At 39.1% G+C, this 244270-nt stretch overlaps 5 protein-coding genes and 1 non-coding gene across 9 annotated transcripts; 4 read left to right on the top strand and 2 right to left on the bottom strand.

Annotated features, from left to right (window-relative positions):
• Positions 1-5844: 5844 nt before the first annotated feature.
• On the bottom strand, positions 5845-78512 carry LOC117302243 (protein ELYS-like). 3 transcript variants are annotated; one of them, XM_033786090.1, is made up of 37 exons: positions 78439-78512; positions 70587-70729; positions 69696-69834; positions 68698-68815; positions 61044-61314; positions 59572-59752; positions 59147-59272; positions 58424-58508; positions 57296-57461; positions 56243-56384; positions 54132-54219; positions 52618-52773; positions 51897-52028; positions 50934-51024; positions 49380-49466; positions 48285-48425; positions 47825-47929; positions 46819-46915; positions 45739-45865; positions 43832-43951; positions 43168-43269; positions 42404-42594; positions 40867-40961; positions 39627-39811; positions 38165-38312; positions 35434-35581; positions 34975-35061; positions 34587-34721; positions 33377-33449; positions 32243-32372; positions 30412-30471; positions 29001-29106; positions 27897-28294; positions 9334-10059; positions 8085-8180; positions 6734-7142; positions 5845-6512 (listed from the first exon to the last, which is right to left on the bottom strand). In XM_033786090.1, the coding sequence occupies exons 2-37, from the start codon at positions 70708-70710 to the stop codon at positions 6314-6316; spliced, it is 5784 nt and encodes a 1927-aa protein (XP_033641981.1). In that variant the 5' UTR covers positions 70711-70729; positions 78439-78512; the 3' UTR covers positions 5845-6313. The 3 variants fall into 3 exon arrangements, with proteins under 3 accessions (XP_033641981.1, XP_033641980.1, XP_033641982.1); XM_033786089.1 differs by lacking the exon at positions 78439-78512 and adding an exon at positions 71451-71721; XM_033786091.1 differs by lacking the exon at positions 78439-78512 and adding an exon at positions 71451-71721 and having other exon boundaries at positions 33377-33446.
• Positions 15712-25716, top strand: LOC117302245 (retinol dehydrogenase 7-like). The gene is made up of 4 exons (XM_033786095.1): positions 15712-16973; positions 22020-22278; positions 23509-23675; positions 25119-25716. Exons 1-4 carry the CDS (start codon positions 16640-16642, stop codon positions 25358-25360), a joined length of 1002 nt encoding a protein of 333 aa, XP_033641986.1. The 5' UTR covers positions 15712-16639; the 3' UTR covers positions 25361-25716.
• On the top strand, positions 74086-83171 carry LOC117302244 (solute carrier family 35 member E2B-like). Of its 2 annotated transcripts, none has more exons than XM_033786094.1 (8): positions 74086-74232; positions 75251-76046; positions 77137-77272; positions 78461-78709; positions 79319-79372; positions 81235-81304; positions 82172-82302; positions 82871-83171. In XM_033786094.1, exons 2-8 carry the CDS (start codon positions 75497-75499, stop codon positions 83076-83078), a joined length of 1398 nt encoding a protein of 465 aa, XP_033641985.1. In that variant the 5' UTR covers positions 74086-74232; positions 75251-75496; the 3' UTR covers positions 83079-83171. The 2 variants fall into 2 exon arrangements, with proteins under 2 accessions (XP_033641985.1, XP_033641984.1); XM_033786093.1 differs by having other exon boundaries at positions 75212-76046.
• A 5597-nt stretch (positions 83172-88768) lies between these two features.
• LOC117302246 (prohibitin-2-like) lies at positions 88769-96627 on the top strand. The gene is made up of 8 exons (XM_033786096.1): positions 88769-88979; positions 91147-91308; positions 92150-92274; positions 92973-93032; positions 93542-93632; positions 93989-94131; positions 95364-95441; positions 95864-96627. Exons 1-8 carry the CDS (start codon positions 88853-88855, stop codon positions 95978-95980), a joined length of 903 nt encoding a protein of 300 aa, XP_033641987.1. The 5' UTR covers positions 88769-88852; the 3' UTR covers positions 95981-96627.
• A 5399-nt stretch (positions 96628-102026) lies between these two features.
• LOC117302180 lies at positions 102027-237146 on the bottom strand. Its single transcript, XM_033785994.1, has 23 exons — positions 236703-237146; positions 215205-215274; positions 189135-189288; positions 171975-172442; positions 159131-159271; positions 141653-141902; positions 139219-139348; positions 137880-138147; positions 137015-137218; positions 132325-132531; positions 128678-128760; positions 125987-126079; positions 119699-119815; positions 118183-118272; positions 116415-116661; positions 115237-115416; positions 114296-114403; positions 113497-113627; positions 112732-112816; positions 111811-111957; positions 109741-109820; positions 109267-109549; positions 102027-106853 (listed from the first exon to the last, which is right to left on the bottom strand). Exons 4-23 carry the CDS (start codon positions 172426-172428, stop codon positions 103444-103446), a joined length of 6708 nt encoding a protein of 2235 aa, XP_033641885.1. The 5' UTR covers positions 172429-172442; positions 189135-189288; positions 215205-215274; positions 236703-237146; the 3' UTR covers positions 102027-103443.
• Positions 195817-195889, top strand: Trnan-guu. Its single transcript has one exon. It is a non-coding gene; the product is annotated as a tRNA-Asn (tRNA).
• Positions 237147-244270: the final 7124 nt, after the last annotated feature.

The raw sequence follows: 244270 nt of genomic DNA, 5'->3' as shown, positions 1-244270 counted from the left end.
GGGGCTTTATATCGAGATGCTGTTTACTGTAAGCGAAAAATGAATGCTAAGTGGAAGAAAGTTCTTTGCAGACACTAAGCATACTTCACAGCAGTGTATGGTTTCTTGGTATAGTTGAGCAAAAAACAGAGCTACCAACTCTCCCTGATTCTGCGGAAAACTCCCTGAAAAACCCCCACAATCTTTCCATGTACCAATGAACAAATTTGAAAATCTCCCTTGCTACCGAAACTTTTTCCCTGTTATGTTTAATGTGATTCTGAATATCTCCCTGACGATGACTAGAACAAGCTAGTTGAAACAGTGAGACCAATTAAGAACTCACTCCGTGGAAGTAAAGTTATTAACAGTCCTGTATAAGCTAAAGTAGTCCCAGCTGATTTTCTACCTTCCACCCAAGTAGAAAATCAAAAAGCAGGACAGTTCTTTTCAGAACTGAGAAGTCTCCCAAACAATCCGATACATTACTCCGCGTTAGTAGAATATATAGCAAGACAGTTCACTAAAGAACAAAATCTACCGGGCAAGTAGACACAAACATGGTGTTACCGCAAACCAAATATTGACCCATTTCACCTGACGTCATCATCAGAAAAATCTTTACCGGTAATGCGCCATACTGGTGGGCAATTTCACTGTGCGTTTTCATATATATAACTCTATGCTGTGCGTTATGCAGTAAAGTGTGCATTTTAGGCGACGCAGCGTTAATACACGTAAACCTAACTGCCAACCAACATGGTGAGCGTGGCATCAGTCGCCACGTGTGATACGCATGCAAGGGGTCAATACATGTGTATATCTCCCTGATTGTTGTACAAAATCTCCCGATTGCAAGATGCAAATGGTGGCAGCTTTGTAGAATGTAGCTAGTCAAAAAATCATCATTCACTACCTCAATATTAAACTAAAGTTTGACGCATATGAGCACCTTGTCACAGAAGGTTATCACAATGTGAAATCTGGAATGTTTCATTTCATGAGTGAAATGGAAAAGCCAGATTCAATTAGACTGAGTAAAGACGATGTGACCTCTGACGTCACTCGAAAACCATAGCACGATTCGCGCGCATACAGCCGGGCAAAACCTTTGTGTTTTGGCAGCCAGCTAGAAAGTGTATGCAATCTTACCATGACTACCCGTCCTTTTGCCCGGCGAAACATGACATAAACAGTGTTTTTTTCAACAGAGGGCGGTTTGAATGTAAACATGGGTCACATCGCCTATATTCTGCAATGTACATGTATATGATTCAGTTTACACAAAACAGGTTCAGTCTAAAATATTTGGCAATTCAAAATTTCTGAACTTAATCATTCCTTGCACAAAATAAATAAAAATATTCGCCTATGCATGTGTAGAACTTCACACACCCAGAAGAGTTCTTCGCTTATAAAGGTATTGCAGAAATGGGCAAACTCTTTAAGTGAAGAGTAATAATGTAGCACCATTTCATTGGTCCCCCGTTAATTCATCCATGCCTGGTAATCATCTGCACAGTTTAACTAGCAAAGCTGGGAACCAGCCAGAGGCAACATATATGGCATGGCACTTTGGTTGAATTACCATTTTTGCTTTTTTAGCAACAACTATCAAGCTCAGCAAGTTTGTGACCTAAGCTTAAATTTGCTCCCGTTCTACTCGAGTTACTAAGGATTTAAAGGACTTAGATAATTATGGTGTAACTTAAGATAACTGGAATTAAATGATGTGATTTTTGCGTCTTGATTATTAATCCTAACTCCCTTGACTGATTTACTGGGACCCCTCCTCACTTAGTACCCAAACTGTTGGACTCTGATTATGATAAAGTGCCCGATCCCTTGTGATATAATGTATAATCAGTTTGCTTGTGCAGTCCTCGGTCCAACAGAACCAAACAAACCAAGAAACAGTTAAATTTTGGTCCCCTTACAAGGAAACGTCAAAATCCAGTCCGAGCACCGTGATTAGTACAATTGCCTACTACTAGTTCATTGCTTTCTAAAGCTCTATAGGATTTGAGGCATTGCATTGTGAGGTATCAATATATATTTGGCTTGCGGTATTAAACACCATGTGTATATCTACTTGCCAGGTTGAGTTTGTTCTTACAATACTGTCTTGCTAAATTCTACTACCGCGGAGTGGGGGTTCGGGAGACTTCTCAGTTCTGAAAAGAACTGTCCTGCTTTTTTAACTATTACCCGGGCGGATGGTATAGAAAATAGGCTGGGACTACTACTTTAGCTTATAGGATCGTGATTAACTGTACTACCACAGAGTCGGTTCTTAAATTGGTCTCAACGTTTCGACTAGCTTGCTCTAGTCATCGTCAGGAGACTGAAGCTACAAGTAAAGTGATGTTTTGAAGAGCGAACATGGTTGGCTTTCCCCAGGCTCGTCTACGATCCATTTTCTTTAATCTTTCCTCTTAAAAACACTGTAGGGTGCACTCATAACAATGTCAAAACAAACCACAATAACCAACCTAAAAAATCACACAGTGGTCACTATTGGTAATTGTCAAAGACTAGTCTTCACAGTTGGTGTATCTCAACATATGCATAAAATAGCTAACCTGTGAAAATTTGAGCTCAATCGGTCATCGAACTTGCGAGACAATAATGAAAGAAAAAAACACCCTTGTCACAAGAAGTTGTGTGCGTTTAGATGGTTGATTTTGAGACCTCAAGTTCTAAACCCGAGGTCTCGATATCAAATTCGTGGAAAATTTCTTCTTTCTCGAAAACTATGGCACTTCAGAGGGAGCCGTTTCTCACAATGTTTTATACCATCAACCTCTCCCCATTACTTGTCACCAAGAAACTTTTTTTGCTAATCAATATTTTGAGTTATTACCAATAGTGTCCACTGCCTTTAACTTGTATGCACAAGTTGTTCAGAAGGACTTCAAGTACCAAGGTGAAAAGTTCCAGTGAAATAATTGGCAACAAGTGACGCAGCAAGTTGACTGGTGTGGCCGGATAGTCAGTTACGGTCAAACCGAATGAAGGATTCAGATGGACCAAGGGTTGTATGTCAAAATCACAATTACTTGGGAAGGCATTTTAATGTTACCAAAGTCTAAACAATCAGCAGAAGAGTGACTCCAACAGGATTTCAAAGCGCTGCTAAAGTGCAAAAGCCCGTTTCACACGAGAGCTTTTTATCCAACATATTTTGCCATTGTTTGCAACCAGGATATAAAAAAAGCAAAAGCCACTCGTGTGAAAGCTATCCTTAGTTACAAAATAGCAAGCGATCCTGACTATACCGCAATCGGGACCCATTACAAAAAATGGCAACTGCGTTATAATCGCACTGCACGGCCCTGTGAAAGGACTTAACATGTAGCTTCTAATTGTAAAAGCCACAAAACAATACAATACTATATCATATGTACCATCTGTGACTGGTTTCCTGCTATTATTTGCTTTGCAGAAGTTTGCAAAGCACTATCATGTTTAAGCAGCTTATGAAGTTTGGCTCACCCCTTGAATTTCATCAATGAAAGGGAAAAAGTCATTTTTATTTTTTATAAAAGAAGTTAGAAAATCGTATCGTTGAAGAAATATTGATTTATTCGGTTGAGTGTAGTGCGAATTAGAATAAATCTGCTTTATACTTGTTGCGTAAAGAGTTACACGCTTCAATAGTTCGGCGGGAACATTGAATAAGGACTGGGTGCGGTACCCAGGGTAAGGGTCGCAGACATACCATAATAATTTGAGTTAAATGAAATTTTTTTTTTAAGCAGTGTAATTAAGGTTATCTAAAGTATAAATTATCTTCTTGTTGAAGGGGCACCATGGCTAAGACCAGGGCCCAATTTCATAGAGCTGTTAAGCATGAAAATTTGCTTAGCATGAAATTTCTTCCTTGATAAAAACAAGATTACCAACCGAATTTCCATTTTGTTGCCTTTCCTTGTTACTAGTATTCAGCTGTTGTATGGTTATCTTGAAAATCACGTAGAAATTTGGTTGGGAAATCCTGTTTTTATCAAGGCAAATATTTCATGGTTAGCAAATTTCTGTGCTTAGCAGCTCTATGAAATTGGACCCTGGTGCAATAGAGGCCATGGCTTCAATGTGTAAAGCCAGGCCCGGAAGCCGTAGCCAAAGTGAACCCATTAGCACAAAGTCTAAACGCACAGTATTATTTCTAGAAGTGGTTTGTAAAATTATTATTAATGTTATGTGTCAAGGTGATTCTTTTTTTTTATTTCGTAATTTTGATGTTAAAAAAAAAAAAGACACGGTAGAAATGTAAATATCCTGCCTATTTTTATACCGAGTAAGACTCGACGACTCGATCGTAGTACGTTTGTAAATAAAAACTGCTCAGGCTTCTGTCAAAGTTGTCTTACTGACTCCGGTTTTTAATAGTTATCATTCCTAGTCAAACATGTAACTTATTACATGGTGGTAAAAAATTAATTAATTTATTTGTTTTACAAACTTTTCTCAACAAAACAAAAGTAAATACACAAACTTTGCAGTAGGAACTCTGGTATATTTTATTAGTCGGTACAATTTAGGTTTTTTAGATGCACATTACAGTGTGCAAGTAATTATGCTATGTGAACCAGCTTTTTCCTTTATTAGTGCTCCGCTGGCCAGTTAAAGCACCAAACCACCAGTCAAAATGATCTCCAAGTTGTCCGGCTAGCTAGTCCAGTATTCAAAAGCATCCCCATTTAATATGAAAGATGAACAAGTGAAAAAGCAACGGACTAGTAAAATGACAAGTTAAAACTGGTCCTTGCTGACCAGTTACTGAAAAAGCATGTAAAATGTGTTTTTGTGACATTGTTTTACTAATTTCTCAAAAACTTCAGCACCTCAGCAAGTACTATTTTAAGACTTCTACTATCATTATCTTCAAACTGTGTACCTAAGTTGAATGTTAATCTGTGGACCTTGTGTTTTGTGTCACTAAAAGTACCCCAACCCTTGAACATGAAATTGGGAACATGAAAAAGCTGATGCACTATCTGAGAAAATGACAAGCTAAAACTGGTCCCGATGACCAGTCAATGAAAAAGATAAGGGGTGGATTTCACAAAGAGTTAAGACTAGTCTTATCTCTAGTTAGGACGAGTAACTCGTCCTAACTTAGGACTAGCCAAACGTTTTTAATATCTCCTAGGACTAGTCCTAAGTTAGGACTAGTGGAACTCTTTGTGAAATCGACCCAAGGTCTCACAACGTGACCCTTGGAACAGTGCCTTGTTTGACAGCAAGGACATTTCACACGCCCACATTATCTGATGGCATGCTGACATTTCTATTAAGTACATTTTAGGAAAATGTTTATAGAACGTTCATGTCTAGGGGATGTTAGACAGTCCATGGCGAGGTGTAAATGTATAGTAATTTTGCGGTAGCACCATGTGTATTTATTCATTAATTCGATCCTCAACCAGGAGTAAAATATCTCCTACTGTATCACATCACCCACAACCTGCAATAAAGAACATGTTACATTTAATGCTATGGCTGTGGGTAACCATGTTCTTCGGCGACAAGCCACGTGTTGCACAGGCAGCATGCCTACTCCCTCAAATACATGTATAAAAACAAATCTATACTTTGCTGTGTAGATTTGTTCTTTGAGAAGGACATGCACTTAATGTACACTTTCTTGGTTATCCAAACGACACGTTATATCGATAATTTCTGCAATTTTTATTTTATTTCTGTTGTCAATAAATTCAGACTTTTGACTAGCAAAGGGCATTAATGAAAAAAAATACCTCATGTAAAATCAAACAAAAGCTAGCGTTTGGTAAAAATCATGCTCTTGGTAAGCCAGGTTAAATATGTCAGTTATTGACTCTCCTTATATTGCAGGCCCGATACTTGACGGAGGCAGTAGAGGCAACATGCCCCCTGGACATTGCCTTGGTGCCCCATGAAATGTTCTTAATACAAATTTATAATTTCCTCATAGAGGTGCCTTTTAGGAAGGAAAACATGCCTTGGTGCCCTTGCCCTTTCAACAAGAAACACCTGGCCTGCTATAGTAACTGGCTCAATGCTCAACCATTTTAACTATTGTCCTTAAAAAATACATCGTCACACGAGGGCGCTATACATGGACATCAAGGATATGCCATTTCCCTGCTATTTCATCAAAATCTACTCAAGTGGAATCCAATTGTTCCTGCTTGCAAGACAATTATGATTTTGCTTATTTAAACTTTTTTTAGAAGACAATTCAGGAAATTTACAAAATCGGAGACGAGTATTCTCGTTAGCAGCTGACAGGCCAAAAATATCGACAAGAAAAATATCTTCATATTTATGCTATTATTTAAAATACGCGCTACCACAGTTTAACGCTACGTGTCTTGCGTTCTCGTGGCGTCCTTAGTGTCATACTATGCGGGGCCATGCGCACGACCCTTTTCGGTCGGCCTTGTTGGCTTGTTTGTGCACCTTCCATTCCTTCCTCAAGTGGGGAGATCAGGTTCACCGGGCTGTCGGTCGGCGACTGGTGAGGCGTCCCAAGTGATTTTTTGGACCTTGCAAAGAAAAAAAGTTGTGAAGTGAAATGTTATTTATGGCGAGATGTTGTGTGAATGGTCTCGCTCTCTTTCCCCAATTTCATAGAACTGCTTAAGCAGAGCATAATGTTTAGCAATTTTCTGCTAAGCAAAAAAAATTAACAGAATATCAGATGGTTCATAATCTTCATACTACAACTTGGTAGAACACACCCCAACACTCCAACAAACTCACTCACCTTGTCAATGGCGCAGACAAATCATAACCTCTGACCTTCTGCTCTGACCTCACCACGGGGGTCACACTCCGCCGAGACGGACGGGAGCTAAACACCGCCTCAGGGGTGTCTACTTTGGGAGTGTGACTTCGTCGTCCCCGTCTTGTGCTGCCCCTTCCAGTGCTAGGAGTGGTGACCCCTGTTGGGGGCCCTGTTGGGGTGTACCCAATACTTGTACCCAGATCCAGGCTAGGGGTGGGCCCCACTGTGGGGAGGGGGTTGTTGGTTGAGGTCATAGGTCGTCGGGTTAGAGGGGTCGTGACCTCATCGATGATCTTGAGGGCGTGTTGGCGAGTACCGGTTCTTGAGCGAGTCTTGGGTGGAGAGAAGATGAAGGACAGGGCTGGGGTAGTTGGGAGACTCTTCCTTCCTGGAACCACAATAATGATAATAATATTAATAACCAATTATTATATAGCGCCAAGATCTGTCTCAACGAGATGCTCAAGGGGCTTTACAAGTTCGTCAAAAATTCAAAATTTAGTCTAATAAGAACATGATTCAAGCTAGCAAGGTGCCTCACAAAATTGTTAAACATGCAATAACTAAGCCAATGAACACATTTTAAAAGTTGACAGTTACAAAACATTTACACGAGAAACAGATAATATAATAATGGCATTCATAACTATACACTTTATAATCACAATACAAAGCATCAAAGTATAAAAGATAACAACATTTGTTGTTTAAAGAATACTAACAAACTGATAACAGACTAAGCCTAAAATACTAACAAATTGATAACAGACTAAGCCTAAAATACTAACAGTTCCTGCAATCACTCAAAACAGAAAACTACTAATTACGGAAATGACTCCTGTTGGACGAATAGTAATGCAACAAACATCAAAATATACACTTTAGTACAAATGTACACACATAATTGTTGAAGTCCTCGGTTTCGATGGGTAGACATCCTAGTCACAATAAATCATGGGCACAGTGGTAAAATCAGACAGAAAGATTATTTGCATATAAATCAATGGTTTGTTGAATCTCCATATTACTAGATTTGATGAGCACATCACAACACACAATGAATATAAAAAACATATCAATCAACATGTCGAAAGTCCAAGCTAACCAACAGTCAGCTTGCTGTGATTGGCTGTTGATAAGAATCAATATTCATAAGAAAGCTTAACTAGGCACCCGACTCAGTACACAGTCAAAGAAGCAAGCAAAAGTAGATGCACAGGAACATGGATTCTCTACTCTTTACAGCCTTAAATCAAGGCTAATAAAAAGAACTGAAAGATGTTTGCCAACAGAGGGCCTTGTTTGTAATTTTAAGAAGCTAATGGCTAACCTCTCTTTGGTTTGACTGACTCTTGCTTAACAATCTCCTCCTCATCTTGCTGGCTTGTTTCCATGGCAACATCAATCTGGTTACTAGGTCGAAAGTCTGCAGAAAAAATAATAGAAATAATATTATTATTTTATTACATGTGTAGTGTGCCCTCTCCATCTGTGGACGTTCAGAGGTTCAAATTACAATCAAAATTCCACCCAAATTCAAAATTCCATCAAATCAAATAATTTCAATGAAGGCTATAATTTTCACCAAAATTCCTTAAAAATAAAAGTATTCAACAACGCCTAAAAATATCACAAAATTCAACATTCCATTAAAATCAAATTATTCAATTAACCAAAAATACAAAAATGTAGCATAAATTAACACAAAGTGTTTTCAAAAACAAGCACTCCTCATCCCTAGAAGAGAGGGGAAAATAAGATAATCAAATTGACAATCATAAATAATACAAATATAACAGTTATGACATACATGACAATAATTATATGTGGTGTTTTTTACAAGCATTTTCAAAATGTTAACAATTATAATTCAGATTTTGTTTATAAAAGGAAAGAGCATCATAAAGAAACGCTGATGGACTAAGAAGGAAAAGGGAGGCAAAGAAAGAAAATAAAGAATTAAGCAAGAAAATGGCGTCAATAAATTAAGTACTTTTAAATCACAATTTGGCTGATTTTTCGGAGAGCTATAAAATCAGAAATCGGACTCATGTAGGAAGAATGTGAAGCCTGGGCCCAATTTCATAGAGCTGCTAAGCACAAAATTTTGCTTAGCATGAAATTTCTTCCTTAAAAACAACAGAACTACCAACCAAATTTCCACATGATTTTCAAGATTTAAGCAAACAACAGCTGAATGCCAGTTACAGGCAATATGCAACAAATTAAAATTTGGTTGGTAATCTTGTTTTTATCAAGGAAGAAATTTCATGCTAAGCAAATTGTTGTGCTTAGCAGCTCTATGAAAGTGAGCCCAGGTCATTGCTTTGGTGCACTTGAAATGCTCTAGTAGAAATTTACAATTTCCGCATAGGGTGCGCTTTACCAAGGAGGAAATGCCTTGGTGCCCTTGCCCTTTCAAAATAAAGCATACAGGCCTGATAGCTATCAAAATTAAAACCTTTTTTTTTTTGGTGGAAACTAACATCACAACGATACAAAGAATTGACGCAAAAATTCTCCATGGGTTATCGTTACTTGCCAAAATATCACTTCAGATTATAAAAAAAAGTACAAACCTGTTTCAACGACACCTTCATCTTGGCTTGTAGTTGGCTCCGATGAAGACTCCTCGCCCATCTCTTCCCCACTGGTAGGCGGAGTCATCACCTCCCCATCGTGAACAGACAACAGCGACGACTCAAACGGGACCCGGGTCGGCATGGAGCCCTCTTGCCTAAGGGCCAAGCCGGGCGTGGTCTGCACGGACATCTCCTGGTGGCTGGTACCGGCTAGGAGGTCCATGGGCGAGGTCTGGATGCCTTCGTCCGTCTGAGGGAAGTCGTCGGGCGGCGTCGGAGCGGTTTCCTCCAAAGGAGGCATCTCCTCTTCCTTGTCTTCTTCTGGAGCAACCTCGTCGTCAGCGGTCGTCTCTTCCACGGCGATGACCTCATCTCTCTTCTTGGGGAGTGGGGAGTACTTTAAGGAAGAAAAGCTTAAGGCGGAGCTTAGGGCAGAGCCAAGGGCGGAGCGTTGAGAAGAGCGGGGCGTGGCAGTATGAGGTGCAACTGGACGGATTGGAGGGCGTGGTGAGGGAATAAGATCGCTGAAATATAACGGTTTGCTCTCTATCTCTTCCTCCTCCTCTTCCTCCTCCTCATCCTCCTCCTCTTCTTCTTCTTCCTCTGTTTTATCATCAGCATCTTTAAACTCATCTTCTTCACCTTCTAACTCGTCTCTGACTTCATCTCCAGTGTTGATGTCCTCCTCTGATGACAATCGGAGTTCAAACTTTTCTGGAGATTCTGCAGAAAAAGAAAAAAAAAAAAAAGAAAAAAAAAGGCTTGATTAAAAACAAATTTTTAGTTCAGCAAAAAGGAAGATGATTGCCGGTTTACAGGACTGAGAGTTATAGATCTGCGCCTTGTAGGGTGGATATGTGCGCATTACAAGTCTTTATTATTATTAGTATTATTAGTATTATTAGATCTTAACATAGGATCCAAATTTTACAGTTGAAATGAAAATGTTCTGGTATTAAAAACCTTGTAATTAAAACCTCCAAGCTCTTTGACACAGATTTTGTAATCTGAATCTGAATAATATAGTCGGCAACGCATTCTAATAGAAACTTCAAACCAACTTTTTGTAGAGAAGACATTGAAGAAATTTCAGTTTTAGATGTGGGAGGAAAACCACTGTACAGGGAAAACCCACACAGTCAGTGAAGGGACTGCAAAACCCAATCCACATGCCAGGCTCCTGCCCGGGCTCGAACAATGGTCCACAGAGGTGGCCGGGACAGAAACCACCGAGCCAACCTGGGCCCAATTTCATAGCACTGCTTAACGGTAAGCAGATTTTCGTGCTTACTGGAGCAGAAATTTTTTCTAAGGTGCAAGCGTATTCCAAAGGTTAGCAAAAATAAGGCAGCCATAATGCGTGTTCACCATGGATTTGCATTGTGGCATCATTTATTTTTGTGCAGTAAGCACCGGAAGGTTAGCACGCCTTTACATGTGCTTACATTTAATCGCGAAGTGGAAATCGCGCAGTAAGCACGAAAAATTGGCCGCTAAGCAGCTCTATGAAATTGGGCCGTGAATGCCCTCTAAGGATAATATGATAACGCAAGACCAGGAAATCCTTGTATCTTGTTACAGTTTTACACCTGAGGATGTCCGCTTGGTTTACAATCACACAGGTTTACAGGATACAGGTCAGCAAATAATAATAACTTGTGCTTAGGCCAAATATTAAAAAAAAACAGTTGATCGTCCCCGCCCGCATCCTTTTTTGAGGCAGCATCCTTTTTTTTGACTGTTTTTTATTTTTCAATTTTAAAATCCATCCTTTTTTAAACGGACTGGCCTAGGAGCTTTTCCCAAATCTAACGTTATGCTCTCGAGCACGTACCAATAGTGTCCAGTGTCTTTAAAGGGTCTGGGTACTTTTTGTAAGACACAAAACACAATGTCCACAGATTTACATTAAACTCACACGGTTTAAAGATACTGTTGGTAGAAAGCTTTCTTTAAAATATTACTTGCCGGGGTACTGTAGTTTTTGAGAAATGAGATTTTTGTTAACTCATTTCTCAAAAACTACAGTACCCCAGCAAGTAATATTTTAAGCAAAAGCTTTCTACCATCGTTATCTTGAAAATTATTTAAGTATGTAAAACGTTTTTTGTGTGACATTGTTTTACTCATTTCACAAAAACTACAGCACCTCAGCAACTAATATTTTAAGGTACGCTTTCGACTATCATTATCTTCAATCGGTCTAAGTTTAATGTAAATCTGTGGACATTGTGTTTTGTGTTACAAAAAGTACCCAGACCCTTTAAAGGGAGGGTATACCTGTGATAGTTACTCTTTGATCAATCAAGTCTCTCCACAACTTTAACAAATTTGATATATGCAAGTAATTTGTCCGTCCACTTCAGAGTTTTTGGAAAGCTATTAGGACTTTGTCTACTACGAAACTACGTTCGTGCGAATTGGGATGCGAGGTCATAAGGTACATTTAGAAGAAGGGCAAGGCGGGTATAATGCCAGCGACACTGATTTGCTTTTCGTTTATTCACGTTTTCCTTCACGTTTATTCATTCTTCAGTGCATTTGATGAATTGCCTGAATATAATTAGTATTTTCTTCAAAGCATTGATGGCCTGTGAGTGATGAAGAGCTTTTGAAAGGGAACAAAAACTTTGCGTGACTGAAGTTCAGATAAACCTTGAACTTTTGACAGCCTTAATTCAGTTGTCATTTATATCTGTCTCTGGCTTTGTAAAGGCTCTCTTTTGAAAAATTGCTCAGATTTTGAATTCTTGACAATCTACTTTAGTTGTCATTTGTATCTGTCATTTGGTTTGTGGCGTGTCGTGACTGAGCGGTTAAGAGCACCAAACTTCAGTTTTGGTGTTTTTAAAGTGTTACCGCTTAATGCTTCTCAGATTCAAATTTTGGATCTTTTTTTAATACATAACCACATTACTTCGAAAGTTAAAGGCACTGCACACATTTGGTAATTGTCAAAGACCAGTGTTCTCACTTGGTGCATCCCATCACAAGCATAAAATAACAAACCTGTGAAAAGTTGGGCTCAATCGGTCATCCTTGCGAGAAAATGATGAAAGAAAATACACCCTTGGTGGACGAATTTGTGTGCTTTCAGATAGGAATAAAAGACTTCTAGCTAGGAGTCTTCTATTATTTTAGTGAGAAATTACCTCTTTCTCAAAAACTACGTTACTTCAGAGGGAGTCGTTTCCAACAATGTTTTATACTATCAACATCTCTCCAATGCTCAGTAACGAGTCAGTTTTTAAGTTAATATTTGTTTTGAGTAATAACCAACCGTGTACCTTCCCTTTAAATGTTGTTTTTCCCCAAAATACTTGATACTATCAAACCCTGTTGTAGGCATCTAACCAAGGGTTTCCATTGCCATTAATTTCAAGATCAAATACCAAATGTATACTTTATACCAAACCTTAAAGGGTAATTACTCAAAACAAATATTAACTTAAACAGCTACCTGAGCGGAATGTTTTCAACAGAAATGGTATTTTTACTTGTTTATAATGCACTTGTTCACCATTTTAATGTAATTTTAATGTAATTTTGATATGTGTACACTTCTGAACTTCTGAAGTAAAAAATCAGGTCCGTACCTAAAGGTTTTTTGAAAAACTAAAAACACTTCTGCCGTTGAGAGCGGGCGTCAAAGGACAATGCCGCTGACGTCATTCGTGGGAGTTTGCTTTGTTATACATCCACGCTGCAACAAAGCGGCTTTATCTACTTATGACGTTTTGAGAGTGATTACGTAACGGGGCTTTTCGCAAATCTCGCAGAAAAGCTCTGGACAAGGGCATACAAAATGATTGTTTTTTTACACAATTGAAACCTATTTATAATCATATGACTCGATTTCCTTATTCATCGAAAACATTTTAAGTGGAATTCAGCAAAGTTCACGACTTGACATTTTCGTTCAAGCAGGTCTTTAAAAACTGACTTGGTAATGAGCATTGGAGAGCTGTTGATAGTATTAAAACGGCTCCCTCTTAAGTAGCATAGATTTTGAGAAAGAGGTAATTTCTCACTAAAATAATAAAAGACTCATTGCTAGAAGTCTTTTATTCATATCTGAAAGCACACAAATTTGTCCAACAAGGGTGTTTTTTCTTTCATCATTTTCTCACAACTTCGATGACCGATTGAGCCCAAATTTTCACAGGCTCGTTATATTATGGTTATGATGGGATACACCAAGTGAGAAGACTGGTCTTTGACAATTACCAAAGGTGTACCTTCCCTTTAAAAAAAAAATCAAGTTTTGTTCAAGTAGCTGTTTGAGATATATATTAATTTTCAGACCACAATCGAATGAGTTTATTATTCCCCGAATACTAATTTTGTGCTTTGCCGAAAAAACAAAAAAGTGCACATCGCCTTTGTCTGTCGTCTGACAATACTACATGGAAAAAAGAGGAAGCCGCAGCTGCCAGGGAAAAGTTTGCATGACCCCTAGATTCTTTTACAAGGCGCTCCGTTTTTTAAAGCCAAGTCTACCCTGGCCATGCACGCACAGCTCTCCCCCCAACCTTCAATTTGCCGATCGACCAACCGTGAAAGGCTAATCTAGGGACAGAATTTCATGGTTGGCTGCACGGTTATACATCAAGCTGCCATGGGTGAAATATTGAACCAGTTTTTTTGTTCTTTTTTTTTGGGGGGGGGGGGTTGGGGAAGGGGTTGAAATTCAAATCTATCGATCTATATGTTTCTTTTTTTCCTTTTTTCTTTTTCTTGTTCATTTTTAAATTTGTATGACATTGTTTATGTTGTACTTCTGCCTGTTTTATTTTTGTTATCGTCGGTACAACAACACTCTAGAATAATTTTTTTTACCCCCACCCCAAAAATGATTAATTTAAATTTTAAATCTTCAACGCCACACTGAGAGACCCAGTTTCCATGAAATTTGCTAATTTTTAGGATAAAGGTTACCTTTGGTTTTTTTAAACGCTGATTGTTTCCTTTATGAATGCAGTATACACTGTAATACCTAACCTGTGAAAATTTAATTTCAAAAGTTAATAGTGTTTTGGGGATATAGAGAGGTTTCGCAAGTCTACGGATACACATACAGACACTTTGTGTGTTCACGTGATGCGTATCCGCGACTATCGTATTTTGCACACACATTAGCTACGGATACAGGGGCTCATACACGTTGTAGAAAAAACGGATACTGTTTTGCAGCCTTTTAGCTGTCTTTTTGTCCCAGATCAAAAACATACTCCACGGAATTGCTTTCACTGGTACCGTGCTTGATAAAAACTAGAACATTTTTGTCATTTTGCAAGCAAAAACGATAAAAACATGCAGTGTATAAAACACGGGGTGCCTATTGGTAATGCTTGTCGGGTAAAACACCCATGATGATGAATGTGAGCGCACTCAAGTGACGCATACCTATTTTATGCGAAACTAAATCCAAAACGCGGCTGACGTGTGAACGGATACGGTTATCATATCCGTATCTGTATCTGTATCTGTACGCTTGCGAAACCTCTCTCTCTATTGCTGTTAATCTTGAGCAGATACCTGAGAAACATCTCATGCGGAAACAATTCTCAGATTGAATTGTTTTTCAATTCCTCTCTCTAAAACACACCTTCCTTTGAAGGGAATTGTTTCTCAAAATGTTGTACATTTACAGTTGCAGTGCTTCTTACCAAATTAGCTTTCTGAAAGGTGGCAAAGACTGTTTTCAAGTAAAATCAAAAAAAGCTTACAATAAATACTTCATTGAATTACTGACTAACAAAATAAACAAACAATACAGAGATAATACGCTTAATAAAAATAAAAAAATCATAAAGAAATTAATTTATTATTGAATAAAATAATAAATAACCGACTCCCACTTACACCCACCCCCCCTAAAAATAAAATAAAAAATTATCATAACAACAATGTTGTATTTGTAAATCTTGTTCAATTTGTTCTAAAAATATTGCCTCCAGTTGCAATCAATCAAACAAACTTGATCTATCTGGTCCGTGAGCACCACGGTGCTTAACCCTCAAGGGGTTAATGTTATAACCCGCTTCAAACCCCCCCACCGCTAACCCAGCACTACCCAGCGCTACCCAGCGCTACCCATCGCCCTATCAGGGTCACAACACTCTGTACCCCCACTGGAAATCTAGAACACAGCAGCATGGGCTGGAAAAGGACCCAGCATTCAGCCCTGGGGGCAGTTCTCCTCATAAAAGAAAGGAGAGGAAAAAAATAGAAAAAAATAAACGTACCGTGGAAGGAAATTGGGAACAAAAGGTGGGTTGGTGGTTTAGTGTAGAAGGTCAGGTTCTGATACATAAGGGTTCGAGTTCAGTGAAGGATGGAATTATACACATGAGTTTTACAGCCAGGCAGCGTGGTGGATCAGAGAGAGAGAGAGAGAGAGTGTGTGTGAGTTACTGACTACATGCACTCTTATCCGGCTGCCGTTATTCAAGAGTGTGAGCATCGGATAAGCGTAGCAGTCACGTTCCGAGGGGTTGTCCTGGTCAACAGACCTGAGGTATCGTTGTCGGATCAGGACCTTGTCTTGTGTTTTTTTTTGGAGGGGACTGGCTCAAGGAGACAGCTGGCGGAAGTGAGTCAATACGTCTCTCTTGTTTGTACCTCGAGGGATTGAGTTTACATTCACAAAGCCGGGGAAATAACTCACAATCGAGAATGAGCAACGTTGATGTCAAGTTTTTTGTTGTTGCCGCTGCACAGGGAGCACAGCACCATTCGGCCCGTCCGTTTTTTTTTCTTTCTTTTTTCTTCAATTGGCCCACAGTAACCCCTCAGGCTAGCTTGGTATTTCAATTAGAATCATCGAGCCTTTCTGTTTAACAAAACGTTCAACACCGGTTTGTGTCGTTGTTTAGACATCGAGACCAAATTGCCCTGGACAAACTTGTCGACTGTCATTAAGGGATCGGCCTGTCTTGAGGTGAACCAAAGTGACAGAGTCTTCGGGGAAGACGAACGGATATGTAATCGGTTTTTACGGCTGAACAATGTCAACAAAAACATCTAATTTAAATTCCGATTTGAAGCTGAAACTCAACTGACCTGCGAAAGTTTGTTTACAAATTTGGATTTAGTTCGGGTTCGGTTGCTCTTGCGAAAAATAGCGCTTGGGAAATGCATTAGTGGAACCTTTTAAAGATGAATTTCAGGAACTCCCACACAGTGTCCAACTTCTAAAACTGTAACAGAAAGACTGACCACTGTATCACAGGAGATATTTAGTCAATTTAAAAAATTTTAGGCAGTGATCGGGGGACAAAAACTCTCCAAAACTGCAACAATGGTTCACTGGGTAGTTCTCGTTGCCGTGGTGATTGTCATCGCCATTCTCGTCCAGGCCGTCATGGACAGACAGTTTTTGAACGTCAGTGGACGTTACGTTCTCATCACGGGCTGCGACACCGGGTTTGGTTACCTTCTGGCCCGCACGCTGTCCCACAAGAGGAGACTCAACGTCATTGCGACGTGCCTGACCAAAGCAGGGATGCAGAAGTTTCAAGAGAATGGGGACGGTGCGATCGGGAGGATCACCCCGATACAGATGGACGTGACGAACAGCGAGAGTATCCATCAAGCCCTGGCAAAAGTCACACAGATCCTCCCTGAAAACACAGGCAAGTATTTCCTTCCACACATTTTTGAAAAACAGACAGTATGTTATGTTTTTGAAAGGGCAAGGCACCAAGTCATTTTCTCTTCGGTGAAGGGATACCCTATAAGGAAATTGTAAATTTTAACTGGAGCATTTCAAGGGCACCAAGGCAATGACCAGGTGGCTTGGAGACAACTACCTTCTTTGCCTTCGTGAAGTATCAGGCCTGAGACAATTTTATTAATCACAAGTGCTGACCTACATGTACAAAATGGCAGGGTTTGCCCATAACCTTTAAAGTGACTGGCTAGCACGACCAGTTACCTCTGTCAAAAGTCCGTCAGCTTTTTTCACTAGTCCATATTTCAAATAAACAGGGTTGCTCTCTAATACTGAACTAGCCATCAGGACCACTTGGAAAGAATTTGAACTGGTCCTCAAGCGGACCACTGTTAAGGGAGAACACTAAATGGTTTCGGCTTTTACAGATTTTTTCTGGCTATTTCATAACAACTCTACTGATTTTTCTGAGGGTGAATCGAAAAATCATATTTAAGTAGGAAAAATATCTTCCCTGTTTTACTTCAAGTTGAGCAGCAGCCACGACTAGATAATCTCACAGCATTTAAAGGCAGTGGACACTATTGGTAATTAATCAAAATAATGATTAGCATAAAAACTTTCTTGATTACAAGTAATGGGGAGAGGCTGATAGTATAAAACACTGTGAGAAACAGCTCCCTCTGAAGTGGCGTAGTTTTTGAGAAAGAAGTAATTTTCCACGAATTTGATTTCGAGAAGTTTAGAATTTGAGGTCTCGAAATCAAGCATCAGAAAGCACACAACTTAGTGTGACAAGAATGCTTTAGGTTGATTTTTATTTCATTAATTATTACCTCGCAACTAATCTTTGACAATTACCAATAGTGCCCAGGGTCTTTAACACTACTTTAGAGAGATTTACACAAGGTGCTACCGCAGACCTCACCTAAGCATTAAAAGTGTCACACGTAAACTACACCTTGCATTGTTGGTTGTCCAGCATATACAAATCCCAAGAAACCACATTGTAAAATAATCGTAAAGACATAAAACATGTCATTTCAACTTTGGACTTACATACATCTCGGAGGGGAAAAAAAGCAATGTAACAAAGGAGAACATTTCTAACTCAAAAGTGTTAATAATTGTGTAAAACTGTACCGTAAAATGAATCGACGTTCCAGAAACTAAACCGCAGCCCAATCGACTGGCTCCTTTAAAGTATTCATGCTCTAAGCATTACAAGTGAAAACAGGACACAGACTACAAAGAGTATTTACGCAGCCCAATCGTCTGGCTCCTTTAAAGTATTCATGCTCTAAGCATTACGAGTGAAAACGGCACACAGACTACAAAGAATATTTACGCAGCCCAATCGTCTGGCTCCTTTAAAGTATTCATGCTCTAAGCATTACAAGTGAAAACGGAACACAGACTACACAGAATAAGCCATGTGTATGTGACAGAAAGTAACAATGTCGTTGTCGATCGTATGTTTTTCAAATTGAAGTCGGGATCTTGTGATGTCTAAATTTGGAGGAAAAAGTACAACGCAAATTTTGCACGTCTTAGGTGAAATTCCTAAACTTGGGGTCACAGTCATAGTGTGTGCTACATTTATGCTCCATTAACATGAACTGTACCCACATGCTTTGTACTGTGCAATAGACAATCGAATGGTACATGCTCATAGTAACAACATTCAATGTGTTTATATAGGATTTGAGGCATTGCATGGTGAGGTATCAATGTATATTTGGCTTGCGGTAACACCATGTGTGTATCTACTTGCCAGGTAGAGTTTGTTCTTAGAGAACTGTCTTGCTTTATTCTACTACCGCGGAGAAGATGTTTGGGGGTTCGGGAGACTTCTCAGTTCTGAAAAGAACTGTCCTGCTTTTTAACTATTACCCGGGCGGATGGTACATTCGATGTGTTTATCACTTGCCCTTCATACCGTGCTAGTCTGGATGCCACCAAGTCTAATCACGGACCCGCTGGTTTGCACTCAAGACCAGTAATCTCACTTGATGTTTCCCATTCCCAACATACATTGTATGCGTAAAATAACAAATCTGTGAAAATTTGGACTCAATTGGTCTTTGAATTTGCAAGAGAATAATGAAAGAAAAAACACCCGCCCAAATTTGTGTGCTTTCAGATGCATATTAAAAGACTTATTTGAGTGAGAAAATACCTCTTTCTCAAAAACTATGTTACTTCAGAGGAAGCCGTTTCTCACAATGTTTTATACTATCAACAGCTCTCCATTGCTCGTTACCAAGTAAATTTTTATGCTATTATTTTGAGTAATTACCAATAGTGTCCAGTGCCTTTAAGAGACTGATTAGCCGTTCATTTGATGGTGTCAATTCTTTAGCAGGTGAGACCAGGTGTTTTTAACAAGATATCCTTTTACCACATTACCCTCACATCGGTATGAATGCCCTCTGTCGTTGTACAACAACGGAGTTCAACGATCGTACGGTTTTTAAAGCGACGGTGAACTATCGGGTTTAACCTGGAGAGTGCATGTATTTTCACCCAGTGTCAAATTTTCATGAAAGAAATGCCTGGAATTTCTCTCCTAAAGGGGCCACTATCTGTGGCAATGAGGGCAATGCCATTAAAAAAGTGTTAGATTATGGGACACCAAAGTACTTTCTGGGGACATCAAAGTCAAAACAAGAGTGAGGCCTCTGAAAAATGTCTTGCTATTAAAAACAAGACTTGATAAATGACAAAAATTACGAAACACGCTGAGGCTATTTTTTCAAGAAAAACTTCAAACACCAGTTTAAACCACATTCTGTGCTTACCAGAATAAGGTTACCAGCCAAAAAAAAAATACAATGTCACATGGACCATTTTGTTTACTGGTATTCTGCTCATTTTTGCTCGCCACAAAATTTTTCAGCAATATTTGCTTAACCCTAAACAAAAAAAAACTTGGTAAAAAATAACAAGATTTATTTAGTACATAAAGCAGCATCAATGTACTTTACAACAAACAAAAAAACCAACAGAATAAATAATCTGTGAAAATACCAGTGAAACACTTGTGTTTGTTCATGTTTTATAGGACATCGTATAAAGATGACCTATTTTGTAATAATTTGTTTTACACATGCTTGACATTTTCATTCTCCTTTCCAGTCATTCACAAAAAGTGCAAAACAAATCTGCTTCCAACAAAATACTTGTGATAATTTTCAAACAAATATGTTTCTTAACAAACTTCCACCACCCTAAAACAGTAACCAACACTCCGCAACCCTTCAAAGCGAAAAATTTTGTTTTGGGTTAGTTTCAAGTAGTCGTCACGCAACTGTCAACTGTGTTAAACCATGTACCCTGTACGCCCGCATTCACCTTGTCAGTTCCCGTCCCCATCGCCAGATTCCTGGCAAACATTCTATATGCACAAGAAGTCACCTGAAGCTCCACAGCCGGGTGAACGACCCGCGGTCAATGGTCCAAATATTTTACTCCCTTCCCTGAGCAAGCCCTCAAGTTCAAACCCTTGCCACCTGGCGGCGATGTTAGATATCTCCTTGATAGAATTTGGCCAACTGCCCCGGGGGAGTGAAACCCCACCCCCTCGCTTCAGAGAGACATGTGTCCAAGTCATTCATGCGTATAGTGCCCTCTGGGCTGATAGCAAAACATTTTTCCATCCTGAATTGTTAGCGTTTCTCAGATATCGGATATTTGGAGTGCCCCCTAACGATAAATGTTTGGAGAGTTTTGCGATCGTACTCGGCTGCCTTAGGGGGTAGCACATTCTGAACAAATCTTTGGCATCACTTATTAAGGCTAACGGTTTGTGGTTAACTGCCCGTATATGTTAAATCAGAACATGAGTTTATCAGGGGAAAAAGTGGGAAAGACCAGTCAAAGTTTTTTCTTTTTAAAATTTATACAAATTATTTCAAAATAGAAAGTCAAAGGATGAACCAGTTGTTTGTCAACAAAGATGAACAGGTCGGTTGTAGAATCTTGAGCTTTTCATTCATTAGCTTAGCAAAAATCAGCTGGGAACCGGCACCAACACCACACGATACATAGTTGCTAACCCAAATCTGCTCAGCAGCATTTTCATAAAGGTCTGCTGAACTTCCAGGTGTGAGATCATAATTATGAACATGAAAAATACAGAGAATTTGAAACAAGGTTTTTCTTAAACAGGATTTTGTAAAAGGGTTTCCAAATTTGCTGGAACTTTAAAAACTGGGTGTCCACTACAATACATATTTACATTTAAATGACCGATAAAAAAGGGCGTCCAAATCTACACAAGGGTGTCCAAAAGACACTCAGACACCCCTCTGACTCACACTTAGATTGGAAAACAGTTCCCTTTTGGTGTGCACATGAAGCAGACTGAGTTTAAAGGCAGTGGACACTATCGGTAATTACTCAAAAAAATGATCAGCATAAAACCTTACTTGGTTAAGAGTAATGGGAAGAGGTTGATAGTATTAAACATTGTGAGAAACAACTCCCTCTGAAGTAACGTAGTTTTCGAGAAAGAAGTAATTTTCCACGAATTTGATTTCCAGACCTCAAGTTTAGAATTTGAGGTCTCAAAATCAAGCATCTGAAAGCACGCAACTTCGTGTGACATGGGTTTCTTTTTCTTTCATAGTTATCTCGCAACTTCGACGACCAATCAAGCTCAAATTTTCACAGGTTTGTTATTTTATGCATATGTTGAGATACACCAAGTGAGAAGACTGGTATTTGACAATTACCAATAGTGTCCACTGTCTTTAAAGGGTTTCACATCTTACGGGTTTACAGAGGATGTAATTTCAGTTAGATATTTATAGATGGTAATAATGTGGGTCAAGTCTTTCATCTTCCTGAAAGTATGGTCGTAAAACATAGACATTTGATTACTCCCAACCCCCTTCCAACCCCCAACCCGAACTTTTTTTGACGTACCAATGAATATCACTCCTGAAAAATGCTTCGTTTGGACAGCATAAACTTATAATCACATTTGTTGCCTTTTTTTGCGCAGGTCTGTGGGGACTGATCAACAACGCTGGTATCAACGGACCAATCGGCTGCTACGATTGGCTCAAACGCGATGAGATCACGCGCGTTCTGGAGGTCAACCTCGTCGGTAGCATTGAGGTTGCGAACGTCTTCTTCCCGCTGATCAGGAAAGCGCAGGGACGCATCGTCAACATGTCGAGCATGGTCGGTATATTCCCGACGGTGTCCATGGTGTACGCACTCTCCAAGGCAGGCGTGGAGGCCTTCTCCGATAACATACGGTAAGATGAATATCTCTAAATCAGGGTTGGAATTACACGCAGGCCAAGCAGGCCATCGTTGCCCATTGCCTTGGCCTTGGTGCCCCTTTAAAAGTCTTCACTCGACTTTAAGATTTCCAAATGGAAGTGCCCTTTGCAAAATTTCAAAAATGAAAATCTTTCTATCCAACCTAGTGTAGTAAAATCAAGGCTGACCCTGTATGGGTTTTGAGGCATTGCATGGTGAGGTACAGGTAACAATGCAGGTCCGATACTTCACAGAGGCAACAAAGGTGATTGCCTTCATGCCCCCATTGCTTTGGTGCCCTTGAAACGCTCAGTAGAAATTTACAATTTTCTCACAGAAGGTGCCTTAATTACCAAAGAGAAAATGCCTTGGTGCCCTTGCCCTTTCAAAAACGAAATCATACAGGCATGTCAACATATATTTGGTTTGTGGTACACCATCTGTATATCTACTTGCTGGGTAGATCATGTTCTTTTCAGAACTTGTCTTGCCTAATACCGCGGAGTACAGATTATGCGGAATTCAGGAGACTTCTTAGTTCTGACCCTTTTGCTGGCCTACAATGTGCATCCACTGTACAACAACACAACACGGGTCATTGACTCTAAACAAAAAACATTTAAAACTAGGGGAATCAGTGAACAAAATTTCTGCCGGGACTTTAACAAGTTTGAAACTGGGACCCATATCTTAGGAGATACGATACATTGAAATGATGGCACGGACACGATTTCATAACCCCTGGAGTTATAGATTCCAAGACGCTTCTAGGAACAGTATACTCAGTGCTAGAAAAGCAGACAATTAAGCCTGAACTATATGGAAATGTAATGACTATCTCTAAATGAGTTGGGGTGGTTCTAAAAAAGAACCGTTGGTTTCAACTCTGCGTTTCAACCAGTATGCTCTGATTGTCTTCTTTTTTTTCTCTCTCAAGAAGATGATCAGAGCATACTGATCGAAATTGTCAAGTTGAAACCAACGGTTCTTTTCAGAACCACCCCAACTCATTTAGAGATAGTCATTACATGGTGTTACCGCAAACCTTTCCATATCGTATTTCCACCCATGCAAAGTTTCAAATCCTGAACTAATTAAAATGGAGAAAAATACAGCATTTTCTTTCATCAGGTAGACTTTTAAAAAACAGACTGAATTCTTATAAAAGTCCGAAAATATCTCATCCCTGTTTTTATTCTTTATCCTTGATGAATAAATGACAGGGTGGTGATGAAGAACCTGGGTGTATCTGTACACATCCTGGAGCCAGCGGCGTTCAAGACCAACCTGACCAACCCAGAGGTCGCCGAGGAATCTCTGAGGATGGTCTGGGACAGGCTGTCAGAGGAGGAGAAGACAGCGGCTGGTGGGGAGGTGGTCTACCGCACCAGTAAGTCTCAATTCAGTTTTCATTTCAGGGAGGCAACAAAGGCAATTGCCTCCATGCCCCCTGGTCATTGCCTTGGTGCCCTTGAAATGATCACAGTAGAAATTTACAATTTCCTCATAGGGTGCCCTCAACCAAGGGGAAAATGCCTTGGTGCCCTTGCCCTTTCAAAAGCGAAGCATACAGGCCTGTTCATTTTTCAATTAATTGCGAAGCCAAGGACTCGCAGAAAAGCAAACTGTACTGGTCAAGAAACCAATGGAGAAAAGACAAGGACGGAAGTTTCCGGTTTTTTTAGTGTGGGAGGAAAACCCCAGAGAAATAATCCTGGGAAAACCAACGCAATCAGACACTCAGAAAAGTGAACATAATCACTACTAGCCAAGAACCCAAAAGAGAGAAGACAAGGACGGAAGTTTCAGTTTTAGATGTGGGAGGAAAATACCAGTGATTTATTCCAGGGAAAACCCACACAACCATACTACTCATAATTCTTCTACCAGCGTTTTCTATAAAAGACCATACAAGATGGTTGAGTAGGGTGCTCTCACCAAAAGGACAATGGCAGTGAAAATCCGGGAGCAGTTATGTCCACTCTAAAGAAGAATAAACAGTAATTGTAATACACAATCTAAGAAATGTTCCTGACGACCAACATTTATTCAAAATTCAAATTTTGGTCGATAAAAACTGATATCTTTTTTCCATATCTTTATCATTTCGAAGTGAAATGATTCTCAAAATGCTTTAAAGCCATTGGACACTTTCGGTAAACAGTACTGTCCAAAGGCCCACACTTCGTGTATCACAACTTATGTGTAAAATAACAAACCTGTGAAAATTTATGCCAATCGGTCATCGGAGTCGGGAGAAAATAACAGGAAAGCCCACCCTTGTTTCCGCACGTTTCGCCGTGTCATGACATGTGTTTACTATAAATCCGTAATTCTCGCTGTCGAGAATTATATTTGTTTTAATGTTTTTCTCAAAAGTAAAGCATTTCATGGAATAATATTTCAAGAGAAGTCTTTCACCATTACCTTCTGTAAACCCTGTAAGTTATTTGTAAATCTTTGAACTTTTATCTTTTTTTGTTCCGAAAGTGTATAATGGCTTTAAAATATTGAAAGCTACTGTACTTATAACCAAGTAACTTTTTATTACCATTAATTTTAGGAGCAATAACTAAACATATACCTTCCCCTATTGTTAAAAGCACAAAATGTTGCTCAGCACAGAAAAAATATTGCTAAGCAGAAACAGTTTACCAGCCAAAATACCATGTAATGCATATTATTTGCGACTGGTTCCCTGCTATTTCTTGCTTTGCAGAAATATTCCCTGAGCAAACTTTTCTGCCAAAGAGCATTATGAAATTGAACCCTTACAATTGGCCAATCTAGTATTGCGTCCTCAACTACACAGGTTATTAATTTATCTCTACAGTGCAACGCAGCCTACGAGGCACGCTCAGCAGAGCTTCCCCGAATCTCCACTTGGTAACGGACGCTGCTGAGCACGCTCTTTGCGCAAGGTGGCCGTGGAGACGCTATCTACCTGGCGCAGAGGCAAAGTTCTTCTGCAAGCCGATGTCCATGCTCCCGGCGTTTATCGCGGACTACATCATATTATGGATTAAAGCTGACATCATGCGCGTCCGACCGGAAGACACAGTTGAAGACAAGTAATTTTTAATGAGCAATAAAATATACCCGAGTTCAACCTCATCTTTTAAATCCCCCCCCCCCCACAAAAAATGTCGATGATGGCCTACTAAGGCATTAATATTTTTGGGGAAAAACATTAGTTGTGCGGTATACAATTGTAAGATTTTTTACGTCTTAACCATCGATACTTTTGATATGCACTTGTTTGTGATAATGATTTTAAAGTGTTTGAATTAATTTTGTCAAGATGCAGTGGGGAAAAATTCAATGTTTGGTGCTTGGTATTTGTGTTGGCCTACACCCCCCCCCCCAAAGTCTATTGTGTCTTTTGTGTGTTCTGGGAGTCTCAGGGATTCTGTAGAGGTTTTTCGGCGTTATTGGGGGGGGGGAGGGGTTACTTCCACATCAGAGGGAAAGAGTGGGTAAAACAAAAATAATCCTGGGGGAGGGGGGGAGGGGGGTGTACGACTCCCTATGACACATATTGGGCATGGTATAAAACAAATATTCCTACGGCATTAGTTCATGTTGCCTATCTAACAATTTTTTAGACAATAAAAATCCTGGCATATTAATAATAACAATACTGTTAATTTCCTCACAATTAAAATCAAATTTGATTTTGACTGTTAAGGCCAGAAGAACACAAAGTGAACAGGAAAGGGAAGATTTGAAAGTTCAGAAGAAAAAAAAAAGCTATCAACAGTCCTAATTTGGTCTATTTAAGATTGTATTGTCCAGGGCTGAAAAACTTAGCTCACAAATCAGACTAAATTATTTAAATGCTTCTGTTTACCAACCAACTTGCTATGTGATGTGTAGTTGAGACTGCTTTTTAAATTAATTTTTTCTCTTTCAAATTTCTTTGCACGAATCAAATTTGCTTTAAATTGGTGTTCTTCTCGTCCAAATGCAATAATATTGTTTTGTTTTTCTTGTTAATGGCTGATTGATTTTTAATAAGCAATTAACTCTCGTTAAAAAAAATATATTTAAAAAAAATCCAAGGTGTAAATCAATACATGGATTGTCATTCATTCATCGCATTTTTCTGGCTCAGCGATCATTAACTGTTAAAAAGTTTCAACAGGCTCGAGTTACCGGCCAAAATGCTGGTACTCTGTTATTTTTTAGACTTAAAACAATGCAATGTTAAACTGATCTGCCTTTACATACTGAAAACACCCTACCTCACGTAAACGTAATATTTTAATTGGTCGTAGGTTTTACTTGGTTTATAGTTTTTTTTTTATATTTGTGAATATTTTAGACTTAGATTTTAGCCTTCTTAAAATTTCACTTAATAAAAGACCTAGATGAGTGTATCCGACACAAAACCAAACAAATCAATTATAAAATGTACACAGAAAATAACATTTTTAGAGTTTGCGATTTTTACATAACTCGTAGTTTTAAATTAGATTTGCGTATGGGTTTGAAGTACAATAGAAGACTGTTTGTTTGTTTGTTTGGGTTAGATTAAATTATAGTGTTTTGGAAACGACTCTTTTGATGATAGGGGGAATGTCAGGTGACCTAATCAAAGAACTAAAAATAGGATTTGATTTTGATGGTGAGTTTAGACGTAGCTTATGAGTGGACTAAAAAATTGAATAAATTGTTCAGGAATGGAATAAATAGATCAGTTTTACCAAAAAATAAATTTGTCTTTTTAAGAATTTGCAATTTTTTTGTAAATGTCTTTGTTTGCTTTGAACCAAACAAGGCCAAATTTCATGGCTCTGCTTTCCGCAAGCAAAGAATCAACGCTTGCGGAAGCAGGGAATTCTCTGCCTATGTCCAGCGTATTTCATAGGTTACCGGGGTATTTTGGGTTGTACGTGTGCGTACTCCACGTAACAAGGTATTCGGCGCTTACATGGCTAGCGCAGAAATTCGCCGCTTGAACGTAAGCAGAGCATCGTGATTGTAAGCGCAGAATTCGGCAGTTAGCAGAGTCATAAAATTTGGCCAAGGTTACCACCTAACTGCCGCTGGTAGCATTCTTTGTTTCTACTGAAGCAATCCGATTATATTTGAGAACTGGTATCACGCATGGCTAGGTTACCAGCTACCACCAATGGGGACTTTCAAAGTAAATTGTTAACCTATACAAATTTTCTGTAACACCTTCAATACAACTTCAGGAATTCAACACAAGATCATGTTGCTCGTGTGTCGATTGTCTGAATTCCTGTGGTCCACCATACCTGACCAACCTACTGATCTTCCACAAAAATCTCATAACTTGCGCTCCAGTTCGAAAAAATCTGCATTATTCATTCCAGGAAGCAAACACAGTTGGGGTTACTGTGCCTTTTCTGTCGCGGCCCCCAGGGAATAGAACAGTCTTCCTAACAACATCAGACAATCAGCTACAATACATTTTTTTTAAACGTCACTCAAATATCATCTGCTAACAAGAGCTTACTGTACGGCACCATGAGCAATGACTGTTGGAATATGGCGCCATATAAATGTTAAGATTGATTGATTGAACACTTAATCACCAAACCCTAAAGACCAACCCCTCCAACTTTGAAAAATGAAGTCTTACCTTTTTGTTGATCAGTCAATTCCATAGCTACATCCTCTTCCAGATCGTGCGGAGCATCAAAGTTAAACGCTATCTCATCGTCGACAAACATCCCCACGGCCATCTCAAAATTCTCAGTCGGTGGACTTTCAGTCAGACTGGGTGACGCATCCTGTGACAAACGATCCCCTGGGGTGGGGGTGACTGCTTGTTGGTATTCCTCATCCGGGGTGGTTGGTTGGGGTAGTGGGGTCGATGGTTGCACCTGTGGCGATGGTGTCCGGTCACTGGGAAGGGGCGATTGCTCTGGGCTGGGGGTCCGTGGTTGGAGGGGCGGGGACACCATTTCAGCATCTGGGGTGGGCGAGTCGTTGAGGGGTGGTGTGACATCAAACATCAGCTCGACTGCAACTGGTTCCCTGTAAAATCAAAGTCCCTGTTCTTGATTAAATATTCTTGGCTGATCATTTGTTCCCCCTGAAAGTAACCTAAACTGCCCATTTTGAAATCTTGAAGTTTTAAAAAAATGATTTGTGGTGTGTCATGGGCGAGTGGTTAAGATCACCCGATTTAAGCTCTGGTGTCTCTAATCAACAGGGTGTGGATTCGAGTTCCGGTCGTGACACTTGTGTCATTTAACAAGATACTTTACCATTATGATTTTGTCCTTCAGATGGGACATGTAGCCGTAGGCCACGTGTACTAGAATTGGCAGTGCACAAAAAAGAACCCAGAACTCTCATTGAGCAAGAGTAGGGGTTAACCCCCGTATTTCTGCCGTCGATTTCACAAAGAGTTAGGACTCGTCTTATCTCGAGTTAGGACGAGTAACTCGTCCTCACTTAGGATTAATCTTAAAGTCTGCATGCTACAGTGCAGGGTTGGGACTCGTCCTAAGTCATAAGATTATTCCCAAGTTAGAGAGAGTTTTGTGAAATCGACGGAAGGTTCATTGCAAATACCCTTGTTTAAGGGGTTCCTCAGGCTTGCAAGCTACAGCGATTAAGTTTATCTATGAGGCACCTTTGGTTTCATTACCAGAAATATGTAGTTATATCATAATTTCTGATCTGAATAAAATGTTGTCCTCTTTGGGTACATTTTGCTAAATGGCGGGTAACGTACGCTTTGACGATGACCGGTGAGGGCGTTCGAGGTTTGGTGTCGTCAGCGAAGGTGATTCTCTTAGGAACAGGTGTTGGCTTCGCAGTCTGCTCCGAGGTAGGTTTGGCTGCAACCAAAAAACATTAACAAAGGTAAAATGTCTGCACAATTTTGTGCCAGAAGTCCCTTTTAACCCTCTCAAATAAAAAAAAACTACTAGGACCTAACCCCCCTCTTGGATATGTGGAATGGTCCACTCTAGGATACCAAAGGACATTGATTGCCCAAGGGCATTGCATTTTGGAGAAAGCAGTGAGATGATTAAAATGTGCCATGACCCATTGTGGGGGTTTTATATAAAAATCTGAGATTTCCCATCGCTGCAGGGAACTAGAAATAAGGGATGGCAACAACCCGACAAGCGAAAGGGCAAATATTCTGGGACCCGACCCCCCTCTTAGATATATGGAATGGTCCATTCTGGGATATCAAGGAATTTGCCTCCCCCAATCATTACACTATGGACAAATTGCTTAACCAGTGATTATGTGGTATACTTGATTGGCCTCAGTAAAGGCTTCAACATTTGAGGTAACCAAATTTGGAAAAAAAGAAAGACAAAAAGTAAATGGCCCGACGATTCAACCCTAGCAGAGTTTTTCTCAAAGGCTAAATCACAACACAACACAACACAACACAACACAACACAACACAACACAACACAACACAACACAACACAACACAACACAACACAACACAACACAACACAACACAACACAACACAACACAACACAACACAACACAACACAACACAACACAACACAACACAACACAACACAACACAACACACAACACACATACACAGGTATACCAGTGAAAAATAAGCAGTATTAAAGACAGTGGACACTATTGGTAATTGTCAAAGACCAGTCTTCTCACTTGCTGTATCTCAACATATGCATGAAATAACAAACCTGTGAAAATTTGAGCTCAATCGGTCACCGAAGTTGCGAGATAATAATGAAAGAAAAAACACCCTTGTCACACAAAGTTTTGTGCTTTCTGATGCTTGATTTCAAGACCTCAAATTCTAAATCTGAGGTCTCGAAATCAAATATATGAGAAAAATTACTTCTTTCTCGAAAACTGAGTTACTTCAGAGGGAGCCGTTTCTCACAATGTTTAATACTATCAACCTCTCCCCATTACTCGTTACCAAGTAAGGTTTTATGCTAATAATTATTTTAAGTAATTACCAATAGTGTCCACTGCCTTTAAAATGGTAATACGTGCATAGAGAGAGAGAGAGAGGCAGAAACCACACAAAAAACAGGGATACACAATGAATAAGAAGACAAAAGGGAAGGGGCTGGTTTGACCACAAGAAGTTGGAAACTGAAATATGAAAACAACAATCTGAAGATTTACTCACAGAAGGCACTCTTGTGTGTGACAGATGGCGGAGTAGGGAAGTCCACCTCAAACTTGGCACCTGATTCATAGATTGAAAACAAAAAATTCATTCATAAATACCCTACACAGTTTCTCTACTCCTATTGGTGGAGAGCACGTCACGTTGGGGTGTTTAGACGGTTGATAATGACCAGCTGGAGTTGTTTATAACCCGCTGGCTTCCACGTGTCGGGCGCGCAACATTATCACGCGGAATGCAATCCATAGCTATTAGTAACAGCGCCTAATCTATTTCTAAACGCGCGCGCATAATCAATTTCTAAGCACACGCGCATACCCACAACCCACGCGCAACAGACTCTTCACAAAGTTTTTGGGAAAAAATATTTCAAACCTCAAATTTTCAACTGTCAAAGTGTCTACAATTGTATTTTTGTAACATTTTTTAACAAAAGGGCATTTATGAATGGGAACAAAAGAGTAGTGACTCGTTCTTAAATGTCCGTTTGAAACATTGCAGGGTCGTTGCCGTGCGATATAGGCCCTCGCCCTAGGCTCGGGCCTTTATCACATGGCAACGACCCTGCTGGTTTTAAATGGCCGTTTAAGAACTCGTCGCGACCCTTTTATTCCCTTACTCAAACACCTGGGACAGTTTATCCATGCTGATTGGCCGAGAGGAGATCACATGGCCATGTTAGAAAATGAGGGACCATCATGTTTGAGAAACCCTGTAGGTTGGTCGGCGTGAGAAATGGATCTAACAACTAAATAAATTGCAGGGCTGAGAGTCACTGCCGACAAAAATGTTTGAAACTGGGATCCAGATCTTAGGAGAAGCATTGAAATTATAGTATGTCCACCGTTTGATAAACCCCCAGAGCTATAGATTCTAAAGAGCTTCTCGAAACAGTATCCTCAGTGCTAGAGAAGTAGATCAAAGACCCAGACTTATTTAAAGGCAGTGGACACTATTGGTAATTACTTAAAATAATTATTAGCATAAAACCTTTCTTGGTGACAAGTAATGGGGAGAGGTTGATAGTATAAAACATTGTGAGAAACGGCTCACTCTGAAGTGCCACAGTTTTCCAGAAAGAAGTAATTTTCCACGAATTTGATTTCGAGACCTCAGATTTAGAACTTGAGGTCTCGAAATCAACCATCTAAACGCATACAACTTCATGTGACAAGGGTGTTTTTTTCTTTTATTATTATCTCGCAAGTTCGATGACCGATGAGCTCAAATTTTCACAGGTTTGTTATTTTATGCATATGTTGAGATACACCAACTGTGTACTAGGCTAGTCTTCGACAATTACCAATAGTGTCCACTGCCTTTAATAGGGAAAAAAACCCATAATATTTGATTACCCGGCAGGCTTGAACAAGTCTGAATTCAGATAATTAAATGCTACGTGGCAGTTACATGTTATAATATAGCTTCTGACTGGCACCCCCATACGAACATATTGACAAAATAAGGAGATCGCCAACATTCAGGTTTGATAGCTCAGTTGGTAGAGTGCCAGCATGTTAATCTAGATTTCGCAGGTTCAATTCTCGCTCCAGTCAATTTTTCTTTGTTCAAATCAAAAACATTTCAGATAAAAGTCTGAGAGTTCTCGTCCCTAAAATTGTGGGTGAGCAGTTTTTCTTTTGTAACTTGTGATATTGACGTTATTAAAAGACCGCCAACATGAGGGCAAAATAGCTCAGCTGGTAGAGCGCCAGCGTGTTAAGCCAGAGGTCGTTGGTTCAATTGGTTTTATTTCACATCAAAATTATTTCAAAATAAAGTCTGAGAGTCTGAAATTGTAGATGAACAGAATCTTTCTTTTGTGACTTACGGACGCTTTTCTTAGCTTTGCCTTCCTTGGCCTCATTAGGTATCCTTTGACTGGTGTTCCGCACTTTGAGTATAGAATGTATGGAAGGTACAGTTGGTGTCCCTTCGTTTCTAAGCTTGGTTGGTGTCCTCTGCAAAAAAAAAACAAAAAAACATCAGTCGATATAATTTTCTTTTCTCTTACACTGATGTTCAGAAGAACTGTATACTCGGTTCTTTAACGACTTTTGTGAACAAAATCCACAGGCAAATCGCATGGGTGGGATTCGTTACCAGAACCATTGCATTGTTGTGGCAGATGTCCAACCACTAGACCATCCAGCTAGATCGATGGCTAGATGCAGTTTGAGTCCTATGTGTTAGCAGCAAGTACCGCAACAATTTAATAGATGTTAGTTTTTGCATCGTGGATAAAGAATACAATATAATGTCAGATAAAGTAAACTACAATGCTATACCTTATGTTGACACAAAAGTACCAGTAGTATAAACTTTAACAGACGCTATATTCACATCGGGGATAAAGAACACTGTTGCGTTACTCGCTGCTAAAATATGGAACTACCAGGCAATCTCAATGGTCTAGTGTTAAGACATCTGCTATAGAGTGACAAAAGTTGTGGGTTCGAATCCTACTCTAGTAATTTGCCTGTGGATTTTGTTTTACAGGGCTTAAACAAGTACTGAGTAAACGGTGCTTCACAAATATCGGTGTATGGGTAAAACCAAAGAATAGCACAAGTTTTTTGCCAAGAATACAAATATATGTGATGATTGCACTGCAACTGGTCGCCGGTAATGAAACTTGGTAAGCAAATTATTCTGTTCACAAAATTTAAGTAGCATGGTCCACGACAGAGCAATGTATGATTGAGAACTAATAATAATAAATAATAATAGTAAGACTTGAAATGCGCACGTATCCACCCTGCTGGGTGTTCAAGGCGCAGAAAAACCAACAACAAACAAAACAAAACAAAACAAAGAAAAACAGACACAAAAAAATTAGTCCTTGAAAACCTGTGACATTAGATAAGTTTTGAGAAGAGATTTGAATGTTGTGGTACAAAGACAAGATCTAAGATTAAGTGGTAGAGAACCTGAAAGATGAAGATGGAGGAAAAGACAAGCGTACCTTTCTGACTGGAGGAGTTTGTAGCAGAGTCAGGGCCGAGGCGCTGGTATAATCTATAGGAGCTCTGGAACTGCTGCCGGAAACAAAAATAAATAAAAGCTGAGTAAACAGGATGTACTGTTCACATTATTGTGTAGACCATGTGAACTTTGTCTACAATAAGTGTGACCTTGTACATTCTGGCAGGCAAGGTACCACACTCGTCCTATGGGAAAGTTGACATTTTGTGTCATAATTTCCACATAAATCCATGAGTTATGAAAGTAAAAGCTGGACAAGTTTTGAGATGTGCCCCCTTTCATCATATTAAAAGTTGATAAGAATTAGACAGTGCAATCTCCATAAAATAGAAGATTTTATGTTTTCGTCCATTGAGCTGTGTACAAATCGTGCCTGCAGGAAGTCCAGGCTCTGTGTTTTTTTTTGTAAACATGATGTCACAGGTCACATCGTCTTTAAGATACTTGTCATTTTCAAAACCACATCTTCAGCTTGGGCTTCGTCCGGTCTGTGCAAAGTTTGAATAATAATGACCATTTGTTGACGAGTAGCCGATATTAAAAGTTACTCATGCTCGATAAGCGTGTACAGAAGAAATAGTGAAAAACCAGGGAATCCATCTGGCAAAGACAGACATGATTGATTACAGCAAGGAGTGGCTATCCACCCAAAGCTAAGAAAATTGTTACAACTCCTGTTGGAATTCTTAAAGGCAGTGGACACTATTGGTAATTACTCAAAATAATTATTAGCACAAAACATTACTTGGTAACGAGTAATGGGGAGAGGTTGACAGTATAAAACATTGTGAGAAATGGCTCCCTCTGAAGTGACGTAGTTTTCGAGAAAGAAGTAGTTTTCATCGAATTTGATTTCCAGACCTCAGATTTAGAAGGTCCTGAAATCAAGCATCTGAAAGCGCACAGCTTCGTGTGATCAGGTTTTTTTTTTTTCTTTCATTATTATCTCGCAACTCCGACAACCAATTGAGCTCAAATTTTCAAAGGTTTGTTATTTTATGCATATGTTGAGATACACCAAGTGAGAAGACTGGTCTTTGATAATGACCAAAGGTGTCCAGTGTCTTTAAAGGGGAGGTCGTTGCAGGCCTGGAATTTCATCTTCGTGAGGACAGAGTAAAAGAAAACTTGCGAGTTTAAACAGCGCTGAATATGAGGTCAAATTGTGTATGTTCTCATCGCTGATTTACCTTGTCATTTTCTCCATGAATCTGAGAGATGAATCAGTCTGCACAAAAGGCCGCGTCTTCGTTGGAGAGGGTTGGCGTTTCCATGGGCTGAGGTCACGACCCATGACCTCTGGGTAGACGACACTTGACAGATCACTGCAAGGGTGAAAAGACGAAAAATCAACCATGCATCAAGAAATTGAAAACACTGATGAGCTAAAGGTATGGCCATAGATTGGTAAGTACTTTTAATAACCAATTGTAAACATTGAGGAGGAAAAAATATTCCTTGAGCTTTGTCTCAATTAAGCATGCTTTGGGCCGAACTTGCACAAGTTTTTGTCTAGAATCATGAAGACAGATAAAAAGGTTTAAAGGAAATAAATTCAACAATGAGAGAGAAACCAACCCAAATCTTGACTTGGTTCTCGGGGTGATGGGTGTCCCAACAAACGGCTCCATGGTCGGAAGATCTTCATCTGGATCGTCAGAAACACTGGGTAGGAATAAACCATATAAATAAGCATTACACTCCTAGTTGCAGAGAAGAAAACATGGTTAAGAGGCTAGGGTGAAAAGGAATAAAATAAACAAGCATGAAACTCCTAGTTGCAGGGGAGAAAACATGGTTAACATTTAAGATTAGGCCCAAGCAGTGTTCTTTGGTGGCTAGGGTGACAGGGAATCAAATAAATAAGTATTACACTCCTAGTTACAGAGAAGAAAACATGGTGAACATTTCAGATAATGTAAATGTCCAAGACTAAAAAAGCAATTGCCATTGTAGTGTCTGAGACCACAAAATGTGACCACAACTTCTTGAAACAGCCCTATTTTATGACACCCTACCCCCAAAAAAACAAAGTACCTTTTGTTGTACATGGCCTCGTCTTCGCGGACCTGGGCTCTCACTTCTGCAATGCGATCAAGGACAGCATTGATCAACATTGCGTTGGATAGAACCTTGGACGTCTTGGCTGGGTTGATGACGGTCGACAGAGGTTTGGGTTTGCTGACTGCAGGAATGAAAAAACACAAATCAAATAAGACGGACAGAATCAAACCATTAAAATAAAAATCAGAGAATCTTAAAACATGCCATTAGTAAAATAACATCTCATTTTTATAAAACATTTGTGGATAATACAGTATGAAAATACTTGCCTTGGATCGGTCTAGTTGGTCTTTGAAAAGTGTTTGTAACCGTTTGTTATAAAATGCATATGGATGGAAAGATGTTGTAAAAGTAGAATACAATGATCCACACAAACAAGTCTTGAAATTGCACGGTTTTCCTTTTACATCGTCGACAAACACGGTCGGCCATTTATGGGAGTCAAATCTTTGAATCCCATAAATGGCCGACCGTGTTAGTTCGCAAAATAAAACGAAAACCACACAATTTCGGGGCAATTTGTGTGGATCATCGTATTCTACTTTTAAAACATCTTTCTAACCATATGCATTTTATGACAAACTGTTACAAACACTTTTCAAAGACCAACTAGACCGATCCAAGGCAACGTGTTCCTTAAAAGCCATTATACACTTTCGGGAAAAAAAGTTCACAGATTTACAAATAACTTACAGGGTTTACAGAAGGTAATGGTTAAAGACTTCTCTTGAAATATTACTCCATGAAATGCTTTACTTTATGAGAAAACATTGAAACAATTATCAATTCTCGACATCGAGAATTACGGATTTATAGTAAACACATGTCATGACACGGTGAAACTTGCAAAAGCAAGAGTGGGTTTTCCCGTTACTTTCTCCTGACTCCGATGACCGATTGAGCCTAAATTTTCACAGGTTTGTAATTTTATATATAAGTTGTGATACACGAAGGGTGGGCCTTTGGACAATACTGTTAACCGAAAGTGTCCAATGGCTTTAACCACTATACAATTACCCATCTTCAGAGGCAGAGTTTGATAAGACTTAAAGGCACTGGACAATCTATTGGTAACTACTCAAAATAGTTATTAGAATAAAAACTTATTTGGTAACGAGCAATGGACAGCTGATGATAGCAAAAAACATTGTGAGAAATTACTCCCTCTGAAGTAACGTAGTTTTTGAGAGAGAGGCACTTTCTGCTCATTTTTAGCTTAGCAGAAATTTGCTGAACAATATTTTCTGCTTAAGGCGCGCGGTCCATTTAGGGCCGGTTCGGCAATCATCCACGATTGTCAAACGATTACAGTAGCAAACGATTCAGCAGCGGTTGTGAGACGATTGGGGGATAGGTTCTTCAAACGCTTCAGTGCGCTGAGCTTGTCTAGTCGTCCGGAGTCCGAACAAAGGGGCTATAATAGGATTACTGTCCATTGTGTTGGGATTATAGCTTTGACTGTTCGGTTGTGGACTATGAATATGAATTTAAAAACTAAAATGTTCTAACGCGTTATTTTTGCGCTGTGTTTTTTCCATTTCTAAAATGCTCGTCAAAAGATACCACACATACTTTTTTTAATCGTGAAAAACGATGAAGTATAACCTCACATTCTACTTTACCTCTTTTTGTCATGTATTTGCTTAGCCTAGCGCTGGCAACGTCAATGTACCTCACATGGGTACATCATGTACATGTATACTCGATTTGAGCGTTCGAGACGAACTCAATTTTTGGTTGGTTCTGACCAACTAAGAATGTTTCCCAACTAATGTGTATCTTTTTAATAAACGTATGACCAGGTTGTTGAATTTGGGTGTGATCTGCAAATAGGATTGTAATCAGTACGTCCTCGTCAGAAGGTTTAATTTTGAATTATTTTAATTTTAAACATACTGTTGGCATTGAAGAAGAAAAACAATTGCATTAATAAAAAGACTGCAATAAAAAAATACCTAATGTATGTGTGTGTACTTATTTGTTTTACGCTTAATTGGAATAAATTAACAGATCTTATTATCAGAACATTTTGTTTATACCCTTCCCGTTTGTAAGTTTAAGATAAAACTCTCTATGTTTAAGGTTGATCAGACAAGGTTGATCAGACAATCTCGTGCTTTAATATAAATTTGTTTCCTGGAAAAGTATAAATAAATTTGGAGTCCGATTTTGGTGAAAATCTGAAACATAAATATTACAAATCTGTGAAATTATAAATGAACAGTTGAATCACTTTTTATAACAAAGACGCATCATGTTAAATCTTTTTTTTGAATGTGTTAAAAGCCGTGTTTTGCCCCCAAAAATATGTTCACTCATGATGCTAAGAAAAAGCTACTACCTGGACGTACACACACCTAGCCAAAACCAAACCATTGTTACCAGTACTCCTGGCCATGGAGGATTAGTTGGGATTAGCGAGGGATTAGCGGTGGAAGTGTCATGATAGCCTGGTGTAGGCGAACTCTTTTGTTAGTTGTAAACCACAGTCAAGTGCCAACTCTTTTGTGTTTCACCTCAGTAAGTCTTTCTATAATCTCTGGAAACGATTGCGTCCCGAAACTCAGCCGATTGACCCTCTGTAAAATAATCGTTTGCGGCAATCGTGGATGATTGCCGAACCGGCCCTAAATGGACCGCGCGCCTAAGCAGCTCGATAAAATTGAGCCCTGGTGTTTGACACAGCAAATGTTCCAAAACTTACCCTCTCTACGAATTACAGTCGCTCTCCTAGTGGAAGTCTCAGGACCAAACGCCAGTCTACGTTGGACGGGTGGGAGAAGCTTAGCGTAACTCTCTACGATTGCGTTTCGTGCCGTCGCCCGCTCTCTTGCTGCGGGATCCGTGTCAGCCTGATGAAAAATTTACGGAAGACTATTAAAAATCTAATCATTCAACATGACACCACAAGGGTTGCGATTGTACACAAAATTAAAATCCATGTAAAATACGATCTCATTTTTATAAAACATTTGTGGATAATACAGTATAGTATGAAAATTAACCACTAAAAACTGCACAATGACCAATCTTCAGAGGCAGAGTTTGATAAGACTTAAAGGTATGTGTACTTTTTCCTAACAAAAAACACAATGTCCACAGATTTACATTAAACTTACACAGTTTGAAGATTATGATAGTAGAAAGCTTCCCTTGAAATTTTACTTACTGAGGTGCTGTAGTTTTTGAGAAATGAGTAAAAGTAATAATTTTCGTCTCAGTTTTAGCATGTAAAAACGTATTAACCAGTTATGCTCTGGTTTTGGTATAATATCATAACTGGTTAAGGGGATTTTACATGCTAAAATAGTTTTGGTCTCATGAGACCAAAATTATTTTGTGACTTGTTTTACTCATTTCTCAAAAACTACACAACCTTAGTATGTAATATTTGAAGGGAAGCTTTCCACTATCATTATCTTCAAACCCTGTAAGTTTAATGTAAATCTGTGGACATTTTGAAAAAGTACCCGAATCCTTTAAAGGCACTGGAAAATCTATTGGTAACTTCTCAAAAATACAGAATCTAGTTTTTTTGCATGTATGTAAAATTTTGGAAGAAAAATGAGCTCCGTGGATTTTCTAAGGGTTTCTGGTTAACAGGTTTTTTTGTTAGAGATTGCATAACATTACAAGGTTGGATGGCCAGTTCAAATTGAGGGCTACACTGATTTTGGCCGTCAACCCAAAATAATAAACTTATTGAATGGCCTTTTGACTGTGTTCTTTCTCTGTGACATTTGATGTTCCTTATCATTAGCTGTGTCTCAGATCAATGCACAGCGGACAATATTTTGAAATCTGTGCTGGATGGAACAAAGTATTTTGCTCAGAGTGCTGGGCAAACATCGTGAGTCCTGAGCAGGCCCGCCCGGCATTGTCCATACAATAGACCCTTCCGACAAATATGTTAATTGCAGATAGCGTGCGCGCACTGACATTTTGGTTGGCAAAATGAGGGAACATCGTGCTGTTTTGTACACGGCTAATGGCTGCGTGACGCAGACACGATTGCGAGTCTGCTTTGTGCACAACTCTAGGGCGTTTGCCAACCATAAGGGTCTGTAAGCATGCGTGAATGTAATTAGCATATTTCATGGGAAGAGTCCATTGGTGTGACACTGGAACAATGAAAGTAAGAGGGAAAAAAAAAAAAAAAAATTTACCATCAGTCCTTGCTGTTTTAGTTTCTCATTCATGCGGATTGCTTCTACGTAGCGAGCTCGCTGTAGATAATGCATGATCAGGAGTTCCTGGGAGTTAGGCTCGCTGGATTCCTGAAGGTAGCGCTCCAGTATGGCCTCCTCCTCGTTGTCAAAGGGAAGCTTTAAAAGTTGATCGATAGTCTTAGCTGATGGGGGAAACAAAAGTTCATAACAATTCCTCAATGGAAAAACCTTTTACCACATGATATCATTGCAGGCTTGCATAGGTTATCTTTTAATTAGTAAATACCTGGGACAGTTTATCCATCCCGATGGCCGAGAGCAAGCAGATCACATGGCCGTGTTTAAACATAAGATACAAACACAGTCAGAGTGTTTAAACAAACAAAACTGGTGATTTTTTGTCAACAGAAGGTGCTGTCAGGTAATTGTGTGGAATGCGCAATGGAGTGCGCATGACTGCGAATCAATTTACAGTAGGTCGCATGGTTTGTCTTGCGCGAAAGTGAAATTTACACATGATAGTTTGAAACAAAAGCATGCAAGTTCAAAACTTGCGCAATGGGGTAATCATTGCTGAACACATGCATAGAAATTTACACAGATTTGAGGTGAACTGAGGCTAAGCAGATTGGTTGTTTTTTTACTTTTGAAGATTTCCTTAGTGTTCAAAATGGAAAGGCTTTTATGAGTGGTAATAAAAGGGTGGTGACTCAATCTCACAAGCCGGTTTAAAACTGGCAGGGTTATGGTCACATGATGAAGGACCTCGCCTTTGGCTGGGTCCCTTGTTCAACAACCACGAACCTGCACCGTTTTAAACAAACTTTCAACAACTTGTGCCATGCTTGTATTTCCTTATTCAAAACCACAGTGAATCAAGGTTGTTGCGCCGACCCATTAAAATAGCCAGCAATACCAGTGCACCAAAATAATATGGAATATCCGTTTAATAATAATCATAATAATAATAACCAGTTTTTATATAGCACTTTTCACACCCAAAGGGCGTCTCAAAGCGCTTCCACATTATTACCCAGGTCACTGGGCCTTAAATCATTCCTTAAACCATCTCAGCTCCATGGGGACTATACAGCTTGTGCAACAAATATGCGCTTTTCGGCTAAATCAATCAGAAGAACATTAAGTATAAGATTATCTGATAACAAAATCCATGCACAAAAACCTAGGGCAATAGGCCCGTCAGAAAAATACTAAGAACAAAAACTTAAAGACGTACTTTGCTGTGAGCCTAGAATGAGGTGACCCAGTAACTCCTCTGTATTTGCTTCATCTCGGTACTGACGCTGAAAGTGGAACGCCTCCGCAGTCAAACTGAAAAACACAAATCACATTATTTAATAATTTTCAAGTAAGAAAGTGAACTCTTGGTAGTCACAATGGTTGCAGAAATTTGAGTTTTGTTCTCATAAAAACACTTCTTAGGGTAAAAAAAATAAAAATTAATATTCTTTATCCCTAATGCAAATTTAACGTCTCTTATGTCGTTGCGGTACCCGCTGGCAAAACATAGGATTCGAACTGCCTCAAGCTACCGAGCAACCTCCGAAGTCTAGTTGGTAAGACACTGCTCTAGAATTGCAAGGGTCGCGGGTTCGTATCCCACCCGAGCATCATGCCTGTGATATTTGTTCACAGGACTCGGGAAAGTACTCAGTATACAGTGCTAACACACATCGGTGTATGGGTAAAACAAAAAACGAAATTAATATTCTTTATCCCCGATGCAAATTTAACATCTCTAACACTTCTAAGGTTCATTTCGTCAAAAGTGCTAAAAACATAATATCTCAAATAATGCTCCGTGCAACAGCATTATATTGTTCTTATGGTGGTGGGTACCCAGCCCTATAATAATAATTTGGGGGGCTAATCATCCTGAGCTGAAATGCGAAGGACGCGGCTACAACATGTTCGAGAAGCAGGCATGCAAGGGCGCCTGTCAGAATTTAACCTCATGGAGACATGTGAATATATTATTTCCCTCCTCAGTAGCTGTGAGCTTAGTAATAGTTTGCTGACCTCATGAATAATTCATCAGTAGGCAGGGCCAGTAGGTGGTTATTCTGTGTCTTTGTTATGTTTAAATGCTTTGCCTTATTTGGGTCTGCAGTGATAAGTACCCCCCAGAAATTCCTTAGGGCATTATGTTCCGTTCAAGTGCTAAAAACATAATATCTCAAATAATGCTCCGTGCAACAGCATTATATTGTTCTTATGGTGGTGGGTACCCAGCCCTATAATAATAATTTGGGGAGGCTAATCATCCTGAGCTGAAATGCGAAGGACGCGGCTACAACATGTTCGAGAAGCAGGCATGCAAGGGCACCTTTGGCTGCCAGCCACATCAACCCATTATGACCACGGATCACAGCCAAGATCGAAAGTGTTCGATTTTTCCCGAGGGAGGAAAACCGGATGTTCTGGAAAACCCTCGTGGCACAGCAGAGAACCAACGCACAACTCAACTCACATATGGCCCCGTCCAGGAATCGAACCGGGGTCACCTTGGTGAGAGGCGAGCGCTTTACGCACATGCCAATCATGCCACCGATACTTCACGATGGCAACGACAGCAAGTGCCGTCGATGCCCCAACCAATTGCTGCAATCACGCCTCCATCTTAAAAGTAAAACAATGATGAAACTATGAAAAAGGCACATCTCTGACACGGGGCGCACAGGATAGGCCAGCTGACCTGAAGCCGCGGGCGTCCTTCTCAAATGGCGCCAGTTGAGTAGCGAGTTGTTACTCACCCGTTTGCAAGCAGTACAGTCAGGAACAACTTGACGTCTTCCCTGGTGGTGAGAGGAGGGTGGGCAGTCCGGACATACTGCAGGGCTTTCTTGCTCTCATTCTGGTACAGGAACGCTTTCAGGATGTGACGGTGCTGCCAAGGCGCGAGGTCAAGGGTCGTGGTGGGGTCAAGAAGCATGTCAATTGCAGCCTGGGGATATAACAGATAAATTTGTTGCGTGTGTGTTTATATGTTTTTATTAACAACTATTTGATATTTCATTCTTTTTATTGTAATATTTGTAATATTTTAATGACTGTTTTTGTATACTGTACATTTCAGGCTTTAGCTGCTGTATTGCAGTACTTTAATGATTAATAAATGCAAAAAAAAAATTATAAAGAAAACTGACTTGCTCACAAACTTTGGACTGAATTCTTTACTTTTTTGAAAACCAGGGCTTCTTTAAATCAAAGATTTGAGCTAGTAAATACACTGATTGACTTCTTTGAAAGCTAGGGTTACAACAGCGCCTCTTGAGGTGTTCAATTTGCTGAGGGTCCTAAGTATTAAGAAGTTGCACTAAGATGGTACAATGAAGCTGCCATTGCTGTGAGTATAGTACAGTGATTGCTATGTGTTCAGAGTGAAAAGAGCTTTTAATAACAAACTGTTTTGACTTTCTCAATACACGGCTCTGAGTTGAGTAAAAAAGGGTTTATGATTGCGATTTGCGACTTCAGGGCATGATATCAAAGGGTAATTATTATAAAAGTAACTTACATCATATTCTTTCCTGTCGAGCAATGAGAATCCATGGAGGAGTTTGGTCACACCGAGCGGCAGAGAGAAACTCTGGCAAAACTTGTCAATCTTTCTTCCAAGCTGATGAAAAAAAGAAGAGAAAAAAAAGTTGTTTCAAAGATAGTAATAAAACTACTGAAATCTTATATAGTGCTTTATCACACCCAATGGGTGTCTCAAAGCGATTAGAATTTTTCCTGCAAGTTTTGCGGACTTACATTTTGAAGTATGAGACCTATTCCTTCATAGCACCATGTAAGGCTTTACAAGGTGCTGTGGCGCAATATGCTGCCGATCAGATCAGGAACACCGGGGCGAACCCCCCTCTCTTTTTCGATAAGTGCACTGGGTTATTCAACGTGCATTACACAACACACAGGACCAACGGCTTTACGTCCCATCTGAAGGAAGCAGCAATAATGGTTAAGTGTCTTGCTTAAGGACACAGGTGTCATGGCCGGGACTCAAACCCACACCCTGCTGATCAGAAACAACAGAGCTTGAGTTCTTATCCGCTCGAACACTGATGAATTATACAAATTTGTATTTCCAAATAATATGGTTGTAACCAAATAGGTCTCTCACTGGAGGGTGAGGCTAGGCATAAACCCCCCCCCCAAAAAAAAAAAGTTTTTTTTTTTACCTCTTCCTTCTGTGTGCCGCTAAGTTTTGACACGTACAGAACGTCAAGCAAAAAGTATCCCACGATGCAATGCTTGGTTACCACGGGAACAGTGTCAACAAGGTACATATCTAACAATGCCTGTGTAAACAGAAATAAACACAGTAAAATATTACAATAGAAGCAAAACATGTGGCGCAGCACAATCCTAATAAATTTTGTTGAGAAAGCTTTTTAATCCTGTCAGTAAACAGCACAGAACTTTGCATTTGCAGTCCAGACAAGGCTTTGGGCAGCTCCCAGTGTACTAGGGAAATCTGTTCCCTGAAGATTCTGTCCCCCATACAGGAAATTAACAAGGACTGGAGGAGAATTAAAGGCAGTGGACACTAATGGTAATTACTCAAAATAATTATTAGCATAAAACCTCACTTGGTAACGAGTAATGGGGAGAGGTTGATGGTATAAACCAGTGTGAGAAACGGCTCCCTCTGAAGTAGCGTCGTTTTTCGAGAAAGAAGTAATTTTCCACGAATTTGATTTTGAGACCTCAGATTTAGAATTTGAGGTCTCGAAATCAAGCATCTGAAAGCACACAACTTCGTGTGACAAGGGTGTTTCTTCTTTCATTATTATCTCGCAACTTGGATGACTGATTGAGCTCAAATTTTGGCAGGTTTGTTGAGAAACAGCAAGTGAAGACTGGTCTTTGACAATTACCAAAAGTGTCCACTGTCTTTAAGTGAAAGAACTGTCCAGAAACTTTTGTGTTTAGGATATGAGGCATTGCATGGTGAGGTATCAATACATATTTGGTTTGTGGTAACTCATGTATGTATCTACTTGCCAGGTAGAGTTTGTTCTTAGAGAACTGTGGTGCTTAATTCTACTACCGCGGAGTAGATTGGTCGGGTGTTCGGGAGACTTCTGAAAAGAACTGTCCTGCTTATTAACTATTACCTGGGCAGATGGATAGAAATAGGCTGGGACTACTACTTTAGCTTATAGGATCGTAATTAACTGTACTACCGCGGAGTCAGTTCTTGGGTTGGTCTAAACGTTTCGACTAACTTGCTCTAGTCATCGTCGTGTTTTCGACAAAAATAAACAAATCTTTAAAAAACAAGCTGTCTGCGCTTGTTGCAGTTCTACATTTCAGACTTCCATCTTTTGAAGTATCAATCAGAAATTTAAACAAAAATTGGGTTTAGTCAGGCATGATATTGGGTCGGTGGAAAACAGTAGGAACATTTTATCAAATGCAAGGGCTGACCTACATCTACAGGGCCCACAATTCTCCGCTTACCTGCAAGCACCGAATTACCTGCAAGCATAGAATGCCTAGTTACGTAGAGTACGCACGCGCAGAAGCCAAAGTTCGCCACTAACCCGTGAAATACGCTTGCCGTAAGCACAGAATTCCCTGCTTCCGTAAGCGCCGATTCTGTGCTTACGGTAAGCAGAGCCATGAAATTGGGCCCAGATGGTATAGGCTTCAGGCTATTTGAGAAAATTTGTCTGATTTAAAAATAAGTTTGTGTGTCACAACTTCTATATAAAATAACAAACCTGTGAAAATTTAGGCTCAATCGGTCATCGGAGCCGGGAGAAAATAACGGGAATACCCACCCTTGTTTCCGCGCGTTTTGCCGAGTCATGACATGTGTTTAAAATAAATCCGTAATTCTCGCTATCGAGAATTGAAAATGTTTTAATGTTTTCTCAAAAAGTAAAGCATTTCATGGAATAATATTTCAAGAGAAGTCTTTCACCATTACCTTCTGTAAACCCTGTAAGTTATTTGTAAATCTGTGAACTTTTAATTTGTTTTCTGTACCGAAAGTGTCCAACGGCTTAAAGTAGGAAGAACATCCTTCCTGTTTAGTCTTGGATTCTCACAATTTCCACTAAAATGAGAGTCTACTTACGTGGAAACTTGGGGGCGGGTACAACCCAGTCCCACCCTCTTCTTTACGATCCCATAATGAGCTGAGTTGTGACCCAATCTCCGATACCAGTCCATCGATCATTAGAATGTCACCATCTCCGCTGTTTCTGGATTCATTGTAAGTAAAAAAATCATCGTTGGACTTCAAACTTGAAATGCTTTTGAACTTATAATTTAGCAGATCTGTATAAATAATAATTTTGGTTTAACCCTTACATTGATGTGTGTAAGCGCTGAATTCTAAAGTAAATCACAGGCTTCTCGGGTGGGATTCAAACCCACGACCTTTGGGATTTTACCATTGCAGCTACCGAGCGACCTTGGTATTCATTTGGTAATCAATCCTTAAAATTAATGGCAGTAAAAACTTAATTGGTGAGAAGTTCAGCTGCTTTCGATAGACGACAGCATTTTGAGAAACATTCCACTTCAAAGTGACGTGGTTATGGAAAAAGAGCATAACTTGTTACCCCCCCCCCCCCACAATTTTTAATCTGAGATACGTAATCATATTTTGTATTCCAATAATGGATTATTCTTCCTCAGATACAAATTATTCTTCCTAGGTGGACACAAACGCTCAGGAACATGACTACCTTTTGAAATAAAATTTTCACAGGTTAGTTTTAAGGATTTGGGTACTTTTTGTAACACAAACACAATGTCACAGATTTACATTAAACTTACACCGTTTGAAGATAATGATAGCAGAAAGCGTACCTTTAAATATTAGTTGCTGAGGTGCTGTAGTTTTTGAGAAATGAGTAAAACAATGTCATGAAAATACGTTTTTACATGCTAAAATGATTTTCACGTTCACCAAGACAAAATTATTTTCATGACATTGTTTCACCCATTTCTCAAAAACTACTGCACCTCAGCAGGTATTATTTCCAGGGACCCTTTCTACTATCATTATCTTAAAACTGTGTGAGTTCAATGTAAATCTGCGTCCTACAAAAAGTACATAGACCCTTTAAAACAACTTAATGATTACAAAAACCAAAGATGCACTTTCCCTTTAAGACAAAAGTAAAAGCCTAACACTAATGTGACAAACCTGCACATCTTTTGAAGTTGGGATCTCCGCCGAGAGTACACTTTCCTCAAACTGACTGCTGGGTAACAGAACTGCCCCTCCAAAACATCGTCTTCACCTGAAAATAACAACATATCAGTTGGCGATTATGATGAACACTTATAAAGCATTGGTACCCCTTTGCCAGTATTATTCAAACTTCTCATTTTCAAGTTCGGGTCAAGTTTGTGCAATGACCAATGGTTAAAAATAGTGGACTAGCATAGTCCAACTATCGCAACTGGACAGCGTTCGGGCTAATGAAGTCGATTTGTGGTCAATGGTACAGTAGTTCTTAATCGTACTTGGTCTATGGACCCACACTCTGGAATGACTTGCCTCTACAAATCCGCAATATTTCTAATCTCAATACTTTCAAGGTTAAGTTGAAAACCACATTGTTTAATCTCGCCAATATGTAACTGGTCTATTTGTCTTATTTTCCTAGCTGTGTGTGGTTCCCCCTCCTGTGCGCCTCGAGCACCTCATTTTGGTGGATTTTGGCGCCCTATAAATATTCTTTATTATTATTACTATGTATAGTTGTGACAACATTATCAAAACAAATCCGGCTAACAGAAACAGAGATACTTTAAACTGTTTAGGTACTGGACACTATTGGCAATTACTCAAAACAGTTGTTAGCATGAAAACTTACTTGGTAACGAGCAACGAAGAGCTGTTGATAGTATAAAACAGTATGAGAAACGGCTCCCTTTGAAGTAACATGGTTTTTAAGAAGAAGTGAATTTCTCAAGACTTCAGGCTTGAAGCCTTTTATTGGCATCTTAAAGCACACAAATTTGTGCAACAGGGGTGTTTTTTCTTCAATTATTCTCTCGCAACTTAGACGACCAATTGAGCTCAAATTTTCACAGATTTGTTATTTTATGCCTTTGTTCAGATACACCAAGTGAGAAGACTGGTCTTTGACAATAACCAATAGTGTCCAGTGTCTTTAAGACATTCTTATCTACAGAGTCCTTACCTTGGCATTCAGGTAGAAGTCCATTTCTTACAAACCACACGACTGCCTTCAGATGTTGATGTATCAACATCACCACATTACACTTGGTCTCAAGATCCTTCAATCCTGAAACATTATAATATTATAACGACAATATATTATATGAACAATATAAAAAACGTATATTGAACAGAATATCAGTGCGTTGTCGCAGAATATCAGAACAAATACAAATATTGAAATGAATATCAGTGCGGTGAGGCAGAATACCATCAACAGGTGAAATATGGACTGTTCCATTACAGAAGGTGAAGCTAATTGAAATGGGAAAAGTCAAATTTTTGCAAGGCTAGGGAGAATTATTTCAAGTAATGAAGTCAAGTTTGTAAATTCTATCATTAAATTTCAGTAAACACAAAAGAAGCAAAGATAAACATAGACAGATTACATAATACTTAAAATACAATCTCGCATTGCATACCTTGCTCGGTGGTCGTACCCGATTGGTCAAGCAGTGATTGGATGATTGTGATCATGTGACCCAACCGCACAACGTGCTGGTCCAGTGTTCGGCGGGTTTGATCGTCAACATGTGTGCCTTCGCCGTTGTAAAACGGTACACCTACATAGACAAAACAGCCGATTTTCAATTGGTAAAGTATAAAGGATAATTCATAAACACCTTAGACAGTTTAGCTATTCCTATTGGTGGAGAGCGCGTCACGTGGGGGTGTTTAAACCGTTGATAATGACCAGTGTTTACAACCGGTTGTCCGCGCTAGTCTTGATGCAAGACGTTTTCTTGTTACGGGCGATGCAGGTGCTGTCGGTGAGTTGGCCGCACTGTTTGTGCAAAGGAAAACCAGCGAATATGCACCAAGACTATACGCGCATGCGCACGAACGGAACCGGAAAACAAACGCGAATGGACATCGTACATGTACATTCAACACGATACTGAACATACCATGGAGGTGGAAACATACAGAGCTCAAGCACTCGGAAACGGATAAGTTTTACAGAGTTTATTACTTTCCATTTTCATTTCTATTCGTATATGTCTTCTTCTTTTTAAGCGTGCCAAAAATAATTATAAGATAACGATCAATTTTTTCTTTGTTCAACCCCTAAATCATTTAAAAATTTACCCAGTCAGTTTCCCCAGTGGTTTATATTGATATCTGAAACAAAAATTTGCATCTCCTTAAGGTAATCCTCTGGCTGCCGCTTCCCAGGTTGTATCGTAATTTGGGCGTGATCCCTAGCTACACGGCAGTAAACGGTTGTATGGCTTCTGACTACCACCCTGAACAAAGATAATGACAAGATTGGGAGACCGCCATAGGCCTAGATAGCTCAGTTGGTAGAGCGCTGGCACGTTAATCCAGAGGTCGTTGGTTCGAATCCCACTCTAGTAAATGTTTTCTTTGTTCAACCCCAAAAATCAAGATAATAATCATTGAAATAGAAGTGTGCATTCCACTAATACTGAACGGCGACAGGAGTGTCATTTATGGCTAAAAATTTTACATTTTTAATGAATTGAATCCAGTATTGTTCTGATCCCTTTACTTACATATCTGGTCAATGGACTGTTTGATACTGGTTACCATACCCCAAGCCCAGTCTAGGACTGTCCGTAGATTACAACCAGATGGAAAATCTGCAAAAAGCCACAACAATTGAAAAGCAATCAGTGAAATTGTATGCGAGGATGCCTCAAAAGCAAAAACTTGTTAAATGACGTTCAGAATTGCCACTGAATTCCAACCAAGCAACTGCATGTGGAAGTGTCATGGCCTAGTGGTTAAGAGGACCGAATTCAATTTCTGGTGTTTCTGATCAGCAGAGTGTGGGTTTGAATCCCCAGCCATGACACTTGTGTCCTTAAGCAAGACACTTCACCATTGCTTCGTCCTTCGGATGAGACGTTAAGCCGTTGGTCCCATATGTAACGCAAGTAAAAGAACCTAGTGCACTTATCAAAAAGATTCCTGGTCCGATCGGCAGCAAATTGCGCAACAGCACCTTGTAAAACATTACATGGTGCTATCAGAATTAGGTCTCATAATTCAAACATAGTCCAATATCTGGCAGGAAATACTGTATGTTACAGCGCCAGGAGCGTCACTGAGTGACGGACATGTGCGCTTTATAAGAAGCCACAACTATTATTATTATTAGTATTGCACAGGTTGTGTGTGGTTGAACAACTGCTGTGCAGAGAACCTTTTGTGAACCTTGCAGTAGAATAAAAACCAGAGTGGATGATATTGAATGGTCAGACAGTAGGAGGGTTGACTGGGTAGTTAAAGTTGCAATTACCACTATTGCAACCTAGCATAGTTAACCTATCGTTCAAAACCACAGGGAATGATATTGAATGGCCAGACAGTAGGAGGGTTGACTGTGTACTGCGTAGTTGCATTCACCAAATGATATCATATAGCGGGCTGGCAAAGTTTGTCTATCATTCAAAACCATAGTGGATGATATTGAATGGTCAGACAGTAGGAGGGTTGACTGTATACTGTGTTGATACATTCACCAAATGATATCATATAGCAGGCTGGCAAAGTTTATCAATCATTCAAAACCACTTTGGATGATATTGAATGGTCAGACAGTAGGAGGGTTGACTGTGTACTGTGTAGTTGCATTCACCAAATGATATCATATAGCGGGCTGGCAAAGTTTATCTACTACTCAAAACCATAGTGGATGATATTGAATGGTCAGACAGTAGGAGGGTTGACTGTATACTGTGTTGATACATTCACCAAATGATATCATATAGCAGGCTGGCAAAGTTTATCAATAATTCGAAACCACATTGGATGATATTAAATGGTCAGACAGTAGGAGGGTTGACTGTATACTGTGTAGATGCTTTCATCGCATTACTTTGCAAACTTGCATAGTGAATGATAAGACAGTAGGAATCTAGCATAGATAACCTATTGGTCAAGATCACAAGGGATGATATGAATGGTCAGACAGTAGGAGGGTTGACTGTAGTGTTTGGATGCATTGACCACATGATATCATATTGAAGACTGGCATCAATCAAAACCAACGTGGATAATATTAAATGGTCAAACAGTAGGAGGGTTCATATACGTGTACTCACCTCCCTGTGTCCAGCTGACGATGCATAGAATGACAAAGTTGACCAAATTATGCTCCACAGCAACACTAAGGAGAGCTTCTCTCTGAGATTGCTGAAATAAAGAAAAACAAAATACAATTCATTTTATTTAGTTTATTCCAGGCCTGGAATTTCGATCTTTGATAGGGCAAGGCCATTTTGTACCTTCATGGGAATATCTTAAAGGCAATGGGAATTTTGGAGGGGGCACCAAGGCCAAGACCAGGGGGGCAAACGCGGCCATGGCTTCAGTGGCCTGCGTGTAATTCCAGGCCCGTTGTGAAGCCAAGGACTCTCAGAAAAGTGCACTTAAAGTGTACTGAAACGGCGACTTCGGCTACAGCTACGGCTAGATCGCGCGCGTCTGCCTATTCTTCAACACTGGTAGACGCGCTGATCTAGACGTAGCTGTAGCCGAAGTCGTCCTTTCGGACACGGCCTTAATCACTGTACTAGCCAAGAACCCAATGGAGAGGACAAAAGTTTCAGTTTTAGATGTGGGATGAAAACCACAGAGAATTAGTCCAGGGAAAACCCATGCAGTCAGGTAATGACTAAAAACCCAATCCACAATGCCCCTCGGCGTGATTCAAACCAAGGCCGTAAAGGCGAAAGGCGAGGAAAAGTACCACCGCAAAAATTAAAACGGATTCAACTGCACCAATGTTTTAATAATCTTTTATTTTGTGTGATTTGAATGCCTTTTAAAATTGTAAATTCAGAATACAATTCATTCGATTGACCGCACATTTTTGAATGTTTTTAAACAAACCATAAACCATAAACCAAACCAAATTATTGCTTTCCACTGCATCAATACAAACACAATGTACCGTCATATCTGGCATGAGTGATGCTACGCGCAAAGTTGAGAGTCATTACGGACAAAAATGACTGAAAATTTGATAACATTTTTAGAAATAGATGTTAGTTCTCATGACTTACAGCATTTGTGTTTCCTGGCCCGAGGTCGGGGGCATTCCTCCTGGGTAATAATGCGACTGCGTAGCAGCGACTGAAGAAGAATTGTGGGTCTCGTAATCCTGCTGGACCCTGCTGACAAAGATCGGCCAAAACCTGAGAGGAGCAATGAATAGATATGAAACATGAATCTCTTAATGTTGCCGATTTAAAATTGGTTTAATTTGTACATGTAAACTTAGGCAAGGAATTTAGAACTGGGTGAGAAAAATTTAATTGGGCAAGGAAGTTCAAATTGGGCAAAGATGAAAAACACAAATCTAAAATGGGTCACAAACTTTATGAGTTTAAAATTGGGGGTCAGGAATTTATAACTGAGCAAAGGATTTAAAAGTGTGTAAAAAATCTCTAAAGACACAAATATATAAAATTGAGCAACAAATTGTGAACATGGGATAAAGAACTTAAACAGGCAAGGAATTTTATGAAACTTAAATACAATGTTAAATGAGCCTGATGCATGCACTAAACTGCTCAGCCATCAAACGCCAAAAGAGCAAACTATGTAGCACAAAAAGTTTTACTTTGTTTTCTTTTTTTCCCTGACACTAAAAAGAACAAAGAAAATCAGCAGGAAAAGTGCATCCTGAGTGGGCGCAGCCGAGCTCGTGACAACAATTAACCAATGACTGCAACTCAGAAATAGTTCTGGTCTGGGTTGCCGAAATGCCCCGGAATGACGTACCTGTTTCTGCTGGCCGAGAAACTTTGCCGTAACCAGGCCGGCTTCCATCAAACAAGTCACGTCAAAGCTGAGAGATGTCGGTTGAAAATGCTTCTCCGGGGCTGGAATTTGAGACGAGATGTATGGGACAAAGGACTGGGGGTTGATGTGGACATCCTGAATAGTGAAGAGACAAATGATAAAAGTTGTTGGAAAAATGGAGAACTTATGGTTAAACAGGAATCTTCATTTGATGAATAAAAATAGTCTCCTGACGATGACTAGAGCAAGCTAGTCGAAACGTTGAGACCAATTTAGAACCGACTCCGCGGCAGTACAGTTAATTACGATCCTATAAGCTGAAGTAGTAGTCCAGTCTATTTTCTATACCATCCGCCCTGGTAATAGTTAAAAAGCAGGACAGTTCTTTTCAGAACTGAGAAGTCTCCCGAACCTCCGATTATCTACTCTACGGTAGTAGAATAAAGCAAGACAGTTCTCTAAGAACAAACTCTACCTGGCAAGTAGATACACACATGGTGTTACCGCAAACCAAATTATACAAAAATAGGGTATATCAACACAATTTCAGGACTCGAAAGAACCCAACGCACCAACAGCCCTTGCCTTGGTGCCCCGTGCTTTTGTTGTGGTGCCCTTTGCAAAGGGTTGATACAAGTTAACATTTTCTACATAGAAGTGCCCTATATACCAGAGAGACGTTCAAGGCCTGCTTTATTTTAGTCATCTCCTTGGTTCTTTTCTTAAAAATGCCAGAATAAAAGAGTGGCGTTGAGGTCTTTAAATAAGGGATTAAAAGGGTAGCGATGAGTTCTTACACGGCCGTTTAAAGCCGGAAGGGTCGAGTTGCCGTGTGATAAAGCGCACGGCAATGACCCTGCAAGGTTTTAAACGGACGTTTAAGAACGAGTCACTACTTACTTATTACCATTCATAGGTGCCCTTTTGTTAAAAAACGAAAAAAAAAAATACAGTTACAGACACTTTGACAGTTGAAAATTTGAGGTTTGAAATATTTTTTTCAAAAACTTTGCGAAGAGTCTTTTGCGCGTGGGTTGTGTGTACGCGCGCGCTTAGAAGTAGGTTACGTGCTGTTACTGACACGCGGAAGCCAGCCGGTTATAAACACTGGTCATTATCAACCGTTTAAACACCCCCACGTGACGCGCTCTCCAACAATAGGAGTAGAGAAACTGTCTGGGGTATTTATGAATGTCTTTTAAAACCTTGCAAGAGGTCGTGGCCTAGGGCTAAAGAACCTTGCTTTTTGCTCGGTCCTTTATTGCACGTTCACGACCCATCAAGTTTTTAAAGGTTCGTTTTAAGACCTCTACGTCACTCTTTAAAGTCGAGAAAATAGAATTAGCTGTTGCAAACAACTTACCAACCAAATGGACTGAGAGTATAAATGCAAAAAGGAAGGTTTTAGCCTTCGAGAAAGACTCTGCTAGGGTCGAAACGTCAGGCCATTAACTATTTGTTTGCCTTCTTTAAAGGCGTCATGTATTTCTTACCATGAGGAAGTCTGGTGATGCCGCTTGAAGAATGGAGTCCAGAGACAAGAAAGCGAAGAAGGGACTCCCTTGTAAGTTTGGAAGTCGCCTGAAACAAATGAAGTAAGAAATATGTGCTTAACCTTAGGAAGATTTAGTGTGCCTTTATAAATGCTGTGTTATTATTATTATTAACAAGATTGAAAGTATAAATGTTCAGATTTGAACATCAAATGATATCCAGATGGTCAAGAAGTATTTATTTTTTTACTAAACAGAATTGAAAGGTATTTACCATTCACCGTCTACGCTTGAACATAATTTGTTTTAAATAAAAAAAGTACACAGTGAGGTATTGCTAGTCAGTTGAAAAACGCAAGACTTGTTTGATCTTGAGTTTACTGGCCAAACACTAAAAGTCTGGTCTTTGGGACTGCGGTCCATTGTAAAGTTCGAGCACTGTTATTATTTTTTTACTTCAATAGCAATATGTGACCCACTCTGTAAAAATGAGTCACATGTTGCCCAATGCAATATTGAGTTATGGACAGTTTAATGTGGAAAATGTAAAGTAAAAAAAACAATTAAAAAGAATATTTTCTTTTCTTTTTAAGATCTTTAGTTGCATGGTTAACCTTTAGAACACTTACTTTTAGGCAATAAAGCTATGAATACAACAATTTTGTGATCATACTTATGTCTAATTTGTGTCCTTTTGCACACAATGGTAGTTTAAAATATCTTTTTACTTGTAATTCGTTTTTCACAAAAAATGGTGTAGTGGCTAATTTCAAACGGGAGTAACTCAGCAACGCGATACACCTCAAAGCTTAGACACATACCAAATCACTGCTGCTGATGTGTTCTTTCCAGCCATGCATATAACTCAATTCCTGAAATTGCCTACATATATACATCTGACTCATTTTCACAGAGCGGGTCACATATGGTGTGTCATGGCTGAGCTGATAAGCACACCGGACTCACGCTCTTATGTTTCTGTTCAACAGAGTGTGGGATTCAGGTCCCGGTCGTGACACTTGTGTCCATTTGCAAGACAATTAACCATTATTGCTGCGTCCTTTGGCTGGGAGGTAAATCCATTGGTCCCGTGTGTTGCACCGCATCCCTTTGTAATCCATTACATTGTGCTATGTGAAGGAATGGGTCTCAGACTTTAATAATAATAAATAATAATAATAAACAGTTCTTATATAGCGCATAATACAGAATAAAGTCTCTAAGCGCTTCTGTGATTGAAGAGATGGGTTTTAAGTCGTGATTTAAATTGTTCTAGTGTGGCACAGTCTTTGAGATTGTTGGGAAGAGAGTTCCATAGTCTAGGTGAAGCATATTGGAAGGAACGTTGACCGTAGAACTTCGTGTGAACTGGAGCTGCTATGAGAAGACCTTTTGAACTGGAACAAAGTTTTCGCGGAGGGTGATAGTGTTGAATTAAATCAGTCTGGTGCTGATCCGTTTTTGCATTTGTAGGTGAGTGTTAGGAGTTTGAAAACTATCCGTGATTTAACTGGTAGCCAGTGGAGATTGCGAAGGATCGGAGTGATGGGTTCAAGTGATCGGGTTCTAGTGATGAGTCTGGCTGCTGAATTTTGAACGCGTTGGAGTTTATGAAGTCGACATTCTGGTAATCCGTATAAGAGGCTGTTATTATTGTCAATGCGACTCATCACAAAAGCATGAAACCCCACAATACCTCGGCTGGCATGGTTGGCTTGTGCGTAAAGCGCTCGCCTCTCACCAAGGTGACCCCGGTTCGATTCCCGGCCGGGGCCATATGTGAGTTGAGTTGTGCGTTGGTTCTCTGCTGTGCCATGAGGGTTTTCCAGACCATCCGGTTTTCCTCCCTCGGGAAAAATCAAACACTTTCGATCTTGGCTGTGCTCCGCGGTCATAATGGGTTGATGTGGCTGGCAGCCAGAGGCGCCCTTGCATGCCTGCTTCTCGAACACGTTGTAGCCGCGTCCTTCGCAATTCAGCTCTTAGCTGCGAGCAAGGACGATTAGCCCCCCAAATTATTAAAATACTGAATGTTGAAGCACCTTGAGCATCACTGAGCTCCAGATATGAACGCTATATAAAAAGTCACTTATTAATAATATACGGCATACCTGATAACTCTAGGCATCTGTGCATAGTACCATCTGTTCAGATCAAAGAGCGCTAAGAAGCAGGTACTGGCCACTTGACCGTCCGCTGGATCGGACCGCGCCTCCCATACAAACGCAGCAAGGGCCAAGTCCAGACGGTCACCTAGGGTCAAAGGTCAAGAGAGTCAAGAAGGGTCAGATTTGATGTATCAACAATTTGAGGAGAACAAAGACAAATTGACTAGAGCCTCCGACCCCTGGATTAAAGTGCTGTTGCAAAACATATAGTGCTAGACAGCTTAGTTGGAAGAGGACCCCAGTCTGTTTGTCTGTTTGTTTGTTTGTTTGTTTGTTTGTTTGTTCAGATGATCTTCCCAATAAGGCAAATCACCATAAGTCCGTTTCCCTTATGGTTTATTACTTGACATTAAATATTAAAAAGTCACATCCCCTTCAGGTGATCCCCTGGCTGCCGCTTCCCAGGTTGTATCGTAAACTTGGTTGTGATCCCTGGCTACACCGCAGTAAACGGTTGTATGGCTACGGACTGGCACCCCCAAACAAAGATATTGACCAATAGGGAGGCCGCTAACATAGAGGTGGATAGCTCAGTGGGTAGAGCGCTGGTACGCTTATCCGGAGGTCGTTGGTTCAAGTCATACTACAGTACTTAAACTTGTCTTTAATTATTAGCATAAAACCTTACTTGGTAATGAGTAATGGGTATTGGGGAGAGGTTGATAGTATAAAACATTGTGAGAAACAGCTCCCTCTGAAGTAACATAGTTTTCAAGATAGAAGTAATTTTCCACGAATTTGATTTCTGAGACCTCAGATTTAGAATTTGAGGTCTTGAAATCAAGCATCAGAAAGCACACAACTTCGTGTGACAAGGGTGTTTTTACTTTCATTATCCCGCAACTTCGACGACCGATTAAGCTTAAGTTTTCACAGGTTTGTTATTTAATGCATATGTTGAGATACACAGAGTAAAAAGATTGGTCTTGGACAATTACCAATGTTCACTGCCTTTAAAACCCAAACTAAAATAAAAGGCAAGTAATTTATACTAACCCTCCTCATCACACATTGATTCCTCTTGCTTGATGGCGTTTGGCGTCGGCTCTTTCTCCAGCGTGAAACACGATATGATGCGACTTCCCACTGAGCTGTGATTGGGCACGTTGAACGAGTCCAACGTCAACTCGTGAATGAAGCGCGCCTCACAGCTGATCAACTCCTGCAGTGGGTGGATTCAAATTGTGGATTTTCAGACAGAGGTTAGGTCAAAACAAATCCTAGTGCAACTCAAAATGCAATTTTCCAATGAAACATTGTAAAAATTGAACATTTCATATCAGCGATCTTTTGAGGTAACACCATTTAAACCCTTAAAGACACTGGACACTATTGGTAATTACTCAAAATAATTGTTAGCATAAAAACTTACTTTGCAACGAGCAATGGAGAGCTGTTGATAGGGTGGGTTTTCCCGTATTTCCCCCCCCCCCCCCCCCCCCCCCCGACTCCGATTACCGATTGCTCCTAAATTTTCACAGGTATGCTATTTTATATATAATTTGTGATACACGAAGTGTGGGCCTTTGGAAAATACTGTTTACCGAAAGTGTCCAATGGCTTTAACGAGCAATGGAGAGCTGTTGATAGTATAAAATATTGTGGAAAAAACGACTCCCTCTAAAGTGACATGAGAAAGAGGTAATTTCTCACTCACAAAATAAAAGACTTCAGCTGAAGCCTTTTATTATGTATCTGAAAGCACATAAAGAAATGCAACAAGGTTTTCTTTTTTTCATTGTTCTTTTGCAAAATTGATGACCAATTGAGCCCAAACTTGTATAGGTTTGCTATTTCATGCATAAGTTGGGATACACCAAGTGAGAATACTGGTCTCTGACAATTACCAAATGTGTCCAGTGCCTTTAAAGAATGTTGGTAACACATAAATCATGACACTTTTTTAATATTTCACTGCTTTTTCCAAAGTGCAATGCCTTGGGGGAGTCAAAGTCCTTGATATCCTAGACCGGACCATTCCACATATCTAAGAGGGGAATCAGGTCCCAGGTTTTTTCCCTTCATTTGAGGGGCCGACATTTTTTTCGTCAAATGACTTACGAATAACATTTGCCTAAAATCTAACTCGCTGGTGTAAAGAATGATTCAAAAAAATGATTTTACTTTGTAGAGGTGTCCGTAGTTCTCATAGTTCTCTTTCTGGTCGTACATCAGCTGGAACATGTGTAGATTCGTTGGAACATCCTGGCTGCGAAAACATAATTTATTACAAAATAATTACATTTTTGGTCATTCCGTCAGGAATTTTTTTTACTTCGCAATGGATCCATCATGAAAACAATTTATGTTCATATTTTGTTTTTACCCTTACATCGATGTGAATACACTGTACACTAAGTACTTTGCAGAATCTGTGAAAAAAAATCCATAGGCATATTATGCGGGTTGGATTCGAAACCCATGACCTTTGCTGTGTTAGAGCAGGGCCCAATTTCATGGCTCTGCTTACTGCCGAATTCTGTACTTACGATCACGATTCCCCGCTTACGTGCCAGCGCCGAATTTCTTCGCTAGCATAGCATACCTAGTAACGTGAAGTACACACGCGCAGAAGCCAAAATTTGCCGCTAACCCGTGAAATAAGCTTGACGTAAGCACAAAATTCCCTGCTTCCGTAAGTGCTGATTCTGTGCTTACGGTAAGCAGAGCCATGTAATTGGGCCCTGATGTTTTACAACTAGACCTCCAAGCTAGCCCGACCGAAACCCGAACCCACAATCCAGCCATTGCAAATTATTTGTTGCAGATGTGTGAACTCAATATTTGTATCGCATCTGCAGGAAAGTATGAACTGGGCTTGACAAAAGATCTAGCTCCCAGACTCACTCAATATCAGTAGCTTGTGGTCCTCTACCGACCCAGAGATAGCAGAAATACTGAGGGTCGTCTTCCGGCTCCTGGTAGGTGAAGTGAGTGACAGGGGACGATTGCTTGGACATCAAACTGCTGTATCTAAAGCACAAATTTACAATCACACAAATCAAAAACAGCATTACATTTTGGTTGTTTCAGTAAATATATCTAGTAATCAACAAGTTTAAAGCCATTGGACACTTTCAGTGAACAGTATTGTCCAAAGGCCCACACTTGGTGTTTCACAACTTTTTTATAAAATAACAAACCTGTGAAAATTTAGGCTCAATCGGTCATCCCACCTTTGTTTCTTATCCCCTAATTTCTGCCCTTGCTAATACATCGGAGCCCTTTGAAGGCTTTTTGTGCCGATTATAAAACAAGAGCTAGATACTTACACAAGAGCGGGACCAGCTAATTCCCACAGCTGGAAACATCCAAAGCTGAATCCAACAGCCAGGGTACCAGTCTGTTTGATATAAGCCAGACTGGTCACGGACACGTCACTTGGGTAAAAACTCTTGATGACTGAGTCGTCTGGCTTCCTGAAGCTGAACGAGCGATACGAGTGACTGTCCTCTGCACAACAAAAGAAGACAAACAAGAACAGTGTGTTAAAGGCACTGGACACTATCGGTAATTACTCAAAATAATTTTTAGCATACAAACTTACTTGGTAATGAGCAATGGAGAGCTGTTGATAGTATAAATTATTGTGAGAAACGGCTCCCGAGAAACGGCTCTGAAGCAACGCAGTTTTAAGAGGTTATTCTCACTAAAACATTAAAAGACTTCAGGCCTGAAGCCTTTTTTAGGCGTCTGAAAGCACTACACTTTGCGCAACAAATTGTGGGTGTTTTTTCCCCTTCATTGTTCTCTTGCAACTTTGATGATTAACTGATTCCAAATTTTCACAGATTTGTTATTTTATGCCTATGTTGGGAAACACAAAGTGAGAATATTGGTCTTTGACAATTACCAAAGGTGTCCATTTCATTTAATGCAAGCCAAACTCGACTCATTCTTTTCACACAAGAAACATGCAGACCAGTGTAAGCAAAAGAATGTAAATTGGAGTTGATATGCAAAGTCCTTCTTGGGTTATCACTTTTACAATACTTCTTTTGTTTTAGACATAATGACCTTGACATTTGACCTGGGGGTCAAAAATCAACTAAGCCCCTCACCAAGTTTAGAGTTGATATGCAAAGTCCTTCTTTAGTTATCATCATACCAGTCACAGATTGAACATGTGTCATGGTTTATTGGCCGGTAACCTTATTCTAGTAAGCACAAATTGGCTGTGCTTAGCGACCTTTTGTGCTTTAACAGTTACATGATATGTCACAGATTGAACAAATGACATTGCATAATGGCCGGCAACATTAATCTGGTAAGCACAATTTTGCTGTGCTTAGATACTTTTTGTGTTTTAATTGGGCACAAGTTGTCATGGTTAAAGCCAGTGGACACTTTCGTTAAACAGTAATGTCAATGGCCCACACTTCGTGTATCACAACTTTTTTATAAAATAACAAACCTGTGAAAATTTAGGCTCAATCGGTCATCCCACCTTTGTTTCCACACGTTTCGCCGTGTCATGACATGTGTTCACTACAATCCGTAATTCTCGTTGTCGAGAATTGATAATTGTTTCAATGTTTTCTCAAAAAGTAAAGCATTTCATGGAATAATATTTCAAGAGAAGTCTTTCACCATTACCTTCTGTAAACCCTGTAGGTTATTTGTAAATCTGTGAACTTTTTTCTTCTTTCTTTTCTGTACCGAAAGTGTCCAATGGCTTTAATGGCGACTGGTTTTCCGCGTAAAGACTATTTTTCAAGATAACCTGGACACAACAAAATCTTACCATCAAGTTCCAGACACAAATGCTCCCCTTTTCTCGCAGCCTTCACTCGAATCGACCCAACATCCGTCGACCTTGGCGATATGACCTTTGACCCTCTGATAGTGACCTCATCACACGACTCACTGTCATCCAGGCGGACGTCCACGAGGTAGGTGTGCCCGCCTTCCGTCCCCACGGCGATGATTCCGAAGAAAAGACGGAGGTGGTCGTCGAGGGCGAAGCTTGGGGCGTCGAGTCCACCGGTCGATGTGATTGGCTCAACTGCAGTTACCTATCATGAATAATTCATTACATATAAATTATTACTTGAATTCACATCACAGTATGATCTTGTCAAAACCTGGGCCCAATTTCATACAGCTGCTTAAGCAGAAAAAAATAGCTTAAATGATAGGATCGCTATTAAAGGGAAGGTACACGTTTGGTAGTTACTCAAAACAAATATTAACTTAAAATCTGACTTGGTGACAAACATTGGAGAGCTGTTGGTATATAAAACATTGTGTGAGAAACAGCTCCCTCTGAAGTATCGTAGATTTTGAGAAAGAGGTAATTTCTCACTATAATATATTCCTATCTGAAAGAACACAACTTCGTTCAACAGGGGTGGTTTTTCTTTCATCATTTTCTCGCAACTTCGATGACCAATTTAGCCCAAATTTTCACAGGTTTGATATTTTGTGCACATGTTGGGATACACCAAGTGAGAAGACTAGTCTTTGACAATAACCAATAGTGTCCAGTGCCTTTAAATGCACTACCGCAATAGGTCTCAACATTTTGACTAGCTTGCTCTAGTCATCCTCAGGATACACAAATGGTGTTACCGCAAACCAATACATTATTGATACCTCACCATGCAATGCCTCAAATCATATATAAAAAACATTGTCTATTTTCAGTGTGAAAACTTACTGATTATGAAGTTCATACTAGAGCCATTTTATCCGTGAAATGTTTCTCAATGAAATGCAGCCGTATTAGAGTCATATTGTTTCAACAAACCTATTCAACAAACCAGCAGTTTTGAATTGTTACAATGTGCCTCATTATTTTTTATTATTTTCTATTTGTATAACAACCCTCTAAAAAGGACCAAATTTTTCTGGAAAGTATAGAGTCATTTTTCCAAAGGTAGAGTCTTGCCAGTTTATCAGTTGAGGGGTGCTTTATTTCTGTGGGCGGATTATTATGCATTCAGTATGACACCAAAACATTTCAAGGTTCCCATTTATTAAAGCAAAACAAAAAGGAGCTGCAAAGAAACACAAACGAATTTGCGCCACCAGAAACAACAATATCACCAGCCAAAATTGTTCAATGTCTGACAGGTTTATTTTTTCAATTATTTCGCCCGAGCAAACATTTACGCTGTCACTCCGAGAAAGTTGGACCTGGTACAGTGACAATAGCCAGCCAGTAAATTGGTTTCACCTTGTTCTATATTCAAATTGAATGGCAGGCAAGCCACGATGTTCAACTGGGCAGAAATCATTTTGTTAAAAAGCTGCCTAGTGTACCCCGGTACTCAACCGTATGAATTTGCATTCAGTTTAATTGAAGGCCTTGTTTTGACGCACACGCCATCTTGAATTAATTTCTTTGACCAATATGTGTCACCTGCATGACATGCTATGCTTCAGCCAATCAGAGGTGACTCATGGCAGGCTGTGAAGCGACTGACCAACCAGAGACATTCCTTTCGATCCCATTGACCAATCAGAATTGTTAATTGATGGCAATTGTAGCTGTGCCTTTCTTTATGCAACAGGTAAGCAGCCCATTTACACCTTGTACATGAACACGACGGCTCATGATCCAAAATATTTTTGAGAAATTTTGTCAAAACTAGGCGTATATTCAGAAGAAAAATCAGTATTATTATCACAGATTTTTCGCTGCATTATCAATAAAAATGAAATCGCTCGGTGTTTGCGCAAACCATGTAGTTTTCATGGTAGTGATAACAGCATGGACAGTTGAAAGTCAGTACACCACATCAGAACGACGGATGTTCAGCGCAGAAAACAGAGCCCTGAAGGGGTTCGGTTACAAGACGAAGACTGCAACCAATCACGTCATCTGCGGGCGAGACTGCAGCATTGAAATCGACTGTAAGTCTTTCAACTTCTACGTCGATCAAATCTGCGAGTTGAATAACACCACAAGGGACAAGTTCCCCGAGAACTTCATAGTGGATGGAGCCAGTGTTTACTTTGACACGAACAAAACACCTCTCCTTGCACTGGACGATTACACACTCCGCAACTTTAAAACTTGTTCGACGCTACTTGATGCGGGGTACAACAAAAGCGCCGTTTACACGATTTACCCCAATGGATACGCCAAGGGTGTTCAGGTTTTCTGTGATATGGACGCCGAAGGAGGTGGTTGGATCGTCTTTCAGCGGCGACTGAACGGCAGCGTGGACTTTTACCGCAACTGGACCGAGTACCAGTCTGGCTTTGGCGAACTGTCTGCAGAGTTCTGGCTAGGTAACAATAACTTGGTGAGTTTGACATCTGACAGCTCAAACGGAACGTGGGAGCTTCAAGTCGATCTCGTCGACGGGAATAACGTAACGGTGTGGGCCAATTATAAAGAGTTCAAAGTCTTGAGCGAAACGTACGTTCTAAACATCGGTGAATACGACGAAGCAAGCACCATTGGTGATTCTTTAAAGCTTCACAACGGACTACCCTTCACTACAAAGGACAGAGATAACGATATACGGGTTGATGAAAACTGCGCAGTGTCGCACGAAGGAGGCTGGTGGTATCGACGATGTGCTCACAGTGACTTAAACGGCAGATATTCACCAACTTGGAAAACTGTTGATGGCAAAGGCATTGTGTGGAAAATGTGGGGAAAAGTTACAGAGTCTCTTAAGAGGACCAGCATGAAGATACGGCAAACAAACAAGTAGGTACTCTTTATAATGACTGGATTTGATGTTCTTATGAAAATACCAGTGTTGTTGACTCGAGTCGGTGACTTGGACTCTAGTCCGACTCAAGTAAACAATTTTGTTGACTTGCGACTAACTTGACTTGGACAAAAATGACATGTGATTTGACGTGATTTGCACAAAAAAAGACTTGAGAGTTTAGAATTAACTTGAATAAATTTTATTTCACGACATTGCAAATATTATCTAAAAAAGTTTTCATGAAAAACGAAACAACATCCGCACTCGTCGTTGCTTATTATCAAGCCCAACCCAGTGCAAAACAGGCACGAGATTTGATTTCACTTAAGTTTGTCACAGCTTAATGAGTGGATTTATTTTGGGACACTATGCAGCTTGTGTTGTGACTTGACTCGACCTGCGAAAATTTGATTTGTGACTTGACTTGACTTAGGCAAAAATGACTTGTGACTTGAATTGAGCAAAGATGACTTGCGACTTGAATTGAGGAAAAATAACTTGGTTACAACACTGGAAAACACCATGACAGTTTCTTGTCGTGTTCTCAGCCAGTACAACTCTACACACTATACAATGTGCATTCAGCTAAATTTTCACATAATAATCAATAGTTCTTACAGCGCATTTTACAAAAAAGGTTGTACCAATGCGCTTACTTGTGGGTCATAATCACATAGCTAAGCACAAATTAATTTTGCTAAGCACAAATTAATTTTGCTAAGCATAAATTACTTTTGCTAAGCAAAATGAGGTTACCAGCGAAAATACCATACTATGTGCATAGTGTATAACTGGTTCCCTGTTTGTTTTTTGCTCAGCAGACATTTATTAACAGTGTTTTGTGTTTAAATTTTGTGCGAAAATTTGGCTTGACTTAACGAAAAATTACTTGGTTACAAAACTGGAAAATACCATGACAGTTTGTGCATAGGTCATAACTGGCTCACTGTTTTTTTTTGCGTAGCAGATATTTTTTTAAAGTATTTTGTGTTTAAACAGCTCTATGAAATTGGACCCTTCACAAAGGTATACAGTCTTATTGCTGATATTGTCTTATTTGTCTTATTGCTGATATTGATAACATCATATTTGACTTTCCAGGTTCCTCAATCACTATAGAAGTTGCAAAGCTCTCCAGCAGGCGGGTTTCACCACAAACAAAGTCTACAAAATCTACCCGCAAGCGTTCCCTGCTGGTCTGTTCGTCTACTGCGACATGGAGACCGACGGCGGCGGATGGATCGTGTTCCAAAGACGAACTGATGGCAGCTTCAATTTCTACTGGACATGGGACATTTACCAATATTTCTTCGGCAACAATAAAGAGTTCTGGTTGGGCAACGAAAACTTAGTGGGTCTGACGTCGCACGGAAAGTGGGAGCTTCGAGTGGATCTCGAGGACGGGTGGAACGGCAGAACAGCCTGGGCTAAGTACACCGACTTCAAAATAGTCGGGGACAACTATACTCTTGAGATTGGCGAATACAACGACATCAGCACTGCCGGTGACTCCCTCTACATTCACAGAGGCTATCCATTCTCAACTAAGGATAATGACAACGATAACGACTCGGAGAACTGCGCGGTTAAGAACGAAGGAGCATGGTGGTTCAAAAACTGCCACCAGTGTCATCTCAACAGTGTTTACTTATCGGATTGGAACGCTGACGGCGCAAAAGGCATCAAGTGGAGAGATTTTACTGGAGACGACGTCTCTCTCAAATCGTGCAGCATGAAAATACGCGAAACTGACTAACATTTTGTTTACGTTTGAAGTTGGTAAAAACATGGACTTTTAAGAACTGTGTGGCTGTGTTCCAAATTACAAACGCTTCATAATTAAGGCTGTTATAAATTTTGTTTTTAATTGTGCAGCTGTTCTCAGTCTTTGATAACATTTGATGAATATAATGTTTCGTCATATCAACAAAAAAGTCTGGAGGATGGATACTTTACATGTTTTAGCTCCAATATTTTATGTCAATACATTACAGCAAATAAAGTCTGTGCGAGTTTTGGTGTAATGAAAACGAGAAACAAGTTGCAAAGACTTTGTTTATGAAATCAAATTTTCTTTCTAAGTTCTACACACTTTTAATAAATTCTTGTAAATAAAAGTAATTCATATTCAGTCCTGTATGCATCGTTATTTGAGATGCAACAATGGCACCAAGGCATGTTCTCCTTTGTAAATTGTAAATATCTACTGTGAGCATTTGAAGGGCACTGAGGCAATGACAAGGGGGCATGGAGGCAATCGCCTCCGTTGCCTCCGTGAAGTAACAGGCCTGCGGTATGTTAATGGCGGGGAAATTAGTGGCGGGGAAACTAATAGCGGAAAAAAATCTGCAGGTTACCAGTTACAGATATGTCACGTGACATGGCATTTTAGCTGGTAACTTTTCTACTGGTTATCAAGATTTGTTGTGCATACATGTAGCTACTAATGCTTGAGCAGCTCTATGAAATTTGACCCTTGACCCAATCGTATGGCACTGCTACACATGTACATCTAATTGCTTACTTGCATGCCGCAATGATTTGGGGCTGAGCAAAGAAAAATTGAACAGAGCGGGATTTGGAGAATATATCAAAAGTATGCTAAAAACATGACTTATGCCTAAACTTTAAAGCCTGGTTCACACTTCCTGCGAATGCCGTAAGAATTTTGACGTCACAGCTCTGTTTTTGCTGGGAATGTTTCGCAGGAAATTGAGCGCATTCAACTCTTCCGAGTTATTCATTGTGAAATTGTGACGCCAAAATTTGTATCACATTCCAATTGGCAGGAAGTATGAACCGGGTTTTAAATATATAACCAAAACTCAAGACTTCATAACCAAGTACTTTTCTCATCAGTATGACTATGACTACTACAAGTCATTTCAATGTTTTGTTAGTTCTAGATGTACTTTTCATTTTGTTTAGCTTTATTTTGTATTTTATAAAAGCTATAGAGAGTATTCTCAACAAAAACTTTCTGTTTTTTGTTAAGACCCTGGACACTATTGGTTATTGTCAAAGACCAGTCTTCTCACTTTCTGTACCTCAACATAGCACAAAATTAAAAAAAACCTGAAAATTTGAACTCAATTGGTCGCGAGATAATAGTGGAAGAAAGAAGAAAAGACACCCTTATCACACGAAGTTGTGCGCTTTCAGTTGCTTGATTTTGAGACCTCAAAAATCAAATGCTGAGGTCTCAAAATCAAATTAAAACATTTTATTGGAAAATTACCGTTTCTCACAATGTTTTATACTATCAACAGCTTTCCATTGAGAGTGACAAGTTTGTATGCTAACAATTATTTTGAGTAATTACCAATAGTGTCCAGTGCCTTTATTTTAAAGGTAAACTATCGAACTCTACATGTAGCTGGCACAGTGTTTCCTTTTCTTTTCTTGTTTTTTAGTCTTGAGTACCCCGTTTCAATAACAAGCTTGCATCATACACATACTTGTTTGTAGTCACTGGCTTTATGAATTAAATAAACACTGTTCTGTAAGTACATCAGTAGCAGTACATGTTCAAGACTATCTTTGGTATGAGTACAAGTCAATTACAAGTTTGGGTATACTTTTTGGAGTAGAGAAAAAGATCTCCAGTACATTTCTTAGAGTCCGAGTAGAAGTATTACAGGTACAATGCTAATAGCTTTTTAGTACAAGTCAAGAACACAACATTTCATTCTACGAGTTTGAGTACACTTTTTTTTGAGTAGAGAAAAAGTACTCAAGAATAGTAAGAGAATTACTAGACCGTTCTTGTAATGAGTGCAATTTGAGTAGGAGACATTTTATTGGAGTATATTTTTTTTAATTGAAAAAAAAATTGAGTTAAAGGCAGTGGACACTATTGGTGATTACTCAAAGTAATTATTAGCATAAAACGAGTAATGGGGAGAGGTGACGAGTAATGGGGAGAGGTTGATGGTATAAAACATTGTGAGAAACAGCTCCCTCTGAAGTGTATAGTTTTCGTGAAAGAAGTAATTTTCCACAAATTTGATTTCGAGACCTCAGATTTAGAACTTGAGGTCTCGAAATCAACCATCTAAACACACACAACTTCATGTGACAAGGGTGTTTTTTTCTTTCATTATTATCTCGCAAGTTCGATGACTGATTGAGCTCAAAATTTCACAGGCTTATTATTTTATGCATATGTGTTGAGATACACCAACTGTGAAGGCTAGTTTTTGACAATTACCAATAGTGTCCACTGCCTTTAAGATGTACACGTATACTCCCTAAGGCTTCCCCAAGAACCACATTTCTCTCTCGGTGTTGCATGGGTTCGCAACTGGGCAAAGTAACAAACACAATATTTGATTTGGTATGGTGCCCTAATCACCATAGACGTGAAATAACCAATCATGGGATGAGGGAAAAATCAAATGGTCCTAAGTGGGATTTGATCCCAAGACTTAACGTAGAGATAATAGCGTTATATATAAGAACTAGAGGGCGCACTGGTGATGCTGCTTGCACAAACGACACGGGACTGCAAGGAGACACGAGCGCCATTCTGTTCTCTAGTTTGTGTTTATTGAACGCTTTGCGATGCTGTTTCGTCGACTTACAAAATGGCCGCACAAACACACCCTGTGCGATGCTGTTTTGTCAACTTAGAAAATGGCCGCAAGCGCGCATGCTGGGCTGGGTATATATGCCAGTGCGCCCTCTAGTTCTTGTATATAAATCTATGAGCTGAATCAAACTTACCCCCTGTGGAATACTGACAGCCAAGATGACTTTTGACGTGTGAGGGTCAAATATACACAATGCCCCTTTAGTGGATCCTGTTTTCAATCCGACAATCAAATACGTGGCACCCTTTAAACTGTTGGAAACAAGCAAATAACAAATATATTGAACCAATAAAAAATTAGCAGCTGTCTGTAGATGTTGTCACATGCAAATGTATTAAAGGTTCTGCCATTTTCACCAAACTCTTCCTAACTTAGGATTAATCTTAGGATTTATGACAAGGTAATTTCTGTATCAAATAGATGTTAGGACGCACTGAATCTATCCCAAGTTAGGACTCGTCCTAACTCAAGATAAGATTAATCCTAGCGTTTCGTGAAATCGGCTGCTGGACAACTTTAGTAATTGTCAAAGACCATTATTTTCACTTGGTGTATCCCAACATATACATAAACTAACAAATCTGTGAAAATTTGTTGCACAAATGTGTGCGCTTTCAGAGGCCAGAAAAGGCGTTTAATGTTTGAGTGAGAAATTACCTCTTTCTTAAAAAACTACAATATTTAGAGGGAGTCGTTTCTCACAATGTTTACTACCAATAGTGTCCAGTGCCTTTAAGTTTTGAAAAAGTCTTAGTAAAATAACTTGTTGGTAACAAAGTTAAATAGACTGTACAAGTCTACTGTTCTGTTGACAACTTGTCCTTGCTATATTCTACAACCACGATATTGATTTTTTTAAAATTCAAGAGACTTCTCTATTACCGCGAAGTGGATTTTTTTGATTTTTTGAGACGTCTTAGTTCTGAAAATGTTGTCCTACTTATTAACTACTACCTGGGCGGAACATAGGAAATCAGCCAGGACTACTACTTTTGCTAAGTGGATTGAGGGGCCTTCTCATTGTTAACTTCACTACCACTGAGTGAGTTCTTAATTTGTCTCAACATTTTGACTAGCTTGCTCTAGTCATCGTCAGGAGATGAGAACTTTTGTCTTGTTTCATGGCATTACCTGTACTGTTGAACACATGTTATCAGTGTGTTGCTTTCGCCGACTGCACGACCAAACTGGAAAGCCGAACATCGGTTCCCTGTTGAGTTGTCAACAACCTCAAGAATAGAGTGACGAGCTAGCCATGACCATTTACCGCCTGTAAATAGATTGGTGTTTGAACAAAGACAACTTACAAAGACAAATTTACTGGAGTTGAACTTGAACCAACTAACCCATTCAGTTTCCCTTGTGGTTATCACTTGATTAATTTGTAATTTCATCATTCAAAGGCTTTTCTCATGACAGAAAATAGGCCCGATTTCATAGAGCTGCTTCAGAATCACAAAGTGCGTTTACATTTTCAGCTGAGTAAAATTCATCTTCTTGTTCGTGCTAGATCACTCCGCCCAAAAATGCCACAACGCACTATGAAGACTGGAGACTTGAAAAGGGCGATTACTCTATTTTCCCACATCTCTATGCTCCCACATCCCCTATATATTCCAATAACCCTTTGTGATCTGTATGCTAGGGAGGGTTGGGGTTTGGTTAGGGTTAGAAAAATACACGAGGCGTGTCAGAACATAGGGTTGTTGGAACACGGGGTTGTTGGAACACGGGGTTGTTGGAACACGGGGTTGTTGGAACACGGGGTTGTTGGAACACGGGGTTGTTGGAACACGGGGTTGTTGGAACACGGGGTTGTTGGAACACGGGGTTGTTGGAACACGGGGTTGTTGGAACACGGGGTTGTTGGAACACGGGGTTGTTGGAACAAGGGGTTGTTGGAACACAGGGTTGTTGGAACACAGGGTTGTTGGAACACAGGGTTGTTGGAACACAGGGTTGTTGGAACAAAGGTGTGCAACCCATGAAAAGACTTGGCTTGAAGTTTTGACGACAACTTACCGATCACGCAGCCTCCAAATAAGCTAGATCCACCAGAGGCCGTGGATCCTTGCAGCGCTAGAAGGCTTGTGCTACAAAGAGGCTGAACGTCAGACGTCCAGTGAGCTTCCATTGGTTGTGCCATTGCCGCAACACAATACTAGCTATACGTGGTGTATCCAATAGAAAATAGAAACAAGGGTTCAGTTAGTAGTCTGTGAAGCTGATTCTTGCCACCTGAATTTTATATAGAACTAGAATAAGAATTAGATTTATTTATTCAGCCAACGGGTGTTACGAGACAGTGCAGCAGTGCGCGGGTGTGCGCTGTCCGTTTGCCCAACCAAATGACCCACTCCACAAGCAGGGCACTGGGGGCTGACCAGGCTATTCGAACGTACCGGGACAGGACCAGGCTATTCGAACGTACCGGGACAGACCGGGTCGACCCAGGGAAGCTAAACGAACGCACCGTGTATTTGTAAGTGTAAAGAATGTCATGCATGAAAGTTATTATAAACACCAGACTTTAAATTAAATATAAACAGATGAGATTTCAATAGACCAATTCAACATTTTGCAGCCTGTTGGTTAAGTTACATAAGTAAATAGTAATGTGAAAGTAAAATGATAATAAACTACCTAAAAAGCAAGCAAGTCACAATTTGTTTTGTGGTGTCGGAAATATCAGATGTATCGCTATACACACGTGTAAAAAACTTAATACACAACACAACGCAGCTCGGAGATTGCAAAGTATCCCAAAGCTTTGTTGTAAACCATGTTTTTTTCAAAATATAAGTTACATCTCATCTCACCACACTAAAGGATCATCTAAATTGTCACATGTTATATTACAGGATAGCAATTGTCTCTAGATCTTACCGAATTATTTGCGCGAAAATAATTCTCGTGTTCGTACACCTTTTTTCAACAATCCGCCATCGTTTGTATACGACTGTTTTATGGCTACTGCTCGATCTTAAAAAATAATATAACTTTATTGTCAAGAAGTATCGCACAGCAAATCAATCCCATAAGCTTTTCGTTTGAGAGAATGAACCCCTTAACTTGTTTTCGTGTTCGTATTTTGTGTGTTAAATTTTGAGTTTTTAGACAGGAAGGAAATAATTGTTCTACATAAAATATAAAATAAAAAAACACCATACACGAAACAGTAAAATTAAATAGCGCCCTCAATCACCCTTCTTCTATTCTATAATTTTCACTTACAATATTATTGACTAAGTTGGTTTTACCATGGAGTGGTTTGACTATGGAGGTGGAATAAATTGGACTTGTTTTAGGACAAGAAGAAAACAAAACTAATTTACATTAAACAAAAAATCATCATATTTTTACAACTTCTTTTTTAATGTCATTTATCGCATTTGGAGAACCCGACTGAATGTTTTCAATCATGAATAAAATGAGAAAGACCAACAGTAATCTCATCGTTTTATGTTCACACCATCCCAAAATATTTTGTGTAAGACTTGATTCCCCCCCCCCCGCCCCGTCGCTTGACATCCCATACTGTCTTGTCACCCACAGCCACAGTCTGTTAACTTCGTCAATAACTTAACCAATCAATTTCTCAGTATTTCTCATCATAGTTTCATATTCATTCCTCTGTTTAGCCCCCCCCCCCCCCCCCCCCCCCACTTGCAAATAGAACAAAACGCGATCTTTATGCTGGGACCGGACATCATGGGAAAAGGATGTCGGACACTTCGTACCTTTGCCACTTCGTACCCTGGACACTTCGTACCTTCGGGACACTTCGTACCGTACCCAAATTGGTCGCTTCGTACCGTGGGCGGGGTACGAAGTGACCATCAGATAAGTCACTTCGTACCGTCAGCCGAGTCACTTCGTACCTTCAGTAAAATTATAAAAGTATATAACTGAATACCTCATGAATTGTTATTAATGTCTAAAAATAATGTGAAAGTCCTTGTCAGTGTGAAGTTTAAAATATCATAATTTAATATTTTAACATTCGTGCGGATCAGCCATTCGTTCAAGTCAGCCATCCCATAGAGGGCGCCGCTCCGCTGGAATTTTTTGAGGCCCGGTGTACATTACGTCATCCGATGTTTCCGGATATATAGGAAAAGATGGAATACCAGTTTTTAAGTTAAAAGTATTTATTTTTAAAACGTGTTTTACTATGATTTTTATTACTGTGATTTTTATTATGATTTATTTATTTGATATGGACTGTAAAGTGAAGTTCATTAAAAATAATGATTCTGTTAAATATATTTGTGGAATATCCTTGGGGTTGTGAAGTGTTTGGGTGTTTCTTGTAAGTGTTTTTAAGTTGTTCTTAAGTTACATGCTTTCAGTCGGTATTATGATTTATTTATTTGAAATATTGATTTATTAATTTGATATTAGAAATAATTGTTGTTTCCTTGAAGGTACGAAGTGTCTCACGGGAAGGTACGAAGTGTCTCAAGGGAAGGTACGAAGTGTCCAAGGTACGAAGTGTCCATCCAAAGACACTTCGTACCTTCAAAAGGTACAAAGTGTCCAGGGTACGAAGTGGCAAAGGTACGAAGTGTCCTGACACCAAGGAAAAAGGCAAAAGTACTAATATTGGCCCAAACCGGCATCGGTATTTTTTTTTATAACAAAAAGCTAGCCTAGCCAATCGTAGCCTGAGCCGAATCGGGAGGCCCTTAGAAAGCAAACTAGAGAAAAGATCGGACCGGTCCGTCCGCTTACAAAATTTCACCTGAACGGCTGTGTGGCTTCATCACACCGCGGTCAAGAACAGGGGTGGGATAAATAAAGTATCCAATAAAGTAACCCCTGCTTTTTTGGTAAAAAAAAAACAGTAGAAAAGTAGAAAAGGCATTTTCAGAAACCATTAAATCTGCTATTCAGCTGGTAGCAGAACATAAAAAAAAGCTCATATAAGAAAATATAAAATCTGCTTTTCTGCTGTTCTCATAAAATTATTAAGATGTTATGTCAGATTTTTGGCTCACAACATTCTTGAAATGGTATTTCAAAGCGTATCACCCGCTCAAACGAAAAAAGGTTGAACGTTTACTTTTAATGGTCAGGAACCATGACAAAAATTTAAAACGTTTCTTATAAAACACATAAGAATTGGTCACAAAAACTAATTTTGAACACTTTATTTCACTGCTACTAATCGGCGGACTTTTTCGAGCAATGGCTCAAATGAAAGCTTGTAACTTTCTCGACCCCCATCAAAACACCTATTGAATTTTAAATCAAAAATTTTGGGTAAAATCGGCCACAAATCTGACATAGCATCTTTGGAAAAGCATGGCCACTCATTTCGTCTTCAAAAGCTGTCCTTAGAAACAGCCATAGCCGCAATCTAGTCGCGACCCCGACCGTCTTTGGCTTGGCTTTGGTATGTAGGCAGGGGACACGTGTACGTCGTATAAATATCCGCTGGTTTCGTTCTCTCAAATTCAATCATCAAACCAAGGCACGGGTACCATCTTGTAGTGTCAGGAAATTGCTGACATCTGCACCACCTGACTGCTGGTCTCGCGGCTCTCGTCTTGTGGCGTGAATTTATCCACGGTTTATTTGTTTTACCTCCATGATTGATCACTGTTTCCCTCCATTTATATTGATTATGTCAACGAAGTACGTAATTTGCGGCCCTTTATGAACGGTAGGTTTTTGGTTTCATTTTCTGTTTTACGTCTTTTATTAATGCATTTGTTTTGTGTATTGTTTGTTGACATGTTTTTTTACTACGGTTTGTTTGTAACGATTTTTATTGATGTAAATTATGAAATCAAATTAGAAAGTGATGATGTATAAATGCCGTCAAAATTACTTTTTGTGTGTTTTGCCTAACCAAGAAAGTAAATGTTTTGTGCTTTTTAAATAAAATGAACACATGAATGTTTAACAATAATAAATAATTTGTAAACAAATGAATATTAAGTACGTTCAAATCAAAGTTGATAAATTATGAATTATTATAAAACATTGATTTGAATTTTTAACAAAATATAGATCATAAAACCATCATCCATGGTCATTGAGCTATTAAAAAAGAAAACCAGATGGTTTATAACTAACTTTATACATTAAAACCACGAAAACTTTGAAGCATCATAATTCATAAAACCTGAAAGTTTAAAACCATATGTTTTACAAACCATCATCCCATTACAATTAACCACCGACCTTTCAAAACAGTCATTGTTTATTAACCATGAAAATTATAGAATCATAAAAACATGGTCTACAAATCATAGTTTAAATAATACACCACGAAAATTAAAGCATCTTTTTATGGTAATCACTATAAATTAAAGCATCTTTAAAACATGTACTTGAACTTCTATAACATTAGTAGAGTGTAGTATTTATCGATGTAATTCACATAAAAGAACCCTGAACACTTACTTTTAAATGGATGGTGGGAGAATAGGGGTTAACCGCAGTGTTTCTGGTTCATGTCATAATCATAGCATAGAGTAAGGACAGATACTCTATGATCATAGCAAGCACTTGTTTGCAAGCTACTGTGATATAAGTTCACTTATGAATGAGGCATTTTTAGCTTCATTGCCAGAAAGATAAAATAAGAATGAATGATAATAATAATTTATGCATTTGAATGTTTCCATACAATACAGGTTTGATAAGCTAATCGATTCATCAAATGTCTTTGATAGACTGGAACGCCCGTACTGTGATGTTTCCCATCCATGGCTAGTACAACAGAAGCAACAGATGAACTCCGACTTCCCTGTCCGAACCTGATTTTCCAGAAAGAAGCAGCTTTTCCCATCCAATCCCAGGACAGGGAAAACTTGGATTTAAGGATATGCCTAAGACTTAAACTGCAAAACTCTAGGGTATAGAGGGATCTGTAGAAATAAATCCTAGCATTTAGAAGCTTCACTATTTTTTAAGTCATCATGGCGACTGAATATACAGCAGTCGGGATTGAGGGTAGCGTAGAGGTACTACCTAACCAACAATCTGCTACCTACGGTCTTGACGCTGAAACAAGGCACCGACCACATCCTTTGGAGAATGTTGTTGTGCGGACTAGGTACTCATCTGGGAACGGATCCCCAGCGATCGCAGCCAGCAGTGCTGCCGCGGCGTCAACAGCTTCTGCGATCCACCAGACCGGAAGCGCAGATCTTAACGACAAAGTCAGCTCTCCGCGTCGGATTTCATCGAGCACGCCTCCGCCGTCACCCTCTCTGACCAGTTCGAGCTCTAACCACCAGGTGCCGTCATCGCCACGGCGGACACATCCACAGAACCTCAACAGTAGCATGCACTCTTACAAAAAGCCGAGGCCTCGATTAAGGATAAAAAGAAACAACTCCAGACAAGACAATTTGTTGACCTACAGGGCACTGGCGTATCTCGTACTCTGGTATTTCTTTAGCTTTTGTACGCTATTCCTGAACAAATATATACTTAGTACACTTGGTGGAGAACCTGGAATGCTTGGTTAGTATGCAAGGACTATACATTGATATTAGGCCTGGGCGATGAGTGCGACGAATGTCTTTAGCAACTATTGATTGCTTATTCGAGTTGCGACTACCGTTTTTCAATACTCGGGTAATCATACCACCACGATTGGATTACTTCAAAAACAAGAATATAAGTTACTGACGATAACTAGAGCAAGCTAGTCGAAATGTTGAGACCAATTCAAGAACTGACTCCGCAGAAGTGCAGCTAATTGCGATCCTATATAGGATTACTTCAAAAAAAGAAGCCACTTCCTGCTCGGTGAACCAATTCTGTCGCTCACGACTATTCACGCCAATATAAGTTACTGACGATAACTAGAGCAAGCTAGTGGAAATGTTGAGACCAATTCAAGAACTGACTCCGCAGTAGTGCAGCTAATTATGATCCTATATATAGCTGAAGTAGTTAGTCCCAGCTAATTTTCTGTAAAATAAAACGCCTACCAAATACAATCAGACATCGAGCGAAACAATCCATCAATCCTTTCAGCGTGAATTTTACTATATTGCGCCTGCGGCAAACAGTTCGCCGCAAAGTATCCTTGGAATATAAAGATAGTTGTAACTTGTGTCGGAGTCGCAACCATTCAAAGCCATGCATGCGCTTGCGCACTCAATGATTTTTTGTACTGGTCCTCAGGTATTTAAGCTGGCATTTGGCCAGAGGACCACTGTTTGAAAGGCACTGAATTACTCAAAATAATTGTTTTAGTATAAATACTTAATTGGTTACAAGCAGTGGAGAGCTGTTGATAATATTAAACATTGGGAGAAACGGCTCCCTCTGAAGTTATGTAGTTTTTGAGAAAGAGGAATTTCCTCCCTCAAATATTTAATGACTTCAGTCCTGAAGCCTGTTTTATATTAGGCATCTGAAAAGCACACAAGTTTGTGCAACAATTCTTAATTACTCACTTGCAACTTTGATGACCAGTTCAGTCAAATTTTTCACAGATCTTGTTATTTGATGCGTTGGGTTACACCAAGTGAGGATACTGGTCTTTGACAATTCTACCAAAGGAGAATGCTGCAAGTGATAATATTGGTTGCTTGCATTGCAGGTTCAACCCAGATGCTTGTGACTACTGTCTGTGGTTTCTTCAAGATGTACGTACCCTGTTGTCTGTACCGTCATCAGAGCCAAGATGAACGACCCAAAGGGTTTCTATGGAACATGGTGATACTGGGTATCATGAGGTCAGTAATTTAATTTTGGTTTGTTACCCATACACCGATGTGTGTTAGCACTGTATACTCTTTCCAGAGTCCTGTGAAAAAAAATCACAGGCATGTTTACTCGGGAGGGATTCGAACCCGAGTAACATCTCTTATGTCGTTGCGGTACCCGCTGCCAAAACATAGTATTCGAACTGCCTCTAGCTACCGGGCAACCTCGGTAGTCTAGTTGGTAAGACACTGCTCTAGAATTGCAAAGGTCGTTGATCTGAATCCTACCCGAGTAATATGCCTGTGATATTTTTTCAGGGGACTCGGGGAAAGTACTGAGTATACAGTGCTAACACACATCGGTGTATGGGTAAAAACCAAAATTATTATACAATCTGAAGGAGTTTTGAGATGCTTTAAATGTGCAAATTACCGTTCTACTGCTGTGGCGCCCTCTATGGCACCTGTGGACATACGAGTATAGCGTATGACGTGTCTGTTTGGCAATTCTCTAGTTAACTCTTCGCCTCGCTGCCTCTTCAAAAACTCCCATAGAAGTACCCTTTGCAAAATGTAATAGCCTTGCCCTCTCAAAAAATAATATAATATAATTCCATTTCCGAAAATGAAAGTTATCAACTGCGACTTCAAAAAACTGCGATAGAAGTTCCCTTTGCAAAATGGAATAATCTTGCCTTTTCAAAAATAAGTGTCATGGTCGAGCGGTTTAGAGCACAGAATTCAAAGTCTGGTGTTTCTAATCAGCAGAGCGTGGGTTCGAATCCCCAGCCGTGACACTTGTGTCCTTAAGCAAGACACTTAACTATTGCTTCATCCTTCGGATGGGACGTAAAGCCGTTGGTCCCATGTGTTGTGTAACGCATGTAAAAGCACCCCTTGCACTTATCGAAAAGAGAAGGGGTTCGCCCCAGTGTTCCTGGCTGCGGCTGCTGTATGGGCCGTAGCACCTTATAAACCCTTATAAGGTGCTAAATAATTGGGTCTCGGAATTCATCACTGCAATATAACCTATCTTTCTGAAATCTATCATTCCCTTGAGTAGCTTGTTGGTAGATACGTGCGCTATATAAGACTTCTATATTATTATTATTAATTCCATTCCTGAGAATACAATTAATGTATGCAGGCTAAGTGTATGTGTTTCTTTCTTTTACAGGACAATCCATTTAAATTACCGTTGTACTTTCTCCTTCGAAGGTTCTCCACCGTGATCCTAGGTCTTGTGAGTCTCAAGCATATCGCGGTGTCCTTCACCGAAACGATAAAAAGCTCCGCTCCACTCTTCACTGTCATCATAGCGCGGATCATGCTGCGGGAAAAGACGGGTTTGTGGGTTAATTTGGCATTAGTCCCAGTCATGGGGGGATTGGCCCTGACCAGCTGTTACGAGCTCAGCTTCACTGCCATTGGTTTTTCGGCGGCCATAGCAACCAACTTTGTTGACTGGTGAGTACATCAGTTATTGATAGTTTTAAGTTTTGAACAAAGAAAACTTTACTGGAACGGGATTTGAACCAACGACCTCCGGAATATTGTGCAAGCGCTCTACCAACTGAGCGTTCCAGCCCTATGTTCGGGGTTGCCGCTTCCCAGGTTGTACCAACAGTTAATGGTTATATTGCTTCTGATTGGCCCCCTAACCCCCCACCCCCTAACCCCCCCCACCCCCTACCCTCCAAATAAAGATTTTGACTAATATGGAGAGCTATCTTGGGGCTGGATTGCTCAGTTTGTTGAGCGCAGGTACATTAATCATTGGTTCAAGTCCTGGTCCTGTCAATTTTTCTTTGTTTTAAACCTAAAACTGTTTCAAACTTACCCAGTCAGTTTCCCTTGTGGTTTATTACTTGATACATTACTTTTTGTAATAACCAGTCATGCAAATTTTCAGCTGATCTGCAAGTTTTCTCTTTTTTCGTCTTTTTTTTTGGTGCCGTTGAAAACTGTAAACAGTGGTCAAAGTTTTGTGCCTTGCTTTTCTTTTTTTCTCTTGCGTGAGCTTCAGTTCAAGATATATTTTCCAGTGTTAAATTTTCTTCTTTTCTTTTTCCACAGTCTACAAAATGTATTTTCCAAAAAGCTTTTAAGTGGATCTTCACACAGATATAGGTAAGAACAATACTAAAAAAAACATGTAGTAAGGTGCTTTAATGCTTCAGCAGTGTACTGGTAATGTGGTTATGGAAGCAGTTGTTATCCCCCAAAATTTTCTGAGAGTAACGCCTCTCAGATTGTGTATTTCAGACATGGATTATTCTTCCTGCATGGACATAATCCAGGCCTGGAATTACAATTTGTTTAGGGCAGGCCACTTTGGCCTTGGAGCAGGCCAAAGTTTGAAGAGCACCAAGGCCAGTAGAAAGGGCACCAAGGCCAAAACAGTGAAAATAAAAAAGGCATCAAGGCCCAAAAGGAAATTTGACTGGGGGACCCCTACGGGTGGTAAACCCAATTAAACAGTTCACATGAATAAGGATATTGATAAATCATATCTTATTCATGAGCAAACTGTACCATTTAGTTTTAAAACAATATTTGTATTATTAAAAAATATAAAAATACTTACCCCCCCCCCAAACAAAAAGAAATTAATAAAGCAGCAGCTTTAAAATCAGTTAAAATAAAATTTGACCAGTTCACATGAAGAAGGATATTAATAAATCATACCTTATTCATCATAAGCAAACTTGACCTGATTGGCATTACATTGAATTGATGAACTTTTATTTTAGGCCTACTAAAAAAAAAAAAAAAATTCTATTATGAAGTTATATAGTTGACCTGAAAAGTTTTTGCAAGCGATAGTAACTAAACAAATTTTTCAGATCACGCGGTGTAACAATGCCACCAGCAGAGGGCGGTCGATAAACAACAGCGCCAGCTATCGTTCAATGATTCATGTAATAGACGGGTCCCCTGTGAAAATGGGACGTCAGATGGTCGGGCTAATCGCATGTACATGTGTACGTGTTTGCAACGGATGTCACGATGGGAATAACAAGTTGGGCTACTCGTTGTTTGTACGATGATGACTCTTGACCTGATTGCATTGGATTATATTTTTTTACACTTCACAAGCGAAGTTTCGTTGGACGAATACTAAACACGTAAATATTTGTTTTTTTTTTAATGAAAATAAAGGCACGATGGCCCTTTTTTTTTAAGAAGAAAAAAAAGGGCACGACGGCCAAAAGGAAAAAAAAGGCACGGCAATTATGGCCGTGAAAAGCGGAAATTTTTGAAGGGCATCACGGCCAGTTGGAAGGGCATCGACGGCCATGGCCGTAGTGGCCGCCGTGTAATTCCAGGCCTGATAATCGCTCTGGATTCTCGGCAACATCTCAAAAACGCAACGACCTCTTGGTATGAAATTTCCCATAAGTTATTTTTATGTATCTATGTATCTATATTTATGTATCTATATTTATATAAGATTAAAACAGTCAAACAGTTCCAAACACCAATGGTGTACTTTGCCTTTCAAAACGGTTGTTTTCCGCACTGTTAAAGGCAGTGGACACTATCGGTAGTCACTCAAAATAATTGTTGGCATAAAACCTTACTTGGTAATGAGTAATCGGGAGAGGTTGATGTTATAAAACATTGGCTCACTCGTAGTTTTCGAGAAAGAAGTAATTTTCCACAAATTTGATTTTGAGACCTCAGATTTAGAATTTGAGGTCTCGAAATCAAGCATCTGAAAGCACACAACTTGGTGTGACGATGGTGTTTCTTCTTCCAATATATCTCGCAACTGCAACGACCAATTGAGCTCAAATTTTCAGAGGTGTTTTTTTTTATGCATATGTTGAGATATATTGATAATTACCAATAGTGTCCACTGTCTTTAATTCACACTGCATATCGTTGAACAATGCAGACATTGTTTGGTAATGTAACACTCTTGTTCATGTTGAGTTGATGGTTACTTAAAAAAATAAAGTGTTGTTTTATTTCTCTTTCTGACATAGTCCTCCTGAGCTCCAGTTTTATACAAGTACAGCTGCAGTGGTTTTACTTTTACCATCGTGGTATTTCCTAGTAAGTACTTAAAACAAACGCGCGTTTATAACTCATTTTCATACAGAAGCTTTTTGTTAAGTTTATTTTCTTATTTTTTTGGTTGCTACTTTCTTTGCTTAATAGTTGTTCTTTAGTAGAGTAGCGCCATGAGCGCAGCTTGCGGCGGATACCGGCGCTTTATTAAGTGTCCATTATTATTATTATAATGTGGTTCTTAAAGGCTCCATTATATGGACCTTTGTTCACAAAAAGAGTGACTGTGTACATTCCATGGCCTTTCTGGGCGGCAAGATACTGCACTAGTCGTATGGGAAATTTCAAATTTGGTGTCATTATTTCCACCTAAATTCATGCGTTAACTTTGAGGAAATAGAACACAGAGAATGCTGAGCTCAATTGTTGTCTGTGTCTGCTGTAGACGTCCTCTATGGCAGCTGTGGACGTAGAGTATCAATACTACGTGACGCGCCTGTATGGCAAAGCTTTGATATTAATATAGACTTGTAATGCGCACCTTGCTGGGTGTTCAATGCGCAGTGAAACCAAAAACAAACAAAAGAAAAAAACAACACAACTAAATTCGTCCTTGAAAACCTGTGACACAAGATAAGTTTTGAGAAGAGATTTGAATTTTATGGAACAAAGACAAGATCTAAGATTATATGTTCCAGATGCGTGGGGCAGCTGAAGGAAGACCTGATTAAAAGCTTTAATCAAAATAATTAAGTGCCCTACTTGGCCTCGATACCTCTTGTAAAATTCCCCCTAGAAGTGCCCTTTGGAAAAATATAAAAAAGGACTTGCCCTCTGAAAAATAGTATAACTCCATTTCTGGCTATGAAATTTATCAACTAGTACTAATAAATGTGTTTCTTTTTTCTACAGGATAATCCATTTAAAGAAGGGCTTCCAGACCAAATCTTAGTGTTAGCGTTAGGACTGAACGGTTTATTTTTTCATCTACAAAGTATAACAGCGTATGCACTCATGGGTCGAATCTCACCAGTGACACACAGGTAAGAAACTGTCTCCAAAACTAACTCAGATCGTAGCTCTAAGACAAAGAAAACAAATCATGAGACAGTGGAAGACAGCGAGCAAATCTGTATATCTGAAATCTTGGTGTAACACTTTAAAAATGATTGATGATCTTTTTCAAAGGCAAAGTAACAATCTCATGTTCTGTTTGCCGAGTAATCAGGGTGTGGGTTTGAATCCATGTCATGACACTATTGTCGTTGAGCAAAACACATAGCTATAATTGCTTCTCGTCACCAAAGAGTAAATGCGTACCTGTGAGGGCAGAGATGAATGTAAATATTTGGGCTGTATTCCCCAGGGAGCTGAGATGGCTCAAGTATGCAATAAATGGAATAGTGGCCATGGGTTTTATGCGACAATGAGTGTCAATTTCGGTGAATACCTGGCGCTGTACAATAATAATATTAGTAGCTTCATGTAGTTCTTATATAGTGCATTTACAATAACCCTATCATCAAGCACTTGACATAGTGTCCATTGTTAATAGTAAACCTGTGCAAAGCGATAAGAAATAAGTGTGTTTGTTTGTTTGTTTTTTGACAGTGTTGCCAACACAGCAAAGAGGGCGCTGTTAATATGGCTGTCCGTTATAGTCTTCAATAATCAGGTGACGTTACTCAGCGGTATCGGCACGGCCGTCGTCGTTCTAGGGGTCTTCCTTTATAACCGAGCTCGTGAGCATGAACAACAGAACAGTTCGAACGAAGCGATGACGAGGGAGGTTAAAAAATCACCGAATCCACCCGTCTGATTGGTCCATTTGGGAGGAGGTAGAGTTTTAATAATGTTTGGTACACTGACTTGATTGGTCGTAAGTAAACACTCAAATTAGATTCCTCAGACTATAGTGTTGCTATTTTGGGTTCACTTTTGTATAGACACCCCAAGATTTCTGTGGGTCGGGTGTCCGTTTGTGAATGTTGCGGCCAGAGATGATGCGGTTGGTTCCCGCTGTAACCTTGCTAAATGTGGATGGACATGACATTCTTAATGAAACGACCTTGAGAGTTCGTTGCAGTTTGATCAGCAAGTAGACGCTTAATTCAGCTGAAACGTTCACATATGACTTTTATTGTTTCTTTATTATAATTTTGACTATAGTAAATCAGCACTATGTTGATAACAATCAATATGTGACCATATGTACCTTTAACTCAAGTTTACTATATGTCTACACTACTTCTATATCATGTAGCAAATTATTTTATATAACAAACCGTTAAAAAGGAGAGGAGTATTGAATATACACGTCGCTGTATGGGCAAAACACATGGCCCCTGATGCAAGTTAACTAAAATATGAAATAGTTGTTGCTACTACAGGCTCTTACAGAGTTTTATGTTTGATTAGTTATATAAAGTTAAAAGTGCTACCACTATCGTGTTTTTTTTTTTTATCTTCAAGAACGCGCTAATCCTCCAATCAGATTCGCAGAACGGAGTGGTGATAAAAACCTATATTGCACGGCCTCGTTGGATATGGGACGCAGAAGCGCTATATTTTTCCGTATTCCACTCGCGCTTGTGTGGTAACTTATATTATCTTCAGGTACGCGCTATCCACCAATCAGATGTTGAACTGGAGGGTGGTATAAAAACCTACATACTACTTCCAGTGTTTTGATTGCACAGTGCGTATTGTGAGTGCGTCACGCTCCGTATACAGACAGTGCAAAAATTGAATTCTAAACTTTGTGTGGGAGCATGCTGTTTGTCGCGAAATACCGTTCTTAAATTTTAAACTTTGCGTGTTTCACGCGAGACTGGAAGATAAATTTGTTATAACATGCGCGAGTGGAATACAAAAAAAACTTGGTGCGTCTGTGTCCCATAAAGAGGCCGAAGGTCGAGTTGAAAATGGGACGCAGAAGCGCTATATTTTTTCCGTATTCCACTCGCGCTTTTTTGATAACTTATAATATGTTATATCTATCGTACTAATCTTTAACATCTAAACAATTTAAAGCCAGTGGACACTATTGGTAAATGTCAAAGACCAGTCTTCTCACTTGATGTACCTCAACATATGCATAAAATAACAAACCTGTGAAAATTTGAGCTCGTTTGGTCATCGGAGTTGCGAGATAAATATGAAAGAAAAAAAACACCCTTGTCACACGAAGTTGTGTGCGTTTAGATGGTTGATTTCGAGACCTCAAATTCTAAACTTGAGTTCTCAAAATCAAATTCGTGGAAAATAACTTCTTTCTTAAAAACTACTCCACTTCAGAGGGAGCCGTTCCTCACAATTTTGTATTCTGCCAACCTCTCCCCATTACTCACTACCAAGTAAGGTTTGATGCTAATTATTATTTTGAGTAATTACCAATAGTGTCAACTGCCTTTAAAGCATCTCAGGGCTTTATTCCAAAACCAGTCAGCTGGACATTAAAATTCTTTTAATACTGAGCAGATTTTCTTGCCAATTATGGAAGATTTTGATTAATTTTAGTCTCAAAGTTCAGTTATCAAGTTTAAATACAGGGTGAGAAAAAATGCCTGATTCCTGCTGACATGTAATTTCATGTTTTTACTTAAACAATACAATAATTGCATATTGGCATGTAAAAGAACAATTTCATCATTTGTCTCTTTGGTTAAGTTAACTTCATTACTCAATTGATTTAAAAGATTTTGGTTTCAGACTCGAAAGTCAAAATGCAAAGTTTGTTTCTGTTCAAGACATTACAAAGTATTTATATTTAATTGAAAAACACAAGACCACAAACTTGTCCGTTCATAAGTTTACTGGCCTCATGGTAAGATCATGGGCATTGGGCCTGTGGACCAGTGTAACATTCGAGCCATCTGGCAAGCACATATGACAAAAGTTAATTGACTTTACTTTACATAAGGGAATCGATGTGTGGTAAAGAGGTTGTCAACTAGTGGTTTAAACCACTAGTTGGAAACCGATTCAACACACTGTGATTCCCTTTCATAGATACCTTTTCGGTCAAAAACATCAACACTTTTTGGTCAAAAAGTAAAATAAATGTACCAAAAATTATAATTGTTCAATGATTTCTTTCAAAACAACACCCCTCCAGCTATGAAATGGTAAAGCCCTCCGTCGCCCTCAGGTAAACAACTCCTTATAAGGGAATGATGTGCGCGTGATGTGGCACAACTGTGTCAGCCGTTGCTCTCGACCAATAGGAATGAAGAAACTGTCCTAAAAGAACAGGTGCAAGATCGCGTGTCACGCCCATGTTTCAACACTTTTTACTGGTCATAAAGGTTTATACACACCCACGTGACGCGCTCTCCATCAATAGGAATAGCAAAATTGTCCGAGGTATTTATGAATGCTAATTAATGAAACTGTACTTTTTAGACCCACTTTTTAAGTTTCCATGTCTGGGGACTCTGTGGTTGATTTCCAAATATCTCTATCAGGACCTTTTAATGGACCGATCCGACTTTCCACTAAGCTCAGCCCACCGCGCACGTGAGCAAGACACGTGTACGAGCACTCCCAATGACATTCTGCACGATTCTGCCGCGCGTGCCAAATATACGCGCACGCATGACCGACTTTGTCTGACCACAATCATTGCTGTGATTGGTCAAATGGGTGAACGTGCCCAGTTTGATTGCCAGGCCGGATCGGTCCATTGTTCTCTTTACAGACTCATTTGGAAAATTATAATTTGCTGTGATAACTCTTTGCTTTCAACCAAAAATAAAATCATATAAAGATTTTTTTATGAGTGTTTAGTTGAAAAATAAACACCAAACGAAAAAATCCTGAAACAACCAAATCATGTCATAGATAAAAACTCTTCATTCACATTTTTTGCAGAGGTAAGCTTTAAGCTATATTTATTTTATTTAAAAATGAATAGCAAGAAAAGATTCATGTACCATCTCATGAGTTTTATTAAAACTGTCAAATTTACAATCATGCAGCATTGAAGGGAAATTTACTTTAAATTATTATAAATTTTAGAATTTTTACAAATGTCATGTCGCATAAATCTGTGTACTTTTCCTGTTAGTATGAAAATAAAATCGGTGCTTGTTTCATTGTTTTTTTTGTGTGCTCGTCCAAAATGCGAGGATAATTTTATTTTAGTTTGTTATTTTTGCTCTTTAGAGGAATAAAGTATGTCTTTAATTTGTGGAAGATCATGTTCATTCTAATTTCCTACTTTTTCAGTGACAACCATGTGACATTACATGTTTATAAAAGAGCCACAAAGCCTGGGCCCAATTTCATAGAGCTGCTAAGCGCAAATATTTGCTTAGCATGAAATTTTTGCATATTGCTTGGTACTGGTATTCAGTTGTCGTTTGATTATCCTGAAAATCACGTTGAATATGCATGGTAGTTTAATCCAATGGCCTCATTCTCTACAAAAAAATAAACGACCGTGTAAGTGGTTGATTTTAGAAATCATTGTTTTGATTTAGAAACTAGTATTGATTACTTTTGATTGATTGTGATTTCTTTTTGATTTTTTTTTTCTGTGGGGGGGGGGGGGGGGGCGGGCGGGAGGGTATGCAGGTTGTTTGATTAAATATTTTTATGAAAGAACCTTTTTCCATTAAAACAATACTTAATATAACTCAATCTTACACTGTAAGTGTACTTTGCATATAAAATATGCTTTAATAAATACCTCTGAATGTGAAGTTGAGATAATTTTGTGTGTGTCAGTTGAGTATTAGTCTCAGTTTTAGCATGTAAAAACGTAATTAACCCTTTAGGCCAAATAAAAAAAAATACCAAACGATCGTCCGGATTTTTCTAAAAAGAGGAGGATGAGGGCCTTACTATTTACTATTTTTTTTTCAAGATCTCTGTCAGGACCTGTGTTAACACTAACACTAACAGGGTCGGATAACAATTTTCTGGTAGGCATTCACTAATATTGTTTTATGAAACAGATGGTTACAAGTGTTCGAGAGCATCAAGTTAGATTCGGGAAAAGCTCCTAGGCCAGTCCTTTGAAAAGATGGATTGAAAAAAAAAAAAAAAAAAAAAAACGGGGACGATCAACTGGTATTTTTTTTTATTTGGCCTTATGGTATTTTTACCATAATTGATACATCATATCCTACATCCAAGTAAATTGGACCTACGCCTTTTACGTCTCATCCGAAGGGCAAAGCAATCGTGATAGAGAATCTTGCTCATTGTGAGCAACCAGAGTGGGATTCGAACCACACACTGAAACATTAAACTTTTAGCTGTATGCGGGTGGTGCATTTAATAGCTATTTATCTTCAAGTACGCGCTAATCCTCCAATCAGATTGGCAGAATGGAGTGGCGATAAAAACCTATATTGCACGGCTAATATCACTACCATGCGTCTTGTGTGTTCCAAGTCACGCGCCAAGTTTGCTTGAAGATAAAATACGTTATCACACGCGCACTCAGGGAAATACGGAAAATATAGCGCATCTGCGTCCCATATCCAACTCGTCCTTCGGCCGGCCCCGTTGGATATGGGACGCAGAAGCACTATATTTTTCTGTATTCCACTCGCGCTTTTGTGATAACTTATATACCACGCAGGCTCACTGATAAGGACATTCATTCCATTACATTACATTACAATAAATTATTACATTATAATACCAATAATTTCAGGGGGGCCCAGTGGACTACAGGACTTGCAATCACAAGGTTGTGGGTTCGACTCTCACCAATAAAGATAAAGAATAAGTATTATCTTGCAGCTAATTCACAATTTCTTGATTTGAGCATGGAGGTATGATTTGGGCATATATAGATTAAGGACAGTCTCTGTCCTTAATCTATGATTTGAGCAATGGACCCCATGAAATATGTACGTGCGCACTAACGTTTTTGTTGGCAAAATGAGGGAACATCGCGCTGTTATGTACACGGCTAATGGGTGCGTGACGCAGATGCGATTGCGCGTCTGCTTAGTGCACAACTCTATGGCGTTTGCCAACCAACAGGGTCGACTGTACGCATGCGTGAATGTGATTAGCATATTTCATGGGTCCATTAATTTTATAGAGACACTTAACCAATGTTTGTATGGGAGAGATTGGCTGTTCCTTTAGCAACTTATCCACATGGGAGTCTGCCGAGTTCCCTTGAAGGGAAGATCCGCCAAACAGACAAACAAAACAAATTCTTCAGAGTTGAAATATTTAAAGTGGTGGCACAAGCCTGTGGAAATCTCATTTTAAGTAGGCCTGCAGTCAGTGTACATTTTTACCTATTTAATTGAATGCTTTGATTAGAGTACGCACTATATATAAACATGCATAAACCCAGGTACACCAAGTGAGATGATCGAATTTGATTAAAAAAATTCTTTAAAAAGTGGATTACTGGGGGGTTGCTATTAAATCTCGCGGGAATTTGTGAGAATTTGCGGTTTTATGCAATCAGTCTTGTACCCATACCCACATTCGAACACACTGAGCATTTCCGATTCGTAAAGGGAAGGGGCACCGACTATCGTACTGCATGCGACACATGCTGCCGGTGGTTAAGTTTATTTTGTTACGAAAAAGGGACTCCGTTTTGTCGGAAAAATCATGGCCCAACAAGTTAAAGATATGATGGGAAGAATGGGGAAGGGTCCCGCTGGACTAAGTACAGGTTTGAAGCTACTTGTAGCAGGAGGAGCTCTTGCATATGGAGTCAGAGAATCAATTTACACAGGTAAGAATACTAAGATCAAACACTTTTTGTCGTCGACTGCGATCCGTGCGAAATGACCAATGCTGTTACATCAGCCTTACCGGCCATCTGCCCATTTTCCGGACACTTTTAGTTTTAAAGCGGATTTTATTAAATCTGAAAGTTTTCTGTATCCTGCCACCACGTTTTCACCCAATTTTACCAAAAGGAATTATCTCGTCAAAGTAAACAAAGCTATCACAAAACTACAGGCTTATTAAACATGTTAAATATTTAATAAATTGTCGGGGCTCAAATTAAATAAAACTTAAATTTAAAAATAAAAATAAAAGAAAATAAATTTACAAAAGTTAAGATTTTCGTAAAAATTACATAATTTAATTAAAAATATTGTGACATTTCTGAATAAGTACAAATAAATATTTAATGTAACATTACCTTTAAGTTTTGCTTCAGCCATTGAGGTCGGGTAGAAATTAGCGGTGTTCAGATGACGACGACACGACTGGCTGGTTATGCAACATAAATATCCTACAGGCAGACAGGCATGACAAGAAACCTCAACTTGTTTTTTAATTTCAGCCAAAACGAAATGAACTTTATATTTAAACAAAATGAATGCAGTCACCACCAACCGGTCAACCTTTCTTCCCCAGCCACAGATCCAGACTGCCACCCAAGCCCTCAGTCCCCAAATGAACAGGCCCCAGGCCAGCGCCAGTGGTGTTTCTTGTTTTATGATTGTATAACAAAGCAGCTTAAAAGTGATGGAGAAAGCTTAATCCCTCAATTACTTAGTCTAAAAAATTTGAGAGTAATACAAATAACTGCATTCCTTCATCCAAGAGGCCAGGAAACCAAGAGTGTCAAATATTTAACCCTTTTAATTATTTACAGCATTGGCAGTTTGAAGAATGCCAAATGTTTAATCCTTTTCAATGTGGCCCAGATCTTCCAACATCCTCTCCTTTATAGAGGACTATTGTCACTCCACATCTGATTGTTTGCACTTGAATAAGATTTATTTAATTGGAATGCAAGACTCTGTGTTAAGCACTTCTTCTTTGTGTCTGCTGGCCCTAGTCCTTCTGAATCATTGGATACAAAGAAGGACTACTAAACAATACCAACACAAATAACTACATTCCTCCATCCAAGGCAAGAAATATAGGCCTACTGGACCAAGAAACAGTACAGAATAGAAAAGTACAACAAAGATGCTGACAGGGTGGCGGGGGGGGGGGGGGGGGGGGGCAACTAGGCACGCATGGAGAACAGAACAATTATTGTTACATGGGAAATTAAAAATTAGTATCAGGGAGCATGCAAGTACACAGGCCAGGAGTTTCATCTTTTGGAGGGCAGGGCCGTTTTTAATTTGCAAAAGGCACTTCCAATGGAAAATCTTGAGGTCTATTGGAAAGGTTAAAAGGGGAACCAAGACCAAGGCGATGGCAACAGAGACAAATGGCCTCTGCTCAATGAAATTCCAGGCATGAAGTACACAACAAGCCAATCTGGGGAAGGACACAGGAAAATTGCCCAACACTGTAATACCATGCGGGTCGGGAAAACATAAGTAAACATGAGAAGTCAGTGTAGACATGTTTGCGTTTAATGCAGTTTCAGGAAGTGAACTTGTCCCATGTTACATGTATCTGACATACTAAAAAAAAATTAGTGTGGATAAGGCGCCTTCAGACAATTCAACCCCATAGTCTGAACATCCAAGAAGGAAATGACTAATAACCATACCATGTGCCTTTGCCTTCTCCTTTTCCCATCAAAAATGGCATTAGAAAATAACACATTTAGAAACAGGTGGTAATTGAGTTACACCCCCTTTTAGCCTGCCTCAGTCACTAATTAATCACTTTTCTCCCTCTTCCCACCTTTGATATTGTCCTTTGTGTTTCCATCTTCTTGTGGTCAAAACAGCCCCTTCCCTCCTACCCCACTTTCTTTGTCTCTTTATTCTTTGTTTACCCCTTGCTTTTTATGTGCTATCTGACTCTCCCTCTCTATTCATGTATTTCCACTTCACTGCTCATGTTACACTTGGTTACCTGTGTTTATGTGTGTTGTGTTGTCATTTAGCCTTCGAGAAAGACTCTGCTAGGGTCAAAACGTCTGGCCATTACGTAAACAAAAATTCATTTTTTCCCCTTCGTATCATTTTTGATATCAGTGGATGGTGGTCATCGAGCGGTGATCTTCAGTCGTCTCGGCGGAGTTCAAGATAATATCTTTGCGGAAGGTCTTCATTTAAGGATACCATGGTTCCAATATCCAGTCATATTCAATATTCGCTCCAAGCCTCGACGAATCTCCTCTCCCACTGGAAGCAAAGGTACAGCAACAAGTTTTGTATTCACATGAAATTTGTGTATTTTTTCAGAGATTATTAACCCTCCCCTCCTAATAATAATAATTAGTTATTATATAGCGCATTACAATAAAGTGCTATTCACATGACAGCAACTTAACTTGGGTCCCTTGGTTAATTTTAGCATGATGCAAAATGTAGCAATGTTTGACGAGATTTTGCAAGAGAACTTGGACAGTAGACAAGATTGTTGTCTTTTTGGCATGAGGTACATTTTGTAAAAATATTACAACCAAGGGGCTTAACATATATTGGGATGAAGAAGAGATGGACAGTAACCCATGTGTAAGGTTCCGGTACAGTAACCCATGTGTAAGGTTCCGGTACAGTAACCCATGTGTAAGGTTCCGGTACAGTAACCCATGTGTAAGGTTCCGGTACAGTAACCCATGTGTAAGGTTTCGGTACAGTAACCCATGTGTAAGGTTCCGGTACAGTAACCCATGTGTAAGGTTCCGGTACAGTAACCCATGTGTAAGGTTCCGGTACAGTAACCCATGTGTAAGGTTCCGGTACAGTAACCCATGTGTAAGGTTCCGGTACAGTAACCCATGTGTAAGGTTCCGGTACAGTAACCTATGTGTAAGGTTCCAGTACAGTAACCCATGTGTAAGGTTCCGGTACAGTAACCCATGTGTAAGGTTCCGGTACAGCAACCCATGTGTAAGGTTCCGGTACAGTAACCCATGTGTAAGGTTCCGGTAGAGTATGGGGTACCAAGAGTGGGAGGGTTAATTCTTTTTATTAAACAGCAATAGGAAGTATATGTAGATTTGAAACAGAGCTGTGTAATCTTTGTCTCCAGATCTGCAGATGGTGAACATAAGCCTGCGAGTCCTATCCAGACCGTTGGAGACACAGTTACCCCAAATCCTTCGCCAGCTCGGCACAGATTATGATGATCGGGTGCTACCTTCCATTTGCAACGAGGTAAGAGCAGATTGTTACAACCATTAAACTTACTGGCTGAACCCCCTTGAGACCCAGGGTGTCTCTTGCTCTGAACTGCCACACACAATACCAGACTTGGAATGACATGAAGGCCACACAGGCCATGGCCTCCCTTGCCCCCTGGTCTTGGCCTTGGTGCCCCTTCAAAAGCTTCCCATTGACTTTAAGATTTTCCAATGGAAGTGCCCTTTGCAAATAAAAAATCCTCTTGCCCTTTTGAAGATAAATTTCCAGGACTGCTTCATACTGTGACATAGTTTCACTGTAAATCACACAATCTTGCTCCAGAAGCCTGTAGGAGTTGCAGCAATCTCGTTGATTTGTGCAATAAAAAGTCAAATGGAGCCGTATGAATGGCTCTTTGTTTTAAGTCAAATGGAGCCGTATGAATGGCTCTTTGTTTTAAGTCTCAGCAAAATGGGTAAGAAAAAGCAGAAAATCTGGTTGTACGCTCAAACATCCTGATAGGAAAAATCAGGTCGGACACACTGTTGGCACATTTACCATGAAAATAACTAGAAAAGACAGAGGCTAGCTACAGACCCATGATGAGAAAAGAGTTTGTAACGTTGATCCCGACCTTTCACCAACAAGATTAGCAAAACGCTTCTTGACTCTTTCTCGCAAAGATAAATGACAGATAAAACATCATCACTTTCGTTTGATTTTCGTTTCAGGTGCTGAAGGGCGTTGTCGCCAAGTTTAATGCGTCCCAGCTCATCACTCAAAGACAGCAGGTGAGCGCACCCTCTCAAACTCCTTCAGAGTGAAATACTTTTGTATAGCAACTTATCTCCCCAAACTGACGATTCCCTTAATATAAATAATAACCAGTTTTTATATAGCGCTTTTCACACTCGAAGGGCGTCTCATATTATTCCTGGTCACTGGGCCTTGATTCATTCCTCAAACCATCTCGGCTCCCTGGGGAGCACTGAAGCATCTCTGACCTCAGCTGAGGTCTCGAATTCAAGCATCTGAAAGCACACAACTTCCGAAAAAGGTTGTTTTTTCTTCCATTATTTTCTCACCACCACATGCGTTTGAATGTTCACAGGTTGGTTATTTTATGTATATGTTGAAATACACCAAGTTGAGTAGACTGATCTTAGAAAGTTACCAAAGATGTCCAGTGCCTTTAAGAGAGCGAAGTCTCAGGCCTGTAAAACGAGCGCAATATTCCGTAAACTCTTTACACTAACAAATATCAAGATTTTGTGACAATAAAAATGCCTTTTAACCTCAGGTGAGCTTACTGATTCGAAGACAGTTGACGGAAAGAGCGAAGGACTTCGGACTCATCTTGGATGATGTCTCCATCACAGAGCTCAGTTTCGGTAAGAAAACTGTATAACTCAGTACTTTCTCGAGTTCTATGAAAACAAATGCATAGACAAATCAATATGGAAAGGTTTGCGGCAACACCATGTAATGAATTTCTCTAAATGAGTTGGGGTGGTTTTAAAAAGAACCGCTGGTTTCAACTCGACATTTTGATCAGTATGCTCTGATCGTCTTCTGGAGAGAGCAAATCACTCGAGTCAGGTTTGAACCCGTGACCTTTGCCATTCTAGAGCAGATGTCTTGGCAACTATACCATAGAGATTGCCCGAAAGCAAAAATGTTGTTGATTTTTTTTTCTCCATCTGGGGTCGTTTTTAACATTGTGAGCCATTTGTGTGTGTGTCTATAGGGAAGGAATACACAGCAGCAGTTGAAGCTAAGCAGGTCGCTCAACAGGAGGCTCAGAGAGCTCAGTTTATGGTAGATAAGGCGAAACAAGAGAGAGCTCAGAAGGTGGTCCAAGCAGAGGGAGAAGCTGCTTCTGCTGAAATGATATCCTTTTAAAGTATAGGGATTGCAATGATGGTCATTCAATCAATCAAAACGAAATTACGTAGCGCCTGTATCTTTAAAAAATATGTTCAAAGGTGCTTTGACCCATACAAGTTTGATATCAATTGCATAGAAAATGCTTTAGAGTATGAATGAGTATTAAAGAGTACTTTAAGAGTTCAATAAGTGTTATTTACACGCATTACACAACACACGTGAGCTACCTATGAAGGACAAAGCAATAATATTTAGGTGTCCTGCTTAAGGACTTGCTTTAGAAAATTAATCGGAACGCACCTCAGACTCATTGTCATATGATGATAACTGACTGTGTGAAACGCCCATCCACCTTGGTCACCAACAGCTATACCTTAACCCACAATTCCATGTTGAGACGCCTCGTCTCATGGGAACAGTCTGTAATCTTGATGGATGACCCGTGGGTGAATCCGCCGACCCCCGAAGGAGGGTCGCTAGCGACCCCCCCTATGGGCGAGGTGGTCATCCCCAATCCGTGGTCTTGCATTGTAACCCCAGACTGACATTATTCCCTCACAAGAGGGGGCCGTTTGCTTATAGACTCCCCAGCTGGTGAAGATTTAACCGCCGGGATAGATAACCAACATGTGGCATAGGGGTTGGGTTTGGGGGGGTTTATGGGGTTGGGACAGTGGGCTAGGGTGCTGGATCAGTGGTGGTTGGACTGACATGAACACTTCTTTAGTAATCTGATGACAGTCAGTTCGTTGTTAATAATAATCATAATAATAACCGTATTTATAACGCGCCTTTTGCCAAAGGATACAAAGCGCCAGGTATTATTACTGCAAGGAGTTTTTGAGATATAAGTCCTAATCCTTAAGCACCATGTAATGGTTTACAAGGTGCTGTGGCGCAATATGCTGCCAATCCAGCCAGGAACACCGGTGCAAACCCCTTCTCTTCTGATAAGTGCACTGGGTTCTTTTACTCGCGTTTACACAACACATGGGACCAACGGCTTTACGTCCCATCCGAAGGACGAAGCAATGGTTATGTGTCTTGCGTAAGGACACGAGTGTCACGGCTGGGGATTTGAAACCACACTCTGCTGATCAGAAACACCAGAGGTTGAATTCGGTGCTCTTAACCGCTCGGCCACGACACTCACGCGTTGTTGTACATGTACATGGTTGCCGAGTTGAGCTTTTTGTATCTAGATTGAAGTATATTGACCTTAACTCTAACTTCACTTGGGTGTAGCCATTGCCGCAAACCCTGGATATCTAAAGCTGAGGAAGATCAGAGCTGCACAGAACATTGCTAGAACCGTAAGTTCCTAAACCCCCCCCCCCAACGCACACATCAGAGCTGCACAGAACATTGCTAGAACCGTAAGTTCCTAAAACCCCCCCCCCCCCCTCCAACCCTAACGCACACATCAGAGCTGCACAGAACATTGCTAGAACCGTAAGTTCCTAAACCCCCCCCTCCAACCCTAACGCACACATCAGAGCTGCACAGAACATTGCTAGAACCGTAAGTTCCTAAACCCCCCCCCCTCCAACCCTAACGCACACATCAGAGCTGCACAGAACATTGCTAGAACCGCAAGTTCCTAAACCCCCCCCCCCAACCCTAACGCACACATCAGAGCTGCACAGAACATTGCTAGAACCGTAAGTTCCAAGGAAAATTGCCTTGCCCCGTTAAGATTGAAATTTAAGGCCTGTTATTCCTCTCCACTAAACAGGTTGCAGGGTCTCAGAACCGCGTCTACTTGAATGCCACCAGCCTGATGTTGAATCTTGGAGACCAAGCATTCTACGACGATTCAGAGAGACTTGGAAAGGCATCCATGAAGAAGTAAACATAATCTTGTATTCATTGATCCGTTGAATGATGCATGTTAACATAGACTTTATTAAACCCAACAATCCAGATTTACCCCCTCAAGAGCCCAATATTGATACAGCTTTGAAGGAGAAATTATTGTTAACAACCCTCCTACTGTCTGACCGTTCATTATCATCCACTGTGGTTTTGAACGGTTACATAGACTGCAATATGTTATATCATGTGATGAATTCATCTACACAGTACACGGTCAACCCTCCTACTCTGTGACCGTTAAATCTCATCCACTGGTTTTGCAAAAGAGAATCAAAGTGTGTCGATGAGATTTTAAAACCAGTGGTTAGTATCCATTTGGAATCGACACATGACTTGACTTGTATAATAAACAAATTAATGCTTATTTAGCAGTATATTTGAGTGATTAAAAGCTGACTACAGTGTATTTTGAACTTGAAAATATGAGTGATTTGTGTCCGGTTTTTAGTCACAATAAGGCATTATTTATGGAATTTCAGACTAAGTATTTGTTCATGAATAACTGAACAAGTTGTTTCTGATACAAAGTCAATCAAACTCGACGAGGGACGAAGCAATAATAGTTAAAGGGATGCTGCGGTGAATTCAAATAAACCAGTTATTTTTCTGTCATTTATTTCTGATATATGTATTGAACATCAATAAAATGTGTTTTGTTTATTCCCGACATATCTGACTTGCGTAATTACCGCCCCCCCCCCCCCTACCATCGACGTCACATCGGGAATTCAAACATATCGCCGGCAAAAAGAGTCTGGTCCCTAACTACACGCGCCTAGGTACCAGGCCACACAGTGCACACGTCTCTAAATGGACACAGCCTGGGGGCCGGGCGGCTCGGGTTACCGACATGACGTCACGTTTATGCAAATGAAGGCTCCCTATAGGGGCGGGGTGGGTTCCCCTAATCTCTTGAAAACCATTTTTAAAATACTTGCACATTTAAAAATTTCAGGTTTAGAAAGTCATGTTTAATCGTTTAAATGAATAAAAAAAACACTGCAGCCACCCTTTAACCGGTTGCCTTAGGACTTGAACCCACACTCAGTTCATCTGAACACCAGTGCTCGAGTCGGGCCACATCAGAAATCTTTATCCAAAATCACAAAACCGAAAAATAATGAAATCGACGCATCGTTATTAAGAGTATATAAAGTGAAGACAATTTTATTTCCTATACTGTAATTAAATCATTAAGTACCATTTCTATTTGTTTGAACAAATTGATGTCTATCACTGATACAATTTATATATGTACAACTGTGTATTAATGAACCAAAATCAAACCAGCATCATGAAAAGTTTGTTCATATTTTCTACTTTATACAGATGCATTAAAAATTTCAGTTGGTAGATAAGCATTGCTTTATTATTTGTGTCTTTATGTTCGTGATGTTTTTTACATTAATATACAATCCATCAAAGTGCTAAAAATAACCACAAACTGTGTCCATGGAGCAAAGTCATGAAAGCTTTCTTAAAACTTAGGTATTGGACCAAAATATGTTTCCTTGAGTTTTTTTTAAAAACCATTAACAAGTATATACTGCAGCATTAAACCAAGAACAAATGATTCATACGTGTAGTTTCAGGCCTCAAAGCAACCCACGGCAATTGCTGTGGCGCCTTTTGCAAAGTGCCATTACAAACTTACTTGTCGCCCCATAGAAGTGCCCCTTATCAGAGGGAAATTGCCGTGCCCCTCCAAGAGTGAAGGCTGTAGTTTATTTAGCCTACACATGATACATAGGATTCAAACCGAGCTCTAGCTACTCGGCAAGCCGAGTGATCTAGGGAGTGAAACGTGCTCTGGAATGGCAAATGGTTGAGGGTTTGAAACGCACCCAAGTAAAAAAAACTGGATTTTTTTTCACAGGACTTGGGACAACACTGACAAACGGTGCTTAAAGCCATTATACACTTTCGGTAAACAGTATTGTCCAAGGCCCACACTTTGTGTATAACAACTTCTATATCAAATAACAAACCTGTGAAAATTTAGGCTCAACCGGTCATCGGAGTCGGGAGAAAATAACGGGAAAACCCACCCTTGTTCCTGCACGTTTCGCCGTGTCATGACATGTGTTTAAAATAAATCCGTAATTCTCGACACCGAGAATTGATATTGTTTTAATGTTTTCTCAAAAAGTAAAGTATTTCATGGAATAATATTTCAAGAGAAGACTTTCACCATTACCTTCTGTAAACCCTGTAAGTTATTTGTGAATCTGTGAACTTTTTTTTTTCTGTACCGAAAGTGTCCAATGGCTTTAACACATGCATTCAACCACTTCTTGAATCAGCTGATTTCCTCTGTTTGTAAAAAAAAATCTCAGTTTTCCCATTGTTTTCACAGTTGCATGCCTGTTTAACACATTAGTATATTGGTAAAACATAAATCATCGTTACCCCAGATGCAAATATAGCATCTATTAAGAAAATGTATGGATTTTGGCTTCAAGGATCCTCTTTAACGATCCAGCCCAAAACTCTTGTGTATATAGCAGTTGGTAGTAGATTTTCTCTAGTTAGTAGGTGTATTTTTCTACCGTTTCTGTGTGACTTGTCAAAAATAATGGTGTCGTGATTGAACTGCAGAATACTGCCCCATTCTTACTCCATGAAATTTCAGAATTATACACAAAGCGACAAAAACCCGTCGAATAATACTTTAGTTGGAATAATGGAACATACGCATTGCATTATAGTGCTCCGCAGAAAAATGCCATCCTTGATAAATAATCAACTACTTATATAAAGCCATGATAAATCTGGCTAAGATGTATCACAAAAAGTTAACAAAAATATCGACCAAAGATTTAAAATCTTGGTAGCCTATAGATATATATATTTATATTTAACAATATTTATACACATAGGTGAATTGATAAACAGCATTAGTGTTGTTCCCTATTGTAAAATTTCACCATTTCATCATCTGTAAACCTAAAAATTCAAGTCGTTAAGTCATAAATGACGCTACAATGCACTTGGTCTCAGCCCAATTTCATTAAGCCTGCAAGCAGACGCTCTATGCTTAATACAGGGCCATCAATAACGCAGCTAACCGAAAAGGCACGCTTGCTTGCCATTGGTTCCTGTAAAGCCATTGGACACTTTCGGTAAACAGTATTGTCCAAGGCCCACACTTCGTGTATCACAACTTCTATATAAGATAACAAACCTGTGAAAATTTAGGCTCAATCGGTCATCGGAGTCATGAGAAAATAACGGGGGAAACCCACCCTTGTTTCGCACGTTTCGCCGTGTCATGACATGTGTTGAAAATAAATTGTAATTCTCGATATCGAGAATCAGTTGTCGAGAAACGATATTGTTTTAATGTTTTCCTCAAAAAGTAAAGCATTTCATGGGATAATATTTCAAGAGAAGTCTTTCACCATTACCTTCTGTAAACCCTGTAAGTTATTTGTAAATCTGTGAACTTGTTTTTTTTTTTCCTGTACCGAAAGTGTCCAATGGCTTTAAACAGATTATTATTTATCATTATTAAAAAATTCTGGTTGCGAAACCAAGGATGCCTCATAAGTTAATCACTGTAGCTCAAGGAAATCTGTAAACAAGGGTGTTTGCTTATGTGAACCAGAAGTACCGGGGTAAACCCCTACTCTTCCACGACAAGTTTTCTGGGTTCTTGCACGTCTAATCCTAGTATACATGGAGCATATAGCTTAGTGTCGCAACCCAAGGACAAAGCAACTACATTATGTTTAAGTGTCTCGCTCAATGATACAAGTGTCATGACCAGGGGCGGATTGCAAGAAAACGGTCTTAGTCAGCAGTCTTAGACCAGTCAGTTATAGCCGGCTATCTGCCTTAGACGATCTTAGCTTAGTCAGTCATTGAGCCTGTTGCAATAAGCCGATCTTAGATAAGTCGGCGAAAAGAAATGTAATACGAACAAATGTCCCATAAGCACTTCTGCAGGCACTGGCGGTACGGCATTGTTCTTATTGCTTTGGTTTGAATCATTGGATATCCAATCTGTGAGTTGTATCATTTTTACTCTTGGGAACATACATTTACGATACAATGTATCACCACATTAAGCCTCCAATGGGTGTAAGCTATTTCTAAAATAAAATCTCATTGTAGAGCTCTTTGTATCAAATCATCTACAACTAACAAATGCAGCACCATCTTTAAAAACCAAAACAAAGACCGATTATAAGACTGGCTTTAATTATAGACCACGCTATTGCAATCGGTCTATAATTAAAGACTGTCTGAGCGGGTCTCAAGTTAGCTGGCTGTAGCGCATAGACCGGTTAAGGACCGCTTGGTGCAATCCGCCCCACTGTCTCTGTATCGGAGCAAAACAGAGCTTGAGACAGGTGCTCTTAACCACTCAGCCATGACAAGCTCGATGAGTGACGCAGTGGTGCAAATACATGTGTTTCTACACACACACACACACTATCAATGAAATACAATTTTGCTTATGCAGGTTTTTCTCCTGTTTTAGTAAGCCAGATTTGCTAACCGGTAGGTAAGCAGCTTTATGAAATTGGGCCCTAGTACAATTGTCTTAAAATGTCAGATGATGAACATGTCCGAATAAGACGTGTGATTTGTGCATCCATTGGAAGCATATGAATACAGAGACTTCGTAGGAAGAAAACATTGGTCAAGATTTTATGTACACTATTTTTACAGATCTCAAAACAAATACAGCCGAATTTACTTCAACTAAACGGCCACTCAACTGCAAAATGAAGTGTGAGATAAAAAAGCAACAACATCGGAATGTTTTTAGTTCTGAATGACAGAAACACTTCAAATCCTAGCTCACATAACCCTCCTAAACTGTCTGACCATTCAAAATCATCGGCTGTGATTTTGAAATAAGGCAATCAAAGAGTGGCGACAAGGTCTTAAAGGGACCCTTCCAAAATGTCGTGACCATTTCATACAGGCCCAAGCTGAGGGTCCATAATAGCACAGCCCTGACCAAATAAGGTTTTAAACAACTTATTAAGACTGACTTTCTATTTTAATAAATAATGTTTTTGTTAAAAGGCATACAAATTTGAAAAATCTGTACAACTTTTCTGTTAATTTTCAATTCCTGTCACATCCTTATTCTGTGGTTCGAGAATTGCATGCAACACTCCATGGTGATCGCGTTTGGACACTTGCATAACAAAAACAAGCGTTGAAAATCATCAAAATTTATGTCTGTGCATAAGGATGATTATACAGAAATAAATAGGTTAAAAACTGTCGTACTTTTAATAAAACAGAGCGTTTCTTTAAAATATCTACCTAGTCGCCTCGACAATATTTCAGACAGAAAAATAGGTTGAGGTTATTTCTTTTTTGGATTATGTTTACTTGATGGTATTTCCCATTCAAAAAATTCCATTAAATTTTCGTCAATCATTCATTTATCTTTACATGAATATTTCCCATTAAAAAAATTCAATTAAAATTGCTACAATCATTCAATTTATCTTTACATGATTATTTAATAAAATATTTACATGTAAAAAAAAGTCGCACTTATCACTAGATTCTTAAATTCATTAAATAAATAAAATGGTTGAATACAGTGGTTCCTCCTTAACAATGTGAGACTTTTTTTTATTTTTTATTTGAATTCCACTCAAACCTACTGTCAGCAGTACAAGTGCATATAATAAATATTGTTAGTTGCATCATGATGCAACTTGCTCTCTAATCCTACCCTTTCATGTCTCCCTGCATTGTTGTCGAACAATACATTTACCACTTTTATGGTCCAGTAACCCTTCCTTTCATTCTAAACATCCTTTGTCCTCGCCACTTCACTCCTATTGGTTCATAGCCACCAATATTGTTTCTGAAATAGGAACTTTGATTGGCTGTTATTTTCCCGCTTCTTTCTGGATCCTTTCCTTAATCCCTTTCCCCCTCTCTTTTTCTATAAATGGATATGTATTTGTTTGTACTTGTTTTATGCCTCTGAAGAAGGTCCGGATTGGATTGAAAGCTAAGGCCATCTACCCTATTCATTATAATAAATATTTCCTTGATATATTGGTCTCTCTCTGCATATAAAATGTAATACAAGTTGAATCAATTCTGTAAAAGATTACCAAATTTCAATGGGCTGTTAATTTTGGACAGATTCAGGGTTCTCAACATGGGGTGTTCTCAAAGTTTGACAAATGTAGCCTAGTTCCAAAAGTTTTTTAAACACACAGCCATTCTGCTCAAAACAAATACAAGTCCACTTTGCAAAGTTATCTGCTTCATGAAAACTCTAGCAGGGGCAAACATGGTAAATTTTTGGGGGGCAAAGCAATTTTTTTCTGTAGAGGTGGGGGCAATTTTGGCCTGTTAAAACTGTAGTTTCCATTTGCTTTGCAAGTTTTCTTTAACAAGGATTGTAGTATCGTGACAACTTGTGTGAGTCAAAGAAATTTTCAACAACACTTTCCTTGGATCTCTGCAGAATGTCCAGCAAATCACCTTAAAAACTGTCCAAATTTGACAGTGAAATCAATAATTTATCTTGGCGATAACCAAAGAACTATACAAGTTAAAAAGATATAGTTAAAAATTTAAAACAATCAAGGCGTATTTGTAAAATCTCTATGTACAGGAGTGTCATCGGTATGAATCAAAATCAAACAATAGAGGTTTGAGAGCAACAGCTACGAACACTCTCTTATTCTTAACCAGATATCAGGGCTCAGAATTCCACAAGACTAAAGGGCTTGTAGATCATTACCAGCCAATCTTGACAAGAAAGACCTTTCTACACAGTACAACACGAAAAAAGTTTTTATTTTATCAAGCACTACGAGAAAATATATCTCGTTAGTCCTTTGGGTGTGTTGATACTCGACAGAATTGAAACAGAGACTGGTGTCAGAGGTGGGATCAAGTGTAGTCAACACTTCATCTGGAGCTGGTAAGCCCTGGACATTAATCCTTCCTGGGAGGGAGTCATTTTCAATTGTGCTATCAGAGAAAGTCTATCTCGTAGTCGTATGGGTGTGTTGATACTCGACAGAACTGAAACATATTTACCAGACTCAAAAGTGAACATTTTGGACATCATTTCTTTTGTAAATATACACAGACAGTGAGGTATTAGTATCTAGATATACAAACACAAGACCGCTGGACTTGTCTGGCCCTAATCTAAAATCACTGGCCTCGGGCTGGCAGTTCAGTGTAAAATTTGAGCCCTGGATATGAGTCAATACACGCCCTCACATTTAATCTCATTTGCTTGTCGAATAACCATATAAACATATTTTTATAGATTGGGATGATGATCTACCATCTCCGCAAATAACCTCAAATCAACAAGCAAATGTTAGTGTTGAGTTTACACTTAAAAAAACACCAGAGGTAGAACTCTCCTGGAGCCCGCCATTTTTTTTTTAACAAAGCCAGAGGAACCACTTTGCAACCAGTATAGAATTCCTACAAAGTAAGCATCAAATAAACATTGTGACCCTTTTCTGACTTCAGTGGCCAGGATTTTCTTCCCCCGAGGTTTTTATGGATAGGCGGGGCACATTCCTCAGTTTCTGAACACCTGTCTGGAAGCTTTTTCCGACGTCGCGGGGGCGTTGGATGGAGTTGTAGGGTCTTAGGTGAGGCTGCTGATTTGTAGGGCCATGTGCAGCAATTGTACATCTGGACCGGTTTGGAATGAATTTGGTTGGCTTCAGATTCTGGTTCTGGAGAGCTCAAAGTTTCAGTGTCACCTTCTAGGAGACGAGAGGATCTCTTTCCATGACTGTGATGTCTTGATGCGGAATCTACTTGGGGAACTTGTACAGGTTCAGCATGGCGAAATTTGATTGGCGAAGAATCTGGTTGGTATTGCCTGGCTGTTGGAATAGGTCTACGGTTGGCAGGTATCCCGTACCTAGATATGTGATCTTCATAGCTTGGGGGCATCCTCTCTGGGAGTGCTTTACCTGTTGGGCTTCTCAGGCCTGTTTGGCTTCTCAGGTCTGTTGGGCTTCTGAGGCCTGTTGGGTCGGCAGGTTTTTGTGACCCATTTTGTGACCCATGGTCATGGTAGCTAGGTAGTACATGTGTATAAGTCCCAGCCGAAGCCAAGGTGGTTGTAGTTGTTGAGACTGACTGCTGTTGCCCACTTCCAGGTCTTGATAACCTGATCTGCGACAGCTGACTTGTAAACACCCCTTCTGTGTAGTTTGGAACATGGAGGCTGCTTTTGCCTTGTGTGCTTTTACCAGGTAAAAAGTTGGGTTTGATTAATCCTTTACCTGCACTGTCTGCTCCACAATCAATGATTCTGCCATCTCTTTCATTGTCTAAAGTCCCATTCTGCACATTTGGTTTAAAATCTACTTTTCCTTTGTCAAGGAAAAGTACTTTCTGGCGAATCGGTGGCCAAGAGAGCCGTTTTGGATTGGTATGGCTGTTGTTCTTATCTGAAGCTGAAGAGGTTCTTTGAGTGAGATCTCTCTGAATCGCCGAAATGGGTTTGGCTTTGTTTGAATATGGTCTTGGACCATTCATTACATTACCTGGAATAACAGCAGGTGGTTTGCAACTTTCTGCTTGGTTGATTCCGGGGATAAACTGGGCACTTGGGTTTCCTGTTTTGCATGTCGATTTGTGTTCTGGGACATTCTGCTGCCAATGCTGGACAAATTCTGAACGGAACTGTTTGCATTCACTGGGGTTGAATATATCCTCTAACCTGAGAGGTGAGAGGTCGGGGGAGATGTTGTCAGTAGGGTCTCTTGGCTTTCCTGGAAAGGATGATGGGACCTCTACAACGGTATCGCTTGATGATACAGATGAGGGAACTGAGGACAGAGAAGCTGTACTGGATGTGTCATCACTATCACCATCACTCAACCTATCATTCTCAACTCTGTAAACCAAATCCAAATCTTCACTCTCATTGACATCCACACCATTATCCACATCCACTCTCTCATTAATTCCCACTCTATTGCTGATTTCCACATCATACTTGGTATCCACACTCTCACTCATATCTGCTTCATTCCTAACATCCACTACATTCACGCCATTACTGGCATCCACATTAAAACTGGTAACACTATCATCAATATCCACTCCTTCATCAATATCCACTAAACCATCAACATGCTCATTATCATCCATACCCACACCAGCTCTTACATCCGCACAATTTTTCATGTCCACACTTACCACTCTGTCCTTAATACCAACACTATCATCCATCAACCTTACTGAATCCTCAACCACAAATTCTCTCATGACATCATCCTTAGGGTTTATTTTCTCGCAATGTGACTTGAGCGTTTCCTTGTGTTGGATTAACTTCAGCATCTGAAGGGAGATTCCTCTGTTGTTGTTTCTGTCATTCTGTAAGGTCAGATCCTTCTGCTCTTTGATTTCAGTATCCTCTTCATCTAGCTTCAGTGTTTTGATAATTGTTGGTGTCTTGGGGTTAACACCATCAAGGTGATTTGTTAGATTCTGAGATCTAGTCAGTCCTTGTATTTCATTAGGCAAATTGCACTTGTTCGTTAAGCTTGTTATTTCATGATACCCTCCATTTGTGTTTGGAATGGCTTGAGGAACTTCCTTAGAGGTGGTTCTGTGTAACTCACTGGGCTGATTACTCTCACTGTCAGCACTGATTATGTCACTGGTGACTGAAATGTCACTCTCAGTCTCATCATCACTGTAATCTGAGGATCGAGGTGAGCTAAAGACCAAGGCAGTACTTGGAGAGTTACTGATAACATCTGGACAGTTGAGACTGGTGTCAGAAGCGGAATCAAGTGTAGTCAACACTTCCTCTGGAGCTGGTATGCCCTGGACATTAGTCTGTCCTAGGAGGGTGTCGTTTTCAATTGTACTGTCAGGGGATTCTTCTTGATATTTCTGCAACATGTTATCAAACTCTTGCAAAAAAGACCCTGTAATTGACATAGAACTGAGACGCTTTTGACTTAGGGTGCTAGTCCTTTCACTAACTGATCTGTACACGATCTCAGAATCTGAACATGGCTGGACGATGAACTCGGCGGTGTCATCATAAATGATTCTTGACCTTCTCTGGACAGCATCTCTTGTAAATGTACAAACTCTTGGGGAACTGGGACTGTTTGGGACGGGGCTGACAATGGGACTTGAAACAAGACTAAGTTTTGGAATCTTCAACTGAGGAAGTGTGACCACCTTCTGAAAGCATTCCTCAACCACAAGCTGATCAACAGGACATACCTGTTTGCTGACATCTGGAAGAAAGACATCATCACTACCCTGGTCTGAAGGCGCCTTCTGAGAGGTACCAGTGTTTTGAGACTCACTCTCACTACTTATTCCAACGCTGCTCACTGTGTCCTGAGACATGACATCATCTGACGAAACATCCTGGGGTGGTCCTTGCTTGTCAATGCCTGATGAGCTGCTATCGTGGCTCGGAGAAGCCTCTTTGAGCAAATCTGGGCGTGGGTCGTAAGTCAGCTCTTTGGTAAAACAGTCTTCGAAAACATCTTGAACGAATTGGTCATAGTTCATGGAGCTGGCCATAGAATCCGAATCAACACTTAAAGAATCGTAGTCCAGCTCCTGCTGACGCTGTGATCGCCACAACTCTGTCAACGTGGCGAAGCTTTCAACTGCTGTGTAGCTCTCCTCGGATCTTAGGCTAAGCTTGTGCTCCTGGATCGCTCTGAAGAGTGCTGAAGGAGGAATGTTTAAGGCGAAAACATCAGGAAGGTCATCAACTGAGATGCTGATTGAGCCGTTCAACTCCAGGCTAGTTGGAATGTGCGAATTGGAGATGATGTGTAAGATGGTATCAGTGCAGGTGAGCGTCAACTCCAGATAATACTCCGACAGCTCTTCTGTAATATTAAAAGAAAAAATTATATTAAAATCTACTAAGTACTTAAAGGCAGTGGACACTATTGGTAATTACTCAAAATATTTATTAGCATAAATCCTTTCTTGGTGACGAGTAATGGGGAGAGGTTGATGGTATAAAACATTTTGAGAAACGGCTCACTCTGAAGTGCCATAGTTTTCGAGACCTCAGGTTTAGAACTTGAGGTCTCGAAATCAACCATCTAAACGCACACAACTTCGTGTGACAAGGGTGTTTTTTTCTTTCATAATTATCTCGCAAGTTCGATGACCGATTGAGCTCAAATTTGCACAGGTTAGTTATTTTATGCATATGTTGAGATACACCAACTGTGAAGGCTAGTCTTTGACAAATACCAATAGTGTCCACTGCCTTTAATGAAATGTAGAACTTAAGAAAAATAGAACCATGATTGCAGTGGACAATGAACACAATTTGAAAGAGAAATATGAAAGATAGAACAACACCATTCATATGTTTTATACATGCCCACACAATGTTTAAAACTCTACTTACACAACAAATGTATCCCGTTACAGCCAAAAATACTTTGTATCATGCATCTTCATTATGACAAATTGATTGCAAACAAACACATTAATTATGTAGCATAAAGGGAATGATCAGGTAATATGGGGTTGAAAGTGGGGTTGACAGAAAACAAGGATCCACACCAAACTGTAAGGCTTTACAGGAACAGATCAAGGAATTTTACCCGGGAGTGGTCAAGGAAAAAGGGGAAAAAAAAAAAACATTGAAAAAGAAACGTAAACTTACTGAAAATGATAACCGTAACAATATGTCAATTATTTGTACCCCAAAACCGATTTGCCAAATTTGTTCATTTGTCTAACCCTTCATGAAAATGTTGACAAATCTATTTACATTTGGAATATGGAAATCTGTTTACATTTGGAATATGGCAAAACACACATGAGTTTCAAAACCTTATACGACAGAAGGTAGTTTTGTTTTCATTCGGGAGGTCAAAATAAACGGAGGAAATGGAATTCCCTTGGATTGTGTTACCCCATGGTTACCCCGGTGCACTTTCACACTGTCCTCGCATAGATTCCTATTCCACGGGTGTCCGTTTGCATGTTTCAAGAATACCCAAGGGTGTTACCGCTCACCCCCACTTCAGAGCAGGGGTGGCTTTTCCCCAGGGTAATGCCACTTTGCCGGGGCAGACCCGGGAAGACTGGGGGTAAAGCGATCACAGTGTGAAAAGGCTGGCCGTTTTTTTTACATATGGACAACCTGGGGGACTAGAGTAAGCGTGAATAGGGCTTGAGAGAGTACTGACTTTTAAATGTCAAAATAAATAAAACCAGATACAAATTTTTAAACATTCAGGCAATTAGAACTAACAACTACACATTGAAAAACAAACTACCATCTTCGGATTCTAAAATCATTAACATTTGTTGTGGTCTTCGGTGCAAAGCTATAACTTTACCAACAACACTTTTCAAAACTTTTTTTTAATGAAAGTGAACAATATTTTCATACAGTTGGTAAAAACTGTAAATAATAAAACGCTGTGCTGTGAATAACAATCAAGCAAATATGGCTCAATATACAACTCACAAAAAGATCATTCCACAGTTGGTACACAAAAACAATTTATTTTGTCTATTACCTTCATTGTTGTCCTATATGCCAAGGAATTAAATGGGTGAGAGAAAGGAGGCAAAGAAATGAATAATTGGAGAAAATCAATTGGACTTCATTGTTTTAATGAGAGGTGAGAGTCATTGTTGAAAAAAAGGTCTGAAAACAGGATCCAAATATTAGGAGGCATGTTGAAATTATGGCGTTTTCAGTTTTCAGTAGTTACATATTTTTAGGGGGATTTTAGGAACAGTAAGTAATTTAAATTTAAAACAATCTTTTTGTAAACTGAAGTAAAAATCAACTGTTATTTTTCACCAAGCAGACATAAGCACTAAGCTCCAAAATTCAAATTAAAGTTTGAAATTCACAAAATATTTGTAGTTGTTTAAGGCTCAAGGGATATCCATTAGATGGAAAAAAGTTCTGAAAACTAAAAAAGTTCTGAAAACTAAAATGATTCAGATGCAGGTTTCGAAGCAACAGCACACTGCTTTTTTGCATTTTTGAATCAACGACAAAATTGTAGTTCCCAAAAACCCTTTCTGTCGTCACTGATATCAAGAAGTACTTTCGCGAACTTTTGGCAGGAGATTTAGACTAAAAATCCTAACAAGTTAATGAAACTTAGTAATATGTATTTGCACATGTTGGAAAAACAAACCAGAATGCTGGACAAGTTTAGTTTGGAGGTTTCTGGCATCAGGAACCTAGTGGTTTTTTGTTTTCGTCTTGCACAAGGGAAATCATTTGAAAGTAGATCTTGGACGTCAACGTACCTGCTACCGGTCTCAACTCTCCCGCACTTCCCGTCAAGTTGCCGTCTTCATAGCTCCGCCTTTTCATTCTCGTCCCAAACGGCAACGGGGACAGCTCCCTGGCAGGCAGAGCGGCCATGCTGTGACGTCTTCTCATGTTGAGCTTCTGGACGATACCGAGGGAAGACTTCCTCCGTGGGGAGAGGCGATGAGTTGGGGAGGAGGAGAGCGGTGAGTATTCAAGCTCCATGGACTTGGTGCGACAGTGAGAACCTCGTGGCCTGAAACGCGCTGTGCTGTTCAACTGTATTAGGTAAAAGTACAAAATACAGAATGAATTCATTAACCGAAAATGATATGAAAATGAACCAGATGAAAAAAACCCAGATCAAATGTTACTTGATATAGTAAGCCAGGAATGATTATTTAAATCTAATAAACTAAGCCTTTGGACGTTTTGTTTTAAAAACAAAATGAAATGAACTGAAGTCTTACCCAAGAGTTGTAGTCTTCTAGCGTCACATGGACAAAGAGGGTGGCTTGGTCCAGCCCCTCCAAGTGTACATGCCTATAACCTGTTGACAGAATAATCAATCAATCAATCAATCAATCAATAAATCAATCAATCAATCAATCAAATGCACAAATAAACTTATTTATTAAGGTATCACCAAAATTTAATAAGAAATGAGAAAGCAAACATCAAATAAATTAAATATTTAAATATTTTAGAAAACCATAAAAAAAGTTTTTAAAATACATGATGAATAAATGTTATAGAATGAAACTAAGTAAAATAGGATGAACTGCTTACTTATTAAAAAGGACCTATGGTATAAATACAAAAATACTTAATGGCCTGATGTTTCAATTCTAACACACCCACAAATGAATAGGTAAAGATAATAATAATAAAACAGTAATTATATAGCGCAATATGAATAAAACATTCCTAAAAGCGCTTAATAGCAAAAAGAAAAATTAAGAAAACAAAACTTTGAGTATAAATCCCAATTTAAGCCCAAACCAGCCCAAATTAGGCCAAACCAGATGTTACCTAAATGAAACCAGGTATATATATTTTTCTTTTGCAGAATAAAATTAAAAATGTTTAAATATCAATCAATCAATCAATCAATCAATCAATCAATCAATCAATCAATCAATCAATCAATCAATCAATCAATCAATCAATCAATCAATCAATCAATCAATCAATCAATCAATCAATCAATCAATCAATCAATCAATCAATCAATCAATCAATCAATCAATCAATCAATCAATCAATCAATCAATCAATCAATCAATCAATCGATAAAACATTTATTTCCACATTCACATCACATGGAGGCATCATGCTAAAAGCCGAGGGTTGTGGCGGATGTGCCCGTTACAAGATTACAGAACAATATACATCTTAATAACACAACGATATGCAAATCAACTATTAAAATGACCAAAAAACATGGAAACAAAAAATATTCACACCAATAATTGAAAAAGCAGAAGAAAACAAATATGAAAGATACAATACATGCACATGACAAGAAAGTAAGCTTATCAGCTTGCAATTATGAAAATATCCATAAAACAACATTACAACAAACCACAATTAAAAAGGTTAAATTATCACAAAAATAATTACATAAGACAGAGAGGAGACAAATAAGACAATCAAAACCAACAACAGAATTCAACTAACTTCCCAAACTTGATTTGGGTCAAAATTTGAACTTTCACAAAGGTCATTTCATGTCACATGATGTGTTGTAACCAATACACATGCAGTATTAATAGGGCAGATTGAACCGGCTCTTCTAGCAGTACACAGTCCGAAAAACTGTCCCCTTTAATCAGCCTGATATTTGGTCGAGGTTAAGCAGACGTTAAACTTTAAACCTCTTTTTTCAGCTTCAGGGTGTTTGCACATTTAAGTCTTTTTGAGACCATTTTAAAGCAAGCCACAATTAACAAAGTCTAAGACCAAAAAGAGGTGGGAAAAAACAGGGGAGAAACAGCTCTACATAACCCCACTTTGTTACTTTTTTAACACGCAACGTAATTCAAGTCTTTAAGAACTGACCCAATCTGCTTCCTAAGTCCTTAGATTTTGATTGTTCAATTCAAGACTTTCTAATACTTTTAATGTCTTCTTATACACCTGGCAGAGAAGGTTTGCGCTCCTCCTCTGATAAATCCCTTCTCTGTGAGCAAAGGCCTTCTCGATCTGCCGGCTCCAAGTATTTTTCTCTGGCTGGGCCGAAGGAATGGAACAAATTACCCAAACTCATCAGGGAGTCATCTTCAACTGCCATTTTCAAAACAAAACTCAAAACCTACTTCTTCAGTCAGCCTCGTCATTAATCCTTTGTTGTTCTGTTTTTCTCTCCTTTCTTGCTTTGTTCTTGTTTTATTCATTGTTCAAGCGCTTTGATCCGTGTTAAAGGCACTTTATAAATACCTATATTGTTTCAAGTAGAAACAGATAATGGTGAGCATAATTATTGCGTTTTATTTTCTACCAGAAAAATTCTGTGAGCAACCAACTAAGATTATACTTACCAGGCATAAGGCTGGAGACGGCAAACGTCGCCTGCCCGATGAAATCTCTACCGATAGGGTCTTCATCCCATACTGCAAAGCGTATCAGAGCTGTATCTGCCAGGTGTAATGTGAAGGTCATTGTACAGTCCCAGAAAGGATTAAACCCTGCAGATTAATAAAGCCCATCAACAGAACATAAATCAGTATTTGGATATTTTGTCATTAAAGACACTCGACACTATCGGTAATTGTCAAAGACTAGCCTTTACAAGTGGTGTATCTCAACATATGCATAAAAGAACAAACATGTGAAAATTTGAGCTCAATCCGTCGTCGAAGTTGCGTGATAATAAGGAAAGAAAAAACACCCTTGTCACACGAAGTTGTGTGCTTTCAGATGCTTGAATTCGAGACCTCAAATTCTAATTCTGAGTTCTCGAAATCGATTCGTGGAAAATTACTTCTTTCTCGAAAACTACATTACTTCAGAGGATGCCGTTTCTCACAATGTTTTATACTATCAACCTCTCCCCATTACTCTTTATCAAGTAAGGTTTTATGCTAACAATTATTTTGAGTAATTACCAATAGTGTCCACTGCCTTTAACCCTCCGAAAATCTGACCGTTCAAGAACTATAACACATAATAATAAAATAATAATTTATTTCTTTAATAATAATAATTATTTATTTTTAATATAGCGTCTTACATAAAAAATCATCTCAAAACGCAATTTACATACAAACAAACAATGCAATGACAAAAATTTAAAAAATAAAAACAGCACAAGGAAAAAAAGAGACACAAGGAGATTACGCAGAAAGCACCAGAACCGGAACCAGAATTGGTGAAAAACCTGGACTTACAGTTATACCAGTTACTTAGAAACTCCCGTTGTGTGTATTTGGTTACGGGAAGAATGCGACAACTTAACTCACCATTGTCTTGTATCGTCTTTGTTTGTGCCTTTGCACAATCTACAGGTAGACCGATGACTTCAACTTCTACATACGGATCAATTATCTACAAAATAAATGGAGAAACTGTTGTTAAAGTTGAGACACTTTACAAGAACTGAGAATATTAATACAAATACTAAATTACATTTTGGTAAAAGACGAAAAGTTACTACAAAGAGCAAAAATTCTTAAGACAAAGAGCAGAATAAAAAAATTAAAAAAATTAGTTTGTACTTCAAAGAAGAATTTATACAATACAAATTCCATTAAAAATTCCATCAAAATACAAACGATTCAAATTACATAAAATACAAACAATTAAAATTGCATCAAAATACATACAATAAAGCCTTTACAGATTCAGCATACAAACATTTATTAAAAAAAAGAAGAGTGATGGAAACGTTGAACTAGCAAAACCTGGCAATGAAAAAAAAAATTAAACAACAACAAATGTAAATTTTACAAAATAAAATGGCTCCCTAAACAAGAAATCATTATGAGAGTGATGGTAAAGATGAACGATGAACGATCAAAATAATGGCAATGAACACCAAAAATAATCCCAAACAAAATGTAAATTTTACAGACTATATGCCTCCCTAAACAAGAAATCTTAGTCAAGAGTGATGGAAATGTTGAACGAGCAAAATCTGGCAATGAACACAAAAATAAGCAACAACAAACGTAAATTCTACAAGTAAGATATTCAAATCCGTTTGATGGAAACATTAAAATACGTACCTCGCCCCTCTCGCCAAGTAGGCTCTGAGGTGGCTTTGGAAGCTGTTGGCCGCTGATAACGTGTATTGTAAGTTGTTTCTTTGGAAGATGGGAAACTGGATCGCCGCTGTTGGGGTCAAAAGGCTTGCTCTCTGCAAAGATGGAAAGCCCACAAAGAGGGGTTGTTTTTCATTCATCAAATTCATTCATTGCTGAATTGGCTACTAATTTCCATTATGGAAAACTGCACCAACCCTAAATATCAATTTAAATCTGTGACAATCAGATAAGTGAACGACACAACTTATTTTCTTCATTAATTTAAAAAAAACTTTTTTTCTAAGTTTATTTTAAAAACATTTGAAACTTTAAAATCTGAGGTCTCGAAATCAAATTCGTGGAAAAATAATTGTTTCTCGAAAACTACGATACTTCAGACGGAGCCGTTTCTGACAATGTTTTATACTATCAACAGCTCCTCATTACTCGTTACCAAGTAAGGCTTTATTCTAATAATTATTTTGAGTAATTACCAATAGCGTCCACTGCCTTTAAATTGAGTTTTATTATGAAACTTGCGATATTAAAAAAACTCAATCAGAGACACAACATTTGACTTGTCCACCAGCGCAGTTCTCATCAATTAGGAGTGCTTTTCAACAATTAGCTAGCCAGCCGGACTAGAGAATACTGCCTGGTCATCAGGAGTTCTAAAATTAATTGAGAACACAATCCAATAAAAAGTCTGAGTTACAAGCCGTATGGTCTTGCGGATTTCTCCCCCAAATTTAAGCCCTGACATGCAAGTTATACTTCTTACCATCACATAGGAGTGCGTGTTTCAGAGCGTATCCCGAGTTGCCGTTCACGCTAAACCTCGCTCTGCTGAGCTGCATTGGCCGCCCCTCCGTCTGATAGTTTAACGCAACTGGACACAGAAACAAAATACAAGGTTTTCAATTGAAGGTAAATCTGTGATAACTTTTCTGGTCTCATAATTGCTATTTTCTTGACGTTAACTAATTCTAATGAAAGGATTTGTCTGGAGGATTGGTACTGGTAATAACTTTGGCAAGCTTTCAGATTGACACTAATCAATTGTTTTCGTTCCATAACCAACCCCAGACTTTAGTAATAGTTAGTGGAGCCATTCAGAAAAATCAATGTTAAAAACAAAGGGGGGTTTTGAAATAGTTTTGACCCTCCACACTCCACACACCCCAAACTTCGATTTTTCAATATTGAATGGCTTCATAATGTAATCTACAAATCCACATCGGTTGTGGATTGTAGTTACCGACGATTGGTACTGGTATGAACTTTATAATCGGCAAGCTTTCAGATTGAAACTAATCAACTGTTTCTTTTCCAAAACCAATCATAGATGTTGTCTTTAAACTGTTTGTTGTTGATCAGCATACCTAGTTGACATCCACAACTCCACATAGGTTTTGGATTGTAGTAATTGAGGATTGTACTGGTATGAACTTTATAATCGGCAAGCTTTCAGATTGAAACTAATCAACTGTTTCTTTTCCAAAACCAATCATAGATGTTGTCTTTTAACTGTTTGTTGTTGATCAGCATACCTAGTTGACATCCACAACTCCACATAGGTTGTGGATTGTAAATACTTGGTACTGTATAAACTTTATAATCAGCAAGCTTTCACATTGAAGCTAATCAACAGTTTATTTTTCTATAATCAATCCCAAATTTTGCCTTTAAACTGTTTGGTGTGTTTGTTGTTGATCAACATACCTAGTTGACATCCACAATTCCACATCGGTTGTGGATTGTAGTTACTGGAATCTATCCGATAGGCTGACGGGTAGACTCGACACATGTGATTGGCGGTGAACTGGACAAAGTCTGGTGCTTTGGTAGCGACGAGATTACTGGCTCTGATCTCGCCCAGCGAGGGCAGCTCCCATGATAACACTACGAAAACAAAACAATATCTTTTTTAAATTAGGATACAACATTGGTAAATTCCATAAAAATATCTGCTTATATGATCGATTAGTAAATGCTGTCATTGAAAAAGTTAAGGTCAAGCCCCAAAGGAATCTGACACTTGCAAACAAGATTGTTTTTAATAGATGTTAAATTTGCATCGGGGATACAATTTTTTAACATCTATTATTTTGTTGCGGACTGCCTCTAGCTCCTGGGCAATCTCGGTAGTCTAGTTGGTAAGACCCTGCTCTAGAATTGCAAGGGTCGTGGGTTCGAATCCCACCAGAGTAATATGCCTGTGATATTTTTTCACAGGACTCGGGAAAGTACTGAGGACACAGTGCTAACACACATCGGTGTATGGGTAAAAACCAAAATTAACAAGATTCGCTTGTCGTTAATTGTTTTTATCCAAGTTCCCCGGAACAAGGTTAAAAGACACTCTCTGTAAGGGGCTACAAAAAGAAATGAAAAATAACTCAGAGTAGCTGAAGGTAGGAATTGATTTTCCTCTTTAGAACAGTCTAGATTGTAGGATGGAGGGAAAACATGCACCAGGCAAGGGGTTCCAAAGAGATGCAGTACGTGGACTCAAGCTGTAGTGTTGGAATGACTCATTGGGTGCGTTCGATAAGCTTCACTGGGTCGACCTCATAGTGCTCACTCAGGTGAGCCCCTGACAAGAGCTAATCAAACGATCACACTCGCCCTCTCGTGGTGACGGCATGCACCTCAGGTCACCCCAAGTGACCCACTCCACCGGCAGGACACTGAGGGGCCGACCCGGGTGTGCCCCGTCAAAGCTATTTGAACGTACTTGGGCAGACCGGGTCGACCCAGGGAAGCTAAACGAACGCACCCTTTGTTCTACATCTCGACAAATCAAGAGTGCATAATATTATATGGATGACAAGAAGCAGAAAGTCTGGTTGCATGTTCAAAAGCTCAAAGATGTACGGAATAAACTTTCATCAACTTACTTGCAGCTTTAAACCCCCTGAAACCAACCGACCGAGTCAACTGGACCAACTCCGAGAGTTTTCTGGACAAGACGATGGATTTGCCTTTGTGTGACCTCCTGACGGGCTGCGGGCTCGGCGTCTTCGGGTTACCGGTGGTTGTTGATGGCTGGTCCCCGGCCGATTCCTCGTCCGTCATGGGCTTCTCCAGGAGATCTAGGCTACCTCCTTCGGAAGATTCTGAAGAGGATTGCGACTTTGGTTTCTTCTGATGACAAGGATAGACAATTATTAGACACTGTTAGGGACCAAAGTGGCTGCAAGTGGCTGTTATGAGAATGCACAAAGCAGTCCATAAGGTCTTCCTCATTCAATTAATTACTTTTTTCTCCCTCTTCTCACCTTTTGTGTTTCCTCTAATATAAGAGGTCTTAACTTGCAAACTTGGTTTTGGTTAAAGCTTATACTCCTGTGCGATCTCTCCGATCTTCCAATACATGCATGCTTCAAGTTACTAAGAGTAGCAAGTCATGGGGGCGACAGGTCTTTTTCCCATGCTGGACCCACACTCTGGAATGACTTGCCTCTACAAATCCGCAATATTTCTAACATCAATAGGTTCAAGGTTAAGTTGAAAACCACTTTGTTTAATCTCGCCTATATGTAACTGGTCTATTTGTCTTATTTTCCTTGCCGTGTGTGGTTCCCCCTCCTGTGCGCCTTGAGCACCTCATTTTGGTGGATTTTGGCGCCCTATAAATATTCTTTATTATTATTATTATTATTAAACGATGGCTTTTTAAATTCTTACAATTTCCACTTTTAAAGGCACTGGACATTATTGGTAATTACTCAAAATAATTGTTAGCCCGAAAACCTACTTGGTAACGAGCAATGGAGAGCTGTTGATATTATAAAACATTGTGAGAAATGGCTCCCTCTGAAGTGACGTAGTTTAAAAAAAATCAGGCCTGAAGCCTTTTTAGGCATATTATAGCATATTAATTTGTGCAACAAAAGTGTTCTTTCTTTCATTGTTCTCTTGAAACTTTGATGACCAATTGAGTCACAAAATTTCACAGATTTGTTATTTTAGACATGTTGGAATACACTAAGAGGTGATAATACAGTGCCCAATTTATGGCTCTGCTTACCGTAAGCACAGAATCGGCGCTTACGGAAGCAGGGAAATCTGTGCTTACGGCAAGTGTATTTCACAGGTTAGCGGCGAATTTTTGCTTCTGCGTGTGCGTACTCCCCGTTACTAGGCGTTCTAGGCTTACAAGGCTAGCGCAGAAATTCGGCGCTTGCACATAAGCGGGGAATCGTGATCGTAAGCGCAGAATTCGGCGCGATAAGCAGAGCCATGACATTGGGCCCTGGTCTTTGACAATTACCAAAGGTGTCCAGTGCCTTTAAGATTAACTGAGACAATTTGGATGAGCAGTGACTCATGTCCGAGTGGTTAAGAGCACCGAATTCAAGTTCTGGTGCAGTCACCGGAGTGTGGGTTCGAATCCCGGTCCCGACACTTGTGTCCTTGAGCAAGATACTTTACTATAATTGCTTCTCTTTACCCAGGGGAATAAATGGGTACCTGCGAGGGTAGAGGTTGATATTGTGAATGAAAAAGCCTTTGGAGCGATATAAACTGTTGCCCAGGTTGTATACTCCCACATGAGCTGAGAAACATTAAAAATGGATGTTATTGGCCCTATGACCAGGGCACTAGTGTAAAGCGCATTGATACGGTTATTGTGAATACGCTTTTATACAAATATCTCCTTACCTTAGCGAGTTTCAGTCTCCTTAGAGTGCCAGTCAGGCTACTAGATCTGGCGTGGTTTTTCGCATTCTTTTGCCTCGAGTCTTCTCGAACCTGAATGTTAACAAAAATAGATTTGGATTAACCACATATGTTGTTAAAGCTTTAAACATGATTTGGAATCTTTGCCGGTTTACGGTAACAAAATGAACATGACATCTCTGTTTAAGTTTTGGTGATTCTGTAATGTGATGTTTCTAACGTAACACACATAATAAGTGTTGGAAATGAAAAAAAGGAAATTTAGGAATAGTAAATATAATTAAAATTCAATACGAAACAAACAAAAACAGAAAGCTATGTGTCTAAATTTCTCTAAATTGTACACTAGACAAAACAGAAACTTTGTGGTAGCCATAACATGCATGAAGAATGATGAAGACAGATACGTACAAGAAAGAATACATTAACAATCACTACTGTTTACAATAATTCTTTGTTTTCCTCATGCATTTCACATAAACACATCATGATATTAAACCTGGAAGTCTGTAAGTGTTGATGTGGAGTCACAAGGATCGGAGAAAACACATTTTACCAAATTGTTTCCACAAAAATCAACTAAGGAACAGAGTAACTCATGTGCACAACCAGAAGTTGTACTAGAGTGGGGCCTCCCCCCCCAAAAAAAAAAAAAAATAAATAAATAAAAAAAACATGAACAAGTAACCAGAGATTCCCGATGGTTATAGGAACATCACATGCAGGCATTTGGAATTTAGATCTGTAGCAATATTGGGGCTTTTAATACATGATAGTGCACGTTTTAAAGTTTACAAAAGGAAAAGATAATAAAAAGAAAGAGAAAAAAAAACAGGAAACAAAAAATGTTGAGACACCTCTGATCCATGCCTGACATAAATTCAGTGACTGGTTGCACAGAAATCATTCACTTTCAAATCACTTCATTTGAAGGTGAAAACTGTCACAATAAAAATACACCTTTATGTATAGCTTGTTTGACTGGGCCCAATTTCATAGAGCTGCTAAGCACAAACATTTGCTTAGCATGAAATTTCTTCCGTGATAAAAACAGGATTACCAACCAAATTTCCATTTGTTGCATACTGCTTGTTACTGGTAATCAGCTGTTGTTTGCTTATCCTGAAAATCACGTGGAAACTTGGTTGGTATTCCTGTTTTTATCAAGGAAGAAATTTCATGCTAAGCAAATTTTTATGCTAAGCAGCTCTATCAAATTGGGCCCTGGACAAATTGACCGTATATTCAGAGCCCATTGTTGGGCTTTGTTGAAGTGCACAACTTCATGTCCTACACAAATATAATGTATGTGATGAGTCAAGTTTCCCAAAAAATTTGAATGCGCCTAAAACCTCCAGTCTAAGGCAACAACTTGCACATTTGTCACAACCAAACAACATTTTAAAAAACAAAAACATAAACACAACTTTAACTCGATAGGTGGCAGCCGAAAAAAGGGATTTTTGTTGTCTCCCCGGCTAGCTGGAAAGACGAGTACCTTAGAGACGATGCGTTGCCATGCCGACCGTGTAGGCGTTATAGGTTTCTTCCTCATTAACATAAGCTGGGCCATGGCTACGGATTCAAACTTTTTGGAGATGCTGCTGGTCTCAAGCTGGTTAAAGGAGGGAACACAGGGATACACAAAGACAGTGGTATTACATCAATGTTAATAGAGAATATACAAAAAAAAGGGACGAATATATCGGAGCGAATAGTGGCGAGGATGGGTAGGGTTTGGGGGCGACTTACCCTCCAATGACAATTTCAAATAAACCCGAAGCTTTCAGCGACTCTCAATGGATACACAAAAGATTCTTTGCAGTTGACATCATTGGCCGCCGTCTTTATATATGAATTGTACATGAGTGAAGAGCTATCATTGGCCGAGAGTCGTGTATATTATAGCGCGTACACATGTTTCCATTGTTTTACATCAAAGTTTGCGGTCAATGACGCGTATTCTATTTATACCCACATTGTGTTTGTGTTTAGAGTCTGCCAATAGTATAAGATTTTTGGAATCAAAAGTTGCATGCGATTATAATGTGTGTCGTGTTCGAGTGGTACACTTGGACTATAGTTTGATAAAGAGTGAAAGCACAAAAACTTGCTCGGCTAAAACTGCAAACTAAAACTGAGTACACAGTGCTAACACACATCGGTGTATATGGGTAAAAACCAAAATTAATCAACAAAAACTGAGACTTGTTTCCTCGTCTTCTCTCCATGGGGTTCTTGGATAGTACAGTGATTAAGTTTGCTTTTCTGAGAGTCCTTGGCGAATCACAACCCAAATAAATGAAATGAAATAGTACATGGCCCCAAAACAAGCAGTTGATATTTAGGTCTGAAGCACAGTTCCCAATCCAACGACCCCAAAAGTCGCCCAGTTTCCTACATAGAATTTTGAAGGATTTGCGACTGTAACGATTTCAGTTTAATTTGAGAATCCAAACCACACTCCAATCTCACTATGTTGGTTTCATGTCTGCATCTTTCCTAATTAAAGTAACAGAAGTGACTTCTTGTCTCACTCTTGCAGGATAAAAAAATGTCAAACAATGTCAAACCATTGGATGCCTTTCAGGACATCATTTCTTATTTTAACCCTTTTGTTCTTTAAACTCAGATACTTTTTTGCACACAGCCTTATAGCGCTGTGTTTGGCATTTTCGGATTGCCTTGCTTTAGTTTACCATCATCAATGGACATATTCAATTCTTTCTCTTTCCGATGATGGTAAGCTTGGGTATGAAGGGTAAACACGGACAAAACTACAGGTTACAAAGAGTTCTATGTGCCGAGGCTTGAGTGCTTTTTTGTGTGTGTTAAATTGGTCAACGAAAGTTGCTATTAGGGCTCAAGCAAAGTGTAAGTGCAAGGTTGACTTAAGTCGACGTTGGGGCAAAAACAGTGTATAGTGCAGTCGACTAAAGTTGCTATTGGAGCTCAAAGGGTCAAAGGCCCACTGTATAAAGGCCAAAGGTGACACCTTTTTGTGTGTGTTAAATTGGTCAACTAAATTTGCTATTGAGGCTCGAGAAGCAAAGTACAAGTGCAAAGTTGACTAAAGTCGCCATTGCAATGCATTGGGGCTAAAACAGTGTATATTAGTGCACAGTCAACTAAAGTCCCTATTGGAGCTCAAAGGGTCAAAGGTCCATTGTATAATGGCCAAAGGTGTAATCCTTGCCTTCATCAAAGTGGGGAAAACTGGAAGGGTGGCAGTGAAGGGAAAAAGTGGCAGGGAAGTTTGAGGAAGTGTGTTAATAAATTATTAGTGTGTTAATAACGTGTACACAGCCCTGAAGGAACATTTGGATCGGAGCATTTCGTTGCTGTATTTTGTCAGCAAGTACAGAATCTACAATTAAAATAAAATAAAAATCCCAAATAGTTTCAATCTGTAAGCTCAATTATTGTAAACTTAGCTTTCTGCAAGAGGACAAGTTTCAATTTGAAATTTTCAATGTCAAATTATGTCCATAAAATTACACTGGAAGAGCCTACAATTCATTGTTACTTACTTTGATTGTTGCAATTAAAGTAAGCCGCATATGAGAAACACAAAATCTGTGTTAAAACATAAATTTTGTTGCATTCACTGAAAAGTGATCCGCAAATTTTATGGGATTTTTTACAGATTGGTTGGATGGTGTTTTTATTGAGAACTAGCGAAAAAAAGAAAGCAAGTTTCTTTTCCAAAAAAAACAAAGATGTACTTTCCGTTTATATGGATAGTTCTTGATAGACGCCATCTTTATGGGCAACGTTGGTTTTGGCTTAGAGCTGCGTCAAGATCTAATTTTGCTACGCAGTCAAGAAGTTCATTGACCAATCATGCAAGGAGTTTTATAAAAACTCACGCATGAATAAGCGGTGTTAACGCAAAATGCATAGTTGTGCGTTAAAGGGTCTATGTACTTTTTGTAGGACACAAAACATAATGTCAACAGATTTACATTAAACTTACACAGTTTGCAGATAATAATAGTAGAAAGCTTCCCTTCAAATAGTACTTGCTGAGGTGATGTAGTTTTTGAGAAATGAGTAAAACAATGTCATGAAAATAATTTTCATCTCAGTGATTATGAGACGAAAATTATTTTAGCATGTAAAAACGTATTTTCATGACATTGTTTTACTCATTTCTCAAAAACTACAGCACCCCAGCAACTAATATTTTAAGGTACGCTTTCTACTATCATTATCTTCAAACGGTGTAAATCTAATGTAAATCTGTTGACATTGTGTTTTGTGTAAGAAAAAGTACCCAATTCCTTTAGAAAAAGATGATATTACCCAGAAAGATGGCCGACTTTACACCATTCGATGGCCAGTGAGAACTATCTTTACAACAAAAAATGATGACACAAATTTTCTTGAAGATGCTATGTCAGATTTTTTGCCCCAAACATGAAAAAAAAATAGATTTTTTTGAGTGAATGGTATTTCAAAGAGTATCACCCGCTCTAACGAAAAAAAGTTTAACTTCTACTTTTTATGGTCAGGAACCATGACAACAAATTAAAACGTTTCTAATAAAACACATAAGAATTGGTCAAGTGATATATTGTCGGGATCCCGACAAAAACTGATTTTGAGCACTTTATTTCACTGCTACTAATAATTGGCGGACTTTTTCGAGCAATGGCTCAAATGAAAGCTTGTAACTTTCTCTTCCCCCATCAAAACCCCTATTGAATTTTAAATCAAAATTTTATGGCTGAAATGAAACCTTGTAACTTTCTCTTCCCAAATCAAAATTTTGGGGTCAAATCTGACATAGCATCTTTAAATCACTAATTTTTGTTTGCCAAACTCAAAGGTTACTTCAGGGTAGTAACAAGTGCACAAATAATGACTACAAGTTTTCACCGTTGGTTTTGAACCGTGGATTTGTTAGTAGTGGGTTCTTGACGTTGCAGGGTTGCAAGACTGGTCTACGGCCACTGACTATGATATTACCACTCTGGAGACAATTATTCAGCTAAAAATACCGACTATTTTCTTCACACACAGATTCTGGTGAGTTGTGAGGGAAAATCTTAGACAAACCTGGTAGTGTTCTTCCCCATCGAGATTGGCATACATTTGCTGAACGTGTTTTTCGGGGGGAACGTTAAATATAAGAGAAAAACTATCGTTAAATTATTTGGGGAAAATATTCAGTTCGGAAGAGTTTGGATTGCTAGTTTTTTCTTCATATTAGTAGTTACCTACTTGGCAAAATTTTGCACACTCTCAATTTTAGTTTGCATTCAGGAAAACCATTTTTATTATGATTATTATTTTTCAAGAACTGCTATCAACCATTTTGTAAGCATCTTTCAGAACATCCTAGGCCTTTTTTACAAAGTGCTAAGATTTATCTGAAGATGTCAATATATCGAGCTGTCGATTAGTATTGTGACTTCACACTTTTCTTGATACACATATCCTAATCAATGTTATTGTCACAGTTTGTTCCTTTTAACCTGTAGCCAGTGTGTGGGTTTACTGAGCCGTGAATCTTTCCTTCTTTGTTTTCCCCACCTGTGTGCTTTGTTAATGGCGCACTTATTTCTTTTAAGACGTGGTCACGCTTGAGTAATAATGTGGTACATAAATAAAAGGTTACACATGCCATAGCCGTTGTCATCACCCTTTGTAAGCTTTGATTTTGTAAACAAATTACTTAATTATTTGTTATCGTACACAAAATGATTCAACCGTTTGCCAGTTGCTGGTTTCCCCTTTCTTTAAATGTCTTGGTTAAGTTCATTGATTTTTAGTCTGACAGTGCGTACCAACTTATGGTGTTCAACCTTGTAAGCTGGTTGTATGTAACATCAATCTAAGTGCTCTGTGAAATCGGCCCCTGGATATATTCTGAATGATATCTGCCTACAAATTGGTTGCTAGCACTGCTTGAAAAAAACAATAACTTAAAAAAGTGGTGCATTGTAAAATCCTACTCCATGGATATTTCCCAGTAACAATGCATTAGTTCCACAAGAGATTACTCCCTCCTAAAACATTTCCTAGTTCTTAAATGAAGAATTTCCTGTGTAAAAAGGTAACCATATCAAAGGAATATGTCGCCCCAGGAGTCGTGGCCGAGCGGTTAAGAGCACCGAATTCAAGCTCTGCTGATTCTGTTCAGCAGAGTGTGGGTTCGAATCCCGGTCGTGACACTTGTGTCCCTGAGCAAGACACTTAACTATTGTTGATTCTCTCCACCCAGGGGTGGATTCTTGTCATTGATTTAGCCAAGTAACGCATTTGTTGCACGAGGCTGTATACTCCCCAGGGAGCTGAGATGGTTTAAGGAGTGAATTAAGGCCCAGTGACCAGGGGTAATAATTTGAAGCGCTTTGAGACACCCGTTCGGGAGTGAAAAGGCGCTATAGAAACTCAAAATAACATTAATATTATAGAAGAAAAACTCAGGTAATAGAGAGTGATAAACGAGCCCCAAAGGAGAGCCCTGTCCAGGAATTTGATTGAAGACATTCATCAGGAATGTCGTTGATGAAACAAGGGCCTGGTTGTGTTTGCTGCCCCGGAATTCATCATCTGATAGCAACAGCGACATACAGGTATTCTAAAATTTATCTCCTCAAACCCTGCCCTCTGACAAATTGATGATGTTTCTCCTACTTCCACCCAATGTACCTCAAATAATTGAAGGCTGTTCAAATAATCATCTGCCTCATGCAACATTTCCGAAAATGAATTATATTTTCTTTTTGCTATTCAAATATCAAATCTCTTTAAGGCACTGGACACTATTGGTAGTTAATCAAAACAATTGTTAGCATAAACACTTACTTGGTAACGAGCAATGGAGAGCTGTTGATAGTATCAAACATTGTGAGAAATAGCTCCCTCTGAAGTAACATAGTTTTTTGAGAAAGAGGTAATTTCTCACTCAAATATTTATGTATCTGAACTGAACTGATTTTTTTTCAACAAGGGTGTTTTTCTTTCATTATTCTCTTGCAACTTCGATGACCAATTGAGTGCAAATTTTCACAGGTTTGTGATCTTATGCATTATGTTAAGATACACCAAGTGAGAATACTGGTCTTTGACAATTACCAAAGGTGTCCAGTGCCTTTAAGGAGGGGATTCTTTATCTTATGTGGCATCATCTTGTCAAAACAGATGATAATTTTTTTTAAAGAAAACAGATGATTATTTGTTAAAGGCAGTGAACACTATTGGTAATAACTCAAAATAATTTTAAGCATAAAAAGATACTTGGTTACAAGCAATGTAGAGCTGTTGATAGTATAAAACATTGTGAGAAACAGCTCCCTCTGAAGGAATATTTTCCATGAATTTGATTTCGAGACCTCAGATTTAGAATTTGAGGTCTCGAAATCAAGCATCTGAAAGCACACGACTTTGTGTACCAAGGGTATTTTTTCTTTGATTATCTCGCAGCTTTGGTTGTCTCGCAGGTTTGTTATTTTATGCATATGTTGAGATCCACCACGTGAAAAGACTGGTCTTTGACAATAGGAGACTTTCCAACGCTAGGCGGCAGCAGACATACCGGGTAAATTTCCATTGTTTACGTAGTTCTGAACATGCGCATAATTCTGAGAACAATGGATTTACCCGGTAAGTCTGCTGCCCTCTATCGTCCCAGAAAGTCTCCCATTGTCAATAGTGTCAAGTGTCTTCAAAAGATTGATTGTATTTAACTTCCCTCTGGGGAGTAACACACAACTTTATTTAAACAACTCTCTTTTATCAAACGTCTTTGCAGGAGATATTCACTGTGACGTCTTACCTTAAAATCATCGTCCAATTCATCAGCACTATCCTCTTCACTTACTTCCCCTGCCTCAAGATTCTCATTGTGGTCCACTGGTAATTTTTTGGCCTACATTCGACCATAAAACAACAACAAATTTAATACATCCATCAATGTGTCAATGTCAGGGGAAGGGAGGGAGAGAGGGATGGGGGGGGGGACACACGACACAAGCTTCAAAGCGAAGCTTGAATTTAAAGGCAGTGGACACTATTGGTAATTACTCAAAATAATTATTAGCATAAAACCTTTCTTGGTGACGAGTAATGGGGAGAGGTATAAAACATTGTGAGAAACGGCTCCTTCTGAAGTGCCATAGTTTTCGAGAAAGAAGTAATTTTCCACGAATTTGATTTCAAGACCTCAGATTTAGAACTTGAGGTCTCGAAATCAACCATCTAAACGCACACAATTTCGTGTGAAACAGGTGTGTTTTCCTTTCATTGTTATCTCGCAAGTTGGATGACCGATTGAGCTCAAATTTTCACAGGTTTATTATTTTATGCATAAGTTGAGATACACCATCTGTAAAGGCTAGACTTTGACAATAACCAATAGTGTCCACTGCCTTTAATTACAAAAAATCTATCAGCATGGGTTGCACCCGGTGGGTCATAACCTCCTGACTTAAAAATAAAATTTCAAAGAGCTGCTTAAGCAACAAATAATAATGCCTATTTCTTGCTTAGCATAAGTGAGCAGGACACCAGTCACATATAGTACACATGGATTGGTATGTTGGCTGGCTCCTTTAATAGCGAAGCTTGAATTTAATGACATAAATCAATCACAGTTCTGAGTCCAATTTCATAGAACTGCTTAAGCAGCAAATAATGCTTAACATTTTTCCTGCTGAGTAAAAAATGAAAAGGATACCAGTCACAACTCGTACATGCGGAATGGTAATTTTGCTGGTTCCCTTATATTCAGTAAGCAGCATATTGTTGTGCTTTATGAAATTGGCTCGGACCTATAGCACTGAAAATGTTGCTTAAAGAAATTATTTTGATCTATATGGGTCGGTACATTTTTGTCAGGGGTAAAAGTCATTACTAACAAAAAAGTCTGAAACTTGGATACAAATTCAAAGGTATGTTGAAATGATGCCATTTTAACCTTTTGGTAACCCCTGGGGTTATAGATTCCAAGGAGCTTTTGGAAACAGTATCCAAAGCACTAGAGAATTAGACCAATGAGCAGGATTTCTTTATTTGGAGAAAAAAATATTGTCTGATTTTCTTCACTAGGCCGACATAAAAAGTCTGAGTTCAGCCAAATGTTTGAACAATCTCATCCCTGTTTTGTACATGGGGAATTGTTGCTTTCATTCCTGACTTTCTCAGAGTGAAATTTGAAACATTGCATCATTGGATTTCGACAATAAATAGGTCATTACATTCTGAGTAGGAAACTTTCGTTGGTTAAAAGGTGAAATTCAATGCCGTTTTGGTTGAATATATCATCAAAAGTCAGGAATGAACCGAAAGATCCCTATGCAAAAATGTACAGACACGCATTTGTGTATCACGTTCCATTTACTGCCATAATAAAAAGCTACTTGGAACATTTTTTTTTTTAAATGTCAGCCATCCATCAATGACTTTGCATCCCGAATTTCTACAAACAACTTGTACCTAGCCAGGGGATGGATTTCACAAGGAGTTAAGACTAGTCTTATCTCGAGTTAGGACTAGTCTTAAGTTTTTAATAACTCCTAGGACTAGTCCTAAGTTGCTAGTTACTCGTCCTAACTTAGAGGACTAGTCTTAAGTTTTTAATAACTCCTAGGACTAGTCCTAAGTTGCTAGTTACTCGTCCTAACTTAGAGGACTAGCCTTAAGTTTTTAATAACTCCTAGGACTAGTCCTAAGTTGCTAGTTACTCGTCCTAACTGAGAGGACTAGCCTTAAGTTTTTAATAACTCCTAGTACTAGTATTAAGTTGCGAGTTACTCGACCTAACTTAGAGGACTAGTCTTAAGTTTTTAATAACTCTAGGACTAGTCCTAAGTTGCAAGTTACTCGTCCTAACTTAGAGGACTAGCCTTAAGTTTTTAATAACTCCTAGTACTAGTATTAAGTTGAGAGTTACTCGACCTAACTTAGAGGACTAGTCTTAAGTTTTTAATAACTCTAGGACTAGTCCTAAGTTGCAAGTTACTCGTCCTAACTTAGAGGACTAGCATTAAGTTTTTAATAACTCCTAGTACTAGTATTAAGTTGCGAGTTACTCGACCTAACTTAGAGGACTAGTCTTAAGTTTTTAATAACTCCTAGTACTAGTATTAAGTTGCGAGTTACTCGACCTAACTTAGAGGACTAGTCTTAAGTTTTTAATAACTCCTAGGACCAGTCCTAAGTTGCGAATTACTCGTCGTAACTAAGGATTAGCCTGAAGTTCTTAATATCTCCTAGGACTAGTCCTGAGTTACTGGTCTTAACTTAGGACTATAGCCTTAACTTCTTAATAACTCCTAGGACTAGTTCTAAGTTACGAGTTACTCGTCCTAACTTAGGACAAGCCTTAAGTTTTTAATAACTCCTAGGACTAGTCCTAGTTAGGACTATCTTTGTTTTCCATTTTAAATCATTTTTGATCCTGTGCAAAAATTAAAAACAAATCTTTAATTTGCCAGCAAATAATAATACTTATGTAATTTCACATTACCTTGATGAGAATTTTTCCCTTCAGTTCTTCGGGAGAAGGCAGTGATATTTTACTGGAGTTGATTGGCGGTATATGCAACATTTCTGTCAATGTTTCATTAAGGAAACACAAGGGAACAAGAAGTCAGAGTATTTGACAGGACAGAAGAGATATTGCTACCCCAGCAGTCTTCAAGGCATCGATTAGAAATCAATTATTCAAGTACCATCCCATCACTCCAACAAAGCAATATTCCCCCAGCATCAAAAGTTCACTGACATGTTCTAATTTCCACACAAGTCACGGTGAAAAACATCGAGGGGTCAACAAAACAGATTAAATCAACTCGCTCCAGTAGTTTTTCCCAATTCAATTCCTGGAGACTGAAAAGAAAGCAAAACTAATTACTAGTGGGGGAAAAAAAAAATCAATTACTAGACCTTTCAACATAAAATTAGCACACTGTCGTGGGGTTGATACATTTTGTAAACCAAGTTTGTGGCCATGACATGAATCCCCATTCACTGTGAGTAAAGATGCATGTACATTGAAAATCGGAGAGCAATGTTTTTTTTTCAGGAGAATCGCGTAACTCCATTATACATGCTGAAATAATTGTCATCCCACTGAATCGAAAGTTATTTATGTGAGAGAACCAATGACTGACAGAAAAACCAATCATTTGATCAAATGATGGTCAAAGGGGCGGAGACATTGGCAAGTATGAAGTAATGACCATTGAACCAGTGATAAAGTCTTGGAGTTTCATCTTTTCATAATATGTACAGGTAGGCAGCAATTTGATTTAAGTTTCAAGTCGGAACATTTTTCATGAAAGGTTATCATTGTTTTAGCTCATTCAACTGGAACCAGTGATGGACTCTTTGAGTTTTATATTTTCATATGTGTTTACCTTATTTTTTAGTCAGTACATCATTACAATAAGGCGTTAACACAATTTGAGGTTTTCATCGTTTTAGCTCATTCATCTGGAACCAGTGATAAACTCTTTTAAGTTTTATCTTTTGGTGTGAATTTTCATGTACAAAGCAATATTTGATTCAGTTTCCAGTCAGTACATCATTGCAAACAGGAGTTATGACCATTTTAGGTTTTCATTGTTTCAGCTCATTCATCTGGAACCAATAACAGAGAGATTGATTTTTGTTAAAACAATTTATTTCAAAACTTAAAGATTTAAGTTTGAGTTTGGTTCTTTAAAATCCAGATGTCTATGTTTGAGATATATGTTTTTAGGATTCATTTTGATGAATATTGATAGCTCATAAAAGTGCAAAATATAAAATAGCCTTGTGAACTTGTCAAAAATGGCTGAAAAAATGTACAAGGCCTTGTGAACTTGTCAAATTTTGGCTGAAAAAGGTGTACAAGGCTGGCTGAAAAAGTGTAAAGGCCTTTTTTATTAGAATATAGGATTTATTGCGATGAATATTGATAGTTAATAAAAGTGCATTAAATAAAATAATTACAAGGGAGTATTTCTTATCAAACATTGGTGCAGTAGGCTAATACTAATGTCTTTTCATTGAAATGGACCTATCAATTAGGCAATATAAAAAATAAAATATTGATAGTTAAAACAAGGTCAACAATTTCTTTAAAAGACTGTTTTTATTCAAAAAAAAACTTTAACTGTTCTTTTTTATTCAAAAAACTTCAATATTATTGAAAAAACATATCTGAAAATTTCCATTGTTACATGTAACAATCTCACCTGGGCTTGTACGTACCCAAAACAACTCAACTCAAAGACTGAAACTTAAAACAAATACTTAAACATGTCCAATGAACGCGGACGGCTGGACGGATGGACGGACGCCAGATGGAAATTGGTACTACATAGGGCACGCACTGCTTCGCAGCTCACCAAAAACTATGAATTTGATCTGGATGGGCCAAAAAAAAAAGGGGGGAGGGTAGGGGTGCCCCCCCCCCCCGATTATGCAACCTGTATAACATTATTCACACTCAGAATGACAGCAAGTAAGGAACTGCATGACAGAACATCCTTGTGTAGCCCTAGGGGGGAAACCCTCATCGGTAGCTTAGATTTGATTTGCATAAATCCTTCCGACAGTCGCCAAGGCATGCTCACATAATCTCCTGGCCTAAGCTAAACATAACAAAATCCCACCAACATTTTCTTTTTCACTTTCCTGCAGGCGTGTTTTTAATTTCGCAGACTCGCGGTATTTTCGTTAGACTCAATAAAGAATGAGAGCAATCCGGTTGGGATGTTTATGCCACGTTCGAGCTTCCAGCTGAATTTCCATGGGTGGGAAAAAATACTACTATGAAATGTGTCCGTTGAAGATAAAAGGGTAATGTGGTGTTGGAAGGGAAAATCCCAGAAGGGGATGTAACACCGGCAATTTTTAACACAACTCGTGGAGGCAACCACTTGCACTGTATAATAATAAATGATCATCTGTTCTTATAAAGCTCTATATTATAAAGATCACGGCGTTGTTTACAAGCATCAAAGTTCATCAAGTAGATAGAACATTCCAGGAAAAGGATTATCAAACAAAAATACTACAGCAAAAAAAACTAGGTTTGGTTCAAGTACTTCCTAAATGATTGAAATGTATCTAACAATCTGACTTGAGATGACAGTTCATTTCAAAATTGAGAGCTGTGTTAGTGAAAGCATTCACCAGCAAGAACGGTGCAGTCAGAGCCCCGAGCAAGAGTCTTTCTTGGTGCATGACGTGTTTGCGTACAGTTAGTAAAAGCAAATAAACATTCATACGCTCAACAAAAATTTGCTTCCCATTCGCATTCACAGGAAGTATGAACCAGGCTTTAGGTGGGATTGGAACCCCAACCCCCTAGATTCTAGATATTTATTCAACTGATGGCAAAGGATACCTCCGACTATTTCAATTAAGTACAAGGCCATTTTCTTCTGTTGTTAAAGGTTGCAGTGGTTCTCAATTGACAAGATGACGTAAAAATTCGCTTGGCATTTACACTCGCAGGAAGTATGAACCAGGCTTTAGGTGGGATTGGAACCCCAACCCCCTAGATTCTAGAGTAGATATTTATTCAACTGATGGCAAAGGATACCTCCGACTATTTCAATTAAGTACAAGGCCATTTTCTTCTGTTGTTAAAGGTTGCAGTGGTTCTCAATTGACAAGATGACGTAAAAATTCGCTTGGCACTTACACTCGCAGGAAGTATGAACCAGGCTTTAGGTGGGATTGGAACCCCAACCCCCTAGATTCTAGAGTAGATATTTAATCAACTGATGGCAAAGGATACCTCCGAGTATTTCAATTAAGTACAAGGCCATTTTTTCTCTGTTATTTAAGGTTGCAGTGGTTCTCAATTGACAAGATGCATTTGCATTCACAGCAGGAAGTATGAACCAGGCTTTAGGTGGGATTGGAACCCCAACCCCCTAGATTCTAGAGTAGATATTTATTCAACTGATGGCAAAGGATACCTCAGTATTTCAATTAAGTACGAGGCCATTTTCTTCTGTTGTTCAAGGTTGCAGTGGTTCTCAATTGACAAGATGACGTAAAAATTCGCTTGGCATTTACACTCGCAGGAAGTATGAACCAGGCTTTGAGTGGGATTGGAACCCCAACCCCCTAGATTCTAGAGTAGATATTTATTCAACTAATGGCAAAGGATACCTCCTAGTATTTCAATTAAGTACAAGGCCATTTTCTTCTGTTGTTCAAGGTTGCAGTGGTTCTCAATTGACAGGATGACTGGGTAGGGACTGGTGACGAAGGCGTACTTGCTGATGATGGAGATGACGTCGCGGAATTTGATCTTTGAGGTTAGGGTGTAGCCGTGGTAGATGATGGGCTCACCGTCTTTGCCATCCCAACAATCCACTAGAAAAAAATATAAAAGTCAAAAACTTCCTTAAAGACACTGGACACTATTGGTAATTGTCAAAGACTAGCCTTCACAGTTGGTGTATCTCAACATATGCATAAAATAATGAACCTGTGAAAATTTGAGCTCAATCGGTCATCGAACTTGCGAGATAATAATGAAGCAAAAAAATACCCTTGTCACATGAAGGTGTGTGCGTTTAGATGGTTGATTTCGAGACCTCAAGTTCTAAACTTGAGGTCTTGAAATCAAATTCGTGGAAAATTACTTCTTTCTCGAAAACTATGGCACTTCAGAGGGGGCCGTTTCTCACAATGTTTTATACCATCAACCTCTCCCTATCACTCATCACCAAGAAAGGTTTTATGCTAATAATTATTTTGAGTAATTACCAATAGTGTCCACTGCCTTTAATAATAAAATAATAATAAACCATTCTTATATAGCGCATATCACTGTGAGGTCCCTATGCGCTGTACAAGGAAATCAACAATTATTGTACAAAGTAAACAGATATGTTTTTAACCAGGTTTTGAATTGTTCTGATGTCGCAGCCTGTTTGGCAACCTCTGGAAGACTGTTCCATAACTGGACTGCTGCATATTGGAAAGAGCGAGAACCATACGGCTTGGTTTTTATAACTGGGGGAGTCAGAAGGGTTATATTTGAAGATCAAAGATTTCTGGTTGTTTTGTACCCCTGAACTAAGCTTTGAAGATAAACAGGGGCAATACCATGGATATATTGACAAGTCAGAACAAAAACTTTGAAATCAATTCTAGCCCGTATTGGTAGCCAATGTAAATCCCTTAGCATGGGTGTGATGGTTTCCCGAGTGCGAGTTCTGGTGACAAGTCTGGACGCTATGTCTTTCTTTGCTTGTGTTTACTTTTAGGAATAAAACAACCACTTCTTTAGCTATTTCTTTAATGCTTTCTTTGTTTGTGTTTTCAGAGTAAAACATTAAATTTTGCATGAATTTTTTTTTCTTTCTTAGTTGTTTAGAAATAAAACAATAAATTCTTTAGCAATTTCTCTCTTTCTTAGAAGCAAGACAATAACTTCTTTAGCAAATTCTTCATTTCTCTGCAATGTGTTTAAAAAAAGGAACCAAAAAACTTCTAGCTATTTTTTCTTCTGTAGGTGTTTTATTATCTGTAAATGGTTGTTTTCGCTTTACTTTTATTTTTTTGTTTAATTTCTTTTTTATTTACCCTTAGTTTTTCTGTATCAAAGATAAATAGAGTACACCAATGAGTTATTTAGCCATTAGTTTTTCTCGAATAAATATTTAAAGGCAGTGGACACTATTGGTAACTACTCAAAATAATTATTAGCATAAAACCTTACTTTGAAATGAGGAGAGGTTGATGGTATAAAACATTGTGAGAAACGGCTCCCTCTGAAGTAACGTAGTTTTCGAGAAAGAAGTCATTTTCCACAAATTTGATGTCGAGACCTCAGAATTAGATTTTGAGGTCTCAAAATCAAGCATCTGAAAGCACACAACTTCGTGTGGCAATTTTTTTTCTTTCATTATTATCTCACAACTTCGATGGCCAATTGAGCTCAAATTTTCACAGGTTTGTTATTTTATGCTTACGTGGACATACACCAAGTCAGAAGAATGGTCTTTGACAATTACCAATAGTGTCCTAAGGGTCTTTTAAACAGTCTGTTTTGCTGGTCTTCACATGAAAATTTGCTGATAATCATGATACTCTTTGCAGGGACACTGGCTTTGTGACAACAGATGAAATATCTATATGAATGAATGATAATAATAATAATAACCCATTTTTATATAGCGCTTTTCACACCCGGAGGGGGTCCCAAAGCGCTTCACATTATTACCCCTGGTCACTGGGCCTTAAATCACCCCTTAAACCATCTCAGCTCCCTGGTGGGGAGTACGCAGCCTGTGCAACATTAATATACGCTACTCAACTAAATCAATCACAAGGACTATCTCTGCCCTCGCAGGTACCCATTTACCCCTGGGTGGAGAGAAGCAATTATAGTTAAGTGTCTTGCTCAGGGACACAAGTGTCACGACCGGGATTCGAACCCACACTCTGCTGAACAGAAACACCAGGACACTTCTCTCTCTTCTAAAATGAATCCCTCTGCAGTGTCAAAATTGTTATCTAGTTCTTGATATCCATACTGTATAGTTGTATTCTTTGTACTATAATAAGTGCTTTTGAGTGATGTCTTTTCTATAAAATGAACATTGAACTTTGACCTTTGACATCATTAGCCGAGGACACCACTCCACATAAAACAGTACACTTTTCCCCAGGCCGAACAGAAAAATTGAAAATGCCATCCAAATGTGTCACCTCTTTGGTTTGCCTAAAAACATAACATCTGATCAAATTAAACGTATGTTTCTCTTTGATGATTGTGATCTAGCAGTCTTTAAACAGCTTGTGCGTGGGTCCGAGACCAGATCACCATCACACAAATTAAAAATACCCAGGTTCTCGTACCTTTACAGCGCTTGTCGACGCTGTCCGTTTATCGGACATCTGTTGTGGTTTATAATTTTTAATAATGCTCGTTCATGTAAACATAACTTCATGCCAGAGGGCTTAAGTGTTGACAAGGCGAACGTGACTCCGATACTGTTTATGACCAGGGTTGTCGGTGAAACACAAGAGCTGAATTGGATCCAGCCCCTTGAGACAATGTCGTGTGCTTAAACCGAGTTTAAACCCACGGAAAACCGCCAGAGCCGTGCTTAAAGGGAGAGTCATTATTTCGTGGGGAGGCACAAGTTAATTAAATCCTACCACTCAGTTTTCGGTAAACATACCGGTTCTTGGAAAATTTCATCAACTTTTGTTGTCACATTGCAGGGGAAACTGAGAGGGATAGTTTTTGTATGCATGTCAGTATTAACGCTTGATTTGACAGAGGCAATTAATTTTCTCGACTAGGCAGTATTTTAGAAGGAATATTTGAACTTTGTGATTTGTGACTTTTTAAAGAAAGGCTGATCAAATTGAGTTTCTTAAATTTACTTATTCAGTGCGTTATCTTCTATACAGGGCAGGGGTTTTGCTAAATTGTGTTTTATTTTTTATTTAACTGTAGGAGGGGGGGGGGAGAGTCATTGCTGAGGAATTGATCTGAAAATAGGATCCACTTTAACTGGGTTTAACTGGAACTAGTTGAAAACCAGTTGATAAACTAGTTAAACACAGTTAATACCAGTTGGTTTAATATGGAAAATGGACAGAAACCTACTGGTTTATAAATTCAACCTAGTTGAACTCAGTTAAACCTAGTCCAAACCAGTTGGTTAATATGGAAAATGGACGAGTTTGGTCACTATCCAGTTGAACCGGTTGACACCAGTTAACTAGGTTCAACTGGAATTTTGACCTGGGTTTGTGGCCTGTCTTGGATGAGAGGATAAGAGCACCAGATATGCTCTGGGGTTTCTGATCGGCAGAGGGTAGATTGGAGTCCTTAAGCAAGACAGGGGCTTAATTATGGGAAGTAAACATTTGTTCAAAGAAGAAGAAATTTATATTAACAAGAAATTATAATAAAAGCCACCCGAATCTAACACCATCGAAACATTAGAACTCATAGCAACTTAGAATTTAAAATGAAATTAAACAAAAGCTCTAGAGGGAAAAAAAGTGATCAAATAAATATAGAAAAATATAAACAGTAGCCACAAACTCAGAGACATAAAACCCAATGAACACTTTCACCTGAATGTGAGATGTGAATGTTTGGTAACTAAACTCTTCAAATTAATAACAATAAAAACCTTTGACGGTTAGAAGCCTACTAAAGCATCTTAAAAAAAACATTTTACTTTGAAGTAATGTGGTTTTGTAAAAAAAAGATAACATTTTTTTTATGCCTCAACATTTTAATCTGAGAAGCAATACCTCGTAACACTTCTTAGGTTGTGTATTCCTATATATAGGAGTAGATGTTCGGGGGTTCGGGAGACTTCTCAGTTCTAAAAAGAACTGTCCTGCTTATTAACTATTACCTGGGCGGAAGGTATAGAAAATAGGCTGGGACTACTACGACTTTAGCTTATAGGATCGTGATTAACTGTACTACCGCGAAGTCAGTTCTTAAATTGATCTAAACGTTTATTAGGGATTAGTCTTCCTACACGGACATAGCGTTCCGGATTTTCAGCGACATCTCAAAAATGTGACCACCTTTTAAAATTTTCAGATGTTTTATTGTGTTCATCTACATTTATACATGAATAAAGCAATCAAATGGTTCCACAAAAAAAAAAGGTATACTATGCTTTTGAAATGAAAGTTTAAAAGCGGTTGGAAAAAAATTAATTCAATCAATTAGGAATTAGTTAACTGAATAATCAATTAAAAGGAAATGTAAATGCAGTCTAGCGCACCACAAAATGAAAAAGAAAATGTCTACACATTTTTTTGCCACTTCATTATTCAGCTTTGAAAACAAAATTGAAATACCTACTTTCCACACAGCGACAGCCAGACTGTAGTACAAGGGCATACACGTCAACACTTGACTGCGACATCAGCTGATCGCCAACAAGGTACGTATTGTGAGATGAGGCGATGTAGTAATGCGACAACGGTCGGGTCATGTCTTGATTGACCTCACGGTGCGCGGGATTGAAGATGTCGCCCTCGTGGCTCAGGAGGTACGAGGTGAACCCTGTGGAGAAATATTGATTCAATACGATGTTTCCTTTACATTGACATTCGCCGTGACAGTTTATCGGAAATTTGTATGAGAAAGACTTGAAAAGAGGGTTATCACTCAAAAACTTTATGAGCATATAAACTTACTTGGTAAAGAGCACTGGAGAGCAGTTGAGATTATTAAAAAAAAAATTAGAAACAACCCATTTGAAGTTATGATAATTTTAGAGAAAGAAGTAATTTTTCACCCACACAAATTTGAAACTGATAAAGGCTTTAGGCCAGGGCCAAATTTCATAGAGCTGCTTCAGCAGAAAATATCGCTTAATTAAATTCTGCTAAGCAGAAATGAGCAGGATACCAGTCAAAAATTGTACATGTGAGCATGGTAGTCTGGCTGGTAACCTTACTCTGGTAAAAGCAACATTTTATTGTGTTTAGTTCCTTTTTCGTTCTTAAGCAGCTCTATGAAATGGGCCCAGGATTTGAACCCACACTCTGTAAATTATAGAGCTTGAACCCACCGCCCTAGACCGACTGACCATGACACCCCACAAAAAGACTAAGAAAGACTATTTATTCGAAAATGTGTGCATAAAAAACACAAAATTTAGAGCGCCCTTAGAGTGCCTCTCTTAATGTGTTTAAATGTCCATAGGTGACAATCCACTCACCATCGATTCCCATCCATCCGTTCTTGGCGTTTTCCGGGATGGGTTCATAGGTCTGGACAAGCTCCTGGCACATATCCAGCTCTACGTCCGCTAGTCCCTGCTCCTCTTTCAAGTACTTGGCAAACTCCTCCGGCGTCATGTACCCCTTGCCGTTGCCGTACTCACTGAGGAGAAGATCCACCTCCTGCCTCGTGCTGATGGTACGGTAGAAATGGATGAACTCCTCAAAGTCCAGCTTGCCGATGTTGTCATCTTGCGAGTCGGCCTCCTGATGGAGAAAAGGATTCAGCTCAATTTAAAAACAAAACTAATTACGAATTTTCGTGAGAACTTACTAACTTCATCATAAGGTCTCATGGCCGGGTGGTTAAAGTTCTTGTGGTTAAGTCATCGGAGAGTGGGTTCGAATCCCCCAAAACTACAGAACCTCAGCAAGTAATATTTTAAGGGAAGCTTAAATCATCATTACCATCATTATCTTCAAAGTGTGTGGGTTTAATGTAAATCTGTGGACATGTGTTTTGTGTCCTACAAAAAGTACCCAGACCCTTCAATGTCACCAACAAGTGTATTCACAGTGACTGTCTATTCACAAACCCACCCCCTCCTCCCATCCCCCATTCCTCCTCCCCCTATACAAGCTGGTGACAATGAGAGACATTATTAAATACAAAGCCATCGTAGGTGCGATTAGCTCCACCTGACAACATTGCTGTGGAATGTAATCTATCATGACTTTCGTCACGACTCATTCACATCCGTCCTGACATAATGAAGCTATATGCTCAATGATCCATAATAAACCACATGTATGAGTGCACCAGCATGCTTAAAGGTGTCACCATGTTTTTTTAAGGGATTTGTCTTAAAGGGTATTATTTGTTTGTCTGTGACACTTTGCAAAATAACGCATAAAACAAAAAATCACTTGGATGGAGAGTCATAAAAATTACTGGCCTTTTTTAGATAGTTTGCAAGTTAAAAAAAAATGGCCTGTTAAAGCCCCCCTCACCTGTCTAAAAAAAATGTAGCCGAACGGGCTTAAACTGGTGTGCAACTTTTTAACAGACTGTTCACAAATTTTATGGACCTGCTCGGACAGGTTTGATTTGGAATTGTACTCCAGGACTTTGAGCCTGCTCAACATTTTCGGGAATGGTGCTTCTCGACGTATAAGGAAAACCGTGCAATTTCGAGGCATATTTTTGTGGATCGTTGTGTTCTACTTTTAAAAACATCTTTCCAACCATGTTCGGTTTCAAACGCATTTTATAGACCAACTCGCCCGATCCAAGGCAACATGTCCCTTTAGAGTATAGGATAAAATATCTTCAATAACCTTGAATAACTGTTTGACTTTTCTCTTGCTGAGGTTGACGTTGAGCTTGTGGAGGAGTTTCAAGACCTCGTCCATACTCAGCAGTCCGTCTCCACTCTTATCTGCAGCCTCGAATGTTGCCTTCAACCAAGTGAGATATCATCGTTAAGGAAATAATAAGGACAGCAATGCTTGCGTAAACAACAAGGTTTCTTTCAATGTGCTTAAAGGCAGTGGACACTATTGGTTATTGTCAAAGACTAGCCTTCACAGTTGGTGTATCTCAACATATGCATAAAATAACAAACCTGTGAAAATTTGAGCTCAATCGGTCATCGAAGTTGCGAGATAATAATGAAAGAACAAAACACCCTTGTCACACGAAGTTGTGTGCGTTTAAGATGGTTGATTTCGAGACCTCAAGTTCTAAATCTGAGGTCTCAAAATCAAATTCGTGGAAAATTACTTCTTTCTCGAAAACTATGGCACTTCAGAGGGAGCCGTTTCTCACAATGTTTTATACCATCAACCTCTCCCCATTACTCGTCACCAAGAAAGGTTTTATGCCAATAATTATTTTGAGTAATTACCAATAGTGTCCACTGCCTTGAAAGGGTTTTGATACCTTTTGTAGGTCAAGTTTTTTAACCATGACATGAATCCCTACCCACTGTGAATGAAGACGTATGTAAGATAATTTTACCTGTAGACGTTTCAGCTTCATTAGTCTTCAAGTGTTTGAGAAGAACTTCTTTTTTAAACCACAGAGCAATGTTTTAAGGAGAGTCCCGTAATTATCTTGTACATGAACATACTAAAATAATCTTTGTGACATTGTTTCACTCATTCTCAAAAACTACAGCACCTCAGCTAGAAATAATTTAAACAGCTACCTGAGCGGAATGTTTTCAATAGAAATTGTATTTTTACTTGTTTATAATGCACTTGTTCACCATTTTTTAATGTAATTTTGATATGTGTACACTTCTGAACTTTTCGTATATTATCGATCAAAAAATCAGGCCACTACCTAAAGTTTTTTTTTGAAAAACTAAAAACACTTCTGCCGTTGAGAGCAGGCGTCAAAGGACAATGCCGCTGATGTCATTGGTGGGAGTTTGCTTTGTTATACATCCACGCTGCAACAAAGCGGCTTTATCTACTTATGACGTTTTGAGAGTGATTACGTAACGGGGCTTTTCGCAAATCTCGCAGAAAAGCTCTGGACAAGGGCATACAAAATTATTGTTTTTTTACACAATTGAAACCTATTTATAATCATATGACTCGATTTCCTTATTCATCGAAAACATTTTAAGTGGAATTCAGCAAAGTTCACGACTTTACATTTTCGTTCAAGCAGGTCTTTAAGGGAAGTTTTATATCAACACTCTCTTTAAAGGCAGAGACACCTTTGGTATTCGTCGAAGACCAGTATTCTCACTAGGTGAATCCCAAAATATGCGTACAATAACAAATCTGTGAAAATTTGGGTGCATCGAAGTTGCAAGAAAATAATGAGGAAAAACAAAAACCTCGTTTGTGTGCGCTTTCAGATGCCTGAGAAAGGCTTCATGCTTGTCAGATTCAAATAATGTAATGAGGAATGACCTCTTTCTTAAACACGATGTTACTTGGAGCCGTTTCAAACAATGTTTTATACTATCAACAGCTCTCTATAGTGCTCATTAACAAGTAAGTTTTTATGCTAACAATTATTTTGAGTGGTTACCAATAGTGTCCGTCAGCATGCCTTTAAGCAGGTCTATAAATCTGGGCCCAGGGGTGCAGGGGTACGACTCGCAACTGTTCGCGCAAACGTTTTTTTATCGTTTGAACGATTGGTGTGTATACGCGATGTCAATATGGCGGCGCCCTGAAATGAAGATGGCGCGCACCATACGTAGGTTTTTTTTAAACTTTGTTTTTGCTGCAATAGTCCTCTTTTTGACATCATTACATCAACTAATTAACTTTGTTATTCCAAATCTGCATTATCATCCACCGAAAATACAATGTAATTATGTTTGTGACAAAGAAATAATACCGTATGCTTGTCCGCCATTTTAAAAACCACTCGCCAACACCTCCGAAGTATGTTCGCCTAAAGTTGCCAACGTTCGCCAACGGTGGCAGCAAACAACTCGTTCCACTTGAAATTATTGGCGAACGTGCGCAACTGTTGGCAATGTTTGCGCGAGTGGAACGCACCCCTGGTCTTGGGGGGGGGGGGGGGATATATTATTATCATTATTATTATTAAAGTAGTGTTTTTGTAAACAGTTATTTTTTTAAAGTAATAGACCACGAGGGAAAGTAATTAAAGTAATTTTAAATACTCTGGGGTCAAACAAAGTGATTACTAATAGTGTCCAGTGCCTTTTATGATAAAATGTGACTGCAGTTGTGGTTTCAAAAAAGGCCAAACTTAAGTGTCTTCATAACAAAAGGATATCTGTCTCGTAGTTTGTTATTATTCAATCGGCGAATCTCGGACCTCATTCCTCTCATCAGATGTTTCAAGCCTCTTAGCCAGATGATAATCTCCTCCTCGGTGTCTGAGATGAGGTCTAGTGTCTCCCAGGAGGTGCCGTGGATGATAGAGAAGGCGCTCTTTGGGTTGCATTTGTTCCCGCTGGCGAGGTACTTCTTAAAGGTGTCCGTGTTCAGACCCTCCCGGATCTCTTTGATGGATTCAATGTTGACTGGGGGAATAAAAAAATAACAATAAAAAGAGAGGAATTTTTTTTTATTAGGATGAATTGTTATCCTGTGGTGATGAAACAAAAGAATGCTTTCAGGCAAGACCATGGGGTCATCCAGGGGGGGGGTTCCCCCAGAGGGGTTCCCCATGGGATTTAGCCCAGAGAGGGGTTGGTCCATGGGGTCAGTCCAGGGGGGGGTTTGTCCAGAGGAGTTTAGACCCCTCCCTGCACTCCATGACTTTTAATCATTTTTTTTCAAATCATTTTTTTTTTTTTTTTTCCTTTCTTAAAGTTCAAAACTTCTGTCATCATAATTATATGCCAGTCTGCGTTTTGTAATCCCCAGGGAATTGAGAAAGTTAGTGGAATGTTATAAAAGTATTTCTAATGAACAGGGTTAATCATATTATGTTTTTTTTTAATTCTTACACTGATGTGTGTTTAGCACTGTATATTTGGTACTTTCCCTAGTCCAGTGGAAAAAAATCCACGAGCATATCACTTGGGAGGAATTCGAACCAACAACTTTCCCCATGCTAGAGCAGGTAAACCTATTTGCTTATACCCTTGGACCATCAAGCCTACCCGATGGCTAGAGGCAGTTTCAAGCCAATATTATTTTAGCAGCAGGTACTGCTGATTAGATCTGGGAACTTGAGTCTGGGATTAAGAAAATTTGTTGGCTTTAAAGGCAGTGGACACTATTGGTAATTACTCAAAATAATCATTATCATAAAACCTTTCTTGATTACGAGTAACGGGGAGAGGTTGATAGTATAAAACATTGTGAGAAACAGCTCCCTCTGAAGTGATGTAGTTTTCGAGAAAGAAGTAATTTTCCACGAATTTGATTGTGAGACCTCAGATTTAGAAGTTGAGGTCTCGAAATTTTAAGCATCTGAAAGCACACAACTTCGTGTGACCATGGTGCGACAAGGGTGTTTTTTTTCTTTCATTAATATCTCGCAACTTCGACGACCGATTGAGCATTTTTTTAATGCACATGTTGAGATACACCAACTGTGAAGACTAGTCTTTGACAATTACCAATAGTGTCCAGTGTCTTTATGGATGTATTATGTTGTTAAGCACCTTGAACCAGTTACTAGAGTAATAGTAGCCCTAGTCTCGCTACAGACCTAAATTTCGATTGGCCGCTTACAAGATACCCATTCATCATCTGCACTAACCGATTAATTTTGTTTGGTTTTGGGAGATGTCTTTTTTATTTTTCTTTGTGAGATTGTTAGAAATCATTCTGTGGTAAAATTTCTGAATCAGCACCTGCCGCTGATCCAGTGACATTTCAGATTTCAACGAGTTCAGCAAAATCTGTGCCAGTAAAACAGGTGGCTCAGTAATCCATGCAGAAACTCGCAAGACTTTCCGCAAATTGAACTATGCAGCTTTTTGTGCGCCTTTTTAGTTGTTATTATTATTTTTTTCTTCTTCTTTAAGACAGCCTGGTTGCACCTACATTTTTTTTTTATCTAGGCTTCCTGTCTATTTTTTTCTTCAAATAATTGTTTACAAAAATCATGTCCCTCCTAAACCAATTTTGATGTCTCCATTTTGTAACTGTGTAATTTTATCATCTTATTAAATGTTGTATTTACTGTATACTTTCCTGTAAATCAACCCTTGGTCTCCATTGGAAATTTGTTTTTAAGGAATAAATCAAAGGAATTAATTGTTTTTTCTTCATATGGCTGAGCGGAGTGTCTTGGCAGAGTGTCTTGGCCGAGTGTCTTAGTGCACTGAGCTATATTTCTGGTAAATGTGGGAAATAGTTTTTAGGTTCTGATCTTGACCACGATGCTTGGTGATCCTTGAGAATTCCCGCTTAAAGCGTTTTAATCAAGTTTTTGGCCATGACATTAATCCTTTCTCACTGTGAATATAATTTACTTAGTGAAGTGTCAGCTTCGTTAGTTGTAAATTTGATGAAAAAAAAGTGAAAACCACAGAGCAGTGTTTTCAGGAGAGGATCACGTAAATCCAGAGTATGCTTAAATAATTTCTCAAAAACTACAGCACCTCAGCAAGCAATATTTTGAGGGAAGCTTTCTGCCATCATTATCATTAAACCATGTAGGTTTAATGTTAATCTGTGTAGGTTTGTGTTTTGTGTCGTACGAAGAGTACCCAAACCCTTTAAACCATAATCCATGTTGTGTAATAGACGGCCAAGAACACTTAATTGCTGAGAGAATGAGCCTCCCATATTATGTCAGGCACGGCTGGCTGCAGATTGCACTACATCACCTTGTAAGCTTTTAAAATGTGCTGTATAAATTGGTCTCATCATTCAGACATAGCCCGCATTCCCTTCATAATAGACCCTATGCACATGACGTCATTTCAGTAGGGCGCCCTCACCTAGAGGTCAAAAGGAGGTTGTTCATTGGCCAATACTGTGCGCCGTGCGTACAAATCCGTGCGTCTCGATTGTTTCGTCACCGTTTTTCCTCTAAGACGGCGGCTGGATGACGTCAATGCATAAGGTCTATAATGAATGTGTGAGAAGTCCAGCATGCGTATAAAACGCTTATATAAGAACTGCCCTTTTTTTCCCCTCCAAACATTACCACTACTAGCTGCTATAAATTAGACTCATGGTAAATTGGAAACTGGCTTAAGTCAACAAATCCTTGATTGTCACACTTACAAGTGCCAAAAGCTGTTTACTGTACACCCCCTCCTCACACCATAAATCCTTCACTAATTGGGGTGGAAGATAATTTTGTTTTAGATTCAAACAGGTAACGTCAAAAACATTTGAAAACAGACAAATTCCAATGCAAAATCTCATGAGTGCTCAAAATGAAGAAGACAAAAGTATCTATAGCAAAACTGCTAACCAAAAGAACCCAATGGTATAAATGCAAAAGAAATTTAATGGTCTGGTGTTTCGACCCTAGGAGAGTCTTTCTAGCTCGAAAAAGGCTAAGCGACAACACAGGTATTTTGGCTGGTAAGCATAGTTTTGTTGTGCTTAGCTACCTTTTGTGCTCAAGCAGCCCAGATGGTTTACCAAACATTTTTAACAGTAACCTCTCTCTGTTCACCATCGGTGTCCAATTTCATGGCTCGGCTTACCACAGAATTATGCACTTACATCTCAAAGTACTAGGTGCTTAACAGTGCGACGTAAGCGAATGAATAAAAAAATATATAAATAATAGTAAACTTGCGGATAAAGAGGGAGTGGTCGTACCCGCAGGTTTACTATTATTTTATAGTTTTTCTGATTACTCACATCATGCAAAGCTTCAAATATCACTCAGAGCCATGAAATTGGACCTTGGTTTTATGTTCTAAATGTATCTTCAAATTCTAGCGGCATGTCTCCATGGGTGGCCACTGGCTTTCTGCTTACCGGTGGATTCTGCGCTTAACAAAGTGCAGCAAGTGAAGAATTACGTAGTAAGCAGAGTCATGATATTGAACCCATGGGTTATATGATGTTCTATATGTATCTTCAAACACTACAGGCATGTCTCCATGGGCAGCCACTGGCTCAATGTGCCAAAGGGACTCTCTGCTTACCACGGACCCGATGTGCTTTACAGTGAGACGCGCAAGAAGAGTTCTGCAGTAAGCCGAGCCGTGAACTCGACACCAGTTTATGTTATAAATGTATCTTCAAACACGTCAGGCATGACGTCTCCATGGGCAGCCACTGGCTCAATGTGCCAAAGGGACTCTCTGCTTACCACGGACCCGATGTGCTTTACAGTGAGACGCGAGAGAAGAGTTCTGCAGTAAGCTGAGCCGTGAACTGGACACCAGTTTATGTTATAAATGTGTCATCAAACACGTCAGGCATGACGTCTCCATGGGCAGCCACTGGCTCAATGTGTCAAAAGGACTCTCTGCATACCACGGACCTGATGTGCTTTACAGTGCGACAGAGTTCTGCAGTAAGCCGAGCCATGAAACTGGACACCAGTTTATGTTATAAATGTATCTTCAAACACGTCAGGCATGTCTCCAAGGGCAGCCACTGGCTCAATGTCCCAAAGAGACCCTTTCCAGCAACACTTTGTAAATCCCCATTGCGTTCAACTCTTCAACCTCATCAACAGGGGGGTACTGTCATTTAGGTGTCGATATGATCTGATACACCGCGACAAAATCCTGGCACTTCTCAGGTAAACGACATGAAACCCAAACATTTTTAACATTAACCTCCGTTCACCATCAGGGTCAAACCTCATTGCTCTGCTTACCACGAAATTATTGCGCTTACATCCCAAAGTAATGTGTGCTTTACAAGGTGCTGCAAGCAAGCAGCGAACAAATCTGCTGTAGGCAGAGCCATTAAAGTGGACCCAGGGGTTTTGTTCAATGTATCTTCGAACACTACAGGCATGTCTCCATAGGCAGCCACTGGCTAAATATGCCAATAAGACTCTCTGCTTACCCTGGAATTCTGCGCTTACAACCCAAATGACTACATGTCCATGTATGTGGTAAACAAAAGTGCTGTGTGCGAAGAATTCTGCAGTAGAGCCATTAAAGTGGACCCAGGGGTTTTGTTCAATGTATCTTCGAACACTACAGGCATATCTCCGTAGGCAGCCAATGGCTCAATGTGCCAAAGAGACTCTTTGCAGTAACACTTTGTAAATCCCCTTTGCAGTCAACTCTTGAACCTCAGTAACTCAAATAGGCAATACTGTCATTTAGGTGTCGATATGATTCTGATACACTGCGAAAAAATCCTGGCACTTCTCAGGTAAACAGCACCCAAGGTGAAGACGCATTGGCATTGATATAAATGTGAAGACAGCTGTAACACATTGGCATTGATATCAATGTGATGCGATGTCTTAAAGGCAGTGGACACTATTGGTAACTACTCAAAATAATTGTTAGCATAAAAAACTTACTTGGTAACGAGTGATAGAGAGCTGTTGATAGTATAAATCATTTTGAGAAACGGCTCCCTCTGAGGTAGTATTTGAGAGAGAAGTAATTTCTCACTAAAACATTTGAATTGAATTTGAGACCTCAGCTAAGGTCTTGAATTCAAGGCATCTGAAAGCACACAACTTCTGCAACAAGGGTGTTTTTTCTTCATTTATTCTTTTGCAACTTTGACGACCAATTGAGTTCAAATTTTCACAGGTTTGTTAATTATGCATATGCTAAGATACACCAAGTGAGAAGACTGGTCTTTGACAATTACCAAAGGTGTCAAGTGTCTTTAAAGGCAAAGTATACATTTTGATTTTTGGAACAGTTCAATTGTTTTAACCCTATAGAAATGTAGATGTATACTATGAAACTACCATGTGAAAATCAATTTCAAAATGTGGTCCCGTTTTTTGAGATATCACTGAAAAAGAGGAGTGAATATTATTTCCATGAGAGAAGACTTAACCCTACACTAGGAATACACAGATTCAAATTTTGGGGCACAAAAACTGATTTTAACTTTTTGTACATAACCACATTACTACCAAGTAAAATGCTTCTCAAAATGCTTCATACTATCCAAGGCTGTTGTAGGCTTCAAACCAAAAGTTTGTATTGCCATTTATGTTGGGAGTGATTACCAAACGAATACCTTCCCTTTAATGAGCAAATTAACCAAGTTTCCCCTTAATGAGCAAATTAACCAAGTTCGATTTTCTTTTAGCAGAAAGTGCAATTTTTTTGTTCGCAAGGAGCATCGCAAACTACCACTGTTGAACTCGGGAAAGAATAAAATAAAAAAGTACAGCTTTTCATCTGGAGAAAAATGGTGATAAGTTGTACCAAACCTCTAGAAATTTCTAAAAAAATATTTCTTCCAGATAGTATTCAATTCAAATCCTGAGATATGCTCCCCAACTATTTGTATTTCAAGTCGCTGCGAGCGTCAACATGTACAGCAGGTGATTCATAAAATCTTAAAATAGCTCCGTTTCACACCCCGGCCCGTGAAGTCTAAAATGAACGGCTAGGTAATGAATCAAACGGTGAGGTGTCTGGCTAGTTGACAATGAGTAGGAGGTTTAAAGTGAGCAAGTGTTGAAAACTGAACCAGAAACCAATCGTACACACAAGTGTGGAACCTACGACATCCAAATCATACAACCAATCGCACAACCAAGCCTAAGGTGTCTGGCTAGTTGACAATGAATAGGAGGTTTAAAGTGAGCAGGTGTTGAAAACTGAACTAGAAAAACAATGGTACAACCAAGTGTGGAACCTATAAGATCCAATTGTATAACCAAGCGTTGGAACCTAGCATACAAACTACCGCACAACCAAGCAGGGAACCTAGCATACAATCAATCGCACAACCAAGCCTAAGGTGTCTGGCTAGTTGACAATGAGTAGGAGGTTTAAAGTGAGCAAGTGTTGAAAACTGAACCAGAAAATCAAAGGTACAACCAAGTGTGGAGGAGCCATCATCACACGTAACCAAGCCTGGCGACACTGAGCAAGCAACCAATCGGACACCCTAGCGTGGAACCTACAGCACGTAACCAATAAGCCATTTGCAAGTTAGCTTTGAATAATGTCTGGTACAATAACTTGCTTAGTCACAATGTATCGCTTACATTTGAATACCTCAGACTACAGAGAAAGTTGCTATGTCAAATGGTTTTGGGCAAGCCTTTGACTAGAAACCTCAAGATAAGCAAACCTGTGCAACATTGTGCCATACTAATTCATTTAGAATTGTGTTTGGGTTTGCGGCGTTGCTTACATAACATAGCAAAAGCTTGACCCTAGTCATGTGACATAGCAACCGTCTCGATAGTCTGAGGAATTCAAATGTAAGTGGTGAACTTCTGTAGGCCTACATTTCCTGTAACCTTTTTTTCAATTTAAGTTTAATATAACCAGGAGGATGGTCAGGTTATGAAGCCCGGGAAGAAAGAAAATTCAGACGACCGTTCTTATTTCTCAAAGAAGTGGGTCAGTCGCTCGCAGCAATTCATTCACACAATCTCCTTTGGGAATAGAGACCAAAAAGTAGTTCATGTTTCATCAAGCCATACATTAATGCAAATTGATGGGTACCTTGGTTAGATCGGTAGTGAAAACATCTCGCAAATATTGTGGACGTGCTCCGGCAACAACTTTTGGTTTTTCTTCATTGGTTCCGTAATAAACATTCTGGAGCGACTTGCTGAGTTGCATTACTTTGGGAAGATCATGATTTCGTTCAACAGTTTTTTATGAGAGCAGCTCATAGTGGAATCCCACATTAATAACATCACATAACTTTACAGGGAGGGTGAACCTTAATAAGTCCAAAAATAAATGCCCATCAAAACTTAGTTGTATTTCAATTATGGATCTTGGGTGTTTATTGGCGATATCCTCAAAATGCTACCACCTTAACAGGTTAGTTTAATTGTAAATATCTACATTTGTAAAGGATTAAAACCATACAACAGTAAACAAAAAAAAAAAAAAACCTTAAAGTTAATATGTACGTACATTCTTCTCAGTGAAGCATGTTTTAAATTATTTCGTCTTGCATCGTGACGTTTACAAAAAGAATATCGGTTTACTCACTGACCGTTTAGTGTGAAGAAATTATAAAACATCATGTTGTATTTATGATTAGTTTATAATATCATACACATGTTGGCCATGGACCAAATGAAAGGCTGACTTCTCAGCGCCAAAGTAATGAACTTGGAAGTAACGGTTGGGTTACGCTTGATAACCAAATATACAAACGGTTCTCCGCACAAATTTCCTCTTCATTTATTTTGTCTTGATAGTTAGGGTTGTCAATCTATTGCAGCGAAACTAGGGCAAACATCCAGGGGGGCCTAAAATGGTGCTCCTTTCTAGGGGGTACTTCTGGCAAATTGAAACTGTAGTCTCTGTTTGTAATTTTTCTCACATACCGGTGGGCCCTATTTTAGTTATACCAGGGTTGCTTGATCAATCGCACCACAAAACTAGGGTAAACATTTTAGGGGGCAGAAAGGGTGCTCCTTTCCAGGTGGGTACTTCTGACAAATTGAAACTGTAGTTTCCGTTCATAATTTTTCTCAAATACGCCCCTTTTTAGTTATACCAGGGTTGCTTGATCAATCGCATTACAAAAGTAGGGTAAGCATTTAGGGGGCAGGAAGGGGTGCATCTTTCGTAATTTTCTCAAACACGCCCCTTGTCAGCTCACTTGCTATGAACTAAGCTTGTTTCAAAACTTCAAAGGTGATTTTCTCCAAGCACCGAGTTTTGGCTGTGATACGTCAGTTCGTTGCATGACTGACAAACTCAACTAATTACAGCCATTTTGCAGCCGCAGTTGTGACACTTTGTGTCATTGTAAACACTTTGTGTTTATCTATAGGGATTTTGTTTTTACTCTGTCAGCGCTAACAAGAATTGTTTTGATGGATTTGGCGCTACATAATTGTTTTATTATTATTATTATTATTATTATTATTATTATTATTATTATTATTATTATTATTATTATTATTATTATTATTATTATTATTATTATTATTATTATTATTATTATTATTATTATTATTATTATTATTATTATTATTATTATTATTATTATTATTATTAAGCAACACACTCAACCATTACTGCTGCGTTCTCCGGATAGGACGTAAAGCTATAGGTTTCATGTGTTGTGTAATGTATGCAAAAGAACCCAGTACACACTTACATAAAAAAAAACACGGGGTCGCCCGGTGTTCCTGGTTTGATTGGCAGCATATTGCACCACAGGTTAACCATTACATGGTGCTATGTAAAGAGAGAGATGTAGCTCAACAAACCTTGCAGAAACACACTGAATAATGAGGCGCCATGAGCGTTATCGCTTTACGGATTTGAGAGCTAGAAGCCACTACTTTTATTATTAATATACGAAGCCTTTCAGACCAACTTCCTCGCAGCTCATCTACTATCATCTTTAAAGGGTTTAAAAACAAGACCAATAAACAAACTTCGTCCCCTCACGCCTCAAGGTTATAAAAAATAAAGTGTCAAATTTGATCCGTCTTTAAGTGTGAAAATCTAGAGGGGATCTTCCTGGAGACATTTTCCCCATGAAGTGCGTCTGTCCGTCCATCTCTCGCCAGAAGTGTGAACCTCTGGGGGGAGCGTTAAGGGTCAGTACAAATTAGATTTCCCGAGACAGTGTCAGCGCATGAATATTGATGTTCCACCTTGTGATTTCTCCGTTGTCATCTTACATAAGACAACAGTTATAACATTCTGCATCTGATTGTGTAACACATGTAGGTGGTAAACTTGTATATCATTGGAGACACCGTTTAGCGCACATCTCGAAGGAATGTAGAATGCAAATTGAATTTTAGTTGGTCAGGGTCAATGGAAATAGACCTTATCGCAAATGCTCGGTACGCGCACGTTAGCAGCGGAATGAGGTAATAATAATAATGATAATAAAGAACACTTAATAGAGCGCTGGTATCCGCCTCAGGAAGGCGCTCATGGCGCTTGAGGAGAGAAAGACAAGTAAGGACTGAGGATTGTGTGAGTATGCTTGTTTGAACAGGTGAGATTTTAAGTTTGTCTTGAATGTTGTGATGGATGGAGATGATCTGACAGTCAGTGGGAGTTGGTTCCACACCGGGGCTGTTGAAAGTCAGTGGGAGTTGGTTCCACACCCGGGCTGATGCTACAGAAAAAGACCTGTTGCCCCTAAGGGTGGAAGTTCTGGGCTGATGAAGCATCATGAGCTCATCAGAACGCAGTCCAGTGTGTGCTGAGGTGTATGGGTGGATGAGGTTGATGAGGTATTCTGGAGCATTGTTGTGAAGGATTTTGAAAATGAATAGGGCAAGTTTGTACTGAATCCTGTGAGGTGCATGCTGGTCTGCGCAATGGGTATTTGCGAAAAAGATCTAGACCCCCCTATGGTGGATGAGAAGGTAGGGGGGGGGGGGGAAATGTCACATAAATAAACATAGTACATGCAGTATGGATCGACCTTTGTGTGAATGTTTATGTAAAACACATTTCAAAACTCCGTTTTACTATATGTTAAAACAAAAAACTTTTTGCCAAACCTCAAAAGTTTATTTTGCTCACAAAAAACTGAATAAAGTGAGCTTTTAAACACCTATTAACATTGTAGGCCTGGAAGTATTGCTCTCCCAGCCAAACACTTTACTACAAAAACCTCCATGCCACCCCTCCCAGCCAGACACTTTACAACAAAAACCTCAATGCCACCCCCTCCCAGCCAAACACTTTACTACATTAACCTCCATGCCACCCCTCCCAGCCACACACTTTACTACAAAAACCTCCATGCCACCCCTCCCAGCCACACACTTAACTACAAAAACCTCCATGTCACCTCTCCCAGTCAGACACTTTACTACAAAAACCTCAATGCCACCCCCTCCCAGCCAAACACTTTACTACAAAAACCTCCATGCTCACCCCTCCCAGCCAGACACTTTTTAATACATTAAAAACCTCCATGCCACCCCCTCCTAGTCAGACACATTACAACAAAAACCTCTACGCCGCCCCCTCCCAGCCAGACACTTTACTACAAAAACTTCCATGCCACCCCCTCCCAGCCAGACACTTTACTACAAAATCTTCCATGCCACCCCTCCCATCAGCCAGACACTTTACTACAAAAACCTACATGCCACCCCCTCCCAGCCACACACTTTACTACAAAAACCTACATGCCATCCCCTCCCAGCCACACACTTTACTAAAAAAACCTCAATGCCACCCCCTTCCAGCCACACACTTTACTACAAAAACCTCAATGCCACCCCCTTCCAGCCAGACACTTTACTACAAAAACCTCAATGCCACCCCCTCCCAGCCAGACACTTTACTACAATAACCTCCATGCCACCCCCTCCCAGCCAGACACTTTACTACAAAAACCTCCATGCCCCCCCTCTCAGCCAAACACTTTACTACAAAAACCTCCATGCCACCCCCTCCCAGCCAAACACTTTACTACAAAAACCTCCATGCTCACCCCTCCCAGCCAGACACTTTTTAATACAACAAAAACCTCCATGCCACCCCCTCCCAGTCAGACACTTTACAACAAAAACCTCCATGCCACCCCCTCCCAGTCACACACTTTACTACAAAAACCTCAATGCCATCCCCTCCCAGCCACACACTTTACTACAAAAACCTCCATGCCACGCCCTCCCAGCCAGACACTTTACTACAAAAACCTCCATGCCACCCCCTCCCAGCCACACACTTTACTACAAAAACCTACATGCCATCCCCTCCCAGCCAGACACTTTACTACAAAAACCTCAATGCCACCCCTCCCAGCCAGACACTTTACTACAAAAACCGCAATGCCACCCCTTCCCAGCCACACACTTTACTACAAAAACCTCAATGCCACCCCCTCCCAGCCAGACACTTTCCTACAATAACCTCCATGCCCCCCCTCTCAGCCAAACACTTTACTACAAAAACCTCCATGCCACCCCCTCCCAGCCAAACACGTTACTACAAAAACCTCCATGCTCACCCCTCCCAGCCAGACACTTTTTAATACAACAAAAACCTCCATGCCACCCCCTCCCAGTCAGACACTTTACAACAAAAACCTCCACGCCACCCCTCCCAGCCAGACACTTTACTACAAAAACTTCCATGCCACCCCTCCCAGCCAGACACTTTACTACAAAAACCTCCATGCCACCCCCTCCCAGCCAGACACTTTACTACAAAAACCTCCATGCCACCCCCTCCCAGCCACACACTTTACTACAAAACCTACATGCCATCCCCTCCCAGCCAGACACTTTACTACAAAAACCTCAATGCCACCCCCTTCCAGCCACACACTTTACTACAAAAACCTACATGCCATCCCCTCCCAGCCACACACTTTACTAAAAAAACCTCAATGCCACCCCCTTCCAGCCACACACTTTACTACAAAAACCTCAATGCCACCCCCTTCCAGCCAGACACTTTACTACAAAAACCTCAATGCCACCCCCTCCCAGCCAGACACTTTACTACAATAACCTCCATGCCACCCCCTCCCAGCCAGACACTTTACTACAAAAACCTCCATGCCCCCCCTCTCAGCCAAACACTTTACTACAAAAACCTCCATGCCACCCCCTCCCAGCCAAACACTTTACTACAAAAACCTCCATGCTCACCCCTCCCAGCCAGACACTTTTAATACAACAAAAACCTCCATGCCACCCCCTCCCAGTCAGACACTTTACAACAAAAACCTCCATGCCACCCCCTCCCAGTCACACACTTTACTACAAAAACCTCAATGCCATCCCCTCCCAGCCACACACTTTACTACAAAAACCTCCATGCCACGCCCTCCCAGCCAGACACTTTACTACAAAAACCTCCATGCCACCCCCTCCCAGCCACACACTTTACTACAAAAACCTACATGCCATCCCCTCCCAGCCAGACACTTTACTACAAAAACCTCAATGCCACCCCTCCCAGCCAGACACTTTACTACAAAAACCGCAATGCCACCCCTTCCCAGCCACACACTTTACTACAAAAACCTCAATGCCACCCCCTCCCAGCCAGACACTTTCCTACAATAACCTCCATGTCCCCCCTCTCAGCCAAACACTTTACTACAAAAACCTCCATGCCACCCCCTCCCAGCCAAACACGTTACTACAAAAACCTCCATGCTCACCCCTCCCAGCCAGACACTTTTTAATACAACAAAAACCTCCATGCCACCCCCTCCCAGTCAGACACTTTACAACAAAAACCTCCACGCCACCCCTCCCAGCCAGACACTTTACTACAAAAACTTCCATGCCACCCCTCCCAGCCAGACACTTTACTACAAAAACCTCCATGCCACCCCCTCCCAGCCAGACACTTTACTACAAAAACCTCCATGCCACCCCCTCCCAGCCACACACTTTACTACAAAAACCTACATGCCATCCCCTCCCAGCCAGACACTTTACTACAAAAACCTCAATGCCACCCCCTTCCAGCCACACACTTTACTACAAAAACCTCCATGCCACCCCTCCCAGCCACACACTTTACTACAAAAACCTCAATGCCACCCCTCCCAGCCAGACACTTTACTACAAAAACCTCAATGCCACCCCCTTCGAGCCAGACACTTTACTACAAAAACCTCCATGCCACCCCTCCCAGCCAGACACTTTACTACAAAAACCTCCATGCCACCCCTCCTAGCCAGACACTTTACTACAAAAACCTCAATGCCATCCCCTCCCAGCCAGACATTTTCCTACAATAACCTCCATGCCACCCCTCCCAGCCAGACACTTTCCTACAATAACCTCCATGCCCCCCCCCTCTCAGCCAAACACTTTACTACAAAAACCTCCATGCCACCCCTCCCAGCCAGACACTTTTTAATACAACAAAAACCTCCATGCCACCCCCTCCCAGTCAGACACTTTACAACAAAAACCTCCACGCCACCCCTCCCAGCCAGACACTTTACTACAAAAACTTCCATGCCACCCCTCCCAGCCAGACACTTTACTACAAAAACCTCCATGCCACCCCCTCCCAGCCAGACACTTTACTACAAAAACCTCCATGCCACCCCCTCCCAGCCACACACTTTACTACAAAAACCTACATGCCATCCCCTCCCAGCCAGACACTTTACTACAAAAACCTCAATGCCACCCCCTTCCAGCCACACACTTTACTACAAAAACCTCCATGCCACCCCTCCCAGCCACACACTTTACTACAAAAACCTCAATGCCACCCCTCCCAGCCAGACACTTTACTACAAAAACCTCAATGCCACCCCCTTCCAGCCAGACACTTTACTACAAAAACCTCCATGCCACCCCTCCCAGCCAGACACTTTACTACAAAAACCTCCATGCCACCCCTCCTAGCCAGACACTTTACTACAAAAACCTCAATGCCATCCCCTCCCAGCCAGACACTTTCCTACAATAACCTCCATGCCACCCCTCCCAGCCAGACACTTTCCTACAATAACCTCCATGCCCCCCCCCCCTCTCAGCCAAACACTTTACTACAAAAACCTCCATGCCACCCCTCCCAGCCAGACACTTTACTACAAAAACCTCCATGCCACCCCCTCCCAGCCAGACACTTTACTACAAAAACCTCCATGCCACCCCTCCCAGCCACACACTTTACTACAAAAACCTCAATGCCACCCCTCCCAGCCAGACACTTTACTACAAAAACCTCAATGCCACCCCTCCCAGCCAGACACTTTCCTACAATAACCTCCATGCCCCCCCCCCCCCCCCCCCTCAGCCAAAAACTTACTACAAAAACCTCTGTGCCGCCCCTCCCAGTCAGACACTTTACTACAAAAATCTCAATGCCACCCCTCCCAGCCATACAAAAACCTCCATGCCATCCAGAAGTATAAACTTGCCGGGAATTTTCTCCGGTGAATTTCAAGCGAGTATCATGAGTGATCCATTCTCATTCGGCAGATCATGCTCGCTGGCGCAAACCATCAAGTGTTAACAGATGCCATTATGTCAAGCCATGGAGCATGTATATCTACATGTGTGAACCACTCTCATGTGTCACGGCAAATCAACACTCTGCTGTTTGCTGAACAACAAAAAGCGTATGGCATTCAAACATTCAATTCTAGTTTTAAAAAGACAATGTATAATAATGTACAGAATTTGTATTTTGTCTTAATTTTGTATCAACAAAAAAGTTATTTTGAATTTGAGAGATCACTGATTATATAATGAGAACTCACTGATTATAATGAGAACTCACTGATTGTAATGAGAACTCACTGATTTAATGAGAACTCACTGATTTAATGAGAACCCACTGATTTAATGAGAACCCACTGATTTAATGAGAGCTTGCTGATTAAGAGAGAACTCACTGATTTAATGAGAACTCGCTGATTTAATGCGAACTCACCGATTAATAATAATAATAATAATAATAATAATAATAATAAGACTTGTAATGCGCACATATCCACCCTGCTGGGTGTTCAAGGCGCAGAATAATGAGAACTCACTGAGAATAATGAGAACTCACAGATTATAATGAGAGCTCTCTGATTTTAATGTTGGCTACTACAGTGAGCTTCCAGGGCCTAATTTGCTTAAGCAAGAAAAAAACTTGCTTATTTAACACATGTTACTGGCTTAATGCCTTATACATTGCTTGTGTCTGGTTTTTAGCTGTTGTTTACTTAGCATCACAATTGAGTGGAGTCCTGGCCGGTAATCTGGTTTTACAAGCAAGGATGTTTTTGCTTAAGCAAAATGTTTTGCTTAAGCAGCTCCATGATATTGGGCCCATGTGTAAACTTGAATTGAAACTTAAATTTGAAACATAATTTTCTTTTCAAACTACCAATCCTGCACATCCTGTCTTTAATGGCGAGATTGTTTTTCTTCTAGATTAAAGTAAAGAAGACTGCTCACTTTAATAAGTCAAGATAGTAGATTACTGTAGGGGGTAGAGGCAGGATCTCAGGACTGATCTTAATCTCGAAGATGTCCGAGGGGTTAATGTTAACTAATCTTAACTTAAAGGGAAGGTTTGTCATATTTTTAAAGAATATATTGTTCAGTTTCCAATAAGCAAAGGATACCACCAACCTGTAAATATAGTTCAAGAATTTCAGAGGCTGAGATTTGTTATAAAAACGATGGAAAAATGGCCTGAGTTTTGACACAAATATTTTAGGTAATCCTGAGTCCTTGTTCAATCTGTTTGTCTGTGCTTTCTTGTTCCTTTTTATGTTCTGTTTGTCTGTCCATCATGCATTTCACCACAAGCCTGGCTTCTAGAAGATGCCTACATACTAAATTTTCAATTCTGTCTTGTAAAAACTGGATGTATGCTTTATTATAAGCAATTCATTTTGTGGGGGTTTATGTATTGAGTTGAAATATTTATGCAGTATCAAAATCAATGCGAGTTTGAATCAAATCGAGTTGAATCACCTTCATAATCAATAAGATTTCAGAGGCTAAAAAATAAACCATAATATTTGTTTTATTTATCCAACTTCTGTAGTGTGTCAAACCTATAGGAAGGGTATGTCAAAAGAAAAATGTGTAAAGTCAACCTGCGCTGGGCAAGTGAATATCTTTATTCAAAGATAATTTGGAGGCATATAAGTTTGTATTCATTACCTTTGAGTAGGGTATAAACCAAACCATCCTGCATGTGCATGCACATATAAAAGTGATACACCCTTTAATACAGTACTAGATCATGCCATTACATACAACCTTCCCATAAACATGCCCGTTTCACTGAAACACAAAGTGATGATGGGGTTATTTGTGACGCTCACTGCCAAAACCTCTTGCTCATCAAATAGACGCGAATAAGCACTTTCAAATAACGAGAAGTGAGCAGCGTCGGATGTGAGTAATTCTCAGTATATGGAATGTTTTCAGATATCATCTCACAATTGATATCAATGCTGACGTTCCGGTTGTCTTTATACTTTGAACGCCATTTCACTTTAGTACTGATAAGAGCCTGACTTTAGGCTTGGGGTAAAGCAAGTTATATGAATAGGCTACTTCTTAAAGGGTTTTGATCCTTTTTGATTCAAGTTGTTGAAGATCAAGTTGTTGGCCATGACATGAATCCCTACTCGCTGTGAATGAAGATGTTTGTAATATAATTTACTGTAGTAGTTTCAACTTCATTAGTAGTCAAGTTTTTTAGGAAAAAAAAAAGTGAACTGGCAGAGCAACGTTTCCGGGAGAGTCGCTTAAATACATTTTACTAGCTAAATTATATTCGTCTCCTGAGACACATAAATATTTTCATGAATTTGTTTTACTAATTTCTCAAAAACGACAGCACCTTAGCAAGTAATATTTTAAGGGAAGCCTTCTGTCATCATCTTCAAACAGGGGAAATTTAATGTAAATCTGTGGACATTGTATTTTGTGTCATACAGACGGTACCTTAACCCTTTAACAGGCACAAATCCAGAAAGCTAAGCGGTCTGAACCCCTTCCTCTTTTTTTAAACTGTTCTTTTCCGCCATCATATTATAATGCTACAGACATAAATTCCTTTTGACCGCTTGCCACGACTAACAGAAAAAAATAAAGAAAATGTTGCAATGATTATTATAACCACAGCGACCTTCTCGCTACTTTTTCAGATTTTTCTGGCATTTGTTTTTTGTAGAGAAATAGTTTAACACCAGTCCTGCAGTTTACCTCCACTCCCGTCCCTCTCCCAACTAAAATGATCTCCAATAAATCTCCACCTACTTTTTGCTTTGCTTCCTTTCTTTGACGGCCTCCATCTTACACAGCTTTTGTTCCCGTCCAGAAAGAGTGTCTTCACGGCACAGCGACCTGACCCGTTGACCTTGATGACCCCTGACCCCATGGACATTGAGGTTAGACACCCTGTCGGACAAAAGAAAAACAAAATAAGAATTGATGCAAATCGTATCGGCTTAAAGATTTCTTTTGTTGTGTTCAATGTGGCCAATGACATCCGCTTTATTGGTGATTTCTCTCTTATGGCCTGCAATTAAAATGTTTTAACCGTTTGTAATTGTTGAAACAATTACAAATGTCGGCTCATAAATACCTCAGACAATTTCGCTTTTCATATTGGTGGAGAGCACATCACGTGGGGGTGTTTAAACCTTTGATAATGACCAGTGCTTATAACCGGTTGTGAGCAGATACTTCACGCTAGTCTTGATGCAACACGTTTCTTGTTACGGGCGATGCAGGCGCTGTCGGTGAGTTGGCCGTGCTGTGTGTGAAAGGAAAACCAGAACGTGTTGCACCAAGACTATACGCGCATGCGCACGAACGGAACCGCAATTCGACACTGCCTGTTTTAAATCAGCCGTGAAAGAACTAGTACCTACCCTTTTATTCCCTTAGTAAAACAATAAGGGAAAGTGACTGGGTAAATGCTACTTAAATTTTGTGTTGTACAAAGAAAAATTTAACCTGCGACCTCTGGATTAATGCACAAGCGCTTTAACAACAGAGCTATCTAGCCCTAGGTTGGCAGTCTGTCTATTTTGTCACAATCATTGTTCTGTGGGTGCCAATCAGAAGTCATTTTACCTGAAACTGCCCGGCTCCCTCTAGTCTTTGACAATTACCAACAGTGTCCAGTGTCTTTAAACACCTCATCTATAATTTCCTAATCTTTCCTTCGACTACATAGCCATAAAACAGTGTTCATTTAATATTCAACGCTGAGGACAGGACTTTCCCATTACGGGAATATCATCAGCCATTTCAAACTTTTTTTGTTTACTTCATGCACTTAAGTAGTTTACTGAGAGGAAGTCATAGCAACCATGCACATCAAAAGCTCTAACCGTTAAAAAAAACATGAGGTTATTATTAACGTCTAACCACAACTGTCTTTTCTTTAAGGAGCTTCGGACCCTTGGGCCTGTTGAGCTTCAGACCCTTGGGCCTGTTGAACTCTCAGCGTAAGTGGTCCCTCGAATATCATTCAATAATTCTCCGTCATGAGGCCGATGATAACGAAGACCATCATAAAATCTTACTGCATTGTAAAGCTTGTTTAAAGGGTTTTGGTGCCTTGTTTTTGGCCAAGACGTGAATCTCTATTCACTGCCAAACAAGATGTATGTAACATAATTTACGCACAAAATAGTGAAATTGTTTTTCTGATTTCTCAAAACCTACATTGACACACCTGGTTTATGATGACAAACAGGAGAAAATACCAACAAAAAAAAACATCTAAAGGGGGACTTTTTTTCAATGATCTAAAACACAGTCCTATCCCACTTTAATGTCAAATTAAGCTTAAACAATTATTGGGAACTTGTTCTATGTTGGCAACCACGACCAGCAACATCTACAATGCAAAATAACCGAAGTACACTGTAGCCATCCAAATTAGAAAAACCGTGCACGTCTTTTTTCCCCCAATGAACTGAGAGATTGATTTTTCATTCAAATTTAACATCGCTTCAATCGGTTTTTCCTCCTCTCAACTCAATTTCCTTCCCCCCAATAAAATTCAATGAACGCCACCCTAGATTGGCATGACTATGGCCTTTGACTATCATGTGAATTTGCGGACAAGAACAGCATCTGTCAGAACAGCATGAGGCCGTGAATGATTCCCACCATCCCCCCCCCCCTCCCCTCCTACCCCAACCCCCTTCCCAACTCCATGTTTTCAAATTAGTCCGTTACTGACCTTGCTTTTTTGTTTACTGCTCAATTAAAAAAGTGTTTTCATTTAATACGTCAGAAGCTTCTCCACAAAAACATATTGCCCCGACAAACCATATGCTCAGAAATAAATTAATTGCAAAGCCGTGCATTTATTTTACATTGTTTTATTCTGGTACAAACTGGACACAAATTTAAACAGAATTGAATAGAGAGGTTCTTCATAATATGATGTAAAAGCCAGATCAAATGAGATGAATGTGGGCGAATTTACCATATGTTTGACCACACGAGGGCGCTTTTAAAAGGTCGGTATACGTTTGGTAATGACCCAGAAAATTAGTTGCCTATAAAAGTTTACTTCGTGTGACAAGGGTGTTTTTTTTTTGTCATTATTATCTCGCAACTTCGACGACCAATTGAGCAAAAATTTTCACAGGTTTGTTATTTGATGCAGAAATTGAGATGCACTCAAAACGGAAAATTGCCCAGAACATGTGTACAAAATTACCCATTTCAACTCCCCATTTAAATGTTTTCTGTCAAAATAGTCATGTAAAATTGTTGAGCAATGTTTTTAGGAGAGTCACATTAATACATTGTACGTGCTAAAATAATATTTGTCTCCCGAGACGAAACTTATTTTTGTGACATTGTTTTACTCATTTCTCAAAAATTTCAGCACCTCAGCTAAAGTGTAGTAATGTTTTAAGGGAAGCTTTCTACCATCATAAGCCTTTTTAAGATATGGCGGACACAATGCTACAACACTATAAGGTTTGAGTAAATTTGTGTATATACACCAACACCAAACAGTACACTCCTATCACGTCCGCCATGCCTCAAAAAAGGCTTATTATCTTCAAACCGTGTAAGTTTATCGTAAATCTGCGGCAATGAAATTGTCTTGTGTAAAAAGTACAAAAAAACCTTTAATCTATGAGCAAAGCTGTTCATGTGTATATTGTCATTCATGACATGCAGAGGACGGAAAAAAAACTTCTATGTTTTCTCTCCTTTTTAAAAAAAAATTGTAAAAGCAAACTACCCCTCCACGGGTACACACCACTGGCAAATAATAAAATAACAACTTTACAAAATTGGAGCCCTCACTATAACAACATCTTGAGCGATACAGTTTGATCAAAGTGTTTTGATAAATCTAAGTTTAGCATTTCTAATTTCATTTTATGGGGGTACATTTGTCTGATTTTTGAATGGCAATTCATTTCCTTTGCCGTCTTTTGGTAATTACTTAAAGACAGTGGGCACTATTGGTAATTGTCAAAGACCAGTCTTCTCTCTTGGTGTATATCAACATATGCATAAAATAACAAATCTGAAAATTTGAGTTGTGAGATAATTATGAAAGAAAAAACACCCTTGTCAAAAGAAGTTGTGTGCTTTTAGATGCTTGATTTTGAGACCTCAAATTCTAAACTTGAGGTCTCGAAATCAAATTCGTGGAAAAATACTTCTTTCTCGAAAACTATGTAACTTCAGAGGGAGCCGTTTTTCACAATGTTTTATACTATCAACTTCTACCATCACTTGTCACCAAGAAAGGTTTTATGCCGATAATTATTTTGAGTAATTACCAATAGTGTCCACTGCCTTTAAATAATTGTTAGCATACAACCTTACTTGATAATGAGTAATGGGGAGAGGTTGATAGTATAAAACATTGTGAGAAACGGCTCTCCTCTGAAATAACGTAGTTTTTGAGCAAGAAGTAATTTTCCACTAAAATATTTGAATTTGATTTCGAGACCTCAGAATTAGATTTTGAGGTCACGAAATCAAGCATCTGAAAACACACAACTTCGTGTGACAAGGGTGTTTTTTCTTCCATTATTATCTCGCAACTTCGACGACCAGTTGAGTTCTAATTTTCACAGGTTTGTAATTTTGTGCATATATGTTGAGATACACCAGAGAAGACTTGTCTTTGACAATTACAAATAGTGTCCAAAGTCTTTAATAGCTGTTCATTGCTGCAATTGCCACTGGAAATAGTTAATTAAGTCGTGCTTGTTTCTGCTTTTTCATGAAATTTATACACTGTATTCTTCAAAAGAATGTTACAGACCATTTTTACAATGTATCTATCTTCATAATTCCCTCTATTCTTACTCAAATATTTTGGGCACCATATCAGCGGGTAACTGACAAAAGAAAATTAATTGATTTTACCCACCCATGATGTCTTCTAAGTACTTTTCCCGAATCCAGTGAAAAAAATCCACAGGCCTAAATATTACTCCGGTGGGATTCGAACCCCATTCCAGAGCAGATGTCTAACCACTAGACCACAGAGACCTGCCCATTAGCAAGATGCACTTTGAATCCAATATCTCAGCCAGTTCTAGGTTCAAAGTTCATTCTATTTCCACAGTATCAAAAAATTTAAAACAATTATCACTCAAGAGCGATCAGTTTAAAGAATACAACACAGTAAAGATATATCAAGATGAAAATAAATATGATACCGCAGAGGGATTCATTTTAGAAGTAGAGCTTTGTGAGGCAATGATCCTGTACGTGTTGTCAAGTCGAGTCGCAAGTCAATGAAATTGGCGAATTGAGTCTGACTTAAGCCCGGTTCATACTTCCTGCGGATGCGAATGCAACACAAATTTTGATGTCACAAATTCCCAACTAATAATTTGCGTCATCTGACTTGTGCTTAACGCCTGCGTAATGTGACATCAAAATTTGTATCGCATTCGCAGGAAGTATGAACTGGGGCTTCAGTCACCAACTCCAGTCAACAACACTGATATCAGCAAAGAGTACTTACGGTCCTCGACTTTTACCTCGGCGTGAAAAGTAAAATTGTTTATCGAAGAATGCAGTACGCAGTCAAATTGAGTTCCTTGAAAACACAACAAGCATCATAACTATTGTAATATTGTTATTTTACCCTTATGCCTAGAGTGATAATATGTGACAGCACATAACTGTTGTATAACTTGTTACTACAAATACTTTTTTTTGTCCATTCTCAGGCAGAATTTAACCCTTTCTGCAATGAAATTAAAAGCGGCAGAATCTTTCAAACACAGCCATCTTGAAACACAATTGTGCACATTAAACTGCTATTGACCTTTTGCACAGCACAATTCTATTACGTTTTTCTCTCAGGCACAATGTGTATTTATATCATGGCATTTGAACAATTTTATTATATTTTCTCTAGGAGTTATTTCAAATAAAATATATTAAAGGCACTGGACACCTTTTTCCTGCATGGACATGCGTGACCCGCTCTGCAAATAGGGTATTAATGGACAATATGCTAATTACATTTAAAGAGGCGTTCAAGGTAGAGATCCTGAAAATATTTTCACAACATGATTTTGTCTTTCTTGGTGTATTGGCTTCTATTGCATAAATACTTCCATATTTTATTTACAGAAATATCATTATTTTTATATGTTTTTTTTAATTTTTTTTACAAGGTTTTGTATAAATTTAAGGTAACTTCCCTTAATTTTGCTTGGTTTAAGGAGCTGTATTTCTGAAGGCACTTTCATTAAATTGTAAAATATGAATATGCAAACATCTGTATATCTCCAGAATATCTGTATATCTCCAGAACGCAAAATGCCTCATGGTTCAAACCTACATCAAAATAAAGCTTATATGTAATAACACCAATTCAGCTGTGTATGTAACTCAATTTACTTATTTTGTCCCTTTTAAGGGACAAAATATTTAATATTTAATTATTAAGGGTATTAAAATACCCTTTTTTGCAGAGCCGGTCACATATTTGTTCTGGATTTTTCGCCGATTTCTAAAAAGTCTAGGATTAAACCAATCAAACGCTTCTCGAAACCAAAGGTATACTTTACCTTTAACAACCTTACTAGAAATTGTGGGGTTGCACAGCGGCTACCTTTTCAAAGGAAGGGGGGGGGGGGAGCAGGGAGAGGAGGGAAATAGCCAGCCCACGTCCCCAAGTTCAGCACCCATGGCTTATGCTAATTAGCTGTTAAGCCTGGCTCATACCTCCTGCAATTAAATGTGATACAAATTCTGACGTCACAGCTCCACTTTTCGCTGCAACTGATTTCGCAGGAGTTGAGCACAAGTCAACTGATGAGAATTATAAGTATGAACCGGGCTTTACAATCAATTCACCCAAAGGAGTGTTGCCACCCTTTAATCAGTAGCGCTCGTAATGTAACAAATATTCCAGCCGCTGCTTCATTAATACAAACTGACGATGTATCTAAGTCAATGAGACAGGTTCTTCTTTGGAAGCCTATTTTTAAAAAAACAGTTGATCGTTCCCTCCTTCATCCTTTTCTGAGGCCGCATCCTTTTTTTATTTTCCTTTTATTTTCTTTCTTAAAAAAGACAACTTTGCTTTGTATTTCTCATTAAACTTACGAATCTTTTAAGAACTTAGAACTTCATAAAGTATGAGTGGTGACTTTAAACTAAAGAATTGGTGGCTAGTTTGAATTAAATCGTTGGCAGCCACCTTTGAAAGAAATACAAAATAAAAAATAAAAAGGCCCTCCTCCTCTTTTTGGAAAAAACCTGGACGATCAACGGGTATTTTCTTTTTACATGGCCTTATAGGGGGAGTGGAATTCCATTAATGGAGTCCTCATATGATATGATTAATTCAAACTACAGACAAAAGGTTGAGTGATGCACTTGGGACGGTTTCCTGGAGGCCAACTTTCTTCAAAGCCGCCTGATTGAATTGACAGCTTGACCATTCGTTCTCTTTCTGATTGAGTAAGGATTAAATGCTCACTGTTGTTAACCATGAGTCCAATTTCATAAAGCTGTTTAGCAGAAAAAGGCTGCTCAGCAAATTTGTTGGAAACAGTATAAAACAAACTTCATGGAATATGGGCTGGTAACCAGTTTCTGCTAAACAGAATTTTTCTGCGTTTTAGGAAGATTTTGTTAAATTATTTTGTTTTTATTATTATTTCTGCAATTTAGGAAGATTTTGTTATTATTAAAATAATTTCATGGCGCTGCTTCTGCAGAAAATATTTATTTTGCTTAAAAGATTTCTGCTTGACCTGGGCCCAATTTCACAAAGCCTGTAAGCAAAAAGATTTGCTTAGCATGAAATTTCTTCCTTGGTAAAAACTGGATTACCAACCAAATTTCCATTTGTTGCATATTGTTTGTTACTGGTAGTCAGCTGTTGTTTGCTTATCCTAAAAATCATGTGGCAATTTGGTCGATAATCCTGTTTTCATCAAGAAAGATATTTCATGCAAAGCAAATGTTTGTGCTTACAGGCTTTATGAAATTGGGCCATAGTGGTTTGGATGGTAAAACCTTTTGCTGGTAAGTCAGATTTTGGTGTTCTCAATGGACCGTGCTGCAGCGCTCGCGAAGCTCTTTTGCCAGTTAGATTTGAATGATGTCCGGTAAAACAATTCCTGCTCATGTCACATGTGACTGCTTAATTGCAATTCAATGCTGCTACAAGTATGTCAAGAGGTTGGGGCAAGCTTTTGCATTACTTACAGAAGGGACAACAACTAAATTGAGCAGTTGCAAAGCAAAATACTTCACAAAATGTATCAGTTTACTACTAAAAAATCATCATTTGCCACTGTTCAGTCTAAATCTTTTGCTATGCAAACGTGCCGGACAAAATTGTTCCCAGAACCACAAGTAATTCATCTTTATTACTTTTATGTACCTGTACGTTTATACTCCCAATGGGGATGGTTGTTCTCACCTTTGTATGCTTGGGTAGTGAGGGTGAATATTGACACAATTACAGCTTTATAACAATGGACAAATTATGATTCTACACCTAAAACTACCAAATGTGGCCTACCGCAAGTTACGTCTGTGGTCAGACTTCAGCATTTTTCTGTGCATCAGCTTGGTCGACTTAAGTCGCCAATGTTAAAAAAGAGGGGGGTGTCAGTGCAACTGACAAATGTCGCCCATCCATGGTAATGAGTTCCGTCAGACAAAAGTCGCCAATGGTAAGAAAGGGGTAAACATTCCTGGTCCTAATTTCATAGCTCTGCTTACCGTAAGCAAAGGAAGCAGGGAATTTTCGTTTGGGCGCGCCATACACCACGTTACAAGGCATTCGTCGCCTACACAGCTAGCGCAGAAGCGGAGAATGGCGAAAGTGCAGAATTCGACAGTAAGCAGAGCCATGAAATTGGGCCCAGATCACAAATCACTACAAGGGCAAAGACAAAACAATAAAATAACACTATTCCCAAAGCAACATTTGTCCCTGTGCAGAATGGATTCGTATTACCTTGCATACGTTTTCATCGTGTTTTGTTTTAGGAATCCTCAACTTATTTATGAATTCATCCCATGCGTAGATTCAGTGTTATGCGCTTAATGTTAATTGCTCATGCCTTATTTATGACAGCTAATCTTTTACAATAAGCCTCATCTGTCAGCTCAATCCCTCCACTCATCGGAAGTTCTTAAGGGACGTGGGAGGTGGACACTTTTCTTAGAGCCTTTTTGTAATAAAATAATATACTTAAAAAGAGCAACTTTGTGTAGGAGGCCATATTGGATTTCTTACTCCTACACTCAAGTGTTTTTTTCTTACTTTTTTTCTCAAGAGCTGTGGGAGGATTGTATAAGGCCTCTTTAAAATTAATAAGAAAGAGAAAACTTGGAATAACCATTTAAAAAAAACTGTTGCAGTGTTTAAAAAATTGTTGATTTTTTTCAATTGAGGATAATGAACTTTGATAAAATAGAATTAGCTGTTGCAAACAACTTACCAACCAAATGGACCGAGAGTATAAATGCAAAAAATAGTTAATGGCCTGACGTTTCGACCCTAGCAGTCTTTCTCGAAGGCTAAATGACAACACAACAAACATGAACTTTATAATCTTTCTGTTTTGCCTTTGGGGAACTCCCCTTACGTCAATCACTCTGCCCCCTTCCTTAAAACCCTTTTTTATATGATGTACGAACAACTTCTGAAAAAAATACAAAACTAGAAAAAACTCTTTGCAATTGTTTATTGGATGGGGGACATTTGTCTTTCTCATCTCTCTATTTTGGTTTAGGAAGCAATACCCTCTTCTTCTCCTCCACCCTTAAAGACACTGGACACTATTGGTAATTGTCAAAGACCCGTCTTCTCACTTGGTGTATCTCAATATATGCACAAAATAACAAACCTGTGAACATTTGGTCGGCATAGTTGCAAGTATGGAAGAAAAAACCTTGTCAGACAAAGTTGTGTGCTTTCAGATGCTTGAATTTGAGACCTCAACATCAAATTCTGAGGTTTCAAAATCAAACACTATGATTCTAGTGAGAAATAAATTCTTTCTTGAACGAAAACTACATTACTTCAGAGGGAGCCGTTTCTCACAATGTTGTATATTATCAACAGCTCTCCAATGCTCGTTCAAGTACGTTCGAGTACTTTGAGTAATTACTTATAGTACAAGTGCCCTTAATCCTGCCCCATCCTTAATTTGTTTTTTTTAATCTAAGATTTGCATATCTACATACTGAAAAAGTAATATAACTAGAAAACAAACTTGCAGTATTTTTCTACTTTGGGGGGAGGGTGTTGAATTCCTGTCAATTTTCATTTTGGGGAACTCCGACTTGCATCCAAAAACCACGCTCTGTCCATAAATCCTTCTTTTTTTTTTTCTTTTTTTTTTTTTTACAATTATAAACCTCCCACTCCAGTGCTCAGGCCGAGTTTGTTGTTTTAGATTCAGGGATTCCAGTATTTATAAATCCCGGACTTGTGCGAAATCTTTCAACTGTTCAGCTTTGCTGACCTAAATAAAACAGACTTCTTATTTTGAATAATAAACAGAATATTAATGAGCCATTCTATTGTGGGGGGGGGGAGGGGTGCTTAAAGTTTCATAAGGGCCGTCCCCCCCCCCCCCCCCCCCCCCCCCCCCCCGGGATCAGATGACCTGGAAAAGTGTGTACTCTGATACCATACTGGCAACTGAACAGGGGAGTCCGATATCTAAAACAACGGCAAGCTTTAAAAACTGCATCATTAAAAGGGAATTAAAACATTTGGTAAGGCCACATAAAAAAATAAAATTGTTGATCGTCCCCATCCGACCATTTAAAAACCCCCGACCCCATTTATTTTTATTTTTTTTTATTTATTTTTTTTCCCCGTGTCTGGATATCTCTTTAGACTACTACTGCCGCGATTTTTCAGCTGATATTTTTTTCAAAATGTACAGGTTTGAAAAGATGTTTAAAGAAGGTTTTTATTCATGTTAGCAAATCACGAACAATTCTTCAACTTGGGCTACACTGTGCTTAGTTGTTTGAAAAAAGTTTACAGAAAATGTCATCTAGGAGTTAAATTTGTTTGACAAGACTATTGAAAACATCAAAAACACACAATTAACCCTCTGTTTTATAGTGACTGTGATGACTTCTTTATTCTTGATTTCATATTTGGCATGTCAACAAAACTTTTTAATAAAAAAATAAAAAAAATAAAAAAAACTCCCTCCCTCCCCCATCCGCAAAAAAAAGGGACTATCAACAATTTTTTTTTCATGTGGCCTAATCACACTGAAAACCAATGGCAGTCGTGTTTCCCTAAGAAACTCAGTTCATCACCCCGAAAGTTAATGCCGGTAAAAACTTGCTTGGTTGGATATACATCAGCTTTAGATAGTTTTTTTTTTTCAAAGTAACATGGTTTACAGAAAAAGACCTGAACCCACTCTCTGATGACTTGAATTTGAAGCTCTAAACCCCTAGGGCATGACACCCTAACTATCACTCCTCAGGCCTGTATGCTTTGTTTTTAAAACGGCAAGGACACCAAGGCGTTTTCGTGTCCGGTAGAGGGCACCCTATAATGACGAAATTGTACATTTTTACTGGAGCATTTCAAGGGCACCAAGGTTAAATGTCTAGGACGCATCTAGGCAATCGCCTTTTTTGCCTCCATGAAGTAGCAGGCCTTGTCTAACAATCATAGGGAAGACTGCAAACATAGGATGGGATAGCTCAGTTAGTAGAGCGTTTTCACCTTAAAGCCATTGGACACTTTCAGTAAACAGTATTATCCAAAGGCCCACACTTTGTGTATCACAACTTCTATATAAAATAACAAACCTGTGAAAATTTAGGCTCAATCGGTCTTCGGAGTCGGGAGAAAATAACGGGAAAACCCACTCTTGTTTTACGCACGTTTCACCGTGTCATTGACATGTGTTCAAAAATAAATCCGTAATTCTCGCTATCGAGAATTGATATTGTTTTAATGTTTTCTCAAAAAGTAAAGCATTTCATGGAATAATATTTCAAGAGAAGTCTTTCACCATTACCTTCTGTGAACCCTGTAAATTATTTGTAAATCTGTGAACTTTTTTTTTTCTGTACCGAAAGTGTATAGTGGCCTTAAGGGCACCCTATGAGGAAATTGTACATTTCTAAAGGAGCATTTCAAGGGCACCAAGGCAATGGACAGGGGGCACCAAGGCAATGGACAGGGGGCACAGAAGCAATCCGAAATATCAAGCCCGACACTTACTACTATGTATCATTATCTCAGATGAGACACTTGACACTTTTTGTAAAATCTATCTTTTATAATTCAGCTTTTCATATTTTTATAGACTTGTGTGGCTTGTAGTGTTTGTTTGTGTCTGTTTGATGGTATATAATAATTTTAAGTAAATTTGTTGCATATAAGGCCGAAATGAATTTCCCATCGTGGATAATAAAGTGAATTGAAATTGAAGCTGATGACAGCATTTTCGATGACCATTATTTTTGTATCGTGACTCTGAGCCTGAATAAAGAGGAAGTAGTCATGAAAGCTGCACCAGCCTCTTGCGTTCATGACCAAACAAAACGGCAGATTCCCGACTCGACAGGAAATAAATCCTGAACTGCCTCATTAATAATAGACCTTCACCTCCAATCGATGTCATCTCACGTCGCCCTGTGACAGATGCACAAATCAACCCCACCCTAAACATATAGATATGTCTGCAGGTAACCACAGTTCCTTCCTACGTAATGTAGTCATACAAATGAAGTTGCCTAGATAAATCAAACTTGTCCAGACTCTTTTTAAGGGGCCAGGCCAGGCCTAGCCGATACTTCACGTAGGCAAACACCTTTCGAAAACGAAGCATGCAAGCCTTGGTTTTATCTGTTTCTATAAAGAAACAAACTAAACCTTTCCACTTGTTGATCTACACCTTCAAGTTTATAAGGAAAAAATGGTGCAGCCAAAACGAAAATATTTAATCACCAAAGTTATATCTTTTCCGACATAGCACCAAGACTCTGGAATTCACTTCCTGAAGACCTCCGACAAATGCACAACATCACTCTTTTCGAGCAGAAACTGAAAACACACTTGCTTTCCCAACAAATAAACAACACTTTAAGTTAACTTCTACTAAACCGGCACCCTTTGAATGGTTTACAGGAAAGTGTGCTTGCAAATGCTGTATTATTATTACATCTTTCCTTTAAAAGCACTGGACATTATTGCTAATTACTCAAAATAATTGCCAGCATAAAAAAACTTACTTGGTACAAGCAATGGAGAGCTGCTGATAGTATAAAACATTGTGAGAAACAGCTCCCTATGAAGAAAATAAGTTTTGAGAAAGAGGAAATTTCTCACTCAGTTATGAATGGGCTTCAGGCCTGAAGTCATTTAAATATTTGTCAGGCATCTAAAGTAGAACAATTTGTGCAATAAGGTTTTTTAGTCTCTTACAAATATGATGACCAATTGAGTTCAGATTTTCACAGGTTTGTTATTTTACGCATATTGTTGAGATACAACAAGTGAGAAGACTGGTCTTTGACAATTACCAAAGGTGTCCATCATCCTTTAAAAGTACGATCCACCATCAAAACTAAATCGAATGCAAAACCTAAATTCTACTTTCCTGACAATCACAGAAAAACTTACTTGCTATATCGGTATCGTCCATGTCCTCCTCCTCCTCGCTCACACTGTTCTCAATCCAACTATCGGTGCTCCCTAGCGACCCGCTCGTCCCCAGCATTCTGTCGGTACCGAGCTTCTTTGCCCGCGGGAACCTCGGCAGCCAGACGTCGTCGGCAGATTCCTCGTGCCGATGCGGTTTGATCTCCGGCGTCCTACACCTCAGAGTGCCGTTGTGCCGTGGCGAGGAGCACTCCAACTGGGACGTGGAGTTAAACCCGCTATCTTGCTCATCTGGGGAGAAGCCGTCAGACAGCCTGGGGACCCGCCCCGGCTCGCCCCGACCCGTCGGTGGTTCCCTCTCTTCCAGGATGGAGTCTTCCGACCCGCCAAGGGAGGCGATGGAGCGGGTGCGATTTGAACATGATGAGTCGGATGAGTCCATGCGGAGTTGATGAATTGGGGGTGTTGAATTCATGTTGCCGAGCAGATCTGGAAAAAAAAAAAAAAAAAAAAACATTCCTAGGTCAGGTTAATGTGAAATCAATGAAGCTAATCTTTGGGAATGGATGACTCTTCAGAGTTGGAATGCATAACTTGACACAACGTAATGCAACTGTCATCATTTATAAGGACACAAACTTACAGTTTTCCAAAATCTTGAAAAGTAACCCGATACTATATCAAGCAAATTGAAAGTTAACGAACAGAGAGGGCTAAATTCAATATGAACATTGATCAGCTTTGATCTGAAAGCTTAATCATTATTTTTATAGTCACCACCAGTACCAATCCTCGACATGATTATTTCCGTCTGAACTACTGTCAATAAAGTCAAGTAAATTCATGCAGTATTCATGCCTGATACTTCAGGGAGGCAACGAAGGCGATTGCCTCCATGCCCCTTGGTCATTGCCTTGGTGCCCTTGAAATGCTCCAATAGAAATTTACAATGTCCTCATAGGGTGCCATTTACCAAGGAGAAAATGCCTTGGTGCCCTTGCCCTTTCAAAAGCAAAACATACAGGCCCTAGTATTTGAAGACCTCTCATAAAAATAAAACACTTTTAATCATTGGCTGTGCTCCGTGGTCAAGTATGGGTCGATAAAGCTGGCTGGCAAAGGCACCTTTGCATGCCTGCGGCTCAAACATGCTGCAGCCACGTCCTTTGCAATTCAGCTGGATAAATTTTCTTCTTCCAAAATAAAAAATCCAAATCAAAAAGTTGCATCCCCTTTACAGTGATCTCTGTACTGCCGCTTCCCAGGTTGAATCGTAAACTTCGTTGTGATACCTGGCTTCAAAGCAGTTAAAGATTGAATGACTTAAAAAGGAGGTTGTTCATTGGCCAATCCTGTGCGCCGCACGTACAAGTCTGTGCGTTTCGATTGCTTCGTCACCGCTTTTCCACTAAGATGGCCGCTGGATGACGTCAATGCATAAGGTCTATTAACAAAGTAGGAAGTCCACCAACACAAGGGCTAGACAGCTCAGTTGGTACAGTACCGACGCAATCAAAACCAAGGTCCCGGGTTCAAAACCTGCTGTAGTAAATTAGTCATTGGTCACCCCTACATTGAGAAAAGAAGAAAAAAGAACCCCGTAAAAATAATGGACTTTCCCTTTGAGTGACGCACACACAAAGACACCTGTAGTACCAGCTAAGGTTGACCTCATTTATTTATTGTACGTCACTTCACAGAGACACAAAACCCCCGCGTTATAGTTGTGATTTTTTCCCCTCATTAAAATTCATTGGCTGATGAATAAAGCATAGTTTGGCTTCAAAAACATAGTTATTTTGTTCGGCGGTCAATTTCATATTCCCCCTCCTAATGGTTTTTTGATATGACAATCATATGATTCATACGATACTCTTTTTCACAGAAATCTTCTCCAGTCCTGTATGAACAATAGTCACCATAGCTCAAACTCAAAACTGGACCGCCAGCCAGAGGCCAGTGATTTTAGCCTCGGGCGAGTTTACCAGCCAAAATACCATGTCACCTGTACAATTTGGGACTGGTATCCTGCTTATTTCTGCTAAGCAAAAAATTGTTAAGCGATATGGTCTGGTTCAGCAGGTCTATAAAATTTGGCCCAAGAGGAAGACGTTTGTCTCAAAGGTTATGGACAAGTCACACTTTGTGTTTTATAGGTTTTTTTTTTTTTTTTTTTTTTTGGGGGGGGGGGGGGGTTTCTTTTAGTCAAAATTAATAAAATCGTTGATTTTTATCTTCTTCTGAGAAAACCCCTTTCAGCGCCAAATCTTCCCAGACAATGAAGGTATGGACTAGTCACACTTTGTGTTTCATTTACTTTCATTTTATTTTGAGTCTAGTGACGTATGTTATAGACAATACGCAAGATAAATCAAATTGTTTCGGTTTACTGTTTTAGCCCCAAATCTTCCCAGACGTTGAAGGTATGGACTAGTCACACTTTTTGCATAGGTGCTTCAATTTTATTTTAGTCTAGTGACGTATGTAATAGACAGTACGCAAAATTAATCAAGTGTTTTTTTTGTCTTCGTAGAGAGACCCTGTCAGCCCCATAACGTTCCCAGACGTCGATGGTATGGACTAGACACGTAGGTGCTTTAATTTTATTTTGAGTCGGGTGACGTATTTAGTAGACAGTACACTAAATTAATCAAGAGGTTTTCTTCTTAGAAAAACCCTTTCAGCCCCGAATCTTCCCAGACGTCAGATAAGATTTGGACAATCTTGTCTCTTTAGCATTATCTCCCGCAGCACATCTGATGGGAGACAGTGATGAACCATGTATCATAAGATCAGTAGACCTCTGTAGACAGGATATTAAACCAACCCGGGCAGAGATGTTATCTTCAACAGATGTTAGCTTCCATCCCATTCAAAGGCTATCCCGAAACGAGTTTGCTGATCAAAATCTTTCCGCCCTAAAAGCGGAGTGTTAAAGGCAGTTAGACTCACAAAGCAGGCTTGTGATCTATGAGAAAGTGATTTTTTGTGTGTGTGTTTTTTTGTAATTGTTTAACAAAGTCTACCTGAGCTAAACAATTTTAAAGGCACTGGACACTGTTTGTAAATAATCAAAACAGTCGTAAGCATAAAAACTTACTTGGTAATGAGCAATGGATAGCTGTTGATAGTATAACACATTGTGAGAAACGGCTCCCTCTGAAGTAACATAGTTTTCGAGAAAGAAGTAATTTTCCACGAATTTGATTTTCGAGACCCCTGAATTAGATTTTGAGGTCTCGAAATCAAGCATCTGAAAGCACACATCTTCGTGTGACAAGGGTGTTTTTTCTTTCATTATTACCTCGCAACTCCGAAGACCAATTTAGCTCCAATTTTCACAGGTTTGTTATTTTACGCATATGTTTTTGAGATACATCATGTGAGAAGATTGGTCTTTGACAATTACCAATAGCGTCCAGGGTCTTTAAGCATTCACTGGTCAATTCAAATTCATTTGGTCGTAAAGATCATTCAATTTTGCAAAAGCCATTAGCAAGTGAGTTAAAAAGACTTTCCTTTTCAAATCAGCATCCAGATAACTGAACTTTAAAAGGTAAACCCCTTCAGACCAAGCCTAATTATGTCTCAGAACAGTACAAGATTGATGATGTTCCTTCCTCTGTGGTTGATCAAACAAGTTTCCATCCCACCCCCTTGATCCCACATTTCCTTTAATTACAGACTCTTTTTCAGCCCCCCCCCCCCCCCCCCATCAATCAAGGAGCTCTTGATCTTCCCTTAAAGGAACATTACAGAATTGGTTTTGCTAGTAAACAAGTTGCTGGCAGTGTAAGCACTTTATGTAATCCGCCATAAACATAAACTGACAAACCTGTAAAAGTTTGAGATCGATCGACCATCTGGGTCACGAGAAAATAGTTAAAAACCAGTTACAAATTTTCCATTGCATCGATGCAAAACAAAATTGAATAAAACGCTCACTGAGCAATAAACTCCAAACGAGAAATTAGATTATTTATTTTCATAAAATATGAAATTTCAGACATAAATATTTCAAGGGATGTTTTCTACTATCATCATCATTAAACCGTGTAAGTTTTATGTAATTCTGTGATCTTCACGCTTTTAGTTTTTTACCAATTCTGTAAGGTTCCTTTACTGGGTTTGGGTACTTTTTGTAGATCAAGTTAACAACATGAGAAAGGCTTTATAAATTGTATGCGTTGAAATCATCATGCTGCAATCATAGAGGTTAACAGGCAAGATATACATGTAACATCCTAGGAAAAAAGTAAGAAATGCTATACAGTTCAAGTGCTGACCTACATGTATGTAACACTAACAGGCTTGAGAAAACTTGTCATGTTATTTTATCAGAATTTGGGTAAATGAATGATGGCGCTGTCCAATTCAGTGACATTTTAAGACAGTTCACTTGATACCATACATGTAGGTTTGTAAAAATGAATGTTTGCGAGATGTATGGGTGGGGCCCATGCCAGTTTAATACATATCTGCCATTTTGGTTAGTGTAACCATGGGGTGTGTGGTTCCTAGAGGTGGGGGAAAAAAAGACACCATTACCCCAAACCAACAAGCCTCTTTGTTTACACCCCAAGACTGAATTGAGAGGCTAAACGATGTCAGTAAAACAATGTTTGACCCACCCCCCTTCTGTGTCACTTAGGAGGGGGGGGGGAGGGGGCTGGACTCCCATCAGCTGTTTCAGCTTAACCAGCAGTCATCCAGCTGGTCGCTAAACTAACATCCCTTTTGATGATTTCAGTTCAGCATAATGCACACCCCACTCACACCTTCGAGGGGGTAGGGTTGATCCAAACTCTACCCCCAGCTGTTACGGCCAGTGGCCATTGAGATTAGCTTCTTTACACAACTGTCTAGGCTATAGATGGTGTCTGCATAGATGGTGTCAGAGATGCACCTTGGCCTCCCCCTCACCTTCCCGGCTAGATGGTGTCAGTTGATTAGATTTTACCTCCTCCCTATGAGCTAAGGGGGAACGTGCCAACTCCCCTTGATCCCACTCCCTATGCGCTAGGGGTAGGTTTCAACTCCCCTGGGCGATTCTGTGGCAGTCATTAATTACCTTCTTTCTAGAAAGTCTAGGAAAGATGGAGTCGGTACTGCAGAGATGACCCCTACCCAACCTCAAGACGAACTCCCCCCTCCCCCCAATCGTGTCAGGAAGGAGGTCTCTTACCCCAGAGTGTTGAACTGATCTTATCATATTTATTTCCCCTTCAATGATGGGGTAGTATCTATTTTTTATTATTTATTCACTCCTGTGCTGCCGCTTCCTAGGTTGTATCGTAAACTTGGGTGTGTAATCCCTGGCTATACAGCAGTTACAGGTTACAGAATGGCTTCCGACTGGCATCCCTTTAAAAAAATAGGGACCTTCGCAATAAGGGCTAGATGGCTCAGTTGATAGAACGCTGGTTCGTTAATCTAATAATCTCAATCGGGATAGTAACAATATTTTTTTTTTTTTTTTAGTACAGTTACATTGCTATACCCCAATCAAGATACAAAACGGCTCCTCATCGGGTGATACTCATGAATCAACCACAACAACAAAAATGATGGGTTTTTAACTAAGTGTAACAAGAAGTGCACTTGTTTTTTATCCCCGGGGTAAAATCCATCAGAAGAGAAGTGATTAAATTATTCATAATTGCAATGTTTAATGACGGTACATCGTTAAGACCGAAGTCGGCTTTGAATAATTCACTGTTACCGGTAAGTGCCAGGAAGGCACCCTTTTCTTTGTAAGGCAGACTTTAAAGGGTTTGGGTGCTTTTATGTGGATCAAGTTTTCAGCCATGACATGAATCCCTATGCACTGTGTATGACGACTTATGTCAAATAATTTACTTGTAGATTTTTTAGCTTTATTAGTAGTCACATTTTTTGGAAAAAAAAACAAGAGTAAATCACAAAGCAAGATTTTCAGAGGAGTCACATAGATCAGTTATACATGCTAAAAATAATTTTCATGAAATTGTTTTTACTCGATTTACAAAAACTCCAGCACCTCAGCAGATGAAGCTCTCTACCATCATTGTCTGTAAACCGTGTAAGTTTAAAGTAAATCTGTTGGACTTTTGTGTTTTGTGTCGTACAAAAAGTAGCCAAACCCTTTAATTGCCACGAGAGCTCTCTAAGATGAGATGTTGACCAAACATCAAAACAACGATCTTTAACCTGTATTATTTGGCGCCTGTACTTCCCCACATGTTACCCCGCTATTGACTGATATACTTGATTTGACAGGCCCCTCGTGACTTCTGACAGGAAACGGTCAATGGGTAAATCCAACCAGGAGAGAGAGAGTCCCTCCATCACAAGCATGTCTTGACCCGAGGGGGTTCGGCCTCACGATTAAAGGCACTGGACAGGTTTGGTAATTGTCAAACACAAGTATTCTCATTTGGTGTATCCCAACATATTATAAAAAAATTAAAAAACTGTACAAATTTGGACTTGGTCATCGAAGTTGCAAGAACATCATTGAAAGAAAAACCACCCTTGTTGCCTAAATTTGTGTGCTTTCAGATGCCTAATAAAAGGCTTCAGGCCTGAACTCTTGTCAATGTTTGAGTGAGAAATTACCTCTAAAATTACAAACTATCAATGGGCATACAAACTATCCAGGAGACTTGGTGCAGGATTTTCACCCTGTTTACAAATGTAGTATGGTGCACTCAACAGAGTTTACAAAGTACATACAAGGTACATAACCAAACATGGGACGAGAGAGGTCCATAACCAAACATGGGATGAGAAAAATCCAATGGTCCTCATTGGGATTTGAACCCAAGACCCCCGACTGCTCTACCAACTGAGCTACGAAGCACAGCGGTATACATGTACTCCCTCAGGTTTTCCCAATGAACCACATTTTTCTCTCGGTGTTGCATGCCCATAGACCCTAACCAATGACTCTCAACTCAAAACACTTCCTAGTTTGTGTGTCTCGGATCACCAGAAGTTGCCGAACCGTCTTGTGGGTGGGAATTGGAGCGTTCCCTGACCCCTCCCCCCTCCCCCCTGAACCACATTTTTCTCTCGGTGTTGCATGCCCATATAGACCCTAACCAATAACCCTCAACTCAAAACACTTCCTAGTTTGTGTGTCTCGGGTCACCAGAAGTTGCCAAACCGTCTTGGGGTGGGAATTGGAGTGTTCCCTTCCAACCCCCCTCCCCCCTCCCCCCAGCGAGGATTAACCCCCTTGACATACGAGCAGTGTTATGTCAGGATATGCTCTTGAGCGAGATCAATCGATGCAAACTAGAAACCTAACCTCCTTGGTTGTGAGTACAGGAGCGATGTAGTGTTTGGACAACCATCGGGGTCTAACCCTCAAGATACCTGCCTCCAATAAAAAGCCCTCGGTTCTCAGTCCATTTCATTATAAGACTCTACAGTTTTAAAACAGTACGTCCGAATATTCAGGGTTCTAAGAAGTCTGAATCACAACAAGTATTGTCTGAAAACCATCGGGATCTAGACCTGAAGGTACCTGCCTCCAAGAAAAGTCCTTGGTTCATTTCATTATAAAACTCTACAGTCTTGACAGAGTGGGACTGAATATTCGGGATTTACAAAGTCCGAATGGCAATGAGTATTGTACGACAACCATCGGGGTCTAGCCCTCAAGAAATACCTCCAAAAAAATCCCTCAGTCCATTTCATTATAAGATTCTACTGTCTTGACACCGTCGAACTGAATGTTCAGGGATTTTTAAAAGGGCACCGAAGCCCATTAAATGTAAAAGCTGCCCGACAAGTAAAAGTAGGTTAAAAACAAAATGATCGCTATGATACTGTAAACATTAATCCTGTGTCTAACAAAATTCCTGTCCAAATTCTCAGTCCATTTCAATATAAAACTCTAAAAGTGTTAACACAGTGGAACTGAATATTCAGGGTTTTACAAAGTCCGAATCACAACGAGTATTGTACTCCTGATTTTTAGCAAAATATTCATATATTTGAAAGGGTTGTAACAGACTGTGCTTTTGTACCTGAAGTGATTTGCTCAACTAGGAATCTTCGATCAAGTTCCATGCTTCTCCTCATTGAACCCAAGTCTCGACATTCATGGGGTGACAGGTCTTTTTCTTCAGCCGCGCCACGCATCTGGAACTCTCTACCACTTAATCTTCGATCTTGTGTTTGTACCACAAAATTCAAGTCTCTTCTCAAAACTTATCTTATGTCACAGGTTTTCAATGACTAATTTTGTTGTTTCTGTTTTTCTTTGTGTTGCGTTTTGTTTTTTGTTTTGTTTTTGGTTTTACTGCGCCTTGAACACCCAGCAGGGTGGATATGTGCGCATTACAAGTCTTATTATTATTATTATTTTTATTATTATTATTATTATTATTATTATTATTATTATTATTATTATTATTATTATTATTATTATTATTATTATTATTATTATTATTATTATTATTATTATTATTATTATTATTATTATTATTATTATTATTATTATTATTAACTATTTGAAAGGGTTATAATGGACTATTAAAAAAAAAATACAAGCATTTAAAGAATGCATTTTCCGATGGTTACTTTGTGCTGAGGCATTAGTTCCAACGACAAAATGTAAAAAATTGAACAGGTTCCTAAAGATGAAAAAAAGGTATGACTTGAGTTTCGTCTAAAATGAATGTGTACAAGTGATTCACAAAACTTATTAAAGGGAAGGTACACGTTTGGTAATTACTCAAAACAAATATTACCTTGCAAACTTGACTTGGTTACGAACATTGGAGAGCTGTTGATAGTATAAAACATTGTGAGAAACGGCTCCCTCTGAAGTAACGTAGTTTTTGAGAAAGAGGTAATTCCTCACTAAAATAATAAAATTATTTCTATCTGAAAGCACACAGATTCGTCAAACAAGGGTGTTTTTTCTTTCATTATTTTCTCGCAACTCCGAAGACCAATTTAGCTCCAATTTTCACAGGTTTGTTATTTTATGCATATGTTTTTGAGATACATCATGTGAGAAGATTGGTCTTTGACAATTACCAATAGCGTCCAGGGTCTTTAAGCATTCACTGGTCAATTCAAACTCATTTGGTCGTAAAGATCATTCAATTTTGCAAAAGCCATTAGCAAGTGAGTTAAAAAGACTTTCTTTTTCAAATCAGCATCCAGATAACTGAACTTTAAAAGGTAAACCCCTTCAGACCAAGCCTAATTATGTCTCAGAACAGTACAAGATTGATGATGTTCCTTCCTCTGTTGTTGATCAAACAAGTTTCCATCCCACCCCCTTGATCCGATTGAGCCCAAATTTTCACAGGCTTGTTATTTTATGCTTTATGATGGGATACACCAAAAGAGTCTTTGACAATTGCCAAACGTGTACAGTGCCTTTAAGCACAAATTTTCACAGAATCTATTTACTATTTAATGTATGGTTTATCACACAAAACATGAACACAGAATGTTACTATTTTTGTCAGCTCTACCATGATATACTACAGTACCTTTAATATAAAAAACCAAAGATGATCGACCGATTCATTTCACCGGGCGTTATTATAATAATAATAATAATAATAATAATAACAAATTCTTATATAGCGCATTTCACAATAAACCGTATCAATGCGCTTTACACTAGTCCCCTGGTCATAGGGCCAATAAACATCCCTTTAATCTTTATCAGCTCCCATTAGGGAGTATACAGCCCCGAGCTGCCGTGGCGCTCCAAAAGCTTTTTCATTCACAATATCAACCTCTACCCTCGCAGGTACCCATTTATACCCCTGGGTGAAGAGAAACAATTATAGTAAAGTATCTTGCTCAAGGACACAAGTGTCATGACCGGTATCACATCAAGTTCCGAAATGATGAGTGCCACTCACTTACGCTAATTGTAGCCATTCATCAAACCCCCCCACCAACAAATAAATAGTATAAAATCAATCTCGCATCTACTAAATTAAAATAGAACAACCATTCCGAGAAGAAGAAGAAAAAATAAATGAAAAACATGAATCCCTTGAGCTACTGTTTCCATTTCATTTAAACCGCCAATCACCATCCATCAAGTATAACAAGGAGAATGCTTTGGTATTTCCCCCAGGTACAAACGCAAATATTGGGAGCCGTGAGAATGAAGCGGATCTTGTTCCGACGTATAATTGGAATAGACTGTCAGATCTATGCCATTTACTCCAAAGCAGACACAGAGGAATCCAGAATGTTTTCGGCTCTAAATGTCTCCGGGGCCCAATTTCATAAAGCTGTTAAGCATGAAAATTTGCTTAGCATGATATTTCTTCCTCGATTAAAACGAGATTACCAACTAAATTTCCATTTGTTTTATATTGCTTGTCACTGGCATTCATCTGTTGTTTGCTTATCCTGAAAATGGTGTTGGTAATCCTGTTTTTATCAAGGCAAACATTTCATGCTCAGCAAATTTGTGTGCTTAGCAGCTCTGTGAAATCGGGCCCTGGTCATCTTCCTGTAAAGACACTGGACACTATTGGTACTTGTCAAACCCCCAGTATTCTCACTTGGTGTATCTCAACATATGCATAGAATAACAAATCTGTGAACATTTTGAAAGAGAATACTTAAAGAGGAAAACAAATCATGCAATGGAGAGCTGTTGATAGTATGAAAACATTGTGATAAACGTCTCCCTCTGAAGTAACATGGTTTTTGAGAAAGAGTTAATTTCTCACTCAATAATTAAAAGACTTCCGGTCTGAAACCTTTTATTAGGCATCTGATAGCACACTTGTGCAACAAGGGTGTTTTTCCTTTCACTATTTTCTGGCACCTTCGAGGACAAATGTTCACAGATTTGTTATTTTAAACCTATATTGGGTTACACCAGGTGAGAATAATGGTCTTCCACAATTACCAAAGGTGTCCATTGCTTTTAATAATTGTCTGCAAGTCTTCTTCCTTTCAAATAAAAACGTCAAGCTGGCTGGCATCAGCGACGACGACGACGCACGCAACTTTTACCTGCATGATGCGTGCCACTCATATACCGCAAGTGAACAAGGGCTTATTGTTGTCTGAGAACAATGGAAGTAGGTCGGGCTTTTGTTGTTCTCCTCAGACTGACACACGCCACATCTCGGAAGGACAGTTTGATTTTCACCAGACCAGATTTTTTAAGGTCATACTGCTGGTGCTAATCCTCCAGAGGGATATTTTTTCTGCTTTAAAGATGCTATGTCAGATTTTTTGCCCCAAACATTAAAAAAAAATAGATTTTTTTGAGTGAATGGTATTTCAAAGAGTATCACCCGCTCTAACGAAAATAAGTTTAACTTTTACTTTTAATGGTCAGGAACCATGAATTTTTTTTTTTTTAAGTTTCTTATAAAACACATCAGAATTGGTCACGTGATATATTGTCGGGATCCCGACAAAAACTAATTTTTAGCACTTTATTTCACTGCTACTAATAATTTGCGGACTTTTTCGAGCATTGGCTCAAATGAAAGCTTGTAACTTTCTCGACCCCCAGCAAAATAACCTTAAATCAAAATTTTGGGGTCAAATCGGCCAAGAATCTGACATAGCATCTTTAAAGGATTTGGGTACTTTTTGTAACACAAAACACAATGTCCACAGATTTACATTAGACTTACATCGTTTGAAGATAATGATAGTAGAAAGCTTACCTGCTGAGGTGCTGTATGTTTTGAGTAATGAGTAAAACAATGTCATGAAAATACATGTTTACATGCTAAAATAATTTTTGTCTCATGATCACTGTTTTGAGACGAAAATTATTTTCATGACATTGTTTTACTCTTTTCTCAAAAACTACAGCTCCTCAGCAAATAATATTTTCAGGGAAGCTTTCTACTATCATAACCTTCAAACTGTGTAAGTTTAATGTAAATCTGTGGACATTGTGTTTTTTGTCCTACAAAAAGTACCTAGCCTCTTTAAAGCCATTATACACTTTCGGTACAGGAAAAAAAAAAAGTTCACAGATTCACAAATAACTTACAGGGTTTACAGGAGGTAATGGTGAAAGACTTCTCTTGAAAAATTGTTCCATGAAATGCTTTACTTTTTGAGAAAACATTAAAACAATATCAGTTCTTGATAGCGAGAATTCCGGATTTATTTGAAACACATGTCATGACACGGCGAAACACGCGAAATCAAGAGTGGGTTTTCCTGTTATTTTCTTCTGACTCCGATGACCGATTGAGCCTAAATTTTCACAGGTCTGTTGTTTTATATATAAGTTGTGATACACAAATGTGGGACTTGGACAACACTGTTTACCGAAAGTGTATAATGGCTTTAAATAAGGGCACTGGACACATTTGGTTAATTGTCAAAAACCAGTATTTTCACTTGGTGTAGCCCAACATATGCATGAAATAACAAACCTGTGAAAATTTTGATTCAATTGGTCATCGAAGTTGCAAGAGAGCAATGAAAGAAAAAACACCCCTGTCGCACAATAATTGGTGTGCTTTCAGATCCCTAAAAAGGGCTTCAGGCCTATCAATATATGAGTGAGAAATTACCCTTTTTCTCAATTATTACGTTACTTAAGAGGGAGCTGTTTCTCACAATGTTTTTACTATCTATTCCATGTTACCAAGTAATTTTATATGCTCACAATTGTTTTGAGTAGTTACCAAGTTGAGTGCCTTTAACTAGCACATGAATACTCCACACTTGCTCTTTTCTGAGCCAACACTCCCACAAGAGATTTAATACATGGTCTGCAAGTTTACTGTATTTCTAGAAACATCTTATTGTTTAATATTGATTGCCGCAATCAAAATAAGCCTGGTATGAGCTCAGACAGAAACTCACTAACAATCGTTCAATTGTTTCCATCAAAACACTTGAATGCTGTGAATTTGACAAACTCTCACAGGATGGGTGCGTTTATTGAAGTGTAGAAGATAGGAATAAATTACTACTTTAAAACAAACAAATGGCACACTTTCCGTTTCAAGATACACTTAAAGGCAGTGGAAACTATTAGTAATTCCTCAAAATAATTATTAGCATAAAACCTTTCTTGGTGACAAGTAATGGGGAGAGGTTGATGGTATAAAACATTGTGAAAAACGGCTCCCTCTGAAGTGCCATAGTTTTTGAGAAAGAAGTAACTTGATTTCGAGACCTCAGATTTAGAACTTGAGGTCTCGAAATCAACCATCTAAACGCACACATCTTTGTGTGACAAGGGGTTTTTTTCTTTCATTATTATCTCGCAACTTCGATGACTGATTGAGCTCAAATTTTCACAGGTTAGTTATTTTATGCATATGTTGAGATACACCAACTGTGAAGGCTTAAGTCTTTGACAATTACCAATGTGTCCACTGTCTTTAAAGAAAAAAAAAGATATACAATGACTGGAATGACAATAAACTCCTATTGCAATATTTCACGCTGATTGCGAATGAATTGATTGGTAGTTTGCTATTATGAGTGGGTACCCAACTGAAATGGGTTAACCAATATACATGTAGTCATAATGACCTTTCCAATATCTGACTATCGTATAGCATTGAGGGATTTTGAATAAGGGAATCAATGTGTGGTGAAGAGGTTTTCAACAAGTGGTTTAAACCTGCGCTGAGGCCTGGACTTGATAATTTTACCGAGACGAATTATCAAGAACCAGCTAGGCCTCGGCGGGTTTAAACCACTAGTTGAAAACCAATTCAACACACTCTGATTCCCACTTCTTTGTCAAAAGGTAAAATAAATGCACAAATTATAATTGTTCAATGATTTTTTCAACACAACACCCCTCCAGCTATGAAATGGTAAGGCCCTCGGGTAAACAACTCCTTATAAGGAGATGTGCGCGTAGCCTGTATCGCGTGATGTGGCACAGCTGTTTCAGCTGTTGCTCTCGACCAGTAGGAATGAAGAAACTGTCTTATAAGCGCAGGTGCAAGCTCGCGTGTCACGCCCATGTTTCAACACTCTTTACTGGTGTTATATCACCCGTTCAAAAAACCCCTCGTGATGCCCTCTCGACCAATCAGAATGGATAAACTGTCTTAGGTATTTATGAATTTGTATTTAAAGGTTTTAAAGGTTTTGGGCCATGAAATGGAATCCCCACTCCCTGTGAATGAAGATGTAGTTTACCTGTAGAAGTTTCAGCTTCATTAGTCGTCAAGTTTTTGAGAAAGAAAAAAAAGTGAAAATCACAGAACAATATTTTTAGGTAAAATACATGCTACAATAAAAGAGACGAACAAATTTGTCGCAACATTGTTTTACTTATTTCTCAAAAACTACAGGACCTAAGCAAGTAATATTTTATGAGAGGCGTTCTACTATCATTATCTTTAAACTGTGTAAATTTAATATTATTTTTGAGGGTGGTTTGACCATCCTTTTGCGTTTGTCTCTTTGACAGCTCTGTGAACACAAATCCCATTGGATATGCTTTTGAGGAGAGTTCGGAGCGTCTCCACTTGCTGTTCACTGTCCGGTGTGATAATGGCACAAAGTTACCATGAATATCGGATGCAGGAATATCCAAGGAAGATTTAGGCACAAATTGCTTCTCTCGCTAGCATGCCTAGTTCCAGAGTTATTGTCAAGCATAACGGTTGTCTGACAACTAATACTGTTGCAAATAATAACAAATAATTGGCCCCATTGTTTGGCAACAGATAAAGGTTGACCGACATATCTATAATGACCTTGCCGATCTAGTCATATAGAAATAGGCGAGTCTTACCATTCGGGGGTGGGGGAGGGGGCGGCTGGAATTTAGAATAGAATGGAAGATTATTTCAGTCTGGGGGAGACAATATAAGTTTCCCTTATAAGTCAATCCTTGAGAGAAAAAAAACATTTTAAGTAGGTACATGCATGAGGGTCTGCACGTTTATAGCTCAGTGGCGCGGTTTGTGCAGTAAAGAAAAGACAAGACAAGGTTACACAATTGTTATGTGAAAATTTCAAAAAATATGTTCTCAATTTGTTTCATTCTTAATTTTTATTTTTATATTTTAAACTTAGTCATTCTACCACTGATTCATTTAGGATCATGAGCGATGATTGATTTTTATTTTAATCTCATCAAAATATTTTTGTTTTCTTTTTAATGTTTTTTCTGTCACAAATTTGTTGCCTGTGTGTTTACATTTTGAAATTTCATTCTTTGTTTGTGATATTGTTGTATTTTTAGTGTCTATTTTTGTAAACTGCAGATTTCAGCTTTTAGCCGCTGTATTGCAGTGTTAAAAAAAACCAATGAATAATGATAATAACAAATTGTATTATTAGTTTAAATTTGAGGTGTTCAAATTTACAGATAGATACTGAACAAAGAATCAAAATTAAAGGGTGTTAGAATAACACCAATGTAATTGTTTTTATATTCTTATATTCTTTTCTTGATACCCATGGTGTTAATTTAACACCCCAGTTTTTGCCGTGAACCAAATTTGTATATTGGCATTAATTTCAGAGTCTTAATTTTGGTTGTTTACCTATACACCGATGTGTGTTAGCACTGTATACTCAGTACAACCCCCCCCCCCCCCCCCCGAGTCCTGTGAAAAAATATCACAGGCAAAATTATTACTCGGGTAAGATTCGAACCCACAACCCATGCAATTCTAGAGCAGTGTCTTACCAACTAAACTACTGAGGTTGCCCAGTAGCTAAAGGCAACCTCGGCAGTCTAGTTGGTAAGACACTGCTCTAGAATGGCAAGGGTGGTGGGTTCGAATCCCACCCCAGTAATATGCCTGTGATATTTTTTCACAGGACTCGGGAAAGTACTGCGTAGACAGTGATAACACACATTGGTGTCTGGGTAAACAACCAAAATTAATACTCTTTATCCCCGATGCACATTTAACATCTCTTATAACTTCAGAGTCATTACAAAATGTATACAGAGCCAACATCAGTAAACAGTCTTGTATCACAACTTATATATAAAATAACAAACCTGTGAAAACTTAGGCTCAATCGGTCATCGGAGTCGGGAGAAAATAACAGGAAAACCCACCCTTGTTTTCGCACGTTTCGCCGTGTCATGACATGTGTTTAAAATAAATCTGTTATTCTCGGTAAGTGATAATTGTTTTAATGTTTTCTCAAAAAGTAAACCATTTCATGGAATAATATTTCAAGAGAAGTCATTCACCATTACCTTCTGTAAACCCTGTAAGTAATTTGTAAATCTGTGAACTTTTAAATTTTGTTCTGTTCAGAAAGTGTCCAATGGCTTTAAAGGGAAGGTACACTATAGATAATTGTCAAAGACCAGTCTTCTCACTTGGTTTATCCCATCATAACCACAAAATAACAAGCCTGTGAAAATTTGTGCTCAATCGGTCATCGAAGTTGCAAGAAAATTATGAAAGAAAAAACACCCTTGTTGGACGAATTAGTGTGCTTTCAGATAAGAATAAATAACTTCTAGCTAGAAGTCTTTTATTATTTTAGTGAGAAATTACCTCTTTCTCAAAAACTACATTACTGCAGAGGGAGTCGTTTTCCACAATGTTTTATACTATCAACAGCTCTCCAATGCTCATTACCAAGTCAGTTTTTAAGTTAATAATTGTTTTGAGTAATTACCAAACGTGTACCTTCCCATCAAAGCAATCCAAGGAGAATCAAGTTTTATAGACACACGAAGCGAAGAGAAGAAAAGGCTGCACTCCAGCGTGTTTAGTAACAAACAACCATCAGCTGTCAGAGTCGCCCCTCATCAAAGGTCTTTACAAAAAAGACTGACTTGCTATTTATCCGCCACGATGCCTTTTAAATCTTACAAATGACTATAACCAACTCAGAGTGCCCTTCACTTGATCTAAGAATATATCATCACACTTGAGATACCCACAACAACAACAGGAAAGGAGTAAAAGATACAACCATGTGAGTTTTAAAAGGGAGGGTATACAGTCTCCTGACGATAACTAGAGCAAGCTAGTGGAAACGTTGAGACCAATTTAAGAACCGACTCCGCAGTAGTACAATTAATTATGATCCTATAAGCTAAAGTAGTAGTCCCAGACTATTGGTATACCATTCGCCCAGGTACATAGTTAATAAGCAGGACAGTTCTTTTCAGAACTGAGAAGTATCCCGAACACCCGAACAATCTACCTTTAAGTTTACAACTGCAAACAAAAATTCTGCAGTCATCTATTAATAACAAGAATGTCTCACCTTGATGTATTCCTCTTCAAATGTCCACCGTCTTGGGAGGGGAAAAGTATAAAACGTCTTCAGCATCGGTTGTTGAACTGAGGGGAATAAGCACATCACTCAGCGCACTCTACCGTTGCAGGTGGGCTGCACTGCATACTGATCATTCAACTTCCTATCAAGTACATCAAAGAATAGCACCGCGTTAAAAATACACACCAACCAGCAGCAATCTGACTGTTTCTTCTGTGAAGGAATAAAATACGTATCATGTCTCGATGCACGTGTTAAAGGCAGTGGACACTATTGGTAATTTCTCAAAATATTTATTAGCATAAAACCTTATTTGGTAAAAATGGGGAGCTGTTGATAGTATAAAACATTGTGAGAAACGGCTCTCTATGAAGTAACGTAGTTTTCCAGAAAGAGGTAAATTTCCGTGATTTTGATTTCGAGACCTCAGATTTAGAACTTGACGTCTTGAAATCAAGCATCTGAAAGCACACAACTTCGGTTGTTTTTTTCTGTCATTGTTATCTCGCAACTTCGATAACCAATTGAGCTCAAAGTTTCACAGGTTTGTTATTTTATGCATATGTTGAGATACAAATAGTGAGAAGACTGGTCTTTGACAGTTACCAATAGTGTCCAGTGTCTAATAGATTTAAAATGGCTTTGAATATTGTATCTCTGGTGGGATTCCTAATGCTACTGTTAATCGCTCTTAAAATGCATGGCATTAGAAGCCAACAGCAGCTTTTTATATAGTATAAAGCATTTTGAGAAACATTTCACTTTGAAGTACGCCCCAAAACTTGAACCTGAGAAGCATTAGAGGGCCTGATGCTTACTTGTTAAACAGATTCATTGGGAGAGGCATGTCACAAACCTGGAGCTCTACGGTGGGCTGCCGAGAGTTAGCACCAAGATTAGGGCAAGAAGGCTGAGACTAGCAGGTCACTGTCTCAGACATGATGAGCTGGCAGCGAGCAAGCTTGTGCTTTGGGCCCCTACTCAAGGTCACTGTTCCCGAGGTAGACCGCAAACCACCTATGTGGACACCTTGTGCCGGGACTCTGGACTGCGTCGGGAAGAGCTACGTACAGCAATGGAGGACCAACGTGTTTGGAGGGCCATCATCCGATGCTCCGCATCGACTGAATGAATGAATGATGCTTACTTAACGATTCTCAGATTCAAGTTTTGGGGATAAAATTATATATTTTTCCACAACCACATTACATCAAACAGAAATAATTCTCAAAATGCTTTATGCAATAGAGAGCTGCTGTACTTTATACTGCCATTAATATTAAGAGTGATTATCAAACATTTAGTTCCTATTAAAGACACTGGACACTATTAGTATTCGTCAATGACTAGTCTTCTCACTTGGTGTATCTCAACATTTGCTTAAAATAACAAACCTGTGAAATATTGAGCTCAATCGGTCATCGAAGTTGCGAGATATTAATCAAAGAAAAAACACCCTTGTTGCACCATGGTCACACGAAGTTGTGTGCTTTTAGATGCTTGATTTCAAGACTTCAAATTCTAAATCTGAGGTCTCAAAATCAAATTCGTGGAAAATTACTTCTTTCTCGAAAAACTACGTCACTACAGAGGGAGCTGTTTCTCACAATGTTTTATACTATCAACCTCTCCCCATTACTCATATTCAAGAAAGGTTTTATGATAATGATTATTTTGAGTAATTACCAAATTGTTCACTCCCTTTAATAAGTTTCAAGACTTACACTGTGGCATGGTGTGTCCTTGTAGGCAAGTGAGAAGTCAGAAAAATGCGGGCTTGTAAAACTTATTTTTGAGAAAGCTGGACTTGCATACAATGAATTTCATTGTACAGAATCAGTAAGGGCTTGCATTTTGTGGGGAGAAACATCCACAAGCAATCGCTGTTTGTTATTGGAACAAGCACTAAGAGAAGATTGATCCCATTTTAAGGGCACCAGGGCAATGACCAGGGGGCATGGAGGCAATCGCTGTTTGTTACTGCAGCAAGCACTAAGAGAATATTGATTTCATTTTAGTGCACCAGGGCAATGACCAGGGGGCATGGAGGCAATCGCTGTTTATTATTGCAACAAGCACTAAGAGAATATTGATCACATTTTAAGGGCACCAGGGCAATGACCAGGGGGCATGGAGGCAATCGCTGTTTATTATTGCAACAAGCACTAAGAGAATATTGATCACATTTTAAGGGCACCAGGGCAATGACCAGGGGGCATGGAGGCAATCGCTGTTTGTTATTGGAACAAGCACTAAGAGAATATTGATCACATTTTAAGGGCACCAGGGCAATGAACAGGGGGCATGGAGGCAATCGCTGTTTGTTACTGCAACAAGCACTAAGAGAATATTGATCTCATTTTATGTTGGTTTGAATTTTCACATTTTACTTTTAAGGCGCCGACAGTAAACTTTTAGTACTCAGGTGTTATTTTTAGTATAACCATGAAATCAAATATGATGGTACAAAACCCCCAGATTAATTGTTACATATTTTAGTAGCATTTGCATACAGCTTACCAATCAAAATGAACTGTGCTGGTACCTGATCGCTCTGATAAATAAAGGCCCGGTCACACAGGCCCCGATAACAAGAACGTGGGCGGGTTCTGCATGGAGTAATTCAACCAATCAAGTAAGCTTGGGCGATATCGATTTATTTTATTCACGATATATCGCCGACAATATGTCACGACACTCGATATAATCGTGATTAATTAAATTTGACATCATCAGTCTTCAAACACCCAGTGAAAGTTGTAGAAGAGACAGTCATAGCATAAGAGAGGTGTTCTAATGACCTGCTCTTCTGGTTTTACTCCAAACCTATGGAGTGCAAGATGTCTCAGCTATGAAATACATTGCTATATTGCGATACTTAATCGATATCGCGATATATCGATGTTTTGCGTAAAACCAAATCGATCCGATATCGAAATCGTTTCCAAATTAGTATCGCGATATTCGATAATATCGTGGTATCGCCCCAGCTTACAATCAAGGGGGTGCAATTTTCATCGTTCTCGTTTTCGTTCTCGTTATCGGGGCCTGTGTGACCGGGCCTTAAACATGTATAATTGCAAAAAGCTAAAGGCCCCTACAGGCCTAATGTTTTGACCCTAAGTTACACTCCTATGTTCCGATACCCCTATGTTCTGACAAACCTATATGTACTGGCTACATTAATCTAGAGGCTGTTGGTTCAAGTCCCACCCCAGTCAAATTGTCGTTGTTAAAACCAAAACTGTGTAATTTTGTGTTCGTCCTTTGGGCTGTGTACAAATCATGCCGTCTGAAAGTCCAGACTCATACGGCTCTTTTATGCACTCTAAAAACTACAGGGTTGAATCAAACACTTGAGTTCGGTGAGTGACTACACTTTGAAAGTGTTGAATCCAGCGTTTTGTTTGTTAAATCTAGCATTCTAAATTTGTTATCCAACGCAAAAAGGGTTAATTCAACAATTTAAGCATTGTTATTTCAGCATTTTTAAAAACAATTCCTTTGAATTGTTGGATCAGCTTTTTAAATGTTAAACTGGCATACTTTAAATGCTGGATTTAACACCTTCAAAGTATTGTCACTCACCAAACTCATGCAAGTGTTGGATTCAACTCTTTAGTTTGAACATCTGATGTCAATTCAATTAAATTCAATGAAACATTTATTTCCGTACTCACAATCAGAAAAGACAGAATCCTTAGGACAACATTTTAAGTAGAACATTACAAGCAAAGAGTTAACATGACCAATGACAATGGTACTGAAGAAAAACATAACAATATAAGAAGAAGTGAGGAAGGAGGCTGTTCAAATAAGCCGCTGTTTGTGAGAAACAGCCTTAGACAACAAAACAAAACAAAAACGTACAGGAGAGAATGCAAAACCTGTAATGAGCTAACTACAGATAATGTCCAAGAAATAGTGACAAAATTAATAAATCTTTATCTCCAGTTCACTTTTTCATCTATTAAAATAAAGGATTTGAACTGCCTCTAGCTATCGGGCAATCTCAGTGGTCTAGTTGGTAAGACACAGCTCTAGAATCGCAAAGGTCGTGGGTTTGAATCCCACCCGAGTAAATACGCCCGAGATTTTGTTCACAAATCTCAGAAAAGTACTGAGTATACAGTGCTAAAACACATCAGCGTAAAACCCAAATTAATATTCTCTATCCACGATGCAATTTTCCATCTATTCAAATTAGGGCCAGCTAAAAGCGAAACAAAAAGAGGTCACACCTCACAAGTTCGTCACAAGTCCGTTTATCACCACATTCTCAGTGAACAATATACCATTTGAAAAACATGAATAGCGCTGATGATTCTTAACAAATGAAAATAGCGGAGTGGATCCGCAAGACGCCACAAGATCATTACGGGATGAATCAAGCTTTGTCTAGACATGGAATGGTAACGAGGCCAATTAGTCATGGTTGGGTGACACCTGTTGTTCTCCAGTGTTCATATGGCTCATTTACTCAAACTGTGAAAAGATATTGTTCTTTTCCCCACCGCCCGACATATTATGCATATTTATGTAATTTATGTAATATTAACTAATAAATAGAGAAGATGATGTGCCAGATAGGGGGAGGGGGAGGGTAAGGGGGAGGGGGAGGGGTGGGGAGGGGGAGGGGAGGGGAGGGGAGGGGGAGGGGGGAGAGGGAGGGGGAGGGGATGGGGAGGGGGTGGCCCCTCTTGAACCTTCCACAGCAATACCACTACAAACATTCAATGGGTGAAATGCAAATCTACTTTTCATGAAATGAAGTCGTCTGGGTACGTGTGGGTTAATACAGGGAAATTGAATTAAGGGGGCAACTGTATAGATTCAATTGGAATAGAGAAAATTACGCAAATTACATCACTACGGCGCAACCGTTCCGCACGAATGATTCCACACGTGTGTGCGTTGTCAATATTTTTATTTAGGATTTGTCTTCTTCTTATTGCACTTTACTTCGGCCAAATTGATTTATTTATTGACCAAACCAACAGTGGATGAGCCGCCAATTACAGGAAATAATTGTAAATATAAGAAATAAATAGTGGGCATAACCGCTCCAGATTTGGGGCGATATCTCAATAACCCAACCACATTTTGAAATGTAATTTTCACAGGTTAGTTTCACTAATCTACATTTCTATAGGATTGAAAAACTATCAAATGGCTAAACAAAAAAACTTGACAAGCCAAGGAAAATCCGATTCTATTCTTCATTAACAGTTAAAAGGAAACTATACTCAATTAATAAAAAATAATATTGCCTAAAAACGGTAGGTCTTCAAATGACGCTTAAAAATGGCAATACATAAACAGTCTCGGAGACACCCATCCTCTAATACTAGGCATGCAACTGTAACTTCACCAAGAAAGAGGCAATTACAAAATTGCAATGATTTTGTATAGTATTTTTCAATTTTGAATGGTAAAACTGAGATTTAAAAAAGAAGAGGAAATCAGCTGATCCGAGGAAAAGTTGCATGCCTGTAATACCTTACAGGTGAGATAGAGAGCATAAATGAAATAAAACTGATATCTTTAAACAGCTACCTGAGCGGAATGTTTTCAACGGAAATGGTATTTTAACTTGTTTTTAATGCACTTGTTCACCATTTTAATGTAATTTTGATATGTGTACACTTCTGAATTTTTCGTAATTATCGATTAAAAAATCAGGCCCCAACCGAAAGGTTTGGGAAAACTAAAAACACTTCTGCCGTTGAGAGCGCGCGTCAAAGGACAAACTTGAAATCTTGTTATAGTCATATGACTCGATTTCCCTATTCTTTGAAAACATATTAAGTGAATTTCAGCAAAGTTTACGACTTGACATATAGGCAGTGGACACTATTGGTAATTACTGAAAATAATTATCAGCATAAAACCTTACTTGGTAACGAGTAATGGGGAAAGGTTGATGGTATAAAACATTGTGAGAAACGACTCCCTCTGAACTGCCATAGTTTTTGAGAAAGAAGTTATTTTCCACGAATTTGATTTCGAGACCTCAGATTTAGAACTTGAGGTCTCGAAATCAACCGTCTAAACGCACACAACTTCGTGTGACAAGGGTGTTTTTTTCTTTCATGATTATCTCGCAAGTTCGATGACCGATTGAGCTAAAAAAAATCACAGGTTTGTTATTTTATGCATATGTTGAGATACACCAACCATGAAGGCTAGTCTTTGCCAATTACCAATAGTGTCCACTGCCACAAAAGGCTATTATTGATAAAGATAATATTTCACATACCAAGAGTATTAATCAATATTAATTTCATCATTTGATAACTCCGGCGTATATTTGTTAAAGGCTGTGGACAATGTTTGCAATTACTCAAAAATAATTGTTCACATACATGTAAAAACATACTTGGTTGGTAATGAGCAATGGAAAGCTGTTGACAGTATAAAACATTGTGAGAAACGGCTCCCTCTGAAGTAACAGAGTTTTGGAGAAAGAGGTCATTTCTCACTCAAATATAAGGTTTGATATCTGAAACAAAAAGTTGCATCCCCTTGAGGTGATCCCCTAGCTGCCGCTTCCCAGGTTGTATCGTAATTTGGGTGTGATCCCTGGCTACACGGCAGTTAACGGTTGTATGGCTTCTGACTGGCACCCCCGAACAAAGATATTGACAAAATAGGGACACCGCCAATATAGGGCTAGATAGCTCAGTTGGTAGAGCGCCGGCACGTTAATCCGGAGGTCGTTGGTTCGAATCCCACTCTAGTCAATTCTTTGTTCAACCCCAAAAAAACAAATATAAGGCCTGTACCATTGCAGGCATCTGAAAGCACATAAGTTTGTGCAACAACAAGGGTGTTTTTTCTTTCATTATTCTCTTGCAACTTCATTGACTAATTGAGTACAAATTTTCACAGATTTGTTTAGTTTATGCATAATGTTAAGCATGTGATGGGATACACCAAGTAAGAATACTGGTCTTTGACAATTACCGAAGGTGTTCAGCAACCGGTTTCACAAAACACTAGGATTAATTCTATCTCAAGTTAGGGGAAAAACATCTGGCTGAACTGTTCACACTTAGGATGGGTTCAATGCGTCCTAACGCATATATGGACAGGGAGCTTAACTAGCCTAAGCTCTTAGATTAATCCTAAGTTAGGAACAGTTTGGTGAAATAGACAGCAATGCCTTTAATGGTATTTGTCCGGTTTTTATACAAAGGTGTTGCAGTGCAAGCTGTAGTCAATCATGGCAGAAACACTTAAGACAAAGTTCCTGTAAAAAGCCAGGGGAAAAAAATCTGGCTGAACTGTCCTTACTTAGGATGGGTTCAATGCGTCCTAACGTATATATGGACAGGGAGCTTAACTAGCCTAAGCTCTTAGATTAATCCTAAGTTAGGAACTGTTTGGTGAAATCGACAGCAATGCCTTTAATGGTATTTGTGCCACAGAGCTGTAAATTTTACATGAAAAAACCCTCTCATTATGAAACAAAAACCACAGCTCATGAGCTACACCCGATAAGGCATCTCAAAGCGCTCATTATATTTTCCGACTGGTACATGTTTGCTCAGCTATGTCTGAATTATGAGACCCATTTTGATCCAACCCTACAGGGATTCATAAAAGGTGATGCGGTGAAAGCTGCATCCAATCATGGCAGAAACACCTTAGACAAAGTTCCTAGAAAATGCCACAGTAATTGTTGAATTTGAGCTGCTGAGGATGGACAAAAATATGTACCCTTTCCAAAGGGAAAAAGTCTTGCGGTACAAAATCCCCAGTAGCAAAACACAACAAGTTTAGCACTAATTCAGGATTTATAAAAGGTGATGCGGTGACAGCTGCATCCAATCATGGCAGAAACACCTACACAAACTTCCTAAAAAAATGCCACGGTAATGGTTGAACTTGAAACTGCTGAGGCTGGAAAGAAAAATATTCCCGGGAAAAAGTCTCAGTAAAAAAATCCCTAATGGTAAAACCCAAAAAGTTTTGCAATAACTCCGGTTTTTATACAAAGGTGTTGCAGTGCAAGCTGTAGTCAATCATGGCAGAAACACTTAAGACAAAGTTCCTGTAAAAAGCCAGGGGAAAAAAATCTGGCTGAACTGTTCACACTTGAATTACTGAGGCTGGAAAAAACAAAGGCTACATATCAAACACCATGTGAAGTATATTGTTTACAATATTTCCTCCGGAGGAATATTTTCATGAAATACTGTCAGAGGCAACGAAAATAGCAATTGAAGACCCCCACAAATCACACTTGCCCAGGTCAATTGCTGCACTTGTAATAGTCACCAACTGTATAAACTTACATTAAACATCCTTGACGTAATGTTATTTTAGTATGGCAGGTAGATGATGGGATTGTGCCTTTGATATACAACCGTGGAACCTGGCAGCATTTGCCAGTGACTAGCAAGGCAGCTGTTAAGCAGAAAACACTGCTAAGCAAATTTATATGCCAAGAAAAAAATGGGTGGGGCACCAGTCACACCGATGTAAACATTGAGGACTTTCGGCTGGTATCCAGTTTCTGGTAAGAAGTATCTTTCTAAAGGCACAATTCCCTAAAATAATAAATATTTGCTGTATTTGCCCAACTGTTATTTACGGTAAGGTTTGATGAAACACCATGTAATGACTATTTCTAATGAGTTGGGGTGGTTCTGAAAAGAACCGTTGGTTTCAAGTCAACGTTTCGATCAGTATGCTCTGATTGTCTTTCTCCAGAAGATGATCAGAGCATACTGATCGAAAGGTTGAGTTGACACCAACGGTTCTTTTCAGAACCACCCCAACTCATTAGAGATAGTCATTACATGGTGTTATCCGCAAACCTTTACATATCGTATTTCCACCATGCAAAGTTTCCAATCCTACTCAACTGTTATTTGTCAAGAGCGCAGTTTCTATTAGAAAAAGCACATATCATATGACCCACTCTAAACCAATGAAAAGGCAGAATTTATTTCTGAAGGGGTATTATAAAAGGGAAAACTGCTCTCTGGTTTATGAATCCATTTTTGTTTCATTTTTTTGTCATAAATTCCGCAAAATACTCCACTACGCATCTTTAAAGTCAACAGAAAACAAGTTAATTTTTAACACAGGTACCATATTGGCATACTGACCAAATAATCCGCTGGATATAATGTAATTATAATACCATAACCTGATCAGTTTATAATCCTTCCAGCGGTGTATATCAACATTCACTCTCTCGCTATATCTCTGCTATAATAATAATAATAATAATAATAATAATAATAATATCAAAGTCTTATATATAGTGCACGTATCTACCAAACAAGGTACTCAAGGCACTGAGTATATACAAACTTTCAGAAAGATAGGTTATTGCAGTGATGAATTCTTAGACCCAATTATTTAGCACATTGTAAGGGTTTACAAGGTGCTACTCTCTGTTTCTGCCTCCATGCTCAAACTCACTATAACTCGAGCTGCTATAACTCACTCCCGATAAAAGCTATTCCACAGATAGAGATAATATTCAGAGACTGTGAGATGGCAGATATTTTTTTTTCTTTAGGACTGATTCCTGACAGTGTCACCCAAACCTCAAATATTTGATAAAAGAGAAAAACAGTGTACCAGGCAGCTGAAAGAACAGGGCCCAATTTCATGGCTCTGCTTACCGCCAAATTCTGCGATTCCCCGCTTACGTGCAAGCGCCGAATTTCTGCACTAGCCTTGTAAGCGTAGAATGCCTAGTAACTTGGAATATGCACGCGCAGAAGCCCAAATTTCGCGCACTAACCCGTGAAATACGCTTGCCGTAAGCACAGAATTCCCTGCTTCCGTAAGCGCTGATTCTGTGCTTACGGTAAGCAGAGCCAAGAAATTGGGCCCAGATGTGCAACAAGGGTGTTTTTTCTTTTATTGTTCTCTTGCAACTTCAATGACCAATTGAGTCAAAATTTTCACAGATTTGTAATTGTATGCATATATTGGGATACACCAAGTGAGAATACTGGTCTTTGACAATTACCAAAGGTGTCCAGTGCCTTTATAACACAATCACGTGTTTGAAAACGAAACATAGTTACCACCACCAACTGCTTCCTTGACGATATAGCCATATATCTTTTTTACATATTCGACGCAGGTGACGCTATTAATTGCTTCCTCAATTATTAATTTTTATATTTTTTATTTTTTGATAGTGAAATCCTTTCCTCCTTATTGATGCCTTTAGGTTTTCTCCTTCGGTGTTCATCAAACCGCGAACCCCCAAAAAACCTTCAATTTAGAAGTCAAAGACGCAACGAGCCCAACATATGCGGACAGCAGCGTGTCATCGTGGCCAACGACCATGATATTGCTTGCCAATAAGAATCATTGTGTCCTTTACAAATTGTAAGGACGACTGCCAGGTGTTAAAATATTTATCCGGAGATAGAAAATAACAACAACATTTGCGTTTCTCATTGAAAAACAAATTATCCAGTTTGAATTATTCAGACTGGAGGAATAAGCGAGGAGGCAAACGGATTATATTGTTTCATTTTGAGTCCTTTGTTTTTAAAGGCAGTGGACACTATTGGTAATTACTCAAAATAATTATTATCATAAAACTTTTCTTGATTACGAGTAATTGGGAGAGGTTAATAGTACAAAACATTTTGAGAAACAGCTCCCTCTGAAGTGACGTAGTTTTCGAGAAAGAAGTAATTTTCCACGAATTTGATTTCAAGACCTCAGATTTAGAATTTGAGGTCTCGAAATCAAGCATCTGAAAGCACACAACTTCATGTGACCATGGTGCGACAAGGGTGTTTTTTTCTTTCATTAATATCTCGCAACTTCGACAACCAATTGAGCTCAAATTTTCACAGGTTTGTTATTTTATGCATATGTTACACCAACTGTGAAGACTAGTCTTTGACAATAACCAATAGTGTCCAGTGTATAAGGTTTGTGCAGTGACTGCCCTATATTCCGACACCCCATGGTTCTGAAAACCTATTAGATAACCACAACAATACTTGTGGTTTTTAGTTTTGATGTTTGGTTGCATTCCTTTACAGGCAGTGGATGCTATTGGTAACTACGTAAATAATTATTAGCATAAAAACTAACTTGGTAACAAGTAAAGGGGAGCGGTTGGTAGTACAAAACATTTAGAGAAAAGGTTCCCTCTTTTGAGACCTCACAGATTTAGAGTCTCGAAATCAAGCATCTGAAAGAACACAACTTCGTGTGACAAGGGTGTTTTTTTCTTTCATTATTATCTCGCAACTTCGTTGAGCCCAAATTTTCACAGGTTTGTTAATTTATGCATATGTTGAGATACACCAAGTGAGAAGACTGATCTTTGACAACTACCAATAGTGTCCAGTGTCTTTAATGTGATTCCCTGCTAAATATTCCGACGACTCTATACTATTATTGTATTATAACCACAACAATATATATTCATGGTTTATAACTTGATACTTGTTACTAAAACGTTGATCCCTGTTAAAGACACTGGACACTATTGGTAATTGTCAAAAACTAGTCTTCTCACTTGGTGTACATGTATCTCAACATATGCATAAACAAAAAAAAACTGTGAAAATTTTTAGCTCAATTGAATTGGTCGTTGAAATTGCGAGATAACTATGAAAGAAAAAACACCCTTGTCACACAAAGTTGTGTGCTTTCAGATGCTTGATTACTTCTTTCTCGAAAACTACCTCACTTCAGCGGGAGCCGTTTCTCACACTGTTTTATACTATTAACAGCTCATTTGTTTGCTTTGAAAAACAACACCAATCTGAGTCACCATCTTTTTGACTAGCACTGTACTCTATGAATATAAATATATCGTCTTGTAATCCAATTTAGAGATCCTGACTGTAATTGCACTTAACATCAATCCGACCTTAACATCAATCAATAATTTTTTAATTGTGCTTATGCTTCAGCCTTGCCCCTGGAATTCCCAAATAGATTTTATCACAATCTTCGGCTCCGACCCAAGACTAAGTTGAGACACTATATAATTAAAAAACAGATGTACAAAATAGATATTTATCCAAGTGGAAAACAAACCAAAGAGATGCAAGTACTGTACTGTAGAGAAAAAAAATAGAGTTGTTTGACAGAACAAAAATGTAAATTCAGCAAAAATATTCTAAGGAAAATGGCACCACCACAAACCACTTCATTCGAAGTTTAAATGTGCAAATTGCCAACATTACCCGAATTTAATCACAGCCTTTCATCTTTATAACCCTCTTGAATGACCAACACTTCCAATACACTGGACACTATGTATAAATGCTTTACATGGTGGCGCACAAACCTGACCTATTGGACCAGAAAATTCAGCTAGCCCCAATGCTGATAATTATTACACTTCTGCTTCACTGTATACAGCCCCAGGTGAAATCAATGGTTTGTAACATCATGCCACTGGGAAAAGGTCAGGAGTTTGGCCACAAGGCGAGGTCTTGTATTGTAGGGGGATGATGAAAGGTACCTCCCATATGAGAAAGATACATTTGAATATACGTTGGTTTGGGGTAATAGACCTTATGCACATGACGTCATTTCAGTACGGCGCCCCCGCATTGGGGTCAGAAGGAGATTGTTCATTGGTCAATCTATGTGCGTTTTGATTGTTTCGTCACCGTTTGACCTCAAAGATGGCGGCTGGATGACGTCAATGCATAAGGTCTAAGGTCATGCGTGGGGCAGCATGCTTCCGAGCAACACTAATTTGGTTTACTTTTGTTACCCCTGACCCGCATGATTTGTCTTTGTTTTTTATCCCTTCTGGTTGTCGTTCCCATTTGGTTCTGTTTTCCTCCTGCATGCTCCGCCCTCAGCCGCCCTCTTATTGTGTTTATTTTTTCTTTTTCAAATAATTTATTTAAGTTAATTTAATTTAACCTTACTTATTCCTTTATTTAATTCTGTATTTATTTTCCTTACTTCTTGCTTTTTTATAATTGTTTTTTTTTCCCCGTTAATGTTCTGTCTTGTGCTATTGTAACTTGTTTGTTGTACCTTGTATTGGTCGAATAAATAATAATAAATAATAATAATAATAATACCATGTGTGTATCTACTTGCCACGTAGAGTTTGTTCTTAGAGAACTGTCTTTCTTTATTCTACTACCGCGGAGTAGATTTATCGGATGTTCTTCTCTCGGGAGACTTCTCAGTTCTAAAAAGAACTGCCCTGCTTTTGAACTACTACCTGGGCGGAAGGTATAGAAGTTTTGCGTGGACTACTACGCTAGTTTATAAGATCGTAAATAACTGCACTATCGCGGGTCAGTTCTTGAATTGGTGTCATATTGAAACCTCACCATGTAATGCCTCAAATCCTATATGATAGATTTGTAAGTGCATGAATGATTAACGAGCAAACATTGACAAAGATTTGGAGTGGATGTTCACAGCTTGTTACCAACGAGGGCATCTACAGCTCCTCCTACAAATGATTCAATTTACAAGTACAATCTTAAAAACACTGGACGCTACTGGTAGTTACTCAAAATAATCATTAGCATACAAACTTACTAGGTAACAAGCATTGGAGAGCTGTTGATAGCATAAAATATTGTGAGAAATAGCTCCCTCTGAAGTAACAAAGTTTTTGCGAAAGTGGTAATTTCTCACTTAAATATTAAAAGACTTCAGGCCTGAAGACTCTCATTAGGCATCTGAAGCACACAAATTTGTACAACAAGGGTGTCTTTTCTTTCATTATTCTCTTGCAACTTTGATTACCAGTTGAGCCCAAATTTTCACAGATGTGTTATTTTATGCATATGGGATACTCATACCTCCATGGATACACCAAGTGAGAATACTGGTCTTTGAAAATTACCAAAGGTGTCCAGAGCCTCTTTTATTGTAGGGGTCGATAAAAGCTATACCTCCACCGATGAAAAGATATTTGTAGTTCATGAATTTATAACAAGCAAACATTGACAAAGATTTGGCATGGATAGTGTGACCTCCAGCTACAGCTTCTCTAACAAATTAATCAATTTTACAAACAGATAAATCTGAAGCCATTGGAACGATAAGTATGGAGAAAACAAACGTGGACAAATGAATAGATGCAACTTGCTCAAAGTCTTTAAAGACATTGGACACTATTGGTAATTGTCAAAGACTAGCCTTCACAGTTGGTGTATCTCAACATGTCCATAAAATAACAAACCTGTGAAAATTCGAGCTCAATCGGTCGTCGAAGTTGCGAGATAATAATGAAAGAAAAAACACCCTTGTCACATGAAGTTGTGTGCTTTCAGATGCTTGATTTCGAGACCTCAAAATTCTAAACTTGACGTCTCGAAATCAAATTCGTGGAAAATTACTTCTTTCTTGAAACCTCTGTCACTTCAGAGGGAGCTGTTTCTCACAATGTTTTATACTATCAACCTCTCCCCAGTACTCGTTACCAAGTAAGGTTTTATTCTAAACATTATTTTGAGTAATTACCAATAGTGACAACTGCCTTTAAGAAGAGCCAAAGGCGTCACCTGAGCTGCAGTTATGCAGTTTCTCCGTCGAAAGAATAACAAAAAAACACACATTTGGCTTTTGATGGGGGGGGGTTTAGGGTCTATTAAGGCATGTTAACAAAACAGAGAAATTACAAATCTGCAAAAAGTCCGTGGAAATATGCAAAACTAATAGAGCAACTCCCACAGGGTGGAGAACCATGATGGGTTCTTTTTTGCGGCTCAGTAATATCTGTTTGTAACCTTTCAAGATGTGGGGGAAACTGAGTGGGAACTAGGGCATGACAAATGACTTCTTATTTACACCTGGGAAATAAACGCACGGCAGAAGTCGGTTGTGTCAATTAGCGTCAGGGACAATTGAACCAACAACTACATAAACATTCGTAAACAGACGAAATTGCCACAGCGTGGGGGGGCTTTCATGTGTAGTTTTTAATGTCGTTATTTATTACCACAGAATGAATATTGATCGATATAAACAATAATATTATGAGAAGTCAGTCTGTCAATTAAAGGTGGACTCGGGTTTTGGTGATGACCCAAACAAAAATTGTGTGGTTTATATCTGAAAGTTTGCTTGTTCTAAAGATTTGTATTTTATTGTTATTATTATTTACAGAAATCACTGGGCAGGCTTGAGCTTCCACATGGCGCTCGACTTGATGATTGATTGTTATTTATTTGACCAAAAAACAAACAAACAAAACACAATTACAAGGGAGCAATTACAAAAAAATGAATAAAGAAGCACACCAGACAAAAGCAAAACAAAATATAAGAGATGTTAAATTTGCATCGGGGATAAAGAATATTAATTTTGATTTTTATCGATTTTATTTTATCGATGTGTGTTAGCACTGTATACTTAGTACTTTCCCGAGTCCTGTGAAAAAATATCACAGGGATATTACTCTGGTGGGATTCGAACCCAAGACCCTTGCAATTCTAGAGCACTGTCTAGAGCAACAAAATAAGCAATAGAAAACAAACAGGAGAGTTTTGAGGATTCAAATTTGTCTGTAGTGTCTGTTTGTGAGCGCTACGTATCAAGTACTGTTATGTACCGTGAAGTATCTATGCAGTTCGTGAAATCATAGCAGAGGACCGGTGATTGCGTAAAGAGCCTTTGACAAGGCTAGCTAAACGAATGTGTTCAACGTTCTTGACAAAAAATACTGAGACATTTTTTTGCTGTTTTCTCAACAAATAAAACATGTATTTAGCTGATACTTTCACAGGTAACTTAAACTGTATCTTTATATTGACCATTTGGGATACACCAAGTGAGAATACTGGTCTTTGACAACTACCAAAAGGTGTCCAGCGCATTTAAACCGAAACAGTGAGCAGATGCCATAGCGTTCACAAAGTAAGCCAATTACACAGGCACACTGACAGAATGAAATAAGAGCACTAATAACTTGAGTTTGTCCTTAGGTCAAGAGGATTTACCCTCCTTCAACTCAAGATGATCTTTATTGCTTTAAGATTGACAAGCAGTGACAGCAAGAGAGGAAGGAAGAGGAGGTAGACGGAGGGATGCATTTGCCAGCCAAAAGATATTTATCCCCTCCCATAAAATCCACACTAACGATATTAGCCCGGTTCATACTTCCTACGATTTGTAAATGCGATACAAATTTTGCGCCACGAATTCGCAACAGTTCAAAAGCGTTCAATTCCTGCTAAACATTCGCTGCGAAAACAACCACGTGGAGTCAAAATTAATTGTTAAAAGTACCCTGTAAAGCCCCCCCCCCCCCCCGCCCTTATCCGCCCTAAATAAAAGAGAGAAAGAGAGAGGTATATCATTTTTCAACAAAGTGTCTGTTCTAAAGTCAGTCCAATACATAGGCACTGGACACCTTTGGTAAATGTCAAAGACCCAGTACCCATCACTTGGTGTAACCCAACAACAAACCGCTGACAATTTGGAATCAAGAGAATAAGGAAAGAAAAAAACAAGGCTTCAGGCCTGAAGTCTTTGAGTGAGAAATAACCTCTTCTCAAAAACTACCAGTATATTACTTCAGAGGGAGCTGTTTCTCACAATGTTTTATACTATAACAGTTCTCCATTGCTCATCATTACCACATAAGTTTTTATGCTAACAATTATTTATGTAGATGGCGTAGATGGCGTTGGCAATGTCTTATTTTGAATGGTACTCCACTCCTCCTTATGATAATGCAGTCTGCACTCAGCTCTCAAAAAATGCTAAATATATCATTTGATACGAGAAAACTGTTCAACTTCAGGATAATACATGGGGCACTTTAGTTATAGGGTTTCGTTGGCTTAGTGGTCACGGGTGACACTATGCGCTTAAAGGCACTGGACACTATTGGTGAAAACTCATAAAAATTGTTAGCATAAAAACTGAAATGGGCAATGGAGAGCTATTGATAGTATATAACATTGTGAGAAACGGCTCCCTCTTTTGAGACAGAGGTAACTTCAAGTCTTTTTAGGCATCTGAAAGCACACAAAGTGATGCAACAAGGATGTTTTTTCTTTCATTATTCTCTTGCAAATTCGATGACCAATCCAGTCCAATTTTTCACAGGTTTGTTATTGTAATGTATTTTACACCATACGAGAAGACTGGCCTAAGTGGCCTTTGGCAATTACCGAACATGTCCAGTGCCTTTAAGTTTCACTAAAAGATGTTATGATGCAACTAAACACCAAAGTGGAGATTTAGTCTCGCGTGCATTTGCGGAACCAGCTGAAATACGAGTCTGGACGGTGATATGCTGGTATTGTGGATGACCCGGGGGTTCTGGAAGACTGACAGGGGGTCACCATTCCAACGGTTGCTACAGGAGCGAAGGCGGGAAGGAGGTGGGAGAAATATATCTGCTTTTAGTTTTGCCAAGATAAATATTTGTTCTTCTTCTAGGGGTCATTCACACTATCATCTATTAATAATAAATAAATAATAATAATAATGAGAACTTATAAAGCGCACAAATCCATCAAAGTGCTCATGGCGCTAAATACAAAGAATAATATTTACATGTACAATAACCAAAATTGAAACGTAAGCCTAAGCTAAGAAGAAATCCAGAACATGTTGAAGAGAAATACAATACAAATGCAATTCAAATGCAATACAAATGCAATACAAATGCAATACAAATGCAATACAAATGCATATTGGTAATGTTATTGGTAATAACTTATCAGGGATGTGATAGGCTATTGAGAGAAAAAAAATGAAATTTCAGTGCAAAGCGTGAAAGCATGCGAGCATGAAGCCCAGTATTAACATTTATCTGTGGTTTTAAAAGCCCTACTCTGCAATCTAGAGGTTATTATATGGTTATATCTCTGTTTCTTTTAGAATTTGATCTTTAAAAAAAAAACAGAATTTTTGTGTTTTTTTTAAGGGAAAAAAAAAAAAAACAGAATTCCATTGAAAATGAGGGCTGAAAGATCGAAAAACCGCTTAAAGTCGGTAAAATATCATGCCTGATGAAGTCCACAAGTTTTGTGCATTGTTTTTCAGTTCTTCTATGGCACTGATCAGCTACACTTTTGTGGAATTGGATGAGAGGAGAGGAGGCATCAGGGCTTTACCACCACCAAGGATCCACCACTTTAAAGACAAATTCTCCTTAATTAATTTGACAGAAAACGATACAACCCAATCGCTCCAAAACCAATTACAAACGACCTTTATGGTGTAGCTAAATAATTAAAAAACAACGCAGGAGGAAGTGATCGATACGGATCAATAGTAATCAATAGGCGGACGCTCCGCACGGAGACGGACGGTGAAGAAGAAGAAGAAGAAACAAGATCCACTTGGGGCTTGTCCGACACTCATCAATAACATTGAGTAGACAACGGCTCCGCTTTCAAATTTGGTTAATTTGTGGTTGTTTTATTATTGACACTATTAAAGGCACTGGACACTATTGGAATTTCTCAAAATAATTGTTTGCATAAAAACTTCCTTGGTAACAAGCAATGGAGAGCTGTTGACAGTATAGAACATTGTGAGAAACAGCTCCCTCTGAAGGAGTTTTGAGAGAGGGGTAATTTCTCACTCAAATAATAAAAGACTTCAGCTGAAGCCGCTCCAGCCTTTAATTATGCATCTGAAAGCATGCAAAGTAGTGCAACAAGGGTGTTTTTTCGTTTATTATTCTCTTGCAACTTTGATGAACAATTGAGTCCATATTTTCACAGGTTTTGTTATTTGATGCACATGTTGAGATACACCAAGTGAGAATACTGGTCTTTGACAATTACCAAACGTGTCCAGTGCCTTTGAAGGGCCGTTGGGTATGAGAATGCAAAACTAATGGGAGGGAGGTGCACTGATCTAGGGGAAGAAGAGAGGGTCCAACCACTCCGGAAAGAGAAGGCGACAAGAAAAAGTTGTTGAACAGGTAAAGAGAAGGCGACAAGAAAAAGTTGTTGAACAGGTTGGAGATGGATTCATTTTTTGTTACAATCACTGTGCATTCTTCGTTTCATCAGATGTAATAATATCAAAGTCATATATAGCACACGTATCTACCCTAAGGTACTCAAGGCACCGAGTATATACATTACATTTATCTAGAAAGAGAGATTTATGAAAGATAGCACCTTAAAATGGTTTACAAGGCGCCAACAGCCAGGAACACCGGGGCGAACCCGTTCTCTTTTCGATAAGTACAAATGGTTCTTTCACAAGATGCATACCACACCGATGCGAGCGCATGTCTTTGATAATGCAACAGTACAGTAACTGCATGGCACATACTATTACGGCGCCCGTGTGTCTCAAAAGAACATTCCATATTTCAACTCTTCGCAAATATTCGCACCATTGCACTCATAAACATTCACTATTTGTATACTGATTTCAGAACCAGACTCCAAGCACTTACAATGCTCCCTCCTCAGCCTTAAAGACAATGGACACCAATAGTATTTGTCAAAGACCAGTCTTCTCACTTGGTGTATCTCAACTTATGCATAAAATAACAAACCTGTGAAATTTGAGCTCAATTGGTCTTCAAAGTTGTGAGATAATAATGAAAGAAAAAAACACCCTTGTCACACAAAGTGCTTTCAGATGCTTGATTTTGAGACCTCAAATTCTAATTCTGAGGTCTCAAAATCAAACTCATGGAAAATATGTACATCTTCCTCAAAAACTACGTTACTCCAGTAGGAGCTGTTTCTCACAATGTTTTTTTCTATCAACCTCTCCCCATTACTCGTTAGCATATAAGGTTTTATGCTAACAATTATTTTGAGTAACTACCAATAGTGTCCACTAAGCTTGGGCGATATCACGATATTATCGAATATCGCGATATTAATTTGGACACGATTTCGATATCGGATGGATTTGGTTTTAATCGAAATATCGATATATCGCGATATATCTCGATAATCGCGATATATCGATATATCGATTAAATATTGCGATGTATTTGCTAGCTGAGACATCTTGCACCCCATAGGTTTGGAGTAAAACCAGAAGAATAGGTCATTAGAACACCTCTCTTATGCTAGGACTGTCTCTTCTACAACTTTCACTTGGAGTTTTAAGACTGATGATGTCAAATTTCATTAATCGCGATTATATCGAATATCGCGATATATTGTCGGCGATATATCGTGAATAAAATAAATCGATATCGCCTAAGCTTAGTGTCCACTGCCTTTAATAACATCAAGGTATCCTGTGATATCGATCACGCATGTACCCTCGTCTTCTTAACCGCGCACACAAACGCACTCTCAAGGTGAAGGCATGTTTCAAAATCGCTACTTCCGCTGTCACTCCAGCATGAAGACAAAACCTGGTTTAGGACGACCGGATTACACAGGATTAATCTAATTTTGAGGGGGTATTGATTGCAAGATGATAACAACCCAATTTCCTGCTGGGCGGGGACGGCTGCAGCAGCTGATGAGGTTCAGGGAAGATCTGGTACGGAATCGTTAATGAGTCTATGAAATCATCAAGGAACTTGGCCTTTAATTTCATGAAGCCTTTACGCACAAAATTTTGTTATGAGAGGACACATCTTGCTTAGCAGAAACAGGTCACCATAATTTCATATATAGCCTTTATGCTCAAAAGTTGCTCAGAGAGGAACAATCTCGCTAAGCAGAAACAGAATAACATAATTTCATATAGCCATTATGCACAAACCATTGCTAAGAGAGGATCTTGCTAATAGCAGAAACAGGTTACCATATTTTCGTATAGCCTTTACGCACAAAATCTTGCTAAGAAAGAAAAATCGTGCTTTAGCAGAAATCGATTACAAATCAGAATTCCATACAGTTTAATTTATTTCAACTGGTGCTCCACTCATTCTTTGCTTAGCAATTCTGAGGACCCCATATCAAGATGGTTTTCAACAATTCCCCCCAGTTCAAAAATTAGGAGAATTTGGGTCTCAGCGTCTTAAAAGTTAGTGTAAACAGTACATGTAGGTCAAAGAAATATGCGATAAATTTAAAGTTAATCGCTAAGCTACATGTACATGTAGCTGATACTGCAAAAAGCAAACATACCAAGGCTCCATTTAAACTCCAAAATATGGTTTCCGAAATGTATTTTGCGGCACAAAGAATGTAACTTTGCTAGACTTGATCACGCCTTAGTTCTAACACATTGCAGTATCGGAGACTATTTTTCACATTCAACCATTGCCTACGCCAACTCTTTAGGTATTTAAAATAGATCTGCAAGAATGTCAACTTCAATGTGTTTACTCCGTCTTTAACTTCTAGGATTTCCATTTCCGCTCTTCTAAATTTGTGAGTATTTCCTAAGTGATTATACCACCAAGGCCTTCAAAACGTCTCAGCATTACATGGTGGTAGCCTTGGCTCTGTTCTCCTTGAATGCTGATGTTCTGTCCATGTGGTATGAAACAGCTCAGAAACTTATCAAGATACTCTGCAAGTACCATTCACTGCTGGTAAATTGCGTAAAAAAAAACATTGACTGAGTGATGGTTACTTCGCACGGCGTGGTTCATAAGAGAAATAATAATAGGAGTATACAACCATGTATGAAACTCTATCGAGAGGAAAGTTTGGGTCCGAGAAGAACCCCGGCCTGATACAATGTACTTCTCCCCTGGGCCCGATTTCATAGAGCTGCTAAGCACAGAAATTTGCTTAGCATGAAATTTCTTCCTTGATAAAGACAGGATTACCAACCAAATTTCTATTTGTTGTTAATTGCTTGTGACTGGTATTCAGCTGTTGTTTTTATCAAAGGAAGGATTTCATGCTAAGCAAATTTGTGTGCTTAGCAGCTCTATGAAATTGGGCCCTGGTCATTGCTTTGGTGCACTTGAAATGCTCCACTAGAAATTTACAACCTCTTCCTAGGGTGCCCTTTACCAAGGAGAAAATGCCTTGGTGCCCTTACTCTTTCAAAAACGAAGCACACAGGCCTGAACCGGTATGGTTTTGACTACTACTCGAGTAGCATCATACTTTGGTCCTGCTCACAATCAGGTACTCAAGATACCCGTTACTCGGGTATTACACAGAATCGGGTACTACTTGTATTCAAGTACTACTTAAACTCGAATACTACTCATATGCAATTTCTACTCAAATTCAAGTACTAATTATACTCAAGGCCCACCCGTGCTTGAGTACTACTGAGACTTGAGTACTATTCGTATGAAGCACTACTCATAATAATTTTTAAGTACTACTCGTATCAAGTACTATTCGTATCAAGTACTATTTGTACCAAGTACTACTCGTACCAAGCACTACTTGTATCAAGTACTACTTGTATCAAGTACTATTCGTATCAAGTACTACTTGTATCAATCAAGTACTACTTGTATCAAGTACTACTCATGCGCGAGTGTTACTCAAAACCGAGTACTACTTGTACTTGAATACTACATGTACCTGTAACTGAGTACTACTTGAGTACTGTTTTCACTGAAAACTTTGTACTCGACTAAAACTCTAGAGAGGGGAAGTTATTCTAAATACATGCCATACTAGAACCCTTCTTTTACATTATGTTTTACAAAATTGTGTCACTCGACCCACTAACGGCAACTTTGGTCCCGGGTGCCAGTGTGATCTTCCGATATGAAACAAACCCGAGTCTACTACATGTAGTTTTGTTTTTCTTTCCCGTACTTGTGACTCAATATGATTTCATAGAAACATAAGCTGAGGAAGACAAGGAAAAGGAAATGAAGTAATTTGATAGAAAGTATTAAAGGCTGACTGAAGAGATAAAACTATTCAAAGACAATATTGATGGAACTTGTGCCAAAGACCTAAAATAGAACAGGTTTTTCATATCAATATTATTGTTATTATTATTTTGTTATTATGAAAGATCACCTAACATGACATGGCCAGACGACCACTTCAAGGTGAAGGCTACACTTAGTTGTTTTGGGTCTGCCACTAGGGGCACCTTGCCACCTATGCACATGTACTCCTGGCTAAAACAAGGTTACCCCCTTCACAGTCCATAAGGATGTAGGCATGGGTATCATCCACTAGGAGCCACCTACTCCTGGGATTGAAACAGGGTTACCCCCTTCACAGTCCTAAGGATGTAGGCATGGGTATCATCCACTAGGAGCCACCTACTCCTGGGGCTGAAACAGGGTTACCCCCTTCACAGTCCATAAGGATGTAGGCATGGGTATCATCCACTAGGAGCCTGGCTGGTAGAGCAAAACCTTACAACTTGTTTACAAAGCAATTATGGTTAAGTGCCTTGCTCAAGGGCACGCAAGTGTCATGACCGGGACTCTAAACCACTCTGCTGCTGCCAACACCAGAGCTTGGGTCAGGTGAACTAGACCATTCGGCCATGATATGCCACACAATTACTATGGCACTCTGCATTCTACCTCATGGACTGTTGCCCTGAAACTGATCATTTATCAGGGCCAATTTAAAAGAGCTGCTTAAAGAGCCAATAAAGGATGATCTCAATATTTCAACTATTACCTTTTTACGGCCAAATAGACATCGCAGATACCGGTTAATAACCATTTTACTCTCAAAATTTGCATTTAGTAATAAATAACTCGAGTCAAAAATGCACCCGGCCGCGCAGCTTTTTCAGCCGAGAGTCAAAAACTGCTTATCTATTATAATGACCCTGGACGCCAGTGACGATTTCCCCCCATTGATTTTGAACACAGTTCTCCAGCTTTGGCATTTCCACACCAAATAGCTGCCTCTGACGTCACGATTCCTTTGTCGCCGGGTTTGTTTGACCCCCACGATTTTAAGAACATTGGCTTGGAGCGTTCTGGAGAAAACCCATTTTTACCATGTTTTAACGTGAGGTAAGAGACTCATTATATTTTTTATGTTTCCTGGACGGACTACAGCTGTTAGAAAACTGTAATATCTATATATTTGAGATCATCCTTTATTGACTGAGTAGCTACATGTACATGTAAGCATATAATACTTTACAGAAGGTAACTTCCATTGGCCAAACAAATCCTTTTGCCATTGGCCAAAAATATCATTTGTAACCATTGTGACATGTATCATTCTTGTTTATTGCCTACTTGGATATCACAACTTCAGACCTGAAAACACACGGAAGCCATGCCCTCATGTTGCACTGAGCTTGGCCTAAGCGCCCCTTCAACAATTTCCTATAGTTTTAAAGATTTTCCAATGTAGGTGCCCTATTGCAAAATGAAAATGGCCTTGCCCTCTCAAAGATGAAACTCAAGGCCTGCACCTTACACTCTTAAAAACTCCCAGAGGTAAGAATGGACCCCTGATTCTGGGTCGGCAGGGGGGCGACCAAATCTTGGTCAGGCTGATCAGTTTGACAAAGTTTGGGGTAAGTTTGACACATATTCCCAAGTTATACCAACCAAGAAATGGGCCAGGTCCCCTGCGACCTGAATTCCTGGTCAATTCTGACCCGGGACTTTTAAGGTAGTAGTTGTAAAACAAACGTGTTTGTTCAAACATGTTTGTTGAAATGATGGCATGTCCACCTTTAAGTACCCCTGAAGTTGTATAGATTTCAAGGAGATTCTGGAAATAACATCTTCAGCACCACAGCGGGTAGATACAAAAAAAGTATGACTTATTTTGCATTACAAAAAATTCCAAAAAAAAATTCTGTTTACCAGACAGCAAAAAAACACATCTGAATTCAGATAAAAATCTGAAAAATCCGACCCCTGTTTATTCCATACTCCCCAGACTAAAGTTCCATTAGAGTTTCTTCAAAGATTCTCTGGATGACTTCCGAAAAACAGCAAAAATATCCAAGTACTGGGTGACGATTTTTACAAAGCACCAAGACTCATCTTGAGATGAATTGTCAATATCTCCAAGGTGTCGACCCCTGTTTATTCCATACTCCCAAGACTTTAGTTTCATTACAGTTTCTGCCATTCTACTCTTGACGCATACGAAATACAGCGAAGATATCATAGTACTGGCTTTCGATTTATTCCAAAGCACTAAGACTCATCTTGAGATGAATTGTCAATATCTCCATGGTGCCAATCTATGTTTATTCCATACTACCCAGACTTAAGTTCCATTACAGTTTCTTCAAGTGTACTCTGGATGACTTGCGAAATACAGCGAAGATATCTTCGATTTTAACAAAGCATTAAGATTCATCTTAAGATGAGTCGGCACATCTCCAAAGTGCCTTGTATTGTGACATCACACTAAGCCTAGCAATTACATGTACCATAAATACAAGCCTCAAAAGCTACCTTTAATGCTTTGTGAAATCGATTCCTATGAGACGTTTACAAAAAAGATCCACAGAGCCTGGACTTCCTGCAGAGTGCAGACAGGAATTGGTTTCAAAAGATCACTGGAGAGGCCTTTTGAAAATCTTCAACTTTATAGAAACGGCATCAGTACAAATTTCTATTTGATTTTTTATTGAAGAAAGAGTGCACATCTCAAAACTTCCTCAGCTATTGTTGGCACCTTTCTTCATTTTATGTGGTAATTATTTATATATAAAATAAATAAAATGTAAAATTGCTCAATATTTAGTATCTTGCCTGCCAGGAATTGTCCTTTACAAAGCACAAAGTGACCTTTACGACACAAGGTGAAACAGCCCCCACCTTCCCCACCTTCAAACCAACCCATTACCCCATACTTGGGCACCCCACTGAGATGTATAACAAAAATAACTTCAAATGTAGTGTTTGTAGAATTACAAACACTAGGTGTACGGATAGTGTATTAAAAAGGTAAACATTGAAAATATGAAATTCATAATAAGCATGTATTTATAAGTATAACACAAAAAACGTTAAATGGAGCTTTTTATTCTGATTTGAGCAGGAAGCCTGGTCACATCAGGTCTCTAGCAAGAATAAAGAATGTTTTATATGTTTTATAACTTGATAAAAAAAACAAGTAAGTTTTGTCCACACTGCAGAGACGATAATTTTCAGTACTCTTCCATCCTTGTACACATCTTTGCGACAACTCAAACGCACAAGCATGCACATAAAAATGACAAGACCGAATCCCCCCAACATCAATACAAGCAATAAAACACTCCATAAATCAAAAAGTAGACAAGCAATAGTTAACAAACCTTAAATTAATCTTGCTTCGATGTCATCATGACCAGCTCCAGTCACATTTATAACCTTTCCCAGGGATATCTGCAAAACCGAAAGAAGAAAAAAAAAAGAGTCATCAGTCATTTTAGATTCAGCATGACAGGATAAATGCTGCCTCTATTAAACTGATATTGTCATGGGGGGCAATTTCATTGAGCATGGATGACATAATGAATGTCCATGTTTTGAAGGTAACAATACTTGGAGCAGAGAGTTGAGAGACACAATTGATGTGTTTTTGCTTTGTCAGTGTCTATGTCTGGTGCTAATGTACTTGTGTATGACCTCCGTGTGAGGACATCTTACAAACTTATCAATATTATCATAGTCATGGTGTCCAAAGAGAACAACCTGGAGTGAGAGGGGGTGAGAGGGGGGGGGGAGGGGGTGAGAGGGGTGAGAGGGGTGAAAGGGGGGAGAGGGGGGAGGGAATTACAGGGCGTTATGGGGTCAGATGGTTTGAAAGAGGGAGCTAGGGGGTGAGAGGGGGTAAGATAGGTTGAGAGGGAGTAGAAGGGATGGAAGGGGGTAAGAGGGAGTTAGAGGTAACATGGGGTGAGAAGGGGGTAAGATGGGGTGAGTTTGGATGATGAGGTGAGAGTGGGCAAGATGAGTGAAAGGGGGTAAGAGAGGATAAGAGGGTGCAAGGGGGTTATAAGGGGTAAAACTGAAAAAGATGGGGTGAGAGGGGTTGACAGGGGATAAGAGAGGGTAGAAGGTGATAATTCAGAGGGATTAGAAAGGGTAAGAGGGGGTACGAGAGAGAGAGGGTGAGGGGAGGCATGAGATGGGAAAGAGGGGTAAGGGTGACCACTATAAAGAATACTATAAAATGTGTTTCAAAAAGCTGATGTTTGTATAGAAATTCAACAGAGTAATCAAACAGAGTCATTATCAAAGAATTATAATGTGTATGCCCTCATACAAGTACTTAGGGAGGGGTTTGGACAAGAGGGGTGACAAGGGGTGGTCAGGGAGGCTATGTAGATTATAAAAGGTGTTCCAAACACTAGTTCTGAAGAAATTCAACAGAGAATACTCCAAATAGTAACTATCAGTACACTATAAGTAAACCCTTTCCACACAAAAACAATCAGAATAGTAACTATCAGTACACTATAAGTATACCCTTTCCACACAAAAACAATCAGAATAGTAACTATCAGTACACTATAAGTATACCCTTTCCACACAAAAACAATCAGAATAGTAACTATCAGTACACTATAAGTATACCCTTTCCACACAAAAACAATCAGAATAGTAACTATCAGTAAACTATAAGTATACCCTTTCCACACAAAAACAATCAGAATAGTAACTATCAGTACACTATAAGTATACCCTTTCCACACAAAAACAATCAGAATAGTAACTATCAGTACACTATAAGTATACCCTTTCCACACAAAAACAATCAGAATAGTAACTATAAGTATACCCTTTCCACACAAAAACAATCAGAATAGTAACTATCAGTACACTATAAGTATACCCTTTCCACACAAAAACAATCAGAATAGTAACTATAAGTATACCCTTTCCTCACAAAAACAATCAGAATAGTAACAATCAGTACACTATAAGTATACCCTTTCCACACAAAAACAATCAGAATAGTAACTATAAGTATACCCTTTCCACACAAAAACAATCAGAATAGTAACAATCAGTACACTATAAGTATACCCTTTCCACACAAAAACAATCAGAATAGTAACTATAAGTATACCCTTTCCACACAAAAACAATCAGAATAGTAACTATCAGTACACTATAAGTAGACCCTTTCCACACAAAAACAATCAGAATAGTAACTATAAGTATACCCTTTCCACACAAAAACAATCAGAATAGTAACTATCAGTACACTATAAGTATACCCTTTCCACACAAAAACAATCAGAATAGTAACTATCAGTACACTATCAGTATACCCTTTCCACACAAAAACAATCAGAATAGTAACTATCAGTACACTATAAGTATACCCTTTCCACACAAAAACAATCAGAATAGTAACTATAAGTATACCCTTTCCACACAAAAACAATCAGAATAGTAACTATCAGTACACTATAAGTATACCCTTTCCACACAAAAACAATCAGAATAGTAACTATAAGTATACCCTTTCCTCACAAAAACAATCAGAATAGTAACAATCAGTACACTATAAGTATACCCTTTCCACACAAAAACAATCAGAATAGTAACTATAAGTATACCCTTTCCACACAAAAACAATCAGAATAGTAACTATCAGTACACTATAAGTATACCCTTTCCACACAAAAACAATCAGAATAGTAACTATAAGTATACCCTTTCCACACAAAAACAATCAGAATAGTAACTATCAGTACACTATAAGTATACCCTTTCCACACAAAAACAATCAGAATAGTAACTATAAGTATACCCTTTCCACACAAAAACAATCAGAATAGTAACTATCAGTACACTATAAGTATACCCTTTCCACACAAAAACAATCAGAATAGTAACTATCAGTACACTATCAGTATACCCTTTCCACACAAAAACAGAGGAGACTAAGCCCACAGTCCACAAGGCATGTAGTTCCCACACACCATCAGCTGCACAAACAGCATAAATCTTTGCTAGCCTAGAAGAAGGTATGGCACCTTGTGGAAGTCTGTGCATAGAGCAAAGTCTGTGGTACCAGAGTGTTGGAGGTTGTTTTGAATCTCAAAAAAAAAAAAAAAAAAACTACATTGCTCAGAAACTTGAAAAGCACTACAGGCCTGTATGCTCCTTTTTTTGAAAGGGCAAGGGCACCAAGGCCTTTTCTCCTTGGTAAAGGGCACCCTATGAGGAAATTACAAATTTCTACAGAAGCACTTCAAGGGCACCAAGGCAATGACCAGTGGGCACAGAGGCAATTGCCTTCAATGCCTCCATAAAATATCAGGCCCTGGCACTACAAAGGTTGTGTTTTTAATTGAGATATTGCCTATAACATCACAGGTGGCGGCCACGTCAAGATGTGGGCTACACTGAACTGATTTGGCTATCAACCCAAATCAACTGTCACCAGGGGCACTTTGGCCGCCTTCTCCTTCTTGGTGATGAAACTTCATTCATAAGATGTGCTCGGACAGGATCATGACTACCAGCTTGGTTACATGTATCTCATCGGTAAGCAGAAAGTTGTCAACACCTTCAAAATTCCCTTAGTAATGTCCCAATGTTTCAACAGTTCAACACATGTCCAACACATGTGGACAACAGTTCAGCATATGCACAAACAGAATTGTCAAAGAATCAAATTGCCATCTAAAAAAGGATGATGCCTTGCTCCAAATTCGTAGGAACGCTTTAGCTGTAGCCTTTTTTTTTTTTTTTTGATGAAGTAGAGAAAACAGTTTAAAAGCAGTGGACATTATTTGTAATTACTCAAAATAATTATGAGCATAAAACCTTACTTGGTTACGAGTAATGGGGAGAGGTTGATTATAAAACATTGTGAGAATTGGCTCCCTCTGAAGTGACGTAGTTTTCGAGAAAGAAGCAATTTTGGACGAATTTGATTTCAAGACCATCAGAATTAGATTTTTTAGGTCTCGAAATCAAGATCTTAAAGCACACAAAGGGTGTTTTTTCTTTCAACGCTATCTCGCAACTTCGACGACCAATTGAGCTCAAATTTTCACAGGTTTGTTATTTTATGCATATGTTGAGAAACACCAAGTGAGAAGTCTGGTCTTTGACAATTACCAACAGTGTCCAGTCTCTTTAAGACCCAGAATCTCTCAAATGTTACGATTCAGGAGGTTTGCAGACTTTCTGCATTGCCAGAAATACAAAACTAACAGGTTTGGTCACAGTGTGGACTATTTCTTTCTCCCTTTGGTGACTGCGTCAGTTCTAAGTGTTCTAAGAAAGTTTGAAGGCTCAAGGAGATTTTGAAATAATCCTGAATTCAGAAAAAGATCTCCAGAAATCACATGCCTGCAATTTATTTCAATTTATGCCAGATTTCACAAAGCTGCAAGACAAATTTCTCAGGACAGAAAACTATTTTTATTTTTTTTAAAGACACTGGACACTATTGATAATTGTCAAAGACTACTTTTCACAGTTGGTGTATCTGAACATATGCAAAAAATAACAAACCTGTGGAAATTTGAGCTCAATCGGTCGTCAAAGTTGCAAGATAATAATGAAAGAAAAAACATCATTGTCACACGATTCCAAAGTAGGGTGCTTTCAGATGCTTGATGGCGAGACCTCAAATTCTAAATCTGAGGTCTAAAGTCTAAAAAGCCAATTTGTGGAAAATTACTTCTTTCTCGAAAACTACGTCACTTCAGAGGGAGCTGTTTCTCACAATGTTTTTATACTATCAACCTCTCCCCATTACTCGTTACCAAATAAGGTTTTTGATAATAACTACTTTGAGTAATTACGTATAGTGTCCACTGCGTTTAAACAGTGAGGTGCTGTTACTCAATTGAAAAATACAAGACAGCCAGACTTGTTTGGTTTTGAGTTTACTGGCCCCGTGTTAAAACCACTGGCCTCAGGCCGGCAGTCAAGTGTACAAATTTGAGCTCTGCAAAATGTACGCATATATGCTCAAAGGCACTGGACAGAATTGGTAATTATTCAAAATAATTGTTAGGATAAAAACTTATTGGGTAACGAGCAATTGTGAGCTCTTGATAGTACAAAACATTGAGAGAAATGGATCCCTCAAAGACACTGGACATACACGTTTAGCATAAAAACTTATTTGGTTCGCGCAATGGTGAGTTAGTATAAAACATTATGAGAAATGGCTCCCTCTGAAGTAACTTAGAGGCAATTTCTCAATAATATATTAAAGACTTTTTAGACCTGAAGCCCTTTCATGAGGCATCTAGTAGCACACAAATTTGTGCAACAAGGGTGGTTTTCTTTCATTATTCTCTTGCAACTTCAATGACACTATTGAGTCCAAATTTTCACAGGTTTGTTATTATTATGCATATGTTGGGATACATGGGTCATTGACAATTACCAAAGGTGTCCAGTGCCTTTAAACATAACAGATTACATGTCTGCAGAATATTGCCATGGGTTCTAGTGTCAGAAAACAGGAAGAATGCAACCTCTGACAACCTCCCTCACCCTTTTGACAACCTAATGGGTGATCCAGTTTTGGCTGTCACCCACAAGTCCCTGGTTTACCACAACAATGTCGCCCACCATGGAGTAGGCGCTACCGTGCAACAACTGGGACTCCCGATGGGGGCTTTGACGTAGCAGGTAAATACGTCTTGTTTGGCACGTGTGGATCAAGGAAACAGCAGGCACCAGGGGACAAGTTGACAACTTACAGTTCAAGTCAAATAAATTGGGACGTGTGTTTTTTTTCTTCTCAAAGCTAAGGCGCAAAAACAGGCTGTTGTGAATGAGTGTATGAGGCAGTACTTAAAGGATTTGGGTACCTTTTCAAAATGTCCATAGATTTACATTAAACTTACAGGGTTTGAAGATAATGATAGTAGAAAGCTTCCCTTCAAATATTACTTACTGAGGTGCTGTAGTTTTTTAAGGAATGAGTAAAACAATGTCATGAAAATACGTTTGTAAATGATTAAAATAATTTTCGTCTCCTGAGACGAAAATTATTTTCATGACATTGTTTTGACTCATTTCCCAAAAACAACAGCACCTCAGCACGTAATATTTTCAGGGAAGCTTTCTACCATCATTATCTTCAAACTGTGTAAGTTTAGTGTAAATCTGTGGCAATGTGTTTTTTGTCCTACAAAAGTTACATACACCCTTTAACGCATTAGCTTAACACTTGAGACATCAGCCATGACACGTTTCTTCTCTCAGGACAGTGTTCCCCCCTTTTATTCAGTGCCACTAACTTTTTGCTCAAGGAGTAAGATTGTTTTCTGAAGAAAAAAAAAATACACTGTTGCTAGCTGTTGAACTACTGAAATAACCTGTGGTACCAAAGGCCTCCCAGTTTGACTGCAGCAGAGTTTTTCTCTCATTTTTCTTAACTTAGATGGACTCGAAATGTTGTGACCTTTTTGGGTTGTTTTCTTTTTATACTATTGCAAACTGTTTAAAGGATTTGGGTTCTATTTTAACACAAAACACAACGGCCACAGATTTACATTAAACTTACACTGTTTGAAGATAATGATAGTAGAAAGCGTACCTGAAAATATTAGTTGCTGAGGTGCCGTAGTTTTGGAGAAATGAGAAAAACAATGTAATGAAAATACGTTTTTACATGTTAAAATAATTTTCGTCTCATGATCACTGAGACAAAAATTATTTTCATGACATTGTTTTACTCATTTCTCAAAAACTACAGCACCTCAGCAAGTAATATTTTCAGGGAAGCTTTCTACTATCATTATCTTCAAACTGTATAAGTTTAATGTAAATCTGTGGACATTGTGTTTTTGTCCTACAAAAAGTACATAGACCCTTTAACTGCCGAAGTGATCTTTGGTATATTTGCTTTTTTTTTCGACTCTAGCCAAGGTTTTTCTCTCACTTTGCTATACTTTGTTGGCTTTGAAAAACACTGTGACCTTCTTTTGCCAGCAAGCAGACACCATATTCAGCTGAAATGTTTACATGTGAATTTTATTGCATCTTTCTTTATAAACCTAAACCATTGAAATCAATTCCAGTTGGAATTTGGGTCAGAGTCATGTTTTTGGGCTGTGTTTAAAAAAGGTACCTTAAATTTATGGAGGGCTATAAAGTCAAAGGGGTGACCCCATTCAAAGGAGTTTAGCTGACAATAAACCATTTAAAGAGGGGCTCCAAGGTCAAATTGAGTTCTGTGGTGCACTCATTTTCAAATAGATAGAGTCCTCATGAAACCTCACCTTAAAATGGTGTTAAACGTCACTTTATTTTACTCTTTCAGAACGGGTTTCAAAACATGACGTCATCGGACAACAAAAGCGAATCCAGGTCCAACATTCCAAAGAGGAATTTCTGCACCAGAGAGGTCAAATTGAATGCCGTTTTGGTTGAATATCATCAGAATTCAGGAACTAACCCAAAACTCCTGTGCAAAAATGTACCGAGACAATGCCATTTGATGTCATTTTAATAGAGCTGCTTAAAAGCACAACAAAAGTATGCTAAGCACAATAAAATGATGCTTACCATAACATGCTTACCAGAATATGGTTACCGGCCAAAAAACAAGATCAAAGATCTTGACAGGTACATGTATCCTGCTCAATTCCCCCAAGCAGAAAATTTTTTAATCGTTTCTGCTTCAGCAGTATGAAATTGTGCCCAGGTACAGTAGACAATGTATGTGCATAGACATACAGAAGGCACTCTTTGCACCATGTGTGTCCGCCACACAAAGGTATAGACTGTCAACAAGCAAGGCAGACTTAATCCATCTTCTTTTGTGAACCAACAATGTAGTCACACCCCCATATACAAACGGGAGAATGTCGGGCTTTCACTAAGCTGTTGAAACTCAAAATTCCTAGTGATGAATGAATACTTTCACTGTTTATTTTATTTTCCTCTAGCTGTGTTGTCAAGATTATGAAGTGTGCTTTTGAGCATAATCGGACCACAACAAGTTACTCTTTACAAAAAGGGTACTTTTTTAGTACCTGAACAAGTGAAGTATGAATGAGTAATGCGATTATAGCATAATCTTTAGAGGAAACTAGCTGAAAAGTCATGACTTCATTGTCAATTCATATCGGACGACCTTCCACACAGAACCAACACGTTTTGAGATGTAGGCCTAACCCTTAATCTAAAGTCAATAAACATCAATAATGGTCTAAATTCCCAAAATGCAAAATAAAGTTAATGTACAAATCATGCCCGCAGGACGTCCAGGCTCTGTGGCTCTTTTAAAAGTGAAATAAAAATATGTAATGTTAGGAGCTACATGTACATAGTCTTTTGGTACTATCTCTGTGCAGCTTTCAGAGTTTCGCTACAAATTCTGCTAACTTGAGATAAGACTTGTCTTTAGTCTTTGTTAAATCCACCTCAAAACAAAGACACAAAGGCCTTGTATAAGAATCTCCAACTTATCCTAACAAACAATTCCTCACTCCCATGAGTACAACTCCGCCCCCGCCCCGACCCTCTCTTCCAAAATCCCCATTAATCCCACTTCTTTCTTAAGTTACCACATTCATCCTTCAAAGATTAGACCATTCTGTTTTGGAGGGAGAGAGCTTGCTGGTGAAGCACTCAATCTACACAACACCAGATGGGAGTAGAATACTGCCTGACCTATTCAAACCCTAGACCCATCAACGCCGCCTCGTACATGACTCACACTCAATCAGGGATGGTGTAAGAAAGCAGGGCTCAAATCTGAGGAAACCATTCCACAAGACAAAACCAGAATCCAAAAACAGTTTCACATGAGCTGTTTTTTAACAAGCAATAAGAGAAGATTCAACTCAATTAATCTTTATTAATCTTTATTAGATCCTAAAATCTCATTTGTCTTATGGGTAATACTTATTAAAGGCAGTGGACACTATTGGTGGTTACTCAAAATAATTATTATCAAAAAACCTTACTTGGTAACGAGTAATGGGAGCTGTTGATAGTATAAAAACATTGTGAGAAACAGCTCCCTCTCAAGTAACGTTATTTTTCAAGAAAGAAGTAATTTTCCATGAACTTGATTTCGCGACTTCAGATTTAGAATTTGAGGTCTCGAAAATCAAGCATCTGAAAGCACACAACTTCGTGTGACAAGGAGGTGTTTTTTTTTTCCATTATTATCTCGCAACTTCGACGACCAGTTCAACTCAATTTTTTACAGGTTTGTCATTTTATGCATATATATGTTGAGATACACCGATTGAGAGGATGGGTGTTTGACAAAATACCAACAGTGTCCAGTGTCTTGAAAACGTTAACCCCCTCTCATCATGAAGCAAATGGTTTACTTAAATCACACAAGAGGTACCTGTAAGTGGAGAAAAATCCAAATGACAAAAATAAACATTATCGGACCACCCATTCCCCCTTCAGCGGGCTTCTCATGTTACTTACAGCGTGCGGTAATATGGCCAAATTGCCGCGGCGTTTATAAATTACCTCATAGGATATTACCCGCTCGTTCCCTCCCTAATCAAACTTTGATGAGGAGGCTTGTGCTGAATAATTCACAGTATGAATTTGCGTCTTGCTTTAATGGGATTGTTGTTGCATTTACATTGTGTACAAGACGAGAATACTTCTCACTAGGTACATGTATTGTAATGAAGTCTGTGGGCCCAATTTCACAGAGCTGCTTAAGCACAAAAAAGCAGCTAAATTTATGCTTACCAGAATATGGTTACCAGCCAAACTACCAGGGCCCAACTTCGAAGAGCTGCTTATAAGCACAAAATGAAGCTAAGCACAACAAAAATATGCTTATCAAATATGGTTACTAGCCAAACTACCAGGGCCCAATTTCGAAGAGCTGCTTATAAGCACAAAATGAAGCTAAGCACAACAAAAATATGCTTATCAAATATGGTTACTAGCCAAACTACCAGGGCCCAATTTCGAAGAGCTGCTTATAAGCACAAAATGAAGCTAAGCACAACAAAAATATGCTAACCAGAAAATGGTTACCTGAAAACTACCAGGGCCCAATTTCATAAAACTATTTAGGCAGAAAATACAGCTTGACGAATTTCTTTGCTCAGCAAGAATTGAGTGGAACACCATTCACAACAATGTAAACTTCATGTAATTTTAGCTGGTAACCTGTTTATTTTTAAAAGCAATATTTTTCTGGTAATTTTGGTTTAACACATATACACCGATGTGTGTTAGCACTGTATACTCTTTTCTGTGCCTAGCTTGTTTTTGTGCTTACAGGCTTTAAGAAATTGGGTTCATGTCACTTGTACAATCTGTGACTAATAATATCCTGCTCATATCTGCTGAGCAGAAATTTGTTAAGCAATTTGTTGTGCTTTTAAGCAGCTCTCACATTCGGCCCTGGTCACATACATATGTACATAACACAACAAAATACTAAAGTAAACCATCCTGGGGTGTATTTCATCCAAAGTTTGCAGATGAGGGTGAGCTACATGTATGAAGTATTTATAAACCACAAGGGAACTGCAAGGGTAAATGTTGCTGCTTGAAATGCTATATACCGGTATGCAGTTTTTTAGAAATGAGTATAACAAATTAGTTTCATCTCGCAAAACCACATTTGATGTTTGACAAATGTGATAGACTATGGGCAAGTTTGATCAGCGACCATTTGTCAACCACTCGCCAATGTTCCATGGGGATGCATGACATACATCCTGGGAATACCAAGCAACATCGCCAATGGTCGACAGTAGTTAATTTTAGTCCCTTGATCAAACTTGCTCTAGATTGGCCTTCTATGGAACTTAATACTTGTGACCTCCATTTAATGTGCCAGCGCTCTATCAACTGAGCTATCTAGCCATAGCGTTGGCGGTCTCTCTATTTTTGTCAATATATTTTTAAACTAAAAAGATAATTACACAGTGAGGTAATAATAATTCATTTGAATACCAGGCAAAATCGCCAATGGTCGACAGTAGTTAATATTTAGTCCCTTGATCGAACTTGCTCTAGATTGGCCTTCTATGGAACTTAAACCTGTGACCTCCATTTAATGTGCCAGCGCTCTACAAACTGATAGATCTAACCATAACGTTAGCGGTCTCTCTATTTTTGTCAATATATTTTTTAACTAAAAAAGATAAAATACACAGTGAGGTAATAATAATTCATTTGAAAAAAACACAAGGCCACGTAACTTGCCGATAGTCACAAGTTTACTGGCCCCCCGAAAAAATCACTGTTCTAAACTTAGGGCGTGGGATGCAGTGTATAATTCGAGCCCCGATACAGACAGTAATACTTCCAGAAGTCTCTTTCAAAACTTGAACCTAAAAGAAATAAAGGAATATAACCCAGCCTGTACGCTTAGTTTTTGAAAGGGCAAAGGCACCAAGGCTTTTTCTCCTTGGTAGAGGGCCACCCTATGAGGAAACTGGAAATTTATTCTGACACATTTCAAGGGCACAAAGGCAATGACCAGAGGACATGGAGGCTAAAAAGTGCAGACCAGTCTGTTTTTTGTTCAACCGCTGTGAAATGGGAAAGGGGTGCTGTGTGGTTCCCAAACCCAAGAACGACTGAATGGAACCACAATGCCAATTCAAACTGACGACCCCCTTGACAATCCTACCCTTTTCAAAAACCAACTACTATAGTAGTTATTCTTTTGGAATTTATCCTGTGAAAATCACAATGTTTTTTTTTAAAAAGCGTTAAACTTGCGCTGACCTCTAAATTGCGAAAAAGTTTTTGTACTATTGGTGTCACAAGGGAAGCTTTTCTGTTAGGCGTGCTGGGTCCACTGATTTTTTGTCTCTTTTGTTAATTGTTAAGAATCAAACTGACTTCATAGGTCAGTTCATGATAAAGGTTCTGTTGAACAATGGCTTTACTTGTAATATCGGAAAGTACTAAATTGGATGACATTGGACAAAATGCTTTTCATTCGCAGGTTAGAAACCTTGATCAAAAGTGCAACCATCCTTCAAGAGAGCCGAGCTGTTGATTTTAATTTCTTTATAGTCTTAATATTGTCTAGGCTTAGTGATGTGTAATCAGACTGCGTGTAATAGACCATACAAGTTTCACGCCTATTTGAAAAATTGTTGAGCCACTTTCAAAGCAGGCCCGTGCGGTTCAATTTTGAAAAGGGCAGGGGCATCAAGACATTTTCTCCTTGGTGAAGGGCACCCTATGAGGAAATTATCAACTTCTACTGGAGCATTTCAAAGGCACCAAGGCAGTGACCAGGGGGCATGGAGGCAATCGCCTTTGTTGCCTCCTTGAAGTATCAGGCCTGATTTTTGTCCCACTTACATGTACAAGTACATCGCTTTAATGCGTGAAGGAAAGAAACTCATGCACTTTAACAGGGTCGATGTTCAAATATGCGCGAGACTTGCACACTCTATTGACTTCTGCCACATCCTTTTCATTTGAAAGTAATGTATATTTTCATTATATTATTATTTGACTTGGCCATGTAATTAGACCTATCGGCCACGATTTTGGGTTAGTTTTTAATGAAATATATATCTCATCCGAGGTGGGATTCAGGAGCATTCAGTGAAGCAGGGTCACTTTGGTGGGTTTTCTTTTCTTCAAAGTAATGATGATTTATAGACAAACTTATCCAGACACGTGTACATTAGATACAAGAAAAGTCACCTGTGGAAATTACAGCTGAACACTGTCTACTTGTTGAGAAAACAGCGGGGACAAACAATTGTCACTGTATTTTCACACGAACCATGTTGGTGAGGTGACGGTGGGCACCAACAAAATTGCTGACCGATCGACACCTTTGAGCGTTCTTTGGTGAACCAAAGGGGGCACTTTTGCTTACAACAATTGAACAAATTGCCAGCTTTACAAATTGGGTTTTCGGAAACCAAACACATTTTTCAAGACATCACCAAAGATGTAAGACCTTTAGTAGCTTTATACTAGTTTGAAATCTGTAATAAATCCATACAAAAGCATTAAAGGAGGTGGATACTATTTGCAATTACTCAAAATAATTACTAGCATGAAACCTTACTTGGTAACGACTAATAGGGAGAGGTTGATAGTGTAAAACGTTGTGAGAAACGGCTCCCTCTGAAGTGATGTAGTTTTCGAAAAAGAGGTAATTTTCCACGAGTTTGATTTCGAGACCTCAGATTTAGAATTTGAGGTCTCGAAATCAAGCATCTGAGGCACACAACTTCGTGCGACAGGTGTTTTTTCTTCTGTCATTATTATCTTGCAACTTCGATGACCGATTGAGCTCAAATTTTCACAGGTTTGTTATTTTGTGCATATGTTGAGATACACCAAGTGAAAATACTGGTCTTAGACAATTACCAACAGTGTCCACTGTCTTTAAAGGAAGACGTTGCCTTGGATCGGTCGAGTTGGTCTTTAAAAAGCGTTTTTTTATCAAATGCATATGGTTGGAAAGATGTTTTAAAAGTAGAATACAATGACCCACACAATTTTGCCTCGAAATTGCGTGGTTTTCCTTTTACTGTGTGAACTAACATGGTCAACCATTTATGGGAGTCCAAAATTTGACTCCCATAAATGGCCGCTCGTGTTAGTCGACGAGCTAAAAGGAAAACCATGCAATTTCGAGGCATGTTTGTGTGGGTCATTGTATTCTACTTTTAAAACATCTTTCCAACCATACATGCATTTTATAACAAACGGTTACAAATGCTTTTAAAAGACCAACTCGACCGATCCAAGGCAACGTGTTCCTTTGAGAGTTCCCCTGGTTTAAATGAAACACATTTGACGATAAAAACTACTTTTGTTATTTTATTTTGCAAAATCCAAATTAAATGTAATACCTGCACTGCAAATGCCCTATGATTCACTCTTATATGAGCAAGACTTTTGCTCCTCCTCGTACATGTAGGGTCTCCTTAAAGCCATTGGACCCTTTCGGTTCAGAAAAAATTTACAAAATCACAGATTTACAAATAACTTACAGGGTTTACAGAAGGCAATGGGGAAAGACTTCTCTTGGAATATTATTCCATGAAATGCTTTACTTTTTGAGAAAACAGCAAAACAATATAAATTCTTGTTAACGAGAATTACGGATTTATTTTAAACACATGTCATGACACGGCGAAACGCGCGGAAACAAGGGTGGGTTTTTCCGTTGTTTTCTCCCGACACCGATGACCGATTGAGCCTAAATTTTCACAGGTTTGTTATTTGATATAGAAGTTGTGGTACACAAAGTGTGGGCCTTGGACAAAACTGTTTACCGAAATGGTCCAATGGCTTTAATGAGGGACAGTAACATGTACAGGCCTGTATGCCTTGTTTGAAAGGGCAAGGGCACCAAGGCATTTTCTCCTTGGTAAAGGGCACCCTCTAATAAAATTGTAAATTTCTACTGGAGCATTTCAAGGGCACCAAGACAATGACTATGGGGCATGAAGGCAATCGCCTCTGTTGCCTCTGTGGAGTATTAGGCCTGCATGATGTTGGAGTATTTCAAGGGCACCAAGGCAATGACCAGGGGCATGGAGGCAATCGCCTTCATTGAGTCTGTGAACTATCAGAGTGCGTGCCATGCATTACAACGGTAAACAGAGGTTCGAGTGCTACTTCGTGAAAACAAAAAATGCTACGTTTCTGCCAAAATTGAAAACACTCATTAGCTTAATTTAAAAAGTAAAGCTGTCTGAGCTTTGAAACTTTATGGAGTTGTAGGTCTTCATGCATTATCAACAGAAATGTAAAAAAATTAAAGCATGTAAAAGAATCCTTAAGCACGTAAAGTGCTACTTCGTGACAACGCTGACGACACGTATTGGAATATTTCAAGGGCCACTAACCGAAGGCAAAGACAGGAACACAGAACCACTGATTGCCTCCATGAAGCATCAACACGGAGTCTTCACTTCAAAGGAAAAAAAACTGAGCCATGTGATTATAATTCTTTTTGAAAATTATTGACAATATTACTGGAGTTTTTACGAAACTAAACATAATATGACTGGTGGTGTACTTCAGGCCTGCAGTGAATGTACTTTTTTGGAGTCACCAGGACTAGCCAGGGGAGTCGACTACTAATCATAACCCATCAGCTGTCTACTCTAAAAGCCACTATACTTGCCTCCTCCTACCACGCTTGTTGATTTGTATTTTTTATTTTTACACACATTGAGAGGCTCGAGGGGTTTTCAGTCAAAGGATATTAATTTATGGCCGATCATGATAGGGGGGGGGGACACAAACATGATAAAATTTTGTTTTTATAGTCACTTGGATTGACGCTTATGAATAAGTTACATTGTCATTAAGGCAACAGCGAAAGTGATTAACGGTTACAAACTTGAGATCGGTATTATGTTTTGAGAATGCACTTCAATAGAACCAACTATACAAGTCCTCAGAGGTTCGTTATTAATGACTATATGTTCATACATAAAAACCTCCGAACAATAGTCTTTTTATCATCTTGATAAAGACAAACAACTTTTTCTTTGGTAATAGTTGAAAAGCAGGACAGTTCTTTTCAGAACTGAGAAGTCTCCCGAACCTCCGATTATCTTCTCTGCGGCAGTAGAATAAAGCAAGACAGTTCTTTATGAACAAGCTCTACTTCGCAAGTAGATAAACACACATGGTGTTACCGCAAACCAAACATACAACTTTTTCTTTGCTAGAAACTCAGGATTTTAAAGAAAAATTATGGATTGACGATTATTGGAAGTTTTATTTTATATAATTTCACTCCCGGAGCTAACTTTTTTTAAACTCATCACCAGTACTAATCCTCCACAAAAATCCTTCAACCTGGAATTAAGAATTTGTTCAAAAGGGGCAGTGGACAAGGTAAAACAATAGTAGTCCTTTTTACATGAAGTGCATTTTGTAAAAAATTTGTAACCATGCTACAATTTAGCAAGGGACCCTTGTTAAATTACTCTTGTTTGAAAAATGGCTTAAATCAAGAGGACTACATTTTAAGGTCCAGTTAAAATCTAAACAAGCCCGAAATGAAACAAACCATTTTTTTTTTCCCACTAAATTGTGTTCACCTAATTTGATGAAATAACCCCATAATAAAATGCTGATGCTATCGGGAAAGCTACAATGATGGGAAGGAACAAGCTTTTCCAAAAGCACTTACTTTCCCGAAAACTCTCACCCAATTTTAGCGACAAATGAAAACTAAAATGGGAAACATGGGCGAAGGAAACAAAGAGCTTTAAAAATACATTGTAAGCTCAGCTGTGCATGATCAAAAGAGTTTAAATTTCTTTTCCTCAATTGTTCTTGGAACATCAATCAAAGGCTCAAAACTTGTAAACCAACTTTTTTTTTACTGATAAACCTGTTTTAGAGTCAGTTGTTCTGAAAGACACGGATTCCCTTAAAGGAACACGTTGCCTTGGATCGGTCGAGTTGGTCTTTGAAAAGCGTTTGTAACCGTTTGGTATAAAACTTATGGGTAGAAAGATGTTGTAAAAGTAGAATACAATGATCCACACAAACATGCCACTAAATTGCATGGTTTTCCTTTTACCTCATCGACTAACACGGTCGGCCATTTTATGGGAGTCAAATTTTTGACTCCCATAAATGGCCGACCGTGTTAGTTCGCACAGTAAAAGAAAAACCACGCAATTTTGAGGCAAGTTTGTGTGGATCATTGCATTCTACTTTTAAGACATCTTTCCAACCATATGCATTTTTAAAAAAACGGTTACAAACGCTTTTTATAGACCAACTCGTCCGATCCAAGGCAACGTGTTCCTTTAACACATTGATTATTTTCGCATTTTGGTTATCTGCAGGCTTGTTCTCTGTAGTCAACCATGCTCAAATTAAGCACAGGCACCCTTGCTTAATTGCTGTCTATTATTTCTTTGTATGTACTATTTGTATGATGCCTGACTGAAAATTAATAAATAAATAATAAATAAGCCTTTTCCAGCAGAGGCCTGAAGTAATCAAAACGTCAGAGAGGGATAATGAGACAATTGCAGAATCAAGGTTCTCGGGGGACTCTTTTAAAAAACCATTAGGAAACAGCGGATAAATCTGCATTGGAAGGAAATGATTAATTTGTGGACTTTTAAGAGCAATTATGTCGACCCAGCAGGGATCCCACAAAAAAGCAAGAGAGCGCTTTCACCGACAAGCCAGTGCCCAATTCAATGGCTCTGATTTATCGTAAGCAAAGAATCTGCGCTTACGGAAGCATGGAATTCTGCGCTTACATCAAGCGTGTATTGAGCATATTTCACGGTTTATCAAGGAATTTTTTGCGTGTACGTACAACAAGTTATTACCCACTGTCACGTTTCACCCGAATTTGGGAGGGATGTTTGGTATCTCAAATACACAAGCAGGTGTAGATTTTTAGTAGAATTTTAGTAGAAAGCGGGTCCACTTAATTTTTTTTACATTTTTAAAAAGTAACTGACAGGTTGCAATGATGTACGTATGGGTACGTCGCAGCCATGCATTAGGAATTTAGAACTGTTGGGAGTTTAGGGTCTATTATTATGTGTTTTGGACCCGACTCATCAATTATTGTGCTGACAACCTAATACTATGTATTTAAAGACACTGGACACTATTGGTAGTTGTCACAGACTAGTCTTCTCACTTGCTGTATATCAACATAGGAGTAAAAAAAAAAAACTGTGAAAAATTGAGCTCAATCGGTCGTCGATGTTGCGAGATAATGATGAAAGAAAAAACACCATTGTCACACGAAGTTGTGTGCTTTCAGATGCTTGATTTTGAGACCTCCGTTTCTCACAGGGTTTTATACTATCAACCTCTCCCCCATACTCGTTACCAAGAAAGGTTTTATGCTAAAATAATTATTTTGAGTAATTACCAATAGTGTCCACTGCCTTTAAGCAAAATGGTCTTGTGTAATAAAATTATCAATGGAAAAAGGGTTATACATTTTAAAACAAGACGAAAAGAGAAGTTGTTGAGAGCATGGTGGTGTTTGGAACCCTGGATCAACCCCCAAACCTAGACCCACACCTGGATCCACACACCCGTTATTTGTTTACACAAAAACAAAAGGAAACTGCATAAAAACACACAACTTTGTGTTTTTTCAGTCTTCTATATATCATTCAACCCTAAAAATATATTCAATAATTCAGCTCATCAGTTGAAAAGTTGCATGTTCTGCAACCATAAACTTATAAAAACATGTTTTGGTAGGTTTTATTTTACAAAACAACATGGGTGATTTTCCCACACCCATCATCAAGACCCCCTGGTAAGATGACCGACTGTGTTATCATAGCAACAGCAGTGACCTTTGACAACAGGGGTCAACGTGTCTTGAAAGGTTATCCATCAACCACTGGCGGCTTGTTAGGCTGGCCAATTGGCGGTATCAAATGACAGGTTTGACATTCGGGTTTTTTAAGTTGATTCAATCATTCAAATCGAATTTGGTTTGATAACAAAATTGTAAAATTATACTGAATTTGATATCATGGAGGATGATGCACCCCGGTCAAGGTTAGTTATTAGTTAAGAGAAGTGCATTCAAGATAGTCTACATGTAATAAACTAGCTAGCCACTTAGCTGTCTGAATGCTGCATGGCAATTGCATAATGTATTCATGAAACCAAACAGAAGTCCAGTTCAAAGTCAGGGTCAGTCAGACCTGAAGTCTGTCTCAGATCCAAATATTTTAGTGAGAAATTACCTCTTACTAAAAAACTATATTACTTCAGTTCTCATAAATGTCTGAATGCTGCATAGCAATTGCAGAGTGTAAGAAACTATGATGAAACCAAGAAGAACAAAAGTTCAAGTTCAGGTCGACCCTAGTTGCTCAGTTGCAGGAAATTGGGAAACTGAAAACTCAGTAAATTCTCATTTTGGTAATGATATACAGTTTTTACATTTTAGGGCTTTACTCAGGCCTGAAGTCTTTCGCAGATTCTAATATATTAGTGAGAAATTACCTCTGTCTCAAAAACTATGTTACTTCAGAGGGAGTCATTTCTCACAATGTTTAATAAGCTATCAACTCTACAGCTCTCTGATTGCTCGTTACCAAGTAAGATTTTATGCCTATTTTGAGGGATTACAAAATTTAATATTTTAGTGAGAAATAACCTCTGTCTCAAAAACTATGTTACTTCAGAGGGAGTCATTTCTCACAATGTTTAATAAGCTATCAACTCTACAGCTCTCTGATTGCTCGTTACCAAGTAAGATTTTATGCCTATTTTGAGGGATTACAAAATGTAATATTTTAGTGAGAAATAACCTCTGTCTCAAAAACTATGTTACTTCAGAGGGAGTCATTTCTCACAATGTTTAATAAGCTATCAACTCTACAGCTCTCTGATTACTCGTTACCAAGTAAGATTTTATGCTTATTTTGAGAGATTACAAAATGTGTCCAGTGCCTCCAAGTGCCTTGCTCAAGGGCATAAGTGTCCATGACTGAGATTAAAATACACACACACTCCACTGCTGACAAAGTAGACTGCTCGACCACACTACGACACATCAGTCACTCTCTATGGTAATGCCATCTCTACATGCTCTATGGTCAATCCTTATAGACCATGTGAACTCTGTTTACAATAAGTGTGACCTTGTACATTCTTTGAGTATTCTGGCAGGCAAGATACTACACTGGTCATATGGGAAAGTTGACATTCTGTGTCATAATCTCCACATAAATCCAAGAGTTATGAAAGTAAAAGCTGGACAAGTTTTAAGTTGTGCCCCCTTTCATCATATTAAAAGTGGATAAGAATTAGACAGTGCAATCTCCATAATGTTTTCTTCCATTGACCTGTGTACAAATCGTGCCTGCAGGAAGTCCAGGCTCTGTGGCTCTTTTGTAAACATGTGATGTCACAGGTCACATCTTAAATGCCTTCATGTCCCCCATTGCCTTGGTGTCTTTAATATGCTACAGCAGAAACTTACAACTTCCTTTACAGGGTGCCCTTTCACCACGGAGAAAATGCCTTGATGCCCTATGCCCTTTCAAAACGAAGCATACAGGCCTGTATGGTACATCTCATGGAGGAAGGTACATGTATCCCTTTGATTTAAATTTTAAAGACACTGGACACTATTGGTAATTGTCCAAGCGTTGTCTTCACAGTTGGCATATTTCAACAATGCATAAAACAACAAACCTGTGGAAATTTGAGCTCAATCGGTCGTCAAGTTGCAAGATTAATGAAAGAAAAAAACACCCTTGTCGCACCATGGTCACGCGAAGTTGTGTGCTTTCAGATGCTTGATTTCGAGCTGAGGTCTCACAATCAAATTTGTTGGAAAATTACTTCTTTCTCAAAAACTACGTCACTTCAGAGGGAGCTGTTTCTCATAATGTTTCATACTATCAACCTCTCCCCATTACTAGTAATCAAGAAAGGGCTTATAATAACTATTTTGAGTAATTACCAAGAGCGTCCACTGCCTTTAAGAATATGGATATTGCCGGCATCAGCTAAATGTTACCATTGCTCCTTTTCACCAAATGCTATTAAGCCAGATAATTTAATCGCGCTCTCTTCAACACCTACTATAAGTAGCCGATGTTATGTAACGTTTTAATGCAGCCTGGACATTCTGCTGGTGTTGGCTTAGCCTCTCGCTAATCGACCGACAAGCATGAAGTAATGTGCATTCAACAATGACGCATGGGCTCTAATGCACTCTCCAAAATATCAATCTCATTTATATCACCTTAGTAAGTAAGTGAAAGCATACAATGCAGTATTCAACCACACACCTACAGTAGACCCAGTAACTGCGGGCGCTGTACTCCTTTATTTGAAATGTTTTCATTAATGACCAATAATGACAAAACCCAGTAAACAAAACCCAGTTACTGGGTTTAGCACACACCAGGGTCCAATTTCATTATAGAGTCACTCTAGCAGCAACTATTGCTTTAAAACAACTGTCTGCTAAGCAGAAATTAGCAGGACCAGTTACAAATTGTATGTGACCTTGGAGGAATAAGATGTGACATGTGACATGATAATTTGGCTGGTAGTGGACCTAGTGGTAACCTTGTAAGCTTTTATAAGCAGCTCTTTGGGAAAAGTTTCCGTATTACAGCAACCATTTTTTAATCGATATGAAAAAGAAAAACAATATTGTAACTATCAAAATTTATCTCAATGAGATATCCCTTTTTGTAAAAATTAGTGAAAAGGTGGTGGCAGGATACAGAAAGTATTCGCTCGATGAAACCGAGTCTATACTTTCACTTCAATAACTTTGTCTTGGTCAACATGGGAAATTTTCTTTGGAAAAGAAGACAGCACAGGTTAAATAGGAAGATTTAAAATGTACTGGTTTTAAACCATAAACCCACCGCCCATACCACTCTAATTAATGTCGTGTCCATTCTAGAGAAGGTCCATGCATGGAGCCATGCATTCTGCTCCATGGTCCAAGCATGGAGGTCTTATTCTACATCCATGATCCAACCTTCATGGTCCAAGCATTCAAGCATGGTCCAACAAGCTACTCCTAGAATAATGAGGTTCGATCGTTCCTCATAATATAGTCATAGTTCAGTATACTTCTAGAAACTATAAGGCTCCCCTGGAGCCTTATAGTTTCTAGAAGTAAGTTCAGTAGGTCCAAGCAAAGAAATTAGAAAGATGGAGGTCTACCTCCATGGTCAAAGCATGGTCCAAGCTACTCCTAGAACGGATAACTTTCCGTATGGCGCCACCACTTTTTCACTCATTTTTACAAAAAGGGATATATCAATCAGGTAAATTAGATACTATACTTTTTTATTTCGAATGAAAAAGTGGTGGCGCCATACGGAAACTTTTCCCAAAGGAGTTAGAAAGTGCCAAGAACAGAACAGACGACAACTTTAACTTACATTTTGTTTGATAATTCCAGAGGTGTGTAGTTATATGAAGAACACTGAAAAATCTCGATGAGTCAAAATTCACAACACGAGGACTAATCATCCATCCAGCTAGATATCCTCGCCTCGGGTGTTGAAGTTTATTTCCTTAGCAACAAACAATTCAGCTGAGGGAATCCCTTTTCCCACCGGTTAGATTTGTGTTCTGGACGATCCAACGACGATAAAATCAGAGAAAATGTTTGGCGATGACTTTCACGTACAATCCGGTGGAATGGTTCCTGGCTGTGTGTATTTAGGGTGGTGGAATGTTTCGTCACTCAAGCAAGCCTCAATATTGATGATACACCGTAGGCAATGTGTTTTTTAGAAGGTATTATATTCTCAGTTTGCAGTGTTTTGCTTCTGGTGATTTTTGTTTAGCCCCCAACTCTAGGCCTCCTCACTGGATGTTGCTGAAGGGGGTTTGGCAGGTAGTAACATTACATGCACAAATATTGTACTTGTGTACTTCACGCACACTCGATACAAAAACACGCACACTGCGGTGACTTACACTTCTGTCATGGGTTGATCCATTGTGGGGTATCGGGGGTGGACGGAAGACACTTTTGAGGGGGGATGTTCACTCAAGCATTCATCCATCAATACTTCCCCTTGTTGGGTTTTTGCTTTGAGCAAGACCATTACAAGTAAAGCAAGAAAACAACATGAGGGGGTGGGGGGACATGACATGAGGGAAAATGCAAGGTTGAATACGGTTTGTCGGGGGAGGAGGTGGAGAGTTAAAGAGAATAAGGGTCGGATAATATTACGGCAGAGGTATAGGGTCTTTCCCTCAGCTAGATTATTTGGAGGGGTACACAAAATTCGGGGAAAGAAAATATATTACAGGGGAGCGAAATATTATTTTGGGGAACAACATAATGTTTCGACTGAACGAACATAAGGCAGTGGACACTATTGGTAATTACTCAAAATAATTATTAGCATAAAACCTTACTTGGTGACAAGTAATGGGGAGAGGTTGATGGTATAAAACATTGTGAAAAACTGCTCCCTCTGAAGTGACATAGTTTTCGAGAAAGAAGTAATTTTCCACGAGTTTGATTTCGATACCTCAGATTTAGAATTTGAGGTCTCGAAATCAACCATCTAAACGCACACAACTTCGTGTGACAAGGGTGTTTTTTCTTTCATTGTTGTCTCGCAACTTCGACGACCAATTGAGCTCAAATTTTCACAGGTTTGTTATTTTATGTATGTGTTGAGATACATCAAGTGAGAAGAATGGTCTTTGACAATTACCGATGGTGTCCAGTGGCTTTAAACCTTTAGCTGCTAATTTATGTTTGCTGATGTGTAAGTTGCTAAAGATACATTTGTATTATGCCACACTGCAATCACAATATTATTATAATTCTTACGTTTAGATCAGAAAATACAGAGTCACGAGAACCATGGCCCAATTTCATAAAGCCTGAGTGAGCACAAAAACTTGCTTGGCACAGAATAATGTCGCTCAGCAGAAACAGGTTTACCAGCCCTAGTTACATTACATTTGCATTGTTGTGGCTGGTGCCCGACTAGATTTTTGCTTAGCAGAGAAAATTGTCAAGCAGTATTTTTCTAATAAAAGGAACACGTTGCCTTGGATAGGTCGAGTTGGTCTTTGAAAAGCGTTTTAACCGTTTGTTATAAAATGCATATGATTAGAAAGATATTTTAAAAGTAGAATATAATGATCCACACAAGTGTCACTCGTATCACTCGAAATTGCGTGGTTTTCCTTTTACTTCGTCGACAAACACGGTCGGCCATTTATGGGAGTCAAATTGTTGACTCCCATAAACGGCAGACCGTGTTAGTTCGCAAAGTAAAAGGAAAACGATGCAATTTCGAGGCAAATGTGTGTGGATCATTGTATTCTACTTTTAAAACATCTTTCTAAGTTTATTTTTTAACAAACGCTTTTCAATGACCAACTCGACCTATCCAAGGCAACGCTTTCCTTTAACAGCTATGTATATGAAATTTGGCACTGAAGCTTGGTCCAGGCTCACAGTGTCTTGTATAAGAGCACATAGGGCAGAGTGAATATCAAAAGTTCACAACAAAGAACAGGAATCGTAATTAATTTTTAATGAAATATTATTTGATTTCAGTTTGAAAGGAACGCCACTTTGTTCGCCGTCCAGGAAGAAACGGCAAATGGTATAGCTTGAATCTAATAGAAACTTGAATCAAGAAATCTAATAGAAACTTGAGGAGGCAAGAAAGAAAAGTCTTAGGTTACTCTGTTCTTTGTTCATCTAAGTTTCATGGGACCCTTTCGGTTGATGGAAACGGACAGAAGAGCGAATGGAAGAGGATCAGCTGCTCCAGATATTTTGAAAGAAAGAAAGAAAATTGCTGCACATGGGACTGAAAGCTGATCGCAGTGAAATGTTCCTAAAGTGGGTCCATCTCTGGCCCCAGTCAAGCAACCACAATAATTAAGATTTGAAGCGTAGGAAGTAAGAACTAAGAAGGTTTATGGTAACAACTAGCATGTGAATGGAATTTCTTGTGAGAAAAGTAAGTTCTGAAGGGGTTGAGGTGGTCTCGACGTTTGAAATAGCCTGGGGTCGATTTCACAAAGATAGTCCTAACTTAGGAATGTTTAGGAGTTATCAAAAACAGGACTATAACTCAGTTTCGTCCCATCTCGAGATCAGTGTTGGACAGCTGGTCTTCATCGGGAAAATATGTTTTAAACACTTGGTTGGTATCCGCAAATCTACTCAGTTAGATAAAACTGCCAGATTCATGCAACAAATAAAAACTGTCCTGATGAAACGTAAGAAAATAGAGAACAAAAATACAACCACAACATTTGAATTCAACTGGAGTACAGGGAACTAGAGACTAGATTGTAGTGGCCTATAATTTCACCTTTATACAATTACACGTTTGTTGTCATCAATAGCACCTATACGTGCTTTGTTTGGGCATATCGGGGAAGGACTTTCGCTCAATGAAATTATTTTATAACAAAAGGTGTGAGTGAACATTAGGCAAATTATTCGCAACAATTGACCAGAGTGACCTGAAAGCTGAGGTCAGTCGTACCTTGGTAGAGGTTGAAAAAGTCAATAAGAGGTGATTCAACCAGGATTCTCTATATTCAACTGCGATAAACTTAAAGGCACTGCACACTATTGGGAATTACTCAAAATAAATGTTAGCATAACGAGCGATGGGCAGAATGAGATAAGAACTACAAAGAACTTGTCGCAACATGTATTTTATCTCACACAGTTGATGGTGGATCGGGGGAACTTCTCTTCTTCACTATGGCACATATTACGTATCGTGTATGTTCACACTAACTTATTGTTTACGTACACGGTAAGTTATTGTGTACGTACAGATGCATCCAAACTTATTGTGTACGTACACCACAATTACATCGTAGGTTCACGATAGGTTTGTATTTGCCGTGTACATACACAAATAAGACAGAGATTTGTTTTATTCATATGTTTTACGGCAATACGCCTCCGTACTTATTCGCCTAATGATGCGATTGTTTTCTGCAGATTTTGCTACATCACGCTAAGCCCCAGTCTATCAAGTGGTTTCTCGACTAGAACCGGATGGTGATCCTCCACAAGATTAACTTCGGTCCCTTGTGTAAAAAAATTTCCTCCAAAATTTGATTGCACCAATCAAACCAACCAAGGTCTATATGATGGAATTATTTATTTAATCGGTACTGACAACAAATTATAATCAGTGAGCTTTAATTGTATGCGCCATCTTAATCAGAAATGGTTCATCGTTGGACTGCTGTAACAACCACTATAAATAACCGAAGTTGGGCCAAAAACAAATCTATGAGGGCCACTGAAAAATAAAAGTAGCTAAGCTGGTTGACATATTCAAACAGTCACTTGAGGTTTTACTTGAAGCAAATAGGAAGTTGCCATTTTGTGTATGGGGCCAACGAAGGTTGATCGTGAGAGTCGGTCTGAAAAACAAGACAGGCAATGTAACGAAGAAACAACGGAGTCAGATGGACCGTAGAGGACTGGGACAAAAACAGTTCCTTGAGTGAATTCAAAGTGGATAATCAGGTTGACATTGTAGAATAATCACACGAAGGGTATACCGTAAAACAACAGAGGAAGCATGCAATTTGGGGATATCCTCAATTTGCTAGGAGCCATGTGGCGTGTCGTGGCCGAGTGGTTTGGTTCACTGGACCCAAAGCTGTCCACAACACAAAAAGTGGCTAACCATATCAAAACTACGCTTACCAGAATAAGGTTACCAGCGAAACTACCATGCCACAAGTACAATTTGTGACTGGTATGCTGCTCATTTCTGTTTAGTAGGAAATTGTTAAGCAACATTTTCTGCTAAGCAGCTTCATGAAATTGGGCCCACATGTGTTGTCAGGCAGCAGATTGCGGGTTCGATGCCCGGTCATGACACGTTTGTCCCTTGAGCAAGGCACTTAACCATATTTTACTTTGTAAACAATTTGGTGTCAGCAATCAGGCTTCTATATTATGGGTGCGTCCGTTTAGCTTCCCTTGGTCGACCCCGGTATGCCCCGGTACGTTCGAATAGCTTTGACGAGGCTCACCCGGGTCAGCCCCTAGTGCCCTGGTTGTAGGTGGGTCACTTAGGGGTGACCTGAGGTGCATGCCGTCACCACGAGAGTGTGAGTGTGATCGTTCGATTAGCTCTTGTCAGGGGCTCACCCGGGTGAGCACCGCGGGGTAGACCCAGGAAAGCTATTAAAACGAACGCACCCATAAGAGCAGTATCATGGTGCGGCCATCTTGATTCTCTTCCATTCAAATCAATTATTACCAAACGGAGACTGCAAGGGCAAGAGTCCGTTTCCTTTTAAGAACAATGAATGCTAGCATTCCTTCCTGTTGTTGGATGAAGGGGACATGACCAAGATGGTGGCAGAATGATAAAGGTATAATGGATGATTCCCATGCCTATACATCCTTTACATACAGTGAATTACTGTGAAGGAATCACTGTTTCAGCTCAAGGAGTATGTGTTAACGTGCCCCTGGTCACTATCATCACCAGTCTCCATCTTACTGAATGGGATACAACTCTTGGATGACGGCATTGTTGTTGTTTTTTTATCTGTTGGGTGACGTCACTCTGAGATAATTGTTTCATGATCTCAAAAGTCAATATAATGGCATATCCAGAGCTCTGTATTTAAAGACAATGGACACTATTGGTAATTGTCAAAGACCAGTCTTCTCACTTTGTGTGTCTCAACATATGCATAAAATAACAAGCTTGTGAAAATTTGAGCTCAATCGGTCATCGAACTTGCGAGATAGTAATGAAAGAAAAAACACCCTTGTCACACGAAGTTGTGTGCTTTCAGATGCTTGATTTTGGGACCTCAAATTCTAAATCTGAGGTCTCGAAATCAAATTCATGTAAAATTTCCTCTTTCTCGAAAACTACTTCACTTCAGAGGGAGCCGTTTCTCACAATGTTTTATACTATCAACCTCTCCCCATTACTCGTTACCAAGTGAGGTTTTATGCTAACAATTATTTTGAGTAATTACCAATAGTGTCCACTGCCTTTAAGAAAACTTGACATACACTCTTGAATCTCTAAAGGGTAAAAAATGACTCAGATGCGGGTCGCAGGGTATCCTTTAACCAAGGCGCACGTGGCAGCGGCACCCCCAGATGTCACGCACGAAAAAAGACAAGCGCTTCGCCGCTCTCGCTTGTCTTTTTTTGTGCGTGATGATATCTGGGGTCGCTTGACATCTGATTGGGGTGCCGCGTGGGCATTGACTAAAGGCTAGTCGCAGGGAGGTTGAACTCATTCTGGATCTTGCCAACACCAAAACTGGTTTAATCAACTAGGATTCTGCGTCAGATTGACCCTTTTGGGTTGTTCCGACCCAGATTTACTGACTCCCAATGTGGGTCAGCCCAAATGGGCAATTATTAGATCGTGAGTTTCTTCTTAATTCAATTCAATTCAATTTTATTTGTCCCACCATAAATAGACCAAGTCCTCGAAAGTGTGAAATATTGAGACACGGCAGCACCCATTTTGAACATCGTAACACGTCCACGTCTGACTGATAGTTTAAATACATTGAGCCCCCTCCCCGACCCCACACCCGGTCTTGACGAACCGCTTCCTGGGGCGGAGTCGAAGGAAGTACTTTGTCAAATTGAAATAAAATAGCGGAAGTAATGTGGTTATAATACAGTGCAAACATAAATCACATTGTCTTCGTGTATGACTTCACTCCCCTTGCAATAATTAACCTAAACTTTAAATTTAGACACTGTCAAAATAACTTACAGCAAACAACGATTTAATTTGTCATGATTTTGTTTTTCCAGCAAAGTGAGGATCAGACATGTGATTGTGAGTCTATTTGAACACATCCATTGCGTCTAATCTAAATGGATGTGCGCGCGTATATACCTTTGATAATGTGAGATGCACTCTGACGGTGTAATAGAGTTTGACAGTTGATTTAAAAGACACTGGACGCCTTTGGTAACTGTCAAAGACCAGTCTTCTCACTTGGTGCATTTCAACATATGTATATAATAAAAATTTTGAACTCAATTGGTTGTCGAAGTTGCGAGAGAATAATGGATATGAAAAAACACCCTTGTCGCACATGTTGTGCGCTTCCAGATGCTTGAATTGGATACCTCAGCTGAGGTCTCGAGTTCAATTAAGATATTTTAGTGCGAAATTACTTCTTTCTCAAAAACCGTGTTACTTCACAGGGAGCCGTTTCTCACAATGTCATACACTTTTGGTACAGACAAAAAAAGTTCACAGATTTACAAATAATTTACAGGGTTTACAGAAGGTAATGGTGAAAGACTTCTCTTGAAATATTGTTCCATGAAATGCTTTACTTTTTGAGAAAACATTAAAACAATATCAATTACGGATTTATTTTAAACACATGTCATGGCACGGCGAAACGCGCGGAAACAAGAGTGGGTTTTCCCGTTATTTTCTCCCGACTCCGATGACCGATTGAGCCTAAATTTTCACAGGTTTGTTATTTTATATATAAGTTGTGATACACGAAGTGTGGGACTTGGACAATACTGTTTACCGAAAGTGTATAATGGCTTTAAAACTATAAAAATTTCTCCATTGCTCGTTACCAAGTGTAGGTTTTTATGCTAACGATTATGTTGAGTAACTACCAATGTGAGTGTCCAGTGCCTTTGAGACAAACACATCCATTGCGTCTAATCAAAATGGATGTGTGCGCGCGTATATACCTTTGATGATAGTGTATTACCAATAGTAATTACCAATAGTGTCCACTGCCTTTAAGACAAACAATGTTTACTCTTATGCGTCAGACATTGGTGCAATTAAACAACTGCGGCACAATTGTCTGGAAACATACATCTTGATTACACATTTTAGTCAGCGAAGATCTTATAGATCAGTGTGAAGTCATTCTACAACCCATGACCTCCCTTTCTACTTCGGCTTCCTCTCCCCGACTTAAAGAAATGTTAGAAGAAACATCCCTTCACAAA

This window comes from Asterias rubens, chromosome 18, assembly GCF_902459465.1.
Source record: "Asterias rubens chromosome 18, eAstRub1.3, whole genome shotgun sequence".
Lineage (NCBI taxonomy): Eukaryota > Metazoa > Echinodermata > Asteroidea > Forcipulatida > Asteriidae > Asterias > Asterias rubens.
The sequence above is the reverse complement of the archived record's forward strand: the minus strand, read 5'-3'. Positions and strand labels throughout refer to the sequence as shown.

What these genes read in the sequence shown, in the direction of transcription:
- LOC117302245 (XM_033786095.1), top strand. Translation starts at nt 16,640, where the DNA reads ATGGTTCACTGGGTAGTTCTCGTTGCCGTGGTGATTGTCATCGCCATT. An exon ending in GCCTTCTCCGATAACATACG is followed by an intron (nt 22,279 to 23,508) that starts GTAAGATGAATA and finishes AATAAATGACAG; the next exon opens with GGTGGTGATGAAGAACCTGG. An exon ending in GGAGGTGGTCTACCGCACCA is followed by an intron (nt 23,676 to 25,118) that starts GTAAGTCTCAAT and finishes TTATCTCTACAG; the next exon opens with TGCAACGCAGCCTACGAGGC.
- LOC117302243 (XM_033786090.1), bottom strand. Translation starts at nt 70,710, where the DNA reads ATGGCACAACCAATGGAAGCTCACTGGACGTCTGACGTTCAGCCTCTT. An exon ending in ACATGTGTTCAACAGTACAG is followed by an intron (nt 68,816 to 69,695) that starts GTAATGCCATGA and finishes TGTTTCCAACAG; the next exon opens with TTTAAAGGGTGCCACGTATT. An exon ending in TTCATGGAGAAAATGACAAG is followed by an intron (nt 33,450 to 34,586) that starts GTAAATCAGCGA and finishes TGTTTCCGGCAG; the next exon opens with CAGTTCCAGAGCTCCTATAG.
- LOC117302244 (XM_033786094.1), top strand. Translation starts at nt 75,497, where the DNA reads ATGGCGACTGAATATACAGCAGTCGGGATTGAGGGTAGCGTAGAGGTA. An exon ending in TGGAGAACCTGGAATGCTTG is followed by an intron (nt 76,047 to 77,136) that starts GTTAGTATGCAA and finishes CTTGCATTGCAG; the next exon opens with GTTCAACCCAGATGCTTGTG. An exon ending in ATCTCACCAGTGACACACAG is followed by an intron (nt 82,303 to 82,870) that starts GTAAGAAACTGT and finishes GTTTTTTGACAG; the next exon opens with TGTTGCCAACACAGCAAAGA.
- LOC117302246 (XM_033786096.1), top strand. Translation starts at nt 88,853, where the DNA reads ATGGCCCAACAAGTTAAAGATATGATGGGAAGAATGGGGAAGGGTCCC. An exon ending in CAGAGAATCAATTTACACAG is followed by an intron (nt 88,980 to 91,146) that starts GTAAGAATACTA and finishes TTTTGATATCAG; the next exon opens with TGGATGGTGGTCATCGAGCG. An exon ending in AAGCTGCTTCTGCTGAAATG is followed by an intron (nt 94,132 to 95,363) that starts ATATCCTTTTAA and finishes CTCTAACTTCAC; the next exon opens with TTGGGTGTAGCCATTGCCGC.
- LOC117302180 (XM_033785994.1), bottom strand. Translation starts at nt 172,428, where the DNA reads ATGAATTCAACACCCCCAATTCATCAACTCCGCATGGACTCATCCGAC. An exon ending in CGGATGGATGGGAATCGATG is followed by an intron (nt 137,219 to 137,879) that starts GTGAGTGGATTG and finishes ATTTCTCCACAG; the next exon opens with GGTTCACCTCGTACCTCCTG. An exon ending in CAGGGGGTTTAAAGCTGCAA is followed by an intron (nt 115,417 to 116,414) that starts GTAAGTTGATGA and finishes TTGTTTTCGTAG; the next exon opens with TGTTATCATGGGAGCTGCCC.